This window comes from Hyperoodon ampullatus (genome assembly GCF_949752795.1).
Source record: "Hyperoodon ampullatus genome assembly, chromosome: 15".
In the NCBI taxonomy this organism is placed as follows: domain Eukaryota; kingdom Metazoa; phylum Chordata; class Mammalia; order Artiodactyla; family Ziphiidae; genus Hyperoodon; species Hyperoodon ampullatus.
This window is the reverse complement of record NC_136928.1, coordinates 50,197,384-50,484,529: the sequence shown is the minus strand read 5'-3', so window position 1 is coordinate 50,484,529 and position 287,146 is coordinate 50,197,384. Positions and strand designations below refer to the sequence as shown.

At 48.4% G+C, this 287,146-nt stretch overlaps 4 protein-coding genes across 6 annotated transcripts; 1 reads left to right on the top strand and 3 right to left on the bottom strand.

The window, feature by feature from the left end:
- Positions 1-45,908: 45,908 nt before the first annotated feature.
- Positions 45,909-48,476, bottom strand: MCFD2 (multiple coagulation factor deficiency 2, ER cargo receptor complex subunit; the record flags this gene model as incomplete). Its single annotated transcript, XM_079720473.1, has 3 exons — positions 45,909-46,037; positions 47,410-47,569; positions 48,328-48,476. 3 exons carry the CDS (start codon positions 48,474-48,476, stop codon positions 45,909-45,911), a joined length of 438 nt encoding a protein of 145 aa, XP_079576599.1.
- Positions 48,477-86,319: 37,843 nt separating this feature from the next.
- On the top strand, positions 86,320-209,161 carry TTC7A (tetratricopeptide repeat domain 7A; the record flags this gene model as incomplete). 3 transcript variants are annotated; one of them, XM_079720465.1, is made up of 21 exons in its annotated part: positions 86,320-86,503; positions 101,183-101,346; positions 107,553-107,756; positions 109,304-109,412; positions 122,315-122,445; positions 125,188-125,303; positions 140,118-140,196; positions 141,003-141,160; positions 141,788-141,851; positions 151,706-151,843; positions 153,670-153,753; positions 157,533-157,637; positions 166,227-166,344; positions 167,837-167,894; positions 169,088-169,160; positions 171,877-172,037; positions 184,464-184,580; positions 188,022-188,119; positions 189,828-189,962; positions 196,005-196,207; positions 208,940-209,161. In XM_079720465.1, 21 exons carry the CDS (start codon positions 86,320-86,322, stop codon positions 209,159-209,161), a joined length of 2,721 nt encoding a protein of 906 aa, XP_079576591.1. The 3 variants fall into 3 exon arrangements, with proteins under 3 accessions (XP_079576591.1, XP_079576592.1, XP_079576593.1); XM_079720466.1 differs by lacking the exon at positions 109,304-109,412 and having other exon boundaries at positions 107,553-107,721; XM_079720467.1 differs by lacking the exons at positions 86,320-86,503; positions 101,183-101,346 and having other exon boundaries at positions 107,219-107,721; positions 109,355-109,412.
- A 15,600-nt stretch (positions 209,162-224,761) lies between these two features.
- STPG4 (sperm-tail PG-rich repeat containing 4) lies at positions 224,762-262,778 on the bottom strand (the record flags this gene model as incomplete). The annotated part of the gene is given in 8 exon segments (XM_079720707.1): positions 224,762-224,878; positions 227,741-227,845; positions 245,471-245,525; positions 246,313-246,377; positions 259,448-259,516; positions 259,520-259,705; positions 260,870-260,926; positions 262,758-262,778. Coding segments are annotated over 8 exon segments (675 nt in total).
- A 4,110-nt stretch (positions 262,779-266,888) lies between these two features.
- Positions 266,889-280,976, bottom strand: CALM2 (calmodulin 2). The gene is made up of 6 exons (XM_079720570.1): positions 280,919-280,976; positions 275,030-275,060; positions 269,037-269,180; positions 268,836-268,942; positions 268,282-268,417; positions 266,889-267,541 (listed from the first exon to the last, which is right to left on the bottom strand). The coding sequence occupies exons 1-6, from the start codon at positions 280,919-280,921 to the stop codon at positions 267,513-267,515; spliced, it is 450 nt and encodes a 149-aa protein (XP_079576696.1). The 5' UTR covers positions 280,922-280,976; the 3' UTR covers positions 266,889-267,512.
- Between the last annotated feature and the right edge of the window lie 6,170 nt (positions 280,977-287,146).

Below are 287,146 nucleotides of genomic sequence, written 5' to 3'. Positions count from 1 at the left end.
TCTTCCTTCCCTCCAGGACTGATGACACACAGGGAAAAACCCAGAAGCCACAAGGAAGTCCAGAGCAATCTCTTTGAGTATGGCCATTCTATTTTATACGAGCAAGGAGAAAAACAAGTTTACGTTACCTGATTTCCATGAAGAATGGGAACAAAAGTTAATCAAGTACAACTAATCTTTTAAGACACACTGCCATTGATATTTGGGCTAAATCATAGTACTTCCTGCCTTTTATTGACACTTTTCTATGTACTGCCTGAAGCTGTTTTATATATTATCCTATTTAATCTTCCCAACAATGCCAAAGTGAGGACAGCATTTTCCCAGGTTCATAGAAGCCTGAGGCTCAAACAGGTCAAAAACTGCCTGACTCTTGAGCCATCCTCTTTCCCCTGAGTCAGTCGGCTTCTTTTACTAGAAAGGAGGAAGGAAGAACAAGAGGGAAAGAGAAAGGCAGCAGGAAGAGGAAACGAGAGAGACGGACAAAGGGAGAAGTGAGGGGAGACACGTGTATAAGAAGAAAGGGGAGAGAGGAGAGAGAAGGCCCAGGGGTTGTGCGAAGGTGGAGAAACTCATCTCCTCACCACCTCTACTCAGACCGTGTGCTTCAGAATGTCACCTCCGCTCTCCGCTGTACTGATTAGCCAGGTAGCCACTGTTCACAGCCCTTCAACTGCTCCTTATTCTCAGGCTTTCTGAGCCTCCAGTGTGAATGGAAAAAGCCACAACAATCCACCAGGTAAAGAATTCTTTGGGCTGCCCCATCAGGGCTCAGAATAATGTTACACCAGAGGGTAGATTAAATCAAGCAGAGCAACAGCCCCAGCTTCTGGGCTAATAGGGGATGGGAATCAGGTTTGCCCTTGTGCCATAGGGTGTCTCATGAAGACTGCCTTGGATACCCTTCTGCCTCTCCTTCCAGGCCCTTCTCTAAGCACCCTCAATCCCACCCTGGTATCCTATACCCCCAGCTACCCCTGGGCTTACCATCATGAGATAAAGACATCCTCAACCCCCAGTGACTCAGCGAGCCCGTCCTTGCTCTGTGGCCTGTGAGAAAGCATCTAGGCTGAGGAGGCAGGGCAGTGGCAGGTCTTCCTGGAGCCCTCCAGCCACACCCTGGCCATGGTCCCTTCCTGTGTACATGTAAGGCAAGGCCTGGCCAGGGCTGGGAGGACCAAAGAGGGCACTTGAGAGCTGGTCCATATCTCCTGAGATCCTAGAGTCTCAGAGGTCCTGTGAGCCAGTCCTTTCATTTTATCAGTGGGCAAACTGAGGGTCAGAGAGGTAAGGGGAGGAGCCCAAGGCCACACCGTCTGCACACTGCTCACGGCCCCGACACCCAGCCCAGCGCCCTTCCCTCTGGCAGCTCCCAGGACCCCAGCGGCCAGTGAGCCAGCAAGAGCCTCACATGTGATTACAATTACCGTGGGCTTGGCCTGAGCCCAGCCACACCACAAGCACAGCCAGGCCTGGTCACTGGCCAAGTTTCCATCTCAGTAGAAAAATGAATAGGTTCAAGGGATACATGTTAATCTCAAACACACGAGTGGGAAGGAGTGGGGTGAGAGGGAGAGGCCAGCCAGGATTTCTCGGGCAATGTCAGTCCGCCAATAACTCCTGAGTCCCCCCCAGGAGGCAGAATGCCCCTGGCCAACAGAGAAAAAACAGGCTGTGTGCCTGCTAGGGGACCAGGACTGCCCACCTGTTGGGCACTATGGTTCAAGAACCATCTCGGGATTGTTTGTGGTTATAAACCCTGCCAGCTCCTGGGCCCAAGATGGAACTCAGCTGGTAAGACTTGGCCGGGGGCCCCCATAGCAGTCACCCCTCCTCAGTAGGCTCCTTTCTTGCAGTGAGCATTTTCCACAGCCCTTGTGTTTCTATCTTTCCTTCAACATCACCATCCCCTGCCACAGATAAAGAAACTGAGGTGCAAGGATGAAGGATGGCCCGAGGCTGGGTAGCCAGAGGAGTTGGGATGGGCTAGGACACAGGCCAGTCTGGCCCACAGCCTCCCTCTGATGCTCCTGAGCTGCCCTGTGGCAGCCTGGGCTGTGCCTGGGACTCTCCTGCTTTCTCCTGCCCAGCGCCATGCCCAGCATCTGAAGACTTACTTCATGAGCTGTCGTCTTCATCTGCCCTACCTCAGCGGCATGGCCCTGGTGGGGCCCCAAATTCCACCCTAGCTGCCAACTTTTGCCCCCCTAATAATGACGTCTCACATCCTTGAGGCTTCTACACTGTTTCTGCAGCCCTTCCACCCTCGAGACTAAAGTTCCTTCTTTCCCCCCAGACTTGAAGCAGTCATGAGCAGCACACTGCTCCCAGTCTACCTCAACTCCCAGAACACCCATCTGCAAGCTGTGCTCGGTTCTGGCCTCAGAGAAGGCAGGACATTTGAATTTTTGACCTATGATATATGTGCATCTACCCTTTGGGGGCTTATAACAGGTTCAATAGATATTAGGAGAACCACCACTCTCTGCCCTGGGGGCAAAGGAGTTAACACTTTGCTGGAACTGTACTAACACCATGTGATATGCTAAAAACTCTATGGAGGACAGCAGCCATCAATTAAATATCAACTGTCAAGTGGGGAAGATCTGTGGGCCCCAAAGGGAACAATGGACTTTTTGATTAGTGATGCCTCTGAGGGAATACGATTCCTCAGAAAATGAGGTCTGCCTCAGAGAAATGTGCTTATTTACACTGACTTCTAGACTGGCTGAGGACAGCCCAGGGCCTGCAGCCAGGCATCTGAGTGAAGGGGCGAGCAAGCTCGAGTGCGGTTTCTTGCCGACTGGGGGATTTACGGGCTTCCTGGATGGGCCAAGCAGCTCGGGTTTGAGGCCAGCAGCTGGGCCAGGAGGTTGGCCAAGGTTTTCTTAGAGGCTTTGCAAGCAGTTGGGCCCTTGGGGAAAATGTCTTGGACACATGGCGGGGCGGAGGGGGGAGGTTACCTGGTCCTCCATCTCCTCCAGAGGCGAGGCCTCAGCAGGGGCATTTTTTCCTGATGAGGCAGGGGCGGGAGCCATGGGGGTGGGATGGGGAAACGGAGCACAGAAATGAAGCATTATTCTCAAAAGGCCATCTCTCTCTTTTTTCTGCTTTCAAAAAGCTCCCGTGATCACTTTGTATTTAAGCCAATCTTGCTTTTTCAAAGAAATGAAGAAAGAAAAAGAAGTTTTTCCAGGTCTAATTATAAAAACCGTAAGTCTGGAAAGATATGGAGGAAACTTCTGTCTCCTGGTTCTGCCTCCACCAGGTACCAGCGAGGCCCACAGGAAGGTGCTGGTCTGTGAACACCTTGCCAGGGGTGGGGAGAGCTCCATCAGCAGCCCCAGGGCCCCCAGTCTCAAGACACCCCACCCCCATTCTAGTTATATCTCCATTGCTGGAATTAAAGTCCATTTCTTTCCTTTCAATTGTCGTGAGAACTGGACAATGACCAAGAGACTAGAAGAGCTGGTGATTTGAGCCCTTCTAGGCTCTGAGGGAAAGCAGGCTGGGGGGTCTCTGTCACCCCAGGGCACCTAGTTCTTAAAATCTGTGCCATCCCCTGAAAGGGCAAGCCCCAGATCCAGGGCTGCCCCAGTAGGACAACTGTCTGAACCGCATGGCCAGGGCGGCATCCTCCTAAGCAGATGGCATCAGTCTCCTGGTCTTGCGCTGACCAAGAAAAACAGAGGGGGTGGCCCTTGATTTCCTGTTTGAAGATGTGCTAGTGGGTAGGGGGAAGATGGGGGAGAGAAAGCATCTCATTCTCTCCCTCATCTATCAAATCTACAAATCTCGACTTCCCAACGTGAGGTAGAGGTGGGCTGTCGGGGCCCAGGGAGGAGGCATCTGGCAGGAGCGGCCGGTCTCTCGCAGCTCCTCCAACTCTGACAAGCTCTGAGCTCTGAAACCAGGCCCTGGGGGACCCCCAGCACCCCGCAGCAAACCTCTCCTTGCTCCCAGAGCCCCTCACAGCCCTGGCCACTCAAGATGACATTTTCGAAACACTGGAGAAAGAAGCAGACGGGAGGAGGGTCCTGGAAGCTGGAGACGGCCCCAGGAGGAAAGCAGGTTCCCTGCTGAGAAAGGCCGAGGCACCCAGATCCCACAGGGGACTGGACGAGGCCGGAACACGGCTCTCACCCTGGCTCTGACACCACGCTGAGTGGGAGCCACACAGCGGCTGGAGCCAGAGCCCTTGGCCTGGCCAGTAGTTCTGTGGTCATAACTCGTGCTCCCCTGAGCAGCCCGAACACAGGCACTGCCCCCCACCAGCACCCCGTGCCCCAAGAGCTCCTGCAGAGCTGCCCAGAGGGGCGATGGCAGAGCTAATCCTATCAGCGGGTTTGAACGAAGCACTGTTCCCTCTTTGCTTCAGTTACAGGACCAGATCTGGCTCGTGGCCTTGTGGCGCTCAATATATATCTGGGGAAAGAAAGACTTGCTGTATTACTCCACCTGGAAGGAGCTGGCGTTTTTGCTGGGACAAATTCCTCAGGGATGGAATCTCAGAGGCAGAAAGGATAACCGGGGTCCCTTAAAGCAAACACGGAGGGGCTTGGTTAAGTGTAGGTGGCCTGCATGGGGGAATCTGGATGACCTGAGCTCTTGACCCACCTGGGGTGTTTGTAGGTGTTTGTAGGAAAGTCATCCAACAATAACAACAATAAGAGTAATGATGGGTGCTACAGCACAGAGGTGGCGGGGTGGGGGGGAATCGGACAGGCTCCAGAGTGTAGTTTCAAGGTCACTTCCGGCCCCCCTTGAAACCTTCAGAATAACTGGAGCAGCCCAGCCTGCTGCCCTGTAACCCGAGAACCCCTGAAAAGTGGGCTGTTTGGGGCTCTGGGCTGGCCACTCATTGAATCCCTACCCCCTTAAACTCTCACCTCCAAAGACAGTCACGCAGCCAATGCTTCAAGGGAGATCTGCACACCTCACACATCCCATGGATGATCTTTGGTTCCCCTCCAGCCTGGACAGGGTGAAATATAGCCCGTCGCCACTACCCAGCTCAGCGTGCTGCTGTCTCAGGGCAGAAACCTTGAGAGGAATCTCAGCTTCGGCCAAGGTAAACAGAGGAGTCGAGACTGGCTAAGCCAGGTGGCTTCTTTCTCCCCACCTTCCGTCCCCCTGCCTACCATCCCCTGGAGCCAGGGAGGTGTTTGGGTAACCCCAAGATCCCTCTCCACACTGTCTACAGCCAGCACCGGTGTTCCGGCAGCATTCCAGAACTGTGGCCTGGCTGTGGGTCGCTGCCTTTGAAAGGGTGAGAAGTATGGGGCTCTGGCTCCCAGGAGAGAGACTACCTCAACCGGCCTGCCTCCTGCCTGCTTGGCCTTCCCTGAGCAGGAACCCCTTTTGAGGAGGGGTGATTGTCCTCTGAGCAGGGGTCCACTCCCTGCCCCCTGCCAGAAGCAGCACAGAGTCCCTATTCTACAGGTAAAGGAAGAAATTTCCCGATCTCTCTTGCCATCCCATCCAAGGTCCTCCACGCTCCTCCAGGCCTAAACTCATGCTGAAATGCTGACATGTCCTCGTCTGCTGGGCTTTGTGAAAAAACCTCTCCTACCTTTATGACTTCGGATTCCAAAGCTTCACCACTTTCTCTTCTCCAGATGAAGAACCCCAGCATCTGACACAGTGTTTCCTTCACTCTGCAACACCACTGTACCACAGAAATAAAACGCAAGCCATAAATGAGAGTTGTATCTATAATTTAATGTTTTCTAACAGCCACATTTTTAAAAAAGAAAGGTGAAATTTTTTGAATGATACGTTTTATTTAACCCAATATATTTATATTAACTCAAATGAAACTTATCATTTCAACCTTTAATTAACATAAAACATTATCGATGAGATAGTTTACATTCTTTTTTTTCATGCTAAGTGTATTCGCTTCCTAGGGCAGCTAGAAAAAAGTGCCACAAACAGGGTGGGTTAAAATAATAAAAATTGGGCTTCCCCGGTAGCGCGGTGGTTGAGAGTCCGCCTGCTGATGCAGGGGATGCGGGTTCGTGCCCCAGGCTGGGAAGATCCCACATGCCGCGGAGCGGCTGGGCCCGTGAGCCATGGCCACTGAGCCTGCGCGTCCGGAGCCTGTGCTCCGCAACAGGAGAGGCCACAACAGTGAGAGGCCCGCGTACCGCAAAAAAAAATAATAAATAAAATAATAATAATAAAAATTTATTCTCTCATAATTCTGGAGGTTGGAAGTCTAAAATCAAGGTGTGGGCAGGGCCGTGCTCCCTCTGAAAGCTCTAGGGAAGAATCCTTCCTTGCCTCTTGTTAACTTCTGTTGGTTAGCCCTTGGCGTTCCTTGGTGTTCCTTGGTGTTCGGCTGTCTCCCTCCAGTCTCTGCTGCCCTCACCACACCACCTTTCCTTTCTGTGTCTTGATCTTCACATGGCCTCCTTATAAGGATACCAGTCACTGGATTTAGGGCTCACCTTAATCCAGTAAAATGTCATTTTAACTTAAACAATTACAAAGATTCTATTTCCAGTTAAGGTCGCGTTCTGAAGTTCCAGGTGGACATGAATTTTAGAGGGCGCACCATTCAACCCAGTGCAATGTCAGATTCAACTTGATCTGGTCAATAAAGTCCATGACTCCTCCCCCATCTGATTTTTGGCCCCTAAGTTTCTGTGACTGTCGTCTGTTCTGTTGTCTTTGTCCCTTTTTTTCCACTCTGGTGGTGCTTGGGGCAGGACCCCAGGTAAAAAGAAACAAGTGAGATTAATTTTAATAAGATTAATTTTAATTAACTTTAACCCAGTATCTCCAAAATATTATCTCAACATCTAATCAATACGGAAAATGATCAACGAGATATTTTACATTCTTTTCTTCACACTAAGTCTTCAAAATCATGTATGTGATGCTTACAGCACATCTCAATCCAGACGAGCTACGTTTCAAGTGTTCCACAGCCGCAGGTGGCTAGTGGTACCTTGTTGGACAGCGCGGTTCAAGAAATTAGAAAAACAGAGTGAGGCCTATGGTGATGCAGGGGACGCCCCTGGGGAGGTCGGGGTCGGGCCAGGAGTGGCATTTCCCCAGTGGCTCCACCACCTCCAGGTTCTGGGTCTCTCCTGATTATCTTTCATCTGTGTCTCCTGGTGGTGGAGACGGGATGAGGAATCTCTGAAGTTAATTCAGAGTTACTGCCAGTCTCTTAAAGCTGCAAATGACATCTCTCTCCTCTCTCTCTTTCACACAAATGCACACATACACACATACTCACATATCTTGAGAGCCTTCCAATTTTCTTCTGCTATGCACGGACTTCACAAAAAGTGACTCAACCTCACATAAGATCTGAGGGGGCCCAGGAGTGTGACTCACTGCCTTGAAATTTCCAATGGGTTACACACGTCTTCTTAGATGATTTTTTAAATTTTATCTTTAATGGTTGTCACAAGGAAACAATTTGGTGTGGGAGTCAGATTGGGACGAGAATCCCACCTCAGGGCGGGAAAGGATAGTTGTGATGGACAGGAGGGGACTGGGCCCCTCGAAGTGTCAGGATTCAACAGGTTCTGGTGAGAAAGGAGGATGCTTCCTCTCAGGACCTCAGGGCATTTCAAGATACTTTAGTGTTACAATCACCTCAAATAGCAAGAGTCAGCCCCTGGGGTCTCCAGGAAGTACTTTGATTTAGGGAGGTTTGAACAACTTCAGTGTCACTGCTGCCTAAAAAGCTGCAGAACGCTGCAGGGCAGGGGTTCCCAGCTATTGCCACACACTAGAATCCTCTGGGGAGCTTTTTAAAATCCCTACTCCCAGTCACACCCCAGACCAACTCGATCAGGACCTCTGGAGATGGGGCCCAGGCATCAGTATTTTTTGTAGGTTTCCCAGGTGATTGCAACATGCAGCTCATGAGGAGACGCTGCTGGTGGGAGGGCCTGGGGCCCTTTTACACCAGGTGGATAATTCCAGTCCTTGATGCCTAATGAGGCCCTAATGCACAAGGGGGAATTGTTAGTTTACAGGTGATGGCGACTTCCGCCAGAGAACTAGAGCCTCGGTTTGGCCAGGACTAGGAGGTGTCTTTGGGTGTGAAACGTGCAGCCCCCAGGGAATGGCCTGCACAGGCTGAAAGTGTGGAGGAGGGCTACCGAATTGCCTCATGTGAAAGAAATACCAGGAATTGGAGAGTTGGGGCTGGCAGCTGGAGGAGAGAGGCACTGCCAAGGAGAACATTCAGGCATTCAGCTGGTATCTGTGTGAAGGAATAGCCATCGACAGTCTTAGGAGTGTGTGACAGGGACTTCTCTGGTGGTCCAGTGGTTATGACCAGGTGCTTCCACTGCAGGGGGCACGGGTTTGATACCTGGTCAGGGAACTAAGATCCTGCATGTTGTGTGGCCAAAAAAAAAAAAAGTGTGACATTCTGTTTTAAGGTCTTTGCTATGTCATGGCATGGGGTGACCTCCCTCTCCACCCTCGTGCCTTTAGTAAGTGACAGGACAGAGTATTCCAATGCCAAGGAGACAGGACAGCTGTTCCAGGCTGGTTCCCACCCCACCGCACAGGTGCCCTCAGAGCTGCCAGGAGTGCTGCTGGGTCTACCACCGTACCTGGTGTATCAGGCAGGGGCCCAGCAGGAAACAGATGACGCGCTCAAAACGGATAATGTGAGAGAGTTGAAAGAAGGGACTGTTTACAGAGCTGTGGGAAGCTTTGTGTGTGTGTGGATACCGTGGAGCTGGTAACAGCCCAGCACCATTAACTCCACTAGGCCTGTGGGGACGGAGACAGAACAGGCTGTGGGCCGCATGACGAGAGTTGTGACCTTCTGTTTGAGGGGCACAGACGGCTCTCAGTGACCCCAAAGGGAGGGAGTAGGGGGAATGATGTTATGGGTTGAATTTCATCCCCCCAAATTCCTGTTGAAGCCATAACCCCCAGTGTCTCAGAATGGGACTGTATTTGGAGACAGGCCTTCACAGAAGTGCTTAACTTTAGACAAAGTCGTTAGGATGGGCCTTAATCCAATCTGGCTGGGATCCTTATAAGAAGAGGAAGTTTGGTCACACAAAGTGACACCAGGAACAGAAGTACAGAGAGGAAAGACTGAGTGAGAAGACAGTGGAAAAGTGGCCATCTGCAAGCGAAAGGGAGAGGCCTCAGAAGAAACCCACCCTGCTGAAACCTTGATCTTGGACTTCTAACCTCCAGAACTGGGAGAAATAAATTTCTGTTGTTTAAGCTACCCAGCCTATGGTACTCTGTTATGGCAGCCCTAGCAAAGGAATATAGATGAATACCCCAAATTTACCCTCCTCCCTCTTTACAAGCTCTGGTTTGTGCCTCACCCCCACGGGCCAAACCCCACCAAAAGCAGGGGGGCATGAGAGCAAGTGGGCATGGTCCATATAAGTCAGGCCCCAGGGAGGAGAAGGTGGAGCCTGGACCTGGAACTACAGACAGAGGGTGTCCGTCTACTTGGGAGGGGTGTTGAGCCAACTTAATGTATCAAAGGACGGGCAACCAGGCATCTGACACCAAATTTACAGGTAGGACACAGGATGGTGTGGTGAAAGTAGGCCACCACTTGGACCAAGATTGGGAGAAAACAGAAAAAAATGATGATGTTTGGCAAGATGGTAGCTGACTTTTTTGTCAAACTTTTCTTTACCAATATGGTTAGCTTTTTTAGCCTAAAAAGAGAAAATCCAGAGGCAGACTTTTCAGAAGAAGCAACTCAGTCTAGCTTGGGGGACAGCTATTAGGGGGCAGGGAGGTGGCAGGGGTATAGTGGATGAGGGCAGGCAACTCCCTTGAAAAATTACAAGCACCACTGGAAGAAAGGTGTCCAGGTACCTTGGGCACGAGAGCCCCCTTCTTGCATAGGACAGGTGATTCCCCAGCCCTGGACTCCATCTCAACATGGGGCACACCCAGGGCACAGTTCAGAGAGGAGCTGCCCTAAATGCCCCTCACCCCTCACTTCTGCCCCCAGAGTCCCTGGGGAGCTGCCATTCTAGACTTGGTCCGGTGTCCCCACCTTAGGTCTCTGAGCACCGTGTGTGTCCTCCTACTGGGTGGGACAGGCCAGGCTGCCAGCTGCCCACCCCAGCCCTTCTCCCTCTCCACGCTGGAGCCCTCGTGTCAGTGTCCCAGGACTGCTTACCAGCCTGCCCTCCCTGCCAGCCCCTTCCCTGGCTCAGCCCCTGGCCCCGCAAGCCTGGGTTTTCCAGATTAGAAGATGCCGGCTGTCCTCATAGGTTCTCCTCCTGGGGACCTCAGGCTGGGCCAGGTGGAGGGGCTCTGAGAATACACCTGTCTTCCTTACCCAGAGCTGACATGCACTCAGCTGCCCCCCGAGCCTCCTTAACGTACAGGAATCGATAAGAGGAAACCAATAACACAGGATCACCTACCTCACCAAGCCAATGTGAGGGCTGCTTGAAAATCAGGACTGGGGTTCAGAGTGTGTGGCATACAGACGTTTCTGACAAACGGGGAGATTACAACCAGATGACAGAGGCCTCTGGGAGGGAACACAGCTGGATGCCTCCCTTTCTGGATGGCCGGAGCTCACGGTAAGAACTCCCATCTGCAGGGCGCCACCACGTGCTGATCTGAGAGCTCTCCGCGTCCTACCTCTTATAACACTCCTGATCAGTCCCCGGGGGTGGGTGAGGAGGAGGGAGGCTGTGATTCTCCCCGTTGTGAGCCTGAGGCAAGCGGGACAGAGTGGTCGTGTAACCAGCACTCAGCCAGGCATACAGCAATGACACAGCCAGGATTTGGACCCCGGTAGATTCAGGGGCTACTCTCTGAGTCACTGGCTCAGTTTCCTTGTAGCTGAAGGTAGGCAGAAAGGCACTCACTGCTTCCAGAAGACTAAGAAGAGGCCCACCTGAAGACAACTGGTCCTGTGAAGTCCAAAGGAGCTCCCTGCCTCCTACTGGCTGAGGTCCACCTCTGTCCCCAGGCTATGGAGGTTGTCCCTGGAGAGACCAGCTCTTTCTTACCTCACTGGGGCTCAGCTGGGCTCAGAGTTCCTGCAGTCCTGCCCCTCCCCCCACTCCCCCTCCCCTCCCCTCCTCAGTATCGACCCACACATTCAACCAGGGATTTACAGATCTCCACAGGAGGAATGAACTATGGGTCACAGTAGGAACAGCTCCAGTCTTCTGAGTCCAACCTGGGGATTGCTTGACTTGAGCACTTGACCCCCAAGATATTAAGCAGAGGTCTACATGTTTAGGATGCATTAGTCAAATATGGGACAGGGGCTGGGAGTCCTCTCGGGGGGAAGTGGACTCCTCCCTAACCACTGCCTGGCCCCCCCAGCATTGGAATGGCCCCAGCTGTCTGGTTTAGAAGCGTTGGGGGAGGGAGAGATGTAGGCCTTTAATCTTCCTCTTCTTGACACCAGAAAGAATTGATGGTCCTACATTAATCAGCTGCTCCCTCCAGGCAAAGCACTGAGCAGGGAGACGCAGGTGGGGCAGTTCTGACATTATCCCTTGTTAGAAAGCCAGAGATCTCCAACAGGCATCTGTGGAGTTTTCAGTCCTCAATTCATATACATTCAGAAAACGCAAGACATTCTGATACTAATACTAGACAGTGGGTGCTTAATAATCACCAAGATCGCCCAACACAAGCTTGCAATGTAAAATATCTCATAATTCTAATTAATAGCACATACTATGTGAGGGACGTTTATGGAACAGGCACTTCCTAAGGTCATTTTATGTCCGCCTAAGAGAATACACCTGCCGTAATGAGCACTGTCTAGCAAAATGGCTTGAGAGTTGCAGGGGCAAAGTGGTTGTTACTTGAAGCCACACAACCTGACACCCTAGGGATATGTTTGCACCTGAGGGAGTGACTTGTCACATGAAAAGCTAAAAGAATGACACCACAGGGACCAAACGATGCAGCTAGGGACCCTCCAACGTGGGGAAGAGAACATACTTCTACCCATTTTTCAGTGAAGCAAGAAGTGGTAGGGACACATAACTACCTTTAGCAGGAAACCCAACTCAAAGTAGCTTAAACCATCTCACATAACAAGAAATCACAGTTAGGCTGGCTCCAGCAAGGGTTAATTTAGCAGCTCAATGTCATCACAAAGGACCCAGGTTCTTTCCACATTTCTGCTCGGCTATCCTTGGTGCTCTTGTCAGCCTCGGGTTGGTAACTACATGCTTACAGTGGTTCCAGGCACGATATCCAGAGGTGTAAGAGAGATCTCCTCCTATGAGAATGAGAAATCTTCTTCTGAAGCACCCCTAATAGACTTCCCCCTTATATCTCACTGGCCAGAATGGGGTCACATGTCCATGCCTAAGCCAATCACAGACAAGAGGAATGGAACCTTCATGATTGGCTTGAACCAATTGGGACCCAACTTGTGAAGCTAAAGATAGGCTCAGCCGGGGCTGAGGCACAAGGCTGGCTGGGGGAGAGTGGGTGCTTGGATTAAGTCAGGTTCCATTACTGAGGAAGAAACTACACGCCAGCTGAGGCCAATTCCAGGAGTTGGCACATAGCAGGCACCAAATACTTATAGTCATTTCCCTCTAAGCATCTTGCCAAAGGGCACAGAGCTATAAGTGGCCTGGCCAGAACTCAAATCCACAGAGAGGAGAACAAGGGGGCTAAAGATAAGCTGGGCTTGTTCACAGTTGTCCCCCAGGACAGCTCCCACGATGAAAGGCCTCGTTCTCTGGGGAGCTGGCCATTTTGTCATCCTGCAAGTGAGGGCTGCAGCAATAGCTTTCTGGAGCAGGGGTCTCCCCTCCACTCCATGGTGACCCCGTGAGTCCCACCTCTGCCAATATCCAGCCAGCCCAGCTCTCACACCACAGCTGCATTTTTCCACCCCTTCTGTACAGAATAACTCCCCAAAGTCTGACAGTTTTTCCTCTGTCTGCACTTGATTTATGGCTACAATTACAAGCTTTCCTTCACACAGTCCGCATGCCAGCAGATATCTTTTGCAAGTCAGCAGCGTTGCCCTCCCAGCTCCTGGCTCAAGTCCCCAGCAGGAGTGCTGCGGAGGACCCTTCCCTCCACATTCTGAGATACCAGGGACTGCTCCCCACCCGCCCCCCGCCCCATCCCCAGATGGCTGGGCTGCCTGGGATACATCAGAGTTGGGCAAGAGGTTAGGTGATGTCTTTCAACAGAGACCCGAACAGATAGGAAAGGCAGCTCTCCGCACCAAACAGCCACCTGGGATGGCTCAGAGAGCAGCGTCTGCAGTCGAGGGGGCTGGCTACCTCCCTAATGAGATCTTTACCATATGTTTCAGAGGGTTCCCATCTTCAAGAACAGAAAAAACCCTGGGCCATGTTTGATGGGTACCCCAGCCTCACTTCTGCCCCTTTGGCCGCCTCTTCCTAAAGTAACCACTCTGGAGTCCAGGTCTCTGGTTTGAATCCTATCTCTGCTTCTTCAACAAGTTACTTACCTCTTTGTATCCCAAGTTCCTTCTGTAAAATGGGAATAATGATAGTACCTACCCCATAGAGCTATTCTTGGATTAAATAGGATTAGATTTAAGTCCTTAGCATAGTATCTGGCATGTAGTAAGTGCCCTCTCAATGTTCTTTTTTTATCCTTACCATCATGGGTGTTTACTTGCTAATCCAGCGTGACTGTTGGGTACCACTGAGCATCTCATCCCACCAGGCACGATGCAGGTTGTCTCTGAGTGGGATCCCAGTGGTCCTCACAGCCTCCCTGGAAGACAGCATCCCCATCCTGCAGTTGAGCAAACCCAAGTCCGAGGGGCTAGGAACTGGTCCCAGTTCTCACAGCCAGAAAGTGGGAACACAGAGATTGCATCCCAGGTCTGGCTGGGTCCACTTTTTCACTACAGCAACTGCCTTGCAACTCCATTTTATCTGAGGGAAGTTTTTGGAGGATTTGGGGGCAACTGGAGAAATCTGAGATGTGGGAAAGGGACGTCGCCCAATTAGGAAACAATGCCACAATCCCAGAGGTCACCAGGCATCCTGGGGCTCCTGAGAAAAGAAGGCAGGGTCTGCAAAACCCTCACAACCTCCCACATCTGTGACTTTTGTTGTCTGCCACCCAATGCTCCACAGCGATCCTGGGAAACTTGATAAAAGGAGAATGGCCTCCAGGGTCACTTCATGGAAGCAGGCTGAAAAAAATAAAAAAGAAAGCCAGGCATGTCAGGGCAGGGAGGTGCAGGTGTGGCCCTCTGCCTGGAGAGGAGAAAAGTTCTCTCTGTCCATTCCCACCGCCCTCCTGGCCCAATTCAAGGATGTCGATGGGGCCTATGGGCTAGTGGGTGGGGTCACTGTGCACTAGGGTGTGGCCCCTTGCAGGGCAAGCCAGAGCAGTGCCCAGCTGGGGGCTGAGTCTAGAGACAAAGGCACAGAGGTCGCTTTCCCTTAGAACAGATGTTTCTCCATGCGTCTCCCTCTCCCCACTTGTTGCAAGAAGCCCTAGACGGCTCTTCCTGCCCCACGCCAAGCCTGCTCCATTCAGAAAATGTGGGCCTGAGTCTGATCCCAGGAAGGCCACCTGGGCCATGCAGGCCCACGTGTCAGGCCCTTGCTGCTTCTGTGTTGGCCTCTGCTTGCCTGAAACCCGGGTGTGGCCTTGTGGGGTTAAGAGGCCCTTTGGTCCAAGGCTCTGGGCCCCTATTCTGAGGAAAAAGGTAGTCCTGTGTTGGTTCCTAGGTTTAGGGTCAAGGCCCCAGCTAGTAAAAAAGTATCCTATTACTTTGCTTGACCTTTTTCTGAGAGGGGCTGGGAGGATGGTAAAGATCTGAGTACTTCTGAGTCCTCTGATCTGACATCCATCTTATGGCCACCTCAGTCTCACTGTGATATCGACAGTGGGAGGTGGCAGCTATACTGAAAAAAGAAAGATGGGATTAGACCCCTTCTGGTCCCATAATACAAGCTCTCACGACACCAAGGCAGCTCTGACAAACTGCCCTGTGTCCCTCACACCAGAGCAGGTTTCAGGCCTTTGGGGTGAGGATGGGATAGCCAAGGCCAAGGTCCAGCTGGCCAATGGGAAGGTGGGGTGGGAGGGGGGTTCTCAGGAGGGAGGCTGCAGGTTCGGAAGCAGAGGCTGAACCTGCAGTAATGGGTGACTGGGTGAGGTGGGGTGGAGTGGATAGGGCTGTGCAGGGAGCAGGGGGGAGGCCCCTGGGAGCACAGTGTTCTCAGGAAACAGCAGTTCCTGTTGTAAGTCCTGGCCCGTCGCCTCCGACAGACTTCCCGATTCTGAACTGCCTGGCCTCGGTGCTGGCACCTTCCCCACACAGAGCAGGAGGGGAGACTGGCCCCTGTGAAGGTCTGCCGTGTGGCATGGGCTGCAGGACGCCCACCCTGACTCCCTGGGGGGCGGGGGCCGTTCCCACTGTGCAGAGGCTGAGCCTCACCCCATAGCGAGTCACTCAGGGCTACTCAGAGCGGTCACAGTCCCCAAACTGGGGCTGCAGGGACTGCATTCTCATTCCAGTTGATGTGCTACAGAAGGGCATGTCGCTTCTTTGTGCCTCCATTTCCTTGCCTGTAAATAAGAATGCTGGATCTTGGAGCCCCCTTTCAACTTCAAGGTTCTAGATTCCTCTTTTGGAACCAGTGGTGCCACATTAATGACTTGCCGTGTATTCCTAAATTGGTTTATATTTGGGTGTCCTCAAAGCTCCCATGGTAAGAAAGGCAGCCTTTCTCTCTTGGCATGTCTGGACCTTCTAGGGGAGAGGCTTCTGCCTTGCTAACAGGGGCTGAATCTCCCTCTGCCTCTGAATTAAATTCCACTCAACAAACATTGACTGGGCCATGCCATGTGCCCGTCTTGGGGCTGGGCATCATTGAGCTTAAGGAACTTCCCTCCAGGAGTTCTTAATCTAGTAGGGGAGACGGTCAATAAAACCTCGCTGACATGGGGTAGGAGAGCAGGTCAGGGAAGGAAACAAATAGCTCAGTCAGGGAGGTCAGGGAAAGTTTCACAGAGGAGATGGGTCCTCAACTGGGTTTTAAAGGGTGAATAGGAGTTCAATAAACTAAAGCACAAAAATACTCTAAAAAAAAAAATACTCTAGGCAGAAGGAATAGAATGTGCAAAGGCGCAGAGGTGTGAAACAGCATGGCATAAGGGAGAACTGCAAGGGTCTAAAATGGGATGAATGTGAAGAGGAGGGGAACACCAGGGATGAGGGTGAGGCTGTGAGTGGGGGCAAAGCGAAAGGCCTAGTGGGCAGCCTGAAGAGCTTGAGCTTTATCCTGAGGGCCATAGGGAGCCATTGAAGGGTTTAGACGGGAGAAGATGATATGAAGATCTGTTTCTCAGAAAAAAACACTATAGCGTGGAGGGCAGATCATGGGCGAGGGTGGATGAGGGAAGAGTGGAGGCAGGGAAAGCTACTGGGAGGTATCGCAACAGCCCAGTAAGAAGCAAGGAGGACCGGACACGGTACGGTGGGCATGGAATCAACAGCCACTCAGGGGAGGGAGGCAGCGGGAGCAGAAACCATCAGAAGTGGCTGGGAGGAAGAAGGTCCAGAAACCAGTTAGGTGTGTTTCATGCTACAGGCGGGCATGATTTTTGTGCACCCAGTGAAGCTGTTCTCAAAGGAAACAAACCTGGGCTCCCAGCCACCTTCCCTGACCACGTGACGTGCCTCTCTCCTGGTGCTCTCCGGGTGGGGGTGGGGTGGAGTCTGTGACCCCAGCCTGGCCAGCCCAACTTAAAAACACCTTTCTGGGTCCCAAACAACCTCCCACCTTCCTCTGTCTCAAGGCCCAGAGTTCTGGTTCCCATGACAAGAGGCAGAAATTCGAGGACTGGGGAGAGATGAAGGGACCCACCCAAGGTCCCACCAGTCCAGCAACTGCCGGTCCCAAGGCTCCTCCGGACCTGAGCCCTCCCCTTAGACCTGTGGTTTTCAATGGGCACAATTTGTCAAAGTCCTGAGACATTTTGGGTTGAAGGGACAGGGGGTGCTGCTACTGGCATCTAACGGGTAGAAGGTGGGTGTGCTGCTACACATCCTGAAATGCACAGGCTGGGCCCTCACAACAAAGAATTATCCAGCCCCCAAAGTCAGTCGTGCCGAGGCTGAGAAACCCCGTTTTAGACAAGGGTGTCAGGGGTGCCCCTGCTCACAGAAGCCAGCAGGAGCCTAGATGCTCAAGCAGGGCTCCCAGGAACCTGTCCCAGTGATAAGAAAAATCCTGCCAAGAGCAAGAGTCTGTGTTTCCAGGGACTGATGTGCTCAGAGGGGCTGCGACCAGCCCTATGTGCCCCAGGGGCAGGGGCAGGGCCGGGCCTGGAGCCCACCTCTGCGGCTTCCTCGGCCAAGTCCCAGAAGACCCCCTGTGCCCTCTCTGAAGGGCAGCACCTGCCTGAGTCTGAGGGGCTCCTCCCCTCCCCCTCCCAGCACCCTCACTCCAGCCGGCTAGGGGAATATTTTCTTCTTTGGAGCTTACAGCGTGTTCAGCCGTCTCTGACACTGTGGGCTACAGGGGCCCGGCTGGGCATCCGTCAGGAGCTGCCCAGAGCCCACCCTCCACCAGCCTGGCTCAGTGTTTTGGCAACTCACTCAGAACACACACACACCAAACGAAAGCAGGGCTGTCTCCAGGACATGTGTCTGCCCCACTGTGGCTCACTTTTATTTGTTTATAGACCAAACTGGCCTGCATTTGCTGTCGGTTTAACCCAGAGCTCCCCATTCCCCACCCCCACCCCGCCGTGGGCCCATGCCCTGTCCACCCTTCGGACCCCCAAGGTCCCTCTGCCCGGCTGGCCCTCCCCTCCTGAGCCTGGGACACAGGTCCCAGAGGCCCCCACGGCACCCAGCCTGAGTTTGGCAGCATCTGCTGCCATGTCAGGACACTCTAAGGGGAAGTGTGCCATCAGACCAGTTGGAGAACAGACCCAAGAGAGTGGGATTGTCAGGCCTGGAGTCCGGCTGCTCCCCGTCTGCCCTGTGACCTCGGGCAAGTCCCTTCACCTCTCTGTGCCTGCCTTCACATCTGTAAAATGGGGGCGGTAACAGCAGGGCTGTGGTGAGGACTCCCAGCTGCAAAGTATCACTACATAGAGCAGGGCCCAGCGCTGGATAACGATGAAGAGCTATTATTATTATCATGTGCTTTGGTGCTCCTTTGTGAAGCCTGAGCCCTAGAGTCCTGGTCTTTGGCCCACCAGGGGCTCTACACAGGGGTGAAGACCAGCCCCCTTCCTGGCCAGATCCAAGGCCAGGATGCTGACTGGGCGAGGTAAGGTAGGGGACATTTTTTCAGGCAGAGGCTGTCATCTTCCTTCTCCCTCAATGGGCACCACCCTGAGGCAGAGTGTCCGGTTCATTGGCGGCGGAGAGAGCAAAGCCTGGCCCTTGCGTCTGGTCTACAGAGAGACTGTGGACCTCACTTCCAAAGCCTGGATCCCCCTCCCTGTTCCTCAGGCCAACCCCTCTCCCCATGCCAGCCCCGCCTTCCCAACTGCCACATCCACAGACCCCCATGACTTTTCTGGGCAGAGGGGCAGGGGTACCCCTGGTCCTGAGGCTGAGGAGGTCAGCCTTCTGCCCCTGGCTTTCATGTTCTCCATTTCTTTTCTGTGTGTCCGTGTGTATCTGAAATGTACACATTGCTATACAAGTTCAGTCTCCTGCCACAGTCCTCATGGGTCAATATACAAGATTTCTACCCCCTGATACCATAAGTTTGTTCCATCGCTTCCCACCCTCGGACACGTACTGGGCCCCCTTCCATCAGCTTCACCCCAGGAGGCACTGTACCCTTTTCTCTTTCCTAATTCCCAGGCTTCCTCTGCACCCCCTCCCAACCCTCCCTAACCCCAGCACAACAGTCCCGCTGCCTTTTTTTTTTTAATTCCTCACCTCTTTATTCCTCTGCCCTGTGGTCCTGTTTCCTCCCCCAAGCTGGCCCTGCAGGAGACTGCCTGTTCCCAGGGCGACCCCTGTAGGGGGAGGGAAAGTTCCAGTCTTTAGAACACCTTTAGGGCCTTGACTTCCAGCTAACACATCTGTAGGCCCTGGTTTTCAAATGATCTGTCATTAATGTGGTTTTTGTTATTTAGCACTCTCTCATCAAAGGACTCATTTATGCCTTGCAACAATCTGACAGATAAGGCCACGTTTAAGGCTTCTTGTGGGTAGCCCCAGTGAGATGAATGGAAGTCCCAGACTCCTTCTGCCCGCCTTGAGTTCCCGTTGCCAATGTTAATTAATTGCTATGAAGGATGGGAAACAGGAAGGGGAGAAATTCCATCTTCCCTTTCAGACCAGGGATGCCCTGAAAGCATCACCTATGGTTATCTCAAAGGTAAAGGCCCCGTCTCCTCCAAACGGGGACATCCCCAAGCTACTGACCTACTGATCTGGGTATCTGGTTGCCCGGAGCTGTGGAAGCCTGCTCTAGAATGCAGCATCTCCTCTGAACTGGCCCCCAAATGGCAGTCTTTCTGTACACCCCCACCCCAGGATAAGAATTTAAAGCCCCCCTTCCCTAAGCACACCACATGGGACTCTTGGCTAAATAGCTGGCCTCTTGCATCTCCCCTCCCCCCATTACCCTAGAACGTGGGAGATCCACAGTGAATGCTTGATAAACACTGGTGGCAGGGGAAGAATCTGACCCTCTGGCACAGTGTTCTCAGGAGCGGCTGAAGAGAATCAAGCTGCCATCAAGGACCAGGACAGCCTCTCCTCTCAGTCTCCAGCCCTGAGCGCAGGGCCAGATGATGGGGAGGGGGTCAGCCGGAGGGGGGTAAAGGTGATGACAGGGGATCAAGGTGGTGGGAGGAAGTGGCCCCAATGGTCCAAGGCCCCCTCTGACTTTTCAGCTGGGAATTTCTGCTCCCCGCCCCCCCATATCCCTCACCCCCAACACTCCAACCTCACTTTGCACAATCAGTGGATTCCTGAAAAGATGCCAGGAAATCGGGTTTCTTGGGAAATCATACCCTGTTCTGAATGCCCAGTGGGGAATGCTGTGTTGAAATACATCTTCTGTGAGTCCTTTTGTAAAGTAACACCCCCTCCCATGACCCCCCTTGCCCAGACCGGGTGAGTTTCTCTAGGATGCTCCCCCACTTCCTATGTTAATGAGCTGTCCACCTCCCCCAGACTCACTGGGTCTGGAGGTGGAGGCCAGGCTGGGGGGACCCTCCCTCTCAGAGGACAGAAAGGACAAATAATGAGATGTTTGCCCTGTGCCTGCCGGACCTTAGCCCCGCAGCGCTGTGAGTCACAGGCGATGAGTCACCCCTGCATTGTTTGTGTGGATGATCCTTGGAGAGATCAGTCAGACTGCAGGGGAAGTTGACTTTTCTCATCCCCCTTTGGGCTTGTGAGTTTGAGTGTGTGCGTGCCTGTGTGTGCATATGTGTGTGTGTGTGCACACATGGGGCAGCATGTACCTGGAAAATCACTATTTCCTAACACGTCTGGGGTAAAAATGACTACCCTTCAATCACAAGCTTGTGTCTTAAAGATAACAGGGTCAAGGCTGTGCAGCATCAGCCTTTGGAAGCATCCCTTAGGGGTGCAGTGGGGAAGTACCACTCCCTGCTCCCCTAAGCAGGGCACCCCTTCCTCCTCTGGCTCACCTCTCCCCTCTCACCAGTCACATCGAGGTTGATTTTTGTTTCCTCTCCCAGACTGAGCTCCTTAAGGGCAACAGCTGTGGCTCATTCATCTTTGCACACTTGGCACAGTGCGTTACACATAATGTATGCTCCTTAAATAATTTTGGGCCAATGTCCCAAGCCCGGTGTTGACCTTGACCCCCGCTGTTCCCTACACAGTTAATGAACAGAGCCTCTCTAGCCTCTGTGGAAGCCTGAATTCACCTGGGCTGACAGGGCTGAGAGCAGCTGGTCTCTACATGCCTCTAAGACCCCATCCTGGGGAAACCGAAGCAGGAGGTACGTGTTTTCTGATACAGGGAGCATTCTGAAGAACACGAACCCTGCAAAGAGGAGAGCTTGTTTCTGAATTGGTTGGGATGTGTTTGGCCACCAGGAACTAACGCCCCTTGGAGCTGGCCTCAGGGAACTCAGTTTAAGAAGTAGAGGGTGTCTTAAACCAAGGATGAGGGCCTTAGAAATCACCCCAAACATTTTCCATACAAATGTGGATACAAGTATAAGTTTTTACAAATATGAAATCAAACTGTACATGCATTATTTTGTTATTTTCGTTCAACAACATATCACAAACATTTTTTCATGTTAATAAACCTAGACTTAAAACTTCATTCATTACTGGTAGTATTTCCGTTGTAAGGACATGTCAGGGTTAGATGCACGTGCCTTGTTGTTTGCTAGTTAGCTTATTTGTCATTTTAACATGGAAAACAACATTATGAAAGAATGCCATTGTACATGCATCTTGAGTGATCATCTCCATCAGACAGTTATTTAAGTAGCATCGCTGGACTACGGGGTAGGCATTGGGGTTTTCAAGTGTTTCGAGGCATATCACCTACCTCTCTCCAAGGAAAGATTGTATCAATGAAACCCCCCTCTCCAGCAGCCTGTGAGACTGTACATCCCCTCACGCCTCACCAGCACGGGGTCCTATGAGCCTGCAAATGATTATCAAAGAATCAATCAGTCATAAATAAATTTTCCCCTCCCTTGCTTAAAATACAGCTTCACAAGGGATGATCCAAACTCGCTGGGGAGGGACTGACATTACTGAACAGCTTCTACCATGTGCCAGGCATGAGACAGGTTCGCTCTCATTTAACCCCATGAGGTAGATACTATTGTTCCCATCTTACAGGTGAGCAAGTAAAGGTTCAGAGAAGTTGAGTGACTTGTCCAAGGTCACACAACTAGGAAGTGGACAAAATTAGGCTTTGATCCCAGGTATGAGAACAAGGCCCATGACCTTTCTCCATATAGATCCTGGCGACACAAAATAATCTGGCCTTAATCCACACCTTCCAGCCTCACGCCTTCCAAGCCACACTTTAGCCACACTTCAAAGGGTATACACCCTATGTTAGCACAGCCACTGCTAGGTGGTGGAATCGGAGATGATTTTTTTTCTTGCTTATTTGTACTTTCTATCACAGCAATGTTTTACTTATTTAATAAAGAAACAGAAAGGGGTTTTATTTTTTTTTTAATTCATTGTCAAGATTCTCTTGGAGAAAAGAGTCCCCTCCAGTGTGTCCCAATGTCCCCAGACACACACACACACACACACACACCATGACAACCTGGCTGTAGGCAGGAGGGAGCAGAGCATCTCAAAAGACATCCTGTGACCTTCTGAGGCCATGAAGAAAGGCTGGGGCCAAGCTCACCCACAGTCAATTCTCCCACAACAGGCCACTGGCCATTGAGGATGTCCTAGAGCTACTGCTGGCCTCCTTCTCCCCCAGGGACCTGACCTCCCCTGACTCAGGCAGGCTGGCTGTCTCTGGCATAGACCCTCGACCAGCCAGGCCCTGGGGAAACAGCTGGAACCAAATGACTCCAGCGGCTGTAGTTAAATGGCCAGATCTTCCAAAATAAGTAAAGGGAAGCTGAGGAAGACAGAACTGCCAGCATCAACGAGGGAGTCAGCTGAGGGCAGTGGAAGGGTGGGGTGGGGGTGGAGGGAGGCAGAGCCTGGGAACATATGGCTCAGGGGGAGCCAGGGCAGCAGCAGGGGCTGATCCAGGAAAAGGGTAGAAACTGGGGGACAGGATGGAGGGCAGGGGAGGGACTACCCCCACTACACCCACATCCACACACATCTACCAGAATGCACGCTCGTTTGGGACTTCTGCAATATATTTAAGGCTTAGAGGACATGCAGTATACATTGGATGGATGGATGGATGGATGGATGGATGGATGGATGGATGGATGGATGGATAGACAGATGGATGTGTGGATGGATGGATGGATGGATAGAGGGATGGGTGGATAGATGGATGGGTGGATAGATGGATGGGTGGATGTGTGGATGGATGGGTGGATGGATGGATGGATGGGTGGATAGAGGGATGGGTGGATGTGTGGACGGATGGGTGGATGGATGGACGGATGGGTGGATGGATAACTGACTAAACAAAACAAAGAATGCATACATTGATGGATAACTAATAAACAGGCTTGGTTCCTTTAGAGGTCAGTGATACCAAGGTGAATCAAGAGTCATAAAAATGTTCTTTCCATTAAATACGTTTCCACCTGATTTTTAACATAGCTCTACAGACTTACACATTTTAAATTCTTTTATTACTTAATATTATTTCAGAAATAGTGTTACCTTTTTTTACAACCTCATTCTGGTTATCATTTGAATGGCTGCATAATATAACATTTTACCATAATTTACTCATCAGCCCCAGGTCATCGCTCATTTAGGACATTCTGGTGCTGCTGTATTACAAGTAATGCTACTATGACCTTTTGGGGCCAGAGCAATTTTCTGCCTCTGAATTATTTCCATAGAGTGAATTCACAAGAATGGGATTAAGGACTCAATGAGTGTGAACATTTTTATGACTCTCGATTCACCTTGGTATCATTGACCTCTAAAGGAACCAAGCCTATTTATTAGTTATCCATCAATGTATGCCTTCTTTGTTTTGTTTAGTCAGTTATCCATCCACCCATCCATCTATCCATCCATCCATCCGTCCATCCAATGTATACTGCATGTCCACTAAGCCTTAAATATATTGCAGAAGTCCCAAACGAGCGTGCATTCTGGTAGATGTGTGTGGATGTGGGTGTAGTGGGGGAAGTCCCTGCCCTGCCCTCCATCCTGTCCTCTGCTCCCTGGAAAAAGACCAATAAATTCAGATTCACTGAGCTTGGAGTACCTGCTGTGTGTTGGTGCCTTCAAGGACACTTTAGGATGATAGCAGACACGAACATAGTGTTTGCTCTGGGCCAGGAACTTTAAGAGAGCTTTCTTTGTGTTAACTCAATTAATCCTTGTAACAGCCCACTGAGATAGATACTATTATGCACACTTTAGAGAGTGGACATTGAGGCCAGGAGAGTTTAGCTGGGCCCAAGACCACATGCTGGTGACCAGAGAACCAGGGTTAGGAGCCCTCAGCACCTCTCACACACTCTCCCTGACACGCGTGCTGCAGTCTCCTGAGATCACCATCCTAACAGTTCCAGACCTGGAGTCACAAGGTAGGCGTCTCTAGCTCCACTGCAGGGCTCTTTCCAGAGGACAAACCTGCTGGTCAGTCAGCAGTTGGCCATTTTTTCCTGGTGAGTTGGTGCCTCTGCTGCACTGACGCAGCAGACCCGGCCTGGACCAACCCCAGGTCCTCATGCCCCATCCTTCCTCTTCCCAGGCACTCTGCTTCCCCATCTCCAGTCCTTGGATTTCTCAGTTCAGTACCCTGACCCTGGGGAGGGGGCTCCCAATGCCAGAGTTCTCTCTCTCTGAGACTCCACTCCCAGGAGAACCCAGGGGGCGCCCTCACCCCCAAGTCCAGAGGGCAGGATCATCGCTGGGCACCAAGCCTGGGAGAATGATTGGAACAGAGGAACTAGCTCTGTGACCTGGACAAGTAGCTTAGTTTCTCTGAGCCTGTTTCTTCATCCGTCAGGAGGAAGAATGATAGCTATTTTGTTCTTGTGTTTACTTACCACACAGCGTCCCAGGTGAGGTGAGAAGGCGGCCTGACGAGTAACAAGGGCACTTCATCCTGCCACTAGGGGCAAGGAGGGGACGAGCCCTGCGCCTGGACCGTGGGCGCTGAAGAGAGGACGGGGCTTCTTGGCAGGTAAAGGGAACGGGCCTAAAATCCCCTACCAGTATTATCCTAACCTCCAGCTGTTTGGAATTCAGCTCACAAGTATTTCTCAGCTCATGCTGCAGGTAAAATGGTGTTTGTGTGTTTGGGGCCCTGTGGGGAAATGGAGGATGATGCAAATGGAAGCAGCAGTCGGGCGGCTTAAATGAACCATTACGTGCTACGCACAGATTTTTCACATTCACTCCTTCCTTTAACCCTCACTGTTGCCCCAGGAAGTAAACACAGTCACCTCCTTTTACAGAAGAGGAAGTCGAAGCCGTTCCAGATTTTTCCACCCACCTTGGTATAGTCTGAGCGAACTGAGGGATGAGATGAACTGAGCAAACAGGAAGAGATGCTCTCCAGGGACTCGGGTTCCCGCTGAGTCACCTGCCTGGATGTCCATTTCATATGGCTTCTCTGTTACTCACTGACCAAGAATATGACTTAATTCCCCGTGGGCGATACCACCAGGCACATAAAGAAATGGATGATGACTGTGACACAGAAGCTAAAAGCCGCAGTTACCCTCCATGACAGGAACATGGGACATTTTTATGAAGAGAGAAATTCTTGCCTCGTAAATTGCACTTGTGAGAAATCAGCCCATGCTGCTGGTGACCCTGTTACATCTTCCACAGCCAGAGGCAGCCTCACAGATGGTGGGGATCACCTCAGCCTCACCCCTGCTCATTAAGCCCCAGATATGTGTTTTGAGAGAGCGCTTAGGGGTCAGCCAGGGCCAGGATTAGGCCGGGATAGGCAGCCGGAATGCAAGTATATTCCCGACTCTCAACCTGGCTCTGCTGGTTCGTATCAATTGTGGGGGATGGGCATAAGGGAGGGTCTTTAAAAGGTCTTCTTGATGGTCCCACCCCGAGAGATTCTGATGTAATTGGTCTAGGGTGCAGCCTGGGCACTGGGAGCTGTAATAGCCACCCAGGTGATTCTGATATACAGCCAAGCTGAGAGCTAAATAGACCTTACCCCGCTCTGCCAATCAATGAATCAAACAGCAAGCTTTTAGCAAGTGTGGGCTGGAAGGGGGACCAGAAATAGGACACCGTTTGTGCCCAGGCTCATTTACATGAAGCGTATTGCTGACTCCCCACACCCCATAGGCAACAGAGACCCTGGGAGGATGCCTAGGTGCAGGATGTGGTACCTTGCGGAGCAGCAGCTGCACCAGATCCAAGCCCAGGAGCTGAATCTGTTTGGGGGCTCCCAACAATGCACACAACCATTGCTCCCCGCCCCACACTGTCATCACACATGCATGCGTCCTCTTTCTTACTTTCTTACCTGCTTTCTTACTCCTCTGACCTTCACCAAATGTCCTGAGTGCAGCACACCCAGCTGCCTGAGGATCCCCTTTCATTCCTCTTACAAACGTTTGCTGACCACCTCGGGCACCAGGACTGCGAGGGGCAGCGGGCTGGTAGAAACAGGGACACGGGCGGCAACACGGCTCCTTCAAGGACACAGCAGTTCTTACCTCTAACAGGTGGAATCCATTCATTTGATGCGCTGCCTCGGGCGGGGCGGGGCGGGGCGGGGTGGGAGGTGCAAGCGGAGGTTCAGAAGATTCTCTAGCAGCTCACTTCCTCCAATGAAATCGCAGGCAGGTTCCATAGCTTTCCACTTACTTTTGGGTATAAATAAAGTCCTATTTTCTGTAATCAAAAGCCAGTTCACTTGAATATCAAAGCCCCAAACTCTCACCCAATTTCGCCGTCTCCCCTTCCCTCGGCCAGCGGATCAGCCCTGAGGTGGCTAGGGGGTCTCAGGGTCCATGCTGACACTCTGGGGGAGACTCTGTGTGCTCTTCAGAGACTTTCCAGGGCTGGGGGGGCGGTGTCCCTGGACTCGACAATATCTCCTCCCGAAGCTGACACGACAGCAGAAGCCCTGTTCAGCAGGGCTGTTTTACTTGCCCAATATTCAAATTGCTGTGGGTTGTTGATATTTTGTTGTTTGTCTTTTTTACTTTTTAAAATTATTTTTTAATTTAAGTATAGTTGATTTACAATGCGTTAATTTCTTCTGTACAGCAAAGTGATTCAGTTATACATATATATATATACATTATTTTTTATATTCTTTTCCATTATGGTTTGTTGATGCTGTTGTTTGTTTTCTTTTTTTTTTTTTTTTTTTTTTTTTTTGTGGTACGTGGGCCTCTCACTGTTGTGGCCTCTCCCGTTGCGGAGCACAGGCTCCGGACACACAGGCTCAGCCGCTACGGCTCACGGGCCTAGCCGCTCCGCAGCATGTGGGATCTTCCCGGACCGGGGCACGAATCTGTGTCCCCTGCATCGGCAGGCAGACTCTCAACCACTGCGCCACCAGGGAAGCCCTGTTGTTTGTTTTCTAATGAAGATATTTAAGAATATGAAATTTCATCAGAGTACATCTTATTTTTGTTCATTAGCATTTATTGCTCCCCCTACCCTTCAATAATAAATAAAAGTATTTTACGTTCATTGTACTATTTCTATTGATACAACCCAGAAAAGCATTCATTAATTCATTCAACAAATATTCAGCCAGTGGCTCCTGTATCCCTAAAATCGTTCTTGCCATTATGGACACATCAAGAAATACATCAGCATGGATTCTGCATTCAGAGAGCTTACCATTCACCCAGAACTCAGAAAGTAATAATTATGATATCATCTGCTGCAGAAAGATAAAAAGCACGTCACCCTTCATCTCAAAGCCCAGAGATTTCCAGAGTTCACATTTCAGTACATGACTTTCTAGTACCAGCATTATCATTTATACACAGCATTACATTGTGAATAATTTTTCCATATCAACAAATATTTTTCAACAAAATGATTTTAGTGTTTCAAGATGTGGAAGAATCATGAATATCTTAATCATGGAATCTTTAAAGCTGAAGGAGTCCTTACCAGTCTCCTATTCTGTGGGTGTGTGAAGTGGGTGTAAAAACCAGGAGTGAGAAGTATGAATCGTAGCAGCATTTCCCTCCTAACGGCACACACATTTTTGGAAGGGAAGGGAAGAAAAGTTAAAACTCTGCATTGGCCAAACACCTCATGTGCAAGATTTAGCCCCAGCCCCTAAAAAACAGCCCCTTCACTGAGCCACAGATAAGGGCTGAGAGACTCAGAGGGCTGTGTGCCCAGGTGGCCCTGGGGTGATATGATCAGGACAGCTGATGGTCACCATCATGTTGCACCATGTCCAGAAGCTAGATGGCCGGGTCCCTCCTGCTCTCTCTGGATTCCTGAATTATTTGAATAATTGCCTCTATCTTCTCAGCAAAGCCCAAGGCTGAGGCAACCAACGTTGGAAGCCAACTTTTTCCCTTTCTAAGGGAAGACATTGTGCTCCTTGAAACCACAGGGCTGGACCCTTAAACACCTTCTGAACGCGAAGGCTGAACTTGACTCAAATTCCCTTTCCTCAACCGCAGCCAAACTGCTGCTGAATTTCAACTTTATTTAAGCTTTGGAAAGGTCTGGTGAGTGTCTTTAGTTGGAAGAGGTTTTCTCTCTTCCTTTTAATCAGCTCATAAGTCAATAAGCAGCTTGGGCCATAAAGTTCATACTTGGAGAAACCAAAGACTAAATCACCATCTGTATTCACACCCAGGGTGGACAGCCTCAGCTTTCAAGAATTTAATGTTTGTCTTGGAGAAAACCAAGAGCCTAACTGCAGCCAAGGGAAAGAGAAAGGCTGCCGCTCAGCCCCAAGCTCGGCTTCCCCTGCAAACACCGGAGCAAAGGTAGTAGAACCACAACACAGTTGAAAAACACAGTCCAGGGGAGCATCTGTTCAGATTTGTTCATTTGAAGGTTCTGAGATGGTCTTGCATCACCCTCCATGTGTTTGAGTATGTGAATTCACTAAGCCATCTGCTGATGGCACCTTTTGCAGCTCTGCTTGGTCATCATTCCCAAGTGATTCCCTTGTGGGTGTTTTAGGTTTTCCAACTAAACTTTCAGCTTTGGGCAGGAACTTTGTGGGGCTCGGGAGGGGAGTTTGGTTTGTTTTACTGCCACCCACCTCCCTGTCCACCCATGGCCCTTCACACAGGCTCTGTTGTAATGCGATGGGGAAGAAAAAAGTATGTCAAAAGTCGTGGTTCCTTTTTCACTTACAAGCCACCTGACACAGAATAAGTCACTGACACAGAATAAGCAGGGGAGCTGACATATCAGAGGCGAGAGAAGACAGCATCCTGAGTCACCCGTACTGGGATTCTGGTTCTGAGTGTCGTTTAGAGGCTGGATCATGGTGGAGAGCTGATGACTCTGTCTTTATGATTGTTACTGGTTTTCACCAACTCTAAGATTTCACTGATTGTAGTCACACCATTAAGTCACACCATTATTCCATTCTCATTTACCACCAAGAAAGAAGAAGGGTTGCCAAATTCAAATATGTGAAAACACGAAGATGTACATTTTAGAATCGGTGTAATATATGTGGATGTATATACATTCATAGGGTCTCACTTATCTTTATTTATGGCCTCAGAGATCCATCAGATTTGGTTGAATGAATGCATGCCAAGGAGCATATTGATACATACAATTTATCCATCAGTTATCAATAAATGCCACAGGCACTTGACACTTAATTTCCACAACAATCTTATGAAATAGGCACTAGATTATCCACACTTTACAGAGGAGGTAACTGAGGCTCTGAGAGGCCATCTAACCCCTAGAATCCTGACCCCGTTCAATCCTGGCTCTTGAAAGATGTTCAAAAATGCTGTCTGAACTGATCTGTAGAGCCCTGTTCCTCAAGGCCTGACAATAAATAAAGCAGCTTGAGTTCTCTTTGGTGCTCGTGTTGCTAAAGGATGAGTAACATTTCTAAAAGCAAAGTTTTCTCACCTCTGTTGGGGTTTCAGCTTTCTTAGACTTTTTAAAAATATATATTTATTTATTTTTCGCTGTGTTGGGTCTTCGTTGCTGTGCGTGGGCTTTCTCTAGTTGCAGCGAGTGGGGGCTACTCTTCGTTGCAGTGCGCGGGCTTCTCACTGCGGTGGCTTCTCTTGTTGCGGAGCACGGGCTCTAGGCGCCCGGGCTTCAGTAGTTGTGGCGTGCACGCTCAGTAGCTGTGGTGCATGGGCTTAGTTGCTCTGCGCCATGTGAGATCTTCCCGGACCAGGGCTCACACCTGTGTCCCCTGCATTGGCAGGCAGATTCTTAACCACTGTGCCACCAGGGAAGTCCCTCTTAGGCTTTTTGAAGAGAAGTGTGGCAGGAGGATTTTCTCAGCTTTGGTAACATCTGAGGAGCTTGCTGGAATCAAATCTTAAGGATTAAGGTTAGGATATAAAGACCAGGGTGCAGGGCACTGACAGAGCTCCCCCCATTCCCGTCTCTCCCTTGGGGTTTGGCTCTTTCAATCTACCCCGTTTTCCAAATCCAGGTTGCTTCCCATGAATCCCCATGCCTCTCCACCTCCATCCTCACAATGTGGCAGCCTCTGGGGTGGCCTTGCTCCCCTGGAGAGCCGTTCTGATTGCAGTGGAGGGGAAATTCCTTTTCTCCTTGGCCAAGCTGCCATAGGGTGGAGATTTTTCAGAAGGCATTTGTATTAGGAAAAGAAAGCACAGTGGCACAAAAGTTGATAAAGCCTAGATTCCATACACTGCTTTGGCCTGTTCAGAGTTTACTGGGTCCACAGCACCACCATCTCCTCTTCGCAGCCAGGTCATCACTTCCATTGTTTGGGGAAAGGTTAATAATGTCTTTTCCCAAAGTAGTTCAATCTGAGCAGTTTCATTCTCTTCAAGTTCTTATTCATTTTTGAATGGATTTGTTGTTGTTTTTATTGTGTGTGTGGTGGTGGTGGTGGTGGTGGTGTGTGTGTGTGTGTGCATGTATGTTTTAGAAGAAGGGCTCTAGTGGCCGTCTGATGGTGGGAGATTTGAAGAGGAGTCAGCTTATCTTTTTGCCCGTGCAAATGATCGTGTGGAACGGAGGGCAAGTCACCTCCGATTAAAAAGACCCTGTGATTCGGCTCTGCTGCTCAGGAATACATATAAGCATTTGATGTCAGCCAGCCTGCTGCTTGGATTTGAAGATTAAAAGGTTTTTGTTCCACCTTGAAGCAAACAAAGCTGCCTACCCCACAAGGAAACGTTCTGTGTTCTTGTCAAGTTCAGTGACCCAAACACAATCTACTGTAAGGTTTCTCACCAAGCCTGATTCATCTAAGAATAGCATGTGTAATAGGTTTGGGGCTAACTTGAGATCTACTTCTTACTAGGATCATCAATGATATGTTCTTTAATGTTTTTATTTTTTAAATTATATAATGGCAATGTGACAGAGCAGTTTGTATGGAGAATATTTCATATAGACCATCATCCTTCAACTGCATCCCAGCTACTGACTTCATGTTTGCATGTCACCTTCGAGGCTTCATCCACATACATACTTTAGCTTCGTTGCAATCAGAGTCTCTTGTAACTTACATTTTCCAAATGGACTGAACAGCCCAGTGAGAGCAGAACTGCTCAGACCAGCACTGGTTCCCACTGCTACTCTAAACTGTTCTCCAACCTCCCCACCCAAAGACCACAGCTACTCTTTCCCTTCATTCTCAGGACGTGGCCACACATCTGTGACAGGGACAGTGTATCCTGTAAATGAAGCATAGCATTAGGTCTGACACATAATAGGTGCCCAGTAAATGCTGGTAGGAATTGAGTTCCCCATGCATACCAATTAGATCATTTTGTACTGACCTTAGACAGTCTACCTACCTACCCACACCCTTCCAATTTTCCCCCGTGTTCCCACTGGAAGAGCAAAATAATGCAGTGACGACTCTGTCTGGGAAATCCACATGGGTCGGGGGAGGTGAGGAGGGTAATGACCTTGGATTTTCCAGGAGAGAAATAGAACTGACTCAAAAAATAAATAGCCCTTGGATGGGCGTCCAAGGGCTGGGAAAGGAGATTCTGTGAGATGCTGCTGCCATCTAGTGGTACACATGCCAATGACAAATTTTGCATCAAGAGACTTGAGGGGATCAACAGGGTAGATAACAAAAATCTCAGAATCTTAAAATATAGACATTCAAAGAGTCATCACAGGCAGAGTCAACAAATGCTGATTGAGTGGTCCTTCTTGGCCCAGCCTCTGCTGTGCATTCAAGTCGGGGTGGTGGTCCAGCGGACAAGAGAAGACAAACTTAGGTCCGTCGAACACAGGACCCTGCTAAGACAATGCCATGTAGAACAGAAGCAGACCCCAGTGAAGGTCAGGCAGGCAGGCGGAGAAGTGATGGGGCCTGGAATCTTACTTTAATACACATCTCTTTGGCATTTTTAAAAATACATTATTTCAATGGCTATAATTAATTTATTACATATTACTGACCAGGTACTTTCTAGGGCAAGGGTTCTTAACTTCAGGTCCACCAACCGTCCCTAGATATACTTCAGGGGATCCATGAACTTGGACAGGAAAAAAAGTACATCTTTATTTTCATGAAACTCAAGCTGAAACTTAGCATTTTCGTCAATTATGCATTAGGCAACAAACCGCGCTGGTATTAGCAGAAACTGTGACTTTGTCATTCAGAGAAAATTATAAAACGTTTTCCTATCACAGTGCAGGTGTTGCAAATGTCTCAAATCACTTACTCATCACAGCTTTTTTTTTTTTTTTTTTTTTTGTGGTACGTGGGCCTATCACTGCTGTGGCCTCTCCCGTTGCGGAGCACAGGCTCAGCAGCCATGGCTCACGGGCCTAGCCGCTCCGTGGCATGTGGGATCTTCCCGGACTGGGGCACGAACCCGTGTCCCCTGCGTCGGCAGGTGGACTCTCAACCACTGCGCCACCAGGGAAGCCCTCATCACAGCTTTGAAATTACAGTGATTATTAGAAGTGCTGCTAGATCTTACTAATGTTAATTAAGAAGCATATATATTAAGTTGCTCACCCTTTAAAATATTTTGATATCTGTATTTCAATATAATTGGCTTCTTTGAAATCCTTTGTCTTTTATTTTATGCATTTGAAAACATTATTCTGTAAAGGGATCCATGGCACACAAAAGGTCAAGGTCTGCTGTTCTGGAGGCTCGGAGGAGGGACAGGTGACCACAGGCTGGACTGGTCAGAGGAGAAAGGATGAAGGTCTTCTTCAATACAAGCCTTTCCTGGGGAAGCAGAACCAGGCTTTGCCAAAATGCGAACATGGAAAATTCTCTGACTTCTCATGTGTCCAGCCCAGCAAATGATCCCTTTGAAAAGAATCCAAGAAGATAACTTTGTCCTAAAGGATGAATGGCTAAAATCATTTTCATTTGGCAGGGCGGGGGGTGGATTTTCACTGAACGTGACTCAAAGCATCTGTGAATACAGAGGACTGACTGTCTGTTGATGGAATTCAGTTGGTATGGCAAACTGGGTCAGCCTGCCCTTGAGTTACACTGTCCCCACCGACTTGTCCCTGTGCATTGGCGAGGTTATCTTGGTCATAAACAATATAGAAACCAAGTTAGCCAGACAGAAAAAGGCAGTTCAGTGGAGGCCACTGGAATCCGAGGGAGAGTGGAACCAAACCTCCCAGAGCAGCAGATACAGGGCAGCTCAGGCCTCCTGGCGAAAGGTGTCTGGGGACCTTCTCTCCAGAGCAGCTTCTCCAGTTTAAATGAGCACAGGAGTCACGGGATCTGTTAAAGGGCAGACTCCGACTCAGCTGATCTGGGGTGGGCATTCATAAAGCTCCCAAGTGATACTGCTGGTCCACGTCACACACTGAACAGCAAGGGTCCCACACATGCCTCCACCACTGTGCCTCCCTGCTGCTGTGTCCCTCGGTCCCAAGCATCAAATCCCTGGGAGGGAGAATGCATTGGCCCAGCTTGAGTAGGTATCCAGGCCTAGCTCTGAAACTATGATCAGTATGGCCTTACAGCCTGGATGTGTCCGCCTTCTTGGAGGGGGGAAATGTGAGAACATTCCAGAGGGAGGCACACCTGCCCGAACTATCGGCTAGAGGTCCCACCTCGAGGCAGCCCTATGGCTTCACCATCTGCCTCTGCTCCTTGCCTGCCCCATCTACACCATCTTCTTCCCATCCAGTGACCTACTTCCACAACCCAAGGATGGGTTTTGATGAGGTTGCTGTTGATGGGGCCCTGGGCTCCCATAACCCACAGGCTACACGAATGGCTACGTTCAAAACACTTATCCCTTCAGATGTGGTCCCCCCATTCTACCTCTCACCCCAGACAGCTCATAGAATTTAGCTATGGATGCCAGACCCTGGCCTGTGGATGACCACCCCCCCACACCCACACACACACCATTTCCCACACTCTGATTCCCTGACATCTGTGAAGCTCAAGGTCTCTCCCCAAGATCTCCTCCATTTGGACACCTGTTGCATCTCTCCTCTCAGGTTCTCCCACTACAGCCACACCTCCCCCCCACTCCACTCCTCTTTGGCTGTACCCACAGCCAGGGACAAGGGACACTCAGCTTCTTCAGTCCTGTGGGACTCCAGCCACTTAGGTCAGCCCCTCGTAACCCCCTCCACCGAGGTGTAATGACTTCCTCACCCTTCCTCTCCCCTCCCTGGGCCTCTTAGCCTTGGCAGGAGTGACCTGTACATCCTTCCCCAGCCACCCAGTGGGAAGCAATTAGAAATTCATGGACAGAAAATGCCCAGCGCAATGTTTCTGGCAGAGCAAAGCGAATTCTCTGAAAGCCTCTGGAAAAAGGCTCTAATTGTGAGCACTGCCAGTACAGCCCCTGGGGCACTAACACCAAGTAACAGGCCTATTCTAACACTGTCTCAGAGGGCCCACGTTTAAAATTGTTGTGGTGGGGCTGAAAAGACTATGTCTTTCAACACTTTATTTTTTAATTAAACTTTTTATTTTGAGATAATTGTAGATAACTCACATGCAGTTGTAAGAAATCATAGGGAGATCCTGTATACCCTTGACCCAGTTCCCCCCAACGATAGCACCTTCCAAAACTATAAGGCAATATCCCAACCGGGATTTTGACACTGACACAGTCAAGATACAGAGCATTCCCATCATCACGAGGATCCCTCCGGTTGCCCTTTTATAGCCATGATCACTTCTCTCCTGCTCCCACCCCCTCCTTACTTCTTGGCAACCACAAATCTGTTTCCCATTTCTTTAATTTTGTCATGTCAGGAATCCTATATAAATGGAGTCATAGAGTATATAATCTTTGGGGATTGGCTTTTTTTCACTCAGTGTAATGCTCTGGAGATTCATCCAGGTTGCTATCCTTATCAATAAGCTTGTGCCTTTTGGTTGCTGAGTAGAGTTCCATGTTATGGATGTGTTATAACTTGTCCCTGTTGAGAGACCTCTCAGTTGTTTCCAGTTTTTGGCTATTACAAACAAATCTGCTCTGAACGTTCACAGGTGGTTTTTTGTGCAAACATAAATGCCCAAGAATTCCATTGCTGAGTCATGGTTGTTACAGGCTTAGTTTTTTAAGAAACTGCCAAATAATTTTTCAGGGTGGCTGTATCATTTTACTTTTATCATTTTACCCACCTGAGTGAAGTACAGAAAACTCACCTTTGCATTGTTTTGCCCTCCTGCGTTTGCAATATAACAGTCTTAAATATTTTCTCTACATACATTTAGAACCACATCAGACTGTATTATAATCTCTGCTTCAACTATTAAACATAATTTAGAAAATTCAAGAGCAGAAGGAAAGTCTATTGTATTTACCTATATTTTGTTTACCATGTTATTCCTTCCTGCCTGCTGTTCTAAGTTTCCTTCTTTTATTGTTCCCTTTGTGTTTAAAGAACTTCCTTTAGCCATTCTTCTAGAGTAGATCTGCTGGTGACAAAGTCTCTTTATTTTCCATTGTCTGAGAGTATCTTGGGACTTCTCCCGTGGTCCAGTGGTTAAGAGTCTGCGCTCCCAATGCAGGGGGCCTGGGTTCGATCCCTGGTCGGGGAACTAGGTCCTGCATGCCGCAACTAAGAGCCTGCATGCAGCAACTAAAAGAGCCCACATGCTGCAACTAAAAGATCCCATGTGCCACAATGAAGATCCCACACACAGCAAAGATCCTGCATGCTACAACTAAGAACAGTGCAGCCAAATAAATTTTTAAAAATTTTTAAATAAAAAAAGAATACCTTGATTTCCCCTACATTCCTAGGGGATATTCTCACTAGATGTAGGATTCTGGATTGAGGGTTCTTTTTTTTTTTTTTTTTTAATGGTGCTTGAAAACGTGTGCCAGTTCCTTCTGGCTTCCATGGTTTCTGATGAGAAATGGGCTGTTATTCAAGTTGTTTTTCCCTTATAGGTAAGGTGTTGTTTCTGTCCTGCTACTTTTGAGGTTTTTTTTCTTTGCCTTTAGTCCTCAGAAGTTTGACTATGATGAGTCTCAGTGTAGATTTCTTTGGGCTTATTATTCTCTTTGGTGTTTGCTCAGCTTCTTGAATCTGTAGGATTGTGTCTTTTGTCAAATCTACAAAGTTTCCAGCCACTATTTCTTTCAGTATTTTTTTAGCTTCAATCTTCTTTTCCTCTTCTTCTGGGACTCTGGTGACAGGAAGAATGTTAGATCTTTCATGACAGTCTCACAGGTCCCTGAGGCTCTGTACATTTTTTTTTCCAGTCTGTTTTCTTTCCGTTGGTCAGACTGGGTAACATCAATTGTTCTATCTTCCAGTTCACTGAGTCTTTCCTCTCTCCCCTCCATTCAGCTGCCAAGCCTAGCCACTGAGGTTTCTATTTCAATTATTATATTTTTCAGTTCTTAAATTTCTATTTGGTTCTTCTTTTTAAATTTTATTTATTTTTTTTATTTTTTAGAACTCTGGGCAATTTTATCAGCCAGCTAGTAGTTTGACAAGCAATTTAAAAAAATTTTATTTTATATTGGAGTATAGTTGATTAACAATGTCATGTTAGTTTCAGGTGTACAACAAAGTGATTCAGTTATACATATATATGTGTCTATTTTTTTCAAATTCTTTTCCCATTTAGGTTATTACAGAATATTGAGCAGAATTCCCTGTGCTATACTGTAGGTCCTTGTTGGTTACCTATATTAAATATAGCAGTGTGGACATGTCAGTCTCAAATTCCCAATCTATCCCTCCACTTTGGTAACTATAAGTTCGTTCTCTAAGTCTGCGTGTCTGTTTCTGTTTTGTAAATAAATTCATTTGTATCATTTTTTTTAGATTCCACATATAAGCAATATCATATGATATTTGTCTTTCTCTGTCTGACTTACTTCACTTAGTATAATAATCTGCAGGCCCATCCATGTTGCTGCAAATGGCATTTCATTCTTTTTAATGGATGAGTAATATTCCATTGTATATATGTGCCACATCTTCTTTATCCATTCATCTTTCAATGGACATTTAGGTTGCTTCCATGTCTTGGTGGTTGTAAACAGAGCTGCAATGAATATTGGGGTACATGTATCCTTTCGACATTTGGTTCTTCTTTATAACTTCTGTTTCTTTGCAGAGACTTGTTTTTTCCATTTGTTTCATGCATGTTTGTGATTGTTTGTTGAAGTACATTTTTTTTGTATTAACATCTTTATTGGAGTATAATTGCTTTACAGTGTTGTGTTAGTTTCTGCTGTATAACAAAGTGAATCAGCTATATGCATATGTATGAAGCACTTTCTTTTAATCACAACTAGTTTAAAATCTTTGTCAGATAGTTCTAACCCACCTAATTACCTAACAGCTAATACAGATATCTAAGAGATAACATCTGTTACCTCAGTGTCAGCATCTTTTTTCCTTCAGTTTGATGTCTTCCTGGTTCTTGGTATGATGAGGGATTTTTTAAATTGACACCTGGACATTTTCTCATTATAAATGGGGCTGGATCTTATTTAAACCTTGTTATCTGGTTTCCTATGTTATCACTCCAACAGGGACCTGGCAGGGTGCTGCCTCATTACTGACAGGAGGAGGGAGAAGTCCAGGCTCCCCACTTGGCCTCTGTTGATACCCAAGGCCAGGAGCTCCTCATTCCTGCTGGGAGGGAGTGGGAATTTGGGCTCCCTGCGTGGTCTCCACTGATACTGTGGTGGGGGTGACCTTGTTATCACTGCGCAGTGGTGAAACCCCAGCTCTTTACTAGGCCTCCTCTGATATGCCCAGCAGGAAGGCGGAGGGAACCCAGGTGGGGATGGAACTCCAGATCCTGGTTCCCTGTGTGTTCTCCACAGACCTAACGGGCAGGAGGAGGGCCTTGGTACTGCCTAGGGGGTGGGAGGAATGAAAGTCCCAGCTCCGTACTTGGGCTCCTCTGGCATCACCTCAAATACAGGAAGGAGGAGGGGCACCTCATTACAGCTGGCAAGGGAGGACATCTGGGCCCCACTCAGCCTTTGCTGGCAGGGCCACAGTTTTCCCTGGTGTTTGGCTGGAGTAGAGCAGTTATTGTCTAAAAGTTTTCTGCTTTGTTAGGCTGCTCTTTTCTTCATCCTTGGCTAGAGAGAGGAGGTTTCCTTGGGGGCTTTTTTATGTCTGTGCTTTTTGGCATTTCTGGGTTGCCAGCTTCCTTAGCTCCAAGTCTGGGATATATGAGATAAAAAAATGAAAACAGAAAGACAGGGAACTCACCACCACGTTGTTGCTGAAGCCCCAAGTCCCCTGGCCAGCCTGTCTCTTCTCTCCACCTTTCAGTCTTCCTATGTTTGTTTTGTGCTTAATGTCCCGGGGTTTTGTTGTGCTTAGAAGAACAGGGAGAAATGTGTCTACTCCATCTTCCCAGAAGCAAAAGTCCTGTATCTTTTTTTAACATCCAAAATGTACAGATATAATGCTCATGGTTTCTGCAACTAATTCCCTGTTGAAATGCTAGATGTTTGGTTGGGGCCTTGATATAATGGATTCCCTCTTGAGGTAGAAATGTGATTTAGCTTTTGCTTTTATTGGAGATGCTGTGCAAGAATATTTCTGTGTCTCCCTCAGCACCTTCCAGGGAAGGCTGGCCAACGACAAACAGCCTTTTTTCTTTTTCTCTTCAGCAGGAGTTATTGAAATTTAGAAATGAAACCAGAGAGGTTACATGGTAAACACACAATACATATACAATAAGTGAATCAACAAATGAACAAATGGTAGATATATAGCATTGGTGAATATTGTACTATTTTGAGCAAAAATTAAAAAGCACTGATGTTTGGTCACTCTATGTTTAGGGAAACTCATTGGGATATATTGATACTCTGGGTCTAGGTAAAAGAAATGGGCTCTTTATATACAATGGAGATGAGTATTAATTAACCCAACTCTTCTGGACCGCAATTCAGCAGTGCTTACCAAGGCTTAAAATTATTCAAACCACACTAATTCAATTTCCTCAAGAAATAATAGTAAAGATAGAAATGGCTTTAGGCACAAAGAGAGACATCGCAATGTAATTTTTTTTTTTTTTTTTTTTTTGCGGTATGCGGGCCTCTCACTGTTGTGGCCTCTCCCGTTGCGGAGCACGGGCTCTGGACGCGCAGGCCCAGCGACCATGGCTCACAGGCCCAGCTGCCCCTCGGCACGTGGGATCTTCCCGGACCGGGGCACGAACCCACGTCCCCTGCATCGGCAGGCAGACTCTCAACCACTGCACCACCAGGGAAGTGCCGCAATGTAATTTTTAACACCACAAATGAGAACATTCACTTGTTATCTAGTTCCTCAGTAGACAAATGGATTGACATCATGGTCTATCCGTTCAACGGAAGAACCTGCAGCTGTTAAAAGTGAAGTTTACAAGGACTGTGTCATAAGACATGAACATGCCTTTGATAAAAACGTATACAAATTGTATAAATACCATTATTAAAACTATGTAAAAAAAATACTAAGAGGAAATACACCATTGTACTGTGGCTCTATTGAATGAGACCATGTTTTCCCTCCCTCTATTATTCTGGATTTTCACATTATTTCTAATGAGAATGTATTATATTCTTATAATAAAATCCCAGCATTTTATTCCTATAGTGCCAAGAGGAAGAGAGTGAACTGTGGTTGGGTACATAGTCAAGCACAGAGTAGGAAAATGAAGCTGACACATTAATACATTTTAAAACACATTATTGTGAAATCAATTACCTTTGACATCCAAACTCCCCGCCCTTGAGTTCCCCCTGCTGAAGCCTTGTCCTCACAGAGCATCGCTTGGACCCTCCCCACCCCGCCTTTGTCCTCAGTTCAGTTCCCTGGTCCCCCTGAGTCCTGATCACAGACTGGAGTGTTGCCAACCTTCCTATTGGCCCTCTGTCTCATTTCTCTAGTCTCTCTTTTGTGTCCTTGACATATTTCCATTCTCTCCTCCTGGCTGTGGGACTCGGTTACCTCACTTCTGTAGGCAGATCTGTCTTCTTGTTCAGGAAGCAGCCTCCAAGGCGCTCCGTCGATCTCCTGGTTGCAAGGCAAACACTCATGGTTCCTAGGGAACACCTTGGACAGGAGGAAGTAACCCCACTGTAGATCCAGGTGTTGAGAGGTGTAAATTGGTTCAAAGAGCCCTACTGTGTGCTCTGCACAGCTGAAGATTTTTTTTCCTAAAATGGTGTCAGACTGGACCATGTCTGAAAACGATGATTTGCTCTTGGGAGGTGAGTGTGAGTGATTCCAGGAAGTCAGGGTCCAAGTTGGATGATGAGGTGCTGACAGAAAGAATACAGAACACAGCTTCCCCTCATGCTGGTAATGGAGGCCCAGATGGGAACATGCAGGAAGCTGTGCTTTCAAATAAGAGTAGTATTTAACTGTCTCAGCAGACCATGAGGCTGGGCCCCTGGCTGGTGAGGAGTGGGGAGATGTCCTTGAAAGAAGGGACAGTTCCACTGCCAACCATCCTAGGGCATGCCATGGAGAGCTATCCACCTTCCTCTTCTAGAAATTGTATCCTGATTTCCTTCGCAGAAACACTTCCTCCTCACTGTCAGTCATTTTATGCTAGTAGGGCTCCAGCCCCTCCCCAGAAATGCAGCTCTAACCAAGGCCTGAGCCCAGCAGTCTGTGTGGCATGGCCTTGGCCTCGGTGATGGGTTCAGGGATGGGCTCAGAATAATAGCTCTGGCTGACACAGACAAAGTGGGCAGGCTCCTTGCTTAGGGTTTTGCCTGTGTTACCTATATGTTACCTCAGTTGCTCCCCACAAGAGCCTCATGAGCTAAAACCATCATCATCCCTGTTGTCAGATGAGGAAATGGAGGCACAGAAGCATTAAGTAACAAGCTCAAGTGACACACAGTGGCAAAACCAAGACTCACGGTTAGGTAGTCGGATGCCAGAGTTCACGCTCTTAACACCATGCCATAGGGCCTTCTAGGTCACCGTCAGGGCATAGGTGTGCTGCAACAGAGACAGGCTTTCTTCTCTGCTAGGCTTGAAGCGGAGGAGGAGGCGGATGCTCTGGGGCTGCTGTGTGGGACCCACAGGTGAAGCACACTCTGCAGGGGGCAGAGCTGAAGATGGGAGGAGAGCAGGTGCTGGTGGCCGGGGGAGCCCTGGGATTGGCCACATCTGAAGCCGGTTTAGTAATGTGACCAAAACATCCTCACATTCCCCACATCCCTCACTCATTTTCCCCCCTTATTCTAAATAGCTTGAGTTGGCTTTTGGTTACTTCCTCCCTGTCATAGTTTCTGTTTTCTCTTTCTAAGAACTCCTATTAATTGGGTGTTGGATCTCCCCAGTAAATCCTCTTATTTTCTTATCTTTTCTCTGCTATCACCCATCTATTTATTTTTTTGTTCTACTTTGTGGGAAATTTCCTTGACCTTACCTTTTAACCCTTTTAATGGAAAACATGGTGGGGGTGGGGGGTGGGGCGTTTTTCACTTCTAGATTCGTAGTATCATGTTTTTCACTTCTAGATTCCGCAGTATCACATTTTTCACTTCTAGATTCCGCAGTATCACATTTTTCACTTCTAGATGCCGTAGTATCACATTTTTCATTTCTAGATTGTTTTTTCCAATTTTTCCTTTTTCATGACATCCTAATTATGTTTCATGGATGTGATCAAGTCTCACATCTCTGAGGACACTGATTATAATTTTTTAAATTGTCTGCTCATCCCTGCTTTAATTCAGTTCCCCCAATGTTCCTTTTCTCAGTTTGTTTTGGTTACTGTCTCCCTCTGGTGTTGAAGGTTTCCCTGAACTGCCTTATGATCCTAAGTAAACCATTCATATTTAAGTGTGACACTAACAAGCTGATTGGCAGCCATAGGTGTGTGGACGGGCTCCACTTGGTGGTTGTCTGCTGGGGGAGCAGGTGGCCATCCTGATTTTTCACTAGGAGCCCCAAAATGTTAGTAATTGAAGGTCTTGGTGGGGGGCAGCTCAGTTTCTCAAGAGAATGAACTTGTCGTTCACAAGGAACACAAGCCTGGCTCCTGGCTGTCTGGAGCTATGTAATCATGTGCAGAAGTGCACTTCACTTCTGTTTTTAGCGTGGTCCCTCATCCCCACTCTTCTCCACTTGGCATTCCCAAGACAAGAGCGTCTCTGACTCACCTCCTTCAGAGCCAGCCTGCAGTATTCTGGGGAGGCCAAATGGGGGATGTCCAGATGAGACAGACTGGGCCTGGCTGGGTCTATCCCCTCTTCTCACAGGGTTGGAATAATCCCTGCCTGTGGCTCCCCACTTCATGTCCACCTCCCATGGTACCTCATTCCTCTAGCCCCTGAAACTTTCTAGAATTCTAGGGGACAAAGAAGCTGCTTCCTTCAGTGCCACCCCCATTCCTTTCCTGACAGCCTACCTACCACTCTCCGCCTGCTTTCCACCCTCACATCTGGCAAACCCAGGTCACTGAAGATGGAATTTGGTTTTTTGTTCTTATTCTTAATTTGGGACAAATTACTTGAGATGAAGATATAGATGCCTTTATTCTATCATCTTGTAGTTGCCATTTATTTTAAAAATCCTTCTCTAATGCTTTCTTAAAACTACACACCTCCAAAACTCTCTTGGGGAACTTCAGGTGAAAAAGCAAGTTTGGAAGCAGCTGTCCTCTGGTGGTCTCTATCCCCACAGCCCTGCACACTTGCTGGTGCCTCTCTTCTCTTTTCCAGATCTTTCTAAGGAGGGAGGCATAGCTAATGGCTTGGTGCCTTCTGTGTGCCGACTAAGGAAATGTGGGAGGTGGTCAGTTCTCCCCTTTCTCAGGGGGATTAACTGAGGCCCAGTGAAATCAACTGTCAGGAGGCCAGGTGAGAAGAAAACTCCTTTGGTCTGATTTCTGTTTCAACGCTTTTGTGTCTTTCACCACTGCATTTAATACGACCCTTCATTTCTTCTCTTTTGAGAATTCATTCACTCACTCATTCATTCAGCACTTAGACTGAGGAATATAAGAAGCAGAGAAGAGGGAGTTCCCTGGTGGCCTAGTGGTTAGGATTTGGCGCTTTCACTGCCGTGGCCCGGGTTCAATCGCGGTCAGGGAACTGAGATCCCTCAAGCTGCGCGGTACGGCCAAAAAATTTAAAAAAAAATTAAAAATTCAGATTGAAAAAAAAAGACAAGCAGAGAAGACCCTTTGATGCCAGCCCCTAGGGGTCTTACACTTCTACCCAGCCCCTCCAGCTCCCACTCTCCAGTGAGAAGGGGCCCTGACTCTTCAGCCAGGCTGAGGAACAAGGGACTGACCGTGTTTAGCTCCTACTCTGTGCCAGCCACTTACCTGATGTTTTATATAGTTTCTCTCACTTTGTTAATACTCTTAACCACTCTGTGGGGGTAAGCTTCATTATAGTTTTAGATGAGAAACTGCAGTGGAGAGAACTTCAGAGCATAGCTCTCTCTGCCTGAGTCCAAGGCTTGTGCTGTTAGGAGGCGGCCTCTCTCAAGTATACTGATCTTCATTTTAGAGACAAAGAAACTAAGGTGCAGAGATGTTTCTTATACATTCTGAGAAATCCTTGAGGTGAACCATGAGAAGGCCAATGCCTCACAAGAGGGAGAGGAGATAAAGGAGGTATGAGAGGGAAGGGGAGACCATGCTCTGCCCCTAATGGTGCCAGCCCCTCTCCCACAGGGAAATTTCCTAAGAGGAAAAGTAGGCTAACAGGACCACAGAGGCCAGCATGGAATAATTTCAAATAGCAGCCAGCTGTGGAGGAGGAAAGAGGTGTCTTGTCTGGGTGACTCTACCTTGGAAGAATTGGCTTCTTGCTCCCCAGTTGCCTCACTCCCTAGCTGCCAACAGTGCGAGATCCTTTCAACCGCGAGCCTGCTCACTAGATCCATCCAGAAGGGCAGCTCTGGATAAAGAAAGGGTTTCAGGCAGGGGGTGGGGCTGGGGGGGGGAGGCAATGGTAACTTCTTCCCTTGCTCACTTTTCAATTGGCAGAACAAAGTGTCATTTCCAAAAAGCCAGGGAAGACTGTGATTTTTGCTTGGGCCAGGGAGGCTTTCAATAACACTATCTAATTAAATTTTCTGGCAAAGAAAAACCAGTCACCAGACTCAAGGAGAAAACCTTGTATTTTCCTAATCTAGAGAATGCAGTCATAATCTGAACTTGGCCAGAGAAGAAAGGTCCAAAAAAGTGATTTCATTCAGAGGAAAAAATGCCTAAAAGGGGAAAGTGACTGTGAATCCTGGGAATCTACCCCTGCAGAAAGGAACAGGGTAGCGCCGGGGTGGGCCCCAGCACCTGGGATGGAGAAGACACGTGTAAACTTCTGCATTAAACCAACCGACCCTTCGTGTGGTAGGAGAAGCAGCCTATGTGGACAAAATCAACTGCTCGCTCTTTTGTTTCATCAGTTTTATTAGTCATATATCCAGAATTCATTATATAAATCTTTCAAAATACTAGGTATTGCAAGAATAGTTTACAATTCAGCTCTGATTGCACAAATACTTGACACGAAACCACTTTTACAAATACTTATTTTTCTTGTAAGAATACTTTGGTAAAGAAAATAAGTCTCTATATATCTTACAGCAAATTTTATGCAGTTTTTTTCCCATTCAACCATCATTTCAGGTTTCCTATCACAGCACATGCGTCACATCCCATAAACCAAATTATAATCTGCTGCCACTGCTTGTTTTCAATTACTGTTGAAATTCACAATGTTAAGAGTTTTTAGGCTTCTTTTTCTAATCTTTCCTGATCTGAAAGAATTCACGTATTCAGGCTAGAAGAGGTAATTTAAACAACATTCTTTCTAAATCTAACTTGCATTGGGTTAATCACTGTGCTTGGTGAAGCATCTTTACACTTCTCACTTACGCTAGACCAGCTAGTAGTTCACCCCTGCTGTATCAAGCAGACGGGATAAAGTCCTTTTATTCCTAAGATCTTCTAAACTGCAAAACAAAACCCTAGAAACAAGAGTTAAATACAAATATTTAGAAAGCTGTAACATTTGCTAATGATGAGAAGTAGAGAACACTTTTAGACTCGAGGTCTCTCCTAGGTTGAAAAAGACATAAAAAAAAAGTGTAAGGATGTGGCAGTAGTTTTATAAAATATTGAAAAACTGAAAAAGGTGAATCACTTAGGTCAGTGATGTGTTGTTTCCAAAGTGCCAGGAGATATAGAATCTTAGACTCTGTGGCTAGCTGAACTATTTGACATTCTTCGAAATAGATGCTGTGGCTTTGAAATAGCCTAATAAATACTCCCTTGGCCAGAACAAGTAATCATTTAGGCCAGGGGAACTTTACAGAATACTGACCACGTTTCCTGAAGACGGGACCCACCAGGGAAAACAAGTGGCATACATTCCATTCCTTCAGTTGCTGACAAGTGTGTCCAGTTAGCAAGAGCTTGTCTTACTCTTCAGGTAGTGTGAATTAAAACCAAGAGCCTGGCAACATGCTCCAGTCTAGTTCCTGAGTGTTCAGCTCCAATTACCCAACATTCTTAAAAGGATTCTTTAATCAAGCCCTTGTCCAATAAGAGATTTAATAATGCTTGGGGACTACAGTAGGTCCCATTTCTCTGCTTTTTGATTTCTCTTGGTTTCTCTTTCTCACCCCAGTGTAACAAGCTGCTACAGGTTTGTACCAAAATCCCGTAGCAGTATTTTGGAAATGAGTTATTTTGCATTACCGAAAGTGTTTGATCACATTATAATGGTTCACATTTGCATCTAACTGGGAGGTGGCCACATCGTGTCTACTGCAGTGATTTTGCGAACTCGGCATAGTCAATGTATCCGTCATTGTTCTTGTCATCGTCTCTCAAAACACCATCTATTAAGTTGATCAGTTCATCTTCGTTCATTGGTGTCTGTTCATTCCCTTCCTACAAGGTACAAATTAGACAAGGATGAGCGGCATCTTTTACTGGAAGCGCTTGGTTAATGTCCAAAATAAAATGTCAATAAACTCCTTCAGATGTAGTACTTCTACTTCCAGGAATCCACAAACCACATATCAGATCCAGAGTCAATTCATAATAATCCAATTTAGAAATGATTTTTGGCAGTTAAAAGGACGATACAATCAAAGTAAGCCCTTGCTTATTTGTTTTAAAAATCACTTTTCATTCTTTTCTCATTACAAAAGTCATATGTGTTCATTGTAGAAAGCTGGGTCCACACAGAATTCTGAGCTTCAGAGATTCCAGGACCCGCAGCCCCATCCTAGAGAAAAGCTCACAGCCCAGGCCCTCCTGAGGGTCAGCTCTGCTGAAGTGGAAACAGTCCATGCTAGACAACATCTCGGGGTCAGAACAAGAGGAAGAAGGCACTGCCAACCAGTAGACCTCATCATGATCTTTGAGGTGAAGGCATTTCTGCTCACAGGGCCGAGCGCTGAGCTACGGCTGTTCACGTCCTCGGCTGATTCTTCCCCTGCCTCCTCTCCCACGTCCCCCCTCCCTCTCCTGCTGCCACCAGCATCCTCGCCTGCCAGGGCTGCTGGACCCCAGTCCCTCTGCCTGGCGTCCGCCCGTATGCCTCCTACAGCAGACCCTGCACTCGTCATGCCAGCCTCCTGTGCGAGCCCTAGCGCTCCCTGCAGCCTTCAAAGCAAACCCCACCCGGCTCAGCTCGCAGCCGTGCGAGCACACGCCCTCCCTAACTTTGCCTCTCTAGAGATTACAGTGTGGCACAGTGGGACAGACATTAGATCTGGAGACATAAGATCTGAACTTCAGCTTCCTTCCCTCTCAAACTGGGGCCAAAAACAAGGCCTGCCCCTTCCTGCTCCCAGGCTACTGCAGTGATCAAACGAGATCTCTAACCTGCTGGAAAGTGCTTTGTAAACTACGAGCACCGTACTGTTTGAGCATCACCCAAACCCTCAATTATCACCAAATCCCTTGAGCCCTTGGTCCCCTGACTCGCCATTCTTCCCAAATGAGATAACTTCTCCCCTGTTCTGCATTTGGAATGTGGTCTGTCTTTTAGCTGGTTCTCAGATGCTGGCGTGCAGCAGGAATGCCAGCGGCACTTGCTAAAGATAAAAGGAAAGCTCTGGGGCTTCTGCCTCAGCCCGTCCCCCTGTATGAGAAGGACCGCTGAACAGGAAAAGAGGCAGAACAGAAGGCGAGCAGAAAAAGGAGAAGCAGCAATAGTGTTGCACAAGGACGGGGAGGTCATCAAGTTCGGGGACTGAGTCACCAGAGGGAGGCCTTTCCGAGATGCTGTCTACTGAGCCATTGCCTGACCTACCTCCTTATGGACATGAGTGATGGCTGTGGAGAGTTCTAGGCCGTCAAGCAAATTATTGCCGTCATAATCATGCATTTTGAAATAATGGAGCTGCAGTTCTTGTGGGGACATCTCTGCCTCTGGTTTGTTGACGACACCTTCTAGATGCTCCATGATATGCCTAAAGACCAACAGTGAGACTCAGACCACTTGGTGGCGATGCTGGGATCCTACCAAAATCTTAAGGACTCTGAAACGTTCAAGATCTTAAAGTTCATCCATCCCAGAAAAACAAACATCAACAGTGGCAGACCACACTCAAGGAAGACAGATACAGGCAAGGCCCTGAAAGGAGCAGGGGAAAAAAAAAAATCAAATAGTTCATCTGTTATGCTGGCAAGATTATGGGTGTTTTTCCTTTTTATTATTAGAATATTGTTATAGCATTTTGGGGAGCTATTAATTTTTTTTTCTTAAACCAATTTAAGGATAACAGAGTATAATGTGTGAGGCTAACTGGCCCAGGGCAAAAGTGGCAACAAATGATTCAATGTTTGAACATGCCAATACAAAAGAAAAAGGTCTTGTCAGAAGCAAGAAAACTTAGCTCTATTTTGGACTCTGCAACTACCACTGTGTGTGTTTGTGTGTGTGTGTGTGTATGTGTGTGTCTGTCTGTCTGTCTGTGGTGAAAGAGAGAGACAATGAATTCAGGCAAGTCATTTATCCCTTTTGGGCCTCAAGATCCTCCATCTGTGATATGATGGTGAAAAAAGAATACCTGACTTACAGGTGGCTATAAGGAATAAATATCATCCTTGGAAAATGTTAAGGGGTCATACAAATAGTAGAAGGAAAGTTGGACAGCGCGTGCCCTTGCAGCTGGCTGCAGCTGCAGATGGGGAGGCCCCTGGACCACAGCCCCGGCTGAATACGTACTCTTGGTCATGCACTGTGCTCTTATCCAGGCCCACGCTGCCGGGATGGGAGAAGCTGGCCCCGGGCTCCTCAGCCCTGGCACCCAGGGCACAAAAGGCCCAGAGCAGGGCGCACAGGAAGGGGGGTCTGAGTAGCTGCAGAGATCTCATGGTCACCGGTACCTGGGAGGTGGGGAACACAGAAGATGAAGGTGAGAACACCAGAACTGAGGTTCTTTCAAGACTTGACACAGCGCACTCCTGGGAACCTGGGTGAAGAAACAAGGCTGGGAAAGAGGAGGACTGGGCCTAGGACAGCTCTGACACCAGACTGTAGGATGACCTTGCATTCTCCAGGTCCCCATCACTCAAATGGGAAGGCAGGTCCATGACATTTCCTGAAGCCCCTTTGGAATGCCAAGCAACTTGATGAGAGCTTATAGGGATTTGGAGAGTATTCCTGCCTACAAGCAGCTTACAGTCTGGTGAGAGAAATACTTCCTACTGAGAGTATGAATCAAGGCACAAAGTGAGGTGTACTAAAGAAAGATTAAACCCTCTGAGAGTTCAGAGGAAGAAGTTTCCTTTGGGCGAGGGAAAGCCAGAGAAGGTTAACAGACATGGGGATACTTCCGCAGGGCCCGGATGGATGGGCACGCAGTGGATGTGCAGGGACTGAGGGACAAAGGGAAGGTGCGAGCAGAGGGTCAGGTGCAGACAAGTGGGAGAGAAATTCCGAGTGGTTTAGTCAGGCTGGAGCTTAGAAGGTATGAAATAGACGGAATGGTGGACAACAGGCTGCAGAGGTTGACCAGGCCGTGCTGGATGTGGTTTTGCCGCTAGGCCAAGGGGGCTGAAGTTTCCTGGGGATAAATGGGAGCCACTGAGGGTTCACAAATGGGAGATGAGATCAGAGCTTAGTTTCACAATGGCTCAGCTGGCAGCACAGCAGGGAAGGTATTAGGGGGAGTGAGTCCAGAGACTGAGGGAGTTGAGGGAAGTAACGGGGCAGGTCAGATCAAGGCCCGCAGTGGTGGACACGGAAAAGAGGACGTTAACCCTTGCCTTGTCCACCTCCCAGGGCTGTGACGGAGGCAAGTAACTGAACCAGGTGAGAGAGCACTGGAGAGGAGAGTTCCATAGGAATTAGGTTCCGTCAAGTACTTCTGGGGTTTGGCTAGACTTGGAATCGTGGTCAACAAGAAGACACAACTGGCTACACAGCAAGCTCCCCGAGGGCAGGAGTGCTTTGTTCCCATCCATATCCCCACTAAAGGCTCAGGCCTTTAGTAACTGCTGTTAAACAGAAAGTCCTGGTCTTTCCAGGGGCTTACAGACTGACCTCAAAAAGGAAGGTGAAGGACAGCCAGGAGACCTCCATACAACACAAAGGAAACACCTGACTCACACATTCACTTCCCTGGATAATAAGGGCCAGTGATTTCTAAGGGGCCAGCTGCAGCCAAAAAACCTAAAGCAGCGAAGAGAAAGCATAAGGTACTAGTCAGACCCTCGCACGTGCCACACAGAGCTCAGCTCCGAAGCCACCGCCATCTCCACTGAGGTGTTACAGCCCCTCTCACCGGCCCTGAAAGGCTCTGTAGGGAGGACCCTGGGAGAATGCCATCCCCACAACGTTTAAGAAAATTTCCCAAACCCACTTTGCTGGATATCAGCAGTATCCTCCCTAAGGAGACAATGGTCACTGGGATGTATAACTTCTATGGTATAAAAAGAAGCATCTAGTCTCACAACTGAATAGTGACATCATAATGCAATCGTCATAATTCATAACAGAAACAGAAAAAGATGTTCAATATATACCAAGAGAAAAAGAGCAGGCTACAAAAGTCTGTAGAGAATAATTCATTTTTGGGGAATTCCCTGGCAGTCCAGCGGTTAGGACTCAGTGCTTTCACAGCTGTGGGCCTGATTCAACCCCCAGTTGGGGAACTATGATCCCACAAGCCGCGTGGTACAGTCAAAAAAAAAAAAAAAAAAAAGAATTCATTTTTGTAAAAACCAAAACAATGTATGTATATTTCTCATACACAGAACAATGACTAAAAACTATTAACAAAGATTATTTTCTGAATTATGAGAGATTTTTTTTTTTTTTTTTTTTTTTTTTTTTTGCCCATGCCATGTGGGATCTTAGTTCCCCGACCAGGGATCTAATCCACGCCCCCTGCAGTGGAAGCTCAGAGTCTTAACCACTGGACCACAGGGGAAGTCCCTAGGAGTGATTTTGATTTTTCTTCTCTTTACTTTTCTATTGCTTCTAAAATTTCTACTATAAACATGTTTTGTCTTTACAAATATGTATTTAATGCACTTCATCCCATAATTTTGTTCCAGACTATATGGATGGAATAAAAAGGGGGATTCCAGTTAAGTCTCATCTCTACAAAATAATTCAGGAACAGCCAGAAACTACATCCCAATCTTACCAAATAAAAGTGTCCAGACCCTGATGAGGCCACTGCCACTGTACCTGGTACCAGAAAACAAGGTCTCAAGTTACTCTCAGCAGAGACTGCCCCAACTAGAGCAGAACAACTTGTTCTGACCACACACCATAGAGTTCTGGGACAAGAGGGACCAGAGGGGGAAGCCAGTTCCTCCCAAGTCTTTCAGATTCATATGCATTAGATGTCTCTTTCTCCAGCAAGCCTTCTTCAATTCCAAGTCTGGCTTAGGCGTTCTTCCCCTATGCTCCTAAGTGATTCCCTTCAGAAGGGTCCTGTCCATCGCTGACAACAGCTGTGCACATGACCTTGAACATGCCTGATTACCTCTCAGTACCCCCTGCGGAACTGGGCTCTGTGAGGCCGGGGACTGCATCCACATCCCCAGCATTGGGGACAGTGCCTGCACAGAGGTTGGTGATTCTCAGCCTGTGTGCCATGGTCCTCGGGAGCTGGGAGGGATTACACCTTCACAGATACCACTGCCAAGTTTTGATGTCAATGTAACTGAGGATGAAACTTATTTTTGGAGGTATCTATCAGATAGAAAAGCTGAGTGGTCATCGGACCCATGGCACCATTTCCTATAACTATGTGGTTGGATACTTAGTATATCAGATAGGGGTGGGGTAGGCGGGGGAGAGGTTCTATTCAAATAACACCAAAAAGCAACCAAGTGCTTGAGTCCAAATTACCCCCTCTTCATAGGAGACAGGATAAAGGTCAAGAACCATACATTTTGGACTTACCCCATTTTGGTCTGCTGTGGCAGGTTTCTAACCATTAGACCACAACAAAAGTCAAATCTACAAACACAGAAGAGAAACTCTCCCCTACAAGTGCTACAAGGAGCACAGGGAATCTGGCTGCCACTTAACAAAGTAAACTACTCACATTGAAAAGGAAATATTAGAAGTCCCTTCCACCGAAAGAACAAGTTGCATCATCCACACTCCAACTACTTAGCTCAAGGCCATAAGCAAAGAGCTTGGCAGATAAGCCCCAGGAGTTCCTGGGATCACTGGCCTCTGAGAAATTAAAGGCTAGGCTGGAGAAAAATCCAGAGGAGAGATTTCTGAGAGAGTGGAACACAACCATTGAGACACCCTTCACAAGGAGAAGCGTCATTCCTGGGAGGAAGCGCTAGACCACCGAAGGAAGGGAGCTCCCGCAGTGCCCTGACTGTAACAGGGCTTCCCTCACAGCTCCAGCAGCCTCTTCCAGTCCCAGAGCATTTGTTCCCACTGCTTCCACCTGTCCGTCCTCCCTGTTCCTTCCAGGCCCAATTCAAATGTCACCTCTGTGTTCTCCCAGCCAAGACCAACTGTTCTCTCCTCTGACCTCAGTCTGCAGTCTCTCACACTCACTTGGCCTTAACATATGGTCACATATTGTGCTCCATTTGTTTTTCTCTTTTCTCTCCCTCTCTGAGGACAGGGAACCTATTTTCTCTGTCTCTCCTTTACCCTAGTGAATTTATTACAAAGTGCTGAGCTGACCTGGCATAGCACACCTTCACTCTGAATCAGGGCAGTGGATCCTGCAACCTAGGTGTGTTGTTCCCTATCACAGAGGATCTGACTACACTAAAAAAATAACTTCCCTTTGGAGCCGTCCCACCAGTGGTTTGGCCAGGCCCACGCTCATTGTGTCTTACCAACACCTAAGAGTTTGCAGCGAGCCTTCCTCCCATAAAAACCACAGCAGCTGCTAGCCACTTTTCTCTCATGCTGGGGCCCTCAGCTGAGAATCAACCTCAAAGCAGCCACACATCCTGTAGCCAGAGGCGATGCCAAAGAAAAACCTGACTGGCATTTCCCCATTTAAAACTACCATGGTCCTGGACTGAAAGCAAGAAAAGAACCAGGTTTCTAGGCAAAGAAACCTCTACGTGGGTTGGGGATTGAGAACTCGTTCTGAAAAAGTAGGCATTTAATAACTTGATCTCTTTGTTCATTTGGGGAGCCCAGGGAGCTGCCATGCTTCATTTATACATTTAACTAACACTCTTCACTAACAGCTTGGTGCTGCACAAGGTTCTAAGGATAGGGCTGTGAACCAGACAGGCTCCTGTCACACAGATTACAGCCTGCTGGAAAAGAAAGACCAGTTAATGCAACAGCGTACCTCAGAAGCCCCAACCCATACCTGGGTTAATGCATGAAGGATGATTTTTTTTCAAGGTGCTAAAGGATAGCACCTCAGGTAGAGGGAACACAATGTAACAAACACCTAAGCCTAGAAGGAACTTGATCCAATCTGGGAAATAAAAAGCGTTCAATATGGTTGAAGACACAGTATAGTGGAGATGGATGAGTTAAAGTAAAAAGAGGACAGGTCACGAAGGGCCTTTTAAGCCCTGTTCAAGAAGTTATAAGAGCAATGGGAATCCACGGAAGGGCGATAAGGGAATGGGGAGAGGGGTCTGGTGACGTGATCAGATTTCTGTTTTAAGACCATCACTCTGGCTTTCCACTACATAACAAACTACAGAGGATGGAGAAGGGATACAGGGGACCAGTCAGGAGGCTACTGAGTAGTCCAAGGGAAAGATGAAGGTGGCCTGAACTAGCTAGAGCAGAGGAACTGGGCGTGGAGAAGTGAGTATATCCCAGAGAGATTTGTGATGGATTCGTTGTGGGTGGGTAAAGAGTGTAGGAGGTGAGAATGACGCCCAGGTTTCTGCTTGGGCAACTGGGTGGATGGCGGGTGCCATGCCCAGACAGGGAATACTACAGGGGAATACAAGCTTTCCCCGCCTCCCCACTCCCCTGGCACGGCCTGGCCAAGCTCGCCCGCCCGAGAGGACCTGTTTATTGTCTCCCCCAGAGGGAGATGGGGTACAGGAGCAGATGGAGAGCTACGCCTCAGGCCCGCGCGCAGGTCCACGGCAGGTCTCCAAGAGGGCAGAGATCGGCCCTGATCGGGCTCATCTGCCCCGGGCGAGAGGCTCTGCTCCTAGTCGGCTAGCTTCCCGGGCCGACTTGGGGTCCGATACCCTCACCCAGGCCGCTCCTGCCTCCCAACCTGAGCCAGAAGCCCCGAGCCCCCCGAAGGGACGCCGGAATCCCGCCCCGCTGCCGACACCTGAATGCCGTCCCACGGACTTCCTCCTCCAAGGTCGGGTCACAGGCCTCACAGGCCTCACAGGCCGCAGCCGCATTGCGGCTGCTCCCTGGTTCACTCACCCTCGCAGCCAGCAGCTGCCAAACAGCTTTCTTCGGACACGAAGCCCTACGGCGTGAACCTCGCCAGCACCCGTCCTCAGAACGCTTTTTCTCGGCCCCGCCCCACCTCCGTCCCTCTGTGCGCACGCGCGCCCCTTCCGCCCGCCCATTGGCGCCGCGGGCCCCGCCCCTGCCAGGCTTCTGGCAGTGTGGGCCGCTGGGCTGATTCCGCGTGTAACGGGCTCAGGCCCAGTAAGGGCTGGGCGGAGACATTTCTTCTGCCTCCCTTCTCGAGGGCGACACTCGGTTGGGCCACCTGAACCCCCAGAGTCCCCGCAGGTTGCTAGGCAACCCCGGAAGCCCCCAGGGACGTAGTAGGGCGAGGACCTAAGGTGGCGAAAGCGGATGCTGCGGGTGTCAAAACTGGCTTTCAGCTCCAACTCCACCTCCACCGCCACATTTACAGGTTCCTGGGTTCCTCTGACTGCAAGTTGGGAAGAAAGATAATAGCGTAAAGGAAAAAAATGTTGCGTGCCATTCCAGTTCTACAAGGATCAAGCCATTAGCCACTGCAATTGACCACCAACAGTGTGCCCCGAGGGGAATTCAGGATGGAGGAAAACAGGAAACTTTCTGTACTCCGGATATACTGATCCTTAGATAGGTAAGATGCATCTCTAAGGAAAAATTCCAAATAACCCCAGGAAATATGGAACTGCTGGGGGCTCAGCCAGGGACTGAAGAAGATGCAGGGACTTGGTTGAGAGGACCATGTTGGGTGTCTGGGAACTGGGAGAACAAGGCACCCGGGCTTCCTATCTTTTTATGTGTTGGCAGAATGAAGAAATAAACATGGATGGTGAAAACATGGTCTAGGATCAAGAATCACTTAATAGCTTAATAGCCCAGAGAAGGCACTGTTTTTCCACTGAAGTTCAGAAATCTTTATTTCCTCCCTTCCCTGACCATGTGGCGAAAGAGCAGGGGCTTTGTAGGATAGAAGAAACCCTATTAATTCCAGGCTCCTTCCCCTTTCCTTACCCTGAAGTTTGAGTTAGTTAGATCTAGTTCATTTTTCAGCCCTCCCTCTGCCATCCATCCATTCTTCCATTTGTTCATTTATTCATTAATTCAGTAACATTTCTTGAGTACCTCCTAGGTACTAGGCACTGTGCTAGGAGTTACCAGAGAAACAAATACAAACAAGATATGTTCTCTTCCTTCAACAAGCTCAGTGTCTGATGGATAAAGCATTCTCATTCTATCTAACCATCGCTTACACTTTTTCTATGGATCTTATCCTATGTCCTCTCTCGCGCGAATCACCAATTACTCCCCCTCTAATAGCCCATCCCCACGATCATATAATCTTGCTCTGGTTTCTTCCCCACTACACTGCTGAAACTATAATCTCCATGCAAATTCAGTGGTGCTTCTCCTTCTCTGTTTTTACTTGCCTTCTCAGTACTATTCCTCACAGTCAGCCATCCCCACTTTGAAACACCTTCTTCTCTTGTTTTCTGATGCCATGTACTCTTGGTCCTCCTCCTACCTCATTGACTATTCTTTCTTGGGTTCTTTTCACTGACTTCTCATCTTCTGCTCAACCTGTAAATATCAAAGTGCTTAGTGTTCTATCCTTAGTCCCCTTCTTTGTCTCCCTACCCACTCTCCTTCTGTGATTTCATCTAGTCGTATGGCTTTAGCTGCCATTTGCAAGCAGATGACTCCAAAAGGTAGATCTCTAACAATGACCTCTGCCTGTAAGTCCTGACTCCTCTAAACAACTGCTTACTTGACATCTCCACACGAGTGTCTAACTGGCATCGCAAACTTAACCTGGCCCACCAAAATATTAATTTTCACCCCTAAACGTGTACCTCTCTGTTTTTCCCATTTTAGTGAATATCACTGCCATCCATTTAGTTGTTCAAGCCAAATTCGAGGAGCTATCCTTTTTGCCTCCTCAACTTTATTGAGGTATAATTGACATCCAGGAAACTATCATCTGCTACCTACCTTCATTCTTGCCCCATTTTAGTCCATGAGTCAATTGTTTAAGCTATTTATAAGTGAGCGTTCTATAACTTGTAGCGGAACCCATTCCTAACAGGCAAATAACTTGGTACCAGAAGTAGGACACAAAAAAAACAGATACTAAAACGTGAAATTAGCTAACAGAAGGTTAAGGTAGCCAGTGGTAAAGACTATCCCAAATGGAAAGTTGGTGACCTACATGTTAAGCAGTAGTTCAACTGTTGAACTGCTGTCACTTGCTGGACCTTGGGAAAAACCCACATGCCAACCAAAGTTGTATTGCAGGAGAAATCTCAGGAACAATACAGAACATTCGTGACTGTTGGCTTTTTTTTTTTCCTTTTTTAAATAGCTTTCAGCAAAGTCCTTCAAGAGAGTGGCAAATCCAGATTAGAGATAGCTGATTGGAAAGCAGAGATTAAAGAAAATAAGGCCTTGGTGGGAAAGGAACATCTTACCTGCAGTTTACAACCTAAATTACCTGAGTCCCACAGTTTGGAGACTTGCTGGGTTGAAATAAACAATTTTCTTTAAATACCCAAGCTGAAGCCAGCACAAATGGAGACAGGGAAGAGGCAGCTTTATCAGGAGAGAAGATGGAGGCCCAAGGTAGCAATGACTATAGGTGGCTTCTCTACCTGCTTTGTTTTGAATTGTCTCCACTGCAATTAAGCACACAGATACCAGCCCCTAGAAGACTTAAATCTTCTAATAGTTGGTTTTGCTTGTTTTGCAGAAAGAAACATTTGAGGTATACACAAGAAACTAAGAGAACAGAGGTGAGAATAAGACCTCATTTTATATCTTTTTGTTTGGCTTTAATTTTTAAAAAATCAAGTAAATATATTAATTATTTGGGAGGAAAATATAATCTTTCATTAGAAAACCATTTAAAGACTCCCTAGATAAGTTATTTGATTGTGATTACTCATGTGTGAAATTGACCAGAAGCCTAACAAATGATTGAGGGAATCATGTGTCCCTGAAATCTCAAGCCTCGTCAACATTGGTCTGTTCCTGTTTAAACAAGGGAAGGGCTGCCAGATTTCCCAGCAAGAACTTAATACACTGCCACTGAAGGGGATACTACATATTTTCCATTCTTTTTTTCTGAAAGGAAGCATTTATTATTTTTTCACATTGTGCATTGAATGTGTTTCCCTGTATTTTTTGTTTGGTTTTGTTTTTTACATTTTATTGATGCACAATTGTTTAGAAAAAACACACTTCTGTTTCCCTTTACTCACACACACAATACTTCTGACAGCAGATGTGTGGTTTTTTCCCCACACCAAGCAATTCCTTACAACACCAGCTGAGTGTCCTACAATGCAATTCAATTCTGACACTAACTGAAGTTAGTACAGTCCGCACAGGTAAAGGGCTCAGCCCCGTAAGACTGCCGCCCACTTCAGATGCCAAGCACAATTAGTAGGTCCCCAAATTACCCATGACTTCTGTCCGACTTTACAAATTGAAGGCTCCCATGACTCCCTCCTGGGATTTGATCACTTGCTAGAACAGCTCACAGAACTCAGGGAAACACATTTACCAGTTTATTTTATAATACACGATATCATAACGGGTACAGATGAACAGTCAGATGAAGAAATACATAGGATGAGGTCTGGAAGGGTCCCAAGCACAGGGGCCTCTGTCCCTTTGGAGCTGGGGTGCCCCATCCTGCAGACACGTGGATGTGTTCCACCAACCCAGAAGCTCCCCGAACCCTGTACTATTGGGATTTTTTGGAGGCTTCCTCACATAGGCATAATTGATCATTAACTCAATCTCCAGTCCCTCGCCCCTTCTTGGAGGATAGTGGGTGGAGCTAAAAGCTCAAAGTGTCTAATCATGATTTGGTCTTTATGGTGATCAGACCCATTCTGAAGCCATCCAGGGGCCCACCAAGGGTCACCATATTAGAACAAAGGACACTCCTATCACCAAGGAAATTCCAAAGGATTTAAAAACTGTCAGGAACCAGGGTCAAAGGCCAAGTATTAGAACGAAAGATGCTCCTAATTTTCTTATCACTTATGAAATTACAAGCGTTTTAGAAGCTCTGTGCCAGGAACCAGGGGCATATATGTAAATATATGGGGTTTTTTCTATTATTTCAGAATAGTATACACAAAAGTACCCATACAGAAAAGCATACAGCTCAATAAATTTTCGGAAATTGAACACCCCCATATAACCAGCACCCAGATCAAGAAACAGAACATTACCAACACCCTAGGAGACCAGCTTGTGCTCCCTTCCAAGCACCACCCTCCTCCTAAAAGGTAATTGCTATCCTGACTTCTAATACCACAGAGCAGTTTTACCTGTTTCTGTATTTTCTATAAATGGAATCACACAGTACATACTCTTTTATCTATGGCTTCTTTTTTTTTTTTTTTTTTTGTGGTACGCAGGCCTCTCACTGCTGTGGCCTCTCCCGCTGCGGAGCACAGGCTCCGGACGCGCAGGCCCAGCAGCCATGGCCCACGGGCCCAGCCGCTCCGCGGCATATGGGATCCTCCCAGACCGAGGCACGAACCCGTATCCCCTGCATCAGCAGGCGGACTCTCAACCACTGCGCCACCAGGGAGGCCCTATCTATGGCTTCTTTTACTCAATGTTATGTTGAGATTCATTCATAGTGTGTAGATTTAGAGCATCCATTCTCATCTCTGTATGCTATTCTCTTTTCCCTTCTACTGTCAGTGGATATCTGGGTAGTTTCCAATTTTAGGTTGTTATAAATTATGCTACTTGAACATTGTAGATGTTGGACATCTGTTCAGGTCTCTGTCAGGTATTAACCTAGGAGTAGAACTGCTGGCTCCTGGGAACGCAGATGTTCAACTATATTAGATAGTGCTAAAAGGTTTTCCAAGTGGCTGTGTCCGTTTACACTCCAGCAAGTGTTCTATTGGTCCCCATTCTCTCCAACACTTGGTACGTCCCATCTTTCTCATTTTAGCGGAAAATAAACTTGTCTTAGCTTAAATCACCCAACCATGAGAAGCCACATCTGGACCTGAAAGGGGCCTGCACAGTACACAGAGTACCTGGACTCCCAGCTGTATGTAGGAGCTGGCTGGGACTTTAGGATTACCTCCTTTATGGACTGAGCACCCCTCATGTCAGATGTGTATGTGAGAAAGAGGGATGCGCATGGGTTTCAGGTAACCAAAGAGCTACACCGGGCCAACACTGATGAGTTTGAGTCGGTGGTAGCCCAGTTTCCATTTTCAACACCCTTCTCTCTTGTCTGTCTCCACAATGAAGACTAAAAAACGTTAAACACTCACTTCCCCATCTTTTCTGCAGCTAGATGGCTAGGTAACATAGTTCTGGGCAATGAGACAGAAGGGGAACTTGGGAAATCTTGCTTTTCTGATAAAAGAGACAAATGATGGGTACAGACCTTTCCCCTTCCTCCAACCCTGAATGGGGATGTACCATCTCAGCAGTCATCCTCAATCATGGACGGAAGTGGGAAAGAATTTAGAAAGGCTGCCCTAACGCTGTGGGCCACTGAACCAACACCAGCAGCTGCTTACTTCCAGATATCCTGTTATGTGCGGAGAACTCCTATTTGTTTAAGCCACTCGAAGACAGTTACTTGCAATCCAAAGCATTCTCAAGTGATACAGAGGTCGAGCAACATGTGGACTCAGATGTGAACTGGATTTATCAGTGTGAGGTCACTGGGGGCTCAGAGAGCAGTTTATGTGGAGTGCTGGGCAGCAGCCAACGTACAGTGGGTGGTGAGTGGCTGGTGGGTAAGACTGGGTACGGCAAGTATGGGCAAGCCTTTCATGCTTGGCTGTGAGGGAGAGGAAAGTAGCTAGAGGGGGACACAGGATCCAGAAGTGTTGTCTTTAAGGTGGAGGGCCTTGTGCATGTTTAAATCCTTTTGGGAAGGAGCCAGCACAAATGAGACTGAAAAGAGCAGAATGGACAAAACTGAAAGAACAAGGTTATTGAGGAGGCAGGAGAGAATGGATACAAAGCCCAGATGGGTGTTAGCCTGAAATTTGGGAGGCATGGCTGTTTTCTGAGAGAGCCGTGACTGGTGGAAGGGCAGGCAGATTGAGTGGGTCGGAGTTTGAAATCATCATTGTGTATCTGGGAAAGCAAGCTGCCTAAAGGAGATAGAAGACTTCCTGGCCTGAGTTGAAGGCTCAGTTGAAATTGGAGATTGTTCATTTAGAGTGGTACGGTCTGCATAATTATTTGATTATATACAATGGTTAATGTACGTTTCATGAATTTTAATTAAAAAAATGTTGCATCTAAGTTACACATGGATGTGGCTAGAAAAAAGTAGAACAGAAAGTTGTCTAATAAAAAACCAAGTTCCTCTCTCTCAGTCACCAAATCTTCCCCATCTCGCTAGCTGCTGTTTATGACCACACTAGGGTTGAGTGGGGGGCTGGACTGGAGAGTGGTAAGGGGGATAAGCAAGTTGTTACTTAACTGGCACAGTAAGTCGGCTCTGCTTTCCCCACTCCATCTGACTGATGTTTAATGCTGAGTGCCTTTGTGTGGCTCCCCTGCTGGACCCCTCACTGCAGTCCCCCTGACATGGGTAGCACCTCTCTTTTGGAAGGCTTGTGGTCCTCTCTCAATATCTGGTTTTCCCTAGCAGTCCAACAGATACTCTTTTGGGCAGAATCCCTTTAAAAACGATCCCAAGCTGGTTCAAGGGCTCATGACTTGGGTTAGGTTTGAGAGGAGACCAGGGTAGAGCCCCCACTTTCCCTTGGGTGTTTTCCAGGAGATGGCAAGGCCCGTGGGGCCCAGTATGGAACCTGAACAATGGAGAAGCAATTCTGAGAGTGATGTCTAGCAAGATGGGCCTGAGAGCATCCTCAAGCCCTCAAACCCCAGCATGGTTCAGCCAAAGGAGGCAAGACTTCCAAAGCCCTCCAAGAGGGCTAGGTGTGAGAGCAAAGCACACCAGATGAGACCTGGGATGAGGAAAATGCAAAGTAGATCCACCTGACAGAGAGAGGCCATGGCAGGACTTTGGACATTAGTGACACATGCAGAAAGCACAGGGGTGTCCTGTCCTGGCATATTGGCTTCCAGAGCCATGCCTCACTCTTCCCCTCTTGTGTTCTGCATCACAAGCAGGCTGACCCCAGTGGGTTGCATTTCCTAGCCTTCCCTGTCAGCTGGCTTCCTGCTGGCTCAGCTAATAGAGAGTACCAGCAAGGGATCAGAGGATGGAAGGAAGAAGCTGCCTCTACTGGGAAGGGAGACCCAGTGAGTTTTAGGAATGCCAGGTACTCAGATTGAAATCCACCTAGATTCCCCCATTCTAATTCCCAAGGTCCCGTATGTTCTTCATCAATGCTGTAACTTTCTTGTAAGAGACAGGATTCATTTTGTAAACAAAAAGAACAAAGGGTCTCATTCATCCCCTTGTACAAAGGGTTAAGTCGTAACCCACTATAGTTGTCCACCAGTGGTGCGCCCTGAGCAGAATTCCTGACTGGATAAACATGATGAGACATTCTGTGCTTTGGATACATGGGACCCTAGATAATTAAGACGCACATTTGAGGAAGAATTTAAATGATCCCAGATTCTTGTATCTTCCCAGACATAGATATCCATTCTTTGTCATTAGCAGTAATCTTTTACAAAGATGTATGCTTGACTATAGGTATTTCCCGGCTGAAAAATTAATATATATATATATACCGGCTCTTCCCTCCCTCTTCAGGGTAGTCCCCTCAGAACTACTGAGAGGCCATTTCTCAGGCCATAGTCCTCAGTAAGTTCCCTGAATAAAACCTAACTCACAACTTTTTTACGTTGTGCATTTTTTAAGTTGACAGTTTGTAAATTCATCTTGCGTTATAATATAAATTACCACAGTATCAGACACTGCATCTTGATTTTAGCTGCTTATGTTCAGCAGCTCTAAGACAAAAGAGATCTTTTAGGACATTTTTAGAGGCTCTGACTTGTTTGAGGCAAGATTTTAAAATTCTGGGTTGGTGATTTTTTAAATTAATTAAAAAAAATTCTCCATTCATTCATAATGACCCATCACTGTTCATACAGAGCATGAGTACTAGAGGGTACATGCAGATATTCCAGGGGTGCTCAGGCACGGGTAGTTTTAGAGATTACTTTCCAGCTTGTCGGTTTTTCTATGCTCTCCGCTGAAACCGACCTGCCTGATAAGGACCTGCCTTAGAACATCACGCCATTTGTCCCTTTCACAGTCATGTTGCCTCCCTGCTTTAAACAATGAAATACCACCCTGAATCTTACTAAGATGCATTGTCCCAGGGTATAAGAACCTGAGGATAACCAAAGGGGGCAATTCAAAATACTGATGTCAGTAAAATCTGCTTAATCAAGACAGTGGGGTAGGGTTTTGTATTTCTCCGTCTCTTATTCATATTTCTGAGAAGGGCAAAACATGGTGCTAAAAGTTTGGAATTCTGGCTTCTCTTGGGATGTTCTTTTTCAGCTATACTATAAACTAGGGTGGTGGGAACGATACCCATCTGTATTTAATGACCCCACTTCTTCCATCCCTGACTATTATCAAAGAACACATAACTCCTGATGAAAATTCCCACAACTGTTGGTTTCTTAAACTTCTAAGTATATATACCTCCCTCCTAACAAGTCAAATGCATTAGCATTTTTTAATACCCCTTTTGTCTCCCTCTCCTCCCCCATCATGTTGTTCTTGTTTGGAATTTTTTTTAATAAATTTATTTTATTTATTTTTCTATTTTTGGCTGCGTTGGGTCCTCGTTGCGGTGTGTGGGCTTCTCATTGCAGTGGCTTCTCTTATTGCAGAGCATGGCGCGCGGGCTTCAGTAGTTGTGGCAGATGGGCCTAGCTGCTCCGCGGCATGTGGGATCTTCCCAGACCAGGGCTCGAACCCGTGTCCCCTGCATTGGCAGGCAGATTATTAACCACTGTGCCACCAGGGAAGCCCCTGGAATTTTTGACATTAGTTATTTTGGATAAACATTCTCTTCTTTAGTCTTAGCTTTTTAATTTTTTTAAACAGCAATAAATTTATCAAAATATTTGATCACCCTGACATCTCATATCTCTTGAAGGTTCTCCTGGATTTGTTTCTCTTACCTAAACACTTCTTTTAAAGGTATTTTCATTGTGGATTTTGTGTGTTAAACTTCTGAGGCCTTGTGTGCCTGAGAACGTTCTTATTACTTTCTCTCATTGAAATGAAAATTTGGCTGTATTGTATATAAAACTTCAGGTTCAGAGCTCTTTTTCTTCAGTACCTAAATAAAGAAATAAATACATTATCGTAAGAAAAACAATCTTACAATCATCTAAAAAGATGGGGAAAAAAGCGTTTGACAGAAGTCAATACCTGTTCATAATAAAAATGTTCTGCAAACTAGAAACAGAAAAGTAGTCTCTCAACCTGATAAAGGGCATCTATTAAAAACCCACAGTTGGGACTTCCCTGGTGGTCCAGTGGTTAAGACTCCGTGTTCCCAATGCAGGGGGCCCAGGTTCGATCCCTGGTCAAGGAACTAGATCCCGCATGCCACAAGGAAGATCTCACATGCAGCAACAAAGATCCTGAGTGCTACAACTAAGACCCAGCGCGGCCAAATAAATAAATAAATATTAAAAAAAACAAAACCCCACAGTTAATGTTCTTGTAGCGGAAGACCGAATACTTTGCCCCTAACATCAGGAACAAAGCAAGGATGTCCACCTTCAACACTTCTATCGACCATTATACTAGAGCTTTAAGCCACTGCAAAAAAAGATATAAAAGCCACACAGATTGGAAAGGAAAAAGGAAAATGGTCTTTACTCACAGATAACATGATCATGCAGATAGAAAATCCTTCTAAAGAATCTACAAAAGAACTACTAGAACTATTAAGTAAATTTAGCAAGGCCACAGGCTGCAGGTCAATATACAATAATCAATGTTATTTCTGTATGTTAACAATGAACATGTAGAAAACGAAATTTTTAAAATACCATTTCAACAGCATCCCAAAACATAAAATACTTAGGGATAAGTCTAATTATTTTAAGCATACTTTTTAATAGTCTTGAAACTGAGGGCAGTCATTAATTAGAATCCTTGAACTATAACTTGCTTAATAAATAATAACTTATAACCTGCCTTCTCTAATCAAGCTTGCTTTAATTGTTCTTGCAAATTGCATACCCTCCAAGCTTCACTGTAGCCTGGGCAATATATCATAAGATTCCTTTAACCACCCCCTCCAGATAAAACCTCTGACATATGGGTCGCTATAGTAATGGTTTCTTATTTTATTTTTTTATTATTAAAATTTTTTAATTTAAAAAAATCTTTTAATTTTGTTTCATTTTTGGTTGCCTTGGGTCTTCATTGCTGCATGCGGGCTTTCCCTAGTTGCGGCGAGTGGGGGCTACTCTTGGTTGCAGTGTGCAGGCTTCTGATTGCAGTGGCTTCTCTTGTTGCGGAGCATGGGCTCTAGGCGTGTGGGCTTCAGTAGTTGCAGCACGCGGGCTCAGTAGTTGTGGCTTATAGGCTCTAGAGCACAGGCTCAGTAGTTGTGGCACACGGGCTTAGTTGCTCCGCGGCGTGTGGCATCTTCCCAGACCAGGAATCGAACCTGTGTCTCCTGCATTGGCAAGCAAATTCTTAACCACTGCGCCACCAGGGAAGTCCCAGTAATGGTTTCTTAAGTTGTTTTTCAGGAACATGGAGTTAGTCTTGCCCAGTTCCAACTGGTCAAGCACACTGACCATTCAACTGGGCCTCTGCAAGTGTCAGATGGATAACCTATTGTTGTCAGAGGGACAAAAACTCCATCATCAGATCATGCTAATGCCACCATTTTCTGAACACTTGTCTCATGAAGAAGCATGTAACTCACATACACCTGCGCAGAACACTGGTTACTTCACCTTTTTCTGATCTTCAACCCCCTTTCCCCATGTCTCAGACCACGCTGCTTCTTTATCCTGTAAATATCCCAAGCCCCTCGCCTTTAGGGAGGAGGATCTGAAACTTGTTCTCCCATCTCCTCGCTTGGCTGTCTCGTGGATAAACCCTTTCCCTACTGCAAACTTCCACGTCTCAGTGTTTGGCTTGTTGTGGAGTGGGGCAAACAAACCTGGTTTTGTAATAGTCTGGTAATTCTGTTCAATATTATCTGAAGTTATTGTGGGCTCGTCCTGCTGTTGTGTTTATTCTTTTGACTCTGTGAAAGCATACCTCAGAGACATTTGGTTATCTGCATGCAAATGATATACTTGCTTATTTTAAGGAGAATAGTCATTAGGCTGTTGTCAACAAAAAGGGCTTTATAAGAGAAAAGAAAAAACTACAGACGCTCTAAGCACAGTAAGTTTTTGGATTCTTTCCATTTGATATTTGGGCGGGGGGAGGCTAATTGATTCGCTGTCATCTAGCAGAGTCTAGTCTGTGAAGTGTGCTCCTGAACGGGTTGCTTAGGGTAAACAAAGGAAATAATTTCAGCCACTGACAGATTCTTCTGACAACTTGAAGATTTTAACTGTGGAATATTCATGCCAGGCCGAGGCTACCGTGTTAGGCAAGGTCCATACCACTTCCATCCTCAGAATTTCTCAGTTCTCACTCATGGTGATTATTTCCTCCTGCATTTTGTAATTTTAGATGATGAGCTCATCTTTAGTGGGGTTTTGTCTATGGGAATCCTGTGTGGTCCAAGTAGAGAGTATATTCCTTTCAAAGAGATTTTATATTTGCTTCTATCTGCTTGGTATCCATTTTAAAGTTCATTTTTCAACTTGTGGGCCCCTGGTTTCTATAGGTAGTATAAGATTGAACTCTAGACCAGAGTAAGGGCAGACTATAATTTTAAATTCTCAGGGGAAATTTTTTTAACCAAATCAAGAGGCTCCACCAGGAGATTCTCTGTTTCCTTGTGCATTTCTGCAGTTTTGTTTCTGGTACATGCTTTCACCAAAGGTACAGCCCTTGCAGAGTTCTAACTTTATGTGAAAGCATCAAGTCTATCTCTTCACTCTTGTTAACCCAAGGTCTCTTCTGTTGCTATATGTCCATTAAAACTCAAAGTCCTTGGATCCTGAGACCAGTAAACCCCAGGAAGGCCTCCGCCTCACCTTATCTGACTCCTGCTCTCCCCTACCCCACAATTTAACTCCCTCTTAATTTTGTGACCACTGAGAATGTTCCCTACTTTCTTGTGAGCTTAGCTTTCTAATTAACAGAAAGCTTAATTTATTTTACCAGCATTTTAAGGTGTTTTGAAAGAAACAGAAGTGAATACATTTATGGAATATATTCATATACATGAAGAAAAATATATTCTAGAACATATTGAATACAAATGTTTTTTTTTTTTTTTTTTTTTTTTTTTTTTTTTTTTTTTGCGGTACGCGGGCCTCTCACTGTTGTGGCCTCTCCCGTTGCAGAGCACAGGCTCCGGACACGCAGGCTCAGCGGCCATGGCTCATGGGTGTAGCCGCTCTGCAGCATGTGGGATCCTCCCGGACCGGGGCACGAACCCGTGTCCCCTGCATCGGCAGGCGGACTCTCAACCACTGCGCCACCAGGGAAGCCCCAAATGTTTTAAATTAGAATATGTGACAGTAATATCTTGAAGACTATCCTGAATAACACATATTCCCTGCGATACTCATAAAAAATACCTTAATATTCATTGGATATTTTCAAGAGTAATCTTAAGTTTTTGGTAAATCACACACTTGGCAAATTGGGAGTAGCTTGGACATTGAACTAACTGATCCTTCTGTGAACTGGCCTTTAGGGATCTGGGCTGCTTCCAATCAGCTTCCAGTACTTTTTTAAAGTACAGGTCAGTTCAGTACACTGCACTTGTTTTTCGGTAAAATGTTGACTCGTGCCTGCTCAGGATAAGTTAACTTGACTATATCAACTGACTTACTTGGTGGAAAAAGGCAATTCACAAACCAGTTCCTATGCTGACTTTTCTCCTGCCTTCCCCCCAGATTCCCACCATTATAGTTTAATCTTCTCTAAGTAACATTAATAATTATTTTCTTTTCTCCACCCAATATCTCACACAGTTTTAATAACAATAAATGAAGGGATAGACTAGTGAATTAAGCAGTTAATCAAATTTTTTCCTATCTACTTAGTATTTTTCTCCTTCCAGTTTTATTGAGATATAATTGACATAGAGCACTGTAAAGTTTAAGATATACAGCATAATGATTTGATTTAACATATACCATGAAATGTTTATCACTTTAACTTTAGAGAACATACATCACCTCATATAGATACAAAATTAAAGAAATAAAAAATGTTTTTTCTTGTGATGAGAACTCTTTAACAACTTGTCACATATAACATACAGCAGTTGTACATCACGTTGTACATTACATCCCCAGTACTTATTTATCTTATAACTGGAAGTTTGTACCTTTTGATAATCAATTTTAAAAGAATGGTAAACTTTAAAAATTTTATTTATCATAGTGACACCTGTTGACCTATACCTGAAATTCTGATTATTATAAATATACTGAAGAACGCAATGATAGAAATAGAGAAAAGAAGGACGAGGCAAGAGAAGCATTTAACAAGGTATTAAATTGTACCTTGTTAAAAAAAAAAAAAAGACATTGTAGGAATTGAATATTGAAAGCCAAAAGAGCTGAACTGTAAGACACAGACAATATTAAAATTGAGTTCAGAGATGAATGAAAGTGAATTCTAAAACCCAGGTGAGAGGGGAAGGCTTTACAGAGCAGGTGAGTGTTGAGCTGGAGCCCCTGGGTATTGTTTCAGGAAACTAGGATCCTTACAAGCCATTGGCTAAACAAACCCAATAAACTATAGGTTACAGCCTGACTATTCACATTATAAAAGTCTCTTCATATAGAGGGCATTTTCCATGATGATCATTTCTGCTTTTCTAATAGTATTTAACTTTACAAAACTTCAATTGATATGTTACTTTCCAGCATCGCAGCCGCTTCATGGACGGAGGTAGTTACTTGTTCTGGAGTTTTCCCAGCCACAGTGTTTACTCCAAGCATTAGCTCAAACCCTCTGCTTAGTCATCAGTTGTTTCACTATTCTTTGTAAATAATTAGGATAAGTGTTCTCAGGGTCAACAGTACACTCACACCACCCTTGACATGGATGAAAGGAATGTGTTAAAATTAAAGGGACTTCTTTTGACAGAGCATTCTTTTTCAGAAAAGGGTAAAGGTTTGAATCCTTCTGATCCTTCTGGAAGAATGTTAGATTTTAGGGGCTGCCTTACATCCAAAGAACCATGCAGAGTGTTTACATGAACCTCTCTATACTGATTGATGGCTCATCCTTTACTGTTTGGAGATAGAGTGGGGGAAGAGGAGATTAAAGCAGGTCCATTTTAGATGCCATCCTTTGGGTTTATTACCAGAATTGCCAAGAGGATTTTAATAAACAACTTTCTCCCATCCAAGTTTAAGGAGAGAGTTCATTGTAAAATGCTATTGTGTACTTTGTCTTATTTTTCTTGGAAGGTCCTTATAAACTTGCTCCATATCTGCTCGAAATGCTTTAAGAAATGCTCACGGGCTTCCCTGGTGGTTCAGTGGTTAAGAATCCGCCTGCCAATGCAGGGGACGCGGGTTTGAGCCCTGGTCTGGGAAGATCCCACATGCCGCGGAGCAGCTAAGCCCATGTGCCACAACTACTGAGCCTGCGCTCTAGAGCCTGTGAGCCACAACTACTGAGCCCATGTGCCACAACTACTGAGCCTGCGCTCTAGAGCCCATGCTCCGCAACAAGAGAAGCCACCGCATTGAGAAGCCTGTGCACTGCAACGAAGAGTATAGCCCCTGCTCTCCGCAACTAGAGAACGCCCACGCACAGCAACGAAGACCCAATGCAGCCAAAAAGAAAAAAAGAAAAAAAAAAAAAAAGAAATGCTCACATACTTTTTATCCTTTGTGATCAAAACCTTTCCTCTGGTGTTCTGAGTGGCTTGGTGAGGCCAATCCAGAGTCTATCAGAGGTATGTATTATCTACACCTGCAACCTATGGTGGACAGAGACCACATCTATGTACATACTGGGGATGGGGACTTCCCTAGTGGCGCAGTGAATAAGACTCCACGCTCCCAATGCAGGGAGCCTGGATTCGATCCCTGGTCAGTAAACTAGATGCCACATGCATGCTGCAACTAAAAGTTTGCATGCCACAACTAAAGAGCCCACATGCTGCAATTAAGGAACCCACCTGCTGCAACTAAGGAGCCAGCAAGCCGTAACTAAGGAGACAGCAAGCTGTAACTAAGGAGCCTGCAAGCTGCAGCAACTTAACACCAGCACAACTAACTAAATAAATAAATACTGGGGACACAAAGTATGAGCCTGGAGCAGAGCTGAAGGCACTGCAGTCTTCCTGTGGACTGGACAGCAGACGGCTGGGCAGCCCCTGGCTCTCAGAGTCAGGCAGGGTGGCTGCAGCTCCAAGGTTGGAGCCGCAGCTGCAGGAGAGGGAGGTCCCTGTGTCAGGGAGAACAGCCCCTCTACTCTACCTGTCTTCCTCTCCCTGCCGACTCAGCCGGGTTTGGGCTTGCCCAGGGCTCAGTTCATTACCTCCTTATCTTTACAACTTTAGTTCCACAGTTTACAAGCAAATTCTTTCTGGGCTGCTTAGCTGAAATCCCTGGGAAGAAGAATCTGGTTGAGGTCATTTTTTTGTGTCAAGCCATCCATAACAGTTAATTGGTCCATGAGTGGCCTGGCTTCCCTTGGAGCAGGAGGCCCCTCTTCTGTCTCGTGGTCACTCGTATCTAAACTCACAAGGTTCCCTGGCATGGAATGACCTGCTTAGGCATAGTTTGGGGCTATGAATGAGTGGGGCAGATTCTCCTAGAAGGGAGGAGCGTGACTGATCAGGCCTGAAGCAGCCCTGATGGTGGCCTCTCAAAGTCCCTTGGGGAAGTATCTGCTTCAGCCTTTACTCCTGTCAGGGCCCACCTATACCCTGGGGCCTGGGGAAGGAACAGGCCTCTCACAGTCCGCTCTGGAGCCCACTTGTTTTAGCCTGGATTCTTTAAAAACTGAGCCTGGGGCAAAACTTAACTAAGATTTTATTGGGAAATCAAAATGGAAACTTGGGCAAAGAGAGTATATTGCCTTAATAACTAGCATGTGTCATAACCTAATGAAAAATTTGCTCAACATTGTTACAAATCAAAGAAAGGCTTAATTCTTAATTTTGGCTTATTATAATTTTGGCTTATTATACTGGCAAAACCCACAATATCCAGTGTTAATTTTGGCTTATTATACTGGCAAAAAACACAATATCCAGTGTTAGGAGGGTATAGGGAAAATGTAAGAGAGGGTGTGCTCTCACAATGGAAATGCTTACCAAAAGCCTTAAAAAGGTGCATACTGTCCAACCCAGCAATTTCATTTGTAGTAGGGATTTGAAAATTTACATGATACTCTCTAGTGTGAAACACTAATGCAGCCCTTTGGTTTTCTACAACTGATCTTATTTCCTCTGAAGCAACTATCTCGATGGAAAGTGAGAGAAAACTAAATTTAGTCCACTCCACTAAATCACAGTTTAATTAAATAATGTAAGCTGCCCATTTAGATCCTCAGTCTATCCAGGGATTTGCTCAGTCTCTTAGCTTTTCTCTCTTCTCCTATTCCACTCCAAGATACTTTTACGTATATAGGTGATGGGAGGGCTTACATATCCTTATGGTGGAAGGGAAAAGGCTCCTTGGAGTTCATATATGTTACAATCCCATTTTAGTTATTAACAGAGTGCAAGTGTGTCAAAGAAAAAAAGTGTAAAGCTACATAGCAAAATCCTACCTTTGAGTTATCTCTGGGAGGCGAGATTGCCCTGGGTCACTACATTCTTTTACATTTATGTATTAGTTCAATTTTATAAGAAGCATACATTAATTTTATAATCAGAAAAAATAATGATGTTTTTGTTCCAATAAAAAACAAATAAGTACAATGAAGGATGTTAAGTGGGAAATTTTGATTGAAATGCCAAGATATGATCATTACTGATCATCAAAGGTGTGAGTGGACCACAAAGATGCAGATCTTCAAAGGAAATTTTCCAAATCTGGTTACCTGTCTCTTGGTCCTCTCATCTAGGGAATCCCTCACCCAGAAAGATGATATAGGAGAGTCAGAAGCACCAAGGTTGCAGGGGGACAGATTCTGAGGGGAGGATTTCTTTGGGAAAATCTAAGGAGTTACCTGCTCCCTCCACTCCAGTCTAGTGAGAGAGGCCTCAAGGAGACTGACCACTGCAGGAGCTTGATGTGGCCTCTGCCACCACTGGCTGGCTCTGGAAAGCTAAGCAGCCTTGGCAGACAGAAGAGGATCTGGGCATGAACCGCTCTACCCTCAGAGTACAGGTCAAAGGAGACAAGAATTCTGGGACCAGATGAGGAGGGGGCGGAGGCAAGGTCCACCTGGGGTGAAGCCTGACCAAGAGGGTGGCCAGTCTCTCAAAAGAGACTCAGCCATTAGAGGCCGGGAGGCAACTGCTGCAGCAGAGGCTGTGGGAAGCAGAGGAGCAGGAGGAGAGGGAGCTGGGTCTGAGGAACCCAGAAGGGGAATCTCCCATGAAAGCCCCTAGGAGTCAGCTTTAAACATCTGCCAGGAATCTGTGGGTCCTCAGGTGTAGAACTTATAAATCCATTCTACCAGGAACTTTCCTATCCCCCTTCCCTCTGCTCCTTTTCCAACTTCAACCTTAAAGGTCAGAAGCAGCAGCAAGATGAGGAGGAAGAGAGTAAGAAAGAGAAGAAACTGAACACAGCCTCCTCCAAGGCTGCAGACCACCCACCTGCCATTGACCCTAGCTTTGTGGGAGTGGGAGAGAAATATCATCTTTGAATGAGGATTTAAACATTGATTAATTAAGTCCACATGTGTGACTTAAAGTGACCCCTGGACTTTTATCTAAGGATGCACAGAAAAATTTATGAGCTTGACAGGATTTTTACACATGGCCAGGAAAAGACCATCCTAACCCCCACTGGAAGTGATTAGAAAGCCATGGAAAGGGACTTCTCTGGTGGCGCAGTGGTTAAGAATCTGCCTGCCAATGCAGGGGACACGTGTTCAATCCCTGGTCCGGAAAGATCCCACGTGCCACAGGGCAACTAAGCCCACGAGCCACAACTACTGAGCCCACGTGCTGCAACTACTGAAGCCCACACACCTAGAGCCCATGCTCTGCAACAAGAGAAGCCAACACAATGAGAAGCCCATGGACCACAACAAAGAGTAGCCCCCACTTGCTGCAACTAGAGAAAAGCCCACGCACAGCAAGAAAGACCCAAAGAAGCCAAAATAAATAAATAAATAAATTAATTAATTCTTTAAAATGTAGGCACAAACTTTAAAAAAAAAAAAAGAGCCATGGAAGGGATGGACTTGGAGGGTATTATTATGCTAAGTGAAATAAGTCAGACAGAGAAAGACAAATACTGTATGATATCACTTATATGTGAAATCTAAAAAATAAAACAAACTAGTGAATATAACAAAGAAGAAGCAGACTCACAGATATAGAGAACAAACTAGTGGTTACCAGTGGGAAGAGGGAAGGAGGGAGGGACAAGATAGGGTTAGAGGATTAAGAGATACAAACTATTATGTATAAAATAAATAAGCTACAAGGATATATAGTACAACACAGGGAATATATCCAATATTTTATAATAACTATAAATGGAATATAACCCTTAAAAATTGTGAATCACTATGTTGTACACCTGAAACACATAATATTGTATGTCAACTATACCTCAAATTTTTAAAAAGTCAATGGAGGACAAAAATAAAGTGGCTTTGACGAATACAACCCACAAGTCCTGTGTGTTCAACATACTGGTTGTACAAGATTCCTTTCTCAGAAACCACTCTGCCTTGAGTTCCTAGATACACTGAAACAGTACCACTTAGATGTCAGCAAGAGTCCCTCATTCTTTGGAGGTCTGGGTAATTCCACAGCCTGGAAAAGTTTGATCTTGTCCAATAATTTATCTTCATTCCCAGAAATTTCCCAGAAACTCACCTGAGATGCCCCTAGCCTCTTATTTCTGTGTCTATTTTGCTTTCCACTCTTTCCTCTCATCAGCCTGGATGCAGAAATAGCAGCTCTTAGCATTCCCTCCATAGAAGAATCTCCTCACAACAAAGAGCAGTTGTGAGTAGTGGAGACTTAACTGAAGTCTTTCCATCTCCTCAAAGTGGGGCAGTGTTTGATGGTCAAGGAGGTTTTCTTTAGTAAAAGTTCAGTTGAGTTCCACAACATTTATTGAGTGACTGCTATTACCAGGTACTGTGATAAATGCTGGAGACACAGAGTAAATGATATTCTCTATCCTCAAGATACTTATAGTCTAGCTGGAGAGAGAATGTAAAAGAACACGGTAAATGCCTGTTAGAGCCCAGGTTGCCATGGCAGCACACAGTGGTGGGGGGGGCATGTAAACAAGCCTAAGGTGATTATGGGGGGAGTCAAGGAAGATATCCCTCTGTCATAAAATAGAAGAGTGATAAAATAGCAGACTGGAAAGAGACTCAAACAAAAATTTGAGAAAAAAATACAATAAGAGATGTTAAAAACTCAAGGGATGGGTTCAACAACAGTTTAGACAAATGAGAAGAAAGAGTCAATGAATCAGAAAACATGGTAGAGGAAACTATCTAGAATGAAGTAAAGAGAGACAACAAGAGAGAAAATACAAAAGCAAGGGTAAGAGACACAGAATACAGTGAGAAGGTCTTACTTATACCTACTTGGAGTCTGCTTGGAGCCGAGAATGAGCAGACAGTATTTGAAGATAATAACTAAGAATTTTCCAGAACTGATAAAAGACTTCAAGCTCAGAATCAAGAAGAGCAACAAATTCCAAGATAATTAATTAAATCTATTCTTGGAACATTAAAATAAATCTGCAAAAAACAAAAAAAATTAAAGATAAGCAGAAGAGAAAAAATATTATTTTCAAAGGAGCAACAGACAGCTGACTTCTCAACAGCAACAATGGAAGCCAGAGAACAGTGTAATATTGTCTAAGTGCTAAAAGAAAATTGCTAGTCCAAAATTCTAAATCCAGCTAAACTATCCTTCAAGAATAAACATGAAAAAGTTAAAAAAAAAATAAAGATGAAAAGACATTTTTTTTTTTTTTTTTTGGCTACACCGTGCGGCATGCAGGATCTTAGTTCCCTGACCGGGTATTGAACCTGTGGAAGTGCAGAGTCTTAACCACTGGACCACCAGGGAAGTCTGAGAAGACATTTTTCGACAAACAAAAACTGAGTGATTTATTGACTAGCAGAAACACTCTATTAATTTTCTATTTCTGCATAACAAATTACTACAAACTTAGCAGCTTAAAACAACACCCACTTATTATCTCACAGTTCAGGGAGAAGTCCAGGATCAACTAGGTTCTCTGCTCAAAGTATCACAAGGCTGAAATCAAAATGTTGACCAGGGCTAGGATCTCATCTGAGGCTCAAAGTCCTCTTCCCAAGATCACGTTGTTGAAAGTGAGGTCTAAAAAAAATCTGAGATTCGAGAGTATACAAATCATATTCTCTGATACAATGCAATTACACTAGAAAAAAAATTTTTTAACTCCACATTTACTTGAAAATTAAGAAATACTTCTTAATAACACATAGCTCAAGTAAGGTATCACAAAGGAAATTAGAAAATATTTTGAACTGAATGTTAACAAAATTTCTATGTATAAATATTTGTGGGATACAGCTGATAAGGGGAAATTTATAGCCTTAAATGCATATATTAGAAAATAAGAAAGGTTAAAAATTAATGGGCTAAGATTCTACTTCAAAAAGTTAGAAAATAAGACATGGGATACTATATTATTATTCACAAAGATTCACTCCCTCTGGGCACTGGCATCAGGTTTAGCCGTATTTCCTGCTCCGGTCAATGGAATGTGTACAGAAGTGTTACATGTCACATCTAGGCAGAATTTTTACATACGGTTCACCATCCTGTCTCTTCCCTCTGCCATAATGATTGTCAATGCTCTAGACAGTGGCTGTTCTGCCAGCGTGAGCCACAAAGTGAAGACAATGTGAAAAAGAACCCAGCTAACCTGGATGGAACAGGTAGCATGAGTGAGAAATAAACTATGTTGTTGAAAGCCTGAGAGTTGGGGGGGATTGTTTGTTACTGCAGCCTAGCTTAGCCAATCCTGACTCTTACAGAAGTACAAAAGAAACCCAAATACAGTAAAATAAATGAAATAATAAGGATAACAGCAAAAATCAGTTAAATGGAAAATAACATGCCATAGAGAGGATAAACAAAATCAAAAGTTGGTTCTTTGAAAAGACCAATAAAATTTACAAATCCTTGAAAATTATCAAGAAAAAGAAAAAAAGAAAACACACAAATAATCAATGCCAAGAATGAAAAGCAGACATTACTATAAATTCTATAAACATGAAAAAGATAATAGGATTTTTATGAATAACTGTATGTCTAAAATGTGAAAAACTAGATGAAATTAATATATTTCCTAGAAAAATACAACTTATTAAATATTGATCAAAGAAGAAATAGAAATTTGAAGTCCTATAATTTTTAAATAAATTGAATCAGTATTTATAAACCTCCCCATAAACAGCTAAGGGAAAAATAATGCTTACCATATACAGACTCTTTGGGGAATACAAGAAAATGGCATACCCTCCAATTCATTTATAAGGCTAGTATAACTTTGATACTAAAGCCAATGAAGTTTGTTCCATACGAGAAAAATTAGCCAAATCTCACTCAGGAACATGGATACAAAAATCTTAACCAAAATATAGTATTAGAAAATCAAATCAAACTATATATAAAAAGGAAAATAGGCTTCCCTGGTGGCGCAGTGGTTGAGAGTCCGCCTGCCGATGCAGGGGACACGGGTTCGTGCCCCGGTCTGGGAAGATCCCACATGCCGCGGAGCGGCTGGGCCCGTGAGCCATGGCCACTGAGCCTGTGCTCCGGAGCCTGTGCTCCGCAAGGGGAGAGGCCACAACAGTGAGAGGCCCGCCTAACCGCAAAAAAAAAAAAAAAAAAAAAAAAAAAAAGGAAAATACAACCAATGTCAGAGACAGAATGGCCCCAAAGATGTTCACATCCTTATCCTCAAAACCTGTAAATATCAATCTTACATGGCAAAAGGGACTTTGTAGGTGTGATTAAATTAAGGGCCATGAGCTGGGCAGATTATCTTTTTCTTTTTAAAAAAAAATTCATTTATTTATTTATTTGTTTGTTTATTTTTGGCTGTGTTGGGTCTTCATTTCTGTGCGAGGGCTTTCTCCAGTTGCGGCAAGCAGGGGCCACTCTTCATCGCAGTGCACGGGCCTCTCACTGTCGTGGCCTCTCCCGTTGCAGAGCACAGCCTCCAGACGCGCAGGCTCAGTAGTTGTGGCTCACGGGCTTAGTTGCTCCGTGGCATGTGGGATCTTCCCAGACCAGGGCTCGAACCCCTGTCCCCTGCATTGGCAGGCAGATTCCCAACCACTGCGCCACCAGAGAAGCCCTGGGCAGATTATCTTGTAGCATCCCTGTGGGCACAATGTAATCACAGGAGTCTTTATAAGAGGAAGGCAGGAGGATCAGAGTCTGAGAGAAGATGTGACCATGGAAGCACAGATTGGAGTGATGAGCTTTGAAGATGGAGGAAGGGGTCATCAGCCATGGAATGCAGCTGGCCTCTAGAAGCTGCTAAAGATAAGGAAACATGTTCTCCCCTTGAACCTCCAGAAATGCAGCTCTAAGCCAACACCTTGATTTAGCCCCTAAGACCCATTCTGGCCTTCTGACCTCAAGAATTGTAAGATAACAAATGTGCTAGTTTTAAGCCTTATGTGTTTGGTAATTTGTTAAAGAAGCAATAGGAAGCTAATACAACTAGATTGATCTTATTCTAGAAATGCAAGGATGGTTTAACATTTGCAAATCAAAGTATGTCACCATATTAATAAATTTAAAGGAGAAAAATTATAACTATCTCAAAAAATGTAAAAAAAAGTATTTGTAAAAATCAACTTCAATCATAATTTTTTAAAAAATTCTTTTAACTAGGAATAGAAGGAACTTCCTAAATCTAATAAAGGATATCAGAAAGCAATGGAGTAATTACCATAAAAGCTAGCAGTTACCTTTACAAGGGCTGGGGTTCTGTTTGGGAAGGGATATAAAGGGAGACTTCTAGCAAGCTGGTAAAACTTTATTTCTTGACTCTAGTTGGTGGTAAACAAGAGTTTGCTTTAGTCTAGCACACAGAATATAGTCAATATTTTATTGTAACTTTAAATAGAGCATAATTATAAAAATATTGAATCACTATGTAGTATACCTGAAACTAACATAGTATTGTAAATCAACTATACTTCAAGTTTTAAAAAAGGTGCTTTACAATAATTATGTTTTATGTACTTTCCTTTAATTGTGTTATTTTTCACAATAAAAAATGTTTTTAAACAGATAGAAAAGAAAGATTTGAAAAGCAGATAGAGCAAAGCTATTGTTTAAGGCCTAAAAGTGCTATAGTCACTGAAGGGCAGACACTCAGGTTGGCCTTAGGAGTGGTGGAGCTTAAAGTCAGACCAGCTAAGGTGAGCTGAAAAGGCTCTGGGTGCTGGTGGGTGAGGCTGGCTTCTCTCCCCAGGATGGCAGTAACTGGGCAGGGAACCAGTACTGACCAACGCTAGGAGGAAGGATGGGCCCCCATTTTTGGGAGGGTACCACTGCAGCAGTCCTGCAAGATGCCACAAAAGCCACCAAAGAGAAGCAGGAGTCACCTGGGAGCCCAGGGAACAGAACAGACAGGCTGATGGGAGGGAGTTTCGTGCATGGAGGGAGGTGCTAGTATCTCAGTCATGAAGTGGGTGGGTGGAGATACGAGACACTCCAGAGCTCTCATCTCCCAGGCCTAGGAAAACTTTTAATGTTCTAGGTAGGATTCTAAAATTAACATAACTGGGGGGAGGGGAATTGGATAAAGGTAGTCAAAAAGTACAAGTTTCCAGTTATAAGATTAGTAAGTACTAGGGACGTAATGTATAATATGATAAATATAATTAACACTGCTGTATGCTATATATGAAAGTTGTTAAGAGAGTAAATCCTAAGAGTTCTCATGAGGAAAAAAGTATTTTTTTTCTTTTTGTTTTATTTTGTATCTCTGTGAGATGATGGATGTTCATTAAACTTTGCTGTATGTAAGTTAAATCATTATGCTGTACACTTTAACTTATACAGAGCTGTACATCACTTATATCTCAATAAAACTGGAAGGAACAAATAAAATAAAATAAAAAACATAACAAATAATTACTAATTACACACAAGCACAAAGAATTCATGGTTTTGAAACTTGCCTTTCTACGGCCTTTTTCCTTATCTAGTGATCACACCCAGCTTTTCTGGCAGCTGTCAAAGGGAAAGACTGCCCATACAAGCCAGCCCCTGGCAGAATTCATGTCAACATTCTAGGAGGGCTGGTTGGGCTAGCCAGTCCACAGCACTGATAATTAAGACATGAGTTACATCATGGGCCAGAAATGCTATGAGCCAATAATCATGGTAATAAGTAAAAGTTGGTTTCTGTATATAAGAATTTGGGCTATGACTACAGAAGACTGGGAAGGCAGTTGTCATTCTGCTCTACATCACATACCCTGATGACCTGGGTAGATGAAGGGACTGTTGACTGTGAACTAAAGGTTTAATTCATATTCAAAGTTAGTATTTTTAGGGTTCCTGTTGGGAACCCCAAATGGCAAATACAATAGTGTGAAAGAAGAAGCTGGAGAGAAGATCTGAAGAGGTGGGAGAACATCTCTTCATCAGGCTCTCTCTCCCTCTGGATGGCCTAACGACTCATGGCCGCTGTGATAACCAGTATAGATAGGTGTGATTCGATGGGGGCAGGGGGATGTTGGAATAATCATATATAATACAACTTTGAGTCAGTGCAGAGGAAGAACCAAACATCCTGACAGCTTACTGTTGACACTGGCATGACTTTTCTATTGCAGGAAACTCTTGTCCGGGATAATAAAAGTTGTAACTATCATTTTTTGCAGAAATTTCAAGAAGAAAAACATTTAAATGAACTTTGCAGCTTTTCAATACTTTGCATCCACCCACTCTCTAAGACTCTGAAGTCCTTGCCTCAAAACCCTCCCGTTGCCTTAATAATCCTCAACTATTGTATCATGATTCTTGTCCAGTCCCTAATCAAGCCCCCTCACTGGAAGAGCTGCCTGCAAATAGACCCCAACACTTCATAAATATCCCGACTTTGCCTCCCCGTTTTAGATGGTACTCTGGCTCTGCAGAGTAGTTAGTGTTCTCCCTTCCTGCGATGAGAACTCAGCTTTACATGACCACAAAGTTGTTTTGAGGGTATTTTCAGGGAGCCACCATTCAATTATTGAGGCCCACAGAGATCCAATGGAGACCCCCTTCACCACTGCAGCGCAAGACCCCTGATTCAGAAACAGTGTCCCCTTCTGAGGCCCTCGATCCCCTCAAGGGTCTTTCAGGCTTCACTAGCGAGGGATGTAAGGCTTGTCCTGGGCCCAAGTTCCAATTTCTTATTTTAAGTCTCCTTTTTATTGAGCTCCCCAAATACTGAATCTATTTTGTCTCCTAGAAATAAGGACCCCTTTTCAGGAATCCTTTAATTACCTGACCATATTTGAAAATCTTTTCTCCTTGGTGCATACCCACCTTACCACTAACCCGGCAATTATTTGTCTATGTCCGTCCTGGTCATTTATTGTTGTGCATATATTAGAATAAAGTTTATGGTGAAGAGGACAGGTGTGGGTCCCAATAAGTCCGTCCCTAAGCCAGCCCAGGGAAAATTTTTGTCTCAGGCCACTGAACAACACCTTATGAGAACTTTCCTCAGACTAGTTTTGTCTGTGAGAGTTTGGATCAGCAGAGATCTCTCCACACCCTTCATCTGCTGAGAACTGTAAGTTCAACAGAGTTGCCATTGGGTAAGGTCTGCCTGTGAGGTTGGGGGTCCCCGAGCCACAGGATACACAAGCAACTCTCCACTGACATTCCCAGTCTTAGTATAAACCTCAGTCCATGCCTTCCTTGGACCAACCTTCTGCTTCTTACCTGTATTGATGCTATTGCCCAAATTTGTGCACTTATCTTTCTAAACAGCATCATTTCACCAAGGATAATTCAGAATTACAGTGGCCACTATAAGAACTTTTGATATGAACAATGTTATTCACTTGAGAAGTGCCTTTGAAGGAAAAGGGAACATAATTCCAAACATCCAATGGTCTTCATTTCTTAATTAGCATGAGGAAGTATCCAAAAGAAATTGGATTCCAAAATTGCCTCCTTAACAGATTCCTTGGCCAAAGCAAAAGAAAAATATGAACAACTTAAAACTATCTGTCTTTTAGATCTCCCACAAATCACAACTCAAACACACTATTCCTCTTCCTCTATCCTACATTCTTCCATCTACTGCTGCCCCATCTATCCCTCTGACCCCCTCTCCTTCCCTCCTGGCCGGCCAGGTACCCCAAACCTCACTTAACCTCTTTAACGGAAACCTCCTTCAGCACAGAGAAAAACTCTTATGGTGAATTTTAAGCCCTGGTTCCATTCTCAGCTGAAAGCCATTGCCTAAGACCCTCCAAGGCCTAGATAAGATAGAACATTGTGGAGGAATTTAGAATAGTTTGAGGGACATGTAATCCAGAGTGGCCAGATATATACCAATAGTGCATATGTTGCAAAAAGTTCGATGAAAAAGTCAGAATGGGAAGACCTCCAATGATGACTTAAAAGACCTTGAATTGTACAGGAAGCTGAAGGGACTTAGAAACACTGCAGATGTCGGTCAAGGACTTTTGGAGGCTATCCTCTGCTTTTCCTGTGAAATTCAGTGTTCTGATTCAGTTCTTCAAGCCAAAAAAAGAGAAGCCTGATGGAGACTTTAGGGATAGGTTCTTTAATACATTGCGACAGCATTCAGCAGTAAATCTTGAAGCAGATGTGACCCTGGCTCTCCCTCTTATCTTTTTGTGAATGGCCTCAAAGCAGAAATAGAGGATTTAATATGCAAGCAAAAAGTAGGGTGGGAAATAGGCCCATGGCCAGACCTCCAAAACCTTGAAAGAGCTCTCTTTTAAAAGAGCTCTAGAACTAAGAAACTAAAGGGAAAAGAAAGAAAGAAACTATCAATGAAGGTGTTCAATTTCCCATTCTACCTGCAAACCCACAAGGAAACATTTCTCTAAAAATTAAGACAATCTTACAATTTTGATTGATATGGTCACAATAATATAAATCTTAAACCTGAGCACTGTTATACAGATCTTCCTCAACTTATAATGGGGTTACATCCCGATAAACCCATCATAAGTTGAAAATATCCTAAGTCAAAAATGCATTCAGGGGGCTTCCCTGGTGGCGCAGTGGTTGAGAGTCCGCCTGCCGATGCAGGGAACATGGGTTCGTGCCCCGGTCTGGGAAGATCCCACATGCCGCAGAGCGGCTGGGCCCATGAGCCATGGCCGCTGAGCCTGCGCGTCTGGAGCCTGTGCTCCGCAACGGGAGAGGCCACAACGGTGAGAGGCCCGCGTACCGCAAAAAAAAAAATGCATTCAGTAAACCTAACCTACCATCATAGCTTAGTCTTGCCACCCTTAAATGTGCTCAGAACTTACATTAATTAGCCTGCGATTGGGCAAAATCATCTAACACAAAGCCTATTTTATAATAAAGTATTGAGTATCTCTTGTAATTTATTGACTACTATACTGAAAGTGAAAAACAGAATGGTTGTGTGGGTACAGAATGGTTATAAGTGTATTGGTTGTTTCCCCTTGTGATCACGTGGCTGACTGGAAGCTGCCCTGCCCTGCCCAGCATCATGAGAGAGGATCTTACCGCACTTTGCCAGCCTGGGGAAAAAGACCAAAATTCAAAATTCAAAGGGTGGTTTCCACCAAACTGGTATCACTTTCCTACCATCTTAAAGTTGGAAGAAATCAAACCATCATAAGTAAGGGACCCTCTGTACAACCCTTGCCTTGGAGTCAACAAACTACTTGGTCAGGCATCTATCTAATAATCCTAAATATCTAAAACCACACCTTCCCTAGGCCCCGGCACTTTACCATCAGCCCTGTACTTTTAACCAAGGAATGTTCTTTTCTCCTTTGTGACACTACACTCATTAACTTAATAGCAAGGGATTTACTGTGTGAATTGAATTGCCACATTAAATGCTCTCCTGATGGCCTCTTCCCTCCAGTCCCTGAGGACCTCCCTGTTCATAATGAGGTCCTGGCTGATTTGGATATTTATTTGCCAGTACTTTTGTGTGTAAATCAAACATAGATTGAAGCTCTCTTGTGGGCAAACAATTCCACTGACATTCTACTAGAACTAAACCCATCAAGGTTCAGACTGACCCACCTAAACCTCTACCCAAGCTTGCACAATAGCCTTTAAAACAAGGCACTAAGGAAGGAATAAAACTAAAATCAAAAGCCATAAAGAGGGCTTCCCTGGTGGCGCAGTGGTTGAGAGTCCGCCTGCCGATGCAGGGAACATGGGTTCGTGCCCCGGTCCGGGAAGATCCCACATGCCGCGGAGCGGCTGGGCCCGTGCGCCATGGCCGCTGAGCCTGCGCGTCCGGAGCCTGTGCTCCGCAACGGGAGAGACCACAACAGTGAGAGGCCCGCGTACCGCAAAAAAAAAAAAAAAGCCATAAAGAGAAAGGGTCTTCGTACCTCATCCTAGCCTTGTAATACTCCTATCCTCCCAGTCAAAAGCCCAGTGGCAGGAGTATAGATTCACTTAGGTCCCTGGGGCCATAAATAAGTCACTCTCCACTTCCCTTTAGAACCAAACTCAAATAGTGTTTTATCCTCAAGGCCTAAGGAGACTGACCACATGTTGTACAATTGTAGAACTCTGTTGTGCTTTCTTTGGTGTCTCTTCAAATCAAAAGTTAATACCTGTCTTCTCCAAGGAAAATCAACAACATACTTGGACTGGTATGCCTCAGTTTCTGAGATGCCCTCCTACTTTTCACAAGTCCTCAACCAGGACCTCCAGAGATTTAAATTGCCCTGTGACCCTATTCTTAGCCAATATGTGGATAATCTTTCTTGTTCCAAAGATGAGGCAAGCTCTAAGGCTGATTCATCTCTCTGCTTCCTCTTTTAGCTCAGGGAGGGCATATGGTTTCCAGAGAGAAGTTAACAATTTGTCAAAGGAAAGTGCACGACCTAAGACAAGATTTATTCCATGGAGGCAAATCTCTTAATCCAGACAACCAGCTGTGCAAAAGGTACCCGGCCAACTAAGAGACAATTATGAGGATTCCTGAGTCTCACTGGCCACTGCAGGCTGTGTGTTCCCGAGTTTTCTGAAACTCCCATACCATTATTTGACTTGCCCAAGTCTCTGGTAACCATACCTTTTCTCTGAGAACAAACATGAACTTGTTTTTTGTGAGTTCAAATGAGGTATTCAATACCCTCCTACTCTGGGCCTAACTAAACATCATAAACCTTTCAACCTATAAGTAAATCAGAGATCTCACTAAGCCCTTAACTTCATGAGAATAAAGACTAATAGCTTAGCCTCTCTTGTGATCCAATGGCAAGAGCTTCCCACTTTGTTGAGGGGCAGCAGCTAAACAAATAGTCTCCTATTGGCTTGGCTTTAGAGTCTCCTTTAAACCAGATGGTCCCTCGTGCTGTACCATCTTTGTTGCTCCCTGAAAATACACATTTCTCATTAAGTCGATTTACCTCCTGCGAACTTCCTTCCTTTCTCTGACAAAGATTGTCAAGGCAGTGCTCTCCCTCACTCTGGTAAGCAATGAACTCAGCTTCACCTGATCAGCAAGTTATTTCGGTAGCATTTTTGAGCTGGCAAATGACAGTGGTCTTTATCAGAATGTGTCCTAAACTCTCATCTGAGAAATCCCAGATTATTAAAAAATAAAAACCACCACCACACTTTCTATTTGTCATTGATTTTGGCAAATATTACTGATTGGATCATGGTTGTTCTTTGTTCTTGTTCCTACAGCCTCTTACTCCCCTGAAAGATGTTGGTCACTAATGGGCTGGGGTCCTGTCTCTGCTGGAAAAGAGCCGTGAAGGGGTCCAGCATGTGTTCTGTGGTGCTGAGGGGCAGTTTGTCATAAGCTTTCACCATGATGCTGTGTTCCTCCCTCCCATGCCCCATGCCCACACAAATACTGATGCACCCGCGGAAGAAACAGGCAGCAATACCCCTTCAGTTAGTTCCCTGGAGTCCAGCAAACTGGGGGAGGGGTTGGCAAAGGATTGGAGAGAAAAGAGGGAGGAGAGGAGTTTTCCTTATTTTGTCAGGATTCCTCTTATCAGCTCTGCTTTTCTTTGCCTGCCCTAGGGCTGACTCTGGGGAACGCCAGATTGGGGCAAATAGCAGGGTGTCCTCAGGCCACCCTCACTGAAAGGACACGCACATCTCTCTCCAAGTAAAATCTGGTTCTGGTGACCAGCAAGGGCAGGCAAAGGGTAACAAAAAGCCGGCTAGAGCAGTTGACAGGAGTAGGTGTCGAGGAGTTTGTGTAAACTGAGTAAACTGCCAGAGCTGTCCCCATTTTCCTTCATCTATCTCCTGGTCTCTAAGAGCTCAGGACAGACCCCAGAGCAGCAGCCAAGGTGAGGAATTCTGCCCCCCAAACAAGGAATGGAGCAGCATTTGAAACCTAGAGAAGAGGATATCCACGGGGCGGGGCGGGGGGGTAGGGGGGAGTTGGGGGCGACAAGGGGGGCGGGGGGGTAGGAAGGCTGCCTTCAACAGATAACCCCTTGTGGCTGCACAGGCAAAGGGCTCAGGAGCCTGAGCTCCACTTGACAAAAACTTCCCACAGTTACAGCTGTCTAGAAGCACGAAGCAGTGAGTCTCCTGACACTTAAAAGCTTGCTCTGACTTTCCCGTATTCTGGAATCTTCGGTCTGTGCCATGCACTATGTCATTTAAATAGTTTTGTTTTGTCGCTTTGGTCTCGCTGTGATTTCTTGAGTGATGGCCTCCATCCCCACACGGGACTGTACGCTGGGGTCGCCCGGAGGCGGGGCCACCATAACCAGTGTCAGGCAGAGGGTGTCATCCGCCTCTGCCCCCGAGGCCGCCCTGTAATCCTTTGAACTTCTTAGTCCCCACAGCACCGAGCTAAGTCCTAGAGCTCGGTGCAGCTTTGATCACAGTCTTCAGACACCAGAATTAAATATGTAAATACCAAGTTGGAGAAACAGCTTAAAAAGTTTAAGAAATCCAGAGCAACAGGATTCCGCAGAGGACAGGCCTGCCAGTTGGGGTGGGGGGAGACAGGTTGGAAAGAGGAACTCCGCTCTGAAAAAACAACGTTCAAGTCTCTCGCAGTGGAGGCGTCCCGAGAGTCGCTGGACTCCGAGCCGGCGGGTTCTCCCGAGAGCCCCGCGGGTGGCGCGCAAGGCTGCGCGGCCCAGCAGGGCGGGACCCGGGCGGCAGCCGGCGGCTCTCCGGGGAGGCTCGCTCTAGGAGTTGGGAGTGACCGGCCGGCCGGCCGGCCTCTCCCGGAATTTGTGACGTGCCGGACAGCGGTGGTAACGGAGCTGGGTCGTCGGGGCGGGGGTCTCCCAGGCCAAGAGCCCCGATGGGATGGGGAGGGGGTGGGGAGCGAGGCGCCCCCGAGCTCCGGGGCTCCGCGCAGCATTAAAGTGAGCGCCGAGTCAGCGGCGGCGGCAGCGGCGGCGGCGGCGGCGACGCGGTACTGGCGCCGGTACGGCCGCGAGCCCGGCGCCGGTACGGCCGCGAGCCCCAGCACGCGCCTGGCTGCTGTGGCCGCGTTGGCCGCCCGCGCGCCCGGCTCGCTGAGGCCGGGCCACGCCCCCGAGGGGTGGAGCCTCGGCCGGGGGTGGGGCCGAAGCTGGCGGCGCCCAGGCGTGGGGCGGGGGCTGTGACAGCAGCTGCGGCGGCGACGGCGGCGGCGGCGCCTGAAGCTGCTGCAGCAGAGGCGGAGGCTGCTCCTGGAGGCGTCCGGGCCGCTCAGCCGGAGCCCCAGCCCGGAGACGCCGGGCGGTGCGCTGGGTGCTGCGGCTGCTGCCCGCCGGCCGCCGCCCGGGCCCCAGCTGCCACCCGGGCTCCGGCCGCCGCTCGCGCCCCGGTCGACCCCGCCCGCGTGTGTGCCCCAGCCGGGACGCCACCCCCGGCCGGGTCTCCACTTCTCGGCCGCACCTCCCATGACAGCGCCCGCTCGAAGATGGCTGCGAAGGGCGCGCACGGCTCCCACCTGAAGATGGAGAGCGAGCTGGAGCGCTGCCGCGCCGAGGGCCACTGGGACCGCATGCCAGAGCTGGTCCGGCAGATGCAGACGCTAGTCGTGCCCGGCGGCGGAGGCGGCCGGCGAGCCAGCCCGAACACAGTGCTCACCTCTGTGGACACCGGTGAGTGAGGGAAGGAAGGGGCCGGTTCACAAGCGCGGAGCGCGCGAAAGGCGCCTCCTCCAGGAAGCGGGCCCCGACTGCGTGGGGCCGGCGGTGGCTGCTTTCGGTATTACCCTTGCTACAGTGCTGGTCTTAGGAGCAACCAGGGTAGTAAGGAAGGTTCTTCTGCCCAAGGAGAAAACTCTCACATGCAGGGTGCTTTGGGGAAAAGAGACAAACGGCTTTTGCTCTCTGCCCTTTTGGATCATGTGGGCTGCTCGGACTGCTGTGAAATGGTGGTTTCGGCACGCATCAGACTGGGGCTTAGGCCGGACTCTTGCGCCGCCCCTCCAACCCCCATTCCGGTTCCTAAACTCCGTCAGGTGAAGGCTGTGCCTGTCTCTCCTTGCCCTCCGCCTCTTTCCCCCAAGTCAAATTGACGGCGAAGCTCTGTGCACAGCCGGTATGATTGGGGGCTTGACGAGCGCCAGGGTGGAGTGGTGGAGAAGTGGGAAAGAGGCCTGGTAAGCCTCAGTTTCTTCTTCTGAGTTCTGGCTGGGGACGCATCTAGCCCTGGCAGTCTGTGGCTTTAGCAGTAGGGCTGGTTTGGCTGGGCTGGGCTCTTGTGCTGGGGCGGGAAGGCACCCTGATGTGGCAGTGGGGGAACACCGCGCCCCAGTCTCCAACCTCAAACCTGTTCCTGGTGCCTTCAGCTCAGCCTGGAGAGCCCTCCCTGAGCCCTCTCTTTGTGCGCGGCCAACTTTAGAGCCTTTGTGGAAGGAGGCAGGGAGTAAATAAATACAGATATAAAGAGTTTTAAAGACTGCCCAGCCTGTGGAAGGCTCTGTGAAGAGACAGAATGATAACGATAATAGTAACAGTAATAGTAACTCGCTCACTCACTGTGTGCCGGTGTACTAAGCACTGTAATCAACTCAGTTTCTCCCAACAACCCCATGAAGCAGGTACTCTTGTTTGCCACTTACAGATAAAGAAACTGAGGCACAGAGAACTTCAATAACTTGATCATCCAGCCAATAAGTGGTGGAACCAGGATTTGAACCCAGGTTTCTGAGTACATCCTTTTAACCAGTTGCACCATTACCTCTCCAAGAAGTATAACACAAAATCCCAGCTTGAAGAGTTGACAAAATGGATGGGAAGGCAGAGGGGCGATCAGAGTGCAATTGTGTTAGATTATGGTGCTTAGAGGAAGAGGAGTTTTCAGGAAGCAGCAGAACTGGTACTGGCCTCTAACTGGTGTTGGGAAGGGCAGAGTATGTTTGCCCAATGAGGAGGAAGGATAGATGGACATTGAGGGGGCTAGGTGGCAGGGATGGACAGTCGGTTTGAGGCTTTGAGGTAGGTCTGAGCGTGTCAGTGAGGGGTAGTGACCAGAGCTAAAGATGCACGTTTGGGAGAAACTGATGAGACCCCGCCTTCCAGGGAAGGACAGATACATTTTAGGTTCCCCTCTGTCCCCTGTGTGGGTGATGTGGTGGGGTGGGGCTGGTGAGGGTGGAATGGAAGATGACCCATGCAGAGGGCACTGGGGCCTGGTCAAGGTGTGGGAATCTGGGTGAGGTTGGCAGCGCCACAGAGAAGCATGCTGGGCCCAAGACAGTAACCAGGGCCGCCTAGAATCTATCCAGGGCTTTACTTCCTAAGCTGTTCTTTAGAGGTCTCAAGGAGGTTGAGTAATTAATTCCTTGGTATTCTAGGATAAAAGGGTTTGGGGAGCCAAAAAAGCTAAGTCATTAGACCTAACAGATTCAATATTGTTAAACTGATCTTTTTTAACTGCAGGACTTCTCAGAGCCTTTAATATGCTCACCTGTGTATGATGTTCAAGCCAAGGTTAGAGTATAAACACCACATTTCTCAAATAAAGGCTTCATTTGGGAAGGATTCTATGAAGGATTATTGGGAAGCACTGGTATGGCATAGTTTATAAATGGTATGGTATAGTTATAAAGTGCTGCTTCTATTTGAAAAAACTTTTTTTGTAAACAGCCCTGTGGGGAGGGCAGGAATTATTGTCCCCATTTTAGGCATCAAGGCCCAGAAAGGTCACATAATGAGTATGTGGCAGAGACTGTACCCAAACTGGAGTCCCTGACACCAGGTCTACTAGTGACAGAGGGAGGAGTGTGGAGCCTGGGTTGGCTTCACTGTGGGAACTGACCAGCACAAAGAGGGAGGCTAAGGTCAGTGGGGTCTCTCCTGCCAATTTTGGGGTTTGGTCCTATGAGCGATTTTCTCCCATTGTTATTTCCAGATACATTTATCCCAGAACGCACACATGCCTGCACGCACGTGCACACACAGACACACACAAGGAAGGAAAACAAATGACTCCCGAAGCCCATGCTTAGGGCATTTTTTGGATTGTCTGCTATTTTGGTTCTCTCTCCACTGGGTTCCTTGATCACTGGAGGGATTAAGGTCCTGTTTTTTGTTTTTTTTTGTATTTTTTTATTGTGGTAAAATAAATACACATAACATTTGCTATTTTAACCATTTTAAGGTGTACAATACCAGGTATTAAGTACATTTACGATGTTGCATAAACATCACTGCTGTCTAATTCCAGAACTTTTTCATCATCCCAAGCAGAAGCCCCATACCCATTCAGCGGGAACTCACTATTTCTGCCCCATCCCCCCTTCCTGACCACTGATCTTTCTGTCTCCATAGATTTGCCTCTTCTGGACATTTCATATAAATAGGATCATACAGGACGTGGCTAAGGGCCTGTTTTTTGAGGGGGTGTGGATACTGAGCCCCCTGCAGCCCAGGAGGGAGATTCTTAAAAGTCCCACCTGGTCTGTTAGACTCAATGACCAGAAGCTTCAACATAATTACATAATTTGGGAGAGGTGAGGAAGGTGCTGAGGGAGGAGGACGAACCCCAGCTGAACGCTCTTTTACAGACTGAGGCCCTGCTGTATCTGTGGGATTTCCCAAAGAAACGAAGAATAGCCCCCAGAACATGGGTTTCACTCCAGGGAGCAGAAGGGGAAGACCCAGCTGAAGGAGGGGGACCTCTTTCTGGTCTGGTGGGAGTAAAGGATCAGGAGATGCTCCTGCAGAAGGGGCCCCCTTTTCCTGTCTGGGGAGGCTGCTCCCCACCACCTGCCCAGGGGGAAGGTGGTTACTACTGTTTGTACATTTTCTTTCAAACTCACATCCGGTTTAGATTTGGTCAGGATGGAGCAGGGGAACCCCAGAGGGTGGCTAGCTGCGATGAGTTTTGTTCACATAAAAACAAAGAGCTGCATCCAAGTGGTTAAAAAAAAAAACTTTATTAAGAAAAATTTCCAAAACGTCAAAAAAGTAGGGAGAAAAATGAATCCCATATACCCATCAACCAGTGTCAGTGATCACAAACTCATGACTAGTTTTGTCTGAGCTACACCCTGGGCCATTTCTCCCCCCTGTTGCAATATTTCAGTATGTATTTATTAAACAAGAACTCTTTTTTTTTTTTTTTTTTTTTTTTTTTTTTTTTTTTTTTTGTGGTACGCGGGCCTCTCACTGTTGTGGCCTCTCCCGTTGCGGAGCACAGGCTCCGGATGCACAGGCTCAGCAGCCATGGCTCACGGGCCCAGCCGCTCCGCGGTATATGGGATCCTCCCAGACCGGGGCACGAACCCGTATCCCCTGCATCGGCAGGCGGACTCTCAACCACTGCGCCACCAGGGAGGCCCTAAACAAGAACTCTTTTGAAAAATAAAACTACCATATTTTTATTACAACTCCCCCTCATCTAATTATTTAATTTTACAGTTTGTTTGCTAGAATGAGGATCCAAATAAGGCCACACATTGCATTTGGTTAATGGGTTGAATCTTTCTTTTATCCCCAACATTTTATTATGAAAATTTCAAACATACAAAAAGTTGAAAGAATTTTGCAGTAAACACCTGTATTCCCACCAGCTAGATTCGAATATTCTTTTACTATACTTGCTTTAATCACATCTGCTACTCTCTCCATCCATCTGGAGTCTCTCCTAATCTGTAGTCATCCCCTATCTTTTTTTTTTAATTAGTGGTTTTTTAAAAAAAACTGGAGATTGTTCTGAGCATTTTTTTTCAGTTGAAGTTAGCGGGAGTACGTTTGAGGCAGGTGGCCTCACTAGTTTTGTCTTCTTTCTCCTCTTGCCATGGTTGGAAGGTCCCAGCCCTTTGCAGTCCTGTGAAGTGAGCAGCTGCAGAGACCACCATGTCCCCCTTTGACCCAGTAGGGAAGGGTCTGGTCTGAGCACCTGGCCTGCCAGCTGGAACCACCTTTCCTGACTGAATTGGCAGGTGGAAGAGTGGGGAGCACTGCCCTGCAAATATGGGTTCCGGGGAGGAAGCCGGTGTCCTTGAAGTGGGTCCCTGTGAACCGGCACGCTGCAAGAGGCCTGGAGAGGGGTGGGAGTGGAGAGGAAGCTAGCCGCCAGAGGCCTCCTAAACAAGGTGGGGAGACTGGGCGGGCCACGAAGTGGGGACTTGCTTTGGGCCTCTGCTAAGAGCAGAGAGCTGGGCTGGGCTGCCAGAGTCAGGAGCCAGGCTCCCAGAGTCTGTTGCACTGTCCGTGAGGAAGGCCTTCCTAATGCCCCAGCAAGGGAAAAGCTGGAACACTTTACCCAAACCAGGATAGGGAGTAGGTTTCGGACAATAAGATGATGAAAAGCAATCTGTTTTACCTTTGGAGAAGGATAGGAAAGCCTCGATCCACCTGGATTCTTATTTAACAACTGAAAACCTAGAACTTTTCATTCCAAACTACCCTTCAGTTCCATAGACTGACCAGTTGAGAACAATGGGATGGAAAAAGTGGAGCAGGGAGGAGAGTTGGACAAGGAAGAAAAGAAAGTAAATTCCCGATATCTACTTGAGTGTCTGCTAAACGGAAAAACGGAGAGACTGAGTTGGGTGTGAAGAGGGAGGGCAGAAAGGCTCTGGAGAAGGATCCGGAGTGTTAATCTACAAAACAGTCTGAAACTCGCAAGTGTGTGACAGTGAGAACTACTCTTATTCCTGCCCTTGGAATTACGATTAGCTTTTAACCTACTGTTTACAGCTCTTAGACTGTTCTTCATTTCCAAACTGTCAGAAGCTCTGCTCTGCGTGGGATGTGGGGAAGAGGGACTGTTCTTTGGCTGTGTTACGTTATGTGGGTTGTGACCATAACAACACTGCATCTTTATTGTCATCTATAAAATGGGAATAATTTCTACCTATCAGGGCTGTGCTGATTAAATGGCACTATATAATAAAGTACCTGGTACTCAGTGGGCCATCAGCAAATACCAGCCCCCCTTTTTCAGTAAAAGGCACTTTTGAAGTTTAGAGCAGTGCTTCTCAAACGGTCTGTGGTGAAGGCTCAGTTTTATGTTCTGTTTTTTTTTTTTAGATTCCCAATCTGTTGTGTTCCGATACTTTCTTAAAATACATAAACTGATACCCGCTCCCCCCACCACCAATTTTTTAGTATTTGATTCGACAATTATTCTGTCACATGGTTATCAACGTTTCTGAACATATACTCTAAATTTGTGCACTCACCCCGCGGGACTGGGTCACGAAGACGCACAGACCCACCCCAGCCCACGGACCACACTTTGAGCAGCGTGTGTTCAGAGGACATTTTGAGGAGAGGTGTGGGCCCTGAGGAGTATTTCAAGATTGAGGTTTGCCTAGAAGGAAGCTGGTTTCTCTTGGCATGAAAGGAAAGGAACCCTAGAGAGCTCTGGGCCGGGTAGCTGGGTGGCGGAGGCGGGACCCGGTGGCCAGAAGGCTGGGCTGCAGACTGGCACCTGCAGACCGCGGGGCGGGAGCTGTGTGCACCGCTGCACCTGACGGCAGAGGGGCGGGACCAGCCGGGCGAGCCTGGGGAGGGATGAGGTTCCCTGGGAAAGAGCAGGTTCATAACTCTACCTCAGGATTTACAGATGCAAAACAGATTAGAAGGGGACCGCCAATTGCCAAGTGGCCCACAGCTCAGGAATGCTGCTCAGGCACCCACTTCTAAGCAGCCCACTCCCCCTCCTGGCTGAGATTTTGGAAACGTAGAAGATTCCTTCTATTCTTGGGTCGATTTAAATTTTATTTTTGACTAGGTGATATATTCACATGGGTCAACCTTCCAAAGGTACCCAAAAGTAACGAGTGAAAAGCCTCCCTCCATCTCTGCCCCCGTCCCTGTAAGGTAGAAAAGTTAGCAGATGTTTGTGTTATCCTTTTACATATTTTCATGCATAAACACACAGTGGTCCACTGTGTGTGCTCTACTTTCTAATCAGTTTATCTTGAAGTTCATGTCATGACAGCCCATATAGAGCCTCCTCATTCCTTTATATGGTGGCATGGTGTCCCTTTTAATGGATATATCATGCTTTATTTAATCAGCCTTCTGTTGATGGACATAAAGTTTTCTCTGGTTTTCTGCTATTATAAACAACGCTGCAGGAATGACCTTATGTGTTGGTCGTTTTACACATGTTCGAGGACATCTGTAGGCATGGGATTGCTGAGTCAATGGGGATGTGCAAGAAATAATTTTGATATATGTCGCCAAGTTGCCCTTTGTAGAGGTTCTACCAACTTCTGTCCCACTAGTGATGGATGATAGTTTGAACCATCATTTTTGGCCATTTCCTCCTAATGTTACTTTTAGAAGTCATGAGGTAGGTAGCAAAGGATGGGCTGCTAGGCTGTGGCATCCTCAGAGGGAACATCTCCTGTGACTGTTCTCTGGGATCTGGGCTTCCGGGATGCTCTCTGTGGGGAATCTCCCTTACGAAGAGAGACCATTATTCAGGGACATGCAATTTTATACCTGTGGCTTTGAGTTGTGAGCAAACTGCAGTGGTCCTGAGAGTAAGGAGTGAGTGGCATTCTGAGTAGGTCTGAGAATACCATCCTGGCAGCAGGAAGAGCACTAGAGGACGTGGGATCGAGCACATGTTCCTGGAGGCATTTTGGGTTTTTTTATAAATTTATGTATTTTATTTTATTTTTGGCTGCATTGGGTCTTTGTTGCTGTGTGGGCTTTCTTCAGTTGTGGCGAGCGGGGGCCACTCTTCGTTGTGGTGCGCGGGCTTCCCACTGCGGTGACTTCTCTTGTTGCGGAGCATGGGCTCTAGGCGCGCGGGCTTCAGTAGCTGTGGTGCACGGGCTTGGTAGTTGTGGCTCGTGGATTCTAGAACACAGGCTCAGTAGTTGTGGTGCACAGGCTTAGTTGCTCCACGGCATGTGGGATCTTCCTGGACCAGGGCTCGAACCCATGTCCCCTGCATTGGTAGGCAGATTCTTAACCACTGTGCCACCAGGGAAGCCCCCCGGAGGCATTTTGGATGAGCACAGAACTCCCTGAGCCTCAGGGCTTCCCCATGGGAGAGTGGAAATGATCCCACTACTCAGCAGCTGTTTATTGGGTGCCTGTATTAAGTGGTCCTTGCTCTGTTCAAGGGGGACAGGCCAGGAGCCAGTCACCAAGCAGAGCCACCCAAGGCGGTCCTGAAACCACCCTCAACCTCAAACCCTGCACGCTGAGCACCTGGATCCCATCCCACTCAGGTCGCCCCTGCTGTAGGTAGCAGGGATACAGTGGCTCCAGGATTGCAGTTTTCAGTGCTGTGGGGGAGACAGCAAATTAAACCAAGCAATAGGAAATCACTAGCCAAGGGGTGAGGTCTGTGGACGAGCTGATGTGTGCGGGAACTCGAGAAAGTGCCAAGGATTGCCGTGCTACACCAGTAAATCTGCTTCTGGCCTTAACTCTCCTTGGTTGCTAGGTTATCCCTGGGTCATGCGAAAATACCTTAATAACAGAGAAAACCAATTCTGCTACATGGAAGATAGGAGCACCTGACAATGTGTTATTAAGCCACCTTGTATATTTTTCCTCTTCAGTTGTTTGGAGGGAATTCCTTCCTTGTGTAAGAACTTATCACCTTGGAGCATGGGTGTGAATTTGTCCCTCATTTTTTTTTCCTTTTTTTAAATTTAATTTAATTTTATTTTGAATTTTATTTATTTTTTATACAGCAGGTTCTTATTAGTTATCCATTTTATACATATTAGTGTATACATGTCAATCCCAATCTCCCAGTTCATCCCACCACAACCCCCACCACCACCACTTTCCCCCCTTGGTGTCCATACGTTTGCTTCTCTACATCTGTGTCTCTATTTCTGCCCTGCAAACTGGTTCATCTTTACCATTTTTCTAGATTCCACATATATGCGTTAATATATGATATCTGTTTTTCTCTTTCTGACTTACTTCACTCTGTATGACAGTCTCTGGATCCATCCACATCTCAACAAATGACCCAATTTTGTTCCTTTTTATGGCTGAGTAATATTCCATTGTATATACGTACCACATGTTCTTTATCCACTTGTCTGTCGATGGACATTTAGGTTGCTTCTGTGACCTGGCTATTGTAAACAGTGCTGTAGTGAACACTGGGGTCCATGTGTCTTTTTGAATTGTGGTTTTCTCTGGGTATATGCCCAGTAGTGGGATTGCTGGGTCATATGGTAATTCTATTTTTAGTTTTTTAAGAAACTTCCATACTGTTCTCCATAGTGGCTGTATCAATTTACATTCCCACCAACAGTGCAAGAGGGTTCCCTTTTCTCCACACCCTCTCCAGCATTTGTTGTTTGTAGATTTTCTGATGATGCCCATTCTAACTGGTATGAGGTGATACCTAATTGTAGATTTGATTTGCATTTCTCTAATAATTAGTGATGTTGAGCAGCTTTTCATCTGTCTCTTGGCTATCTGTATGTCTTCTTTGGAGCGATGTCTGTTTAGGTCTTCTGCCCATTTTTGAATTGGGTTGTTTGTTTTTTTTAATATTGAGCTGCATGAACTGTTTATATATTTTGGATATTAACCCTTTGTCCGTTGATTCGTTTGCAAATATTTTCTCCCATTCTGAGGGTTGTCTTTTCGTCTTGTTTATAGTTTCCTTTGCTGTGCAAAACCTTTTAAGTTTCATTAGGTCCCATTTGTTTATTTTTGTTTTTATTTCCATTACTCTAGGAGGTGGGTCAAAAAATATCTTGCTGTGATTTATGTCAAAGAGTGTTCTTCCTATATCTTCCTCTAAGAGTTTTATAGTGTCCGGTCTTACATTTAGGTCTCTAATCCATTTTGAGTATATTTTTGTGTATGGTGTTAGGGAGTGTTCTAATTTCATTCTTTTACATGTAACTGTCCAGTTTTCCTAGCACCACTTACTGAAGAGACTGTCTTTTCTCCATTGTATATCCTTGCCTCCTTTGTCATAGATTAGTTGACCATAAGTGTGTGGGTCTATCTCTGGGCTTTCTATCCTGTTCCATTGATCTATGTTTCTGTTTTTGTGCCAGTACCATATTGTCTTGATTACTGTAGCTTTGTAGTATAGTCTGAAGTCAGGGAGTCTGATTCCTCCAGCTCTGTTTTTTCCCTCAAGATTGCTTTGGCTATTCGGGGTCTTTTGTGGTTCCATAAAAATATTAAGATTTTTTTGTTCTAGTTCTGTAAAAAATGCCACTGGTGATTTGATAGGGATTGCATTGAATCTGTAGATTGCTTTGAGTAGTATAGTCATTTTCACAATATTGATTCTTCCAATCCAAGAACATGATATATCTCTCCATCTGTTTGTGTCATCTTTGATTTCTTTCATCAGTGTCTTATAGTTTTCTGAGTACAGATCTTTTACCTCACTAGGTAGGTTTATTCCTAGGTATTTTATTCTTTTTGTCGCAGTGGTGAATGGGATTGTTTCCTTAATTTCTCTTTCTGATCTTTTGTTGTTAGGGTATAGGAATGCAGGAGATTTCTGTGCATTAATTTTGTATCCTGCAACTTTACCAAATTCGTTGATTAGCTCTAGTAGTTTTCAGGTGGCATCTTTAGGATTCTCTATGTATAGTATCATGTCATCTCCAAACAATGACAGTTTTACTTCTTCTTTTCCAATTTGTATTCCTTTTATTTCTTTTTTGTCTCTGATTGTTGTGGCTAAGACTTCCAAAACTATGTTGAATAATAGTGGCGGGAGTGGACATCCTGTCTTGTTCCTGATCTTAGAGGAAATGCTTTCAGTTTTTCACCATTGAGAATGATGTTTGCTGTGGGTTTGTCGTATATGGCCTTTATTATGTTGAGGTAGGCTCCCTCTCTGCCCACTTTCTGGAGAGTTTTTATCATAAATGGGTGTTGAATTTTGTCAAAAGCTTTCCCTGCATCTATTGAGATGATCATATGGTTTTTCTTCTTCAATTTGTTAATATGGCGTATCACATTGATTGATTTGCATATATTGAAGAATCCTTGCATCCTTGGGATAAATCCCACTTGATCATGGTGTATGATCCTTTTACTGTGTTGTTGGATTCCGTTTGCTAGTATTTTGTTGAGGATTTTTGCATCTATATTCATCAGTGATATTGGTCTGTAATTTTCTTTTTTTTTTGTAGTATCTTTATGTGGTTTTGGTATCAGGGTGATGGTGGCCTCATAGAATGAGTTTGGGAGTTTTCCTTCCTCTGCAATTTTTTGGAAGAGTTTGAGAAGGATGGGTGTTAGCTGTTCTCTAAATGTTTGATAGAATTCATCTGTGAAGCCATCTGGTCCTGGACTTTTGTTTGTTGGAAGATTTTTTTTTTTTTTTTTCCGTGGTACGTGGGCCTCTCACTGTTGTGGCCTCTCCCGTTGCGGAGCACAGGCTCCAGATGTGCAGGCCCAGTGGCCATGGCTCACGGGTCCAGCCGCTCTGCGGCATGTGGGATCTTCCCGGACTGGGGCACGAACCCACGTCACCTGCATCGGCAGGCGAACTCTCAACCACTGCGCCACCAGGGAAGCCCTGTTGGAAGATTTTTAATCACAGTTTCAATTTCATGAGACTTGTGATTGGTCTGTTCATATTTTCTATTTCTTCCTGCTTCAGTCTTGGAAGGTTATACCTTTCTAAGAATTTGTCCATTTCTTCCAGGTTCTCCATTTTATTGGCATAGAGTTGCTTGTAGTAGTCTCTTAGGATGCTTTGTATTTCTGTGGTGTCTGTTGTAACTTCTCCTTTTTCATTTCTAATTTTATTGATTTGAGTCCTCTTGCTCTTTTTCTTGATGAGTCTGGCTAAAGGTTTATCAATTTTGTTTATCTTCTCCAGAACCAGCTTTTAGTTTTATTGATCTTTGCTATTGTTTTCTTTGTTTCTATTTCATTTCTTTCTGCTCTGATCTTTATGATTTCTTTCCTTCTACTAACTTTGGGTTTTGTTTGTTCTTCTTTCTCTAGTTCCTTTAGGTGTAAGGTTAGATTGTGTATTTGAGATTTTTCTTGTTTCTTGAGGTAGGATTGTATTGCTATAAACTTCCCACTTACAACTGCTTTTGCTGCATCCCATAGGTTTTGGATCGTTGTGTTTTCATAGTCATTTGTCTCTAGGTATTTTTTGATTTCCTCTGATTTCTTCAGTGATCTCTTGGTTATTTAGTAACATATTGTTTAGCCTCCCTGTGTTTGTCTTTTTTAAGTTTTTTTCCCCTCAATTGATCTCTAATCTCATAGCATGGTGGTCGGAAAAGATGCTTGATATGATTTCAATTTTTTTAAATTTACTGAGGCTTGATTTGTGACCCAAGATGTGATCTATCCTGCAGAATGTTCTGTGTGCACTTGAGAAGAAAGTGTAATCTGCTGTTTTTGGATGGAATGTCCTATAAATATCAATTAAATCTATCTGGTCTATTGTGTCATTTAAAGCTTGTGTTTCCTTATTAATTTTCTGCCTGGATGATCTGTCCATTGGTGTAAGGGAGATGTTAAAGTCCCCCACTATTATTGTGTTACTGTCGATTTCCTCTTTTAGAGCTGTTAGCATTTGCCTTATGTATTGTGGTGCTCCTGTGTTGGGTGCACATATATTTATAATTGTTATGTCTTCTTCTTGGATTGATCCCTTGATCATTATGTAGTGTCCTTCCTTGTCTCTTGTAGCATTCTTTATTTTAAAGTCTATTTTATCTGATATGAGTATTGCTACTCCAACTTTCTTTTGATTTCCATTTGCCTGGAATATCTTTTTCCATCCCCTCACTTTCAGTCTGTATGTGTCCCTAGGTCTGAAGTGGACCCCTTTTAGACAGCATATACATGGGTCTTGTTTTTTTATCCATTCAGCGACCCTGTGTCTTTTGGTTGGAGCATTTAATCCATTCACATTTAAGGTAATTATTGATATGTATGTTCCTATTACCATTTTCTTAATTGTTTTGGGTTTGTTTTTGTAGGTCCTTTTCTTCTCTTGCATTTGCCACTTAGAGAAGTTCCTTTAGCATTTGCTGTAGAGCTTTTTTGGTGGTGCTGAATTTTCTTAGCTTTTGCTTGTCTGTAAAGCTTTTGATTTCTCCATCAAATCTGATTGAGATCCTTGCAGGGTAGAGTAATCTTGGTTGTAGGTTCTTCCCTTTCATCACTTTAGATATACCGTGCCACTCCCTTCTGGCTTGTAGAGTTTCTGCTGAGAAATCAGCTGTTAACCTTATGGGAGTTCCCTTGTATGTTATTTGTCATTTTTCCCTTGTTGCTTTTAATAATTTTTCTTTGTCTTTAATTTTTGTCAATTTGATTACTATGTGTCTTGGCTTGTTGCTCCTTGGGTTTATCCTGCCTGGGACTCTCTGCACTTCCTGGACTTGGATGGCTATTTCCTTTCCCATGTTAAGGAAGTTTTCTACTATAATCTCTTCAAATATTTTCTCAGGTCCTTCCTCTCTCTCTTCTCCTTCTGGGACCCCTATAATGCAAATGTTGTTGTGTTTAATGTTGTCCCAGAGGTCTCTTAGGCTGTCTTCGTTTCTTTTCATTCTTTTTTCTTCTGTTCCATGGCAGTGAATTCCGCCATTCTGTCTTCCAGGTCACTTATCTGTTCTTCTGCCTCAGTTACTCTGCTATTGATTCCTTCCAGTGTATTTTTCGTTTCAGTTATTGTATTGTTCATCTCTGTTCATTTTTTAATTCTTCTAGGTGTTTGTTCTTTAATTCTTCTAGGTCTTTGTTAAACATTTCTTGCATCTTCTCAATCTTTGCCTCCATTCTTTTTCCGAGGTCCTGGATCATCTTCACTATCATTATTCTGAATTCTTTTTCTGGAAGGTTGCCTATCTCCACTTCATTCACTTGTTTTTCTAGGGTTTTATCTTGTTCCTTCATCTGGTCCATAGTCCTCTGCCTTTTCATTTTGTCTGTCTTTCTGTGAATGTGGTTTTCGTTCCACAGGCTGCAGGATTATAGTTCTTCTTGCTTCTGTTGTCTGTCCTCTGGTGGATGAGGCTATCTAAGAGCCTTGTGCAAGCTTCCTGATGGGAGGGACTGGTGGTGGGTAGAGCTGGGTGTTGCTCTGGTGGGCAGAACTTAGTAAAACTTTAATCCGCTTGTCTGCTGATGGGTGTGGCTGAGTTCCCTCTCTGTTGGTTTTTTGGCGTGAGGTGACCCAGCACTGCAGCCTACCTATTCTTTGGTGGGGCTAATGGTGGACTCTGGGAGGGCTCACACCAAGGAGTACTTCCCAGAACTTCTGCTGCCAGTGTCCTTGTCCCCATGGTGAGCGATAGCCACTCCCTGCATCTGCAGGAGACCCTCCAACACTAGCAGGTAGGTCTGGTTCAGTCGTCTATAGGGTCACCACTCCTTCCCCTGGGTCCCGATGCACATACTACTTTGTGTGTGCCCTCCAAAAGTGGAGTCTCCCCTTCCCCCAGTCCTGTCGAAGTCCCGCAATCAAATCCTGCCAGGCTTCAAAGTCTGATTCTCTGGGAATTCCTCCTCCCGTTGCTGGACCCCCAGGTTGGGAAGCCTGACGTGGGGCTCAGAACCGTCACTCCAGTGGGTGGACTTCTGTGGTATAAGTGTTTTCCAGTTTGTGGGCCACCCACCCAGCAGCCATGGGATTTGATTTTATTGTGATTGCACCGCTCCTACCATCTCATTGTGGCTTCTCTGCTGTCCTTGGATGTGGGGCATCTTTTTTGGTGAGTTCCAGCATCCTCCTGTCAATGATTATTCAGCAGTTAGTTGTGATTCTGGTGCTCTTGCAAGAGGGAGTGAGCGCACATCCTTCCACTCCGCCATCTTGAACCAATCTCTGTCCCTCATTTTCTTTTTTTTTTTTTTTTTTTTTTTTTTTTTTGCGGTATGCGGGCCTCTCACTGTTGTGGCGTCTCCCGTTGCGGAGCACAGGCTCCGGACGCGCAGGCTCAGCGGCCATGGCTCACGGGCCTAGCTGCTCCACGGCATGTGGGATCTTCCCGGACTGGGGCACGAACCCGTGTCCCCTGCAACGGCAGGCGGACTCTCAACCACTGCGCCACCAGGGAAGCCCTGTCCCTCATTTTAAATTCTGAAATTCTGGACTTGTTCCAAGTCCTGGGAATTCCACCTCCTCAAACACTGAACTACAGAAAATAAACCCAAGGGGGCAGTTTGTGCTGTGACCATGGTAGAATGTGTGTTTTTTCTTTAAAGGCTATTTAAGTGCATAGAAACTATGTCTTTATTTTCTCAGATCCGAGCCATTCAAGTGCTGGGTTGGGGGTGGTTGGGTGGGTACAGGGGCATGTACCAGTCTCCACATCTGCCATGTTCAGGGGACTACTGTCCTCACGTAGCCACTCTGATCCCTGCCCTGTTTTCCAGATGGCTTTGGGAAATTGCTCCTGGCCGAGGCCCTCCTGGAGCAGTGTTTGAAGGAGAACCATGCCAAGATCAAAGACTCTGTCCCTCTGCTGGAGAAGAGTGAGCCGAAGATGAATGAAGCCAGAAACTATCTGAGCAGTATCCTTAATCACGGGAGGCTGCCGGTAAGTTGTAGACCCCCCACCCACCCAGCCTGGAGCTGTCTCTCCTCTCTCCTGCCTCGTCTCTGCTGTGAGGACCTTCTGGGGTCATTTGATCACCTGAGCAGCAAGTTTCCCTTAAGGGTTGGCCTGCCCTGTTCAATACAGTAGCCACTAGCCACATGGCTTGTCCAAACTGAGCTGTGCTGTGAGTGTGAAACACACACTGGATTTCGAAGACTTAGTGCAAAACGCGGAATATAAAAGAGCATCAATTCTTTATATTGATTACATATTCAAATGATAATATTTAGAATATATTAAATAAAATGTATTATTAAAATTAATTTTACCTATTTTTACCTTTTTTAATGTGACTAGAAATGTTTACTAGAAAAATCTAAATTACACTTGTGGCTTGCACTTGTGGCCCAAGTTATATATTTCTATTACACAGCATTTGGTTGACCTAGTTTGTGCCTGGTCCTTTGGCTTCTTTGAGGATCTCAGGGAAATAAAACCTCAGTGAATGTATGATCTAGTTGGAAACAGGCAAACATTCTGAGTTGGCTAGCAACGGAAGCACTCCATAACATGGCAAGCCAGTTGGAGTCCACGTGCACTTATTGAGCAACTACTATATGCAAGGCACTGAGGGGCAGTATAGAGGGAAGTACAGTCACAGCTTTCTTTAGACCTTTACTGCTCAAAGCATAGTCCACCCACCTGCAGTATGGGCATCATCTGGGAGCTGGTTAAGAATGCAAAATCTGATTCAGAACCTGCTTTAACAAGCTCTCTTGATGATTCTCAGGCACTTTCAAGTTTGAAACTGTTCTCAATTACCATGTATCCTAAACTATAATAGAAATATGGGTATGTCATTAGAGACCCAAAGGGGAAATGATTTTTCAAGATATGTTCCAAAGTAATATATTTCCTGACTTAAATATTTTATTGCAACCTACTATGTGCAAGGCATTGTGTTATGTACTTTGAGGGCAATAAAGATGAGTCCAGCATGGACCCTGCCCTCAGGGAGGTTGCAAGGCTACTGGGAAGATAGTCCTATTAAAAAATTATTCAGGGTGTACTGTGACACATGCTACAGGAGTAGCATACATGGGGAGGCAAGTCTGAGGGGGACACTCCCTGGGGTGAGGTGGGGAGTCAACTCAGGATTATGGTAGTGCTGGAATTGGACCCATCTGGGGGCTGGACTTTGAAGGAGGTTAGGATATGGACATACACAGATAATACAAGGCATTCCAAGCTACGGAAGCAGTGTATAATCAAAGAGCTCCTCTTAGAAGAATTTCCTTAAAGTATGTCAGTTAGCAAGAGTGTAAGGGACTGGTGTGTAACTGGTGTAAAGGGACATTAGGACGAGAGAGTGGGACTGGAACAGCAGGCCAAGAAGTGGGGGGCATTTTCTGTAAGCAGTGTGGGGAGACTATACTGGAAGTTTAAGGTAACTGCATTTAGACTCCTTGACAGAGATTATTGTAGCTCTGGGAGGTTTTGTCTCGGATTAAAATAGCTGCTTGACCCTGAGCCTGTCCCCTGATATCCTGCGCCCTCCAGTTCCTCATCTGCCAATCAAAATGGTTGGACTTGATTGATGGGTCTCAAGCTTTTCCCACCAAGACCCTTTTAATTTTTTTCTTTCCAGTAGACTCTATTATATATTTAAAAATTCTTCTTTTTTTTGAGAGAGAGTTTTGGGGTGAAATTGATTTTCTTTTTTTTTTTAATTAGTTTCTGCTTTATAACAAAGTGAATCAGTCATACATATACATCTGTTCCCATATCCCTTCCCTCTTCCGTCTCCCTCCCTCCCACCCTCCCTATCCCACCCCTCCAGGCGGTCACAAAGCACCGAGCTGATCTCCCTGTGCTATGCGGCTGCTTCTCACTAGCTATCTATTTTACGTTTGATAGTGTATATATGTCCATGCCTCTCTCTCGCTTTGTCACAGCTTACCCTTCCCCCTCCCCATATCCTCAAGTCTATTCTCAAGTAGGTCTGTGTCTTTATTCCTGTTTTACCCCTAGGTTCTTCATGACATTTTTTTTTCTTAAATTCCATATATATGTGTTAGCATACGGTATTTGTCTTTCTCTTTCTGACTTACTTCACTCTGTATGACAGACTCTAGGTCTATCCACCTCATTACAAATAGCTCAATTTCGTTTCTTTTTATGGCTGAGTAACATTCCATCGTATACATGTGCCACATCTTCTTTATCCATTCGTCCGATGATGGACACTTAGGTTGTTTCCATCTCTGGGCTTTTGTGAATAGAGCTGCAATGAACATTTTGGTACATGTCTCTTTTTGAATTATGGTTTTCTCAGGGTATATGCCTAGTAGTGGGATTGCTGGGTCATATGGTAGTTCTATTTGTAGTTTTTTAAGGAACCTCCATACTGTTCTCCATAGAGGCTGTACTAATTCACATTCCCACCAGCAGTGCAAGAGAGTGCCCTTTTCTCCACACCCTCTCCAGCATTTATTGTTTCTAGATTTTTTGATGATGGCCATTCTGACTGGTGTGAGATGATATCTCATTGTAGTTTTGATTTGCATTTCTCTAATGATTAATGATGTTGAGCATTCTTTCATGTGTTTGTTGGCAGTCTGTATATCTTCTTTGGAGAAATGTCTATTTAGGTCTTCTGCCCATTTTTGGATTGGGTTGTTTGTTTTTTTGCTATTGAGCTGCATGAGCTGCTTATAAATTTTGGAGATTAATCCTTTGTCCGTTGATTCGTTTGCAAATATTTTCTCCCATTCTGAGGGTTGTCTTTTCGCCTTGTTTATGGCTTCCTTTGGTATGCAAAAAGCTTTGAAGTTTCATTAGGTCCCATTTGTTTATTTTTGTTTTTATTTCCATTTCTCTAGGAGGTGGGTCAAAAAGGATCTTGCTGTGATTTATGTCATAGAGTGTTCTGCCTATGTTTTCCTCTAAGAGTTAGATAGTTTCTGGCCTTACATTAAAAATTCTTTTTAAAATAAAAATGACTCGGGCTTATTGTAAAAAAAATTCACTAAATAAAGAGTTTGAATAATAAATACCTCCTTGTTTCCACCCCTACCCCCATGCCCACTACCATCCCCAGAGTTGAGCGCTGGTCACCATTTGGTATGAATTCCATATGCTTTCTTTGTGCATTAACAAACACACATACACATGTGTGGAGCTTTCTTTTCTTATTAGTCATAGGATTCATATTTGTCAAGTTGCTCTTTTGCACTGAAAACTTTCACTTGAAGCTTTCTGCATGCCAGTACCTCATTCTTTCTATTGGCTGAATGCTATCCACGTGTATTATTGTGAAAACTATTTTGTCTACCATATCACATTTATTAAGTACAAATTTTACCATGCTTGGGAGTTCCCTGGTGGCCTAGCAGTTAGGATTCTGGGCTTTCACTGCTGTGGCCCGGGTTCAACCCCTGGTCAGGGAACTAAGATCCCCCAAGCTGTGCGGTGCGACCAAAAAAAAAAAATTTAAAAATGGGGCTTCCCTTGTGGCGCAGTGGTTGAGAGTCCGCCTGCCGATGCAGGGGACACGGGTTTGTGCCCTGGTCCGGGAAGATCCCACATGCTGCGGAGCGGCTGGGCCCGTGAGCCATGGCCGCTGAGCCTGCGCGTCTGGAGCCTGTGCTCCGCAACGGGAGAGGCCACAACAGTGAGAGGCCCGCGTACCGCAAAAAAAAAAAAAAAAAAAAAAAAAAAAAAAATTAAAAAATGGCTAGCAGTTAATTTTAAAAATTTACCAAAAACACAACAGCAAAACCATACCATCTTCTATAACCATCACTCCATAAAAGAAAAAACAACACTGAAACACAAGACAGATGTGTTTAAGAATTAAGGGTAACGTTTTAAATAGTATAACTTTAGCTTTAGAAACATTCACCACATTGTACTTAATTTTCTGCCAGCTTGGTGGAAGCTCTGTTGTCAACCGTCTTTGATCCACCAGGAACCACTCTGAGCTACACCCTGTCATCTTGCCCTGAAACGTGTCCTGAGCTTAGCTGCCCTTTTCCCCCTTTATAGTAGGACAGGATAATAATAATAATTACTCATGGCCTGTGTTTACCTAGCTCCTTTCTAAAGAAAAGTTCAAAGCTGTTTTCTGGACTTTGCCCTATTAATGCTCTTGGCATTGCTGTGCTGGGAGTTGAGGGGTGGCTGTTATTTTCTCACCCTCAACAATGGGGAAAACCAGGCCAGAGCAGGGAGGAAATGTGCCTGTGGCTTGAGACCAGGGGAGCAGGGATGGCAGAGCTGTTGCTCAGCTTGAGGGACTGTGGACCACATGCCTCTGGGGGTGTGTGATCTGTGGCCCTGGCCCAGGGTGTAGGCAACCTGTTTGGGGAGACTAACAAATCCCCTTGAAAAATTCAGCCTTTGAGAGTTAATCACTAGTCAACAGGTCAGGCATGCAGGGGCCCAGTGGGTCCACTTGGTAGAGACGTTGTAGGAGGTCAGCAGAAGAGAGCTATCTGGTAGTCAGGGAGGCTTCTAGGAGGAGGTGGGCCTGAGCAAGGCTCCGAAGGATAGAGGAGGATCTGGATAGACCGAGGGGAAGGGAAGGCTCTTCTAGATGGGGGCTTGTGTGAGCAAAGGAAGAACGTGTATTTACAAAAACCAAAGACCAGTGAGGAAGGAGAATTTGGCTTTGCCGTGTTCCATTTCTCTTCATTGGCTTCTGAGAGGGCAGTAGATGGCGAGGAGTGGTGGACGCCTCCCCTGGGGTCACAGGTTCCCCAGACTCTGCTCTCCCTGCAGGGAGTCAGGGGCAACACCTTCCTGTTGGTGACAGAGGCCGGGGTGCTGACCAGCACTGCATCTCCTGGGAGCTCCGTGGACAGAATTGATGCTGTGTGGCAGGGGTGGCGCCCAGAGCCTGGCCAAGAGGGTGGTGGGTCGGCTGAGCACAGACATGGAGGTGGAGTGGCCTCAGAAGGTGGGAGCTCTGGGCCCACGTCCAAGGCCAGGACTCTCAGGCAGGGCTGACCACACGTCCTTGGGCTCTGAGGGAGGCCCTAAGAGTCCTTGTATGGGGTGGAGATTTGGGCGTAAGCAGCACTTGATCAAGTAGGGGAAAGAAAACCGGTTTGAATGCAGGCACTTGATTCTGATGAGATGAGGGCAGTGGCCTCATGGGCCTTCACTCTCCTCCTGTCTTCTGTCCATGCTGCTGCTGTGGCCGTCTCCCCGCAGGGGTTCTGCTGCTTTGAGTGCGGGCTTCAGCTGCCTCACCTGCAGGACTCTTTCCAAGGCCTTTCACCTAGTTATATATTTGTACATATATGCATATATAGAGGAGCCCCCTAGTTATATAAGCTTTAGGCCCCGCGAAACTTGGCTGGGCCCCTGACTGCCCACTTGTGTTAAGAACAAGTGCCTGAACTGAGTGCCAGCCTTGGGCCGAAGTTTCTGGGAGCTTCAGGAGAGAGGAGTCAGGGCCAGTCTGCAAGCTGCCTGCAGTCTAGTTGGGGGCATAAAGTACACGCGCATGAGGCAATTAGGGACTCGTATAAGAATGTCACTAACAGAGAGAGAAAGACAAATACCGTATGCTAACACATATATATGGAATTTAAGAAAAAAAAAAGTCATGAAGAACCTAGGGGTAAAACAGGAATAAAGACACAGACCTACTTGAGAATGGACTTGAGGATATGGGGAGGGGGAAGGGTAAGCTGTGACAAAGCGAGAGAGAGGCATGGACATATATACAGTACCAAACGTAAGGTAGGTAGATAGTGAGAAGCAGCCGCAGAGCACAGGGAGATCAGCTCGGTGCTTTGTGACCACCTAGAGGGGTGGGATAGGGAGGGTGGGAGGGAGATGCAAGAGGGAAGAGATATGGGAACAGATGTATATATATAACTGATTCACTTTGTTATAAAGCAGAAAGTAACACACCATTGTGAAGCAATTATACTCCAATAAAGTTGTAAAAAAAAAAAAAGAATGTCACTAAGAGCCACTACATAGGCCACGGACTGCAGGTGTGCAGAGAGGGGAGCTGTCCACATGTGTTTGAGGGTCGGGAAGGCTTCCTGGAAGAGGAGGGGAGTTCTGAGCAGGATCGTAGGCAAACCCTCATGGCTCGGTGAGAAGAGCGTTCATTCTCAGGTCCCCAGTGGGGGTGGGGCCGGGGTCTCTGGGGCAGGACCCTGCTGATGTGGTCCTTGGCCTTTCAGCCGCAGTACATGTGTGAGGCCATGCTGATCCTGGGCAAGCTGCATTACGTGGAGGGCTCATACCGAGATGCCATCAGCATGTACGCACGGGCCGGGATTGATGACATGTCCATGGAGAATAAGCCCCTGTATCAGATGCGGCTGCTGGCGGAGGCCTTTGTCATCAAAGGTAGGTGTGAGCACCGGCCAGGTCTCCCCACCACTGTGCGCAGCTCGTTACACTCTGGCCCCCATGTGCCGGGAGCGGGTGGCAGCTGCAGGGCAGCAATGCTGTGTTAAGGGTGGGCCTGCAGGGCAGCGTTTAAGGTACTTAACCCCCGGGAGTGCCCAGGCACTGACCAGCCAGGTGGATGCCAGGGTAACCAACCACATCAGCACATGCCGACTGACGGCAGGTGCCCGGCGGGATGTCAGGTCAGAAGACTCAGGTTCCTGCCCTGGCTCTATCGACAGATAGTCACCTGACTGTGTACCCTTGGGCATATAGCTCTTCACCTTTCTTGGCCTCTGGATTTACCTGAAAGACAGGGTTGTAATACCTGCCCTCACAGGGTTACCATGAACAAGAGGAATCAGTTGTGTAACCAGGGTGAGAAGGGCTTTAAAAGCGTGCCACCCGTTGTTAGAGTGGCACTAGTGACTGGCGTTGGCTACAGATCAGGTGCTCGATGGCACAGAGCAGCCTGGCTCTCCTCAGGTATTTGCTGGGCACCTGCAGTGAGCGGCCCAGGGAGGCAATGCTGGGATCCTGTGATGGGCAGGTCAGAGCCAGTTCCCAGGGCGAGTGATGCTGTGGTGGGGAGCCAGGCACACAGGGTCAGTGATACAGGAATTTCATCATGGGCGCTGTGGATGCCCACCTGGGGAAAGAGTGCCCTTGAACTGACCCTGAAGGTGTTACGTGGCAGTAAAAGCCCTCCCCCAGACTTTGCGCTTCAGGCTCCTTCTTCCCTGGATCCTTGAATCCTGGGATCACGAAGCCTGAGTGGTGGCTCTTGGTGGCAGTGAGGTCCCAGGAGCCCCTCTGTCCACACTGTTGCCAGGAATCTTGGATGTTTGATCATCTCTTTATTCCAGCACAAACCAACCCCCAGAGAAAAGTCTAGAAACACGTGTGACCCTGTGGGGATTTGGTGCCTGGCATTGATAAAGTATTTGTCACCTTCTTTTCTCTTATAGATGGGGACATTCTCCCATCTTATATACAGGGAAACTGAGGCCCAGAGAGGGGATGTACCTTACCTGGAGTTACCCAGAGATTTGTGGTGGATCCAGGATTGGAACCTCCACTCTCTGACATCGGCCTTGGACTATGAGTCCCCACTCCCACGCCTCTGTGTCCTTTGGGTCCTGGGAGATTGACTGTGACATCTGTGCAGGGCACAGCCTCCTTTAACCATGGCCGATGGGGCTTCTTAAGAGCTGTTTGTCCACCTGTGGGTCCCTGGGTCCCTTTCCCCATTGAGAGACTGTTCACACAATCCCAGGAAATCTGCCGAGATCTTCCCCCAGACAGACCTGGTGCCAGCCTGTGGGAGGCAGGTGCCCATCTGGGCCAGTCCAGTGTGTGGGGTCTTCTCCCTTTGCTCTCTCATCCCCTGCTCTGTGCCCCCGGTACAGGCTGGTCTTGGGGGTGATCTTCATTTGGCATTTGGTGATCTTCTTTCTGGCCTCTTGGAAATCACTTATGCCATGGACTCCCGAACCTAACACCCTTTCTTAAGGCTCCTTTCCGGCACTTTTTCCTGTAGACCTGGCTCGGTACCTACTGCTCCCTGTCTCCTGCTCTCTACTCTTTCCAGCACGCCTCCAGCTTCTTGGGGCAACACAGGCCCGGTGGTCACAGGTGCTGCAGGGGAGGTAAGGAGCTGGGTGTCCCTGGCGTGGGCTGCTCGGTCATGGGCTGTACTGGCTCCCCGCCCCCCACTGACTGCACTAGGCTTCCCATTTGCTTGCCTCGTCTCTGCCTGTCCTTCCTGTCCTGTCGCAATGCCTGCGCCCTGCTGCTCAGCATGCTGAGGTTCATCTGACCCTGTGTGTGCTTGAGACTGTGCACGTGGCCTCCAGGGTGTGCATGGTGTTGATTTTCCTGGGTTTGGCGGGCCCTGGTGTGGCTCCCAATGCAGAGAGTAGGGGATGGGGATGGCTGGTCATTGGTCCTGACTTCATTTATGAGCATGGGGCTTGTCTTAGTCTGCTAGGTTGCCATAACAAAGTATCATAGACTGGGTGGCTTAAGCAATAGGAATTTATTTCTCACAGTTCTAGAGGCTGGGAAATCCAAGATCCATGTACCAGCAGCGTTGGTGTCTGGTGAGGGCTCTCTCCTTGGGTTGCAGATGGCTGCCTTCTTGCTATGTCCTCACGTGACCTTTCCTCCATGGGTGCTCATGGAGAGATCCCTCTCTCTTTGCCTTCTTATAAAGCCACTAATCCCATCATGAAGTCCCCACCCTCATGACCTCATCTAACCCTAATTACCTTCCAAAGGCACCACCTCCAAATACCATCACATTTTGGGTTAAAGCTACAACATATGAATTTGAGGGGACACAAACATTCAGGCCATAAGAAGAATGGTGGCAGCAGCATGCCACAGTGTTCACAGAATAATAATATATATTTATTAAACACTCCGTGCCAGGTATGCCCTCATTCAGTCCACACGGTAACCCCCCTCCCTGAGTAGGTGTTCTCTTCATTCCCATGTTACAGCCCAGGAGTTACGAGTAGAGAGGTGAAGGGACTCTTGTGGATTTCACTGGAATTGGCAGAGCCAGGATTTGAACCCAGGCAGCCAGAGCTTGTAAACACCCCTTGATGCTGCTGCTCAGAATTCTAGACTGAAAGGAAACATAGAAATGATCTAGGCCAATTCTCAGGTTACAGATGAGAAAACTGAGGCTGGTGAAAGTGAAATGTAAGTTAGTTTGTGTGTGAACCAGAATGCCACCAGGCTGCCACCAGGCTGCCCCTTTTCAGGCTCTGTCAGATGCCAGGCGGCCTCCTGCGGGAGCCTGATGTGCCTTCTCCACAGTACTCGGCCTGGCTAGGCCATTACATCTCAGCTCATTTATCATCTTGCATTGTATTCTGCTCCATGGTTCCACTTGGTGCCTTCCAGTGGGGCAGGGAGTTGAGTTCTCAGGCACACCTGGTTGGCGGGAGGAGGGCGGGGCAGTGTGTCATGGTGGGAGGGGACTGAGCTGCCAGGCCTGGAGGCTCAGTGGGGGCTTGTGTATGGGTGTCTCAAGAGCAGGCTCTGGGTCTCTTCGCCCACAAAAGACATACGCAATGCACCTGCTTTACCCTTCAGAGCAGGGAGACCTGGCAGGGTGTCCTCTGGCGGGTCACTCACAAGGACGTGACCTTGCTCTGAAGTCGTGGGGACATGGATTAGACCAGAAGATGCTTTCTGATTCCCAGGGAGGGCTTCAGACACTGTCTCAGGAGCTTGAGAGAAGGGGGCAGTTGAAGCAGTCGTGGGTTTCTCTTGCTTGAAGTGCAGAAACATTACGTGCACATATGTATATATTGCTTGGTGGGGAGGTGGGTGATATATGACCCTCCAACTTCTCCAAGGGGAAAAAGGTTATTGTCCATGTCAAGTTTGTTTAGAAACAATATGAACACCACAGATTTTTCACTAAGATAGAAAAATAAAATAGCTTCACTTCCCTGTCTGAGCGAACTGTCCCCCAACATCACAGCTGGGCTCAGACTGACCTGGTCCTGCCAGGAGCGGAGGCCTGGATTTTAGGGCCTCATTTTGGCCCCCGGGAGGTGGGCTGGGCCCTGTTGGGGCCTCTGGCTTTGGAGGAAGAACTCCCTCTCCCCAGGTCCTGCCTCTAGCTCCTGGCTGCCAGGTTAATGGGTCTGGCCTGGCCTGTGGCTAGCTGCTCCCAAGTCACCTGCCGGCCCTGGCAGGGCTGAGGGCCCTTCTCCTGCCTACCACAATCCCCCATTTGGTCCCTCCTCCCCCAGTCTTCCAAGCTCCTCTGGTATACCTGACATCGATGGTGTACCCAGAAACTTGAGGCGTGGACCCTTCGCCTCTGGAACCTGAGCGTATGATTGTCAGGGACGTGGGCGTGGTAAGGATGCAGGATTATCACATGTGCACCACCCAGGAGTCTAGAAATGTAGACTCTCAGGCCCCTCACCAGATGTATTGAATCAGAATTTACATTTTAACAGCATTCCCAGGTGATGTGTATGCACCTTACAGTTTGAGAAACACTGCCCTGGAACTCTGGTTTAATAAATATTGATATTTGTTGGCTGGTGGGTTAACTTTCAGTTGATCTCTGTAGAATGGGAGGGAGTTGTTATATGCCCACTGTATGGATGGAGGAACTGAGGCTTGCCCACGATCGTGCAACCTGTGAATAGCAGAGCTTGGTCTGGTGGCCAGTGGTTGTCTCCCAAGCCTGAGTCCTGCCTATGACAGAGGACCCCTCAAGAGGGATTACCTCCGAGATGCATTCGCACAGACAGAGGAGGGTATGGGACGTCCAGGAGCCCTGAGAAGGGAGAGGTAGGTTCCTGGCACTTACTGCAGAGCCTGGGGGCTGGCCAGGATGGATGATGCCTTTGGGCACTGTCATTCTGCCCCTGAGGGTAGCCCAGAGGGGGCCCTAAGTGGGCCCTGGGGACATGGGGGACTCTAGCAAGGTTAGACCCATAGCAGGGTTCTTTGGGGGGTCCTGGAGGAATCGGGCCTTTCCTGGGCCGCAGCCTTAGCTCCTGATGGGGTCCGATTTCCTGCCCCTTCCAGCACTGCCTTCAGCAGGTGCTGAGAACTGCCAACTCCGATTGTCTGATTTGATTCTCAGCCGTCTCTGTTTTGATTTGCCCCACAGGCAAAAAGGGCCTGTTTGCAAAGCTGTGTCATTCCGAACAGCTGCCGGGAGTGCAGTTTGCCCCTTTCTGTAGGCCTTACTGTGGGCCCCAACACAGGCTAATTACCCTGAAATGTACTACCAGATATCCTAAAGCTCCAGCCTTCGTGGCCCAAGGTCTCGCCTCAAGACAAAATAGGCTGCATTTCAACTGGCATTGCTGCCGCCTTGTATCTGGAATTCCAGTTTCTTAGCTGAGAAATGGCAAAATCCTCACTCCCATACCTGACCTCAGCTCAGCCAGTCCTGCATTTCAGGAATTGTTCCTCCGACATCATGCTTCTAGGGATTGGTTTCTGTATAATCAGACTTACGGTTGTAATGACAAAAATGCAACCCCAACTAGCTGGAAAAGCAACAACCAAAAGGGGGAGGGACTGAAAATGTACGGGCCTATGTAACTAGTAAGTCGTTGGGGGCAGATAGCATCAAACATAGCTGGATCCAGGGACTCCACGTGTTGTGGTCTTTCTCAGCAGCTCCAAGTTTACGTGGTCCTGCAGCCTAAACTCACAACCTCAGGAGGAGAGAATCCTTGGGGAAGGTTCTCATTGACCTGGTTTGGTCTCATGCCCACCCTGGAACCAATTTCAGTGACCGGCATTTAGGTGGCTGGTTTGGTGCCTGGGGTGGGATTTCCCCACTTGAATCTTGTGGACCGAGCTGGAAGAATGGTTCCTCGAAGGAAAATCAGGGTGCTGTTACCAAAGTAGGTGAAAGGTATGGAGGGCAGAACCCCAGAGCTCAGACAGAATTGACTCTCCTCGGGTTACACCAGTAGTGACCAGGTGAGGATTTGAACTTGGCTCTCTCTGATTCTGGCTTTGTGGCTCGTCCCCGATGCCGAGGGAGTACTTGTTTGACTGACACACTCTGTTCCAGAGAGGGAAGTGAGTGAGACCCAGCTAGCTGTGGCGCCTTCCCATGTGAGCTGGGAGGTGAGGCTGAACTTTAGGAGGAATCAGCTGCTGATGAGTGGAAGAGGTGCCTTCCAGGTAAAGGCAAATCCAGAGGGAGGCCCCTGGGAAATGGAGGTGGCTTGTTTGGCGCGGGGTGTTGTCATACCTTTTTGGAGCTAAGAGAGGTTGTGCATGGGAGGACTGGGAAATGAGGGGGCATTGAGAGCCCAGCAGGAAGGCTCAGGGTCTCCCTTTTGCTGGTGTTCCCGAACTTTGGCCTTAGGTAGCCATACCATGAAGTGTGGCCCGGCCTGTTTCCCGTAAAATCAGCTCACCTGTTGGTCAACAAGCTGTCTGGGTCCATCTGGAGCAGAGCGTTCTGGGCCCTAGACTAGGCAAAGCCGCTGTAGATCCAGGTGACACACTGTCCTCTTTTCTGTTGGTTTGAGTCCTAAGGAGTAGCCCCAGCTTTGACGGACGTGCAGGATGCTTCAGGGACTGTTCTTTCGACATCTCAAGCCTTACCCAGTTCAGCCCCCAAAAGCACCATTGTCATTGTCCACCTCTCAGAGGGCCGTCCTGTGGCAAACGGCTTCCTTCTCTCCTCTGGCCTGTGCTGCTTCCCTTTCTCTGGCGCTCGCTCAATGTGGTAATGATGTGGGGAATGACCCCCCATTTCTCCAGCCATGAGTCCTGCCCTGAGCCCTAAAGACCTAGTCGTTGCTACCTAATTTGGGGCTTGTTGTGTCCCAAGTGGGCCCCTTGAAAACCAGTGCTGCCCTGTGTTTCAGCCTAGCAAACCCCTTTGCTGCTTGTTCACAGCCCAGCACCAGCGAGGCCACTCTGGGCAGGCTTGCCTGCTGGCTGACCGATAGAAGACCTGCGGGGCTATGAAGGAAAATGCCCCCGGTTCACCCAAAATACTGCAGTGAGATGCTGAATTGTGAAGGTGCTGTGAAAAGTAAAAATGTAAAAAACATTAGGCAGCTGGGAGAATTCTGATCTGCAAATTCTCTCCTCCTCACCCCTCAAGATTTTTTTTTCTTTTTTTCTGTTCTTTCAGCCTCTGAAACCCCCAGCTCCTCTGCCCTCACCTGGGATTTTATGGCTTTAGTAAAACTTTCAAAAATAAAAGAACACCAGGCTGCTCCTAGGGCAGGACATGGTGGGATATTGGTTTGGGTTTTTTTTAGTCCTGGTATGGCAGGAATTAACTGCTTATTTTGGCTTCCTTCTTAAAGGGGTGTGGGCCGTCTGCCTTGTGGGGAAGCAGGTCAGCACTTTTGGTGCTGCTGCCCTGGCCCCAGACTGATCCACAGAGTGAGAGGCTGGCCTCCAGATGGAGAGGAGTGAGCAGATGAGGGTATCTTGGAAGGAGGCTGGGTGTGTTAATTGTGTGCTTACCAAGCCTTCATTGAGGTTCTGCCTGGACTGCGGGGTACGAAACAGGGCAGGAGGGTAAGTGGACTCATGGAGGGAGACCATGGGGAGTTGGAGTGGTCTCCCCGCATCTTCTCCTGGCAGGCCTTTCCTCCATCGTTGGAGGTCACCCCAGAGAGTAGTCTGTGGAGGTGTGGAGTATGGACAGGGTTTTGAGGGGTGTATTTGAGAAACCAGCACCGACACTAGGGCCCATCCCTGCCAGGTTAGACAGCTATAATTCAGCCATTGGATACACATGGGAAAGGCAGGCCCCTGTGCGCTGGCCAGAAGCCTGAGATGTGGGAACCCCTGGTGGGTTACCAAGGGTAAGGAAAGACGCATGGAGTCTGGGCTGAGAGAACGGACGGTGTTGAAGCCAGAAGACTTGGATCTAGTTGGCACTTTGAGCTGAGGGGTGTTGGAAGGAATATCTTCTCCCTGAATTAGATCTCTCATTTGTCATTCTAGGGAAAGGCTAAACACCTACATAAGAGGTCATTTTGAGCATCACTTGAAGCGTTTTCTGAGAGCGTGCTTTCTGTTCTTTATAAGACCCATCTAATTTAATTTTCACAGCTACCCTATGAGGTGGGCATTGTTAGTGATCCTATTTTGTCTTTGGGGAAACTGAGACTAAGATCTCTCTAAACATTTTGAGGTATATCCTTCCAGTCTTTTTTCCTATAGGTTTTTATGTTTTAAACGAAAATAAGTTCATACAATCATATATTTTATATGCTTGTTTTTTAAAGTTAATATTTTACTAAATAGTTTCTAGTATACATCTACATCACTACATAAAGTAGCTTTATAACATTTCATTGTAAGAATCTATTGTAGTTTAGCAAACTTGTCTCCTGTTATTGAACCTGTAGATTAAATCTCTCTCTTTTTTTTTTTTTTTTTTTTTTTTTGCCATTATAAACAATACTGCACTGGATATCCGTGAAGCTCAACTTTTGCATTTTTTGCATACATTATTTTTTTAAGGATAAATTTCTAGAAGTAGAGTTACTGGATTGAAATGTGTACACTTTTCAGAAACTTTGATACAAGGAGTCAAATTGTCTGCTTTTTTTTATCAATTGGTAAAATGTAACATAAAATTTAGCATCTTAACCATTAAGAACTTTTTTAGCTGCAGTGAAATACACATAACAAAAGTTATTATCCTAAAAATTTTTAAGTGTACAGTTCAGTAGTGTTAAGTACATTCATGTTATTGTGCAACCAATCTCCAGAACACTTTATCTTGCAAAATTGAAACTCTGCACCCAGTAAACAGTTTTCCATTCTCTTCCCCCAGCCCCTGGCAGTCACCATGCTATCTTCTGTCTCTATGAGTTTGACTACTCTAGGTACCTCACAGAAGTGGAATCATACAGACTTTGTCTTTTGTGACTGGTTTATTTCACTTAGCGTAATGTCCTTAAGGTTAATCCATGTTGTTGAATATGGCAGGATTTCCTTCTTTTTTAAGGCTGAATAATATTCCATTGTGTATATATACTACAATTTTTTAAAAAAATAATGGTTTCTTTTTTTTTCTTATTTTTTGGTTGCATTGGGTCTTCGTTGTTGCATGTGGGCCTTCTCTAGTTGCAGCGAGCAGGGGCTACTCTTCGTTGTGGTGAGCAGGCTTCTCATTGTAGTGGCTTCTCTTGTTGTGGAGCACAGGCTCTAGGCACGCGGGCTCAGTAGTTGTGGCTTGCGGGCTCTAGAGAGCAGGCTCAGTAGTTGTGGCGCATAGGCTTAGTTGCTCCGCGGCATGTGAGATCTTCCCAGACCAGGGAATTGAACCCATGTCCCCTGCATTGGCAGGCAGATTCTTAACCACTGGGCCACGAGGGAAGTCCTGTCCTACATTTTCTTTATCTATTCATCCATCAGTGGACACTTGGGTTGCTTCTACCTTTTTGCTGCTGTGAATAATGCTGCTATGATCATGGGTGTAGTACACGTATCTCTTCTAGACCCTCTTTTCAATTCTTTTGCATATATACCCAGAAGTAGAGTTGTTGGATCATATGGTAATTCTGTTTTTAATCTTCTGAGGAATGGCCAGACTGTTTTCCACAGCAGCTGTACCATTTTATATTCCCACAGTTGCCCGCTTTTGAGTGTGATTTATGAGGGTTCTTCCCAACCTGGCCTGAGGCTTCCTCCCTGAAGGCTGAAGCAATGACTTGCATTTCTTCCTCCCCCCCATCCTCCACCCCCACAGGGCCTACGCCTCTCGGGTGCCCTGTGCTTTTGGACCAGCTGGGTAGGCAGGAGGGCGGGGGTCCACCCATCTGGAAAGTTCCATTACAGGGGAGGCATCGTGCTCTCCATCTCCGCATCCAGGGCCCAGGGCTCCAAGGGCGGGGCTTCTTGGAAGGGCTGCTGCTTGGGATGTGATGAGTCACTGAGACCGATGAGGCCCGGACCAGCCTGGGTGTTGAGCTGTGCCAGGGTCAGTTTGCCTCCAAACCGAAAGTTCAAAGTTAATGAAAAAGCAAGCGTTCCTCTTGAAAGGGGACCTCCCCTGGCTCGCAGGACTGGGTGTTTTCACATAAAGGCCCCTCTGCCAGTAGGAATCAGGAGGCGGTGCCCGTGCTTCCTGACAGCCTCTGGCTTCCTGCCCGCTCAACAGGGCTGGGATCCACTGGGATCCTTTGGGGGCGGGCTCAGAAGCAGCCCGTCTCCATTTTGGACCTGGTCTGGCCACTTGTGCAGAAACACACAGGGCAGAGGATGAAGGAACCCGAGGGTTGGAATCCCCGGTAGATTTCCCATCAGATGTTTGTGACAGGAAAGTGGCCCGTCATATGACTCAAAGAGCAAATATAAGGCAAAGAAGCCTCTTTTTTTTTAAAATAAATTTATTTATTTTTGGCTGCTACTCTTCGTTGCGGTGCACGGGCTTCACAATGCAGTGGCTTCTCTTGTTGCAGAGCACAGCCTCTAGGCACACAGGCTTCAGTAGTTGTGGCACGTGGGCTTCAGTAATTGTGGCTCGTGGGCTCTAGAGCGCAGGCTCAGTAGTTACGGCACACGGGCTTAGTTGCTCCGCGGCATGTGGGATCCTCCCGGACCAGAGCTCGAACCCATGTCCCCTGCATTGGCAGGTGGACAAAGAAGCCTCTTTTTATGGGCGGAACTGGGGTGACTGGACTGTGACCCTCACTAGGAAGAGCTGTTGCCAGCTCCAGGAAGCTCTTTGGTCTGCTGTATGTTAGAAATTTTTTCACAGAGCACTACCTCAGTGACTGTAGCCCCTTTACTTTGATCTTCATTAGTTCTCTGGAATCATAATTGCTTCCTTTCAAAAAGGAATATATTTATTATTTTTAGATATATTTTTACACAGTACATAGATCTTAAGTGTGTAATTTGATGAGTTTGTCAAGTATAGATACCCATGTAACCAACACCGCAATAAAGACAGAACCTTTCCATCACCCCAGAAAATTCCCTCAGGTCCTTTGCCAATTGATCCCCTCCCCAAACCCACCCCAGGCAATGACTGGTTGGTTTCTGTTAATATAGATTATAATTTTGCCCTTGTTTTGAATGTCATATAACTGAAATCATATGGCCTGTACTTTTTTTTTTTTTTTTTTTTTTTTTTTTGTGGTATGCGGGCCTCTCACTGTTGTGGCCTCTCCCGTTGCGGAGCACAGGCTCCGGATGCGCAGGCTCAGCAGCCATGGCTCACGGGCCCAGCCGCTCCGCGGCATATGGGATCCTCCCAGACCGGGGCACGAACCCGTATCCCCTGCATCGGCAGGCGGACTCTCAACCACTGCGCCACCAGGGAGGCCCTGGCCTGTACTTTTTGATATCTATCTTCTTCTGCACAATATAAGTTCTGAGAGATTCACCCGTGTTGTATGTATCAAGAGTGTGTCCTTTTCTTTATTTCTGAGCAGTATTCCATTGTATAAATATGCCACGGTTTGTTTATGAATTCCTCGAGAACCATTTTTTAGATGGAGAGGGAGAAACCCCACCGGCCTCTACACTCGGCATGAGTGGATGTGTGTGTTCATCTGTGTGTCCATCCACTCACTAAGCACGAGGCCTTGCCCTGGGTGCAAAGATCAACCAGAAATGGGCAGAGAGGATGGTCACAATGTAGGGGAAAGGCGTACTCAGAGGAGGCGCAGCTAAAACGTCCTGCTGGCTCTGAAGTCGGGAGACTTAAGAAGGCTTCGGAGAAGAGGTGGTGTGCTGTGAGCTTACAAGGAGGATGGGGTTTAGAATTCTCGGAGAGGCCTGGTGGAGAGGCCCCTGCTGGGAGCAGAAGGAACAAATGGAGCACGGGGAACGTGGCGGCCCCACAGACAGACACTGCTGAATTCACCGCTTTGCCGTGGCCAGCCCACCAGAGGCTTGGGACTGGCGGCCTGAACCTGGTCCATCCCAGTTCTGGGCCCAGAGGTGGGGCAGCAGGGAACCCAGACAGCAGCACGTCTCGGAGGAGCACAAGGATGTGTTAAAACAGACCCTCTCTGTGTCTTGTGGAGTTGGCTCTGCCCTCCTGCCATTTCCACTGGGCTTCCAGGCCAGGCCCTGAACAGCTTCTATGTCCCACTGTCCTGTAGGGTACACGGGGGCCATGGGTCTGGAGAGGAGTGGCTGGGCCAGCGCCGGCAGTGAGCAGAGGGGACCAGCCTTCTCCTGCCTTCTTGCCACGTCTTCCCCAGTGCGCCCTCTGTTCCTCCTTCCCTTTAGTCCTTTCCTGGTCGTGAGTCATTTGGCAGGAGGCATGTTGACACTTGGTGACCCGGGTAACTGAGTCTTTGTGTTGAGCAAGGGCCTTCACGGTCTATGTCCACCTTTCCCCAGGCCAAGGCATCCCGACCTTTGGACCCATTCACACCCCAGTCTGGCAGAGGGCAAGGTCACTGAAACCATATGAGTTGGGAATCTAGCCAAGAACAGCAGTATTTCTTTACCTTGTGTTTGTAGAGTACTTTGTACTTTGTCAGACACCATCAGGCTTGTCGTTTGTTCAGCCAGCCAGTGCTCGCTGAGTGCCTACTGTGTGCCAGGTTATAGAAAGGTGAACGTGTTAAGGTTGATGCCTTTAAGGAGCCTATAGTCTGGCTGAGCAAACATGTGAACAAATAAGTATAACAGAATGGTGGGGCAGGAATACATAAAGTGTAGATCAGGGCCCAAGGAGAGAATGATTGGTTATACCAGGGTGTATCGGGGGGACTCCATAGAGGAGGGGGCACTCAGTGGCAGAAGGTGAGCTATAATTTTGGGTGGCCTCTGGGGGGTGGGGTGGAGGGTGCATTCCAGGCAAGAGGAGCAACCTGAGCACAGTGGGAGCAGGAGGCTGGGTGTGGATGCAGCGGGTACGGTGTCATAGTCAGCTCAGGCTGCTAGAACAAAGCACCACAGATTGGGTGGCTTATACCCAACAGACACTTACTTCTCACAGTCCTGGAGGCTGGGAGTCTGAGATCAAGGCACCAGCATGGTCAGGTTCTGGTGAGAGCCCTCTTCCAGGTTGCAGGCTGCCAGCTTCTTGCTGTGCACTCACATGATGGAAGGGGCTCTCTGGGGTCTCTTTTATAAGGACACTAATCCCTATCATGAGGGCTCCACCCTCATGACCTAATCACCTCCCCAAGGCCCCGCCTCCTCATACCATCACCTTGGGCATTAGGTTTTCAACATACGACTTTATGACTTCCAAGGGGACACAAACATTTGATGTATAACATGATGAGAGACAAGGCTGGGGAGATGATAGGGATGGATCTTGGAGGGCATGGTATGGAATGTCAGGAGTTTGGACCTCACCCTGCAGCAGTGGGGATCCCAGTGGAGGGTTTTAAGCAGTGGAGTTTTAGAAGGATCACCCTGGGATCCTTGAGCAGGATGGATGAGAGTGAGACTGGAGGCAGGGAGGCCAGCTAGGAGGCCAAGGTGGTCATCCACTCAAGAGATAAAGCCTAAAATAAGGAGATAAGAGAAGGGAAGGGAAGGGGAGGCTTGAAATGTTAAGGGCTTGGTCATCAGTTGGATATTGGGTCCAAAGGGCAGGAAAGAGTTGAGGATTCTCTTCTTGGACCTTCCTTCAGTCACTTCGTCTTGAGCACCTACTACATATAAAGTACCGTGTGGGCACAAAGGTGAGAAAGATCTGGGTTCTGCCCACTGAGGACCCACAGTCTAGGACAATGCTCTCTAGTCAGGACTGTGAGTTGCACGTGACAGCAACACAATTTAAGTGGACTTTGACCCCACCCCTCCCTGAGAAAATGGGGGAAGGGGTTTATTGGTGCATATACTGGAAAGTTTCAGGGGGTAGTGCTTCAGGCAAGGTGTTCACACAGTTCTTTAGGAATCTGCCCTTTTCCATCAAGTCTCATCTCTGTTCTGTGTAGACTTCGTTTGTTTTTTTTCATGACTGAGTTTATTCAGTCTTTTTCCTGTCTCAAAAAAAAAAAAAAAGCAAAAGACAAAAAACCCAGACATAAATATAGTTGTTTCCCTTTACAGCTTTCCCCTCTTGGTTTCTTATAGTTTTGGGTTTTTTTGGTTGTTGTTGTTGGTTTTTTTTGCTTTAGAGCTATACTTTTATATTTAAAAAATTTTTAAATTTTGGTAAAAAACACAAAACATAAAATATACCACCTTAACCATTTTCAGGTGTACAATCATGTTAATGACATTCACGTTATGTAGCTTCATTTTAAGGCAGCCTTTCCCTAACATTTCCAGGCTGGCCTCTTAGCAGCTTAACAAGCCCAGTGGAAGGGGTAAGAATTCTGGGATTGGGTCTTCTCGGCCCAGACCAGGCCACGTGCACACCCTTAGCCAATCACTGTGGCCCTGATGATGGGTCAGCCTGGATCACGTGCCTGCCTTTGAGGGGGGCGGGGTCTTCACCCTGTGAGCCACAGGGGCTGAGCGAGGCTGCACAATGGGTGCTCAAAGGGAAAGAGAGGTGCTGCTGTGGAAAGAATGGGAAATGGATGCCAGGGACGCAAAAACAGCAAATCCCACTGCAGGCACATAGGACCCGAGCGCCTGACTTAGGTGAGGTAGAAACTGTTTGGTTCCACGGGAGGGGTGCATATAAATGCTGTGTAATCAAGGCATCTACCATGAGCTAGGGACTGTGGCAGTCCAAACAGGCTCATTTTGCCCCCATTGAACTACTGGGGGAGCGAAGAGCTAGATGTACATAACCACTCCATGATGTAGGCATGGTGAGCGCCTGGGGCGGGGTCAGGATTGCTTCCAGCAGGCACTGCCTGGGAGGCCAGGCAGGAGTTGGCCATGGGGGTGCCACCAGTGTGGTTCCCCACGTGGGGCATGGGTGCCTGCTGTCTGTCCACCGCTTGATCCCAGCCGCTGCTAATACCATCCTTGCTCTAGCCCCCTCCTTCCCCTCCCAGGACCTCCGCCTCCCACTGGCTGCTCCAGAGTCTCCTCGGATGAGCCCACCCTGGGCCCCTGGGAGGGGCCTGGAGTTGGGGCCCCCCTCCCCCGCCGAGCAGGGCAGGTCCGAGGTGCTCCCCTCCTCCCGCAGGCCTCTCCCTGGAACGCCTACCCAACTCCATCGCTTCCCGCCACCGCCTGACCGAGAGGGAGGAGGAAGTGATCACCTGTTTCGAGAGGGCCTCCTGGATCGCTCAGGTGTTCCTGCAGGAATTGGAGAAGGTGAGTTGGAAATAATAGCCCCATGGTCATCACTGCCCTCTGTTGAGCACCTGTATCTATGCAACCCCCCACCCCGCTAAAACCGTAGGTCCTGCTTGTACAAATTAGAAAAGAGGCCCCTCCACCTGCCCTGAAGATGCTCTGCTTTATCCATGGGAAAACTCATTATAGTATCCTGATTCTGTAAGCATGAGACTCTCTACTGCCAGAAAAGAGGGTTTTTTTGATTTTTTTTTTTTTGCGGTACGCGGACCTCTCACTGTTGTGGCCTCTCCCATTGCGGAGCACAGGCTCCGGACGCGCAGGCTCAGCGGCCATGGCTCACGGGCCCAGCCGCTCCGCGGCACATGGGATCCTCCCGGACCGGGGCACGAACCTGTGTCCCCTGCATCAGCAGGCAGACTCTCAACCACTGCGCCACCAGGGAAGCCCCAGAAAAGAGTTTTAATAAACAGAAGAGTCCACGCCACCTGCGAGCGGCTGGGAACCTCCTTGGTGAGCTCAGCTTGTATGACCAAAAATGTGACAGCCCTGTTGTGTTCGTTAACTTGTTTACCCCTCACAGCAGCTCTCTGAAGTAGGTATTACATTCATCCCTGTTTAATACATGAGGTTTAGAGAGATTAAGCCATTTGCCCACTACTCTTCCCTTGGAAGGGTACAGTCAGGCCGGTTCGTGTAGGCACTCTTCCCAGCTCTCAGGTGCTCCGGAAGCTCCCTACTGGACCCTTTAGTGGGGAGGAGGCCCATTCTTAAAGCCTTGCAGAGGCTGGCAGAGCTGGCCACAGGGGTCTGGAAATTCTCAGGCCTACTTATCTCCCTGCTTCTGCTTCGGGGGGCCTGAAAGAACTCTCAACAGGGCAGCAGTTCCAGGTGTTAGCAGCATACTGTGATGTTACTCCCAGTTCTTCCCTTCTGGGGACTCCTGGTTTAATGGCGGGGGTAACAGGCAGCCATATTCGACAAAGATACTTGCAGTTACTGCATCCCTGTTTTCATGTCAGGCACTACTTTGAGTACTTTACAGTTGTTCTCTAATTTAACCTTCAAATAGTAACCAACTGCAACAGGTTACGATTGTTATTCCCGTTGTGTAAGTGGGGAAACTCAGGTGTGGAGAGTTACATAGCTTCCTGGAGCGCAGACAGTTCGTAAGTGGCGTTGGCAGGGCTTGGGCCCTGTATGACTTGTGACTTTGAGGTGGTGCTTAAGCCTTCTGTTCAGTAGATGTTAAGTAGGTTCTAGATGGCAGGCTTGACAGAGGAGATTTAGGATTGGCATCCAGACAGAGGAGGTGGGCACGAGCTGAGAGACTCAGCACCCAGGAGATATTTGAACCTCACCTACTTTGGCAAATGCCAAAATGTCAACCCAGCACCTGTTTGTGACGGATCTTTTTGGAGGTGTCCTCCTCATGCCAGGTCAGTTCCCACGGAGCAGGATTCTCAGCCTCAGGACTTCTGACGTTTGGGGCCAGATAATTCTTCATTGCGGGGCTGCCCTGTGTAGAATGGCCAGCAGCACTCCCAGCCTCTACCTGTGGGCTGCCAGCAGCCAACCCCCCTCTAACTGTGACAACCAAAAGTGTCTCCAGATATTGCCAGATGTCTCAGGGGCAAAATTGCCCCCCGTGTTGAGAGACACCGTCCTAGAGTCCCTCTGCTTGGCTGGACTTCAGCGGGAAAGAAGTGATTGGCGGCTCAGCAGACACAGGACTCGACTGTACTCCCTGGCAGAGGTCCACGTGGAGACTTGAGTTGACCTCTGCCAAGGTCGCATGCAATGTTTCAGGAGCTCTTCATGTTTGAATTACCTATAGTTTGTAGGAAGCTTTCATGAAAAATTGAAAGTCACCCATTCAGTCAGAAGCCTGGGTTTTGGACTCTTAAAAGGGGATTAAGGTGATGAGCTGGAATGGTGTCCAGGACTGGAATCAGCGCCCCAGGGGCACTGGGTGGACAAATGGGCCCCGAGAGCTGGTTATCTCAGGTCGAGGGAGGGCAGGCCATAGAACCCTGTGCACCCTGTGCACTGCAAAGCTGGATGTCCCTCCTAAGAACCAGCGCCAACCTCTGAGGAACTAAGAATCTCTCTAAAACCTATTTCAGTTTCTGAAAGATAAGGTGGATGGCTCGTTGATTTTTTTTTCCCCCTCATATCAGAGAGGGAGGTGGCATAGTGAAGGCAGGCCTGTCTCGGTGGGGCTGGGTGACCCGCTCAGAGCTGAGGCTTAAGCGACAGCTCAGTTAATAACAATTGTTCCTCAGCTTTCTACGAACCAGGGGTCAGCTGTTGGGCTGTTCTGAGGTTACATGGTTATGTGACAGGGACAGTGCAACGTCTGGCGTCTGGTAGGCGCTTGAGTATTGAAAGAATGCACCAATAAGTAGTAGAAAGAGCCTGGAATGTGTAGCTGGCCAGACTTGAGTCTGAGGTCCAGGTCCAGGCCAGCTTTGTGTCCTCGGGCACTTTCTGAGCCTCAATTTCCTCATCTATAAGGTGCAGATAAAACCAGCCTTGTAGGGCTGTTATGGGCATCCAGCATTTGCACAGGGAGAGTGCTTTAGACCTATTTTGAATTAAAGCAAGTTAGGTTGAGTTTGGTCTGAGTATTGCCCTACGTGCCCCTAAGGTGGCTGGGGGCTTGGGTGGCGACGGGGCCGCCACCTCTGCCTGGGCTGACCCTGGCCTCTCAGCTTCGGAACTTAGAGACAGCGGCTCTCTCTGTGTTCCCCTTCCCAGATCACAAGTAACACCACGTCCCGGCACCTGAAAGGATCTCACCCGATCGACTACGAGCTCACCTACTTCCTGGAAGCTGCACTCCAGAGCGCTTATGTGACAAACCTGAAGAAGGGGTAGGTCGCTGGCAGCTGGGTGGGACCCGGACATTTCTTTCAGGCCTGGGAGCTGCTGACATTGCTCAGGCCTCCCTCTTCTCTGGGCTGTGTGTGTACGGGCTCCCTGGAGAGGACGATGGGGGCTGGCTTGTTCCCGTCTTGTCAGACTGAGCTTGCCCAGGCCCTTGCGGGAAGAGCTGAGCTTCAGGAAGCTGCTGAAGCAATAAAGCCTGCACGTGTTGGGGGTGGTCATCTTTAGAAGGGGGAGTTCTGGGAGCCTGATGACGGTGTGGGAAGAGTGAAGGACAGTGAGCTGGGCCGTCTGGAGGTGGTCACTGCCGCCTGAAGTGTCAGCTAAAGTCATTTTGCTTCTCTGAGCCTCGTTCTCCCCAAAATTTAATGGAAAAGGTGATTCCTGATTATTCCAACTTTCAAGGGGCTGTGAGATCCGAGGGGAAGTGTGGTGAAAGTAAAGGCCTGGCATCATTTTTGGGGTGCGACTGCCCTGCTAGTGAGGTGGCAGGAAGCTCGTTTTCCTGTGTGTTGACTGGAGGGTCCTGGGACCCAAGAACATGGTGCCCAGAACCCCTTTCTTTGTCTTTTGCTCCTTGGGGTTAAGCAAGGCACCCTCCCTCTGTGAAGAGTCTGGTGGACGCTTCCATCTGGGTGGGAGGGGCTGGTGGTGTTTCGTGGGTGCGTTGGGTGGTGGTGGAGATGGAGGGAGAAGCGACAGGACCAGGAGGGCGTGTTGCTGGCCACCGTGGCTCTCCGGCGGTTCTGCAGGGCTGAATGCCTCCACCAGGCTGGAGACTAGCAGGTGGAGGCCTGGGTTTCCCGTGCCTCATCGGCTCCCTCCTCAGCATCATTACTACCCTCTGCAGACACCGTGGGCTGGGGCCGTGAGGACATCCGGGCAAGCGGAGGGACTCACGTGTGCTGAGTGCAGCCAGTCACGGTGGACGCTGGGCACACGTCTCGGCCCTCTCGAGCCTCCCAGGTGGAGGTGGGCCAGCCACACAGGTGTTCCCTCCTCCCCACAGGTGAGGAAACGGAGGGTCAGGATCACAGAGCTTTCTCTGCTTTGACTGGCTAGAGTCCTTTGAAGCCCCTGTTTTGTTTTTGGTGTGATTTATTTTGTTAAATTTCACTTTATTCCTCCTTTTCATTTAACATTTTTTGGAATAGATGATTCTTGCACAGGATACCAAATTAAAAAGGTACAGAAGACTAGACAATAAAAAGTTTCCCTTCCATCTCCATCCCCTGCCTCCTGGTTCCTCTGTAGGCAGTGTTCCTAGGCTCCTGTATCATTCCATGATAGTTAGCAGCATACACAAACGATTATACGCACATATTATTTTCTTCCTTTTTTAAATGCATATTCTCCCCTTTGCCTTTTTTCATTCAAAATATATCTCTTGGAGATGGTTCCACATCAGAGCTGCCTTTTCTTTGCACTGCTGCATAGTGTTTGTAGTATCGTACAGTACAGATCTCCTACAATTTGTTTACTCAGTTCCCAACCGGGGAACAGATAGGTCACTTCCAGACTTGGGCTCTTTTCATCATATGCCAGAGTCCAGAACAGAACCATACCTATGCATTGTTTCAGTGGGAATCTGTCTGTAGGGTGGATTCCGAGACAGGAAAGTTCTGGGTCAGAAGGTACGAACGCTGGTCATTTGGGTAGAGGTTGCCAACTTGGACCTCAGAGAGGTTGTTTCAGTTTCTGTGTCACCAAGATGGGGGAGAGAGGCTGCTTCGTAAGCCCTCACAACATAGTGCAAGCTTTTTTTTTTAAGTTCTTATTGAAATATAGCTGATCTACAGTGTTGTGTTAGTTTCAGGTATACAGCAAAGTGATTCAGTCATGCATGTATGTGTGTGTGTGTATATATATATGTCCTTTTTTAGATTCTTTTCCATTATAGGTTATTATGAGATATTGAGCGTAGTTCCCTGTGTTATACAGTAGGTCCTTGTTGTTTAGCTATTTTATATATAGTAGCGTGTATCTGCTAATTCCAAACTCCTGGTTTATCCCTGCCCCACCTTACCCCTTTGGTAACCATAAGGTTGTTTTCTATCTCTGTGAGTCTATTTCTGTTTTATAAATAATTCCTTTGTATCCTTTTTTTAGATTCCACATATAAATGATATCATATGATATTTGTCTTTGACTTACTTCACTTAATATGATAATCTCTAGGTCCATCCATGTTGCTGCAAATGGCATTATTTCATTCTTTTTTATGGCTGAATGGTATTCCATTGTGTATATATGCCACATCTTCTTTATCCATTCATCTGTCGATGGACATTTAGGTTGTTTCCACATCTTGGCTATTGTAAATAGCACTGCAATGACCATTGGGGTGCATGTATCTGTCTGAATTATAGTTTTCTCCAGACACATGCCCAGGAGTGGAATCACTGGATCATATGGTAACTCTATTTTTAGTTTTTTAAGGAACTTTCATACTGTTCTCCATAGTGGCTGTATTAGTTTACATTCCTTCCAACAGTGTAGGAGGATTAGTGCAAGCTTTTTGATGTTTTATTAGGCGTGATTGGTGAAATATGCTATCTCAGCATCATTATTGTTGGTGGGGGAGATGATATTTATCTATTCACTTTCCCATTGTTGGTACTTGGAAGGTAATTACTTCTTTTGTTTTTAAAAATAATTTCTGTTGAAGTATTTTGATTTATAATGTTGGCAGTTTCAGGTGTACAGGAAAGTGATTCAGTTATATATATATATATGTATATATGTGTACGTATATATATATATGTATATATGTGTACGTACATATATATAGTATATATGTATACGTACATATATATATATCCTTTTTCAGATTCTTTTCCATTATAGGTTATTACAAGTGATTGGGTATATAGGTCCCTGTGCTATACAGTAGGTCCTTATTGGTTTAGCATCATTTTAAATATGCACTTTTCTTAGGAGTGAGGTTCATTAGATTTTTATGTTTTAATTGTTTGCACCTTTAAAAATGCATAGTTTATTTTAAAAAATCTTAATTGAAGTATAGTTGATTTACAATGTTTTAGTTTCAGGTGTACAGCAAAGTGATTCAGATATATATATACATGTATATTCTTTTTCAGATTCTTTTCCCCTTATTGGTTAATACAAAATATTGAGTATAGTTTACTGCGCTATACAGTAGGTCCTTGTTGGTTATCTATTTTATTTATAGTAGTGTGTATATTTTAGTCCCAAACTCCTAATTTATCCCTCCCTCCCCAAAATGCATAATTCATTGATCCCTCCCTCCCTCCTAGTTTATGTAAGTAATATAATGTTTATGGTGGAAAACTTGGAAAATACATAAAAATATAAAACGGGCAAATTTTAAAATCACATATTCAATCTTTAGATCAGGGACTGGCAGATTATGACCTTCTGGCCAGTCATCTGCTTTTGTGAAGTTTTTTGGAACACAGCTTGCCTGTTGGTTTAGGTATCTTCTATATCTATGGCTGCTTTAGAGCAACAACTGCAGAGTTATATGACTCCAAGCCTAAAATATTTACTGTCTGGCTCTTTACAGAAAAAAATTTGCTGGCCCCGTATTCTAGGTAATCACTATTAACATTTTTTTTAATAAATTTATTTTATTTTATTTTTTTATTTTTGGCTGCGTTGGGTCTTTGTTGCTGCACACAGGCTTTCTCTAGTTGCACTGAGCGGGGGCTACTCTTCATTGTGGTGCGCAGGCTTCTCTTAGCAGTGGCTTCTCTTGTTGCTGAGCACGGGCTCTAGGTGCGCGGGCTTCAGTAGTTGTGGCACGCGGGCTTAGTTGCTCCATGGCATGTGGGATCCTCCCAGACCAGGGCTCGAACCCATGTCTCCTGCGTTGGCAGGCAGATTCTTAACCACTGCGCCACCAGGGAAGCCCCCCACTATTAACATTTTGATGTATGTCTTTTCACATCTTTCTGTGTACAGATATGCAGGTATATTTTTTTCTTTTCTTTTTTAAACAACAACAAAATAGTATCTTATAGTACTGCTGCTTTGTAGCCTGCCTTTTCCACTCAGGGCTTGGTTGGGAGCCTCTTTTGTGTTCCTGCTAATCTCTCTTCTGCATGAAGTCGCTCCCTGTGGCATCAGGGGAAGGTGCCAAGCCCACGCCTGCAGGTGGGCTTAGGGCTTGGTTGGCTTTGTGGCTGGGACAGTCATCCTTGAGCTGGGCCCCGAGGGAGGGGAGATTCCCAGAGACAGGAGGAGTCTGGTTGGGGCAGAAGAGGTAGGATAAGGCTGAGGATTCCAGGATGGGGAACTTGGGAGGGTCCAAGGCCAAATACATTTGGGAAACAGTGGGTTAAAGACTTCTCAGACCCTTTAGAATAGGGATTCCAAGGAGCATGGTTGCAGATAGTAAATTTTCAGGAGGAGGCAAAGACATGTAAAGTTTTCAGTTTCGTTTGACATGGAGCCCTTGTTTGGTGTGGGTCTCTGGGGACCACTCTTTAGGAACCAGCGCTCTGGGACTCCAAGGGGAACAGCTGGACTGAAACGCAGTTTCTGGCCCAGGCAGCTTTTCCATCCAGCAGGCATCCCTGTCCCATCAGAGCTACATCCCATTCGTGGTGTTGGAAGCCCCCCGAGCTTCAGCCCTTAATGCCTGGAAGAGAAGGAACTGGAGTCCTTGCTCAGAATGCAGAGCAGGCCATGGTGAGGCCACTCCCAGGAAGCAGCGGTGGCTGAGATGGCTGGGGTGTGGGCGTGGGCCTGGGGGGAGGCAGTCCTGCCGCAGCTGGACCCCGGCCTGGAGGAGGCCTGTGTCCTGCTTCTCTCTCACCACCCTGCCCTCGTGTTAGAGGAGGCGGGTGCCGCATGAATCCTGTCCTCCAGATGGTAAGAGCAGGGAGAAGGTCCCGGCCAGGAAACAGGCTCTCTCCCTGTTCTCTCCTCGTGCATGAATACCCACCAGAGCACCTGATTCGTCACAGCTGCTTAGAAAATCTAAGGCAGTATTATCATTTGTTTGTATTATTATTTTTTTGAGGCAGTCCACAGCTGGATGGGCTGCTGCCTCAAGCTTAAAGTTTACTCTTAAAAAAAAAAATTTCTCAAGTGCTAGGCCAGGGAGGCAGTGGTGTCCCGTTTGGGACATGAGGATCGGGAGGCCCAGGGAGCCAAGGTGGTTTACCTCCCAAGGGTGGGACTGGCCTGGGAGCCCTGGTTGCCTCCAACCAACCACCCTGTGGCCAGGGAGGTGGAGCTGGGGGGGGAGTCACCGGGACATGCACGCTGCCTCTGCTGTAGCTCCACCATGGCTTGTTTGTTCCTATTCAGTTACTGAATTTCAGTTTCAGTGAAATGGTGGCCTAGCAGGCTGGTGCCTGTTTTTACTTCGCAGGCAGCTGCCACCCAGCTGCTTCTCTTTAGCTGGAGACTGTCATCGCCGTGTTTTTGCAAATAAAGTTTTATTGGCACATAGCCACACCCATTCATTTACATACTGTCTCAACCCTCAGAGCTGAGAAGGTGGGACTGAGATCACATGGCTAATCCTGAAATATTTACTCCCTGATCCTTTAAAGAAAAGAGTTTGCTGCTGCCTGCTCTTTGTTTAAGAAGTTCTCCCTCCCAAGGCCTCTTGCAGAAGAGGTGCTCTTCTTGCATATGGGAGCCCCATGGAGTAGATTTTGTGGGGAGGGGACAGTTCTAATTTTAGTGTTCTGTGTCCTTCATTCATTCATTTAACAAATATTTGTTATACTGATACGTGCCACCTATTAAGAGCTGAATTTGTGCCAGGCACTTAAGTGCTTTGCTGGCATGTGTCTTTCGTCTTTCCAGGATCCCTCTGAGGTAGATGCTGTTGTTAGCACCCCCATTTTACAGATGGGAAAACTGAGGCACAGAGAACATAAGTGACTTGTCCTGGACAGAGTCAGGGTTGTGTGTGCCGGTACTGTCTGACACCATTAACCACCAGTCTACACTGCCCACAGCAGAAACCCAGCAGTTAAGACCCTGCTGCCGCCCCCGAGGTGCTCACAGCCTAGCGTTTGTCCCCTCGAGTCTGCCTCTACTTGGTATGCGTGGTCCCAGCTTCTAGTCTGAAGAGTTGGTGGGTGTCAGGGCAGGGCCGGGGAGTGGAGGCCACTCAGTGATCCTGAGTGAGTTCCTCCCCCACTCCCCACCCCCACCTCTAATGGGGGTGTCTGTTTGTCCTGCATCCCAGGGTATGAGGGTCCAAGAGGAGGGAGGGAACAGAAAGACACTGAAGTACAGAACTCAGAGCCCTATTAACTCCCCCCTCTGCTGAGGTCCCCCCACCTCCACCCCTCAGGGCTGCCTGCTCCCTTCCCCACACCAGCTTCTCTGCAGATATGATGAGGTCAAGGTGAGCGTCCAGGACAGTCAGGAGGGAAAGAGGGAGAGAGCCAGCAGTTATCAAGCACATGCTGTGTGCTAGGCTGGACCACACGCTCTGTGTGCAACACTCTGTGAAGGAGGTCATGTGACCGACCCCAGCCCACTAGTGAGGGGCCGGGGCTCAGAGAAGGTTGAGTCACCTGCCCGACCTCACCCACTGGGATTCCAGCTTTAGATCTGAGCGGCCTGGAAACCCATGCCGTTTCCAGTTTTGGGGGTGTCAGAGGGCAGCCTGGACACCTGTGGGGTGTGTGGAAGGACAGGACCCTGGTGATGGGGCTGGTCCTTGATGAGTTGCGGCTCTCCTTCCTTCTCTGGGACCCTGAGTCACATTCTCAGAGGGTGGGCCTGTTCCTCCCCTGAGTGGGCCTGCTTCCTGCCCTGTCTTTGTTCTGCGCACTCAGGGCGTGTGTGTGTGTGTGTGTGTGTGCGTGTGCGCGCGCGCGCGTGCGTGTGTGTCGGTTGTGGGCAGAGGCATTAACCAACCGTCACCCCTCCAGGAAAGCCCAAGTAATTTTAGTTAGTTTTCTGTTGCTCTCACTTTGTTCCCCTGTCTTTGTCCTCTTCTTCCTGAAGCACAAATTTCAGTCCTTAAAGCTGATGCTGACTCCCTCCCCACCCCCGCCCTTTATTCCCAAATAAAGAGGAATGGAAACTGGATCATCATTTCTTTCCAAGCAAACAGCCCAAATATTTGAAAGCTTGAATGTGAAGAGCAGTTCCCAGGACACGTGGGAACAACTCAGCCCCTCTCTGTTTCCTGTGAACACATCCAGCCCAGCGGTGGCCCTGGAATGTGACATATATAAAGTAGCCCTGGGTGCCTGGGTGGGCTTTAAATAATTTCTTTACACCTTTCCTCTTGATAGTAGCTAATATTGTTGAATACTTACTGCATGTCAGTCAGAATGCTAATGCCTTTACGTGTAATCCTGTGAAGTTGGAACTAGTAATATCCCCATTTTCCTGAAGGAGAGGTTGAGTAACTTGCTCAGGGTCACAAGGCTCACAGGTGGTATTGCCAGCGAGCCTGGTGCTGAACTGTGTCTGCCCAACCCCACAGCCTGAGGCCATTCTCATTACATAGTCCCGGGCCCAGGATACCACCCACCCACAGTAGGTCTGCATCAGTGAGCTCCTGTAATTATGTATCATGGTCTTCAGGTCACAGTTACATCTTCCTGGGTGAATCACCGGTTCCAGTGTTTTTCTTATACATTTGTCATTATTAGGAAGTTAAAAAAAAAAGTCATCTTAGCCCAGGGTTTTTCAGCCTCAGCACTGCTGATGTTTTGAGCCAGATCTCCTTTGTTGTGGGAGCCTGTCCTGTACACTGTAGGTTTTAGCAGCATCCCTGGCCTCCACCCAATAGATGCCAGTAGAACACCCCACCTCACAAGTGTGACAACCAAAAATGTCTCCAGACACTGAAAAGTGGCCTGGGCTGTGGGTAGGGGTCAAAATCGCCCCCACTTGAGAACCACTGTCTTAGCCCAAGGTATGAGAGGCAGGAGGTCATGGGGAGATTGGGATGCAGACGCCTGATATTGGGTCACCTTCTCCAGGGCAGCTCTGGAGAGTCTTTTAAAGGGCTCCAGAGCCATTTCCTGCAGGTTAAACTCACCCGCACTTGCCTGGGCTCTTGCGGTGTCTGGGAAGGGCTGGGGAGAAATCCTTCCCTGTGTTCAGAGAGGTCACAGCCCAGTAGCGGGGACGGCGCTTGGGTGGAAAAGCCCAGCAGCTCATTTCCCAGCTGGCCTCCGAGAGCCCACGGAGTGTAAGGCCTCCTGCCCAGGGCAGGATGAGGACCCACTTCACGGAGCTCCCGTCCCAGTGGGGAAATGGCAGTGTGGGATCCAGATGCGGACGACGGACAGTGCTCTCTGCACTAGAGGAAAAGAAGGCCGAGAGGTGCGAGTGCTGCCTGGGACAGGGGGGACTCTAAAGAGACATTTCATCCTGGGGCCAGGTGGAACGGAGCCCCCGGGGCTCAGGCGCTGCTGGGTGTTAGAAGAGGTTCCTTAGGGCCTGAAGGACAGGAAGAGGTGGTGGGATCTGCTTCAGAGATTCTGGGCTATAACTTGAGAGCCTGAGCTCATTCCCATGTGGGCATGGGGTGGACCCAGGTTCCAGAGGGCCCAAAGGAGTCCTTGCTGAGAATGGGGTGCTCAGCCCCCGGGGCCAGATGGCCACAAGCAGTGCTCTTCCCAGGGTCCAACTTGCCCCTCCAGTTGAGGATTTGACATAATTTAAAGGGTGTGGTGTTCTCCACTGTGTAATGTGGGTGACGTTTTCTTGGCCTCCAGACAGTGCTTCTCCTTTAATTCTGAGCTTTGGTGAGGCCTGGGCCTCCCTTATGCTGCCCACTTACTCATTCAGTGTCTGAGGGACATTCATTTTCCCAAGGGCCTTGCCCTATTGATCCAGCAGATAATTCCCCCAGCTGACTCCTGCCCCCTTGCTCTTCCTAATTGACCTGGGATTGAAAGTGCTGGCCTGAAAGTCAGGAGTTGGGAGGCCCCTACCTGGGGTCCGCTTCCCCTCACTGCCACCAGAGGGCAGCCGTGGACTCTGGTTGGAGCCTCGCCCTGGGCAGTTCTGCAGATGCCCCTGCCAGGAGGCAGCTTTCTGTTGGGCTGGGGGTTGATGGCTGCTGGGCCCAGGGTCTTGGCTGTGGGGGAGGCTTGGTTCTCCTTTGCACGAAGCAGCCCAGGGGTGAAGCAGCAGGGGACATCTGGGGGTGGTGCAATGCCAGGGAATCTGTTGATGACCCTGACCTCACTAGGACCTGGTCTCTGAGTATCTCCCAAGAAAAGAATGTAAGCCGGGGCTTCCCTGGTGGTGCAGTGGTTAAGAATCCGCCTGCCAACGCAGGGGACATGGGTTCGTGCCCTGGTCCAGGAAGATCCCACATGCCGTGGAGCAACTAAGCCCGTGGGCCACGACTACTGAGCCCACGTGTTGCAGCTACTGAAGCCCGCATGCCTAGAGCCCGTGCTCTGCAGCAAGAGAAGCCACCGCATGCCGCAACTAGAGAAAGCCCGCGCACAGCAACGAAGACCCAACGCAGCCAAAAAAAAAAGGAACGTGAGCCACCTTGGCTCCTTCCCCCACAGCAGGCAAGAGGCCATTTCTCTTTGGGGTGGCTTTTTTCTCTTCTCCCTCGACCTACAGAGCCCATTCTTGGCTCAGGGCTGAGGGTGAGCTTGGGCCATGTGTGTTGAACCAGGTGGGCTGCATGTTTTGTGCGTGCTCTTAAAAAATTTTTTTTTAATCACTAAAGCAATATATGCTCATTGTACCAAAACCAAACAATAGAGAAGAGAGTGTTTTCTGAGGGAGTTGCCCAGGGCTTGGCAGGTTGTGCAACCTTATGAAGACACTCTCCCTTTCTGGTGTGTGTGTGTGTGTGTGTGTGTGTGTGTGTGTGTATGCGTGTATGTAGGCACCTTAGAAAACCTGCTTTTGGGTATGACCCCGTAAAGGGTATGTTCAGTCAGTAGTAATTTTGTATTCTTAGTAACCACCCAGTATCTGCAGCGCTGGGGGAGGGCACGAGACAGAAGGCTCTCAGGGGCATTCAGGGGCCAGAATCACCCAATAGTGAAGCCCAGGAGAGCCTCCTGGTGGTCACAGAAGAGACCTCTTTGGGCACAGGGAGACCTCTGAGGCCCATCGGAGAGAGCACATCCTTCCAGCGTCTCTTAATGCACAGCCTTTATTTATTGTCAGCACCCACCGCCCATACCCCACCTCACTAGAAAGCTCCCCTTGCCTGGATGTCTTCAGTGTCCTGCAAAGGTAGTGTCACAGCCTTTTTCTGGGGCTGGGAGTGAAGAGGGAGCCATCAGTTTCACATCTGAAACTGATAATGTGAGCCTGTGGCAAGAAGGAATAGCTTCATAACCATTTGAACTTCACCTGACCTTGTCTCCTGATTCAACCCTCTAGCTGTTGGGATCTGCCAACTGGCTGAGCATTTCTGGGTCTTTGACCGGAAACCTCTCATACACAATTAGCAATGCCAGCCCTGAAACAGGGACCTCTGGCCATTGTCGTAGGTACCAGAGCCTGTTTAGGTTCCATTCAGTGAAAAATTCCATGCATTGTCTCATTCTCTGTTTCAAATCCAACAAAATCCCTACCCCCTCAAAATTTGTTGAGCACCTACTGTATGCAAAATATTTTGCTAAGCTCTTGAATAAACCATGAGCGTGTCTAATTTTACAGACTGTGAGCTCCTTATGTGCAGGGCTGTGAATAAGCTATTCATTCACTCATTCGGTCTCTTAATTCTTTCTCTCTGCATTAGTTGGATGCCTGTTGAGAACAGGACACTTGGTGTACAGTATCCAGGCACTTGGTATACAGTAGGCACTTTGTAAAGACTTAGTTGAGGGAGTCCTGGAGTTCAAATAGCCAGGAAAGGAAAGTGTAACTGTGCCATTGTCTTTCTCAAGGGTCTTGTTAGTTAAAAAGGAGTGAAATCTGAACCCCTTGGTACCTGCGGTGAACCCACCTCTCCCCTTGTGTGAGTGATGGCCTGAAAAGGCAGGCATCTTCCAGGCTTTAATTTTGTGATTGGAAAATGAGGATTTATTTATTCCATAATGATTTCTTTTTTAATAAATTTATTTATTTATGGCTGTTTTGGGTCTTCGTTGCTGTGCGTGAGGTTTTTCTAGTTGTACTGAGAGGGGGGCTACTGTTTGTTGGGGTGCGCAGGCTTCTCATTGCAGTGGCTTCTCTTGTTGTGGAGCACGGGCTCTAGGCACGCGGGCTTCGGTGGTTGTGGCAAACGGGCTCAGTACTTTTGGCTCGCGGGCTCTAGAGCACAGGCTCAGTAGTTGTGGCGCATGGGCTTAGTTGCTCTACGGCATGTGGGATCTTCCCGGACCAGGGCTTGAACCCACGTCCCCTGCATTGGCAGGCGGATTCTTAACCACTGCGCCACCAGGGAAGTTCCTACAATGATTTCTTGAGTGCCTTCTATGTTCCAAGCATTGTACTGGTACCCGGGAATATGAAGCTTCCCTCACCAACCTCATTAGAAGTTGCAAAGACTGGATAAGATGAAGTGCTTTGGAAAAATCTGCCCCGCTGCCTACTGCTGACCAGGGGCCTGGGGGAGCTTGCCGCCTCCTTACATGACTCCCCTGGAGGCCCCCCTAAGATGAGCTGTTTCCCTTGACCCATCCCTGCATGTACATATCCTCTTTCTCTGCTCCTGGCCAGCCAGAGTTTACTTGAGTTGGAATCCATGACCTCCTGGCTTCTCCACATGCAGCCTGATTCTGGGCCAGGGTTTGTCTGAGGCCCTGTTTGGATATTGTTAAAAGTGGCAGCTTTGCTCAGAAAGGTCAGTGTGAGAGACCAGAACAAAAAGATCTTTCAAGCTGGCCTCTCACGGGGCTCAGAAAAGCCCCAGCTCTACCTGGCACTGGCAGCTTAGACCCAGGACAGGATTACTCAAGCTGGTGGGAGAAACCCCATCTAGTTTCCCATTTCCCAGAGGGCTGAGCTGAGGCGGAGGGGCATTCCCGACATTTCAGAACAGGTCGGCACCAGCCAGGAGCCCAGATCTCTCCCTGTCTAGCCCTGGCCACTGGAACCTATGTTGGTTTTTCTCTTTACTTGCATTCAATAAAAACTGGGATTTACCCAAAAGATGCCTAAGGGTGATTATTTGCTTTGCTAAAGAATTCCTGGGAGCTTATTTAGATGTCAGAGTCCTGTATAGATTTGAAAATAGTAAAAATATACAACTTTGGAGACACAAGATCTTGTTAAAATTGCAGTTCTCGGGCTTCCCTGGTGGCGCAGTGGCTGAGAGTCCGCCTGGCGATGCAGGGGACGTGGGTTCGTGCCCCGGTCCGGGAGGATCCCACAGCCGTGGAGCAGCTGGGCCCGTGAGCCATGGCCGCTGAGCCTGCACGTCCGGAGCATGTGCTCCGTAACGGGAGAGGCCACAGCAGTGAGAGGCCCGCGTATTGCCAAAAAAAATTGCAGTTCTCATTCCTAAATTGAGTGTGTATTGGGGGAGGAACCTGAAACAAAGCAACTAGTATACCAAGTCCATGATTTCAGGTATGCTCGATTAAGGTGAGATATCTACTGAAGTAAAAAGAAAGAAGATATAAAGAAAAGTATTACACAAAATAATAACACTGATGGTGTACAGCTAGTAGCAAAAATTGTAGATGTGGTATGCAGATGACAGAAGTCGGGGAGATGCTGATTGCAACTGAAGACCTGATTTTATAGAGGAGAGGGCCGTGCATAGCCCGCAGAGGTGAGCTCTGCCCTCAGTAGCAGTGCCCAGGCATGAACCATCTCTAAGGACCCTGTGGAGCCCTGTGCTGCTTGCCCCTCCTGGTTCTTCAGAAGCTCTAGGCAGGCTAGGGAATATCGTTGAGACTCTGACTCTATCCCCCAGGTCTTTGTCTCCATTCTCAGCCTTACAAACAGGAGTCTGAGTTCATAGTGTTGGTTGTTTTGCACATTTGGGGCTTGCTTGTATGAAACCAGAGGTTCCCAGAAGGCAAGGAATTGATTTCCTATCCTTTTATGCCTCCAAGCTCCAGAGCCCTCAGGAATCTATTTCATTCATGAAAGCTGCAGGAGGGGCTCACGTGACTTTCCCGGCTGCCACCTTTGGCTTTTCACCCTCTGTGATCTTTCATTTCTAAATTTGCTGGCCTGGGAGCCTCTGCTTTCCCTTGTGAGCTATTGATCTAGGGAACCCCCGGGAACAAGTGAGGACTGCAGTCCTCAGACATCTGCTGAGCACACATGCCCGGGCTGAGCTTCAGGAACAAGACTGCCCTCGGGGGGTGCACAGTGGGAAAGGAGTCAGCCTGTAAATGGAAAATGACTGCAATGCCATGCTTGCTTCAAAAGAGGACTTAACACGGGGCAAGAGCTATGCAGTCAGGAGGGGTGGGTGTGGGGAGGGGCCCAGGGAAGGCTGCGAGGAGGAAGTGGTGTTGGAAAGTGATGTGTAAAAACACAGGGTTTTTTAAGGATGAGTAGGGGAAGGGCTCTTTAAGGCAGTGGGGGAAGCCTGTTCCAAGACTTGACATAGGGAACTGTGGACGGTTGTTCAGAAAGGACTTAGTGGTGGGAGATGAGATGGGAAGGAGGCAAGGGGCAGACCCAACAGCCCTGGGACACCGTACTGAGGGCCTAGACTGAATTCTGTAAGCCTGGGGGCACCGACGAAAGGCCAACATGGGAAGGAACAAGATGACTTTTGCGTGTCAGGTAGAGCCCTCAAGGGGCAGTGGGAGTTGTTTTTCAAACTCAGGCCACACCCATCAGTGGGTTGCAAGATCTGTTTAGTGGGCTGCCGCCAGCATTTTTTAAATGGGGAAGTAGTGGGAGACGTAAAATAGAAAATATCAGAGTGGATTGCATTGCACATAGTAGAGATAGGTAATATATCAGGAAACTTAACTCCAGTTTTATGTAAGCAGTGTGTGCATATATATAGGGTTGCAGTGTCAGGTGTATTTCTTACTATGGATCACACTTTAAAAAGCTTGCAAATGACTTTAAGGCACAGAGGGCTGACTGGAGGGGGTGAGACCAGCTGTCACTGTCATCTAGGCCCCAGGTGGTGCAGGCCAGTCTAGGACCCTGGTGGTAGGGATTGAGAGGTGAGGATGGATTCCAGTGTAGACCGGATGTGGCAGATGAAGACGGAGAATTTTTTTTAAATCTCATTAATAGCTTTTTTAATATGATTTTTTAATTAATTATTTTATTTTATTTATTTATTTTTGGCTGCATTGGCTCTACCTTGCTGCGTGCATACTTTCTCCAGTTGCGGTGAGTGGGGGCTACTCTTCGTTGTGGTGCGTGGGCTTCTCATTGCGGTGGCTTCTCTTGTTGCGGAGCACGGACTCTAGGCACGCGGGCTCTAGAGCGCAGCCTCAGTAGTTGTGGTGCTCAGGCTTCGTTGCTCCGCTGCATGTGGGAACTCCCCAGACCAGGGCTTGAACCCACGTCCGCTGCATTGGCAGGCAGATTCTTCACCACTGAGCCACCAGGGAAGCCCAAAGATGGAGAATTTGAGGTTGACTGAAGTCAGAAAGTCTGGCACCAGCCCAAAGCACTTGGGCCAAGATAACATCTTATTTGAAATACTTGATCCTGGTCTCTTTCTGGTGGTAAACTGGAGGCCTGGGTTTCTAGAGGGCTACGGTGGAGAAGGATCCTTTCTATTCTTTGATCACTGATGTCCTGGGCCTCTAGGATCCTGGTGTTACAATTCTGACCTTTCATACCAATTATTGGATGTTTTCAACTAACACTCAAATGGGCAGGCTCCTCCTAGTGTCTGCAGGTTTGATGAGGATGTCTTTGTGGGAACTAGGCTGGTAATGACCCTGCTTCTACTGTCTTCCCGCTAGGAACATCGTGAAAGGCATGAGAGAACTCCGGGAGGTCCTACGCTCTGTGGAGACCAAAGCAACTCAGAACTTCAAAGTGGTAATGGAGGAGGCCCCAGGGCTGGGTGCTGGCTGTGGCTGGTTTATTCAGGGGTTGATTTCAGTGGGAGGCAGCAGAAATCCTAGCAGGCAGCCTCTGAATCAGGGATAACAATATGTCAAGTGTGTGCTTCTCCTCTTCCTATCATGCTCATGGCAGACATTGCTAGTCAATCTCAGCATTCTTTTCCTCCAAGCCTGGGACACACCCTCAGCATCCTTCTCATCGCAGCACTGCACATAGCCCCTCATGTTAGATCGATGCTGAAACCTCCTGTCATCCCTTCCTAGCAAGGTGGTGTGCTAATTCTTAGGGATTTGTTTATGATCTTAATAAATAACCTTGGCTTGCTTTCCTGCTCCAATTCAGGCCTACCTTCTTAGGCTTCTACCCCTAATCAGAGCCACCGCTGCTTCTCTAGACTTTTCGGTCAAATATCAGAAAGGTATCTGGTGGAGAGAGCTGCTTGCGCTGAGGGCTTTATGCTTTGCAAGGGCTATGAATACTCAGAGCCATGCTGGGCTCCATGGGGCCAGGAGGAGGAGGAAATGTACCTCTTGTCTAGGAGAAGAGAGAGGACAAAAGATGAAGTCGGAGCCATCAGAGGCCAACAGGAGGGGTGGGGCAGCGCAGTGCTGGAGATACAGAGGAGCAAGGGGGCTCCTCGGGGCACAGTGGTAGACCTCCTGGAGGGGCAGCAATTTGCAAGCAGGCAGATTTAGCGGGATGGTGGGTGGAGGGCACGGCAGGCCGCGGCCGGGCAGAGCCAGCACGTGCCTGCATCTGACTTCCTCCCTCTCTGCCAGATGGCAGCCAAGCACCTGGCAGGGGTCCTGCTGCACTCCCTGAGTGAGGAATGCTACTGGAGCCCCCTGTCCCACCCGCTGCCCGAGTTCATGAACAAGGAGGAGAGTTCCTTCATCACACAGGCCCTGCGGAAACCTCAACTCTACGAAGGAGACAAGTAAGCCTACCTGCTCTGGGGACCACCCCAGGCTCAGGCCACCGTTTTCAGGGTTCGGTCCGCACTGGCGGCCCATCTCTGCCCCATGCTCTCCTGCAGCCGCCGCCCAGCTCCCTGCCGGGCAGGCTCTTCAGAAGCAGCAGGAGACAAATAGACTAGAGAAGGCAGGTCTTGGGGTGGGGGGTTGAGGGGGCATCCTCTAAGGCACCCAAAGGCCAAACAAATTATTTGGCGGGTGAGAGGAGGGGGTACCTGGCTTCCTAATGGTCTTAATGCACCGTCTGTCGTGTTTTGTGCCAGTAATCGAAGGTGGGGTCTGTGAGCTGCTTTCTCGCTCTTGTCTGCTGCTGGCCCCAGCCACTTCATGCAGTGCTGGGGGCTGGAAGGGGGCATCCCCCTCAAGAGCACTGCAGCATTTCCAGCCCTTGCCCACCGTAGGCTTTCAGATCCATGACTCTGGGGCATGATAAAGAGCTGCAGGTGGGATCCAGTGCCTGTGAATTATGCAGGAGAAGGTCACCTTACCAGGGCTGGTGCTGACTCCGGGGCAGAAGGGCCAGCGTGGCAGGCCAGCCGTGCTGCTTCGGAGGGCCGTGCGGGAGCCAGGCTGCCATTTGTGTCTTCCAGCCTCTACTGCCCGAAGGATAACATTGAGGAAGCCCTGCTGCTGCTGCTCGTCAGTGAATCCATGGTAAGCTCAAGGCCTCTGGCCCGTGGAATAACGCTGTGGGGCTTGGGCACAGGCCACCAGGTCCCGGCCGAGTTCAGCCCCCAGGGATGTCCCTGAAGCAGGCTTCTTGGATCTGTTCCCCCCTTGGGGTGCGGCTCCCTCATGAGATTTAGGTGTGGAGTACAAGGCTGCTTTCGGGGGCCTGGGTCCTACCCCTAAATGAGTAGGGACTGGGCGAGCTAACAAATTCCCACCTCCTGCTTCTGGAATTACAAAAGGTATCATCAGCAAGTCAACAGAAGGTTGCGTGAACAGTTCTGCGCTGGGTCGGTGATGATGGAAGGGGGTGGAAGGAGTGTGTACTTTCACGGCAGGAGGCCTGGATTCAGGTTCCGGCCCTGCCACTCAGTAGCGGAGGGCCCTGGGCAGATCACCTAAGCTCTGTGAGCCTCAGCTCCCACCTCTAAGGTGACAGTAACTCACAGAGGTGAGGTGCCTGTACAAGGGATCCACTCATTCATGCCACTCCTAATACAGAGTGTCATCCACTTTGTGCCAGGCCCTGTTCTAGACGCCAGAGAAGCAGCAGCAAACAAAATGGAGAAAACTCCCCACCCTCATGGAGCTTACATTCTAGTGAGGGAGGTGGGCAATAAGTGAATTAACTACTCAGCTACCCAGGGTTGCGATGTCTAAGTGCTGTGGAAAAATAAGGCGGAGGGGGTAAGGTGTGCCAGATAGAGCACACGTGAAATGCTCTCTAGATTTTTTTCACAAGACCCGCTTCTCCTGCCCCGGGCAGACACACATGTGCACACGCACACACACACGTGCCGTGTAGGCTCAGCGTCAGGGAGAAGTGTGTTGAGTCGTCCAGGAGGTGGTGAGATGAAGGATGGGTGATCCAAGGGGGCTGAAGGAAGGGTGGGCAAGAGCAGCAAAGCCAGGTGTCCTCTGACTGAGGGGCCCCTCAGAGCTTATGAGCTGGGGACCCCCGGGTTGAGAACTAGGTTTTTTAAAATGATGCATCTGAGAGCAGTGTGTGAAAGTGGAGTTTAAGAAACTGGGTCCCCAAATAGCCAGAAACAAATGTCCCTTTGGAAACCTGGGACTGTGTGATGCCAGGGTTTGTTTAGAGAACTCTGGTCAGTGGGTTGCCTCTGGCTGAGCAGGTCCCCCAGCAAGTAGACAGGAAGAGGGACACTGGACTCGGGGGTGAGAGAGTGTATCCTTCCCCAGCCAGGCGGGGTCCATTCGGATCCAAGAGTGCCGGGGAAGGGGCGTGGATATTTGGATCCCGAGGACAAACTGGCTGGGACATGGTCCTGAAAGGTTTGCACGGTGCATGCTTGTGTGGAGGTTAGGTGGTTGCTGCTGGGTGGGGACATCTATCTGGTTAGCCCAATGTGGAGGTAGAGGTACCAAGTGCCAGATCTGATTTTCATGGGAGAACAGTGTACTTCTCACAGACTGAACCCCAGGTTTTAATTATGGAACCTCAGCCATAGACCAGTATCCTCTCCCTGCCCCCTTCACACACCTCAGCCATCTCAGCACCTACACCATCAGGTGTGACTGCACAGAACTCACCTGTCTCGGGAAACACAGGTCGTTATTGTCACTTTCCTATGCTGACGGTTACAGTGTTGTCCGCAGGTGGGAAGTAAAAAGGTGAAAATGGGAGCGTTTCTTAGGTCCTTTCTCTGCCAGATTCCAAGCTGATTATCTCACCTAGGTAGGCGTTGTGTTGAGCGGTTTGAAAAATAAGTTTCATATGATTCAGTCTAATACTAATATGTTCCCATCTTACAGGTGAGAAAAGTAAGGTCCAGGACAGGTACATGTCTTGGTCAAGGTTACATACGAATAATCCTTGCAGCCTTGATTCAAATCACGTCTGTGATTCACTGACTGCTCTAAGTCTTGGTTTTCTCATCTGTCATAGGGTCAAGGGGGTAACTTTGAGGATCAAGTGCGACAGAGCTTGGGGAGGGCTTTGTAAACAAGGAAGGCCTTGGCTGTCTGTGTGAGAATGGTCAGCATTTTGATCCCTGGCAGGGATAGAGGCTGGGCTCTGTCTCCCTAAGTATTTTCTGTGGCCACTGCTTGATCTGGGTGCCCAGAACCAGAGCTGAGGTGCCTTTCCATTAAAGTTATTCCCCCCAAACCCTCAAGCTGCCCGTATATCTCAAAGTAGAGAATGGCCTTTTACTAAAAGGTGACCCATACTTGGAGCCAAGGTGGTTTCCCTCTAAGCAGCTCTTTCAAGAGGGTATGTGGCCGGCTGGCCTCCACCAACGACTCAGGGGATCCAGGCCGGCTGGCCAGGCGGGTGTCGTGGGACTTCCCTGTGGCCTGCACAGCAGCAGAAGTGCTCAGACGCCGAGTGTGCTGTAGCTGGGAGGAGGCACTCTTCCAGGGCTGGCTGGTTGGTTTCCTCCTGCTCACACCCAGTCTTTCACACATCTAGAAGCTTCAGGTATTTGGGGGAGGACGTTGGCGATGGACGTAGCTTTGGTGTCTCATCTATTGAGGGCTTTCCACCTGAGATCCGGATCTGGCCACTGTGGCTCCGCGCGGTTTCTCGGAGTGACCAGACCGCCTCTGACTTCTCACTTACCCTTATTTTACCCCCTCCTTTCCTGCAGGTCACATTCTCCATCAGATGTGGGCGCCAGGCTCCTGCTCTGACCCTTCAGCTGACCCCTGAGGCTCAGCCCGGCCCCTGTACCAGCAGGGTTTTCCTCATCTCCCTTTAATGCTGGCTGGGTTTGGCTACAGATGATAGGGAGAAACCTCTAGAAGCAGCAGCTGCCTTGGCTGCTCCTTGGGTTCTCCTAATCCCTGCAAAATTCTTTATGCCGCAGTAACAGCTATTCCAGCACAACCAGCCCAGGAGGCATAATCATCACAGCTCTCCACTTCCAGGGTTGCCAGAGCTAGCTGCTCCAGGAAAGGGTGTTGCAGGTTTCCTGAGCGCGTCCACCCCTATTTTGTGGTTTGCAACTCAGAGGAGTAGGCTGCATGGGGTCTTGGTACCTGAAGTATGGTTTTTGTTTTGGGCTGAGTGTGATCAGAATGAATTGGGCAGACCTTGTCTTTCAAGAGGTAAATAGAAACCTTAACAAATGCTTTCACAGAAACGCAAGGGACATGAGTTATAACTTGCTAAAGGAGATTTGTGTTTTGGACTCAGTTTTGAGTTTTCAGGACCAAAAGGACACTTAAAAATGCCCATCCACCTACCCATCCAGCCACCCACCTACTCATCTCTCCACCATCCAGTCTTGTTTGAGCAGCGACAGTGTGCTGGGCTGTGCCCAGCACTGGGGGTAGAATGAGGAATAGTTAAATCACAGCGCTCGTCCCAGGCGTCTCCCTACCCAGTGGAACACGTGTCTGGGGACACGGAGGAAATCCGGGTCCCCAAATCAGAAGGAATTATCTCAGTCTGCTGAACCTCAAATGCATATTCTAGTTGTTTTTTTTTTTTAACACCTTTATTGGAATATAATTGCTCTACAATGGTGTGTTAGTTTCTGCTGTATCACAAAGTGTATCCGCTATATGTATACATACATCCCTATATGCCCTCCCTCTTGCGTCTCCCTCCCACCCTCGCTGTCCTACCCCTCTAGTTGGACACAAAACACCGAGTTGATCTCCCTGTGCTATGCGGCTGCTTCCCACTAGCTATCTGTTTTACATTTGGTAGTGTATATATGTCCATGCCCCTCTCTGACTTCGTCCCAGCTTACCCTTCCCCCTCCCCGTGTCCTCAAGTCCATCCTCTACATCTGTGTCTTTAGTCCTGTCCGGCCCTTAGTTTCTTCAAAAACTTTTTTTTTTTTTTAGATTCTATATATATGTGTTAGCATACGGTATTTGTTTTTCTCTTTCTGACTAGTTTTTGAAAGAACCTTGTGTCAAAATCAGCCTGATTTTCTCAGTTGGGTAACCAGGAGGTACAGGACTCTGCCATTTCTCAAATCTTGATCTAAGGCATAAAAATATGTGTTAGAGCAAATTGAATCCTCGAGCCCCTGTTTCGTTCAGCTGGGGGAGGAGCTGCTGCTGGTGTCAGGCTTTTGGGGAGCTGAAAGGACACAGAGGCTTGGGTTGAGAGAGGGTGGGGTGGGGGTAAGCCCCTGGGGCCTGGGATCCTGCAGGTTAACAAACTAACTGCCATCCATGCCCAACATCAGGCATCCAGTGATTTGAATCTTGAATTGGCCGTTCACAACCTGTGTAGCCTGGGCAAGTCTCTTACCTCCCTGATCCTCAGTTTTCTGTAAAATGGGGCTAATAAGGTCTCTCTTGCAGGAATTGGGTGGATGAAGTAAGAAAATGAGCACGAAGGTGCCTGGTACATTGTGGGTGTTGAACATGTATTCGTTTTATCCTGATGACTACCTGGTTCTGAGTCATTAATTTTAGAAAACATTTAGATTCAGGTCTGGTTGGGAGAAAAATTGGTTTGAGGATACTGTTTGGTTAAAAAAAAAACCAAAACAAAAACGCTTCTTGGGCTTGATTCCATTTGGGACTCAGCAGATGAGCACAGATTGTTCCCGCTTCTGGCGCCTGGTTTGCTCTGACACGAGGCCCTGCTGTGCTGAAGGCTGCAAGCGGAAAGGGTCTGTTAATGCTGCCAGCTCAGAACCCTTGGAGCGGTGGAGGTGGGAGATCCTCGCGCCGTCGTTGGCAGGAAGATTTCTGCTGTAGGAGCCCGATGCGCAGGAACGTGGGCTGGCGGGGGCCTGGCCGGGGTCGCTGTGTAGATGGGACACGGAACAGAGCATGTTATTTCTTGGCTCTGTGGACTGGCGGCTCGAGAGCCGGTGGTGATGATGTCTGCCAGTGGGGGTGACAGCACGAGCAGAATGTGCTACCATCCTCCAGGGAGGAAGGGCAGGGGCCAGGCACTGATGCCACCACGAGACTCCTTTCTGGGGCTATTGTTGAGGGAGGTGAGCAGCAGGCCCTGAGGCTGGGTCCTTGGCCAGCAGAGAGGTTGTCTCTGAGACCAGGACTGACGTGGTCCAAGGAGCTTGTTCTCTGCAGAGAAGCAGCACCTGAGGCCTGACTGAGAAAGTCCAGCCTGTGTTTTGCTTTGGTGCTTCCCTAAGCAGAGACATCTGAGGGCCTCTGATGGCATGGGCGGGGCTAGTAGACACTTCCTTGGAAGCACCTGGAGGCAGGGGAAGAGCCAGGGGTGAAGTCAGAATGTCTAGGTTCTAATCTGGGTCCTAAACCCCCTATCTGTATGCCTTGAGGAGCCTCCCTGGTCTCTCTGGGCCTCAGTTTTCTCATCTGTAAAATAGGACAGTAGAACGGGAGATGGTTGTTGTCAGCATTATGAGATACCACTTACAAAGTGCTCTACAAGTTAGTTCCCTTTCCTTCTCCTACCCTGCTTTTGTCCAGGATCAGGAGAAACAGGACTGGGCGAACTGAAGGTCAGTGCTGTCTGTAGCCCTGCAGCCAGCAGAGGGTGGGGACCAGGGATGGCAGAGGAGCCCACGAGGCAGCAGGTGCTCAGGGCAGCAGAAGCCATCCTGGACTGGCTATTGGAGGTTCAGCCTTAATTCCTGGCGACCCCGCACATGTTAGTACACCCTCTGGGGCTCAGTTTCCCTGCCTGCAAAGGGGGCATCAGCAGTTTCATCCTGCCCCTCCGTGGGGTTACTGTGGGATCATGGCAGTGATGATTCAGTTCCTAAAATGCATGGCACACACATGAGGGATGGCTATTTGAGCAAGAACCATCTTGCCTGAGGTGTCACGTGGGCTGCCCCAGCTCGGGGAATGGCGATGCCCTTGTGGGCGTTTTCTTAAGGCCCCATATTTGCTTCATGGATACGTGTCCAAAGACCACAAGTGGGTCACGCTGGATGATGGGGAGGTGTGGAGGACCACGTTTCTTTGGCTTTTCCTCTTCTGACCTGCTGGAGGCCTGGGGTGAATGTCCCTTAGTCTGGGGAGACTGCCCCTGGGAGGACAGCAGAGGGTCCAAGGCTAGGAGCTTGTCTCAGGGACAGCTGCTGAGCCCTGCCTGGGATTAAATGCATGGATTAAATAAGGGCAGGGCACCTCCAGAGGTGGGGGGCCTGGGGGTTTTGCAGGGGAAAACAGAGGAGAATAGCCTGCCATTATCCCAAAACCAGTAAGGAGTGTGGTGGTGAGAATACCATTTAGTTTCTGCATGATTCATGTCTCTCACTGCATCTGATCTGGAGGATTTCCATGTGAGGACATTTAAATGGTGGAAGGGAAAGAGTGTGACTGGGACTAGTTCAAGGCAGGCTGCTGATGGAGCTGGGAGCATTGTGTGGCCTGAGGGAGGTGAGTGCAGCAGAGGAGGGAATGGGACACCCGGGGTGCCCTAGGTGGGGACTTGAAGCCCCCAGAGGGTCTGAGGCCCTGTGCCCTGAGGCCTGCTCTGGCCCCTGAGCTGCACGTGAGTTCCTACCCTGTTGCCAGCCCCGCCGAGGCTTCTTTTTTTCCTGCCCCAGTTCTCCCCACCCCACCCTGTTGCATGGTTACGTACACTGGCTGCCCAGCTGCCCTGCAAGCACTGGAGCAATTCATTGCAGCCCTGCCCCAAAGCCATAGCAACCACTCGGCAAACTTCTGCTTTTGGCTTTCCTTTGGGGACCCACGCTTCCCTCTTGGCGCAAGTGCCAAGTCCTGAGGACCCGCGAGAAGATAACTTCCCCACTGTCTGTGTGTTGGGGGGCAGTCCCCAGGCAGAGGAGATGCTGCTGTGAGCCCCTCTTCTGTTCCTGTCCTTCTGACCTAATGCTTGCCCAGAGCTGGAAATCCATGCTTCCCTCCCACCAGGCACCACATTCAGAGACGCTGTTCTTTTAAAGGTCAAGGTCTAGGACAACAGGAGAAAGTTTCCACACCAGGCCCAGAGATCCTTCTCTTTCTAATGTCACTTGAGAATGCTGTGTGCAGGCCTGTGCTGGGGCTGGGAGGCTCGAGATGAGCGAGATGCATCCCCGAGAACCCATGAGCCAGTGGGGTGTGCAGGGGCCCGGGTGTGTTCCCAGGGTTGGGAGAGGATGGGGTGGGGGGGGCAGCCTTGCCTGCCTAGGTAAGTCGGGGACAGTGGCAGAAGGAAGGGATCCTTGAATTGAGTTTGAGGAGCCAGAAGGCATCCACGCTGACAGATGGGACAAAGATAGGCCTCGGTGAGGAGAGGGAAGGGAGTCCTTCCTGCAGGGAAGGACTTGGGAGCTAGTGGAGGGAAGCTGGCCAAGTGGGCAGGGTCTCATGGCAGCCACAGAAAGGAGGGGAGTTGGGAGTGGGGGTCTGGCAGGGGCTGCACCTGGAGGATAGGCCGACCAGAGCTCACTGCTCACCGTCCCCTGCCTGAGATTAGTCTGCATGGGTGGGTCCCCGATCCTGGATGTGTCCTGCAGGAAGGCCACCCCTGCAGGCAGCCTTCCATCAGGACCTCTCTCTCCCACCAGAGTTCTAGGTCAGATCCACTCACTGTGTTCGTTGTGGACTGCTGCTGCATCCCGTTTCCATAGCCCCTCCCTGAGTGCAGAGACTGTGCCTCCCATCCTCTCATTCCCTGACCTCCTGCCCCCAGCCCCACCCCCATTGCTGCCTGGTGGGGGCCGCCTCTCCGGGGCCCACCCAGGGCGGCGAGAGCTGGGGCGTTGCTGGAGGTGGAGGAGTGGGGAGGTCCATGGCCAGGCGCAGAGCGAGTTTTGTGCTTCTCGGTGTAATAGTTCCTGCCATGGCTCTCCTTAGAATCTCTTCCCTCTTCCTGTTGCTGCCTGTGTGGGTGGATATCACCAGGAAGGAGGGGGATTTCTCTGGCACTTCTCCTCTCCATTCCTCTTCCTTAACCCTTTGGCACCTGACCGTCAGCTCTTGTTTACCAGGCTGGCACTGGTGCTCAGCCTTTCTGGGGATATCCTGGCATCCCCGGCACCCTCTCCTGGGGCAGGTCCATGCCCGTCGGGGCGGTGGGCAGCCCTTGCCTATTGTGCCTAGAAGGGCAGCCATCAGGACCCCTGGCCACTGGCCTGCCTTACTGAAATGCCCCCCTGGGTGAGTCACATCCTTGGGTCTTATAGGCATTTTGGCTTCCAGAAGCCTCTATGGGAATGTGCTTCAGGCCTGCACGGTAGGACACATCCAGAGCCTACAGTCCAAAGGCTGTTGAGCTTCTCCCTCTGCAGTCATCACCCCCAGGAGCCTCAGCCCCTGACCTGGAGGAGGGGATAGTAGTCCTGCCCGGAAGAAGGTTGTGAGGACCACCTGTGGACGCATTGTTTGAACCTGACCAGTGGGGATCTGGGTTTTAAGAGTCAGCAGGTCCTTTTTATTCTGTCAAAAAGCCAAGTTCTTGGATCTGCAGTCCTTTGTGGAGAAGTAGAGGAGGGCAAGTCCCAACTCATGGAAGGGGGTTCAGCCTCTTCTGCAGACGGAGGGGGATGCTGGGAAGAGACCCCTTTGGCAGAGGGGAGAAGAGGCAGGAGAGGAGAGGATGCTGGGAGCAGCCAGTGGGGGTGTCTGGCCAGAACCCAGCTTCGCTTCAGCTCAGGCACAGCCCTCTGTGTGTGTGTCTGTGTGTAGGAGACATGGGGGCCCCAGAGCATCCCCAGCCTGGTCCCCACCCTGCGGGGGATCCCCATGACTCCTGTTTAGCTACTCCCGAGCCTGAGTCTGTCCCCAGGGTGTGAGTGTACAAGAGAGGGTGGGACCACAGGCCACAGAACAAGAGGGTCCCCAGTTCCTGATGGGGAGATTTCACCCTGATGGGGTGATACAGAGTTCCCCCCTGCAGATCGTACAGAATCGCCCACTCCTAAAGCACGTTTTCCCTCGCCCCTCCCCTCCCTGAGCAGCAAACCCTGCCCCGCCCAGGCATCTCTGAGCTACTGGACTCCTGAGTGCCAGATGCCAAGCACAGAGACCCCGGGTTTTGAGGAGGGACAGAGAGGAGGGGTTAGTCAGAAGGAGTCAGGGATAGGTCTGGGCTGGACGCAGGGGTGATGGGAAGGAGGTGTGAGCTTCCTTATCAGAGGGACTTGGGGGGCCTGCAGAGGAAGAGAAGAGGGCACAGAGGGGCCACAGCCCAAACGCCCGCCCTGTGAGTCAAGCTGCAGAGCCGCCCACCTGATCTAGTCAGTTCCAGATACTATCTGAAGCTCTTTCTGTGAGTGGACGGTTACAAACGCACAAGGAGCTGTCCCCCAGAACAGCTGGCCTGTACCCTCAATAATGCCAGTGTCCTGGAGCCAGGCAAGGGCTGCAGGACTCTTCCCATGAAAGGCACAAGAGACATGGCACCAATCCTGGATTGGATCCTGGCACGATGACTCTACCAGAAAGGCCATCAATGGGACAGGTGGCGAAATCTGGATATGAGCTGGTATTAGAGAATAGAAATAACGGTGTTCCGCTTCCTGAATTTGGCATTTCTGTTGTGGTTATAGAAAGAATGTCTTCTTTTCTTTAGGGGTGAAGTGCCAAGTTGCCTTAACTGACTACTACTACTACTACTACTATTATTAGAGCGACAAAGCTGGGTGGTCAGTGTTAACAATTGGGTTACTGCTGTGGTACTGTTCTTGTGGCTTTTCTGTAGATTTGACTGCAGAATAAAACACTGAAGATCAGCAGCATGGGCCCTCAGGACTGCTGTCTCACCCCAGCCTGGCCTGTGGGTGGAGGGTTTGCTCTCTGTCTTGGGGGTGGGGAAAGGCTCTGGCTGGTTCTAGGAGTGTGGCCTGGGTCAGCGGCGAAAGGGTGACGGTCACTGGGCCTCAGAGGCTGGGGCCCTGTGGGGGGGACAGGCACCTGCTCATTTTCTGTCTTGCTCTTTCCTAAACCGTGTCTCCCCACAGGCTACTCGGGATGTGGTGCTGAGCCGGGCACCAGAGCAGGAGGAGGACCGGGCAGTGAGCCTGCGGAATGCTGCGGCCATCTACGACCTCCTGAGCATCACGCTGGGCAGGAGGGGCCAGTACGTCATGCTCTCCGAGGTACAGCCTCCTCCACTGCCCCTCCCCTGCCTCCACCAAGGGGTACAGCTCTGTTCTTGGGAGACCCAGCTGGGGACTCTCTTATTTCCAGTGCCGAGAGGGCTACCCTTCTACTGGCAGGGTGGTTTTTGTTTGTTTGTTTTACAGATTTTTTTTTTTTTTTTTTTTTTGCGGTACGCGGGCCTCTCACTGCTGTGGCCTCTCCCATTGCGGAGCACAGGCTCCGGACGCGCAGGCTCAGCGGCCATGGTTCACGGGCCCAGCCGCTCCACGGCACGTGGGATCTTCCCGGACCAGGGCACGAACCCGTGTCCCCTTCATCGGCAGGCGGACTCTCAACCACTGCGCCACCAGGGAAGCCCTGTTTTACAGATATTTTCATGTGTTTTTTTGTGAAAGAACGCATGGTGTTGTATAGAGAAGCACAAGAGAAAAATTATCCACCCCTCAGTTTCCCCCAGAGGTGATGCTGGTGTTTTGTGACTACCTGTCCTGGCAGGGTTCTGAGCTGGGTGTGGTCGGGAGCCTGGATCCCCCTCCCACCCTGGCTAGACAGAGCACGCCTACTGTATTGGGCAAACAGTGCTGGGGCAGTGCTCCATGGGCTGGGCCCAGAGGGTGGTCCCTCTCCAGGATGTGGGGACCAGGAGCACAGAGCTGCCGCTCTCTCCCGCCCCCTCCCCACAGTGCGAATGGCTTGCGCACATTTTTGAGCTTTCAGATCCAGGCTGGGATCAAGGGTGGCTTGGGGGCCCTTGGCTCCTTGTACAGGTGGCCCTCTAGGTGGCAGATTCTCTTTGCACGTGTTTGGGAGGGCTCCCGAGGAGCGCCCCCGAGGAGGGGCGGTCACGCCTGCTGAGCCCTTGCTCACACCAAGGCACTGTGCGAGGTGCTTCCAGAAAATACCTTCTTTAACGTGGGGGGATAAGTGGTCTCTCAAGTTCACCAGTGAGGAAGGCGAGGCCCAGAGAGGTGGGTTTCTGCCCAGGATGGTGCAGGGGGTGCAGTTGAGCCAGCACGAGGGGACCCAGGCCACCAAGCTCTGAAAGTACCTGCTGTGTGGTCCTGTACCCCTCACCTCTGTCCCCCACCCGCCTGACCATGGCCACACAGTGAATCCTGGCCTCGAATGCTGGCTTCTGCCTCCGTCACCTGGAACCACTTCTGATGGTGACTGTCAGATCTCACAGGCAGCCCCTGACTTGGAGTGACCCAGGATCAGAGTGGCCAGGGAACAGAGGGTTTTTCTCGGTGGTCGTAGAGAAGAGCAGAAGGAAGCCTGTACATTTGGGCAGCGTTTTATGCATGGGCTTTAGAGTCAGTATGTCTGACACTGGCCCTATGACTGTGGCAAGTCGTTTACTAAGCTTCAGCTTCTTCATCTGTGAAGTGGGGGGTAATTAGAGAACCCGCTTCACTGGGTTGTTGGGAAGAATAAATGAGTTAATACACGTAGAAAGCTGAGTATGGTGCCAGGCACCATAGTAAGAAGAATTGTCAGCTGTTCTTATTTTTATTTGATGTTTACATTTTGAAAGCACTTTAACCAATCTCATTTGCTTTTCACCATCGCCCTTGTGAGGTGTTCACATGATATGGAGGTGGGAACCGAGGGCCAGAGAGGGTGAGAGACTTGCACAAGGTCACACAGCATGCGAGTGGCAGAGACAGGTTACCCCTGGAGTTTTCCGACAGGAACCAAGTATGAGCTCTGGTGACCTCCTGCGGGAAGTGACTTGGGCAGAGATTCCCCTGGAAGGGTATGGGGTGGGCTGGTGTGGGGAGGACCCCTGGAGGGGAAGTACTGACCGTCTCCCTCTCCCCAGTGCCTGGAGCGAGCCATGAGGTTTGCATTTGGAGAATTTCACCTTTGGTACCAAGTGGCCCTCTCCATGGTGGCTTGTGGGAAGGTAAGACCCAGGGTGTGCTGGGGGTTGTACACTCACCCTTGGCGGGGAGGGTGGTCTGCTCTCCTCTAGTCCTTCCCAGAGGTGGGTGGAGGGCGGGGCAGTGATTCAGAAATATTGTCCAGCAGCTGATTTTAATCTCCAGGGAACGAGGGGCATGAAGGGTCACACACAGACCCCTGTGTGCATCTGGTGCCTACCTGTGAGTTACGACTGTGCCAGGTAGGCAGGTGTGTCTGTGGATGCTTTTCTCTGAGGATATGTGCACACCTGGGGCATCGTAGCATTTCCGCCTGTGAGTTGGTTGGTGTGACTGCCTGAGGCAGGCATGGACGTGGGTTCCAGGCGAGGGGAACATTGTTCCATTTGGGCTGCAGCTCTCTTCCTGCCCAGGAGGGAGCGTGGCATCAGGAAAGGACATCCGGCACTCACCTAGGAGCGAGCAGGGCCCCCCACCCCCCCACCCCGTGCCCAGGGAGTGTGGAGGGAGCGCTTCGAGGAGAGGAGGGCGTGGCCGGGGGTGGTCAGGAGGAACCCTGCTCGGCGCGGGGCTGACCTTATTCCAGTTTCCAGAGCTGCGTTTGCTCTCCACCCGCCAAGCCCTGCCCCAGCACCCACTGGTTTTCCCTCCCATGAGAATCACACTTACATAAGCCGCTATTCTCAGCAGTGACATGAAAGGAAAACCTTTCCGGAGCTGGGCGCTGAGGGTGTTGGGGCTGAGGATGCTACGAAGGCAGGAAGTAAGGAGGCATGAGCTCGCAGATGGTTCCAAGAGCTGTAACACCCGGAGCCCATTTGTGGGGCTGAGGGGATTCCTCCCTGCCCCCCCACCGCCCCGCCCCATCTGCGCCACCTGCCGTTTCTAGCCCCGCAGCCATCTCCGAGGAGGGCCCTCCGGGCCTTGCCAGCAGCTCCTCCATGAATGGAGGGTGGCCAGGTCCTGGCAGGAAAGGGCAAGAAAGGCAGGTGCTGCAGCCTGACAGGTGGGAAGGGCCCGGAGAGGTGAAGCCGAGAATCGAGTGGGAGCCTCCTCTGCACCCCCCTTTCCTTGCCAGGCATTTGTCTTCCCAGACCTCTTCCCCTTCCCCCATCACACTGGCCACCTCCCCGAGCATCCTGAAGTCATGACATGACGTACCCTGGCTCTGCACTCCGCAGAGCCTTGTCGAGGCTCAGAGTTCAGAACACAGATAGGGCGAGACCCTCGGGGTGGCAAGGTGCTGGAGCTCGTATGGAGCCTGGGCAGACAGCTTGCAGTGGGATGCGACAGCTTCTTCCCACCTCCAGGGAACAGAGAAGGAGCCTCTAGTCTTGTAATAGTGAGTATGGTCCAAGAGGCCCAGGGCCAGGTTCTCACCCTTCTGTGAGTCATGGACCCCTTTGAGATGCTGAGGTAAGTGGTGACCCCTCCTCAGAAGAGTGCACTGTGCTCAGAAGTTATCTTTAATTTCTGGGGGTACTCCTGGAAGCCCCACCAGTCTCAGGAAAAGGTGTCACATTACAGGGTCTTCAACCTCCTTACTGAGGAGAGCCAGGCTCAGAGAGGTCCAGATGCAGCCTGGCATACCCCAAGATCCGGGGAGCTAGTGTCCTGGCCCGGCTCCTTCCCAGACCAGCAAGGTGGATACGAGAATGGCCTTACAGGCAGGAAGTTGGGGTGATCAGTGAGTTCCTCGTGCGTGAGGCCCCACAGGCTGGGTTACACCCACCCCTGCATTCAGTGCAGCAGGAGATCGTTCTGGAAGCGCACTCTCCACCCCCGCCCCTCAGGAACCCTGCGCACCGGATCAGTCTGCCGGGTTGGCTCAGGCAGCTCTCGGAAGCGTGGCCAGACCTCGCCTTTGCCAAGAGCCTAAGGTGGGAATCAAGGTTCTGTACCTGCGATTGTGCGCAGAAGGCGAGGCTGAGCAGATATCAATATATCTGGCACCTCCACCTGCAGGAAGAGAGGAGGAGTTCCATGGCATGATTTAGGTCACTCCTCTTGGTCTCCTCGGCAATCACAGCGGCTGCGTTGCTAGGTAACCAGAATGACAAAAAAAGAAAAAAAAGAGCCGGCAGCTCCGACTGTGGAGTCCTCAGATGGCTCCTTAAATAGCAGTGTTTTGTGGTCTGGGTGGGGTGGGACGTGGAGGGTCAGGGTTAGAGCAGCCCGTGTTTCAGGGATGCAGAGGTCAGCAGCCAGGGAGGGGGCAGGCCTACCGGAGTGTGTGGGCGGAGGGGGCCGTGCCGAGGGAGCTGGGAGCAACCTTCACAGGAGGGGGTCTCCGGAGAGGGGATGGCCTGGCAGCTCTTGCTGAGCCCCTCACCGGCCTCCCTCGCCCCAGCCCAGGCCGGGTACCTCCCTCCCCCGCAGCCTCCCAGCTGGTCATGTGCTGACACCCTCTTGGTCTCATACCCTCTTCTTTCATGAGAGAGCAGTGTGGTGGGGACTTCGTCCTCTCTCCCCGGCCTTTCTGTGGGCACCTGACAGGCAAGAGCCATGGCCTCTTCCCCCCTCCATGCAGTGACCCCGCATCCCCCAGCCCCATGCTTGGGGCTGAGAAAAGCTCTCCTTTCTCAGGGGGAAAGGAAAGGGAGCTAGAGAAAGGCAGGGGTCCAGAGTGGACACAGGCCAGTGGGGCCACAGGTCTCCGTCAGCTAGTCTCCACACTGTGCTGTGGACAGGAGAGTCCTCTAGATCCCCCATTTCCCCAGCGGGGCCTGGAGTGGCTGGGGAGGATGAGAGCTAACTAACGGTGGGGAGCTTGGCCCACTGAAGGGCCCAGCTTGTGGGAATTGTAGTTACACACACTTGTGTAGAGCAGGGAGAGAAAGGCCTCCTCTCTGGCCAAGGTAGTCACCACAGAGGCAGCATAGGGCAGTGGTTACAAGCTTAGAGCCAGACTGCTCAAACCCCAGCTCAGCCACTTAGGGGCAGTGTGGCTTCAAACACACTATTTAACTTCTCTGCATTTCAGTTTCCTCATCTGTAAATAGGGACATAGCAACCTACCTCATAGGAGAGCTGTGAAAAACAAATGACTTCATATTTATAAAGCAGTTAGAACGGGTCAGCACGCTTTCTGTAAAGCGTCAGAGAGTAAACATTTTTGACTTTACAGGCCAAACAGTCTCTGTGGGAACTACTCCACTCTGCCTTTGCCTCACGAAAGCAGCCATAGGCAATATCCCCATGAATGGATGTGGCCAAGTTCCAATAAAACTTTATTTACAAAAGCAGGCAGAGGGCCAGATTTGGCCTGTGGGCCGGGTTTTGCAGACCTTCCGCACTTGGCCGTCCTTAGCACGTCTAGTGTGGCCCCGTCTCCATGGCTTCTCTCCTGCTGCTTCCCTGCCGGCCTTTATGCTCCCCGCACTCCCCACCACCGGTCCTGCCTCCAGTCCCCATGTGGGCTTATCCTCATCTTGCCACCTATAAACTGAGGGTGTTGAACTCAGGGGTCTGAGAGAATTCCTTCTATCTCTAAAATTTCTGTGGTTCACATTTGAATTCCTTTTGAAGAGCTTCCCTCTGTTGCCACCTTAGCTCTTATCACATCACTTCTGGGCAAGGATCACAGCCTTCATTCTCCAGATGAGGAAACTGAGACCCAGGGGGGACTTGCCTGCCACCACCGCCTGGGCTCCTCCCGCTGGGCCTCTTCCTGGCTTGGGAGCAACGGGGCGCAGAGCCAGGGCTGGCTGTTTGGGAGCTGCCCCCACTGTGGGCATGAGGCACCCAGTCTGCCACAGCCCAGGGCTGCGAGTGACTGTGTTGCCCACCCTTTCTCCTGCAGTCATCCTATGCCGTGTCGCTGCTGCGGGAGTGCGTGAAGCTGCGACCCTCGGACCCCACGGTGCCCCTGATGGCCGCCAAGCTCTGCATAGGGTCCCTGCACTGGGTGAGTGAGCTACGGGGTCAGGGCCCAGGTCCTGGTGGCTTCCTGTGGAAGGATGATGGCAGGTGGGCGCCAGGTGATCGTGTGCGCACCTCGCTGTGTGTGTAAGGGGTGGGGGAGCATGGGGAGCTTCGAGGCGGGCAGGCCTGGAGGGGAGAGGGAGGTGGAGAACGGCTTCTGAGAAAACTCCGGCCTCCATCCCCAACTCAGGATGGTGTCAGGTTTGTGGTTCAGCCTTGAATGTCTCCAGGGAGCCAAATGTGGAGTCAAAAGTTGGGGTGCCCCCCGCCTGCCCAGCAGCAGGGGCAGCGGGCAGGACCTTGGAGTTACCTGGGCCAACGCACCATTTGGAGTCAGAACCAGCTCTGGGCCAGTGGGAAGGTGGCCTCTCTGTCAGCCCCCTCTTTCCTCTGGGCTCCAGCCCCCTGGTCCCTGCCTTGTGCTCAGCTGCCTGCTTACCACTCTGCTGAGGCGGCTGAACTAAAGATGAGCTCGATGTGTGCCCTCTGCCCAGCAGCACTTTACCTCGAGGAGGTCAGCAGGGGGAGTGAGCAAAGAGCCCTGGGCCCGGAACGCAGAGCCCAGGCCTCGCCTTGGTGCTCCCCTCCGCCGGGCTCCCTCGGCTGCTGCTCCCAGCCTGGGGGGGTCTAGCGGCGGGGCCTCTCCACGGGTGTCTCCTCCCGCTGGGAGCTCCCTTGCCTACATTCCTGGCTTCCTCAGGTCCACATCAGCCTCCTGATGTCAGGGGAGGTCCTATTTCCACCCTCTTGAGTGACATAGAACAGTGCAGCATCTCTCCCATGTGTTGGCTGTCAGCCCCACCCACATCTCCTCTCTTCAGGCTAAATAAGCCCAGTTCCTTCATTGGCCCAGCGTCTCCCAAAGGGGGAGCTTCTCCCATACATGGTCCTCCCCTTCCTGATGTCGTGACACCCCAGCCTACCCTCACTGTCGGGTGCCCAGCTTGTTCCAAGGCAAAGGGGCCAGGCTCCAGGTGCCTGCAGCAGGCACTTCAGAATTAGCAGCCTCTCCAACTCCTCCAGTCCTGGGAAGGGAGACTCCGCCAGGTATCCTGAGGACCCTCTCCGAGGGGTCCCTGCCTCACCGCCCAGCAGGCCTCATCCCCCCTCTGCTGCAGGGACTGACTCCCTCGCACGATTGGTGGAGGGGGGAGGAAGCAGCACCTTTCCCTCTGTTCCCTGGTCCTCAGGTCCCCACGTATGATATGCACACATGGCCCTGCCTTGGCCCCAAACGACTGTGGATGATGGGGGAGGGAAAAACATGGCTTTTGGCCCCAGGTTTTATGATGTTTTTCTATAAGACTGATCTATAATAGGCTCTAAGCATTTGGAAGGGGCATCATGATGAGGTGGGTAAGAGTTTCACTGTTCCTCATGTGGCGTAAATGACATAAAGTATGGAGAGGGCTGAACAGGTCAGGGAGGCTTCCAGGAGGAGGAGGCCATGGACTGGGCTCCGAGGTGGGCCAGTGGCGGGCCCTTCCATCACAGCTTGCTTTCCTCAGCCGCATGATTAGTGGGGAAACTCGTCCCCCAAGTGTTTTTAGGGAGACTGTTAGCGTCTTACACCCTAGAGGGTAGGGTGCCGTTGAGATGTGGGTGCCAGCAGAGTGGGGACCCAGTCTGAGCGCATTGCAGCAGTGGGTGGTGGCGTGAGCTGGAGGCTGCAGGGGGTGGGCTCGCTGACCCGTGGCTCACACCCCTGTGTGTTCCCAGGGCTCCTGAGAGGGGCCTCAAGTGCATCCCTGGGATGAAGCCCAAGGGATGGGGCCGGGAGGGCATCTGTGCTCCCAAGGGCTGCCAGCTCTGAGTTGGCTGTGGGTCCACCCAGCCAATGGCCGCCCTTGCTGGGAAACCCTAAATGTAGGTCTTCCCGCAGCGGAGGAGCTGTTTCCCTCAGCAGCATAATTACAGTGATTATGTGCATTCAGATTACATGGTAATAAAATTAGGATCCAATCAGTCCAAATTGAAAACAGATGAGTTAGGAGCAAAGTAATCAATGACAACATAAATAGAAATGCCCAAAAGGAAACTTAAACATGCAGACTCAACCTCAGGATTGGGGAGGAGGGTGAGTTGTTTAACCTCAGTGGAGAAGTTTATTTGGGTTTGGGGGCTGGTTTGAGCCAGGGTTTAACTCGGGTGCAGGCTAGAGCGTGGTCCTGCTGGAGGGCTGAGGGTGGGCTCCAGGCAGCCTTCCCTGCCCTAAACAAAACCTTCTGTGCCTCCCTACCTGCCTTGGACACTTAGCACAAGGCATTGCATTTTTTGTTGCATGTGTGTTTCTTGAAGGCAGGAACTCACTGTCTTCTTTCTTGAAACCCTAGACCAGAGGTAATGCCTAGTGCCTACTGGATGGATCCTACTTGCCCATGAGCACAATCACTTGTCGAGGAATTCTGCCTTGTTTGGTACTTGCCTTTCTATCTAAACGGGGAGCTTCTTCACTTACTGTTTCTCACACCCTTGGCCCTTCTCTCCCACAAAGAACCCTGCACATAGTAGGTGTTCAGAAATACAGAATAACACCTGCTTCAGCAGTCCACGAGGGACAGGTGTGGGAAGTCTACATCTGGCTCCCGGTTCTCCCTGGCTCCCGGGGTTGGCGCTGGGCTGAGAGCAGGCTGTAGGTGGCCCAGGGCAGCCTGTTCTCCTAGGAGGCCAGGAGAGGGGCAGCCCAGCACTCTCTGTCCTCAGGGCCGAGAGCAGGAAGAATGGGTCTGACAGGCGGGCAGAGGGGTGCTGGTGCTTATAACGGGGCACAGATACTGCAAGGCGACTGATGCCACCTCCGCCTCCTGCCTTCACAGCTGTCCTGGCTCACCTCAGCCCCCAGCAGGCCCAGCCATTGCCCAGCCAAGCCCCATGAGCAGGGGCCCGAGATCTGGGGATAAACAGTTTGGCCCGGGTTGCAGGAAGGGAGGCTGAAACTGGGACACTGGAAAAACGAGTTGTGCTGGGTGAAAGAGGACCAGGTGGCCGTGTGCCCAGAGGTGGAGCACCTGCTATCCCCGCGTCCTGTCCTTATGCCCAGAGCCAGTGTAGGATGCTCCAGACTGGGTCTGGGTCTGAGATCAAGGTTGCCCCTGGGTGAGGGTGGGTGAGGAGGGGCTTGGGCAGAGGTGCCTGCATGGGCCCATGCTGGCTGCCCTGGGGTTGAGAGCACTGGCCCCGCTGCTTAGCCTGAGGCTTGCCTCGGTGGGGGAGGGCGTCCCAGGCTCTGACCCAGTGACAGCAGTGGGGCAGGCCCCTGCCTCAGCATGACCAGCATCTTGCCGGGGTCCCCAGCCAGTTACCTGGGGCAGGAGAACAGGGAGCTGTAAATATTTTTTCACATCCTTCCAGACACAACTAGTTCAAATTCATTTAATTAAAAAAGTTAAAACCTTTCTAGGAGGATAGGAGATGGGGGTGTGCCTGTGTGTCACACACAGGAGGAGAGGAGGTTGTGGAATGGAAAAGCAGGCCATGCTCATCTTTGGAAAGGTCTGTGGTGCTGTCCCTCGGCCTCTTCCCCTAAGGGGGTGGGATGGGATAGTGGAAAGAGCGCAGGCTTTGGAGGCTGAGAGGATGGGGTTCAGATTCCTAGCTGTGTGACTTTGGGTAAGTAACTTACCCTCTCTGTGCCGCATCAGTAACCTGGAAACAGTCACATCCACCGTTACAGGGTGGCTCTGACTACCAGAGCTGAGCAGTGTCCCTGCTTATTTAGCATGTGGGAGGTACCTGGTAAATGGCAGCCATCCCTGTGACAGCCCCTTCAAAATAGCAGACTCTCAGGAAGGATGCGCCTTTGTATTTTGCCTTCATTTTTGAGATTCAGGGATGGGGAGGGCCAGGAAGATGGATTAAGTGTTCAGGAGGCCAGAAAGAATGCCAGCTCTCCTGCCACGAGCTTGTGGAAATTAGGAAGAGTACCTGTTCCTTCCAGGAAGAAAAAAGTGCATTTTCAGTAGAGCAGATAACAAGAGGTCCTGGATCCTATGGGAAGCAACTAAGTAGAAACCGGAGGTGCTGTTTAAGCAGAGCTCTGGGGGCTCAGAAATGACCTTTCTCTGGTTCCCGGGGAGGGAAGAAGAGGTGAAGATTCCAGGGGTACAAGGTCTTTGGCCCACTGCGAGATGAGCCAGGCAGCCTGAGCCGGAGCAGAGTGTACAAGCCAGGAGCCTATCTGTGTGGGGACCAGATGAGGAGAACTGGAGAGATGCAGGAACTTGGAAAGGCGTGGGAACGCTTTCCGTACTTACAGAGAGCAAAAGCAAAGGGTCAAAACGTTACATCCTTCGATGCATCCTTTTCCCAAAAGGAAAATGAAGACCCACAGAGGGCAGCCGTGAATCAGGCAGCTCAGAAAGATCCAAATGTAGACTCAGAAGACCTGGGTTGGAAATTTAATTCTCTCACTTATCAGCCAGTGACCTTGGATAGGTCCCCTAAGCACCCTGTGCCTCAGAACCTAAGCTGTAAGACACCCATTCCATCAAGTGGCTGCCGTGCTATGACACGCCAGGTGGGCACCCAACTGCTCTAGAACTGCAAGGGAGGCAGAGAGAGAGGATCTCCACTTGGGTGTTGTGACAGTTACATGGCCTCCACAGGAAAAGAGGTATTAAAAAGCAGTGTAGGAGGAGAATGGTTGAAAGCTTTGGAAACCCCTCACCCTGGAAGTATTTTGATGAGCAAGGAGGTCCCAGTGCTGTAACCCGAGCAAATCTTGCAGAAGCAGCGGCACAACTCCAGAGCCATTAGCTGTTAACTTTGGAGGCCACAGGAGGAAGTATGTGGAGATTGGAAAGGGCAGGTGAGGTACTAGATGGCTTGGTGGTTGTAGATGGGCAGGCGCTGGGTGGATCAATCAGCAATTTACGTTTCACATTGTACGTTGAGACCCATTAATGGATTGTGAAATAGAACTTTTTCAAAAAAAGAAATAGACAATCAGAGAATAGCATAGAAAATATCCGAGTGTATTACCCACAGTAGAGGTGAGTATTGTGACAGGGTAGGGGGGTGGTTACACGTATGTGTGTCCCAGACCACGGGACAGAGAGGTTGACCGACCTGGCGCAGCTGACTGCACAGGGAGACTCCGCTGTCCTTGTGTAGAGTTGTTCCTTATCTGAGACGAAGGGTCAGGCCAGAGACAAAAGGCAGACAGTGGTGCCCCCTCTCTGGATTCCAGGAGGGTCTTTGATGCCACTTCCTAATTTGTCAGTGAGCTCATGTAGCTTTAGGCAACAGGGACTCTATTCAGATGGCATTTGCCACATGTATTAGGCTGAGACTTAAAAAAAATTCTGGAAGATTAACTGTAGATCTAAAATCACAACCAATAATAATAATAGTAGTTTATGTTTATTCAAGCACTGTTCTGAGCATTCATTATGTCTTTATTTCATTCGGTCCTCCCCACAACCCTGTGAGACACACACCCGTTACCCTCATTTTACAGAAGAGGGAACCGAGGCACAGCAAAGTGAAGTGACTTGCCCAAGGTCACACAGTAAATAGCCATGCCAGGATTTGAGCCCAGGAAGCCTGGCCCCATAGCTTGTGTTCTAAGCTGCTAGGCTGTCCTGCTCTCTGCATGGAAAATTTACCCATGGGCCATGGTGCTGACTCTGGATTTAGGTGGGATTATCATACTTCAGAACAAAGGTGGCAAAGCCATATTTTCAAGGGCTTTAGGATTCCCACTCCTGTCTTAGATGAACAGGAATTGTGCATTATGTACATATTTTTTAATATATATTTTATATTTAAAATACATATTGGGGTTTTTTGTTGATTTTTGATGTGACTTTTTCCCTTTTGCTAGCTAGTTAGAGCACCCGTGTATAAATATATTAATACTGTATGTTATCATATTGTATATTATCATATTTAATAGAATTGATAATACTTCTTTTTGTTCATAATCACATGACTCCACATGCAAAAAACTGTTTTGTGGTAGGCAAGAGAAATCAAAATGGTGTCCGCCATGTAAGAAAATGGTACATTGAAGCCTTGTGGGTTTGATTTGAGACAGATGCTGACCCCACACTTAAAGACCATTTTAAACTATGTGGGCAAGGCTGGCAAGTACTGGCCAAGGACAGCTACTAACCTGGGGTCAGAGGGGACCACAAGTTGGACAAGCTAAGGATGTACGTTGTCACTTTTTAAAGCTAAAGGATGGTGAGCTTTATTAATCCAGAATATGATATATATAAATTGGAGAGTAACTTTTCCCTGTTTGCCAATCATGGCTGAGCTTTGTTCCTGGCACCCTCTCTACATGGGTTGCAGGAGATAGAAGCTGGCATTTGCTGAGGAGAAGGCCATGGCCGTGAGAAGAGTGTATACACATGGAGTGCAGGGGGTTTCTGAATTCTATTTATAATTCGTACTCGGTGGTTTATAAAAAAGCTCGCTCCTGTTTGAATGGGGCATAATGATGCCTAAAGACAGTGTGGGAGACCAGCTGCACCAGCAGTAGGGATATTAACAAGGAGACTTACCCTTCCCCTGGTGCCTCCTGCCCGCCCTCTGCACGAGGCCTCCTTGGACAACCCCCGCCAGGAGGTTGCCTGCTCCTGGGGAGCTCCCGTGGCCCCAGGCCAGCACCATACAGTGGAGCCTTAATTAAGAGCCACCTTGTCCTGTGGGATCTCTCCCTCCTTAGGGATTCCGTGCGTGCTCATCCAGGCATCCTGCCCCCGTGTCATTGGGCCTCCCCAGCCAGGCCCAGCATAGAGCCTGGTGCTGCAGAAGCCTCAGTGGAGGTTTGTAGGGAGGAGTAGTTACATTGTGGGAGGGGGTCCAGCTCCCCATTTTGCAGATAAGGCCCTTTGGGACGTAGAACTGAAGTGACTTACTCAAGGCCCCATGTCTGTCGGGCCGAGCCTGTGTCGCGGGGCTTGTCCTGTGCTTTTCGCTCAGCCTGGCTCTGACTTCAGGGCCCCACAGCTCTCCTGAGCCCTGCTGGGCCACGTGCTCCAGGGGACAGATCTCCACATCTACAGACTTGGGTCCGCCCGGCCAGCGGACACTGGGCAGCAGGCAGCTGTGGGGTTTACTGAGCTGCTGCCTCCCCGGAAGCCCAAGACCTCAGGCCTGATGGTGTTACAGGCCCAGCTCTCCAGACTCCCATGTCCTTTCGGTGACCAGCCCACCAACCTGGAGGTGGCCCACTACCCAGGCCGGCAGCTTGAGCTCTACCACAAGGGGGCTAGAGAGCTGCCATTGTCGGCATTTGTCAGGGATGGTGGCCAGGCCGCTGGGATTCAGCCCCCCTTCCACCATCTCTCTCTGGGCTGTCACCTCACCTGCTCTGCCTGTCTTGTAGTTTGAGGGTTTTTATCCCCTCTGTTCAGTGGGTTCTCTGCTGCATCAGCCTTTTTCCTGCACATGGCTCACCATGACTGTGCCCAAATGGTGACCTCAGCCCAATTCGCCTCCCCACGGCTAATGGCCTCTATCTCAGGGTCCCCTCGTACTCCAAGGACGGAGAGTCCACCAGTGCCCCCAGCTGTGGCCAGTGGTCAGGCCACAAGATGCACAGAGCTGTCCCTCTCCTGCTGGGTGGGGTGGGCCTGAGCAGGGACGGGAGCAGAGTGCGGGCTCACTGGCTGGGGTGCCAGAACCCAGCTTCACTTTGTGGGCCCCTCCGGATGGGGGAGGGGAGATGTTCCACACAAGGGGGCCCTGACACCTGGGCAGCAGTGGGGCTGTGGGTATGAATCATTCAGCCCCTTGGTGAGGGCGGTACCCGTTGTTCTTGGTGACACTGCCACAGCAGGCACACAGGCAGATGACATTCCTGGGTGGGTAGGAGGGAAGGGACCTCTGGGAGGCCTGTGGGCCCTGAGTGGGCACAGCTGAGGCCCCCAGCTGTTTGCTGCCTCCCAATAGGCCTGCCTGCTGTGGGTGCCCCAGAGGGCTGCCTGCGTGCCCCTCTCTCCGTGTCACATGTTGTGTGTGATGTGTGCACACGTGACCTGAGCCAGTTGGTTCCCTTCCAACTAGAACAGTCCCTCCTGCTCTCAGGACGAAAACAACCTCAGGCCTTTTTCCCCTGAAAAGTTAGAGCTCCCGGTGTCAGGGAGCAAGCCCTCAGCCGGAGCCAGCGTGGTGTCCTGCCCGCTCTGCAGGGTTGGCGGTGTCCCGGAGGCCCAGTCCCCGAGCCCTGCCTGCCCGCGGCTCCCAGCTTCCCTCTCTCTGCCGAGCGGGGCAGGGACAGACATGGGCAGCGTGAGGGAAGGAGCTGGCACGGACTGGCCTGCCCCTGGGTCCAGGCTCTCAGCAGAGCAGCTGTCGGGGAGCTGGGATCCTTGGAGCAAGGGAAGCTTTCCCTGTGAGAGGTGGCGTCCCGTGATCTTGAGCACAAGGCCTCGGGGTGGGGGAAAAGGTCCAGGTTGGTGCTTGTGGAAGAAACAGCTCTCCTTCCACTCAGTGACTGTGTGGCCTTGGGAAGGCGCCTGGCCTTTGTGGTCGGGCGCGAGGAATTGCAGTTCTGAGGGTCCCGGGCTGGCGACTATGAATGGTGGCCCTCCGCGGTGACCTGCGCCTCTCCTCTTTGCAGCTGCAGGAGGCACAGCGCTTCGCCATGATGGTGATCCAGCTCGGAGAGGAAGCCGGGGAGTTCCTCTCCAAGGGCTACCTGGCACTGGGTCTCACCTACAGCCTGCAGGCCACCGACGGTGAGTGCTGAGGCCTAGGAGCCTCTGCTCGGGGCGACTCAGGCCTCCTAATGGCCCCCTGGCACAGCCCACGCTGACCTCTGCCCCTGGAACTCCTGTGGCTGTGCCGTCTGTGATGCGCCGCCAGCCCTTGACCACACAGTGTCTTCTTTCTGGTTCACCTTTACCATCAGCACCACTGTCATCTTCTGGGGTCTTTTAAATCCCCCCCAGTGCATGGCATAGAGCTGGGTACACAGCAGGCGTTTACTGAATACTTGTGCTTGGTGCGTGGGTTTGCCGCCTGGAGTCTGGCGTTCCGTCCCCAACCCTGCCAGCTCAGCCGTGTGTTCCCCCAGGGATCGGCAGCCACCTACTTCTGTATCCTTGCAGCTTGAGGGAAAGGGAGTGATAGGCCCCCACCCAGACCAAACCCGGAATAGTAATCAGCTCCAACCCACACCGCCTGAATGCCAGCCCCTGGGAGCAGGCTTCAGAGGCCCCGCACAACGAGAGGTAAGAACAGCTGGCACTTGCACAACGAGGGGAGGAAGAGGGGTGAGATCCTGGTGCCGTGACAGCACCTTGTTCTTGAGTGACAGTAGTCACTGTCTCTTCAAGGTATCGGTGAGGCTCTGATAAGGAACCCTGGGCTCCCCACTCACTGGTCAAGCGAGGGAGTCATCAGTTCCTCGGTCAGAGTCCAGAGACCCTCCACGTGCCTTTAAGCCTCTAGAAGCGGGGCTGCTTTATAAGCTGGGGACCCCTGACATCCATCCATGCCAGCAGCATCTTGACCTGGTCTGGTTGGAACGTGACAACAGTCATTTTAAAGCTTCCCAGGGGTTCAGTATGCTGCTAAGGCTTCGAATGCCTGTGCTACCCCATTTAAAGATGATTTAATTTACCAGAAAGGTGCCCAGTTTGGGTTAAATCAAGAAGCCTCATGGGGAGAGTATAATAGAGGTTTCTGGCCTAGTGGGAGGGGAGTTAGTGTTCAGTGGGTACAGACAGTCTGTTAGGGACGATAAGAAAGATCTGGAGACGGATGGTGGTGATGGTGGTGGTGGTGGCACGACATGGCGAATGTACTTAATGCCATGGAATTGTCCACTTGAAATTTGTTGAAATGGTTAGAAAAGAAGAAGCCTCATCAGTAAGGAAGCCCAGGGAGGCATGTGGCCGGGACAGAGGTGGTAACTTTTCCCTAGAGGCTTGGGCCTCTGGAAGGTTCAGTGTGGCCCAGGTGGCAAGGAAGGCAAAGGAATACAAGGATCTGTTGTGTCAAGAATCATGCCAGGAGGCTGGGACCAGGGCGACACCTGCACCCCTTCCCCCAGTAACCAGGGCAGAGGGTGGCACCATCCCGGAGCTGCTTGAGTGTGAGCATTTGCCAGACGGGGTCCCGGTGGGGCCCCTCCCCGCAGAGCTCTGTGCCCTGGGTGGGACAGAGCTGGGTCGGCCCCCCCACCGGCAGCCCCTCATGGCTTCGTCTCCATCCTGTCTCCTGCAGCGACTCTGAAATCCAAGCAAGATGAATTGCACCGGAAAGCACTGCAGACGCTGGAGAGGTGAGGGAGGCCCGAATGGCCGCGTTGCTCGAGGTGGCTCGTTCTCAGGTTCTCTCAGGAGACCCTCTGGTGTAGACAGAGCAAAGGTTTCCGTCCCCATGTTGTTGACCAGCTAACCGAGGCTCTGAGAGCTCACACAGGAAGCAGGGACAGGCCTTTGGGGTTGGGTGGGCGGGATGAGCCCTTCCACACGAGTAGAGCTCCCCCCAGGCTCAGCTCCCGTCCCCCTGAGCTCAGCGGACGTGAGCTGTAGCAGGAAAGGACCTTGCACAGTGACCTACAAGTAGAGCAGGGACTCAGAAAGAGTGTTTGCCTCCTCCCAGCCCCTCCGCAACCTGAGGGCTGTGAGAACCCCTACCCCAAGTCCTCACAGAGATTTCCTGGGAGCCCAGAGTCCAGGAGGGAGGGAGGAAGGGAGGGAGGGGGCGGCAGAGAAGCCCCTCCCCCAGCGGCAGCCCCTCCTCCCTCTCCAGGCCCATCCTGGCTGAGCCTCCTCTCCACCACAGCCCGGGGACCCACCTGCGCATCCCTCCCCTTCCTTCCTCTGGCCCATCGCAGGGCTCTTCCCCATGAGCCCCGTGTGTCTTTCTCCCTCCGAGCACGGATGGCGGCTGCTGGGTAGGGGCCTGCCCTGGACTCCCTATGCCAGCTTCCTGGGAACTCCCCTCTGGGGCAGGCTGTTCTCAAGCCCAGGGAGGGAGGAAAGGCCCATCCTGGCAAACCGCCTCTGAACTCCCAGGATCAGGGGACATCTTCCCTACCCCGCTGGCTCTTCATTCCCAGCGCTTCTTGCCCAGAGAGGCCATCCCAGCCCCACATCCTCCGGGACCTGTTCCCTTCTGTCGCGCGGCGGAGAGGGCAGACTCCAGGCTCTGTACCAGGCCACAGCCGGGTCAACAGCTGCCTGGAGGAGAGGGCTTCCCCCACCCACCAGTCCTGTCCTCCCAGACGGCCCCAACCTCAGCCAGAGCCAGCCCTCTCGGCACCCACTGCCCCTGCCTTGGGCTGCCCGTGGGCTTTCTGCCCCAGCCGTCGTCTCCCGCGGGGCACCCTCCAAAGCGGGCCCAGGCAGAATCTCCAACATTTGGCCCGGCAGCACCCAGCACAGGGCGAGGGTGGGCACGCTGGAGACCCACGTCACACACTGGTTGTCGACCTTGATGGCTGACTTGCTGCTCCTTTGCCCCACACAGAGCCCAGCAGCTGGCGCCTGGTGACCCCCAGGTCATCCTCTATGTCTCCCTGCAGCTGGCCCTCGTCCGCCAGGTGAGTCCTCACAATTCTAACACCCAGGTCTCTGGGGGCTGCTGATCTTCTCCTGGCTCCACTGCCTTTATCAGCTGTGTGACCCTTTTCAAGTGACTTGACCTCTCTGAGCCTCTATTTCCTTGTCTGCTACGTCAGCACCTTCATACTCCACCTCAGAGGGCCCTAGTAAGGATTAAGTCAGCTAATGTGGCAAAGCCCCTGGCCCATGGTGGGCGCACAGGAAGGGGTTATTCTCTGCCCTCACTCCCCCTACAATGTGTCCGTCTCCGGAGAAGTTGACAGGTGACCACAACAAACATTTGCTTGTGTCCTCACCTTCTGTTGAGCTTTCCCCAGGGGTCTGGAGGAGCAGAGTGACTGGCACGTGGAGCTGTTTCTGTGTGACCCAAAGCTTTCCTCTGACCCTGTGGATGCCACTGGCAGGCTCGGCCTCTGGGGGCTGACGGGGACCTGCTGTCCACCAACCACCTTCGACCTACACGGCTCTCCAGGCCGACCCACCTTCCTTCTCCAGGCTGAGCTGTTGGTGCTGAGAGGACACTGGTCTGTCCAGGGAGTGAGGCCGGGCAACCCACCCAGCCAGTTGCCTTTCAGAAACGAGCCAGAGTCCCCGTCGCCCAGGCCCCTCAGAGCCTCTGCTTTCACGTATGCCCCTCAGGCTGGTGCTCTGTGTGAAGCAGGACCTCTCGGTGGCTTTGATTGGGCGAGCGTGGACGCTGGGCCACTCAGGAACTGCAGACAAGCCAGCAGGGACCCGGGCTGGGCTCCAGACTGTTGGAGAGGAGTCCACAGAGCCCCCATCTGCTCGTGGTCAGGTGACAGGCAGCCTGGCTGCCGAGGGTGCTGCCGTACCCCCACTGGCCTGGGCGAGCCCTGCGTCTGATGAGGAGGGTGCCGGTGGCCCCATTTGACACCTGAGGCGCTGAAGCTCTCCTGAGCTCAGGAACTGGGAACTGGCCAGGCCAGCACAGTGTCTGCTCCAGAGCCCACTCTGACCCAATGAAGCAACCCCATGGGGCTCTAAGTATCCTGTTCCCCTGTCCCATTTGGAGACTGGGCACTTGGAGCCTTGTCCACCGGCCTGGTGGTTGGTTTTACTGGTCGATGTCAACTTCTGGCCCCTGGTCTCATCTTCAGGGAGCTGTGTTTCCGGCCCCTCTCCCACTGTGTCCTCGGCTCCTGACTTCCAGGTCCTGGAGGAGGCACTTTGTACCTCTCTGCTGCTCTCTCCAGAAACATCAGTCTGCTCTGGTGCTCCCAGGAGCATGGACGCAAAGATACCCGAGACCAGTTTATTTTTAGCCCTCTGTAAAAGAACCGGTGCTTTCCTTGCCAGTCAAGTTCCTGATAAACCTTTGGTGATGCATTTTTTAATATGTTTAAGTATTCGGCCACCTCTGATGAATGGCGTCTGTCCTCCCAGAGAGATGGCTGGGCCAGGCCAGTGGAGCCTGGCACCCATTGTCCTTGGGGACCCAGATCTTGGTAACCTCAGGGGGTTGAAGGTTCCTGAACGAACTCTAAGCTAGTCCTGCCTGCCTGGGTCTCTGAGCTCCTCTGGCCCATCCTGCCCAGAGCATGCATGGCTGCTCAAGTAGTGAGGGCCGAGGATTTAGACACCCAGCCCAGAATAACGGGGCAGGAGCAGCCTCGGGGAGGCATGGGCAAGCCAAGCCAGGAGCCACACTGACCTTAGCTTTCTCCTTTACTTTCAATGACCTTTCCACAAAGGGAGGTCCCCGTGGGAGGACTCTGGGCCTGGCAGTAGTGCCCACAGCCTGTGCAGAGGCCAGGTGGAGACCAGGCAGGTGCCAGGCATGCCAGGGACCAGAGGCCCCAGCTGACCTGTGTCCTGTAGGCCCCTCAAGGAGCATTGGAGACCGGGGTCTGAGGTTTGGTGAAGAACAAGACTTTCTGAAAAGGGCTCCTGAGGTTCCTGGGAGGACGGGGTCCTGGTGTGGATAGGGTCACAGGAGCTGACACAACTGCCAGGCCTGAGCGCCTGAGAGAACACGTCCCTCAGGACTGGAAGAAAGGATCTTACCTGTTCATTAGCTGCCTGGGCTTTGGGGGCTTGAAGAGGGAAACTCACGTTTTCAAATGTGTTCGATATCAGCAGGACATTTTTCCTACGTCGTCTCACCCCCTCAGCCACTGTTATAGGTATGACCGTTATCCTCATTTTGCAGCGTAAGGACTGCAGCTCAGACAGGCGAAGTCCCCTGCCCTGGGCACCAGCTAGGAAGTGGCAGAGCTGGGATCCATGCCCCCATCTGACCCCAGAGCCTAAGCTCTTGCCACTGTGAGCCTCTGAGTAGGAGGCAGCATTTATCTGTCAGCCCCCATCACTGCGTGAACAGGTTCGGAGAAGAGTTCTGTAGCTCGTGGTCCGGGTGGCCTCTCCTCACAGCCCCACTCCTCCGGTTTAGTTGGTGCTTCCCGGCCGATCCTTCGTGGTACACTGTGAACCTGCCCCTCTTTTCCCTCTTGCGTGGGGACAGCGCTAGCTTCCAGGGCCTGACTTTGGACAGCAGATCCCTCTTGGCCATGTGATTTGGGGGGGGTGGTTCTCATCAGAGCCCCTGCCTGCCCCACAGTGCCTGGGGTCTCACTTGAGTCTGCTGCACCCTTGTTGGCTGGCACCTGGCCCCAGAGTCCAGGGAGAGGTGTGGGCCTTGGGGAAGGTCACTCAGCTGGCAGTTTTCTCCGGCAGATCTCCAGCGCCATGGAGCAGCTGCAGGAGGCCCTGAAAGTGTGCAAAGATGACGCCAATGCCCTCCACCTGCTGGCGCTCCTTTTCTCCGCCCAGAAACACTATCAGCATGCCCTGGACGTCATCAACATGGCCATCACGGAGTATCCCGAGAACTTCAAGTGAGTTCCCCACGGACACTGCTGGGCTGGCGGGCTGGCCAGTGCACACACTGAGCGTCAAGGCGGGGCGCAGACCTGTGGGGGCAGAGCCTGGCTCTGGCATTCTGTTCTGGCCAGGTGTGAGCAGAGGGCACACACCTGCTGTGTGGTGCGAGGGCAGCTCCACGTAGCCTGTTGTTTGTATTCGGGAGACAGCCCTGCGTTTGAGAGATTATTAAAACTGAGATCAGTTCACTGTAAAAGACAGGTCGCTTAGGGAATACTACACGTAGATAAAACAACCTGTGCGGACAAGGGATTAGTTACCTAATCCCAAATATAATACAGCAAGACCTACTGTGTAGAAGTTTATTTTTTACACAAATACACGAAGGACAAAGGTCCTCCTCTTCCAGTACCAGTTACCTGGCTTTTTTCCAAGCTCCATCCTCATGCCTAGCTGGCAGGGTCTGACGCACGGTCTGCTGCCAGCCATGTGTGTGCACATATGTTGTATGAGTGTGCCTCTGTGTGTGTGCGTCTATTGTCGGTTACACTTCGGTGGAAACAGAAACTGTCACGATGAGAGGGTTAGAATCCTAGAGTGGGGTGGGGAGGGGTTGCCTCACCCGGCCCGTGGGTCAGAGTGCATGTCACAGAAGAAACAAGAGGCTGGGCTGGGCATCAGACACTGTCCTTTTTCTGAGTGAAATCTTGCACGCAGGTGGGAACCGTGAACAGATGGGAGCAGAGCTGTCCTGTGGAAGCCAGGGAGGGGGGCCACACGCTGGCCCCTCGGTGCCCCCGTCCAGTGCAGGAGCCTCCCGTGCCAGCGTCTCCCATCTGCCTGCAGGAGTTGAGTGGGGGGTGGAAAATCCACCTGCCACGCAGCCCTGTGGAGTCACCCTAGGGTGTGACCATGGCTCTTTGCAAATAAGTCCGTACTTTTCCCCATGGATGAGACCCCTGGATTAGCAGGAAATGTCGCTGAGTCCATTACTGGTCAGGGATCACTGAAAAATGTCATTGCTCTTCAACTGAAAGTGCATCCTGCTTCTCCAGCTGTGCCCTGCATTGGGAACAAGCTGCCTGTGGCTCCCGCTGTTGCCACAGCAGTTAATTAAACCCCTGATCCAGTAAATATCACTGCAGCCAAACAAAAAAGTCAGCCTCCTTCGCCCTGACCTCAGCGTCCTCAACAAGGTCTGTATTGCAGGCACTTAAAGGCCCCTGGTCTGGGTCTGTCTGCCACCCAGTGCCTCGCGGGTCCCAGGTGGCTGAGACCTTGTAGAGGCTTTTCCTTTCTGCAGAGACTGCCTTAGTGTAGGAGAGGCTGGCAGGCTGGTGTCAGGGGTCTGGGAGGCCTGGCCCAGGGGGATGCTGGTGGGTGGAATAGACCCCTTTCCTCTTGGCGTTTGTCCCCATGTGGGAGCCACAGCAGGTCCCTGGCTGTCACTACCTGTGGTGCCTCCAGCAGCTTGCCCCCGCGTCTTCTCAGCTGCTGAAAGACTGACATCTGTCCTGCCTCCAAGGACTATTGTGAGACTCGGACAAGAAAAGATCTCACAGTCAATTTACAACTGGTTTCAAGGGCAGCAGTGAGGGTGGGTCTGGAAGGTGGTCCACAGTGTAAGGCTGGGACCTGGGACCCAAGGGAGGCAAGTGCCCGCAGTGGGCCGGGAGGTGGGGGAGGGCGTCCTGCACATGAGGGCAGAGGAAGCTGTGAAAAGGTGTTGAAGCTCCTTAGCTGCACAGGAGGTTGCCGTTCCTGGAGGGCAGACTCAAGACTCCAAGAGAAAAACCCAGCTTTCGTGGAGTTGACTTTTGAAAATCCTCCTGAATTCAGGGATTAGAAAGCAAAGCAGAGAGAATCTTGATTTCCAAGCTGTGGGGTGACCTTTAGTTAATGGAGCTTGAGTTTAAAAAGGCAGAAACGTGGTGAGGCAGAGACTGATGGGCCTGCGGGGACAGTGGGAACCTGGCACGGTGGGAACCAGACAACCGAGCAGCTTCCTGAAATCCTGAGGGCTTCCGACGGAGCCCTGGACGCATGTGCTGGCCTGGCCATTGCTGGCCAGTTTGCCGGGGGCCTCAAGGGGGCAGCAGGCTCCCTATTTGCACCTGGGTTCCAAGCCAGGCCGGGCCTCGGAATGCAAGAGATCCCCACAGCAAGCTTGGAGATGCCTTTGCTGGTCCCTTCTCCAGTCCTGGGATTGGGAGGCTCAGCGGGGAGGGTCACGGGGAACAGGCCACTGCTAAGCTTGGTCCCTGAAGCCATGGGCTCCGTGGGGTGCTGGTTTTAGGTAACAGATTCCTTGTGCTTTAGTCAGGCCGCTTGTAGGGGACGTCGCCATAGTAACCAAACAACATTCCTGGGCTAATGATGGGAGCTTTCCAATAACCAGCCTGTCAGTCACTGCTCCCACCCCAGACCTGGCAGCCTGCCAGACCGGTTTTGAAAGCCCAGATTACTGGGCTGACAGAAGAGGAGCAAACTGTTTTGTCCTTCCCCTCCCCTCCCCTCGGTGGCAGGGCCGCATCCTCCCACCCCTCTTGGGTTTCTGGCCAGCCCAGCCCAGGTCCTGGGGGCCTTGGAAGGTCCTGGGGGAAGGGGTGTCAGAGCCCTAGGGAGCCCTCCCCAGAGCAGGAGCTATATGGCCCTCTTGGCAAGCCAGAGCTCACCACTTGTAAGCAAATGGAACCGGTCACAGCATCTCCCCCAGGAAACCTGGGCTGTTTTGGAAAATGTTTGAGCTGAGAACTAGGCATTAGCTGGGGCCAGACCGTGACTGAATCCGGCTAAGGCCAAGTTGGCCTCGAGGGTACCCCTCTGATCTCTCCCTGGCCTGCCTCACCTTTTTCTCAGGTTGCGTGTGATAGATTTCTAGTGGTGCATTCCATTGAGCAGAAGGGATCAGAGTCCTGGGGCTTCTGTTAATGTCTCTGACTTAAACCCTGTGTGTTTATTGGATGGTTCTTATTAGGGACTTGGAGTAGATCAAAGGGACGCTTAAAATACCAGCACTCCAGTGAGGGGGCTGGAATCAAAGGTATTAGCACAAACATAGTTTATCACTTTGCCAGGTCATAAAACATTTTTGGCTGCCACATCCCCTGATTGGGACAGGAGCCATGGGATAAACTTGCAGGCCATGTGGTGGAGGGAAGTGTTAAACCAGACATAATCACTGGCACCGGCACACTCTTCCCCAAAGGTCAGTTCCTCGTCGGCGAAGCTAGTCTGACATTCAGCATTTCCCTTCGCTGGGGGCTCTTTGGAGCCCTTCTGAAACCTCACTCCACGTGACACTGCGGTCAGAGGGTCTTCAGTCTCCCTGTAGCCTTCTGCTGACACTCCAACTAGGAGGGTAGATGCTCTAGGTTATTTTGTTTGGGGAGGAAGAAGGAAAGGAAGGAAGACAGATATTTGCAGGTTTTTCCAGAAGGAATTCTTTGTTTTAAAGCCGTTTTAGCTCTTTGCTCCCTGATCCTCAACGCCTATCAACATTTTCTGGTGGCAGGCACTGTGGCCTGGGGCCCTTGGCTTTCAAGCAAGAGTGGCCCAGCCTTTCTGCCCCTGGGAGAGGGCTCAGGAGGCGAATTTGTGCCCATGAAGTAGGGCTGGCCTCCCCTCTGCAGTGGGCGGTCTTCAGGTCCCCAGGTCTGCTCACTGGGCAGAGATTATAGACCAAGACCAAGGTGTTTGCTTCTTGGTGTCTCATACCTGGCTGGGAGCCAACTTTTCTTCCATCTAAGGACGTGCTTTCTGGAAGTTCTTCCACCCCAAAATGGTTATGGAATGGCTCTGTGTGGTTTGTGTTCATATCTTTCAAGGTCAAGAATTTGTGTTTGGAGAGTCACCTGGAGGTAACTGGAGGTGACCTGCAGCTGAGGGAAGCTGGGCCAGCCATCGGTCAGCACAGATAAGGCTGGGGGTGCCATGGGCGCAGGCGGCTGTTCTGCAGGTGGGCGCTAACTCCTGGATGTGGAAGCTTATGGGCTGTCGATTTTAAACGTCGGATCACATTGACTGAATTCATTAAGAGGTAGAGGATCCGTGTGAACCTTAAAAGACTGGGGGACGTGAGTCAGTGTAATCCTCCAGAACCAAGGAAAAATTACTGTTTTTTTAGGGCTAAGAAAAGCTGCCGTAAGTGTCCCTTGCAAGTTAGGGATTAGCCTATGGGAAGGTAATAAAGATGGGCCTAACTGTGGCCCTCCCCCTGTTAGGGAGGTCCCTCCTGTTAGAGCTTTAAAATAATATCCTCAAAGGGCAAGGGTGTGAGCTTAGTCAGTTAATTGCCCTGGTGGAGTCTCTCCCAGGGGCATGGCATTTAGAGGAGCCTGAGACCTGTGTCCTTCAGCACTTCCCTGGCCAGGGTGAGAGCCAGGTGATTACAGCCCTTGGAGGCGAGGGAGTGGGTGGTTCCTACTCATATATGGGCTGCTCCGCCCCTTCTCCCTGCCCCGCATCCTGGGCTACGGATGGGGCCTCTGAGCCCCACCTCCAGACCTTCAGACCTGTCCCTGCCAGCCCAGCCCCAAGGAGTACCTTACCTCGCCTTGCTTCCTTCCCTCGCCTTGCTTCCAAATCCTGCCCATCCTCAGAGACTCCCCTTGGGCTCCACTTTGCCTTGAAGCTCCTGTACTCAGAGCTGAACCACTCAACTGAGTGTCTGATTCTCTTCTTCTGTTTCGTTTCCTAATTGCCTTGGATGTGTTTCTTGAGCTTCCCCGAGAGTGTGGAAGCGCCTTTGGGGCCGAGATCATGGCCTGTCCTCTGCCTCCCCTTCCTCCCTGTAGGGAACCCACAGCTGGACACCCAGCACACCACTAGACCCCCGATGGGTAGACCCTAGGAGTTGTTTAGTTCGTTGTTCTGGAAGGAGGGAAGGGAACACATGGGGATGTTGGCTCTTACAGCCCTCAGAGCACTCTCATACCCCTTAACCCTGTTTTGTCGTTGCTTTGGTTTGATTTGTTTACTTTTTGGTCTTTACAACCCTCCTGCTCTAAAGGTAAAGAAACTAAGGGGAGAGTTAGATGGTCTCTCAAGGTCAGAAAGCTGATGAGTGGCAAAGCAGGGACTAGAACCCAAGGCAGCTGATTGACTAAACAACCCTGGTACGCTTGAACCCCAAGTGCTTCAATAATAACAAAAGAACAACACACCCAGTGCTTGCTCTGTGACAGGCACTGCTCTAAGCACTTTTCGTGCATTAACTCATTTAATCCCCTCAGCAACTGTGGGAGGTGTAGGAACTATTGTTACTCCCACTTTCCAGATGAGGAAACAGAGGCACAGAGGGCTTAAGTAAGCAACTGTACATAATAGGGGCTAGGTAAGTAGTAATGACAGGTCATACGTGGACTGAACCATTTATGAAGTGCTAGGCCTTTTATGTGCATTGTTTCCTCATAACAGCCCCCAGGGTGTAGTGATACAGTCATTCCCATTTTACAGATAAGAAACTGAAGCTCTGAGAAGTTGAAATGACTGGCCAGGGCTACATGGCTACAAGAAGGGAAGCTGGGATTTGAACTTGGGTCATCAGACTTGGGCCCCGTTTTCCGGGACAAGACCCACTTCCTGTAGAAGCCCACGCTGCATGCAGGCTCTGGCCTCCTGGCTGAGGAGTTAGACTTTCCAGAGGCGTGGCCGCCTGACTCAGAGAATAGCCTGCATTTTCCACTCAATTATGTGTTTTCTATAAAAATAGAACTCTTCATTAAAACAATGCAGCACAGCCATCAGCTGGAATTATTAATTACCGTCCTTTAAAGAGATAATACCCCCTTTTGTGCATTCACCATACCTACCGCCACCCTCTCCCCGACTACGGAGGGCCAGGAGCCAGAAGCCAGGGTCCCGGAACGCACACATGGGGCAGTGGGACCAGAGGAGAGAGTTTCTGCAGGATGCTCTGCAGCTTTGTTTCCTTGGTTCCTGGTCATGGGGACGCTACAGCTTTCCAGGCCTCAGTGAGTCCTTGTGACTCAACTTTCTTCTTCTGTTATCCAACAAAGATTTGTTGAGTGACATTAGGTGAGGCACTGGGGAGACAGAGATAAGAAAGACGTGCTTCTGCCCCGAGCGTAGGGTCTGGTAGGAAAGACCCGTAATGATGGAGCGGTCTCAGGATGAGGGCTGACCTTTCTTGAGGGGTGGCTGTGCACCGGGGCTGGCTGCCTTGACAGTTTCTGTTGGCCTTAGTCCTCCCAACAGCCCTGCTTGGTGGTGCCGTAACTGTCCCTGCTTTACCAACATCCGGTAGAGCTCAGAGAGGTGAAGGCACCTGCTAGAAAGCAGCAGGACCTGGAGGTGTACCTGCATTGCCTGATGCCAAAGGCCGTGTTTCAGCACGACATCCTCCTGTTTGCTGGGGAGTGAGTCAGGGGCCAGAGGTGGTTCCCTCAGGTGCACAGCAGGTACCGTGTTCAAGTGTTTATTGCACATGCTGAGTAAATTTTATAGGGAACTTCTTTCAAGGAACATGAAAGTAAAAACGTGGGCCCGTTGTGCGTGCCTCCCACACAGCCCATGTCCTTCCCTGCAGCCAGCTCTGCTCTGCCAGCATCCCCCTGCCACCGAGAGTGGGGTGCTGGGGTGAGCAGCAGGGAGGGAACACCAGGGAAGATGGTTGGAGGCCCTGGGTGAGGGGGATGGACGAGATGACCTCTGACCCCAGGACAGTGCTTGCTTAGCCAGAGCTGCTGTCACAAAAATATTCCCCGTTTACAAAATAATTCTTTTTTTAAAAAAAAAAGGTTTTGGAAAGGCTCATGCTCACCCAGTTCTGAGGAGGCCCACCCTGAGATGGTTCCTCTTCACAGCAGTGGAAAGAAATGATTTGTCTTAGCCTCAAATGGGAATAGCTCCAAGTCTTAATCCTTTTGACAAATAATTAGCAGGCTGATCCTGGCCCAGGAGTTCAAGCCAGGCAGGGCCTGGGAGGAGAGAGAGGAGGCGGGTGCTAGGCCCACCCGAGCTTTCCCCTGGGAACCTCCATCATCAGCCCTTGGCCGGAGCGATCACGAAGATTGGCAAAGCCAGTGACCTGTGGCGACACCCAGTGACGCTGACCTCTCTGGTGTCTCTCTTCCCCCACTGGAGGAGGGCTGGCCCAGATGCAGACAGACAGACTGACTGACTGCAGAGCTGAGATCATTCACGGTTCAGCAGGGACTGGCTCTGTTCAGGTCTGATGGGCACCTGTCTTTGGCCCCAGGTGCTGACCCATATAGGTGACTCGGAAGGTGGCCGGCGTGGGCTGCCAAGGCTCCAGTGGCCGTGAGGGAGGGCGTGCGCTCTTAGAGGGTGGGCCCGCGGCTACGCTGGGCCTCCTTGCTAGGAACAGGGTGCACATGCCTCAGCCTTTGGAGTGCACAGAGTGCCAGGACCCGGGACTCTCCTCCCCGCAGCCCAGCAGCCTCACCCCTGCAGCGGGGACAGAGGGCATGGCGTTTACGCTGACGCTTGCTCCTTCACCTTCCCCAGAGAGAGCTCTCACTTTCACATCTGCCTTCAGATGCAATGGCGGCGCTGCAAAGGCGTTCGCCTTAAAAGACCTCAGTGTTTATTCTACATCTTAAAAAACAGGAAGGTGTTTGCAAGACAAGGTCACGGGGCCGAGGTTAGCTCACCCTGACCGGGTTGGCTGCGGCTCCGTCCCTCCCCTCTGATCCTCCTCCTTTCTCATGCCCATCTTTGGTCCCGGGAGCCACCTGGAGCCAAAGGTGCCACCTGCCTTGCTGAACAGGCCACGAAGCTCTGGGGTTTTCTGAGAGCCTTCAGAGACACCTGGCCTGGACACTGCTTTTGGGGGTCTGCTAGGCCTGCATTTTTAAAGGAATCCCTTCCCTGAGCCTTGGGCAGGCCTGTGCTTAAGGACTTAGTACAGCTGTGGGTTTCTCAGCTGCTGCTTCTGGGTCATCACAGTTCACCCTGCAGGAGTCTCTGGGGCAGACAGGGCAAGAGACTCCACTCCTATTTCACAGGTTTGGACCCTGTGACATGCCCAGCTGGGTAGCAGCAAAGCTGGGACTTTGGCTCGGGTTTCTCACTCCTGGGCCAGTGTCTGTCTACTGAGTGACGTTACAGTGCAGGGTTAGGACAGCAATGTGGCCACTCTTCTTCCGGAATGGCTTTTGTCAGGTCGTTGGAGGGCTGCAAGATTCCAATACCCCAGCCTTCCTGTCTCAGAGACTCTCCTCAGTTGTGCTTTTGGCTCTGCCTGGGTGACTGTCCTCTGGGATGAAGACCCCCAGTCACATGGAGCCAGACACTTTCATGTCACGTCCAGAACTCCCTGTTCCTCCCCAGGCCCCAGGAAACTTTGCTTCTGGACAGCTTAAAGTGGAATCACCCAGCGCTTTGCTTGTGGGCTGCGTGAGTCCAGCCCTGTCTGCAGTTCTGAGGCATCAGTGAGCAGATTCCCCACCTGCCTCCTAGCCAGGAGCTAGCAGCGGGACGTGGGGCTGTCACAAGCCGGCTCTGATTCAACATGGATTGCGAGACGCAGAGCGTGGCTGGAGGGTTGTAACAACACACATTTTCATAGTGTTAAGCTAAGAGGACACCATGTGCTCAGCTCTGTGCCAGGCACTGGGGAGGCGAGGAGGGCACTGACATGGAGGGAGGCAGGGTCCTGTCCTGCAGGCAGTTGTCATCCAGGTGGGGACACGCGGCAGGACACAGGACAAGATAAATGGTAGTTTTGCCATCTATAGGCAGGACTGGCTGCAGACTGTTTCTAGAGTATTTGAATTTTTCAGTGCTTGATATGAGTTTATATTCACTGTTAAAAGCATAAGCCTATGTGACAAAAAAGAAAAAAGTGTGTGTACACACACACACACATACATACATATATGAGAGAGAGTAATTAAGTGCTAACTGAAGATTGACCTGAGTGTTCAGAGAAAGGCAGGGGTGGCCACGCTTCTTGGAGGAGGACTGGAACCGTTGGGTTAAAATTGTGGGGTTTTTTTTAAAGTCTCAGAATCCTTTCTTCCGATGACATTTTAGACTCATTCAGCATATAAAACAGGTATGCCAGGGGCTGGGCTGTTTGAAGGGAGTGGGGAGCCCGGGCTCGCCCCCTCTGTTCGCCAGCCCTCACTGCAGCGGCCTCCACACGGCCCCATCCACGAAGCACGGTGCTCTGATGAGGCTTTGGCCTGTTGGTGTGGACCCCAGCAGCCACAGTGGCACCGTAGGGCACTGCCAGCCTCCTCGTGCCATTGTGTGAAGAACTGGGCCACCCATCCCGGCAGATGGGATGGAGAGGGAGCCCTGTGCTCCAGCAGGACCAGTGCTTTGGTTGTCTCAGAAGAGTGGCAAGGAGCGGGATTGTTTGCTGATCCCCATTGCCAGGTGGAGAAAGTTCAGTGGTGAATTAGAGGCGTGGCCGCTGTGTGTGGATGACTAAGTCCCCACGATGTAGTAAAGGCCGTGGGGGTTGGGGCGGGGTGCAACACAGAAGGTCAGAGGGTGACATCTGGTCAGAGGGTGACATCTGGTTAGGAGCTGGCCAGATGTCAGAGAGGAAGGGTGAGCCCCAGCAGGGGCAACAGTGTGAAACAAAGCCTGTCCTGCATGCCAGGGAGCCGCTTATGCCCTGTGAGCAGCCCACAGGTACCGAAGGTCATGGGGAGAGGTGGCAGGAATGGAAGGTGGCACGGACAGTCGGGGCAGGGCCCCTTGTTGAGGAAGTCGGTTCTGGCAGCGCTGAACTGCGAGACCAAGGAAATCTCAGGGGCTAATCTGGAGCCTCCCAGGATCTGGGAGTGAGGGATCCAACCGGCGTGTGACTGTCGGAGTGCTTGCCCCAGCCCAGAAAGGATGTGGTTGGGTTGAGAAATTCCGCTCTGGGTCACTCATGCTAATGGAATGTCAGAGTCTGCATTGGTAGAAGTCACTGTAATGCCAGCTCAGCTTTCAGCCACTTCTGTTCCGGGCACACACGGTGTGGCCAGGCCTGCCACGGACCCCTGCTGGCTCTCAGGGGTGCAGGCAGCAGTAGGGGGAAGGGCCGGGGTGAGAGGGGCGAGCTGCAGAGGAGGCCTGTCTGGGGAGATTTGGGAGCAGGGGAATGCTGCAGGGCTGGTCTGCCCAGGGACGGCTCCCAGTGGCCCTGCCCCGGGGAGGTGCAGCCTTGGAGTGGACTAAGCCTGGGTGACCCGACCCTCCAGGGGGAGGGGCTTTCACTGGCACCCACACCTGTTCCAGCTGCAGGCCCTCCCCCTCCCCCATGCTTCTCTTCCCTCCCCCAGCTCCCAACCATATCCCACCCCACCCTCCTCTTCATCAAACACCAGCCCCGGCAAGACCCCTCATCTGTTCTTTCCTTGCACTGAGTCTGATCCAAAAATACAGCCCTGGATTCTCTGGGCAATTTGTCATTTTTAGCACTGATAGTCACCTTGAAGGCAGACATTGTGTCTTCTATTTCATGTTCCTAAAGCAGAGGCTCCTAATACTTGTGGAGTGTTGGACCTTTTGAGGGTCCGGGAAAGGGGAGTGGGGATGGCAAGCCCAGGGTCCCCAGCAGCTCCCACCGGGGTACTGAGACCACGGTCCTGACCAGGCCCGTGCAGTCTGCACTGTGGGGAACACGCTTTCTGCCCTCTGGACCTCGTAGGCCTGCCAGGTGATTCATTAGTAAATGTTCTAAGGAGGGTGCAGGGCATCCTGAGAGTCTGGGAAGGCTTCCTGGGGGAGGTGGGATTTACAGTTGAGCGTGGGGGAAGGGATGAAAAAGGAGAGGAGAGGCCATGTGGTGGTGGGGATGACCCTGTGAGCAGGGGCAGAGAGGGACATGGATTTTTGAGGGAAAGTGAGGAAGAAAAATAATACTTGCCCAGAACCCAAACCCTCTCCACCAAAAACAGGCAAATTCCACCCTTTTAATTCTCTGCCAACAAGTCACAATCTGAGAAAAACAAGGTGTGAGAAGAAAGGAATGGAGAGAAGCCATCCAAGTCCTTTGTGAGGCTGGAGGCCCAGGACTCAGTGCAAGCAGGGGAGGCCAGGACCCTGACTGAGGGGGAAGGTCAGAGGGAGAAACCCCCAGATGGCGGCCTGGCCTCCCAGTGTGGGGCCTGCCCTCTGCTGCAGCCTCGGTCATGGGGGTGCACCCTGTCTCCATGCAGGGCTCGGCTTCTGTGATCCACGAGGGCCTGTGTGCCACCCTCAGGTGGGCCAGCAGCACCACCAGGCAGCAATCAAATTCAGGGCCTGATACTCGGGTTTGCCCAAAAGCAGTGCCGTGAACAGAAGGGCATCACTGCTCACCACCCAGTGAGAACCAGGAGTCGCAGCCTTGTTTGGGCCTCAGTGGCTCAGCCAGGTTCTCCGCAGGCTGCCAGGCAGCTGGTGCGCGTCAGTGTGGCTGGCAGTACCCGTGGGAAAAAGGTGGCAGTACTTCCATATATGTGGGTAAACAGCCACTGCCTTGACCCTCCCCAGGACCCCAGACTCCCCAGCAGTTAAAGATCTATCACTTGGCACCACAGGGCATCCAGACCCCGTCCTGGTCATGCTGAGCCAGTGTTCTGCCGGTCTGTCTGTGTCCTGGGCAGAGGGAGGCAGCCAGCCAGCCCTGCCTCCTGCCTCCTGGTGGGCCAGCACTTTCCCTCTCTTCCCAGGCCCTCTCACGGCCACATCAAATCACTGCGCTTACCCCAGAGGACTTCAGGGTTGGGGGTTGAGAGAGATTCTGAGGTTGTTCCTAAATGGTGACTGAATAAGACTTCATGTCACTTTCATCCTATTGAATGTATAAGGAGGGCTGGTAATTTTTGGCTATCCAGGGAAGAATCCTTTGACAGAGTAAAACCTGACCCTCCTCAGGTATACAGGGTCAGGACACAGTTTGCATTCATTTAGGAGATGTTAACTGAGCACCTGTTGCCTGCTGGCGAGGCGGAAAGCAGAACCCTGTGCCCTTCTGTGACCTTTTCACCAGTCCCTTGCTTAGCCTCATTCCTTGAGTCAAAGTTTGCTTCTGGGTCTGTCTCTTATATAAGGCCCCGTCGTGGGCCTGGTGGGCCATATGAGTAAAAAGACAGGCACGTGTTCAGTGGGGATGCTGCACAGCCGAGGGTGTGGAGGGAGAGGAGGGGCAGAGAAAGCAAGACCGTAACCACCCTGGACAGTGCTTCAGACGGTGGGCGGGATAGTACACCATCAGGGGACAGGCGTGAGCGACAGGGACACTGGTGAATGCAGAAGAGTGCTGTGCGCTTTGGCAGAGAGGATGGAGAAACTGAGGCACAGAGAGAACACGTGGTCCAGGGATACAGCTGAGGCCCCTGTGCGTGTGGGCACTCTGCCTTCTAAGGGCTGGGGAGGTGGGCAGAATCCCTTGGGGTTCCACCCTGGGAGGAAAGCCAGGGGAAGGGGGCCCCCTCAGGCATCCTGACGGCCGTGCTCTCTCCCCACAGCCTGATGTTCACCAAGGTGAAGCTGCAGCAGATACTGAAAGGCCCAGAAGAAGCCCTTGTGACCTGCAGACAGATGCTGCGGCTGTGGCAGACCCTGTACAGCTTCTCCCAGCTGGGGTGAGTGGCGGGTCCCTCCAGATGGAGTTGGGAGGCGGTGGTTGCCAAGGCAACAGCACACAGCTGAGAGGCCATGATGCCTGGTGGGTGGAGGTGGTGAGGATGTTTGAATGAGGGAATGGGACTTACTGCTGCTGGGGCCTTTTACATCCCTGCTCTAATTTTAACCTTTTGACAATCCTCTATGAAGGACAGAAAGAGGCTGTTTAGGAAACTAAAGTTCAGAGGGGTAAGAAGGAAGAGAAATCATTATTAAGCATCTCCCCCATCAGCTGCTTTTATCTTATCCACTGTCAGATTTTACCTCACCCCAGGGGGTAAACTGGGACTCAGAGACCTTACGTAACATGCCGGAGCCACTCTCCTGTAAATGGTAGCGGTGGAGCTTGAACCTGGATCTCCGGAGCCCCAGCCTATGGAGCCTGTCACTTCTTTCCTGGTTCCATTTGGAAGCTGGGAGAGGAGGGGAGGAGGAAGCTGAGTTCTGAAAGGGCCCCCCACTCCTCCCCACTCACCCACTGTCCCCACACATCCCATCTCCTTCTCCAGTTCCCAGCCCAAGCTCTGGGATTCTCCTGGGCCAGAGCAGGGCACTCTTGTCCAGGCTGAATCTGCAGATAGTCTTTGCTCAGACCTACTGGGACACCTGGGCTCAGCCTATACAGCCCAAAGCAGAAATGGGCCTCATTTCCGCGTGGGGCGGTGCACCGCCCCTTCCCGGTCCCCTGGTACCACCTCCTCCTCCCCTTGTCTGGCTGTGTCATCTCCTCAAGGGACCCCACTCTGGTAGGTATATGTATTTTCACAGGGACTCTGGCAGCCCAGCAGCCTCTTAAAATCCCCAGAGGAATATCTCTAAAGGTGCAATTTACAGAGGAGGCCTCAGGGTAATCTGATGGAATAAAATCCTTGGGCAGGGTAGGGTCGGCCCTCTCTTTGCAGGCCTTTGGGCTTGGGAGATTCCAGGGCCCAGCAGGACCGGTGGGTGGAAGCTGCCAGCAGGCGGCTCTGGGGTGAGGGACTTTTCAGAAAGGAAATGGGGAACCTCCTGGCAGCTGGGTGCTGTGAGCGTGAGGGCCAGACTCTGGTGTGAGGGGGCCCGCGTCTGGATGCCCCCCGCTCTGCCACTCACTGGCTGTGACAGGTCCCGCAGGTGCACAGCCTGGCTCCCCTTGCAGAGAGGAGCTGTCCCCAGAGCTGGCAGAGAGCGCCCCTTAGCCGGGTGACCGGTTGCCTGCTCATCCAGGCGATCATGATGGGGCCCCTCTGAGCTGCAGCCTCATCTCCAGCGTGTAAGGCTTAGCCTGTGCCACCCCTGCGGGAGCAGCAGAGCTATAGAGCTGTCAGGTGCTCTCCAGGGTGGGGTGGTCAGGTTTGCCTTGGGGTCTTTTCAAGTCACCACCCGCAGCCTCATCCCTGGGGAACCCCCGGCAAATGGCCCCTGGCCCCACCAGCCCAGGGTAGAGCAGAGCTCAGCCCGGCCAGCTGCCTGCAGGCAAATTGTTGGGACCAAAGGGTTGATTGGATCCAGTCCCCTCCTGGTTTGCCCAAGAAGAGGGAGCATTCTTTCTGAACCTGGAGCCACAGAGCAGAAACTAGGGCTTGTAAAATCTGGGCTGGGGCAATCACGGATCAAGGCCAGAATCCACAGCCTGAAGGTCTGGCTTGCCCCGCCCCACCCTGCCAGCTCCACCTCCACTTTGCTCCCGGGCCCCGCCTTCCTCTGCTCTGCCTGGGGCCAGCCCACACGTCCCCTCCAGGAGGCTCCAGTGCCCGGCCTCTGATGGCCCAGCGCAGCCCTCTCTCCATCTGGGTCTTCGTTAAACGCTCATCTTGGACTGTCTCCTTCCATCTGGCTGTCAGGTTCTTCAGGGTAGGGGCCTAGGACCAGGAGGCAAGAGGTCCCCAAGATGAGCTGTTTCTGGAGCCCTAGGAGAGCCCGCTTCAGGACGAGAAGCTGTGTCTGTGCATCCGCTCCAGGCCAGCACAGGCTGGGCACCTGCCCACGTCCTCACTTAGTCCTCACAACGACCTCGTGAGGTGGACATTCTCACGCTCATTAACTCCACAAAATAACTGTGATCATCTCAAGAAGAGAGGACTAAGGTCTAGAAAGGTTAAGTAGCTTTGCCGAGGGTCACATAGCTAAGGAGGGCAGCCCTGTGGCTTTCCCCCAGTGTCCTTGGCTCTTTTGCCCTGCACTCAGATGCCTCCCGGGAATGAGAAGGGGGTGTGAGAGGTGGGAACCAGCCCGACCAACTGTGTTTTTGTGGATGGTTTCCTCTAATGCCCACAAAGATGGCTGTGCACCCAAAGAACCAAGTTCAACTTGAACCGGAGTTAGGATGGCAAGGATACCCCGGCCCTGGCGTTATTTGTGGGACCATCGTCTTGGTGCCCCTCTGAAGGGAGGAGGCCTCTGGCCCCCAGCTGGGCCTGCCTTCTCCTCTCCTGCCCTTTCTGCCTCAGTCCTCTAAGCTTCCCCAACCAGCAGGTTCAAGGCCACAGACCCCCCCCCACCTAGCAGCGGGCAGGGGCTGCCTGGGGGCTGTGTGTGCCCCAGGATGGGCACAGCCAGTTGTGCTGCCTTTCTGAGCTGGTGGTCCCCCCGCATCCCACTCTTGAGAAAAGAGGAGCCTCCCTAGCCCTGTGGGAGCTGCAGGGACCTGGGGAATTGGCAGGTCTTGTTTATCTCCCACCCTCGGGCCCCCTCTGGCTCTTCCGGGGCCACCCTGGCAGCCCCGGGGAGGGGGAACCTGAGGCAGGGAGCGGCATCTGGGCCTTCCTTCCCTGGAAGGTGGGGGGCTACAAAATCAGGCTTCCCTTGGAAGCCAGTCCACAGTGCCCGCTCTGTGCCTGGCTCTCTGCTAGACGTTGAGAGGGTAACGAAAAGTAGAAGGAATAGATGGATGGGAGAGGTTCTCATCCTCGGCATACGTGATGCTGGGATCCACGCTAATGGAGAGCAGGGAAGGGAGGCAGCGTGAGGGCGGGGGAGCCACAGGAGGCCTCTAGATGGATGTTGGCCCTCAGGCTGGGTTCTAAACAATGCGGGGTTTGGGTGGACCGAGAAGAACGGCGAGAACATGCTTGGTGGCAGCGGCATGAGTAAGCATGTAGCTTTGGAAACAAGATGTGGCAGCGTTAGGGAATAGTGAGGAGGCTGACGGCCCCACAGGCACACAGCGGGCACCCTGTGCGTGTGTGTAATCAGGACTAACATGTCAGGTTAGCGTCTGGGGTGAGCCAGATTCTAGAATCCCAAGCCTGAGCTCCGATCTGGCCTGCTGCTCTGGTTGTCTCCATCCTTCCTAGTGGTCTTTGGCTCTGTTCTCGGGCCTGAACTCTTCAACCCCAGAGCCTGCGTGGCATAAGGCTCCCCTCATTCTCCATGCCAGCCCCCTCCATCTCACCGGGGCCTGGCCCTCCCTTACCTTCCAGAGGCCTGGAAAAGGATGGCAGCCTCGGCGAGGGCCTCACACTGAAGAAGCAGAGTGGCATGCACTTGACTCTGCCCGATGCCCACGATGCAGACTCTGGTAAGAATGTGCCCTGTGGGCAGCCGTCCACGTGAGCCCACAGCTCCCTCTCCCAGCCTGAGCATCTGCCCGCCTGGTCAAACCCACCCCACCTCCTGCTGGCCACTGTGCTAAGGGGCCTGTCCTACCTCGGGCCTCTTTAGGGCCCATCTTGGCCAGATGGCTGCTGACCCTGGGGCAGGAAGTGGGCAGCTGGCGTAGGCGAGCGAAGGACCCCACCCCCTGTGTGGGGAGTGAAGAGAGTGGGGGAGACTGGGGTGGAGAGGGGGCTGTGGAGCACGGAAACCGTTTCCCCTTAGGAAAGCTCAAGGCCAAGGTCTGCCATGATCATGTCCACCGTAGATCCATCGAGTAGAAAAGAAGGGCTGAGCTTCTGTTTACAACTGCAGACCCAAAGCTGACTGTTGTTTCCCGGAAAAACTCATCCTGATGTCCACGACTTGTGAAATTCAAACAAGTTCGGGATCTGCAAACTTACATGTTTTAACCCAGGACCTGATTAAAGCAAACACCTTCCTTAAAAACACAAGCAGAATTAGTCACGGGAATATAAGCACGAGGGAGTTGTATTTGGTGGCATTGCTCATCTTTTCCACTCCTGTGGCCGTGAACCAAGTTGTGCCTTAGTTGTCAAGCGATGGAGCTGATTTCTGAAGCCACGCCCAGCACCTGACTTGAGAGGCAGGTCTGAGGATTGCTGGGCTGGACGTGGAGCTGCGGACTCCGAGGAAGCAGTGGTGACGGAGAGTGTAGCTCCCTTGCAGTTAGAGAGGGAAGGACCCTGGACAAGGTTATTAGGATTCTGTATACACCTGCCTTATAAACTGAAATCATCTGTGGTTTGCCCTGAGGTCTACTGAGTTTATTGGAGCCTTTACTGCCTCTGAGAGAGAGGGAAAAAAGTGCTCGCATTTCACCTGCATGTGAATTGTAAATGTCAACGGCTTATATATCCTGAACAGGGACCCATGTCACTCTGAACTGCCACATGGAGAAGTTCTCCAGAGGGCACAGGGTCTGGCCTGAGCTGCTACCCAAGGATCCTTCACAGCCCAACCACCAATGGGACCTTTCTATAAAGAAATAATAGGCACTTGTGAAAACAGAAAGTAAAAATGGAAAAGGAAGAAAGGAAAAGTCATCCGTCAGTTCATCACTCAGACCTTAATAAATGGCCTTTCAGACTTTCGGAAACATGTCCGTATTTTCTTGTTTGTAAAAATGGGATCATACTCTTTTGCAATCTGCTTCTTTTTACCAAACTGTATAATGTCAGCCTCTTTCTGCATCGATACCCATATTTATGCATCGTTATTTTAATGACTGCATAGTCTTGTATGATTATACTCTCACTTATTTTTAATCAATCCCAGTTGGCGGACAGGCCATTTGTGTCTTCGGTATCCCAGGCAGTGGTAGAATGCCCGCAGTTGCTGACATTCATGGTGTTCTTCCCTAGTGATTAACTCCTAGAAGTCGGCTCACCGCCTGATTGCCCCTCAGAAAGCTCCTCTCTCCGGCCTGGGTGAGGGTAGGAGGTGGGCCCCTCCTAGTGGGTCTGTGCGCTGTTTAGCGGCTGCTGGGCCAGGCTGCCCTGCCCTGACTTGGCGTGCCCTCTCGGTCCCGAGGGGCTGCGCAGCCTCTGTCCTGGGGCCTGCAGTGGGGCACTCGGACTCTGTGGCTCAGCCCCTCCCACCTTGCTCTGCAGGTTCTCGGCGGGCATCGTCCATCGCAGCCTCCCGGTTGGAAGAGGCCATGTCGGAGCTGACCGTGCCCAGCTCGGTTCTGAAGCAGGGCCCCATGCAGCTGTGGACCACGCTGGAACAGATCTGGCTCCAGGCTGGTGAGTGTCCCCAGCCCCAGTGACACCCACCCCCCTGCCTGCAGGCCACCAGGGCCCCCTCTGGCTCCTCTGGGTCTGCCCTGGCAGCCCAAGTTCGCAGAGCTGTGTCCTGAGGAAAACTAGTTAGGACTCAAACCCCCAAGAACTCACGGGAGAGCTACAGCAGAGGTGAGATGTGCTGGCCCCAAGAAAGCGAGGCCTGGTGGTCAAGTTCGTTGAAGGCAGAGGGCTGGTAACCCTAGGGTTGCCATTTGGGCGACAGCCTCTCTTGACAGCTAGTGGGCACCGTTGCCACCATGGAGTTTGAGGGTCTCTCAGATTGGGGAGGCCGGCGGCTTCAGAGTTGCACGACTCACTTACTGCCTGTCCTGATCTAAACTTAGCTAGTGTGTGTCAAGCAGTTAGCACATAGTAGGTGCTCGGTAAATGGTTCTGGGCTTCTGTCCTGTCCACTAGAATGACGGTAGAGGCAGAGGCAGCGTGATACCCCCAGCGGTGAGGTTCCTTGATGTTTGGCTAAGGGATGCTGAGGAGTGACTCGCTGAAGTGATAGAAAATTTAATCCCACAGTGGTGTGAGAGGTGGATTCGAGTGAAAAAAGAGAGAATCAAGGCCGGAGATGTACCTGAATGAGATAAAATGGCAGCAGCAAAAGAAAGAAGGTGGCGGTAGGATAAGTGGAATCCTAAAAATGCACCAGGCCAACATGCTCCCTTGACCCAGGAGTGAAGCTCCTCACCTTTTACTGATTACCCTCCTATCTGCCTCCTCTCCAGCAAGGGGGTGTCGCCGATAGCCCCGAGGGGAGATGGAGAGGAGGCAAAGTAGATATTCCGTTCCTGGGACCTGCGGATTTTGCAAGTCAGAGTTAGAATGTGCTTGTTGATTGAGGATCTAAGGTTCCCCGCTGCATGGATTTCACATATGGACACATTAGTATGCAGACGCCCCCGCTCTCCCCTCCACAGGCTCTAAGTCTGGGGGGAAAAGTTGGACCAGGATTCACAGAAAGACTAGACCGGGAAGCATGTTAATAATGCAAATATTGCCCCAGTTAGCACATCAGGCTCCCTTAGGATGCTAGGGATATGGGGCTGTGCTCCACCGTCAGCTTGTTACATCTGAAGTAGGAAGAGGAACTTTGAAAAATCCAGAGGGATAACAAGCAAGGCCCTAGTCTGGGTCAAGATAAATTGCATCCCAGTCTGTCTTGGCAGTAAGTTCCGTCATTAACCCAGTCTTAGGCTGGTTAACGTTATATCCTTCATCTCCCAGCTGTCATCCTCCTCCCCTCCCTCTGCAAGCCTCTTTCCCATTCCAGTCTGATGTGAGAAGCCTCACGGAGGGTTTCCGCCTGAGAGATGAGTTTCAAAAATGTTGCCTCTTTGGCAGTGGGTTCGTGTGAAAATGGGAGAGGCACCCAGCCCCATAGATGCTCCAGGATCCTGAGTGTCAAGAGATGCCTTCCAGGGCTTCCCTGGTGGCGCAGTGGTTGAGAGTCCGCCTGCCGATGCAGGGGACACGGGTTCGTGCCCCGGGGTGGGAAGATCCCACGTGCCGCGGAGCGGCTGGGCCCGTGAGCCATGGCCGCTGAGCCTGCGCGTCTGGAGCCTGTGCTCTGCAACGGGAGAGGCCAGAACAGTGAGAGGCCCGTGTACTGCAAAAAAAAAAAAAAAAAGAAGAAGATGCCTTCCAGAAGGGCAGGATGGCCCCCCTTTCTCTCTCACTGCAGCTCACATCTCTGGGAGCTAACAATGTGCTAGAGAGAGGGAAATAGGTGTAGGGAGAGTTCCCCTGCCCTGGAGGTCCAGGGGCTCACAGGCGGCTGTGGCCTTTCCCTGGGTCAGGGGAAATTAGCCTGAGTCCCAGCTCCCAGATGGCAGATTGACACTGTCTGGGCTGCCCTGGCTCTTTAGGCGGCCCCGAAGGTGGAAGCTACCCCTGCTGTCGGCTGGGCAGACTGGGGACCTGGGGTAGGGCCATCAGGGCTGTGCCTAAAGAGCGTATTTATTATAAAGATAGAGTTGAGACGGAAGCTACGTCTGACCCTTGGTCCGACAGGCTCGTCTGATTCTTCTGTCTCCTTCTTTCCTCCTCCTTTCTTCCCTTACCTTCCTCCACTCTCCATTCTTGCCCAGCTCCCTGCCCTTCTCCCTCCGGCCTTCTGCGCCCGCTTCCCACGGCCTCTTTTCCTTTGCTCCTGCCTGCGGTTCTTCCCTCCTCTCTGCCCATCAGCCCCTCCTCCTGAGTCCGTGAGGAGAGCGCTCCTGGGACAGGAGGTCGGGAGCCCAGGCCTGTACAGCCCTGACATACGTGTGGCCTGAGGAAAACGGTGCCCCTCTCTGCATCCCAGGGATGGAGCGTCTCAGACCAACCCGAAAAATCCCTTCAGAGCTTTAGATTCTCTGTGTTACTCTCCTGGCCGTTCTCCCTTCCGGCCCCCTGCTCTTCTCTCTCATCCCTCCTCCCCCATCCTTCCTTCTCCTTTTTTCTGGGCATCCATATGTCCTGAGGGTTTGCTCCATGGGGAACTGCTTATTTCCTTTAGGGGACAGTTTTGGGGGAACCCCCTGGGGCTCAAGGTGTATTCTTTTTAGGGTCTAACCTTCTCTCCTGCCCTGGGGGCCCCTGCCCTTTTAGCTCGGGTGGTCCCCCTTCCTTTCTGGGGCCTCACGGAGGGCCTCTAGGAAGCGCATCTCCCCTGGTGAGGCCCCTACAAGGCCTTAAGCGTGGCCCTGGGCCCTCCCTCACCCTGCTTCTCGGCTCAGCAGCAGCCAAACGAGGCCTTCCTTCCTGCAAAGAGGGCCCAGTACTGGCAAGACGGGCAGGAAGACTGGAGCCAGCTCTGGGTGCAGGGTGAGATCAGGATGCCTCAGAAAAAAACATAATAAAAGGGACTGTTGCAAAGCTCCAGGGAACAGATGTTTTCCATTTGGAGCCTGCTGAGAGAAAGCACAGAGGAGGGTGGGTGGAGAGAGATGGAAGGAAGAAGAAAAGCCGAGACAGACAGACAGACAGGAGAGGAGGTCAGGAGCAGGCAGAGAGGGAGATGAGAGAAGTGAAAATCGGAAGGGAGGGGGAGAGAGAAGGAACCAAGGGGATCAGAGAGGGGCCTCTGACACGGAGCGGGCAGCAAGGCCCCTGTTTGCTGGACTGGTGACCTCGACTATGAGAATGCAAGGAAAACCCAGTAACAGTGGTTGCTCATCCAGCCCTGGCCAGGGGAGGCCGGGATGGGTGTGGGCACCTCGGGGCCCTGGCAGCCAGGACTGGGAGGTAGAGGATCGGGCAGTGGGTGGGCACTGTGCCACGCGGCTCCTGCTGCAGCCGAGGCCGGCTGTCTGGGGAGCACCATGTTGGGTAAAACAATTGCCCAGGGACGCTGAGGCTAGGAAAAAGGGGTGCATTGCAGCCCCCAGACCTGTGGGTGTGTGTGTAGGTCAGGGACCCCGCCCTGGAGGCTGGGCCTGCCAGGGGCTATCTGTAAAGCGGCCAGGAGCCCTCACTTCTCTGGCTCTGTTCTGTGTCATCTGGTTTCCTGCCTGACTGGTAATGAAGTTCATCAGAGCAAAGCAGTCCTACCTATTTTTCAGGGTATGTTCTCTGGTGTGGGCCCAGGACCCCGAGGAAGAAAGAAGGTGGAGATCCCTATAATTGAAATCTGTTGATGTGAAGGCACTGTGAAGAGTTCCCAAGGGAGGGACCGGGGCCAGCCTCCAGAGATGGGGCTCAGGAGACAGGGCAGCAAGTTGTAAACAGCTTAATGAGGTGGGCCAGGACCAGGTGGGCAGGTGGGCCAGGCCTGGGGAGGGTCTGCTGGGACAAGGTCCAGGGGAGTGGAGAGCTGGCCTCTGAGCTCAGCTCCTGGCAATGGAGGAAGCAGCCCCAGGGGCTGGTGCAGGACAGGCCTCCCCACGCTCAGCACTCACACCACACACTTCCTTCTGCTTCTCCCTTCTCCTCTGTGACCCTGAAAAGCCCTGCCGCAGTGTGTCCCAGCCCTCCAGGTCAGCACAGCCTCCCTTCTCTCTGCCAGTCCAAGTGTCCCTGTGCCTTCAGGCCCCAGCTCAGATGCCGCCTCCGCCAGGAAGACTTCCCTGACCACACCAGGGTGACCCTAGCCTGACCCCATCCGAGCACCCAGAACACTCAGCGATGGCACTTGTCACTCCACTGCCCTCGGTCACTCCAGTGGTTTGGTGGCTCAGCTGCTCTGCTTTCCCCCCTTCTCCTCTTTCTCCTTCTCATGGGAGGGCCAGGCATACGGTCAGTCCTCAGCAGCTGGACATTGGACCCACGTATAAAGGCAGCCGGCGGAGAGCCCCAGGCGGCAGCTCCGGAAGGGAACACAACTGCAGAGCAGAGGAGAGCGAGGCTGAGATAGGCAGCCCTCCCTGCCGGGCCCCAGGTTCAAAGCCTACCCCTACTGGCCTGGCCTTCCAAGCTTTCCACCGTGGGAATCTCCAGTTCAGGCCGTCTCTGAGGACAAGAGCATGTGCTTCTCTCTCACCTTATTATAGGAACCTGTCTCCTCTGAGTTTAATTAATTCTCTGATTCTCCCAAATTCTCACCTCCAGAAGAGAAAAAGAGTACCCTGCTCAGAATGCCTTCTGCAGCATTCAAGCTACTTTGATTACAGTGGACCTTAGGCCACATTCATGCTGAGTGCCCGCTGTGCTGTGTGCTACAGTCAAGGCCTTAGGCCTCCTTCCTGCTTCTTGTTGGAACCAGAAGACGGGCTGCCTGGGCCCAGGTTGTCCACCTTTTCTGGGAGCTTTCTTTGGGGAGTCTGTTATCCGCCCCCAGCCCCCGGACCTAATCTGAACTCGTGTAACCTCAGCTCTTGGCCTGTTCTGGGAACAGCTCTTGGCAAAGCCCCCAGCCCGGCTCTGCTTGCCCTTCTGTGCTCCCTCCCATCTGTGCGGGGCAGCCGGGCCCGCACTGCCACGAGACGAAGGCTGAGTGGGCTGCGAGGCACCTCCGATGCTCCGCGCTTCTGAGGGTGCCCCCAGTGGGTGTGTACCTGTGCAGCGTGGGTTTGAAATGCGCGTCTGTGTGCGTGGGCCCGCAATTGGAGAAACTGCCCTATTTTCTACTGATCTGGGGGAAGAAGGCAAAGCGGTTGTGGGGCGGATCTTCCCCACCTGTTGGTTGAAAGGCGTGTGCGTCCCTGATTCCTCTCCATGCGACAGAAAGTCCCGAGTTTGGAGGGAGGCCAGGAGCTGCCCCTTCCAACCGAGGGACTGGGGTGAGGCCCTCCCTCTCTCAGCCTGGTGTGTCAGCCTGGGGCGCGGGAGAGTCTCCCTCCCAGACTCCTGAGGATTAAATGAGAGGAGATGCTTGCTTGGCCCACGGTCAGCTCTCAGTAAGCGCAGGCGGGTTTGTAGCTCCTCAGCGTGAGCCCCAGCCCTGCCCTCCGCGGGCGCTCCCTGGGCCTCCTTCCTCCCACCCCTCCGTGGTAGCATCACTTGGCTGTCCTCGTCCTGATCACGCAGGTGGATTAGCTGTCTAGTCAGCCGCCCTCCCTGGAAAGCGACCTCATCTACCTCCCGCCCCCTCTTCCCAGATACGTGATGAATAGGTGAAGTGACGGGACGGAAGAGTCACCCAAGCAAACGCTTAGCTGCAGGGGACCCCACTCAACGCCAGGCTCTGAAGTCAGACAGCCCAGCGCAAACCCTGGCTCCATCGCTTACTCTCCCTGTGGCCTTACGCGAGTTCCTTACCGTCTTTGTGCCCGTTTCCTCCTCCCTGAAGTGGGTAATAGAAGTGCGTTGTTCACATAGGGTTTTGTAAGTGTTGGTGGAGTCGGTCTGCGTGCAGCGCAGAGCATGAACTTGACACAGAGTGAGCACTCAGAAACCGCGGCCTGCAGCTACCGCCGCACCCCAGAGCAAGCCAGTCCCATGCAGCGTCTCGGTGGGATGGCTTCCATCACCCAAGACCAGTTCCTGAACTCCGGGGGCTGGCGGTCGGGATGCGGGAGGGGGCCGCTGCCTCTGACTTTTCCCACCGCCTCACCTGCCCTTCTGGTTTCACAGCCGAGCTGTTCATGGAGCAGCAGCACCTCAACGAAGCAGGCTTCTGCATCCAGGAGGCCGCGGGCCTCTTCCCCACGTCACACTCAGTACTCTACATGCGGGGCCGGCTGGCCGAGATGAAGGGCAGCCTGGAGGAGGCCGAGCAGCTGTACAAGGAGGCGCTCACAGTGAACCCCGACGGCGTGCGCATCATGCATAGCCTGGTGAGTCAGCCCCGCACCCGCTCCCAAGGCCTCAGGGCCCTCCCTCCCTACCCCGCAGCCTCCACTGCCTACAGTGCCCTGCTGCCACTGTTCCCTGCTGTCCAGGGGGAGGTGGCTTCCTCCCTGCTCTGTTGCGAGAACAGAGACCATTCTCTGTTCTTTTTCTTTTTTTAGATGTTGGGGTAGGAGTTTATTAATTTATTTATTTATTTTTGCTGTGTTGGGTCTTCGTTTCTGTGCGAGGGCTTGGCAAGCGGGGACCACTCTTCATCGCAGTGCGCGGACCTCTCACTATCGCGGCCTCTCTTGTTGCGGAGCACAAGCTCCAGACGCGCAGGCTCAGTAGTTGTGGCTCACGGGCCTAGTTGCTCCGCGGCATGTGGGATCTTCCCAGACCAGGGCTCGAACCCGTGTCCCCTGCATTGGCAGGCAGATTCTCAACCACTGCGCCACCAGGGAAGCCCCATTCTCTGTTCTTGTAGAGACGGGCCATCCCCCTTCAATCAGAGCCTGCCTAAGGGGATGAGGAGGATTGGTTGATTCTTTGTGACTCCCTTTTGCTGTGTTTCTGTAAGGCGATCTAGCCCCAAAGGTTTTCACTGTTACTCATCAGGTCCCTGCCCTGGAGACTCTAGGCAGATAACAAAATGCTTTTTCTCGGGGGTCCCCAGGCCCTCCCTGATCACGGGGCTGCCTTGCCCATTTGAGAGGAGCTCCATGCCTCCTTGTGGGATTCAGGCGATGTTTTGGGGTGAGCTGTCATGTCAGGCCTGACTCAAGCGCACATTGAGAATGGCCTCGGGGTGCTAAGAGGGGCCGGCAGCCCCTAATCCTAGGACATGGAGCCCAGGACTTGGGTGCCCAGGGCTCAGTGACTCTCCTGTGGGAAGGTTCAGAGGCTGGGAGCAGGATGCCGGTGCTTTTGTCCTGGCCTTGCCATTCTCTTCCTGGGTGATCCTGGGCAAGTCAGCCCCTTCTTGGAACCTCAGTTTTACTCACCTGTGCAATGGGGATTCTCTGGTCCAGGAAACATCTAACAGGTGGTATAGCATACCCTAGGGAAGGCTGTTTTTCCTTGCCTTCCTTATCTGCTTTCAGAGGGCAGGTATCAGGATAAATGTAGTGATTGAAAGTGTACAGGCCTGCACATGCACAGTGATTTCTGAAGTATAATTTAGGAGCCCACAGCAACACAGTCTTTCCCAGTCTCAGGGTCTGGGTTCCACCTCAGATGTCTCACTTTGAGAGCTCTCTGAGGAGAATGGCCGTGAGGGTATCACTGATGTCTGCCCCATGGAGAACACAGAAGCATCAGGAGCATGGCTCCAGGTGGCTGAAGGCTTATCATTGACAAAAGGGGTCTGATGTGTTTGTGAGTAGAAGCTACGAGGAGTTAGATGTCAGCTCAGTGTCAGGAAAAACGATTTAACGCTTGGCATAGTCCAAGCACAGACTCATGAATCAACTGGTGAGGATGTTGCCCAGAGAATGTAAATATCCCATGTGGAAGGAGCTGGACCAGGTCATCTTTATAAGGTCCTTGCTAACCCTGAGAGTCCTTGAAAACAGACTAGAACAGAGATTCCCATCTCAGCCTGATCTCTTAAAGGATTTCTAGCTCAGGCCCATGTAGCAACATCTTGGCCTGGTCCAGGTTCCCTCCACATGGCGCCATGTTGCCTTCCTGTCGGCTCAGCAAATGTTTGTTTTTTGCAAGGCACATCCTCCTTCCTCCCACAATTCAGACATTATCTCCTCTGATAAATGCCTCCCCGGAGGTCACATCCAGAAACTTGATTAGGGATCTGGGAGGGGGTATGTGGGCTCTGTCGTTAGGCCTGCAGCCAGGCAGACGGCTGCCTTTCCCTGTGCTCGTGGATATGAGCCTGCCGTCTCGGTCTCAAAAACCCGACCAAATCCAATAACAAGTAGAATTTTGAAGCAACATGTACCATTTTTCATTTATGCTTATTATTGTTTGTAGCTATTTTCCTGAAACTGAAGCAGTTTGCAAGGGTGGGTTTCCATGGTAACTGAATAAGTTGTCTGGAGTGTGTCCCTACAGATGTTTCTGAAAAGGTCCCTTTTCTCTTCCTGGGGTGCCTTGCTGATTTGATATAATCGGAGAAAGGACTGCCCACTGTTAAGTTACAAGCAACCAGAGGGGCAGTCGGCTCCGGCGTGGGCAGCCCATCCCCTTTCCACACTCTGTGTTCCTGCCAGCGTCCCACACATAGGCATAAAGAATAGCAAATTTCAAGCCTGGGGAAGATTTACTAAGCACTGTTTTCCCAAAGGCATGCGAACACTTTGGCTTGTTGGACTCCAGCGTTCCCTGAGCTAAGTGTCTTCCCTGTACAGTCCTCAGACTCAGGACATCTGGAATCTAATCCCGGCTCTGGCCCTAATTCACTTGGGTGATTTAGGAAAAGACACACTTAACTTCCATGCTCCTGATGTCTCCTTTTATAAATGAAGAATGAGCTTCATCATGACTAGACCAGTGTCGTTCTAATCAAATGAGGTGACGCACGTGAGAGTGCTTCCGGAAGTCTGCAGTGCGGTATCAGAAAAGACATAACACAGCACATGCCACACTCTCCAGTCCCTCGCCCGTGACAGGCGTCGCTTATCAGTCACAGCGTTTTTTCCCACTGAGCACAGATGGGATCTTGGGATCTTTTTCACCATGGTGTACTGCATGATGGGAATCACTCCCCATCGGTCTAAGTGAGCTTGGCACTTATGTAAGGGATTCACAAATCCCTTCGATTTGATGTGAATCCCTTAGATTCACAAATCTAAAAATAGTAGCAAATGAGAGACACAGCAGTTGTCTCAGCGTGAGGTTGGTGCATGCTTGGAGAGTTATCCAGAAAAAGGAATATGGAGGGGAACTGGTACACACACCCCCATTGGAGTCATTGCCAAGGCAGGTTCCCAGGGAGGATGTCCTGGCCTTGCCGTGCCACTGTGTCTCTTTGAGGACATCGGCCTCTGCTAGGTACAAGGGGAAGGAGACACAGCCCTCCCCTGAGAGCATGGCCACCCATAGCCTGGTCTGGAAGAGCTCTGGGCTCCTCAGTGAGCCCTCTGATACAGTGGCTGAGTCCCACGCTCCGAGTTCTGGAGAGAGGAGGGCAGAGATGCACTCAGTGAGCTGTGTGGGTGCCCGGTTCTGCCCTGCAGTTCTTGGGCAGGATGGTCCAACACCAGGAGGCCGGCCTTGTGGCCTCTCCCGGGCTTTGTACATGGGACAGGAGATTTGGAGACAGGCTGGAGAAAGCCACTGGGAGGGGAGGGCTGTTGTTTTCAGGAGCCGGGATTCAGGCTTCCGAGGACATGAACTTTGGCCCAGAAGCATATTCTCTGCTCTTCCTGTCCTTCAGCTCTCCCGGCCCTGGATGTGATGGGGACGTTTCCATGGTTCCAGCTCCACCCTGGGCTCAGCTCAGGCTTTTCCACCCAGATCAGGCAGGAAAGCGACACCTCTTTGGCAGTGCTGTGCCAGCAAAGAGTTCCCGCCGTGCGTCCTGAGGAGTCTATGCCGTCAAGCCCCGATCCCACAGGCTGCCACCTCCACCAGGCTCAGGGATGGCCAGGTGGCTTTGGGAGACTGCCAGGTGTGGAAAGAGAAAGACATGCTCTCTGCCAATGGAAATTCCCAGTGAAATCCCAGAAGCAGGTCCTGACAGTCTCTGCCAGCTCCGTCTCAGCCTCCCCTCCAGGTAGCCGGAAACCCCACTCACTCAGCCTGGCTGCTCAGAACTTAATTTACTGGCAGAGAATCTAGTTGAGAAGGGGAAACCTGAACTTTACCTGCCTGTCCCTGAGGAAACCTGAGAAAGGAAGCAGGGTCCTTCCCAAGATCAGCAGAGGAGTTGTCCCTCGGGTGACACTGTTTTTCAGAGAAGGCTCCATGGGCTTGGCCGAGAGGGGACCTCCAAGGGAGCAGGGATGCTTAGGGAAGGCAAGGAGCCCAGGAGTGACTGATGGAGTCATCACGTCCCTGAGAACCCTCCCAAGAGGGGGCTCCTTTGAGGTAGGTCACCTGACCTTAATGGCAGGAGGGTCACTAGCCCTGGCCACAGACTGCCTCACTCTCTCTGCCCTCCACTTGGCTGAGCCGGGACTATGGATGCTTTGGTGCAGACTGTCTCACTGCAAGTGATAGCTTCTTGAAAGCCTCAGCCAGGAGTGGGCAGGTGTGGCTGCGTCCCTGCCATCTGTGTTTGTGGTGGTTGGCGTCCCGCCCTCCTCTCCCGGGGACAGATCCTGGGAGGTAGTGGTTTCCTGGCCCCTCTCTGGGCAGGCTTCCCTGCTCTTCACTGGCCTCTGCCCCTGGTCATGCTTTCTTCTTGGGACAGAGCTTTAGCTCCTGCTGCCCCCTCTCCCCAGAACCCTTTCCACGTCGGACACCCCAGCAGTAAGGGAAGACAGCCCTGCATAAGCTTTGGCTCCTGTCATGTAATTCCCAGAGATGTGATTTCTGAAGCAATCCTGGTTGTGTGACCCGGCCTATCCTCTCTCCAGATGCCCCTGGAAAGACAGGAAGACAGTGTTTCTGTCATCTGTTGCCCTCTGATGAGAGGTGGTGATGAATTATTCCCCTGCATTCGTTCCCTCTGGCTCCCAGCATGGTTGTCTTTAAGTGGACTTGGGGCACAGCCGTGGCGTGCGACCACCCCCACTTGGCCCCAGAGCTTCTTGCCTCCCTCTCTCCAGGCTGGGGTGTGCCACTTCACTGACTTAAGTCCGCAGAAGCTCCCTCCCACCATCCCTCTCCCTCCCCAAGGCGGGGCCTGAGTCAGCAAGGACCAGGGCTCTGCCGCACCCAAACCTGAGGTTCTGGGTTGGGCCTTTTGCAGGTGCTCCAGGAATCTAACCTGGAAGGCTCTGCTCTCTAAGGTCAAAGAGGTGAACTCTGGCAGCACAGAGCTCCACCCACCCTCCCCTGACTGGTCCTATCCCCAATCCTGGAGGGTAGGACCAGACAGGAGAGCTCTGAGACACACAATCAGCCCTGCCAGCCCGCAAGTTATGGGGGTAGTTGGAGATTACTTCCCCTCGCTGGTTCAGTTTCTCTTCTATCAAATGGGGATAATAATTCAGGCCCTTGTGACCTGAAGGGGTAGTTTTAGGGGATGAGCCGAGAGCTGTGAAAAGATAAGTCAACACTGGGTATTTTTGCCACCATTCACGTGGAAGACCAGGTGGCCTGAGCTTGAGCCCCACCTTTGACTGGGCTGCTTGGCCTCACTGCCATGGGACAAGGGTCATTGGCCCAAATTTCCTTGTGCTGTTGGGTGGCCCTTGGTGCCAGCAGAGCTGCCTTTGGGGTTGCCTCTGGGGCTGGTCGGCTGGGATGGTTTTTAAGCCCCCAGTATCACGTCTGGAGGTTGGAGCACGGCATTCGAGTATGACTGAGCTGGACTTGAGTTCCACTTTGCCTATACTCACCATTTAACCTTGGCCAAGTTCTTCAACCTCCCAGCACCTCAGTGTCCTCCTCTGTAAAATGGGACTTGTGATGCCAAGCACCTAGGGCTCTTGTTAGGATTAGGTTAAAGAATTCTGTAAGTTAGTGGCCCAGTAGACAGGGTTACTTTTACCTTTTTCTTTTTTGATTTTTTAATTTATTTTTTATATTGGAGTATGTTTGATTTACAATGTTCTGTTAGTTTCAGGTGTACAGCAAAGTGATTCAGTTATACATATACATATATCCACTCTTTTTCAGATTCTTTTCCCATTTAGGTTATTACAGCGTATTGAATAGATTTCCCTGTGGTTTTTTAAGTCTTTGTTTTGTAAATAAATTCATCTGTATCATTTTTTAAGGTCGCACATATAAGTGGTATATGATATTTGTCTTTCTCTGCCTGACTTTGCTTAGTATGATCATCTCCAGGTCCATCCATGTTGCTGCAAATGGCATGATTTCATTCTTTTTTATGGCTGAGTAAATAGTCCATTGTATATGTGTACCACATCTTCTTTATCCATTCCTCTGTCGATGGACATTTAGGTTGCTTACATGTCTTGGCTATTGTAAATAGTGCTGCAGTGAACATTGGGGTGCATGTATCTTTTCAAATTATGGTTTTCTCTAGATATATGCCCAAGAGTAGGATTGCTGGATCATATAGTAGTTTCTATTTTTAGTTTTTTAAGGAACCTCCATACTGTTCTCCATAGTGGCTGTACCAATTTACATTCCCACCAACAGTGCAGGAGGGTTCCCGTTTCTCCACACCCTCTCCAGCATTTATTGTTTGTAGATTTTTTTGATGATGGCCATTCTGACCGGCGTGAGGTGATACCTCATTGTACTTTTGATTTGCATTTCTGTAATAATTAGCAATGTTGAGCATCTTTTCATGTGTTTTTTGGCCATCTGTTTGTCTTCTCTGGAGAAATGTCTTTCTTTTTAGATCTTTTGCCCATTTCTTGATTGGGTGTTTTTTTTTGCTATTGAGCTGCATGAGCTATTTGTATATTCTGGAGATTAATCCCTGTCGGTCACATCATTTGCAAATGTTTTCTCCCATTCTGTGAGTTGTCTTTTCATTTTGCTCATGGTTTCCTTTGCTGTGCAAAAGCTTTTACTTTTACCTTTTTCATTTCAAAGTGTGGCTCCCAGGCCAGGTTCAGATGCTCTTGGTTTGCAGAGGGAAGGGGATGCCCAGAGCCGAGCCCCAGACACTCATTGTAGCCAAGCCTCTCCATCCTCTGAGTCCACCAAGCGACTCTGACCAAGGCACAGAGGTCTGGGACATCAGCCCCAGCTGCCCTGCGGATGGGACAAGACGGTGCACAGTGCGAGGCCAGGCTGACCCTGGCTGAGAGCGGGAGCAGCTGGCCCAGTGAGTAGAGTCTGCATTGAGGGACGAGGGGGATTTGAGACCCCTCTTGCCGTTGCATATGTCGGGTGAGAGACTGCAGCTAAAGGGGCACGCTGGGCCCTGAGGCTGCCGGAGAGGAAGAGCAGGGGAGGCCCTACGCTCGGGCCCATAGTCTTGTTAGGCTGGTTCAGCCGCTGCTTCCTTGAAGGAGGAAAGGTGTCCTGAGCAGCTGAGAAGTGAAACTCAGCACCCAGCCTTCTGGAGGTTCCCTGACGCTGGATGAGGTGGGCAGTACATAGAACAGCAAGGTCTCTGGTTCCAGGGCCCCATGCCTCCGCATGCAGGACAGCCCGCCTGCTCTAGGCTTCTTCTTCCTTGTTGGCTTCCTGAGCCGTGGCAGAGGGCTGAGAGGGTCCAGGCAGCCTGAGGCAATGGGAGGACCTGGAAGTCTTGCGTGCTTGGCGCACACACACACACACGCGCGTGTGCGCAAGTGTGTGTGTGTGTGTGTGGAGAAGCTGAGTTCTTGCACACACACACACACAGCCCCTTGTCAGCGGAGTCTCCCCAACTCCAGTGGGGCAGGAATATTGCTTCTGTGTGGCAGGAAAACTCAATAGGAATGTCTTCTTGGCCATGTGACCTCCTAGTGCAGTGGTTTTAATGGGAGCTCTCTTCCTGGTCCCTCTGCAGTGCTGCCTGCGGTCTGCATTCCCTGATGCGGCAGTGGAGAAGGGAGGAGGGGTGGGAGATGCCAGGGCGCGTCCCCTCAGCCTGGGCCTCCTGTGTCCAGCGGCCGCCCCCAGCCCGCCTCATGCCCATGCTGGCACAGCCCCAGCACCCCCCTGAGCCCGTGCCCCGGGCTCGTGGAGGCGGGTCCCCCTGCCTCTGACCCAGGACTTTAGGCAAACCTTAGGCCAGTGTGTGGACTCCCGAAGTCCACACCAACCCTGATTAGGAAGTGGACAGGAAGCTTTCTGGCAGTGTCACAGACTCAGCTCAGAGCCATGGTTAAGCACTGTTGGCTTAATTTAACCCCAGAATCAGTGGTCGGAAAGACATGTCTGGAGGGTGTAGCAGGGTTCAGGCCTTTGCCCTTGTGCAGAAGGCCAGCACACCCCACAGATAGGCCATCACCACCCCCTTCGGCTCTGGCTCCTGCTTAGAGAGGAGCACCTGCCATGGGGTCCCCCTCTCGCTGCCCATCACAGGGTGTTCACTTCTAGAATCCAAAGTCCAGAAGCCTCGCTGCAGCCTCCTGGCCTGGCCCTGTGGGCCTGGCCGTGCTCCAGGGTGGGCAGAGCCCCCAGCCAGCCCAGAGCCTGAAACCAACCCGAAAAGGCCCAGCCCCCTGCCTAGAAGGGGGACTGGTAAGACCCCCTCCCCCGCAGGCTGTGCCCACCCTCTGACCAAGCCGGTGCTTGTCCTTGAGCCTGGCTGTGGCCCTCTGAAGACAGACGCCACCCCCAGCCGAGGGGCCCCGCTGGTGTTCACGACATCTCACCTGTGGAGGCCCCAGGAGGAGGAAGGGACAGGCGTGAGTTCCGGCCTGTGAAGAGCGCAGCCACCTCTGCTGCCCCACAAGCCCCCCCGCTAGGCTGGGCTCTGAGTGAGTCTGGGGGCACTCTGAGCCGAGGCCTCTTCCTGTGAGAGAGCCCAGGGGAGCTCTGGGTGGGAGCTCATCAGCCAGGCCTCGGGTGGGTCTAGAAGGAGTCATACCCTTCCCCCCACCAGGAGGTAGGACCAGCCTGTGGGCCTGGAGCTGGGGCAGCTCCAGGCGGGATGTGGTGATGTGTGGGCTAGGTTCTCAGCCGGGACAGATTCCTCATTCCCAGTGTGGTTGGAGGGCAGGGGCTGATACACCTGGGAGGATCCGGGAGTGCATGGAGAGAGCTGCGAGCTCGCGGGGTGTGGGCCTCCCTGAAGGGTGTGTCAGCCCCCCTCCCATCCCCACCCCTGGGGTGGGTGAAGGGAGGGAGCCTTGGAGCAGCCTCAGAGGTTGTCCCGCCATGGGCTCCTTCCTGCAGCCCCATGGTCCCCAAGCAGGGGGCTCCAGGGACCGGGAGGCTCCAGCAGCCTCCAGCCGATTCCCGCTTCCCAGCTGGAAAAGCTGTTATAGAATCCCAGGAATGTGCCTTGAGCTCAGAAAGAAAATTCCCAAAATAACTTCTATAAATACTTGAGGGTATTGGTGGGGAGGGAGCCCTCAGCCTGGCCTGCAGCTGGCCTAGCACTCTGGGCTGCTTCCCAGGGCCGCCCTCCCCCCAGAGAAGAAAAAGGCTCACACAGCCGGGACCTTCCTGCCGCCCCTCCCCTCTGGGGGACAGCGTCAGGCACTGAATCAACCGGTTGAGATGGTGCGCAGTGGTAATTCTCCAAAAGGCAGGCAGGACCCCCGCTCCCCTTCACCCCCATCCCAGGCTGCGGCCCCTGACCCCAACCTGTACTTCCCCAGAGAACCTGGGTTCCTAACAGGGGGAGTCTGAGACCAGACCCTAGCCAGGGAGGCGGCCCTCAGGCTGCCTGCCTTTGTGGCCCTAAGCAGGTCACTAAGTATGCATAACGGCCTCTGGTGTGCCTGGCTTTGCATCCGGGACCACCACCATCCCCCCAAACTCTTTTGAGCTGCTGTCCTGTGGGAAATCACGGAGCAGGCAGGAGCTGGGGACCCTGTCTCTCTCAGCCTAAGGGGGTGGGGTCAGGGATGGCACTGGAGAGCTGCAGTGAGGAGCATACCCTCCAGGCGGTGGTGTGGCAGCTGGTGCTGCCCTTAGGCAAGAAAGACAGACTTCCTAGAGGAGCAGGGTCCCCGGTGCATGAGATGAATCCCTCCTTCCTGAGATCCAGGAAGGGAGGGAAGGAAGAGGGAATGGATGACCTCGGGAATTTCTGGGGACTCCCCCATAGCCCTGCCCCTCCCTGAGCTCCGGCTATAGGCGCCAAGCTCCACCACCATCAGTGACTCGCACTTCTTTCTAATCCCTGTGTGGGCAGCACGGCGATGGCATCTCCCAGGTCAAGCATCAGAAGCTGAGAGTCACTTAGCAGGTCTGGTCTCTTCTCTCGGCACAGGGAGGGAAGGGGTCAGCCGGGATATTTGGATGGAATTGAGACACCAGTTCTGTGTTCCCACCATCTCCCTGGAGACCTGTTCTCGGGGCAGCTCGGGGTGGGGTGACTGATGGCAGGCCCTTGGCTCAGCGCCGGGCTTTGGGAGAGCAGGTGAGACCTCCCATCCTCCTGGGGCAGGGCCCCGCCCAGTTGTCAGGCAGCAAACAGCTCCGAGTTGCTACCAAACATGAACCCAACGGGCTGGTGTCTCGGGCAGGTGGCAGCAGATCCTGTTACAGGCCCTGGGCCTCCAGACCCCAGCCTGACCCCGGTGTCTCCTTTCAGGCTCTCAGGTCAGCACCCCAGGGTCGGGGGGATGTGATCCAACCCCACGCCAGCCACACAGTCTTCCCTCCCAGGGAGCCTTGCCCTCCAGAGAAATCCGCTCTTCTGTGCCCTCCCCGCCCCTCCACCCAGGACCCTCTGTTCATCCTGGGGACACTTCCGTTTGCCGTCAGCCCACCATGCACCCCTGCTATATAATTCCAAATTCATCCTTGCAGAATCCTCACAATAGCCTACGAGGTAGGACTGTTCTACCCCCTGGTTTACAGATGAGGGAACAGCAGCTCAGAGAAAATGGGCCACTTCCCCATGGTCATGGCACTTGTCAGTGGCACAGCTGGGATTCTAACCTGGCCAGGTCTTCCGGCTGTGCAGCCCTGGGCTTTTTCCCTCTACATAGAACATACAGAGGAGCCTGCCACAAACCTCCTAAACCACGAGTAAAACCAACACACACACACACACACACACACACACACACACACACACACACACTCAAGCCTTTCCCTCTACATAGAACATACAGAGGAGCCTGCCACAAACCTCCTAAACCACGAGTAAAACCAACACACACACACACACACACACCCTGTTCAGCCTGCAGACACATCTGGCCCCTTCCCAAACACCTACACACTTCTTGAGATCAGGGGTTTTCAAACTTGTTTTTAGCTATAAAGCCCTCTTTTCAAACAAAAATCTCACGTGGAAGCTCAATATAGAAAACTTGGTGTGTAAAAGCCACTGTGGCCCCGCCCCCACCCTGGGTGGCCCCACTGGCCTTCCCCATCTGTCCTCTGTTGCTCCCCCATGGGCAGCACTCACAGGGCTCAAACCTTCCATTTTTGGTGCTTAATTTTGGTGTCTGGCGGCCTGCTGTCTCGCCTTCCTGCCCTCCTCCTTGTGGGCCCTGTTCCATCATGAGCTGCTCAGGGTCCAGCTCCCAGGCCATGTGGACAGAGCCGCTTGGCCTGGAGCCCTACTGGCCAGACTGGACACTGCCCACTGGTCCTGGACAGCCCTGAGTCAGCATTGCACCCATCTGGCCAGATCCAGGAGCCCTGCCTGAGGCTCTACCCTGCCCCTGGTTCCCTGGGGACAGCTTCACCCCCGGTTGAAGAGCTCCCCTTCCTTTCCCTCCCCCTGGCCACCAGACCGCCAGCCAGTGCCTTCAGAGAGGGAGGCTTTTCCTAGGGCTTCCTGAGCCCCATCTTTCACTCTTGCCTAATTGGTCGTATTCCAAGCCCTCGGAAGACTTTATGAAATCAGCCATGTGCATCTTCCCCAGTGGGTCTCCATAGCAACGGAGGGCCTAACTCTGGGGAGTGCGGTGAGGAGGAAAATGTTCCAGCTAAAAATGTACATGGCCGTCAGTGGGCGGGCACCCGAGAGGGGGCTCCAGGCACACAGAAGGCAGCTCCCCACCCCCATTCCCTGTCCAGGAAGTCGCTGTTGTTTGGGCTTTACCTCATGTCTGAATGAGAGGATGGCCCCCCCATGCTGCTATCCTATGGCACCTTTGAGGGCTGGGACACAGATTAGTGGGATGGTGCAAAGCAGTCTTTCTGGGACTGGAGGTCGAAAGAGGACCCTGGCCCTTCCCCCTGCTCAGCACCCTGTCCACCCCACCTCCTCACACCCCTCCCAGTGTGGGTGGACGTAGAGGGGGACAAGGTGCCAGTTTCACTTCCCAACTCTGTGACAGTTCCTGTCACTTCCTCTATCTATCTCTCCAAACAACAGGGCCAACCTTCCCAGGCAGCCCTGATCCCCTCCCAGAGGCCCTCCTTTCACCCAGCATCTGTCCCTGGTTCCCCGGCCATCTGACTGTCCTCCTGTGACCCTCACCTGCCTGGCCAGGCTGGGATGGGCTCTAGGTCCCAGGAAGACAGGCTACCGATGCGGGCACGGGAGCTGTCCATTCACCCACAGGCTTGAGGTCCTCCCCAGGCCTGTAGTGCACACTCCTTGGTCTCACAGGTCCCTGGGGAGAAGGGCAGCGCCGCAGAGCAGCACGGGGCCTTGGGGTAACAGATCCGTTGACTGAGAGCTCACGCACGTCAGGCACGGTTCAAGTGCTTTGCCTATACTGTCGTGTAAACTTCACAACAACCCTAGAGGTGGGCACAGTGGTCTCTCCCATTGACAGATGAGAAAACTGAGGGCCAGAGAGGGGTGACTTGCCCGGGATCCCTCAGCTGTAATGGGGAGACCCGAAGCCAGGTCCTTGACCTTAAAGCCCATCCCCTGGGGCAAGGAGGATCAGAGCTGCCACAGTGGGTGACCCGGGAGGCCGGGCTGGAAGCAAGGCTGGGACGGACACAGAGAGGGTTTGAATGGGTCAAGGGCACGGTCACTTGACAGTACCCGAGCCTGAGATGCAGGGCCCTGTCTGGCTCGTGGCCGTGCTGCTTCCCCTCCTTACCCCGATGGCCAGGATGCCGCTGCCCCGGGACAGCCTCACTCACCCCGTCCTGTGCTTGCTCCCCAGGGTGTGATGCTGAGTCAGCTGGGCCACAAGAGCCTGGCCCAGAAGGTGCTGCGGGACGCCGTGGAGAGGCAGAGCACCTGCCACGAGGCATGGCAGGGCCTGGGCGAGGTGCTGCAGGCCCAGGGCCAGAGCGGGGCCGCCGTCGACTGCTTCCTCACCGCCCTCGAACTGGAGGCCAGCAGCCCAGTGCTGCCCTTCTCCGTCATCCCCAGGGAGCTCTGACACGGCCTCGCAGCTTCTGGGAGGGAGGGAGCTGCCCAGCGGGCAGGCGGGCAGCAGGGAGCGTGGGTCAGGGGAGGTACGGGGCCTCAGGGAGATACATCGCTACGGAACGTGTCTGCAGGCTGCAGTCCTAGTTCTCCTCGCCTCCCCCCCACCCCACCCCTGCTTTCCCTCCAGGGCCAGCGGGGACTGGGAGCTGCTCATCTGGAGCAGGGTGGACCAGGTCTGCATCAAAAACAAATCCCTTGTTCCTTGGGACTCAGACTTCGTGGAGTTTACGAGCAAGGAAGTAGCTGGGAGGCCAACACGGGGGACGCTCCCCAGTGTATCTGTGCATCATCTAGATGCGCAGTAAGGGTCTGTGAGGCTTGGGTACCTCCCCCGGCCCGTCTAAAAGCCCCTGTACTGCACCTGCCACCCTCCTTCAGTATCTCTGGCCCTGGATTTCCCGGCTTTGCACGAGCTTTAGTCTCGAACCTCAGCTCTCCGCTCCCCACGCCAAAGACGAGCTGCCCTTGGGCTGGGCCAAGAGGGTTCTTTCTCTTGGGTTCCTTCCTCGGCCCCTCGGGAGGCAGTCTGCTTGAACCCTAAGTGACTTAGAGTCATGGTGACTGGACTTGTTCCCCAGGAGCGCTAGTGGGGGAGCCTCACAGCTGTACTGCACCCCCTGCCCTCACCAGGCCTCGGTGCCTGGGGGAGCCCCATGGCCCTGGCCTCACACCCCACTGTCAGGTCGTTGCCCAGGGCAGTCATGGCTTGAAGAATCTGCTGGCAAGCGGGAAGAGGATGGACCTCTGGGTCCTCTCCCAGGTTTAAGTTAGTGGACAGTGCCTGGCCTTGCCCCTCTTTGCTTGGGCCCGCCTATAATCTTCCCCTCTGTTGCCAAGTGCCTTTGGGGCCTCTGGTGTCTGGCCAGGGGCACTGACTGGCCATTCCATTTCTGTCCACCTCCACCTCTCTAGAAACAGGCCTCAGCCACCTCCTCAGGCCCTGGGCTGTAGCCCCTAGGATACAAACATGGCCGCTGGACCCAGCCCTTCCTTGCATCAACACCTCATTCCTTCAAGCCTTACCTTTCTGGGCAGTGGGTACAGTGTAGATCCCTCTAGGGGTTATAATGTGGAGATTGGCAATCTCTAGGACTGCCCTTAACACCGCTCACCATCCACAGCCCATTTTCATCTCAGGCTCTCTCGGGTGACCCAAGCCCCGCCCTGGCCATTTGCTTCCCCCTGCCTGGGGCCAAACAGGGACTGTAATTAGAGACCCAAGGAAGGGCCGGAGCCTAGCCCCTCCCTGGTTGTGCAGGCCTCTGTGTATGTGACACCCGTCTCTACCGGGGTCCTGGTGGGTGGTGTCTTCCCTGCTGGCTCCCCTAGCCCTGCTGCGTGACGCTCTTGGAACTCTCCCCAGGAAGGCAGCCCCCACAGGTCTATCAGGGAACTCCTTTCTTATCTGCACTTTGGGTTTCAGTTTTAAAGCCCCGTGTGGCACATCTCTCACTTGAAGGTGTGTGGAAAGGTCAGGTGAGGGCTGCCCTGGCTCGTCAGAGCCCCGTCTGTTCCTCGGAGGCGAGGCGAGAGGCTGTTGGAGACCCACCCTCCTCCCAGCCCTGGCTCAGCACTACACACCCCCAGGTGCTACCAGGGAGAGCCTGCGCCTCTAGCCTTCCCGTGCCAGGCCAAGGGACACTGTAAGGACACCAGATCCTTCATCCCGCCTGGTTGAAGGATCTCTATGTGTGTATGTATGTGTATAAATAAATATATATATATGATAGAGATCTATTTTTATTCTGGAATTCTGTTAGAAAAAAAATAAACAAGAAAAGGCAAATGCTGTTGGTTTACATTGGGATGCCCAAAGATGTTGGTAGTGAGTCCTTGGCAATAGGAAAGGCAAAGGCAACAAATGCATTTTGACTTGAAGCATTCCTTATAGGAAGCCTCAGTGGGGCTGGGCAAGTTGCTTGACAATTCAAAACAAAGGTCTTGAATAAAGAGGCCCATGAAGGGAAAGCAGGTTTGTGTGAAGCAGTGTGTTCATTTATCTACCTGACCCATGGGACAGGCCTTGAGGGAGCCCTGGAGAAGAGGCAGAGGCCTGAGAGGTCATGAAGGCCCGGGCGGGGACGCACAGGTGGGGAGGGCAGTGGGAGGGAGGGGCCCACTGAGGAGATTGTGATGAGGGCTTGGGGAGGGTGCTAAAGCCTTGCGGAGGCGTGGCCAAAGCCTGGAGGGGGGTGGGAGGCAGCAGAGGGGTCCAGACAGGGCCGGAGACCCCTGCTGCCTCCAGAGCCTGGCTGGGAGAAGCCAGGGCCAGACGTGCCACCTGAACAGGAGAGACTGCCCCAAAGGCACTGCCAGTGGGGCATCTTCAGCACCTGGGGGAAAGCGCCAGGGGAGGGGGATGTGGTGAGAATCCAGGCCACATCCAGGGCAGCCACCTGCTCTGAGAAGTCCATACCGATATTCTCCTAATAGAAGTTATGCCGCATACAAATACACTATATGTTATGTGTATCAAAGGATGACATCAGTTTACACAGAAGCCCTATTTTCTTCGTGCACCCCAAGGGATTATCTGATGGACCCCCAAGGCTGCACCCACGCGGTCTGAAGACAGCTGCCCTTAAGGCTTCCCCTCGAACTCGGGGCCTGGCTTAGACACAGCTGCCCGCTCAGCACCCTGGCCACCTCCACCCTGATCCTCAGCCCTATTACCGGGGTTACGGTTTGCTGTTCGTGAGGAAGGGCCCTTCTTGGAGCTCTTGGGTGCCCAGCTTTGATTTCCCTGTGATACTTTTTAGAAAACACTTTAGTCTTTAGTGGTTTAACAATTAGTATCAGATTACTTGTCACACACCCTCACCTGCCAGCTCACAGCCCCCTGGGGTGAGAATTAAAGGCTGCTTTAGGCTATAAATGGTGTCACTTGTCTGCCAGCCTGGGAGAAAGGCCTAGAAAAGCTCATCCTACAAGGACAAGACGAGGGAATCTGGAGGGAGGGAGGCGCAGGGAGGGGCGGCCTTCCTGTCCCTGAGGAGGGCTTTGCTGAGCTGACCTCAGGGTGGTCAGATGTTGGAAAGTCAGGCAGTGGTGGAGACCCAGGCGCTTCCTGACCTCCAGCTCCCCACCTGCAGACCTCTCATTCACACTCGAGCCCTCCCTGGAGAGGGAGGGGGCCAGCCCCGTGTCCAACCCATTGTACCAAAACAAGGGCTGGAGTTTGGGGCTGAGACTCGGTTGCACTGTCACCCCCATGGACCTCCAGCCCACAGCCCTGCAGTATTAATAGTGTTTATCTGCAGGCACAGGTATGAATGGAATTTCAGCCACCACCCCCAGACTCCTACCAAAGTACTACTCACTGTTGCATTCACACCCCCGACCTGAGCGCTCAGATGTCACTGTGCAAATATTTCTTGGCCTGGTTTTCGGGAAGCATCCAGCTAAACAAATATCCCCCAGCCCGTGCTACCAGCTCTTGATGACAACCCACAGTCAGCGAGCCTCACACATAAGCGACCTGTGGGACCACCCCACGTGGTGCAGGCTTGGATTCTGGAAGCTAGGGAGGTCCTACTGGGAAAGTATCCCATGCCAGAAACTCCTTCGAATTTTCATCAAGCTCTCTCAGTTGCGAAAAGCAGAGACCCACTGAAGGTAGCGCCAGGAAAGAGACAAGGGGGGTTCCCTGGAGCCCTAAGGCAGGGACTGCAGTGCACAGATATGGGGCCGAAGCAGCCACGCATCCGTCTTTGGTGATGGAGTCAGCACCCAGACTGAGCTCGAAGGCCACTCTACCACTGGCTGGCCCTGTGCCCTTGAGCAAGTCACCTACCCTCTCTGTGCCCGTCTCCTCATCTGTAAAGTAAGAATAATCCTGGAGGGCTTCCCTGGTGGTGCAGTGGTTGAGAATCTGCCTGCCAATGCAGGGGACACGGGTTCGAGCCCTGGTCTGGGAAGATCCCACATGCCGCGGAGCAACTAGGCCCGTGAGCCACAACTACTGAGCCTGCGCGTCTGGAGCCTGTGCTCCGCAACAAGAGAGGCCGCGATAGTGAGAGGCCCGCATACCGCGATGAAGAGTGGCCCCTGCTTGCTGCAACTAGAGAAAGCCCTCGCACAGAAACGAAGACCCAACGCAGCCAAAAGAAAGAAAGAAAGAAAGAAAGAATAATCCTGGAATAGTGCCTGCTTTGTGGACTGTCATGATGATTGAGAAAAAACATGGAAAGAGCCTAGAACAGTGCCTGGCCCATAATAACCACTGGATACCTGTGTGATGATTTTCTCTGCCCCGCCTCCTCCCTCCTCCTCTCCCTGCTGGCCGACCTCGCTCACTCAGAGATGCTCCCATGGGACGACGTTCAAGCTACATACCCTGGCTGGCCTTCCACCTCCAGTGCTGCAGCAACCCCCCTCTGTGCATCTGAGCTTAGATTCCTGGATAAGAGGATCCCACTGGTCCCACTCATTTTTCCATGGGTCCCTAAGAACAACCAGCTGTGACCAGGGGATGGGCCTCAGGACACAAAATATGGCTGCTTGAGCAGCTGGAGTTCTGGGTGAGCAGTTATGGGCCCCTTCTGAGACCCTGCATCAGCCCATCATTCCCTCAAGCCTTGCCCTCCTGGGCACTCGGTATGATGCAGGTCCCCCGGAGGAGGAAGACAACAGAACTCACACCCCCTTGAACACCCACCCCACCCCTTCCCTATCACTGTCACTTATGGTGCATCATGGGGGCTCCTGTCCTGTCTCTTCTCTTGATAACAATGACAATCCTAACATTCTCCCTGCACTGTACTCGGCATAAGGCACTTTGCTTATCGGTGGACTCTCTCTCCGACATGGCTCCTTTGGTAGTCAACAACCTAGGGAAGTGGGTTTTGTGCCCATGAAAGGTGATGAGATCATGGCGCCTCCACTCACAGCTAGGAATATGGCAAAGCTGAGAGTAAGGTCCTCGCCCACAGAGCCAGCACCAGCTCACCAGACGATGGGAGAGAGGCAGGCAGTGCCTGTCACTGAGGCAGCAGAATGACCCCTCTGGGATCCACGGAAACGTGCATCACCAGGAATCCTCCAGCAGGGGAGAACGGCCGATGCTCAGTGCTGCCTGCCACCCTTGCCCCTTCTGCAGCCAGAGAGGAGGTTCCTTAAACAGAGACCACTCAACAAGCTAGAAAGTCCTCCAATGAGCAAGAGGGTTCTCAAGATGCCAGGCAACCCAGAAACAAGAAAAGGTCACCATGGGAGCTGTGCGCTGGGCCACGTGACCCCACTGTCCTGCCCACCAGCTGACTGGGCCATGGGTGGTTTCTAGAGCCAAAGTTCCTCCTCTGTGCACTGGCCCACAGCCTATGGGTGGCCTGGGCACCCCACACAGAGACCCCCAGACTGGTGGTGACCGTCCCTGCTCTCTCTCACTCTGACTCATTCTCTTCCCCCCTTAACTGTGTCTTTGGAATTTGGCAAGAAGTAAGTCATTGTGGGCCTCTTTTAAAAACGTATTTTTTTTGAACCATTTGAGAATAGGTTGCATAAATCATGCCCCTTTACCCCTTAATAATTCAGTGTGTTTTCTCTAAGAACAAAGGTCCTTGTCTTACATAACCACAGCACAGTTCACAAATGAGGAAATTTAACCCCGACACAGTATTTTTCTCTCCTCTCCCGTCCATATGCCAGTTGGTCACCACTGTTCCTTGTAGCGCTGTCTTCCCCTGGCCGGGCTCACATATTCCACTTAGTTGTCACATCTCTTTAGTCTCCTTTAATGTGGAACGGTCCCTCCACCTCTCCTTGCCTTGCATGACACTGACAGTGCTGAAGGCTGCAGAGGGTCTGGCCTCTGCGGTGTGAGCTGGGACAGAGACAGAAGCAGTTGGTGGTGGGAGCAGAGGCTGAAAAGTGGCAGAAGCCAAGGGCCAGAGGCAAGAAGGAAGAACAGCTGGGCAAGAAGATAGAAAAATGCAGAGCAGGTGAATCTCCATAAAGATGGAGCTCTCCAATCAAAAGAAAAGGATGCCCATTTTCAAGGGGGCAAAAGATGATGGACTCAAGAGAGCTCCATTCTATCCCGGACGACCTTTCCAGCTCCTGCAGCCTGAAGTCAAGACTCCCATCTGAATCCTTTCCTCGGTCCTTGCAATGACTCCCTGATGACGTAAGGGACCTTGAATGGGACCTTGCCCATCCCCAGAGAGACACACTCTCCTTCCCCAGGTCTCCTCTCAGTGTGCACCTGGAGACCAGCCTTTGGGGGTGGAGGGGCGCATGCCAGGGCACCTGCCTATGGGGGGAGGGGCTCCGACCCGAAGCAAAGGGGCACCGGTGGGCGTGGCGAAAGCCCATCTCACAGGGGAGGGAAGGCAGTGCAGGAAGGTGAGGTGACCGGCCCGAGGCCCCCAGCCACCAGGTCAGTGAGTGATCGACACTCGGGCGGTCTGCATGCGAGAACCTCGGTCTATGGCATTCTTCCTGGGACACCCGCCAACCAGAGGAGGAGCGTGTATGCTGAAATGGGAATCAGAGCAGGCATACGGACACTGTCACAAAGACTAACTGGCCTCAGGTGTCAGCTCTGACACCTGAGATGGGTCCCTTCTCTGTGCGGAGGTCAGAGCACAGGTGGCTTCCCCAGCTCCCCGTCCCCAGGTCTCAGCAGCTGGGGCAGTCTCTGTAACTGAGTGTGACCTCCATGGCCTCAGCTTGGGCCCAGAAGGAGGAGGCCGCTGCAAGCTCCCTCTCACCTGTCTCATGCCCAGGAGCCCACAGCTCACTACCCGACCCCCAACAAGGCCCTTGGCTCACTGGCTGTGAGTGGGGCCCCCTACACCGCTCACACCCGCACCCCTGAGAGCACCCCGCCGAGGGTGCAGGGGCTTTGATGGCCTGGCCCAGTGCAGGCTGGTGTGAGCGCACAGAGGGCTCCGGCAGTTGCTAGCCTGGGGCCAGGCACTCTCCTCCATCCAGACAGCGTCTCCTCTGAGCTGGGAACACCCCATCCTGGGCCCTCGCCCTACCTGTGAGGCTGTCTCCTGTGCCCTCAACGACCCACGCTCTCCCACATCCACTCCACTCCTACTGGGCCTCTTCCCAGAATTCACCTTGTGCCCCTTCTTCTTCAAGACCCAGTTCCCACACCTTCTAGAAGTTTCTCTCCCTCCCTCCCTCCCCCCCTGCACCTCTCACCACTCACCTCATGGGACCCTTATGCTTTGTCAGAACACCCTGGCTGGCACACAGGCCCTGGGGGTTCTGCTTCCTGGGGGTGGCCCCCACATCCCACACACCTGGGCTCAGCCACACCTACACGTGCCCTCATTACCGGGACACCGGCTGGCCTTTAGGGAGGCTCTCCTGCCAGTGGGAGGCTTGGGGTACAAATGTGGACTGAGGCCACCTTGGCCCCACCCACCGGCTGACCTTAGCCTTCCCTCTTGCCCAGCACACACACCGTCCCAGCGCTTCACCCTGGGGGTGCCTGGGACAGGGTTCCGAAGAGAGACCTTAGCCCTCCTGAGTCTGTTATGGCCGTTCAAGGACCTACAGTTGGTCTCAATCCATTATATTTTCTTAATAGAGTTACATGTATGTTTCATCCCATTGTAGAAATTATTTTAGAAATACTCATGCATCTTTGCCATTAGGATCTTCATCTGCACTACAGATATGTGGGTCATTAAACACAACTTTCCAGAAGCTTCATTTTCATTTCCATATAAGATAGGGCACATTTAAATTTTTGGAATAATGTGGCTACTGGAGATTTTAACTGGAGCCATAAGTACCGTATGTAAAACATTAGGAGCATTCTCCCCGCTCCCAACCCCATTCCCCAGAATGTAACTTTTAATGTGACTGCTTTTTTTTTTTTTGCGGTACGCGGGCCTGTCACTGTTGTGGCCTCTCCCGTTGCGGAGCACAGGCTCCGGACGCGCAGGCTCAGTGGCCATGGATCACGGGCCCAGCCGCTCCGCAGCATGTGGGATCTTCCCAGACTGGGGCACGAACCTGCGTCCCCTGCATCGGCAGGTGGACTCTCAACCACTGCGCCACCAGGGAAGCCCCTGCTTTTTTACTTTTTTTATTTTTTAACTTTTGACTGCTCCTCACAGCTTGTGGGATCTTAGTTCCCCAACCAGGGATTGAACCTGGACCCACGGCAATGAAAGTGCTGAGTCCTAACCGCTGGACCACCAGGGAACTCCCAACGTGACTGCTTTTTAAGTGGTCTTAGAGAGCTTGTTTATGACATCTAACACCTACTATCTTAAGGTCAAACCTCCAGGAATGATTTCTAAAATCAGTACTAAGTTTCTTTACCTCCTCTTTTGAAAAACTTATTTCATCAGGTGACTTTTGTCAGCATCAAACACCATAAATGGCTGATGATATTCAGGCTAACAGCCCTTCCCTAGACAATTCTTTGTGGTTCAAAATAATCAAAGGAACTTCCATAATATAAAAGATTTCACGAAACACAAAAGACCCCAAATAGCCAAAACAATCTTGAGAAAGAACAAAACTGGAGGTATCACACTCCCTGACTTTCAGACTATACTACAAAGCCACAGTGATCGAAACAGTATGGTACTGGCACAGAGACAGACACATAGATCAATGGAACAAAACAGACAGCCCATAAATAAATCCACAAACTTATGGTCAATTAATCTATGACAAAGGAGGCAAGAATATACAATGGGGAAAAGACCATCTCTTCAGTAAGTGGTGTGGGGAAAACTAGACAGCTACATGTAAAAGAATGAAATTAGAACACTTTCCCCACAGCATATACAAAAATAAATTCCAAATGGATTAAAGACCTAAAGGTAACACCAGAAACCATTAAACTCCCAGAAGAAAACATTAGCAGAACCCTCTTTGACATAAATCATACCAATATTTTTTTGGATCTGTCTCCTAAGCCAAAAGAAATAAAAGCAAAAATAAACAAATGGGACCTAATTAAACGTAAAAGCTTTTGCACAGCAAAGGAAACCTATGACAAAACAAAAAGACAACCTACTGAATGGGAGAAAATATTTGCAAATGATATGACCAATAAGGGGTTAATATCCAAACTATATAAACAGCTCATACAACTCAACATCAAAAAAAAAAAAAAAAAAAAAACACAACTTGATTAAGACATGGGGAGAAAACCTTAATAGACATTTCTCCAAAGAAGACACACAAATGGCCAACAGGCACATGAAAAGATGCTCAACATCGTTAATCATCAGAGAAATGCAAATTAAAACCACAATGAGATTTCACATCTGTCAGAATGGCTACCATCAAAAAGAATACAAATAACAAATGTTGGCAAGGATGTAGAGAAATGGGAACGCTCCTACACTGTTGGTGGAAATGTAAACTGGTGCAGCCACTGTGGAACACAGTATGGAGGCTTCTCAAAAAGCTAAAAATAGAACTACCACATGACTCAGCAATTCTCCTTCCGCATATATATCCAAAAAGAAACAAAAAACAAAAACACTAATTCAAAAAGATACATGCACCCCAATGTTCATAGCAGCATTATTTACAAGTGCCAAGATATGGAAGCAACTTAAGTGTCCATCAACAGATGAAAGGATAAAGAAGATGTGGCACATATATACACAATAGAATACTACTCGGCCATAAAAAAAGTGAAATTTTGCCATTTGCAACGACATGGATGGACCTGGAGGGTATTATGCTCAGTGAAATATGTCAGACAGAGAAAGACAAATACTGTATGATATCACTTATATGTGGAATCCAAAAACTAATACAAACTAGTGCATATAACAAAAAAATAAACATATTTACAGATATTAACTAGTGGTTACCAGTGGGGAGAATTAACTAGTGGTTACCAGTGGGGAGAGGAAAGGGGCAAGATAGGCATAGAGGATTAAGAGGTACAAACTACCATGTATAAAATAAATAAGCTACAAGCATATATAGTACAACACAGGGAATATAGCCAATATTTTATAATAACTATAAATGGAGTATAACCTTTAAAATTGTAAATCATTATGTTTTACACCTGAAACTTACATAATGTTGTATCAACTATACCTCAGTAAAATATAGTATTCAGTGAGCATCTACTATGTGCTAACACTGTACTAGGCACTGGGAAATTCACTGATGCCCCAGTAGATCCCAACTCTATGATCTCAGAGCCCACAATCCAACGCTGGCCTCAGGCAAGGATCTGGGGACTACTGGAGCCCTTAGGAGAAGCACCAACCAGCTTGGGGAAGACTGGGGAAGGTGAAGATAGCACAAGAAAGGCCAGGGGAGAGTAGCATTTCAGGCAAAAGGATGCCTCACATCCTATCCCAGCTACAAGTTAGATAGATGGTGTGGAATACTGAATAACGCCCTCCCGAAGGTGTGCATGTTTAATCCCCAGAACCTGTGAATATGTTCTTTCACATGGGAAAGGGACTTTGCAAACGTGATTAAGTTAAGGGTCTTGAGATGGGGAGAGTATCCAGGTGGGCCCAATATAATCATAAGGATCCTTACAAGAGGAGAGGAAAACAGGAGGGTCAGAGTCAGGAGTGGATGTGATTGTGGGAGCAGGAGTTTGCAGTGATTTGAGGAAGCAGCCATGACCAACAGAATGCAGGTGGTCTCCAGAAGCTAAAGAAGAGAAGAAAATATTCTCCTCTCAGAGCTTCCAGAAAGAGATTCCTTCTGGAACCAGCCTGCCAACACCTTGACTTTAGCCCAGTGAGACTGATTTGGGGACCCCTGACCTCCTGAACTGTAAGAGAATAAGTTTGTGTTGTTTTAAGCACCAAAGTCTATGGAAATTTGTTACAGCCGCCATGGGAAACTAACACAGATGGTCAGTTTACACAGCAAGCTACCCGGGGCACACAGGTTCTCTGTGTGCTCCCAGCTCCCATGCCCAGCGCAGGATGGGTTGGGGATTAGAAGCCTCAACAGCTGTGACCCTGCCTGGCATGTTTCCAAGCGTCCCCTCTGGTCCTGATGAATAAGAGAAGCTCCAACAACTTCCTTTCTCCGTGATGACCCTCAGTTACCATGCAGGACCTCCGAGCTCTGGGACTTCAGAAAGGGGGTGAGGGGACAAAGGCCAGCCCTCATCAAGCCCAGAGCTCTGTGTGTGACCTGCACAGCTCCAGTGCACTGCCTTGCCATCCAACCCTGCCCCCTCCCAGGTCGCTCAGTTCCCTGGCTCCTCCCCACCCCGCCCCCCATCCCCCGAGCCCACTCTGGTGACCAGAGATGCAGTGTCACTGGGCCTGAGCTCCCTTCCTGCCTACACTTCTCAGGGACTAAGCCACACTCCGACCCAAAGCAGCCACATTGCCACCTCCCTCCCCTGATGGCTGGGCCTCTCTGAGCCCCCATCTCTCTTCAAAAGGGTGACACTTTTCTGGGCTCTGATAGAGCTAAGGGTGCTGTCAACAAGGCCACGCGAAGCACCTGCTGGGAGACATCCTCCGCGCCTCCACCCCCGCGCCTCCCCTTACTCTGGCTCCTCCTTCTCTGTCCGCCACCCCCAACATCCAGGCCTCCCTCAGCCTTGGCTCTTCCTGCCGTCCAGAGTCACCCCTTCTCTGGGGAGACGGTTGGCAAGCCGGCCCAGGGTCTGGGTCTCTGGCACTGGCCCCCACAAGCCCACCCGGTCCTTGGCGGCCTTGAAACCGGAACCCAAACCCCTCCCTTTGGGCCTGGCAGGCTCTGTATGCCTGCAGCCCCGCCCTTGGCCAAAGCCAAAGATCTGTGAGAAGCCCAGCCAAGAGTCAGGCTGGCGAGAGGTGCCTGAGTTCAGGGCCCTGCTGACCTCTCTACGCAGAATGACCTCCACCGGTAACGTTCCAGGAACTTACTTTGCTCAGACCATCCGGCCCGGCGCCAGCCTCTTCCCTTAGGACTCAGCCAGATGCTAACACCGACGAACCTCTTCTTAGCTGGAGCATGACTTCCTAGGGCAACCGCGAAGTCTTCTTAAACCTTCAGGGGTGGGGGGAGCTACCTGTGGCCCCGCCCGGAGTTATTGGTGATTGGTGCCTTCATACCGTCTCAGCAGCGTTCTCAGCCTTGGCTGATCATTGCAATCACCTGGGGTGGGGGGGCGGGGACGGGGAGGCACATTAGAAAACTACTGGGCCTGAATCCTGCCCAAGAGAGTTTGATGTGATCTGTTTGGGAGCTGCCAGGCACTGAGCTTTGTAAAGTCGCCCCCGGGGATTCTAAAATGCAGCTTAGAACAACTGATTCTGAACTTGTAGAATGTGTTTTCAAGATAATAGGACTTTCAAAGTAATCCTAGCCGCAGGGACCGGAGCCCAGGCAGCTGTGTGCTGCTTCGAGGCGGGCGGCACCGAGCAGGTGAGAGGTGATGCTGGAGGCCGGGCCGATCACCTGAGCAACCTATGGCCCCAGGTCTCCAGGTCTGCAAGGTGTCCCCTGTGGGTCCAGAAAGCAATGGGGGGGGGGGGGTGCCAGTGGGGGTGAGGAAGGAGGGAAAGAGATGCGGGGGCGGGAGGACAAGCTGTCCCCACGAGGGCTGCGACCTTTGACATGCTCTGACTTAACGCTGAGGGAATTTCACATGGCAACAGCAGAAGATATTTGCAGCCAAGAAAACCATTCGCTTTGGTTGAAGCCAAATTCAGAGGGCAGTTGGCGTGTGGGTGGGGGAGGGGAGAGGAACAGCAAGATGCTCAGGGAAGCCAGGGCCGCCGGGACCTCGAGAAGCCAGTGTCACAGCGGTCCATGGGGGATGGAGGAGGGACCCTGCAAGGAAGGCCCCTCGGGACGTAGGATAAACACCACATTCCCTTCCATCTGCTGGCTCTTGGCTTTTCTAAGTCAGTTTGGACCTGTCACTGGATGCATACAATAGCCGTAGCTGCTAGGTGTTTATAACCCAATCTCAAAGCTCAAGCTCAAAGTCAACCCCAGTCTGTCCAGTCTCTCCACGTTGGAAAGGACGGAAGGAGACCCTGCTCTTCCAACATTGTCCCAGTTTTTAGGCTTGTGGCAGGAAAAAGCCATCCAGAATCCCTCTGGTCTATTTGGAAAAGCCTCTCCCTACCTGTATGAGATACTATAAAAAATGCTGGAATATGTCAAAGAAGAGAAGCAAAACACTGCTCTCTGGTGCCTGCCAGCTCCTCTGCTAGCACCTAGGGAAAAGCCTCCATCACATGACCACAGAGGAGACACAGAGGAGGGGGAGGCTGCATGATGGGCAGGTGGCAAGACTGGAAAGGAGGACCGGGCTGGGGGACCCCCAGCTCCAGAAAGAAGATAGAAGTCACAGGAGCCAAGGGCAAAGTTAGTGCATGGACCGGAAACTCAAGGGTGGCCCTGCAGAGTGCTCTCCGGCAGTTCCACCTCCAGGTGACGTCTCTGCAGGCCTCCCAAGCCCCCTTCTTGCAGGCCAGGCAGGAGATGCCCTCTCCTTCTTATTCTGAAAGGGTCTTCATTCTCTTCTAGAACACAGGGGAGCTGCCCTCCACCCCGGCACAGCTGGCCCCTGCAGCTATGTCTGCACCAAGGGTCTAGGCCCTCCTGGCCACAGCTGGAGGGCCCAAGGGTGGACCCCTGACCCAAGCTGGCCAACTGGATTCTCTCTCCTGGGAACCTGATACTGGAACCAGGAGGGGCTGCTTACGTTCTTTAGGGCGTGGGCTCAGGAAATGATGCGAGGAGAAGGCTGCATTAGACCCTAAGCATGGGAAGAGGCTGGCCTGAGGGAGAAGCAGAGGGGAGACAGAGGGAGAGAGAGGCGGTTCCTGCCCGCCCCTGGTTCACACTGCTGTCGGGGAGATACCCCACATACCTGCAACACAAGCTCCCTCCTGCCCTTGCCAGTGTGAGGGGTTCCCCTAACCTTCCACCCACGAGCCCCAAGACAGACGTGACCGCCTCTCACCTCCCTCTCTCTAGAACTGCTGCCCTGAGCGCCAGGCACAACCCGACACACTGCTTCCTAGAGAAACACGCTCTGTCAGAACTGCCAGCATTACCTTCTGATCCTGCAGGGGCCTTTGACCCACTTGGAGAATAAAATTGGGAACTATCTGCCCTGCAGCCATCTGCTGATCAGAGTGGGACAGGAGCTGCCACCCCTGAGGCATCTGCCTCATCTTCCAAGGGGCCGTTTTCTGCTCTGAAGGAACACAGTGCAGAGAGTTTCTTCCACAAATGTGAGACGTGGATAAACCCAGGGAGATGATGACCTCCCCTTCCTTGCACCCAACGCCCGCTTTATAATGGTGTTTATATGTCTAGAGAAGAGAGCTGGGTTTTTTTTAAATATAATAAAATATAGAGATTTATATTACGTTTTCTTCTTTCTTTTAGTTAGAAAGAAAAAGATTCCTTCCTATTATTGATTAATGACTCTAGTCTGCCCATCCTTCATGAGACCCTGGCTGTCCAGCATAGGGTCTGTCTGGCTGGAGCTCCCAGAGCAGGACTGACTGCTTGGCCTGTGGTCTGGGTGTTGCCCAAGCCCCCTCCCACCCCCATCTGCACCCTCCACTCTAGTTGGGCCAGGCTCCCTCTGTTCCCCTCCAGCAAATGTTTCTTCCTGCTTTTCGCCCAAACGGGGTTCCTTGCCCTCCATCTTCCTCCCTCTCCTCTCTGCCTGTCTCGGCCTCCTGGTCCCTTGGGTACCAGCCAAGCTGCCTCCTGCACCCGGCCGTCCTTCCCCGTTCGGGCCATGCTGACCTGTCCCTGCTCTGAGCGCCTGTTGTGGCCTTTGTTGTCAGAATTTGCTCCTCCACGCGCCGGGCGTGGTGATCTCACAGTTTCCTGAGACTAGGGCCTGTCTTGCTGGTGGAGCTGCCATCCACATGACGGCCACCCCTGAGCTGCACACACAAGGTGACCGGAGGAGGCTCTTGGCATGGTTTTCAAAGCCTTCCTCGAGCCGGGAACTATTCCAAACTACCTTTCTGGCCTTGTCTCCCCTCCAACCCTCCCTAAACTCGGTCACATGCCTTGTTCATCTTTGTTTCAACCTCCACTCCCTAACCCCAGCACAGCACCTGACACGGAGCAGATCCTCAAAATATTTCTGTTGACTTGAAACCACAAATGCTCGTCGGGTTGAATCAATATTGTTCTCTTCAGGGAGTTGAGAAAGAGAAAGAACCATCTGTTGGGATCCTGTCAAGCTCGGGTTGGCCTTGGCTGAATGCCGACCCCCCAAGAAAGCCTCCATGAATCTGTGAGGCATGATAACCCCAGTGCAGTGGAGACCCAGCTAGAGAGCCCAAGGTCGCACAGAGCCCACCTGACATATCAGGGCCCGTCCAGGTGCTGTGAGAGCTGCCCAGGGGCACAGCCTCTGGGGATACACCCTCTGACAACACACAGAGGTAACATATAACTGATTGTACAAACCAGGAAACTTCTGCACATGAACTGGACATTTTGCTGGGACAATTCCAGATAAGCGGGCTGGGTGGTCCCCGCAGGCCATCGATTATGGTCTGTGGTCAAACCCTCCTAAAGAAGAGACGAAATAGAGTTTTCTAAACATAAGAACTTACTAAAACTCAAAGTTGCTTCGGGCCAAGATGGGTTTATTTTAAAAGCCAATTGTGTTGTTGAAGAAAAGGCTATGTTCTCGGCCCATTTTGGCTATGGTCCGGGGCTGCTTGGGGAATTGTGCTGAAGATGTGTATGCTCCTGGGCCTGGCGTTTTCTGAAAACACAACAGAAAACAGGGAGTGATGAGATAGTGACACCAGAACCTGAAACCTCCTGAGCCTGGCTGTGGGCTCAGACGTGGCTGGCAAATCCCCACGGAGGGAGACGAGGGCCACAGTGGCCGGGGCTGGGGCCTATGCACCCTGAAATTGGAGCCTGTCCTTGGGGCTGAGACCTGATCCTGTCCACGGCTCTCCCCAAGGCTGCAGAGGTGCTGAGAGAAGAGAGGACAAGCAAGTGACAGCCCAGGGGAGGCGGGCTCACATCCCACCCTCACCTCAGGGCACGCCTTCTCCAGGGCACACCCTGTCCCTGGGGATGCCAGCGTCTCCCCACCACCTCCACCCTCAATGACCTCAGGCTAGTGGTCATGGGTTGGAGAGAATGGATTGTGAACCTGGGTGGTTGACCTCAAAAGCCCAAACTCGTGTGTTTCCATCATTTTCCCCAGTATAACAGAGTAAGGTGCTTCACTACCAGGGGCTGTGGACCTCGGGCTCAGAGGGATGTATTCTCAAGGGACTGACGAGTTCTAATTTTGAAAAGCCATGTTTTCATTTTGATGAAATTCTTGAAAAATTATTTAGCCAATTATTTTTTTTTTTTTTTTTTTTTTTTTTTTTGCAGTACGCGGGCCTCTCACTGTTGTGGCCACTCCCGCTGCAGAGCACAGGCTCCGGACGCGCAGGCCCAGCGGCCATGGCTCACGGGCCCAGCCGCTCCGCGGCATGTGGGATCTTCCCAGACCGGGGCACGAACCCGTATCCCCTGCATCGGCAGGCGGACTCTCAACCACTGCGCCACCAGGGAAGCCCTAGCCAATTATTTAAACAAAGCTTCTCTTCTGTAGTGATAAGATATGAATGTCATTCTCATAGACGAAGACTTTGATTTCTGAGGTCAGTGTTGCCCATGCTGAGGTGCATCCACATATTCTTGAATGCCCCAATATTTTATCTTAGAGACACACTGGTGTCTCTGGGTATCGTTAAGGGAAGGGTTTTAATGTCAGACAGGGCTGGGTTTGAGTCCTAGTCCCACCACCAATGGCTCAACATGACCCTGGGCCACGTGCTTCCCACGCCTCACCGAGCAAATGAGGTTTTGAGGTTCACTGGGGGCCCCCAAAGACAGACAGCAGCACCAGGCTGGCAGCAGGTACTGCTCCACGCGCTAGCCACCACCGCTATTATTATCCCCTATCATCACCTACTTGTCACTGCCATCCTTCCTTGCAGTTCGTTATCTCTTCAGGAAACAGTGAGAGTGGAAACAGGATTACTAGAGCGTCAGCCCAAAGTGGATGAGATCAGCTGCCTGCAGAAGCTGCTGAAAACGACAGGATGTTTCCCTTGCCAAAAGCAGAGGAGCAGCCTGGAAATCTAATCAACTCCTGGCCAGACGTCAAAGGAAGCTGAAGCCTTTATTAGTGCTCTTAATGAGGAAGCAGCATGCGTGTGGAGTCCTGGAAGGCCAGTCCCCAAACAGGAGGTTCGTGGGCCTGGGCCTCACAAGGCCATCCCTCAGGAGGCTACTGGTTGTGGTTCTCAGACCTTGAGAACATCCGGCTCCGTCCCCCAGCCCTGATTCCACTGTCACCAAGCAAATTTCTGATTGTCGTCGGCTTCCTTCCGAGTTTCCTACAAGGGGAGACGCTCCACAGAGCAGCAGCCCCAGACACCAGCCCCCTCGCTGGACACTTGTAAATGAATTCCACACCTTCCGGCTTCTCCGTCAGTCTCCCTGGAGTTTGGTTAGCATGACTCCAACTTCCTGAGGAAGCTCAGCCCTGTGAGCTCTGACAAAAATCTGTGTTTGGATCATGATAATGCCACTAGGGTGTGAGGACCCGCTGAAGGGATCCACTAGCCTCCTGCTGTTGGTCTGTTTTTAATATTAGTGGTGGGGCCTCCCCAGTATTCCTCCAGAGAAAGACCACACTGCTGCCACACTGTAGCACCGCAGCCGGCAGCTCTGCAGCCAGATGACCTGGGACAACCCAGGGGGTGCTGGGGGAGGTGACCTGCAGGCAGCTGCCTCCTGCCCACCGCCCCAGCTCCTCCCACCCTCCTTGTTCGCCCCCCACCCCAGGGTGGTGCCATTTTCTTATGAGCAGAATTCGTGTTTCTGTCTTCCTAACCATCTCCAATAAGGCTACAAACCACTGAGTTTGGGGGACTTTCAGACTGAGGTGCTGGCCAGGAACCACAAGGCCAAGGGAATTCAAACTTTTAGCATCAAACAAACAACAGCCCTAGCCACTTTCATAAGCTCCATGTTATGCTTTTGCCATCTTTCTTGGTCTTCTCTAGGCCTCAGAGGTTCTCACACACTCCCAGAATCCACCTTCTTTGTGTATCTCCATGAACTTGAGCCTCTTCCCTGTCTGTCCCGAGTCCTTGGGGGCAGAATGATGGCTCAGGCCTTAATGGTCCCCTTTGGTTCAATCATAATGTTTCTGCTGTGACTTTTTGCTCCCAGAGGACACATACACAAAGAATGGCAGTTCTGGATGGGCAAGGGCAGCCTGTGCCCACTGCTGGCTTCAATTCGTTAAAGGAGTTTCCCCCCAGAGCATCCAGGACATAACACCGATGGCTAATTACTGTGCTGGCTGTTCGCAACTGGACCCATAATTCAGCCACGGGCTTCAGGTCTGGAGTCACTCTGAGCCTGAAGCTGGCCGAGGGCTTGCCGAGTGAGCTCTATGCCCTTTGCTGCCTTGATAAGCAATTTTAGTGTATATATACTAGAATTGTATATAACTCTGCTACCCCCATCCAACCCCCAATGCCCACTCCCCACCCACCCACCAGCCACAAAACCTACAGCCGCATCTGTCTTTTAGGATACTTACTGAACAGGCAGGCAAGAATCGAGGTACTCTGGATTGAAAACAGGAAGTAACAGAACTTACTGAAGGTATTTTCAAGTTATAATGACCTGGTCCTGGGCCTTCACGCTGTAGAAAAAAAATTTTTTTAAGTGTTTCATAAATAGTGATATCAGATATATTTTGATGCTATATTTGCCTTTTATGAATAAGCATATGAATCAGTGTGATAGGGTAGGAAAATCGCTGGATTGGGGCTCTGAAGATCTTATTAAGGTGTGCCCTGGCACAAGCCACTGTGAATGGGAATAATATCTGCTTTACCTGCCTCATGGATGACTGTGAAGACTGGAGTTAGGTGACCTGTGAAAGTCTCCCTTGTCCCTGCCTGGATGCCCTCCCCTCTCACAGGCCCCCTGCCCACCCCTGCAGGCCTCACTCCATTCTTGTCCCTCTGTTGACGGTGACTTGCTGCTCTGAGGTGTTAGCTTTATAAAACATGCTTATTCTTTCATATAAATGCAGTATATGTTCTCTTAGTCCAAAAAAAAAAAACAAGTATTCACAGCAATTCACTGACCTAAGTATTGATACAATGCTATGAGGTTAACAGAAATGCATGAACACAATTTTAAAAAGACAAACACCTCAAAAGAAAAGTTAGCAAAAGGCAATTCACAAAGAGGAAATGCAGTGAGGAAATTGGGGGCTGGGGCGGGCTTTAAGGTCATTAATAACCAAATAAGGTGTAATTAAAACAAAGAGATACTTTTGTGGGGGCCAGGAAAGAAAGAGAGGGAGAGAGGGAGGGAGGAAGAAAGGGAAGGAGGAAGGGAGGAAGGGAGGGAGGGAGGGAAGGAGGGTGGAAAGCTTTATCCACAGCGTGGACGCTCCTATATGACTCTGGTGGAAGTATTAATTTGATTAGCCTTTCTGAAGCACACAATTTGGCAAGCTATGAAACAGCTTAAAAACAGATATACGTATCCAAAGGGAGAGAAAGAAGAAAGGAGTCTGGTTACAAGATTGTTGCAGGAACCCAGAAAACAAATGATGAGTCCTGAGCCCAGGTATGGCAGGAAAATGAACACAGCCCAAACAGCACAGTAGATAACATAGACAAAATGTTAACCGTTTTTTTCTTTTCTAGCAATTCACTTCTTTTCCTCTCCCATTTTCAAATACCTGTGCTATTTGACAGAAAAGAGTCTTTCTGGCATGATGTCTTGGATCTGTTTCTAAACAACACGGAAACTAGGGGAAGTGGGTGGGGTATGGACTGGCCAGGAGCTGGTCATTTTCGAATGGGTACCTGGGGGTTCTGCTTATGTGGTATACATTTTTAAACTTTCTACAGTACAAAGTTAAAGACAATATATATTTATCATTTTGACCCATCAATTCCATTTTTAGGAATTCTTCCTAAGAAAACAATTGAGAATATATGCAAATATTTGGCCACAGAGACATTCACTATAACATTGTTTCTAAAAGTTGAAAATTGGAAATAAATGGAATGACCAGTGACGTGTGCCTGGTTAAATAAATTGCGATTTTGCCATCCAGCCATCCAGGTTGATGAATTTTTAGGGACATAAACACTATTCCCAAATATTGTTAAGTGAACAATGCAAGCTTTAAAAAATGTGCATAAAAAAAACTGGAAATGGAATGTTCACTGACAGTTTTCTCCAGGTGGTGGCATGTTGAGTAAAAAGAAACTTTTTTTTTTTTTTTTTTCCTTATTGGCAGTTTCTAATTTTTCTATGATGGACTTAAGTACTCTTGAAATATGAAAAAATATATACCTAATGTATAGATAAATGAATATGGAAATTGGGTAAGTGAAAAAGGGGGTAGGGAAAAAAATAAAATGAGCAGTAAGGTTAGAACAGAAATGTTCCTGTAAGATCCTGAAACACATGAGGCTGAGCCACAAGGTAGCTCAATGGCTTTGGCTGAACAAGCACCAACTGCAGCCCCTCCTCAGGATTTAAGAGCAAGGCTTTCAAAACCCTGTTCTCCTTTGGGTGGCACAGCAGCATAATTGGGGCTGCCATTCTCAATTATCCACCACGAATGAAGTCTGTTATTATCAGCCAAGCACAAATCTGATAATCAAGGGATGCACCTCATCATTTTACAATTCATGGCAGAGAGATGAAAATAGCAATGTTTTCAACCTGATGCATCCATGGGACAAAGATCGCTGTCAGGGCAAGGCTCTCCGTACGACGTGACCAACCTCTGCACTCCCACTGGAGAAGTCCAAGCCACGATAAGAATACAGGCACAGAGGGCTTCCCTGGTGGCGCAGTGGTTGAGAGTCCGCCTGCCGAGGCAGGGGACACGGGTTCGTGCCCCGGACCGGGAGGATCCCACATGCCATGGAGCGGCTGGGCCCCTGAGCCATGGCCGCTGAGCCTGCGCGTCCGGAGCCTGTGCTCCGCAGGGGGAGGGGCCACAACAGTGAGAGGCCGGAGTACCGCAAAAAAAAAGAATACAGGCATAGAAAGGTGGGGAAATCTGGACAGGAACGCTTTGCACAAAGTCCCTTTGGTTTGGCCGTAAGAAATGCAAGCTCTCAAGCCAAAGTGGTAGCTGAGGCAAAAGATGCTGCTGAGGGTGCTAATGACTCTATGCCTACGACAGCCTAGCTGTCTGCGGGATGGCTAAGAAATGCTGTGACCTGCACCCTTTCCCCCCAAGCCTCATGTGGCTTTCACTTCTAAGCTTCCAAGTCATGAGCTGCTTGGGAGGCCAGGTGCCAGGCCTGGCGAAGCCCTGATGTGTGCCTATGCCATCCAGCAGCCTCCCTGCGTGTGCCTGGTCATCTGAATCAAAGGGCCTGAGACTTAGGACAGAAAGAAATTACTAAATGCTATTTGTCCCCCATGTGTTACATGGGATCTTTTAAGTGGGGAACATTAAGGAAGTGGATATGGGCCCAAGTTCATATTCCAGAAGCCACAGGAATCCTGCTCTAAGTGAGAAGTAATGGTCAGGCCAGGGCCCTGCAATGGGCAGGAAGCAGCTCCAGCAGAGTCCCCGATTCTGCCCTAACTGAGGATGGCAAGTGGGCAGAGCTGAAAGGAGGGAAGGGGACTTGGTCCAGGATGCCTCTGAATGTGTGTTGAGAAATGGACCCAGTTCAACGAGAGGGGTGTTTAAAACAAGGAGAACAGGGAGGGGTAATATAGGGATAGGAGATTAAGAGGTACAAACTATTATGTATAGAATAAGCTACAAGGATATATTGTACCACACAGGGAATATGACCAATATTTTATAATAACTACCCTTTAAAAATTGTAAATCACTATATCGTACATCTGTAACTTATATAATATTGTACATCAACTATATATCGATTTAAAAAAAAAAAAAGAAGGACATTTAACTGTGTCTTACTCCTCCCTGAAGTTGGGGATTCTGCTCTCTGGTTTGCTGGCGATCTCTGAGCATGATCCAGAACTTTGGACCACATTATGTACGATGTGTGGGTGAAGGGTGGCACCCAGGTTCATCAAGCAGTACTAAGCACCTCTTGCACAAATTGGATGGACCATTTCTTAAACCTTCCTATCATCAGGGCCATGCTTTGGCAACTCTGGGTTTCCCAAACTAAACTTTTCAAAGACCATTGACATCTGGTGCCAAGGGAGAACAGAATTATCACCTTCCTAGAATCCCAGAACCTGCTGCCAAAAGAAACGACAGGAACCTTTTATAGTTCCCATTCCTCAATTCGGGGCATGATTACATCTCAACCCTCCTGGTAAGATGATCATATCTTTCTCTTGCCTTTGAAAAAGTCTTATCTAATTGAGTTTCTATTTGAGGACAATCTTAACCTTAACACAGTATTTTATGTATGATAGTATTTTATGATAAATAAAATACTATCATCGACCTAGAGGAGTTTATGGTCCAGTGAGGGACACAGGCAAACAGAAACACCAAAAAAGAATAAATGAAGATGTGAGGACCTAGGATGGTGCTGAGTGAGGGCAGAGCTAGCTGCATGGCTTCAGGATTCCTAGCCAGGCCCTTGGTGTACCTGGCCTGTGCTAGGTAAGTTTGATCTCAGTGGGATGTTACAAAGAGCAGGAGCTTTCCACTTACTGCAAAGGACTCAGAATGCATGGGTCTCACTCATTTTTCTGGAGTGCTCCTGGGACCGTGTCGTACCATGAAGACATACCATAGCCTCCACCTTGGCCTTCTTGACCTATTTGGTTCCAACCCCTAATGGGCAATAAGCTCAGTACCGTTGTAGGCCTTTGGTAAAAGCCTTGCCACCCCCTCACCTGCCACTGAACACACACCTCCTCCAGGGCTGAGAGGATGGGACTGGCTTATCTACACAACACCGCTCAGAAATTGAGAGGTGCCAGGTGCCTCTGAAAGACTATGTGAGAGTAGATGAAATTATCCCACAATTTTGTGTATTGAATTATGTTCTCCCAAATCCATAAATCCTATGAGTTTTTGGTGTGTTGAATTACGTTGAATGTTGAATGGTGTTCCCCACAAATTCTTAAGACCTGTGGATTTGGAATTCCCAGTACCTCACAATGTGACCTTACTTGGAAATAAGGTCACTCCAGAGGTAGTAAGTTAAGATGAGGTCATTAGGATAGGCCCTAATCCAGTATGAATGGTACTCTTTAAAAGGGGGGAATTTGGGGCACAGAGACACACAGACTGAGAAAACATCATGTGAAGATGAAGGCAGAGATCTACAAACCAAGGAATGCCAAAGATGGCCAGGAGACCACAGGAAGCTATGAGAGCGGCATGGAACTGACTTTCCCTCACTCGAAAGGAACCAAAACTGCTGGCACCTTGATCTTGGACTTCTAGCCTCTAGAACAGAGAAAATAAATTTCTGTTGTTTAAGCCACCTCAGTCTATTGTCCTTTATTATGGCAGCCCTAGCAAATGAATACATAAGTGTTCAGTTCATTTCTTCATTCAAACGATATACAATGTGCCAGACACTGTGCTGGGAGTTGGGAATACAGTGGTATATGATTGCCTCCCAATCTCTGTTCTCCTAATTCCTTAGTATTAGGACAATTTTAAACTGGGCACATGTCCACCCAGAATAAAGACTGAATTTCCCAGCCTCCCTTGCAGCTAGGTGTGGCCACATAGCTAATTTCTGGCCAATAGGATGGAGGTAGAAGAGGTGTATGCAAATTCTAAGGAGCATCCTAAAGGAGGGGGCAGCTCATCCATCTACCCTGCCCTCCTGCCTGCTAGCTGGTCCCATGTTCTCAGCTTTCTGGGACCATGGGTGTGGAAGCAATGCTTAGCAGAGCAGCACACAGAAATCTGATGCTGCAGAATTACCACACCAGCCCTAAACTGCCTACTGCAGGTACTTTATATAAGAGAGAAATAAGTTCCTATCTTGTTTCTAATATTGTTACCTGTGGGCTCTGTTAGTGGCAGCAGAACTCAGTCTTAATTGACAAGGTAGGCATGTTTCCTACTCTCATGGGGTTTACATTCCAGTAGGGAATGTCTACCTTAAAAAAATATGATGAATGTGTGGAGTATCACACAGAGGACATATATGGTACCATGAGAGCATGTAAGAGGGTAAAACTGACCTGGCCTGAGGGGCCTGAGAAGCTCTTTAAAGAAGTACATTTGAGCTAAGACCAAAAGAACAAGGAGGAGGAGGAGTTTGCAGGGCAAAAAGGCTGGAGGAAGGGTCTGTGTAAGAAGAAGTAATGGGGGGCTTCCCTGGTGGCACAGTGGTTGGGAGTCCGCCTGCCGATGCAGGGGACACGGGTTTGTGCCCCGGTCCGGGAAGATCCCACATGCCGCGGAGCGGCTGGGCCTGTGAGCCATGGCCGCTGAGCCTGCGCGTCCGGAGCCTGTGCTCCGCAGCGGGAGAGGCCACAACAGTGAGAGGTCCACGTACCGCAAAAAAAGAAAAAAAAAAAAAAGAATGACTGGGATTTGTTGCAGTTTGTTTTCTACTCTTTAAAAAAAATCCTGCTATGAGGGAACTGTGCCTTTGGGTCTGGGGATTTGAGGGGCTTGGTCATTATTATCAAAGTGCTAAAAGGGAATGGCGGCTGGTAGAATTTTCCAATACAATTTTTTTCTGTGGGTACAAAAGGGCCCTTTTTACTTTTGGTAGAACATATCTTCTGGTGTCTATCCCAAAATGCTCACATAAACACTCTTCAGTCTTTCCTGTGGACAAAACAATTATGCTGATCCATAATCAATTATTATTATTATTTCAACAATAACTGAAATAGCCAGTAAGTATGCAACCTTACATTGGTAATCTGAAGATTAGAAACCATCTTCCAACCAGACAAATCCCTTCCCAACTGCTTCTCTTGAGAGCCACCTACACCTTGGGACAAAGTGTAATTCATCAATGGAATCCTTGACATAAACAAGAAGGCTGCATTTTTTTTTTTTGCGGTACGCAGGCCTCTCACTGTTGTGGCCTCTCCCGTTGCAGAGCACAGGCTCCGGACGCGCAGGCTCAGCGGCCATGGCTCATGGGCCCAGCCGCTCCGCGGCATGTGGGATCTTCCCGGACCGGAGCACGAACCTGTGTCCCCTGCATTGGCAGGCGGACCCTCAACCGCTGCGCCACCAGGGAGGCCCGGCTACATTTTTTTTAACAAGTGATAATGGCTTACATGGAGGGGCCTTCAGGCACATAAGACCCTAGAGGATTTTCAAATTCAAAGTTACTGTACTTTTTACAACTAAAAAATGGTGTAGTAATCTGCCATGCCTTCACATGGTCATCCACTCATTTTTTGATAGGCTGCTCCTGGAGATTCTAGGCATAAATGATTAACACATTTCAATGAGCTAATTTTCACAGAAGATGGAAAGAAAGAAGAAAGAGATACACACCTGTATGTATCCATCTTTTATAACCTGCCTCATTCCCTAAAGGGTTTAAAGTGACTTGGTGAATGTCTAGAGGTTGTCCTACTCTATTGCACCTGATCTACAGGTCAGATTTCTGGTGATCGTAGGTTTCATGTATACCAATGGTGAGGCAACCTGTCCTAAATCAACAGGGCTCAAGTGACACTGTGACCTTACATAAAATACATTTCAGAAGAATTAAAGAGTGACAAGTTGGTTAAAAAAAAACAAAATGCCCAAAAAAAACCCCAAAGAAAATTAAAGTGACATCATGTCTCTGGAGGGAATTTTTTTTTTTTTTTTTTTTGCGGTACGCGGGCCTCTCACTGTTGTGGCCTCTCCCGTTACGGAGCACAGGCTCCGGACGCGCAGGCCCAGCGGCCATGGCTCACAGGTCCAGCCGCTCCGCGGCACGTGGGATCCTCCCGGACCGGGGCATGAACCCGTGTCCCCTGCATCGGCAGGCAGACTCTCAACCACTGCGCCACCAGGGAAGCCCTGGAGGGATTTTTTTTTTTTTTTTTTTTTTTTTTTTTTTTGCGGTATGCGGGCCTCTCACTGTTGTGGCCTCTCCCGTTGCGGAGCACAGGCTCCGGACGCGCAGGCTCAGCGGCCATGGCTCACGGGCCCAGTCGCTCCGCGGCATGTGGGATTTCCCCGGACTGGGGCACGAACCCGTGTCCCCTGCATCGGCAGGCGGACTCTCAACCACTGCGCCACCAGGGAAGCCCTGGAGGGAATTTTTTAAGTGGTGGAAAGGATACATAGAAAAGGAAAGGATACATAGGTTTCATTCATTCATTCAACACATTTTTGGAGCACTGTCCTAGGTGCTGGGGGCATTGAATAAGACAGCCCCTTCTTTCATGGATCTTACATTCCAGAAGGTGATTACAAACTCTCTAATTTGATGACATAAACATTTTACATTTTAGGAACTTCCCTGGCAGTCCAGTGGTTAAGACTTCGCCTTCCAATGCAGGAGGTGTGGGTTCCATCCCTGGTCAGGGAGCTAAGATGCCACATGCCTCGCAGCCAAAAAACCAAAACAAAGAACAGAAGAAATGTTGTAACAAATACAATGAAGACTTTAAAAATGGTCCATATCAAAAAAAACTTTAAAAAAAGGTTTCTTACATTTTAAACTTCTGTATATAAAAAAACACAAAGTAAAAGGCAAAAATCCCCAAAAAACTTCCACAAATAGAAACTTCCACAAATAGAACTGCTAATATCTCTTCACTATAGAGTTTATACAAATCAACAAAAAAGAATGTTAAAGCTCCACCCAATAGATAGCTGGGTAAAGAATGTGGCCAGAAAGTATGCAAGAAGGGCCACAAGGAACTGGCTAACAAATAATTAGAATGTGTAGCCTCCCATCCTACAGATTAAAATAATGAAATATCATTCTTTTACCATCAACTTAACAACGATAAACAAGATTTATAAAAATTTTGTGAAATAGGCACTCTTTTTTTTTTTTTTTTTTTGGCCTAGCTCTGTGGCACACGGGATCTTAGTTCCCCTGTATTGGGAGCACAGCGTCTCAACCACTGGACCGCCAGGGAAGTCCCAGTACTCTCTTTTGTTAATCTATCTATCTATCTATCTATCTATCTATTTATTTATTTTTGGCTGCATTGGGTCTTCATTGCTGCAAGCGGGCTTTTCTCTAGTTGCCGCAAGCAGGGGCCACTCTTCGTTGCAGTGCGCAGGCTTCTCATTGTGGTGGTTTCTCTTGTTGAGGAGCACGGGCTCTAGGCACGTGGGCTTCAGTAGTTGTGGCATGCAGGCTCAGTAGTTGTGGCTCGCGGGCTCTAGAGTACAGGCTCAGTAGTTGTGGCACACGGGCTTAGCTGCTCCGCAGCATGTGGAATCTTCCTGGACCAGGGTTTGAACCCATGTCCCCTGCACTGGCAGGCAGATTCTTAACCACTGCGCCACCTGGGAAGTCCCCCGGTACTCTCTTGATTGCCGGTGGAGATATAAATTAATGTAATACTTTTTTTTTTTTTTTTTTTGCGGTACGCGGGCCTCTCACTGCTGTGGCCTCTCCCGCTGCGGAGCACAGGCTCCGGACGCGCAGGCTCAGCGGCCATGGCCCACGGGCCCAGCCGCTCCGCGGCATGTGGGATCCTCCCAGACCGGGGCACGAACCCGCGTCCCCTGCATCGGCAGGCGGACTCGCAACCACTGCGCCACCAGGGAAGCCCTGTAATACTTTTTTAAACAGATCAAGAACCTGTATATAATCTTTACTCTAGTAAATCCTATTTGTGATGATCTATAAAAAATGATTCCCAAGTTTAGAAAAGACTTTATGGGTTGTCTTATCATAGCATTAGTCTTTTGATCTGTGTATTCAGCACCATTGTCCTTGCGTAACAAAGCTGTGAATGTAGACAGAATTTGTCATAGCACAAAAGAATTCTCCAAAGAGTTGAGCACTAATAAAATTATATCCTATTCAAATATCCCTCCCTGCTTAACACAAGCATCCATCACTGCAGACAGGTGAGGTTCTTTGTGAGTCAGTTTCTCTCCCTCATTAAATGATATTCAACAACACACTGCAAATAAAATGCAAACCCACTTCACATGAAAATGCAAATTTTACCAAATAATGCAAGATTTCGTGAAGTTGAAGTAAGTAATGAAGTGCCTAAATCACAGGAACAGTCTTTGATTGACCAGTGAGGTTCCAGCAAAGTTAAATCAGTTAAAAAGAAAGAAGAAAAGCTGGACAAGGATTGTGACATTATTGGCACTTCAGTAAAGAATGATTTACAATATCATAGAAGACACCCTTGGGAAAACTGATGAACCTTCAAATATTTTTTTCTAAAATTTGTTCTTTATGATTTCATTAGAATGTCAAATATGAAATGAAGGATATCACTATACTATCATAAAATATTGTCAGAAAAAATAAACTAAAATCAACACAATTTCCTTTTTTAATATGATTTAGTACATAGTTGCAGTTATATTTTCATGATTTTTAGTTTAACTCTTTTTTTAATTGAAGTATGATTTATTTACAATGTTGTGTTAATTTATGCTGTACAGCAAAGTGATTCAGTTATATATACATATATACATTTTTTTTTTTTTTTTTTGCGGTACGTGGACCTCTTACTGCTGTGGCCTCTCCCATTGCGGAGCACAGGCTCCGGATGCGCAGGCTCAGCAGCCATGGCTCACGGGCCTAGCCGCTCCGCGGCATGTGGGATCTTCCCAGACCGGGGCACAAACCCGTGTCCCCTGCATCAACAGGCGGACTCTCAACCACTGCGCCACCAGGGAAGCCCCATATGTACATTCTTTTTAAAATTATTTTCCATTATGGTTTATCACAGGATATTGAATATAGTTCCCTGTGCTCTACACTAGGACCTTGTTGTTTATCCATTTTATATATATAATAGTTTGCATCTGCTAACCCCAAACTCTCAATCCATCCTGCCCCCACCACCCCCCTCCTTGGCAACCACAAGCCTGTTCTCTATGTCTGTGAGTCTGTTTCTGTTTCGTAGATAGGTTCATTTAGTTTAACTCTTTTTCAGTAAAGTTCAATAACTTTATTGATTACTCTGAAATTTTGATTCCATTTAAAGTAGGTTCACCTTAATAGGTCTTTTTTTGTGGGTTAAGTTATACTTAGATAATGAAGTCTCCTGTATAAGGAATAATTGAAAGTGAGGTTAATCATCAACAGGAGAATGGGTGAATAAATTGAGATGTGATAACTTGATTATTTACCCAGTAAAAAGAAATTTTAACAGGATTTCTAATAACATGAAAGTGGAACATACGCTAATTGAAAAAAAGGAAATAAAATTGTAGTGTACCATAATCACAAGTATGTTTTTAAAACTGCACAGAAAAAAAGGGAGAAAATTACTTAACATTATTGGTTGCTTACGAGTAATAGGAAATTTTAAAAATATAATTTTCTATATTTTCCAAATTTTATTCACTCATTTTTATTCTAACTTAAATTTTTTTTTTTTTTTTTGCGGTACGCGGGCCTCTCACTGCTGTGGCCTCTCCTGTTGCGGAGCACAGGCTCCGGACGCGCAGGCTCAGCGGCCATGGCTCACGGGCCCAGCAGCTCCGCAGCATGTGGGATCTTCCCAGACCGGGGCACGAACCCGTGTCCCCTGCATCGGCAGGCGGACTCCCAACCACTGTGCCACCAGGGAAGCCCTAACTTAAATTTTAAATATATTTTTACTTAAATTTTAAGATATTTTATTAAATTTATAGATAAAAATCGTTTTAAAAATCAACTGGAACCAAAAGTCTTATAATGAAAAACAGAAGTCTTTGGTCTCATCCCCCTCCAATTCCATTCCCTAATGGGTTTTGTTTTTCAGAGAGTATAACATGCAGCACAGGACGGTGAACACAGTTCTTTCACTGAAATGATACTATTCTAATTCTTTTAGGCAACTAGCACTCTTAGAAACATCTTTTCCACATATGTCTTAGGCACACGTGTCTGAGCAGGCTCTAGAGAGCCTAAGATAGCTATTTTTAACTCTTAGTTGTTCTTCTGGGAGTTATTTCCTTATCACTAAATATGTTCATATTGTTATTCCTTAATTTATATTTTAGAAATTATCTCTTGGTAACGTCCTGGAATAAATGAAGATATGGCCCTCTTGCTCTATCCACTATTCCTCTCTCCCCATCCACTCAAAGTAGCATTTTAAATCACTAACCAATGTTTACTAAAGAAATATTATTCCTTGCAGAGTCAAGTTATATAATATGATTTCTTGTCTTGCACCGTCTTTTGTTTTACCTGGAGTTAATTAGTGCCTTGTTTTTTCACTTGCACACTTTGCTATACATACTTTCTTAAATTTTCCCATCACATCAGCTGTTCTTGAGTCCCTTTTTCCTTAGAAACATTCCTTCTGGAGTTCTTTACTTTCCTTCTCAAATGTGGATTGTTTCTCTCTCAGCCTGCTGTACAGTGGTCCACCTGGGACATCTTTTAACTACTTTCCCAAGTTGGATCCACTTTCTCCTGGATCCTATTCCTTCCTCTTTCTGGATTACTCCTTTGTTTTGCTGTATTTTGTCACCAATGGCACCTTTAAAAAGGGTATCTTGGAGGTAATTCTTATGAATTTTTGCATGTTTGAAAATGTCCTTTAGGAATTTAGGATTAACATATATACACTATAAAATAGGTATATAAAATAGATAACCAATAAGAACCTACTGTATAGCACAGAAAACTATACTCAATATCTTATAATAACCTACAATGGAAAAGAACCTGAAAAAGAATATATATATGTATATATATGTGTGTAGGTATAACTGAATCACTTTGCTGTACACCCGAAACTAATACAACATGGTAAATAAACTATACTTCAATGAAAAAATTTTTAGGGCTTCCCTGGTGGCACAGTGGTTAAGAATCGGCCTGCCAATGCAGGGGACACGGGTTTGAGCCCTGGTCCAGGAGGATCTCACGTGCAGCGGAGCAACGAAGCCCGTGCGCCACAACTACTGAGCCTGCGCTCTAGAGCCCGTGAGCCACAACTACTAAAGCCCGCGTGCCTAGATCCTGTGCTCCGCAACAAGAGAAGCCACCACATTGAGAAGCCTGCGCACCGCAACAAAGAGTAGCCCCTGCTCCCTGCAACTAGAGAAAGCCCGTGCCCAGCAACGGAGACCCAATGCAGCCAAAAAATTAAATAAATAAATTTATTAAAGTAAAAAGTTAAAAAAAGAAAAGAAAAGCCAGTGTAGCAAGGCTCTCAGTGGGAGCCTAAGCTGCAGTCCTCCATCGTAAGGATGTTCAATGATCAAGGCCCAGTAGGCGGGCTGGCATGTGGGTCTCGCAGGAGAGAGAACCCATCCCACTGCAAACGGGGTCAAGCAGGCCAACCCGGCCCCATGAATAAGCCTCAGTCATCAGTGGGGAGTTGTGACTCCAGAGACGGTACAATGTCTGCCACTTGGATTTGACCCCAGATCAGCTCTACACATCTAAAGACATTAAGCAAGTCACTTGGTCAAGCTCACTCACGGGGCTGCTCAGGTTCTGAGTCACCATAGACTGGGTCTAAGTCCTGGCTCTACCTTGGGCCACTGACTTCCATTTCCTAACCTATCAAAGAGAGATGATAAATAGCACCCTCCCCACATTGCAGTGAGGATGAAATGATATGGGGTATGTCAGTCACTGAGCACTGTGCCTGGCACCAGAAAACCAATGAACGATGGTCACCACCATCATCAAAACTGACCCCAACAGAGTAGGTAAGTTTCTTCTAGTTCTAAGAGTCCTTGGCAGTTCTATGACTATGACGTTAATATCTAGAACAAGGAAACTGAATGATAAAAGTGATCAAATCAGTTTCCAGATAAAGGCCTAAGGATTAATGCATTTATCTCCGGAAGGTCTGGGATGATGTTCTCCTAGCAAGCATCATTTCTTCACCACACTCACACTGCGTGCCACTATCTCCCACCGTTGGGATCAAAGCCATTTGCTCTGTGCAGTTTACAAGTCTGTGGATCTAACAAACCCGCAAGTCTGCTCTGGGAGTGTGTGTTTAAGACAGAAATGAATCACAGCCCTGAGCTATTTCTTTGTCTTGGAACATTTTCCATGAAAGTATTCTTTTCACTTTGTTGAAGGACAGGATGTTCCAAACTGTGAATCACTTTTATTTATAAAATGGGACGAATGAGGTGACATCAATGAAAACGGCAGAATAAGGATATCCGAAAAACTCCTCCTCCATAAAGCGATGAGAACAAAGGCAAAAGCTGTCAGAATCAACTGCTTTGTGCTACTTCACATACCAGGTTGCTTATCCTTCAGGATGCCTAACCTGGACTAAAACCAAATTAATTTTAACTGAGTCTGTTTACTAATAGTAAATAAATCATTATTAACTCATGGCATTCATTTAAAACATGCATTTCAAAGGAAATACAGTATCAGCCAGTGGGGGAGAAAAAAAAACTGATGTCTTGACTGCTTGCTGCCAAATCGACCTGAACACATGCATTTATCTCCATTCCTCCCCAATCAAATAAAAAAGGCACAACTATCTCCCCTCAGACATATACACCTGTACACACACAACTGTACACACACACACAGAACCAAGCGAAGAGACAACAGCCAACAGAGATCATGTGTTTGGGGAAGATGTGAAACGGTGTGGAGGAATGGTCCCTGAGGTAGCAGCGTGGAGAATGCTAAAGCCCAGTGTGTGGAGAGGGCCTGCTGATGAGAAGCGGGCTGATCTGCTCCACAGAATCCAAGAAAAGCTCAGAAATTTCAGGCTTTAGACACCTGTGAGGTGGAGGCGAGGGTAAGGCTGAAAGCAGGAAGATTGACTGAGTGTCTTTTCCCCAGGTCCCTACCTACCTACTCCCAGCAGTCAGGTAGCTACCCTTCCCTCATCCCTGTAGGAGACGGAGGTTTTCATTTCCAGGGAGACTGAGCCAGAGATCTGGACCCAGGAGCCCCAGGCACTGTTAGGACAGGGGCTTTTACTGAAAACAGGAATTAAGAGAACTTCTAGACATACAGATGGCCAACAGGCACATGAAAAGATGTTCAGCATCACTGCAAATCAAAACTACAATGAGGTATCACCTCACATTGGTCGGAATGACCATGATCAAAAAGTCTACAAATAATAAATGCTGGAGAGGATGTGGAGAAAAGGGAATCCTCCTACACCGTTGGTAGGAATGTAAATTGGCACAGCCACTATGGAGAACAGTATGGAGGTCCCTTAAAAAACTAAAAATAGAGTTACCATACCATCCAGCAACCTCATCCCTGAGCACATACCTGGAAAACATGAAAACTCTAATTTGAAAAGATACATGCACCCCAATTTTCATAGCAGCACTATTTACAACAGGCAAACATGGAGACAACTCAAATGCCCATCAACAGATGAATGGACAAAGTAGATGTGGTATGTATATATACAATGGAATATTACTCAGCCATAAAAAAGAATGAAATATTGCCATGTGCAGCAACATGGATGGACCTAGAGATTATTATACTAGGTGAAGTCAGAAAGAGAAAGACAAATACCATACGATATCACTCACATGTAGAATCTAAAAAATAATGCAAGGGAATCTATATACAAAACAGGAATAGACATAGAAAACAAACTTATGGTTACCAAAGGTGGAGGGGAGGATAAAGTAGGAGTATGGGATTAATAGATATAAACTATGACACACAAAACAAATAAGCAACAAGGACTTACTGTATAGCACAGGGACTATATGCAATATCTTGTAATAGCCTGTAACTGAAAATAATCTGAAAAAATATATATAAAACAGAATCACTTTGCTGTATACCCGAAACTAGCAAAATATTGTAAATCAACTATACTTCAATTAAAAAAGAGAGAGAGAACTTCTGCACAACGAATGGTGAAACACCACCATCCCAGCACAGCCCGTTCCCCCACTCAGTAACCAGAACACTGGCAACCAGCTTATAGCCTAGGCAGGAGGCTGAGGAGTCATTCTGAAGCAACTGACAAGTTCAAAAGAGAAAGCCTAACAGATACAAACATTTATGAGCTACAGAGAGGAAAACCCAGTCCTCATCTTATCAGTCTGCTGTGAAATCCACCTGGAAATAATCCCCACCTGTATTAGTTTCCTGTGGCTGCTATAACAAATTACCAGAAATTTGGTGGCTTAAAACAACATAATTTTACTCTCCCATAGTCCTAGAAGCCAGAAGTCCCAAATCAATTTCACTGAGCTGAAATCAAGGTGTCGGGAGGCCTGTGGTCCCTCTGGAGACTGTTAGAATCCATTCCCTGCCTCTTCCATCTTCTGGTGGTGCCACCTTCCTTGGTTTTTGGCCACATCACTCAAATCTCCACCTCCCTGGTCACATTGCTTTCTCCTCCTTTCTTAAATTTCCCTCTGCCTCCATTTTATAAGGACATTTGTGATTGCATTTAGGGCCCACTGGATAATCCAGGATAATTTTTCCATCTCAAGATCCCTAACATACTCACATCTGCAAAGTTTTTGCCATCTGGTAACATTTATAGGTTCTGGGCATTAGGTCTTGGGCACATCTTTGTGGTCTATTATTTAGCCCACCACACCACCCACATACAGAAGGTTTTCAATTAGCTTTTTAGTTTCTCACACTTAAGTATTAGTGAAATAAAAATTTTTTCACCTTTATTGGATATCTGAATTTCTTATTTTATGAATTGTCTATTCACTGCCTTCATCCGTTTTACTTTTCTATTGGTGTTTTTCCTATAACTCATCAAGAGAATTTCAGATAAGGCCATTAACCATTTATCTGCCATGTATGTTGAAAATACTTTTCCTAATTCACATTTGCCTATTAACTTTGTTTACAGTTTGTTCCCTGATGTACAAAAAATTCAAAATGCTCTGTAATCAAATCTAAGACTTCTTTTCCTTTGCAATTCATCCACTGCTGTTATCTCAGAAAGTCAGCCTTATCCTAAAATTAGATATATGCTAATATATTTTCTCCTGGTTTTATAGTCTCAAAAGTACTTAATTCTTTAATCAATATGGAATTTATTATAATATGTGGTATGAAGAGTCTAATATTTACAAGTTAATTAATCAATTGTCTAGCACAAAATAGCTCTTCCTTTCCCTACTGATTTGTCATACCATCTTTATCAAATATAAAAATTTTACATATTCTAGAGTCTGTTTTTGAGCTCTGTTCAGTTGTCTCAACTCCTCTTTAATATGCTCGCTGTATCTTTTCCCCCTCAAGTTTCTAGTTACAAATAAATAATCATAGTCCATCAAAACACCCCAAAATAACTTCATATTTTCTCATTCTTTCTTTTTTTTATATTTTGGCATCCTACTGATTAGTTACTTATCTAAAAGAGTTCATTTTTATCAAATACATGTACATGTATTTGAAAATTTTTAGAAACAGGAAAGCACTTTCACCTTTTTTAAGGAAAGAAACTAGGACTACTTTTCTTTCTTGCTGTTCATACAGTGATATATTGAATATCTTTGATGATTTAAATAATTAATTAATTCAACAAACACTATGTGTCAGCCAGTTTCCTAAGCACTAGGTATACAAGACAAAAACACAAAAATCCCCACCTTCATGAAGCTTACATTCTGGTGGGGGAGACAGATAAAAACAGGATACATAAATTTTTAAATGTAATGTGTCAGACAGTGATGAGTGCTATGGAGAAAAATAAACCAAGAAAGAGGGACAGGAAATTCTGAACAGGTGACTAGAGATGACCTCAATAAGAAGGTCATATGAGTCAAGACCTAAAGAAAGTAAAGGAGCCTTTACTTTTCTTCTATAACTTGACACAAATGGGTTACTTACATTGAAATAACCAGTGTATCTTTAGATATATTTTAAGTATATATATATATTTTTAAATTTATTTATTTTTGGCTGTGTTAGGTCTTCATTGCTGCACGCAGGCTCCTCATTTTAGTGGCTTCTCTTGTTGCGGAGCAAGGGCTCTAGGTGCATGGGCTTCGGTAGTTGTGGCTCATGGGCTTAGTTGTTCCACGGCATGTGGGATCTTCCTGGACCAGGGCTTGAACCCGTGTCCCCTGCATTGGCAGGCGGATTCTTAACCACTGCACCACCAGGGAAGCTCTTCAGTATATCTTAAATCAACTACATTAATCATTCATTGCTTTTCTACTACGATGAGTGAAATGTTAATCTTGATATATCAAAAAGGAATCATTGCATATTTTAAACATCAAATTCATCACGAGTTAATTGTCTACCAATGTACTTACAGGAATGAAGCAGCCTGTTGGAAACCTTTGAACTGTAGAACGAAATACAAAGCTCCTATATTAAAAAAACAAAAATAGATATGATCTTCTAAATCTATTTTTTTTTAATGTGAGGATCTTTAACATATTCCCTGTCTCTCATTAAATATTTTAAAATGCTAATCTGGGGACTTCCCTGGTGGTGCAGTAGATAGGGCTCTGTGCTCCCAGTGCAGGGGGCCCAGGTTCGATCCCTGGTCAGGGAACTAGATCCCACATGCATGGCACAACTAAGAGTTCGCATACCACAACAAGGAGCACACGTGTTACAACTAAGGAGCCCACCAGTCACAACTAAGGAGCCCACCTGCCGCAACTAAGGAGCCCATGTGCTGCAACTGAGGAGCCAGCGAGCCGCAACTAAGACCCAGCACAACCAAATAAATAAATAATAAATATTTTTTAAAAATGCTAATCTAATATGATGGGCATAAATGAGGTTTAAAAGTCGTTAGTGTTGGGACTTCCCTGGTGGTGCAGTGGTTAATAATCCATCTGTCACTGCAGGGGACACAGGTTAGATCCCTGTTCCTGGAATACCACACATGCCGTGGAACAACTAAGCCTGAGCACCACAACTATTGAAGCCCGTGTGCCCTAGAGCCCACACACCACAACTACTGAGCCCATGCGCCTAGAGCCCAAGCTCCACAAGAGAAGCCACAGCAATGAGAAGCCCGTGCACGGCAACAAAGACCCAACGCAGCCAAAAAAAAAAAAAGTCATTAGTGTTGGTGGTTAAGTATGTAAATAGAAAGGCATCAGTGAAGTTAGTAAAAGCAATTTAATAAGTATATAATTACCTGGAAGCATGCTTGGGAACTTGTGCAGGAAGTAGCTCGTATTGTCCTGGTGAAAGCTGAACAGACTACACAGAATGGACAAGGACACCAATAATAGATTAATACAGGTCTCAAACTCACTTTATTATCTATCATTCATAATCCTTTATTTTATTACCATACAACATTATATAATTTATTTTCTATTTTGAGAGTGGAAGAGGTACACTTTCAAAGGTAGAGCTTCAAAACACTCAACAGATATTCACTTTTCATGATGAATATTATGACAGTATGCCTACAGTGGTATGGAGAAAAATGCTGTACAATTAATCATATTTTAAATGTACTAGATTCAACAAATCCAATTGATCACCAATTAGTGAGCCTGCTCTGTTGGTAAAGAACTGTGCTAGGTATGGTGGGGAATACAGGAGTGTTCTCATAATACATAAACAATGCTAATATAAAACACTATAATCAACACTAAAAGAAAGATTGAAGATGTTGGGGATAGGGAGAGATTAACCCAACTGGGTGACCAACAGCTAACATCACATACTCAATGGTGAAAAGCTAAAAGCTTTTCCTCTAAGGTCAGGAACAGGACAAGGGTGCCTATGTCTCCATTCCTATTCAACATAGTACTGGAAGTCCTAGCCAGAGTAATTAGGCAAGAAAAAGAAATAAAAGGTAACCAAATTGGAAAGGAAGAAGTAAAACTGTCCCTGTTTGCAGATGACATAATCTTATATATAAAAAACTCTAAAGACTCCACCAAAAAACTGTTTGAACTAATAAGGAAATTCAGTAAAGTTGCAGGATACAAAAACAACATAGAAAAATCAGTTGGAAAAAAATCAGTTGAGTTCCTATACACTAACAATGAAGTATCTGAAAAAGAAATTAAGAAAACAATCTCATTTACAATAGCATCAAAACATAAAATACTTAGGAATAAATTTAACTAAGGAGATGGAAGATCTGTACACTGAAAACTATAAGACATTGATGAAAGAAACTGAAGAAGACACAAATAAATGGAAAGATATCCCATGTTTATTGATTAGAAGAATTAATATTGGTAAAATATCCATATTATCCAAAGCAATCTACAGATTCAGTGCAATCCCTATCAAAATCCCAGCAGCATTTTTTCAGAGATATAGAAGAAACAATCCTAAATTCAGTATGGAACCACAAACGGCCCCAGATAGTCAAAGCAATCTTGAGAAAGAAGAACAAAGCTGGAGGGATCACACTTCCTGATTTCAAACTATATTGCAGAGCTACAGTAATCAAAACAGTATGATACCAGAATAAAAACAGACACATAGACTAAAGGAACAAAATAGAGAGCCCAGAAATAAATCCACACAGAAACAGTCAACTAATCTTTGACAAGGGCACCAAGAATACACAATAGGGAAAGGATAGTCCCTTCAATAAATGGTATTGGGGAGACTGGATATCCACATGCAAAAGAACAAAACTAAACCCTATCTTATGCACAACTACTAACTCAAAATGACTGAATACTTAAACATAACATATGAAATGATAAAACACCTAAAAGAAAACATATAGAAAAATCTCCTAGACATTGGTCTCAGCAATGATTTTTTTAGATATGACACCAAAAGTACAGGCAACAAAAGCAAAAATAAACAAGTAGGACTACATCAAAGTATAGCCAAGGAAACAATCAATAAAATGCAAAGGCAACCTAAGGAATGGGAGAAAATATTTGCAAACCATATATCTGATAAGGTATTAATATCCAAAATATATAAGGAACTCATACAACTCAATAGCAAAAAGACAAGTAATCAAATTTAAAAATGGGCAAAAGACTTGAGTAGACATTTTTCCATAGAAGACATACAAATGACCAACAAGTACATGGAAAGGTGCTCAACATCACTAACCATCAGGGAAATGAAAATCAAAACCACAATGAGATATCACCTCACACCAGTTAGAATGGCTATTATCAAAAACACAAGAAATAACTAGTGTTGGTGAGGATGTGGAGAAAAGGGAACCCTTGTGCACTTTGGTGGGAATATAAAATTGTATAGCCATTATGGAAAACAGTATGGAGGTTCCTCAAAAAATAAAAACAGAACTACCATATGATCTAGCAATCCCACTTCTGGGTATATATCTGAAGGAAACAAAATCAATATTTGGAAGAGATACCTGCAGTCCCATGTTCACTGCAGCATTATTCACAATAACCGAGCTATGGAAATAACCTAGGCACCCATCCATGGATGAATAGATAATGAAAATGTGATATATATTAACTTAATGCATAAACTATATTGGAATGTTGTTCAGCCATAAAAAAGAAGGAAAGCCTACCATTTGCAACAACATGGATGAACCCGGAGAACATTATGCCAAGTTGAATAAGCCAGAGAAAGACAAATACCATTTTGTAACAGTTATATGTGCAATCTAAAAAGGTTGTACTCATAGAAACAGAGAGTTAAATGGTGGTTCCCAGATTGGCAGGTGGGGGAAATGGGGAGATGTTGGTCAAAAGGTACAAACTTTATTATAAGATGAATAAGTTCTAGAGATAGAATGTACAGCATGGTGACTATAGTTAATAATACTGTATTGTATACTTGAAAATTGCTAAGAGAGAAGATCTTATGTGCTTTGTGGTTTTGTTTTTTTGTTTTTCTTTTAATTATTTGGCTGTGTCCCATGGCATGTGGGATGTTAGTTCGCAACCAGGGATCGAACCCGCACAGTAGAAGTGTGGTCTTAAACACTGGACTGCCAGGGAAGTCCCCATTCTTATGTGCTCTTATCACACACACACACAAAATGGCAACCATGTGAGGTGATGGATGTGCTAATTAACTTGATTGTGGTAATCATTTCACAATATGTGTGTGTGTGTGTATATATATATATATATATATATATATAACAAATCATGTTGTACACCTTAAATATATTCGATTTTATTTGTCAGTTACACCTCAATAAAGCTGGGGGAAATAATTAAATAAATAAATCCAACTGGGGGATCTAAAGATGGTAAAGACAGTGAGATTTGAGTGGGGTTTTAAGGAAGGTAAGACTTCCTTGAGGGAGGCAAGAGAGGGATTCTAAGAAGGAGAAACACCGTAGAATCCTTCCATTTTGGGAAGGATTCTTCCCAGGATTCAGTAATATAACTCCTCCCTGCCAGCTCCTTGAACATAGGAAGTTCTGGAGGTCCGGTCAGTCTTCCCCTGGCTTCTCATTCTCTTTCCTTCCCTCCCTCCCTTCCTTCACACATCCCACTCTCTGTGCTTACCAGCTCCTGACACTCCCTTATTTCCCTTACCTCAGGGCTAATATCCACAGACCCAAGGATAGTGGAGCCACCCAGGTAGTTTGCAATGTTTCACAACGGGCAGAGAGATAGTCTCTTCTACAGTGGATTTTTCAGTCCATTAGAAATCCTATCAGGATACTCATAAGATGAATGCAGCCAAAAGACTGTCAGGTACAATATTTTTAGGTACTACTGGTGGAAATTTCATCCAGTGTGTCTTCTTCTCTGAGAAATGGTCTCTTGCTTCACATGGAAGTATCAGTGACTCACCACCCAAACATCTTTATGGTCTGAGAAATAGACAGCATTGGACTTTCTCAAAAAGATGCCTGTCTAATGGTACCAATGATGTTGTTCTTACCAGCACCCTGTAATTTTCATCAGCTCCAGAAACTATGTGAGTCCCAGTCCCTGAGATGTCTTCTGTATCAGATTCACTTTCACTTACCATTCTCTTCACAAATTTACTTGTGACAATCACTGCTCTGCCTTGCAGTTGCTCTATGAGAGTTCATCCTCAAATAATACCTGCTAAATGAGTCAACTTTGAGCACCATTTTTTTTTTAATTTAATTGCATGGTGAATTGTTCCATCTTATCAATGCTTTGCTCTTCATTATTCTAACACTTAAGTCTTCGATTCCCTGAAGTATTACCTGCCAGCCCCCTCCTAGACACAAAATTTCTCTCTGTTGACACCTTGCTCAATGAAAAACCATCCTGTTGAAAATTCATTCCTAGAGCCATTATTTTACTATGAAGCACTTTGCAAATAAACATGTCTTCAGAGATACTTGATCACAGCTATGAACACAGCTAACAAAAACCAATGAACCGGTTAGATTTTCTCAACCATCATCTCCCAATCAGCTGTTCAAGGATGTCTTTTGAACGCATTGAAATGGATCCTTGGATTCATTCTCTGAGTTAATAGAGGTGCCATTCCATCCTGCCTACCTCCTTTTGACCTAAAACAGATATTTGGAGGTGGTGAGGGGGTGTGGGCAGAATCACCACATTTGTTTCTTTTCACATAAGTTTCATCTTGTAAGACAATGCTAAAGCTAACCTAGACAGAAGTTTGAGGCAATTTTAAATTTTGTTTAATTGTGCTTTTCATTGAAATGTCTCTAGCCTAGGAAGTGAATAAGTTTTAAAATGGAAAATAAAAAGAAATAAGAGCAAAAATATTAGTTGGAAAAATTTTTGATTTCTACAAATGAACATGAATGAAAAGACTATTACTTGCACACTGAAAACAAGTCAAATCTATAGAAAGAAAAAAAAAATTAAAGGTAAGTCTCTTTGCTCCCTACCTAACCTCTGCTTCCTAAATGGAAACCACTGTTAATGACTGCTTAAGTATCACCCAAGAAAACAAGTATGCATTTAACATCGTATATATATTTGTTTTTATTTTTACAAATGGGATTATGCTATAAATATTGGTCTGTTCCTTGAGTTTTTTCATTTAGTAATATATCTTGGAGGTGCTTCCATATCAACACAGATAGACATACCTCATTATTTTTAATGGTAGCACAGCATTATATGGATGTAGCATTATATAACTAGCCCTCTAGTTAGATAAATTTATGAACAGTGCTGCAGTATTTTATATAAATATCTCACTGTACTTTCATAAGACTATTTGTAGGAACTACTGAGCTCGCGTGCCTCAACGAGAGAGCCTGTGTGCCACAAACTATAGAGCCCAGGTGTGCCTGGAGCTGGTGCGCCACAACTAGAGAGAGGAAAAAAAAAAAAACCCATGCCACAACTAGAGAGAAGACGGCACACCACAACTAGAGAAGCCCACACGCAGCAATGAAAGATCCCGCATGCTGCAACTAAGACCTGATGCAGCCAAAAAAATAAAGAAATTAAATAAATAAAATTAATATATTTTTTAAAAGACCATTTTTAGGGTAAATTCCTGACAGTGGAATGGTCCCTATGTGCATATAAAATATGAACAAGAATCATCAAACCACCCTCCAAAATACCTGCAACAATTTTTATGCATACAGGATATCTCTTTCTGTACTCCCTTTGCCAATATAATGGGTATCATCCAACTTAAATTGTTGATCATCTGACAGGCAAAAAATTGTGTCTACCTGCTTTTGTTCTTTTATAATTATTTAATAATTAGTGGAAGCCAAGCATCACTTTATGTTTTTTAGCAACTGGTATATCTCTTTGTGAGTTGCTAGCTCGTATCATTTTTTCATTTTTATTTGCATTTCTCTGATCATTAGCAATGTTGAGCATCTTTTCATGTGTCTGCTGGCCATCTGTATGTCTTCTTTGGAAAAATGTCTATTCAGGTCTTCTACCATTTTTAATTGTCTTGGTTTTGGGTTTTGTTTTGTTTTTATATTGAGTTGTGTGAACTGTTTATCTATTTTGTATATTAACAACTTCCTTATTGGTCATATCATTTGCAAATATTTTCTCCCATTTAGTAGGCTGTCTTTTCATTTTGTTGATGGTTTCCTTTGCTGTGCAAAAGCTTTTAAATTTAATTAGGTCCCATTTGTTTATTTTTGCTTTAGTTTCCTTTGCCTGAGGAGACATATCCAAAAAAATATTGCAGCAATTTATGTCAGAGAGTGTTCTGCCTATGTTTTGTTCTAGAAGTTTTATGGTTTCTGGTCTTACATTTAGGTCTTTAATCCATTGAGCTTATTTTTGTATATGATGTGGGAAAATGTTCTAATTTCATTCTTTCACATGTAGCTGCCCAGTTTTCCCAGCAGCGCTTACTGACGAGACAGTCTTTTTTTCCCCATTGTATATTCTTGCCTCCTTTGTCATAGCTTAACTGACCATAAGTGCGTGGGTTTGCTTCTGGGCTCTCTATTCTGTTCCATTAATCTATGTGTCTGTTTTTGTGCCAGCACCATGCTGTTTTGATCACTATAGCTTTGTAGTATAGCCTGAAGTCAGGGAGAGTCATGATTCCGGCTTTGTTCTTTTATCTCAAGATTGCTTTGGCTATTCAGGGTCTTCTATGGTTCCATATACATTTTAGGATTATTTGTTCTAGTTATATGAAAAATGTCATGGGTATTTTCATAAGGATTACATTAAATCTGTAGATTTCTTTGGGAAGTATGGATGTTTTAACCATATTAACTCTTCCAAGCCATGAACGTGAAATATCTTTCCATCTCTTTGTATCAATTTCCTTCATCAGTATTTTATAGTTTTCAGAGTATAGGTCTTTCACCTCCTTGGTTAAGTTTATTCCTAGGTATTTTATTCTTTTTGCTGTGATTTTAACTGAGATTGTCTTCTTGCTTTCTCTTTCTGACAGTTCATTATTAGAGTATAGAAAAGCAACAGATTTCTGTATATTAATCTTGTACCCTGCAACTTCACCAAATTCATTTATTAGTTCTAATAGTTTTTGTTGGTGCCTTTGCTCATTTTTAAACCAGAATGTCCATTTCAATTGCATTATGAGAGAGCATGACTCATTTTTACCCTTTGAAGCAAGAGTGTTGAAGCCATGCAGTTAGTGGTCAGTGTTTCTTGAAACTCCCTTGCAGCTTCACTACCTGATGGCACTCTACTCTTCTGCATTGGCTGACCTTGGCCAGTACTGACTCATTGCCTACAGACTGGGGCAGAGTCACCATCTTCTCCTCGCCCCGTTCATTGTAGGGAAACTCTGGCACAGACTTATTTGACTTTGGGTTGCTCTGAAACTCCCCTACCATGTTGATTTCAAGCTTAGGCTTTAAACTTTCCCATTTAAATCACTGGATCCAGGTTTCCAGTTGAAAACATAAATAGTGCATTTTAAATGGTCCTGGACTTATACTCTGCAAGATGGAGTGGCACTGGGGCACAATTTTTCTGTGGGGCATTTTGGCAATGCATCTCAAAAGACTTAGACATCTACATGCCCTTTCCTCAACAACTCCACTCTCTGACTAAAAGCAGGAAATGACTGAATATGCAGTATTAGTATTAGGTTATGTCCTTACAGTAGAATACTATGCAGCTATTTAAAATGATGTAGAGAATACATGATGGTGTGAAAAAGATTCACAATATACTTCCAAGGGAAAAAAAGAGTTCTGCTTTCTGCTAATGGCAGGCTAGGTTATTTGGATGATGAAACGTCCCACTGCAGACAACTACTAGAAATGAGAGTTGAAATATTAAAAATAGACAGAGCTTTTAAAAAGATATGAAATTGATGACAATAAGGAATATAAACCCCACAAACCAAGAGATAGCAAGAAACCAGACAGGCAAATGGCCCAGTTTTGCTCAGAGGATGTATGCTGGTCCAGACTAAACTCAGCAGAGGAACAGAGCTGGGTTTGAGTGAACTTCAGAGCCCTAGAAGGATCCAGAGGCCAAAGCCTGGACCATCAATGTTGCTGATTTAATGGAAGTCCTACCAACAGGAATTGGAGGCCCTAAAAGGGGACTTCCTGAAAGCAAACCTACCACCTCACCCCAATGCTAGGGACTGCAAAAAGAGTTGTCTTGGTGCTAAGGAGAATTAGGAAAGGGGGAAGAAACACATCCTTGAGAGACTGTAACCGTGGGCTGGTTCCTTTCATGGATTCAGTCCAAATGCCCATCACTAGAGTGATTCAAGAATATATAAGCAGTGTATTTCAAGTGGCACCAAACTGGTAGCTCCCCTAAGTATTAGCAGAAGCAAAAGTAAACCTTCTCTGAAGGAAAAAGGCTTTCATCTTAGGGAATTCATGAAAACAACCTTTCAGTGGGAACGAGCAACACACAGTCAAAGATAATCACACATCCAAGGAACCAAAATGAGTAAGGCCGAGGCAGATTTCAGAAATGTAAGCAATCATTAATTCATTCATGTATTCAACAAATATTAACCATCAGACACTGTTCTAGAGGCAAAGATGTAGCAGTGAACAAAGCAGGTAAGTATTCATGTCCTCATGAAGCTTCACTCTCACGGAAGGAGGCAGACAACAAATAATAAATGCAAAGTGCAAATAAATTATATAGTATACTGAGGGCTCTAGGTGCTATGGAAACAATGAAAGAGCAGGGTAGGAGGGTCAGGAGTGTCAGGTGGCCAATTTAAATGAGGCTCATTGAGAAGGTGACACTTGAACAAAGACTTGAAGGAGAGGGGATAAGCCATGCAGATATCTGGGATAAGAGCATATGAAGGAAGATCCAGTGCAAGGACCCTGAGGTCAGAGTGGGAGTAGCAAATTCAAGAAGCAGCCAGGATGAGGCCAGTGGGGCAGGATGAGAGTGAGGGAAGACACAAGAGATGAGGTCACAAATGAAGCCTATCCACCATCAACCTGTTGGTCCTGAAAACAGCCACTCAGAGATCACACCGACTATCACAAAGCCTGAACCCAGAGGTTCTCAATCAGGAATGTTTTTTTGGTTTTTGGTTCCCCCCTTCCTCAGGGGAAATTTGGACAATGTCTGGAGACAGTTTCAGTTGTTACAACTGGGAGGGGGGGGATTGCTAATTGGCATCTAATTATCCTGAAATGCTGCTAAACATCCTACAAAGCACAGAACCACCCCCTACCACAGAGAATTATCCTGACCCAAGAGTCAATAGTGCCAAGGGTGAGAAACCCTAAATTCGACATAAAATGGAGAAGTCAAAAAGGCAGTTGGATATACAAGTCTGGAGTTCAACAGATAAGGTTGGGCAGGAGATATACATTCAGAAATTCATAAACAAATAACTGGTGTTCAAAGCCTTGAGACTGAATCAGATCAGCGGGGAGTGAGTGTAGATGGGGAAGAGGTGTTGTGTGCCTGGCGTTCCAACAGGAAGAGGGCAGGGAAGAGGGGCTGAACTGGTCAAAAGGCTGAGAAGAGGAAAACAAGAATGAGGTTTGAGGAGGAGGTGTCAGGGGTTTGGAAAGAGGGGAGATGTGAGAGAAAGCTACCCAGGAGAATGGGAGAGTAAACAGACTAGGGAAGTCCATTCTGGGCCCACAGGAGGTGAAGAATTTAAAATGAGACTAGTCATCTGGCTACACAGATGCAGGTTCAAAGTTCGAAGAGAGATTTGACTAGGGTTGTGGCTTTGCCAAACAAGTGAGATGAGCCATCAGGGGCCAGGAAATTGAAGGCGTGTGCAGGGAGTAACTCTAATGATTAACTTAAGCTTTGAAAGGAAGGAAAGCACTGAAAGTTGAGAGGCAATGAAAGGTGGTAGTATAATCAGATAGGGTAGGGAGTCCGCAGAGAAAGAAAACGAGGCATGGCTTTCCTGACATAAGAGAAGCCATTTTTGGCCTAAGCCATTTTGTGATCTAAGCCTGGCCTCGGTAATTAATGATCTTACGGGAAGTGAGGAAATGCAGGAACAAAGAAAAAGCAGTCAAGGAACAATAGGTCAGCAATAAAAGAGTCCCAGTTCCTCCTCAAGGGATATACATAACAATTTGATACTCTTTGAGTTCTGCAGGAACTAAGCCCTCCACCCAGGTGGAGGATAGAAGGATGATGCTGCCCCTCCTGACTTCAATCAACTAAAGCTTGGACTCTGTCGACCTTTGCCCTGATCCTACGCTGAATTCTCCTCTGCTCAAGCCCCGTCATGAATATGCATGTACCTTTAGCTTTAGACTTCCCCAATTTTGCTGTTGGGGAGACACTGCTTTGGGAAAGATACCTGTTTTCTCCTAACTTGCTGCAAGTAATAAATCCTTCCTCCTCCCGCTCTTTGGCTTAGTTGTATCTTTTGGTTCGACACCCACCAGGAGGCAAACTCACTTTTCGGGCAACAGTGAGATCAATGGATTGTAGACTGGGTGGGAACAGAAAAATTGTTGAGGTTGGGATACTAGAGTGGGTAAGGCAGAAGATCAGGGGAGAGTGATCAGAGTGGGATGCATGCAACTGAAATTAAGGAGGGTTGAAATGATTGGTGTTGAAAAAAATTTAAGGAGTGAGGGCTGAAGTGCAGGAGAGTTCAAGAAACTGAGAAGCCAGATTGTTGGAAAATCATCATCTACGAGTGTACTGAAATTATGACAGGAGTAGTGGAAAAGAGTGACAGGGTGCAAAGGGAGCTAAAATCATCCAGAAATAAGGTGGAGTAACACAGGGGTTACTGGGATGACTGCAACACTGGGAAAAAGCAGGTCATAAAATTATATAATGGAGAGAAAAGTCCCACTTCTGTTCATATATTCTAAAATAAAAACATTATTTCTCTAATAAGAAAAAAATTACTGTAAAAGTTGTAGGTCTATATCAAATAGTCTTTGGAAAGAGCCAGATATAGATGAGTATACACACATACACATTCAAATGTGAATATAAATATATCTATGCACATATGATTCTTTGATATAGATTCTCCTCTTGAGTTACATGCTTCAGAATAAAGGTGTTAAAAATAGTAAAAACTTTCTTACAAATGAAGAACAGCACTAACAAGATATAATGTGAATATTCTATTAAAAATTATGATGCTTGAGAATGCTGTTCTATCTTAATAAATAACAATAATGTATACTGTATCTACCTCGAATTCCAATTATTATTTTACTGAGTTCTGCTATTAAAAAAACAGAATTATGAATTTTTTTCTCCTACTTCACTTCATACAAACACTTTAATGCAAGCAGGATCATATGCCTAGATGCAAAAGATAGAACTATAAAGTATCTAGAAGAAAGTATAGGAGAATATGTGTACAGCCTTAGAGTAGGCAGGGATTTCTTTTTTTTTTTTTTTTTTGCGGTACTCGGGCCTCTCACTGCTGTGGCCTCTCCCGCCGCGGAGCACAGGCTCCGGAGGCATAGGCCCAGAGGCCATGGCTCACGGGCCCAGCCGCTCCGTGGCATGTGGGATCCTCCTGGACCGGGGCACGAACCTGTGTCCCCTGCATCGGCAGGTGGACTCCCAACCACTGCGCCACCAGGGAAGCCCTCTTTATTTTTTAAATTAATTTTTATTGGAGTATAGTTGCTTTACCAGAATTATGAATTTTATTGGTCACTAAACAGGGTTACATCTGAATAGCTCTCCTCCTGTGAATATATTATTATATGCCTTTGAAACAGAAAATTAGGAAAACATTTAATTCTTCCAGTTTCTGGAGCTCAAGCCTTTGTGGGAGGTAGGGAGAGAGAGGAGAAAGAAAGGAAAGAAACAGGAAAAGTATATTTTCAGAAGGCTTTTATCCATCCCTCTGGGTAAGCCACACTCTTTTGGTCTTTTAAAGCTTTAAATTTTGCCTAATACCAATCATCTATGTTTTCTCCTTTCAGCAGTGGGCCTGGGCCTACCCTTAGAAACCTCTAAAAGCCAGCAGAGAGGAAGCAGAAGAGAAGTAAATGGCGAGGGAGGCTAACGAAGAATGATTTTGTATTGGAGGTGGCCAGAACGATTTCACACGTTGCCTGTTTACCTGATACCAAGTCATAAAAGTCTAATTTACTGTTTGTATTCAGCCACTGAACCGAACGGGATAAGATTTATCCCATGAACGTTTATCATCCTGTCCTGTTTCAAAGCTATAATTTGCAAAGCTGCAGGAAGGGTTCACGGTTGGATACGACATGTGCTCATCCTGCTGAAGGTTCCTTGTCCACCCTACTAACCACACCCCTTCCATTTAATTCAACCTCCTGTGGCAATGCATCTTCTCAGGTTATCACCATATTATTCTGATAAGGTGGTGAAGACTGATACTATTATTAGCTCCTTTATAAATGGGAGATATTAAGGCCCAAAGTCCCAAATAACAAAGTCCAGGTCCCAGCTCTGGCCCTCGGGCAGGCCCCAGACAGTGCTCCGCCCCTCCCGTGAAACAGCTCCCTTGGATTCCCCCCCCTGAAACCCTGCCCCTCATTCAAGGCCAGAGGCGCAAGGTAGACTGGAAAAAGCACCAAATTGGGGCTCAGAAGCCCTCCGTTAAAAGTACTGCCTCCCCTCTTTATTAGCTATGTGCCTCAGAACCAGTTACTTCATCTCTATTCACCTCAGTTTTCTCATGTGCAAAATGGGGATTAACATCCGTTTTGCCTATCTCAGAATGCCTGTGACGAACTACTAGGAGAATATATGTGGAAGCTCACAGCAAACCGTTAAGAGCCACACGAATGTCATATGTTATCCAAGGTCCAGCTTGAGTCCTACTCAATCCAGGGAGCCTTCCAGACTTTCAATCCCACCCCCTGGCATTTCCTCTTACACTATTTATCTCAGTACTTGATCTGGGCTCTTGTGTTGTTATTTAAATATTTCCAAGTCAGGAACATCTTCCCTCAGAAGAGCCTAGCCCAGGGCTATAAGCAAGCAGTTCTCTGTATTCTCAATGTGATGCATGAACTGGTGGAGCTGAGAGTACACCCTGACCCTCCTGGTACCAGGGTGCTCATTTCTACAAGAAATTCTTGCAAAAGCTTCCCTATGGTGTATAGTTATACTCACGCTCTAATAAGAGGATTACTGACTGAAAGGCAAAGTTTTCTCTTTAAAAGAAGAGGGCACACCATATCAACTGCTTGAAGAGACCAGAAGCATGGCCCCATCACAGATAAGACCCCAAGTCAGGGGAATCCTGCCAACAGTTCCCAGCGAGGGAAAAAAAATTTCCCCATGCACTCACTTTAGGTTGAAGAGGTCTCACAGGGATACACCTTGCTGGATATATTTGCAAATGAGACAGCCCTTTGTTTGATTTCTGGACGAAATAAGGCATTCTACAGGTTTTCAGTTTCTCCTGGGGAAGATACACTCTGAGTATAGAGAATATTTTCCTCAGGGCCTCTTGGTAGCTTTCCCATACAAAGCCAGCTGCTAGTAGTGTTTTACCTGATCTCTGTAAACCAGCGTGCTGGGGTTTGACCGTGGTTTGTCTTTAAATGAGTAGGTGGCCACTTGCTACTTTAACAAGTCCAAGAAGTCAGGAGGCATGTACTGGGGAAGGTCATTTAATACCAGATCGTTTCTTTGCAGAAGAGGTGGTTTTTTCCTTCCTTCATTTTTAAAACTGTATGTTGCTATCACTGGATTTAATAGAGATTCTTCAATAAAAGTTTTCAAGTGGTAAGTGCCAGGATTAGGAGCGTTCTGTGGAGAACTGACATCATTTTTAAAGTCAGTGTGTACACTGGTTAACATCTCTTAAAGCATCTTTCTTGCAAAGGTCACTCCTAAGTAGCATTTCTCTCTGTTTTACAGTTTAATAAGATTCTATCAAATAGAGTAAACACTCCCACCAGAAAAATACTTCAAGACAATCATGATGATTTCCTTTCTGAGACAATTGCTAAATTATAGCAAATGGGTTACAGCCATAGTTGAAGTTTTAACTTTTTAAAAAGTAGCTTCAGAGATACTTAAACTTGAGATTCAATTTGACTGTAAATGTCAGGCCTCTCATGAGAGCCCTCAGGATAAGCTTTGTGACTAAACAGAAGTTATCCTACTTCTGCTTAGTAGATACCACGTGTTTCTTTCTAGCCCTCAAGTGGGAAGCTAAAGGATAATAACACGAGACTGAGGATGAATTGGCAGAACACATGGCCTAATTAGTCCCATAAGAGGTTTGGTACTTTTAAATCACAACCACAGTATGGCTGAATGGCCAGACCTGACAGTTTAGTTGCTGCTGCTTTTGTGGCCATCTTCCCACTGAGCACTCAGCTCAGTTCTACCATTAAAATTAGTTCAATTCCAAGGAGGCTTTGGATCCTGAGGCCCCTCTGTTATAGAAAGGTGTGAACAGAAAATATTTCTGCCGTATAGAAACAATGTACCTTGAGAGGCAGATCTTCCAGTCATCTTTCTTTCGTATATTACCGTCTTGTTTTCATACATTGATCATGTTAACAAAAGTTATCATAGACTCTTACATTTTATCTAAGTAAGATAACAACCAAAATCAAACACATTTCCGGAATGCATGCTTTTTCTTCCTTGTGTAATCTCACCAAGGTCATAAACTAGGTTGACTTTATCAAGATATCCTGTAAAACACCTGGATTCCTAGAGTTGTTTTACTTCCAAGCTTTTACTGCATTCAAAATTTAAAGTTAGTTTCTCAGTCATATGCTGATACTAAAATTATAAATATGAAATAAGGCCCATGTAGATTTTTTTTAAGGCCCATGTAGATTTGAACAACCATTGTTTTCTTAAAATTAAGTATTAGTGACTTAATCAGGTTAGACTGATTATAATACTAATAAGAATGAGAATACTTTGAATAGGAAAGGATGAAAATATACATACTGTTAACGCTATTCTCCACCATCGTTCTCTTTCAAAAGATGACTTCCGGCTTGGTTTCTATTAATAAACATAAAATGTGACTATTCATTTTAGAAGTGATCCCTGGAAGTTAAATATCACTTATAAAACATGTACTTGAAGAAATGGATACCAGTACCAAACTGGTCAGCCTGAATTAAAATAAAAGTTACATAATGATAAATTTTGCCTGTAATATTTCCTTAAATTACTATTTTATGATCTTAAGTGCTTTTTAAACATCTAAATTCCCTTTGGGTAAATTAGAGTAATAAACATCCCCATCTCACAGAGATGTCATGAGAATAATTAGAGGTGACAAAATTTGGTGCTCTTAGGAAGAAAAGAGTTGTATAAACCCAAAATTGTGTTAGTATAATTGTTATTAAGATTTATGGCTCAGGGAGCTCAAGGTAAAAATGTATAGTCATCAAGTTAATGGGATATTGGGATACAAATTCCTGGCAATATGGCAAATGTTGAACACTGCCATTTCCTGGATTTACATATGCTATGACTTGGGCTTGAACTCCAGCTCGGCCACTGGCTAGGAGCACTAGGCAAGTTAACCCTCGTGAACCTCAGCTTCCTCTTAGGAATACAAAAAAAGGCACCAGGGCTGGCATGAAAATAAGGCATTGTAAAACCTGTACCCACAACCAGGGCTCAGTAAGTGGCAGCTTTTATTTTTAACATCTCATCTGTCAAGTTAAGAAGATTATTTTGATATTCTTCAGTTTCCAAGGACGCTCGTCTTCCATAGTAAGTACTTTACACCCACTTATTATCCCATACTTGTTTCAGCTTCACTGTCAACAGAACACGGTTGTTTAGTTTTTTCCTTTTGTGCTATTTCCAGTAGGTAAAATCATTAAAATATTGAGTTCTACTTTCATTTAGAATACTTTTGTTATTACTATGAAATATAGGTTATCTCAAGCAACAAGGCATTAAAAATAATAAACAATCTAATCAGTCAACGGATATAATTAATTATTCCTGTCTAGCAACTTATATCCACTTACAAGTACCCTTGGGCTTTAGTTTTACTATGAAATATAGGCATTTCTCTAAAAAAGCATTGTTTCATACTCACTGCTAAGTCTGAATTTCTTCCTATACATTCCCTTTATTAGATTTATGTTGAATCTTCTCTGTTGCACATTTATAGTCACAGAAATCAAACTTTTTCAGGCAGGTCGAGACAGGTCTCCACCTCTACCTAGGACCAGGGAAATGAGGTGGGAAGAAGGGAGAAGTAAACATATATCTAAAGGAAGGTAATTGGCGGCTGCTGTTTTGTTTTGCCCAAGACAGGTGATCTCAACTTCACCTATCTCCCACTTCCAACTCACTTCAAGGGTGAATCACTTTACACAAGACGGGCTAGACATCCCTTGCCCAAATTTATTTAAAAACTAAACAAAGATACTTTCAAATATTTTATAAATACTAAAGTAGGAAGCAGGGCAAAAACGTGTCCAATAGACTAAGGAAGGAAAAACGCATTCTCTCGGCAGACAGAGGGGAAAGTGAAAGAAATCTAATTACCCTATTAAAACAGTTGTCCAGTGCAATTAGCAGTAGGTAAGAGGGGGGGAAAACAACACAGAAAACTAAGGGCGAATGGGAAGGATAATGGAGAGCGAGGGAAGAGGAGAGCAAACGAAGTGGCACTCAAATACCGATCGGGATGAAAGGACTGCAGGCGCCGACGTGAACGTAGGGAGAAGCGGAGGGGCGCCAGAGCCCGGGATTAGAGAGAGGTGGGACTTGGGGCGGAGCTCGGAGAGGGGAACGTTGTTGTGGAGGTAGGAGGGCAGGAAAGGAAGGCGGTACCGAGGCCGCCCCGCCTCGCTCCTTCCCTTACTGTGGCGGAGGCGATGGCCATGATTGGCTGGTCTGGTCCATTGCTGCCGCCTCGCCCCCTAGGCCGAGGCTGGCGTCCGGTTGCCAGGAGGCGCCTCAGTCCGCCGGTTCCTGAGCGTGCGCAGGGCACCCGCCAGGTTCGTCTCCCGATGCGGGGTAAGGGAGGCGGGCACACGCTTGGAGGGCCCACAGCAAGCAAGACTCACGCAGAGGAAATGGGTCGAGACCGTCAGGCACATGCGTGGTAGGGAAACCTAAAGAGCGCGGGAGTCGCCAGAGAGCCCTCGGCAAGTATCTGCGCCAAGGGAGACTTGCAAAGGCTAAAGCGCCTCAGGATCTCCGTCAGCCCTTTCCCAAATCACCTCATGCTTGATACGCATACTTAGATTTAAGGCAAAAATCAACCTCAGCACCCACTTTATTTTTTGAATTTTATTTTTTATACAGCAGGTTATTACTTATTTTATACCTATTAGTGTATACATGTCAATCCCAATCTCCCAATTCATCCCACCACCACCTCCACCCCTCCACCCCGTTCCCCCCTTGGATAGCACCCACTTCCTAAGATTGTTTCTAAACTCCTCCAGATGGAAATTCTGGGGGTGTCACTTTTGAGAAGTGGAGTACTAGACACAACAGGCTGTAAAACCACGGATTACCCTTTACCATCGGTATAGACCCTCTTCATTTTCAACCTCTCTTGGCTGTAGCTTCTCAACCTATAAACATTACCATCTTTAAACAAACGTCCCCTTAAGCTTAACAGTTCCATTTTACGGAGTATCTGCTGTGTTCCAGATATTTCACATATATTTAATCCTCAACACGACCCTGTGAAGTAGGTATTAATCCCATTTATGAACAACGAAACAAGCTTCCTTGGACAGTTTAGCACAGCTTCCTCTGCATCACACAGAAGTGGCAGAGCCAGAGTTCAAATCCAGGTCTGACTCCAGTGCCCCACTGTCCACTACACCACGGAGTTTCTGCCTCTGTTCACAAACTTTCAAGAGTAATGTGGATTCAATTCCTTCCTCACGCCCACCCCCATACTTTCCTAAAACCATCTTAATCTGACATGTGCAGGCACCTTTCAGTTAAAACTGCATTTACTAAGCTAGCCAGTTATCTAGTTGCCAAATCCAATGGGGATTTTTCAGGCTCTTAGCAAACTTGACCTCTATTTGTCATCATTGCACTGATTATTCCTCTCCCTGGCTGCATTTGCTGATTTATTGTGCTTCTTTTCTTTGTCTATAAGGAGGTGATAATATAGTGGTACCTACATGGGGTGACTAACTTGAGTGAAATGTCTGGAACCACATCTGGCACAATGCATTCAAAACATATAGTCACTGCCTTTAGGACAAAAGCAAAATTTACAAATTTACAATCCAGTCTCACCTCATTAGAACCTCATGATCTGATGTATACTTGCAAATCCCAAACATGCCATCTTCACACTTCTATCAGTCTCCCCATATGCTAGCCCTTCTGCTTGAAATGCTATTCTCTTCTTCGATGGCCTGGCAAACCTCAAGGGTCAGCTCCTCTGAGAAGTCCTCCTAGGCCTAATCCCTCATACCCCAAAGGACCCTGTTCCTCTCTTTATTGCAGGACTCATTGTGACAAATCATGTCTCCCCTAATTTTAAACATATCCAGAACACAGGTTTTTGTCTTAATTCTTAGCCCTTTGAACAGAGGAAGAATTGAGTATTTGTTAAGTTTTCCTTTATAAATAAAACCAGAGGATGGACTACAAGTAGTGGTTTTCAAAAACTAATGTGCATACAGATACCGGGAAATAATGTTAAAGATTCTGATTGAGATTCTAGGGCAGGGCCTAACTTTCCGCATATCTAACAAGCTCTCACAGGTGATTCTGCGGGTGACTTTTTGAGTAGCAAGAGAGGAGGACGCCATTAAATTTCTCTTGAAATACTGGGATTCTGAACTCATTTAACACAGCCTTAAAAATAGCAGGAAAAACGGGGAGGTGAGGAGCCAGGCACCAGGTCTGAAATCAAAAACTGAAATAATAAGACCAAGAGACAAGTAAAAAACAGAACTTTCACAAAACTGATTAAGCCAGTCCGTCACTGTGCCTCATTTCATTTTCTTATTTTGGCTCAGCCTGTAAAACTGGCTCAGCAGACTAGGGACTGGTACCCTAGAGACTGAATATGATGAAAGGTACAGAGAAGTCCAGAAACCCATGCAAGGTGTGAAGTATAAGGAAACACCTAGATGAGAAAATAGTTTTGGTTATCGCAAAAACAAAAACAGCTTGGGTAAATGATTTCAAGGACTTTACCAATAAAGCAGACTAAGTATGTAGAATAAACAAAATGTCCCCTTAAGAAAACACTGTCTTGCATAATATCACTGAGAAAAGTTCAAGATTTATTTTCAGGTTATCATTACAGCAGTTTTAAAGGGAGGAACCATTTCTCTTTGCAAATACGAGACTACACTTCATAGAGATCAGCAGTGCCTCTGCTACGCATCAAACTTTTAATAAAAATTCTAGGTAAAATACTTCATATTCTACATATTCCAGAATCACTTTTAACTGCAACAGTGACCGTTCAGGTTAGAATCATCTGAAAGCAAACATGCTACAGACAGTATTTGGAAAAAGAATCAACTACCATGATGCTGCTAATATAAAACAGGTAATACGGGTAAGATTTGAAGATTTTAAAATTACAGTCCTGATTTCAGTAAGATTATGTAATGCTTACTGTGTGATTTTCATGAAGATTACAAGAATATAAAATCAGTAACATGACACATGAAAGTACCCCAGAAACATGTTTTCCCCTTCCACCTTGTTATCAACAACTTTACTTCAAACTATTGGAACTGGAAAAGCACCAATATTAACTTTGCCCAATTCCCTCATTTTACAAGGATCATAACTGATCTAACAGCATAGACTGAACACTTAATGCAAATACCAGGAAGTATGCTAAGTGCTTTACCTAACATTATTATAAAAACAAAGTTAGAAACCAGCTGGGTAAATTACACCCATTTTACAGGTAAGATAACCGAGGCTCAGGTAATACTGACCTCTTCAAAGTTATACAGAGCAATGATCTGAATACTGTTGCAATAAAACTCCAAAGCCCATGTTTAATATTCTGGAGATTACTGTGCCTCAACAGCTAGACACATGAATCTTCTCCCACCTTTGACTAAACTCTTACATCTAATGAAGCTCTTCCTAATTAGTACTGCCTGCCTAACGTAATAATACCGTTAGGATGATCAATTCCTGTTAACTTCCCTCATCCTACCTAAAACATACTTAACTCTTTTCCTTCACTGACCATCCAGTTTTCCATTTTCCTGTAGAACTAATAACAGTGATATTAAAATAGTCAAAGATGCACAGTAAACAAATTGTGCCCCTGGGAAATTAAAAACCTTGTGGCTGTAATAATCAAGTAACAATTATACTTAAATGTTTTAATCTTGGCTCTGCTTTGCTATGCAATCTTTCCTTAAGTATTTAAAAGGTAGTTAGAAAAACAGAAACCCTGATAACCACCTTTTGAGTAGTTTATAGAGAAAGCAATAGTTTAGAAGCAAGCAAATTCTATAACAAGGTTTAGTTACTGTCAATCCACTACTAAAGATACCTTATTTGTAAAGTATGTTGCAGATAGGCAGGCACAACTGAAAATTCTCCTTTGTTTTCTGGTAGTAGAATTAAAAAGCACTGAGTAAAACATAAAAAAATAGAGGCAAAACATAATGACTCACCCCCCATTTGGATTTTTTGTGTTTTTAAACACAAACATTTAAAAAAATCACTGCATGGCTGAAGTCTATATGGATAAACAAATGCCAAAGTTGAAAAATATATTAAAAAGGTAAGCAGCAACACTGAACACCTACCTTATGCCAGTCCCCATGCTAGGTACACTTATAAAAGGTTTCTTAATCTTTCACTTAAACCTTTTGAAGGAAGTATCATAATTTAAAAACCAAACAGTCTTAAGTAGTCAAAAAATTACTTATCTAAACTTAAATTATACCAAGTAGAAACCACCTCCCCACTTGATTCTCAAAATTATTTAACCTCAAGTTAATTAAATGACTCAGATTCAGAGCAACAGTTGGGTAAATTGTAATTTTTTTATTGGAAAACAAATATACAACTTGGAATGGATTTGAGGCAAATTGTGCCATAAGCAGATTTTCTTTAAGTGGCTAAAACAAAGTTTAAAAAGCAAGTAACAATAAAAGAAAATGTTTCTGGTACAGGACCAGCAGTACAAAAAAATAGTGTACGAGTACCTGGATAAAACACCCGTTTTGCAATAGTGCAACTTTTAAGTACATATTGTTGACTGTCCATAGTCCACGCAGAGTTACAACTCCACACTTCAACAACAACATGCTGACAGTTCCTAAAGAAAACTACTTAAAAAAAAAAGGCATAACCCAGATGTTCCCTCATTTGACCAACTCCATCTAAGTTTAGATGTGCAGAAGGGCTTATTAGATATATCCAGAGTAAGCCACATGCAACATGTTACTTGATCAATTTTTCTAAAAGAAGGTTTCAGGACAATGACAGTAAGATAAGGGAAGAAAACATGGAGGAATGAAGTCCTAATTACTATACATGCATATTTTTTTTGACAATAGGGGGAAACCTTTTACAGATAAGTTACAAACAAAGAAAAGGCAAATAAACAATTTTGTACAAGAAATTTAACACATTCTGTACAATGTCTTCACTTTGCTGTCATCATTTGTACAAACTCTGAAAAAGAAGTACACAAAAATGTTGAGTCAATGGCAAAAGTCTGACAAAACCAATCACATTTACTCAATCACTGAGCAGTCTCCATTCCTCTTTCTTTCCTCAAAATTATCATAAAGTACAGAGGAAAGCTAGTTTACTGCCAAGGCTGGACCTTCATAAATCAAAATTATTTATGATTATTAATAAATAAACCAAATTAATGCTTTAGATAAGCTATTACAAATAAAAAGCATTCTTGCTCTTAGTTCAATATCACATATGATACTTCTGAACTGAAGCATGTATAATTTTAGATTTAAAGCTAATCAGAGGGAAGGAGAATCCAATGAAATAAAGTCACCTTAACTTTGAGGATCTTGAAATAAGTTTGAAGAAGCTTTTCACACTGTTCCACAATTGTTAACAAAAATTGTTTTATCATAGTTTGGAGTGTAGTGCTTCTCAAACTTTAATGTGCATTATGAAATCACCCAGGAATCTTATTAAAATGTAGATTCTAAGTAAAGGGGTAGGATCTGATAATAAATAGTTCTAAAAAGTTCTCAGGTGACAATGATGTTGCCCAACCTGTGCACAACACTCTGAATAGCAAAAGGTTGGTAAATATCAGTAACTGTTTTAGCATCTCCATTTCTGGAGGGGAAAAATGTCACTAATTTTGACCTATCAGATACCTAACAAGAACCTCTACCTTAAAGTCAAAGCACAGAATAAGGCAGTGACAGTGAAAGACTTACCTTCATAGTTTACTTGACCATCACCATCAATATCTGCTTCCCTGATCATTTCATCAACCTCTTCATCTGTTAACTTCTCTCCAAGGTTTGTCATCACATGGCGGAGCTCTGCTGCACTAATATAGCCATTACCATCCTACAAAAAAATGTAGTAAAATGTCTAAGCAAAATTATAGACGTAACGAGTTAGAATAGAAGTTTATTAAACTTCACATTAGGGAGCAAAATGTACTTTAGTAAGCTATACAAACTAAAGAGAGTTTACAAATAGCTGACCTATATATCAAATGTCACTGAGAGTCAAGCAGGATATCCTATATTGAAATCACAATTTCTTGGTTCCAAAGTCAAGTGATGCCTCTTTCGCCGCAAAACTAATGCAAAATATATGTCATTAGGAAAACTCCATCTACACTGAATTCTTAAAAAGCTTTTGCTTGATATTAAGGTATGTTGGTAAGTCATCAGAAAAACAAGTCTTCACAGATTAAGAGGTCCTGATACCTTTTTATCCTCAAATTAAAATTGAACAAATCCAGTCTTTGGATACTTACCTTATCAAACACACGGAATGCTTCTCTAATTTCTTCTTCACTGTCTGTGTCTTTCATTTTTCTTGCCATCATTGTCAGAAATTCCGGGAAGTCAATTGTGCCGTTACCTGAAATGGTTTGTTTAGTTGAAACATTACAACAGAACTTAAATGCCACTTCTTCAACTCCCCCTTCCCAAACCCTGAAACTAAGAAGACTTACCATCAGCATCCACCTCATTAATCATGTCCTGTAACTCTGCTTCTGTGGGATTCTGCCCAAGAGACCTCATTACAGTTCCCAACTCCTTTGTTGTTATAGTTCCATCACCGTCCTTGTCAAAAAGTGAAAAAGCTTCTTTGAATTCTGTTTGAAAGAGAGACCACAATCCAAATGTACAGGTTAACAATAAAAAAGTAACCTCCTAAAATTAAATGTATTAATCAACCGTCAAAGCAAACATATATATAGAGATAGGACCTGAAATGGGATTTTGATTCCTGAAGGATTAGGTGGGGAAACCTTGTGATATTTCAAACATTTTTAGCTAATCATATGCTCATATATTGATCTACCTAAGAGTTTTTTCATTTAAAATCTTACAGGGAACTCCAAAATCTAGTCCAGATAAAAGTCAAATTATTGTTGAAAGAGGAAAACACTCAAAGCCCCAGATGACTGGCTTCTCTATTTTCTGTTGAAGCTGCTCTGTGGAACACAATTCAAAATTACAGCTCTAACCTACACTCAGAATAGAAAAGGAAAACTACTGTTACCAAATACATACTTCTATATAGCAACTGTACTACTTACAGTAAACCCCCAAGTTAAAATTAAGTCAATTTAATCACCTACTAAATTAAAAACAAAAAACTTTAAATTTCAGAACAACCTCAATAGGCTAGCTTCCTTTTCTGGAAGATAGAAGGGACTATCACCAAATAATCTATAATGATGTTAACAATGGGATGATCAAGATATGAATGGCCAGTTTTAACTAAGTGCTGTATCACTGAAAACAAAATTTAGACCTTTCTTCAGAATATAAAATCCCAAGCTTATAATAGAGTGAGATATATTATTGCCTAAAATCTTTTAGATCTTCTTGTGAAATTATGTTGCTTTCAATTCACCACTAGATTACATGGAAAGCTACTGGACCAACAAACAGTCCAGAATACCTGAAAACAGAGAAACTAAAGCAGAGATTTAATTTGGTAGTGCAAGGGCATATAAATGAGCTAGTTAACAAAGCTAGCAAAGATTATTAGGCCCAGTCAGCAAGCAAACACAAAAGCATACAGCACAGAAACTAAAAGAGGACTTTGGAACTCAACTGCCTGGGCTAAAAAATTCCAGCTCTGCTACTTACTAGTAATATAAATAACCTTGGGCAAATTTTCTGCCTCAGCTTTCTCATGTGTGTTAAGTGGAGATAACTGTACCTACTTCCTAAATTTAAGAATTAGTATAGGTAAAGCACTTAGAACTATGCCTGGCAAATAAGTACTTAATAAATGTCAAGAAAAAGATTGTCTCATTTTCCTGTGGCATCCACAACTACACTGGAAAACTCTCAAACTTCTCTTGGCTTTCACAACAGTAATTTACTTTCTACCTCCTACTGCCAAAGGGTCTTGCTCCTATTTGTCTCTTACATATAGATGTAACCAATTTTCTTATCCTTTTTTCTCTCCTTGGCCATTTCATCTATGCCCACTAATAATGAAGACTTCACATCTTTCGTCTACTCATCACTCTCAACAAAATATTTTTATTTCTCACTCCTACAGGACATCTTCCCTGGCTGACCTCAAGGAAAACTTAATGAAAATCAATTCTATACTCCTCAGCAACCCTAGAAATGCAAACAAAAGCCACCTTAATTCTTTTTCCCTGAAACCTATCAAGGCCTGCTGAATTCTATTTAAATACTGCCTGATTCTTTGCTCATCTCTACATCCAACATTTTGGCTAATGACCCTATCATCTTTTATCTGGACTATCACAATAGCCTCCAAATGGATTCTTTATTTAAAATTACACACACAACTACCCGAGTCCTATTACCTTTTTGGATTATCACATTATTTTCTTCTGCTTTGATTCTTTTAATTGCTTAGCTTTAAACCAGGTATCACTGACTAGTTATAGTTTGCTACACTCAGTAAGTAGAAAGTGCCACTTACTACTACTGAGTGCTGAACATTCCACTCCATTTAAATATTACTTGTCTTCAGAGGAACTCACCTGATATCAGAAGCTTAGTACCAAACTACTGACTGATCTTATGAAAATATGCAGTACTAACCTAGACCAACCACCCAATGACAAAAATAAATTAGAGTCCTACAAATAGCATAATTTGATGAAAACATTTCCATTTTACACTCAGGTTTTTTAAAAAAACAGGATGTACAAATACTGTGTAGAAATATATAAACTATTAGGTTCGGAACACAGTAGCGTCTATCACCTAATAACTTAGGCTCCAAGAAAATTAAAGTACTTAAGAGATTTATATTTATTTACATTACATTCTCTGCTATAATACAGTTATCGTGTAACACCACCACTATGTACAAAAATTCCCAGCATAACTAGCCATAATCATTTTACTAAATGATTTAACTTACAGGACAAATTCTGAAAGATGCATGCTATAAGTTTATGTATGTGTGTTCTAAATTTCAATAAGTTTAAACATCTAATAACTCTTAAAATATTTGCTGGAATAAGTGAAAAGCAGAAAATAAAACCATTTCTATGCTGTAACTAGTGTTTACTTCATGCATACAAAAACGAATAAAAATACTTTGAAGGTCAAGGTTTACCCCAAATCTCTATTTGTATTTTTACACTAAAGAGGCAGAAACACCTGCAAAAACTTAAAATAAGAATAAACTGAAAAGTACAATTTTATTTCACCTGCTTTTATAGCTCTCCACCTGTGCTTCAGAACAGTTTAATCTTAATGTATAGAAGCATATCATTCTAAACAGTTATTTCCCAGGAATGAGTTGAATATAAACCTAGGAGTCAAAACCTCAATTCACGATAAGAAAACAACAGGTCCTGAATGTCACAGAACAGCTATCTTCAACATAATTGATGGAACCTCCCAAAATCCATTCTAGTTATGCCCAAGTTGAAACTTTCAGAAATCATACTATTACTTGTTTCATTTGTTCATTAGCAACCTTTCTATATATTTTTTACATAAACTTATAATTCTATTAAAACAGGTCATCATGAAACAATCACAAGAAAAATCAAATGCCTGTTTATCCACTTCTATTTATTTATAAAATTCTGAACTTATTAATCCTGTAAAGGCCATGTACCAAACCTTTATTGTTGAGTAAGATTAGTACTTTTTTATCAAATAAGTTTTATCCCTACACTGAACTTTAAAAGTTTAATGGTTTAGGCATAAATTTCTTTAAAGAAAAAAAATTATTTTACATTTTTCTTTTAAATATTAAATACCAACAACTAATGACATCATGGCAGAGTCATCAACAAAACTAACTTGTTAGTGATGTCACACTAGACTGTTGTGGATTGCTCTTTAAGACCAGGGTAACGTAAACAACTCTAGAAACTTCACCTAAACAATAAGCATACTTTTTTTTTTTTTTTTTTTTTTTTTTTGTGGTACGCGGGCCTCTCACTGCTGTGGCCTCTCCCGTTGCGGAGCACAGGCTCCGGATGCACAGGCTCAGCAGCCATGGCTCACGGGCCCAGCCGCTCCGCGGTATATGGGATCCTCCCAGACCGGGGCACGAACCCGTATCCCCTGCATCGGCAGGCGGACTCTCAACCACTGCGCCACCAGGGAGGCCCTAAGCATACTTTTTTCTAGACTAAGTTATTAGACGAATTTCAAATCTGAAGTAGTAATGATTATCAGATGAAGACAAAGCCAACTGAAAAAGTACCTTAGTATATTCAACCTTGCATTATATGTATGAAGCTTGTTAGAAGTAGAGCTAAGACTCTAAGATATTAACTGGTTACCAGCAATTACAATTTACCAGATTAAAAAATTTTTTTGCCTTCACCTCAAAGGTAGACATTGAGAGGGGACTTTGGGAGGAGGCAGAATAATTCTTAGGAATAGGGTAGGTACTGTTCTAGAACATATATGTGTGTGGCACACCTCTTTGAAAATTTATCTATTCAAGAAATATTTATTCAAATTTTAAGGGAATTTAATAAAACTGTAAATGGCAAAAAAAAGAAATATTTATTCAGTCCTTACTGTGTGGGAGGTACTGGACATACAAGAGGAAATAAAAAGGTCCCCAATTTCACAGGATTTTTATTCTAATAGCATAAAAGCTTTGGCTCCGCTACCTTAAAGGTTCGCTAAAACCTAGCGTCCAAGAACAGCTTTATTAAAAGCCTAGGAAAAGGCAGGGTATGGAAAGAACCTAAAATAGATTTTCCTATCACTCTCACTAGAAATTTAATTGTATGATAGGAACCAATGAAAAGAAAGAATTTATCTTAAAGACAATGTTCCATGAACTACAAGTATTCTTTACAAAAATGCAATCAGCCAGAGGATTGAGCCTCTCCTATTAACAGACACAAACTATTTTTTAAAAGAGTTGCATGTGTGTTTGGGAGAGGAGTAGTGAGCATCAACTATGTGACTGGCACCTTGAGTAATACATTTTCTATCCTGAAGTGAACATGCTCTGCCATGCAGAACTACCTGACTGGGACTACCGAGAAATGACAGGCAAAGACAGGTGTATTAGAGAGGTAAGAACTTAAGAGTGGAAATAATACCCCAAGTCATTTCCTCAAGACATTATATAGAAAACTATTCCAGAATAATCTACATTTCATCAATACACTTATATATGAAGAAAGAAATTATTTCCAAAGCTGCGCTTGACTACTTCAACACACCCTATACATGTAAGTTTACCAACCCTAAAAATCAAATTCCCAGTTTAAGTCAAATGCACAAAGAAATAAAAATAAAACCTGCTTAAATTGGTCCTTAATACTAATAGTTTTCTACTTTACACAGTCCTAGCAAATACTATTTTGTGATGAGTATTTGAGGAGACTAATGATTTCTGGCTCCACCAAATTTGTCTATGAGGGGTGGAGCTTACTTTAAATGGGCCACATAGCTCAGTTCCAACTGGGTTTCTCAGTTTACTCTAGCATTTAAAAAAAAAAAAAAAAAAAAAGCTTTAGTGATTTTGAGCTCTTGAAATTCCTTGCCTACCAGGAAAACTATGGCAGTCAAAACTGCTTGATGGGGCTTCCCTGGTGGCGCAGTAGTTGAGAGTCGGCCTGCCGATGCAGGGGACACGGGTTCGTGCCCCGGTCCGGGAAGATCCCACATGCCGCGGAGCGGCTTGGCCCGTGAGCCATGGCCGCTGAGCCTGCGCGACCGGAGCCTGTGCGAGAGGCCCGCGTACCGCAAAACAAAACAAAACAAAAAAAAAACCCACCATTTATTAAGTTTCCCCAACATTTTGATGTTAACTAGCCATCTCAAAGTAGTAGAATAAAATCAAAAGTACTAATGGTTCGGCATATTGACATCTCATCAAGTTTTATGTAGCAATTCCACATACTTCCACAGCAAATCAAAGGATACAAAACTTAAAACTGATTTCAACAGCTGTCACTGCTTTTTAAGATAAAATTCAAATTACTACATCTGTAAAGTAGAATGCTAACCTTTGGACCTAAGTGTTTCACTAGAGAAATGGTTATTTCCTGAATGACCATATATGCAACTCTAAGTTTAAAATATTAGCTACTTTAAACCAGGGTAAATTCAACATTCATTTTCTGATTTTACATTTCGAGTTACCTATTAACTACTATTTGGCCTCTTTTCCTATGGAGACTGATATGAAGTTGAAGTGTTAAAAACTGCCCAGAATTCAAGTTTTACAGCAAGATAATATTTAAGAAAAACAGACCACCCCTACCAGGCTCAAAAGTATATCCACATAACCTAAAAACATGTCTTTAATTACAGTTAGCCCCACACATCTTTCATAGTCAAGTTTACTTTCTCACTTGCCAGAGTAGGTTCAATTACTGTATTACACTCATTTGTTACCATCTACTACACAGATCAAAGTTAATTCTGTCGTACAAGTACCTTATTTTGAGAACAGCGAATCAAGTTATAATAAAATCTGATGGGTATAATCTAGTAAGTAATTTCTCACCTGCAATCTGCTCTTCAGTCAGCTGGTCAGCCTACAAAGAGATCAAAGAAATAGTTAACAGAAACAAGTTTAATAACATTCAAGGTGGGACTTCCCTGGCGGTGCAGTGGTTAAGAACCACCTGCCAATGCAGGGGGCAAGGGTTCGATCCCTGGTCCAGGAAGGTCCCACATGCTGCGGAGCAACTAAGCCCGTGTGCCACAATTATTGCGCCCATGTGCTGCAACTACTGAAGCCCGCGTGCCTACAGCCCGTGCTCCACGACAAGCTGCCACAATGAGAAGCACGTGCACCGCAACAAAGAGTAGCCTGTGTTCGCAACAACTAGAGAATGCCCGCATGCAGCAACAAAGACCCAACCCAGCCATAAATAAATAAATAAATAAAAATTAAAAACCAAAAAAACATTCAAGGTTCACCCCGTTCCATAAATTTTAGTTCAACATTCCTTAGTACCAAACACAGGTGGGCAGAAAATGCACACACCTTATCTTCAAAGCTAAGCTAACTCGCCCCCAAGTTTAAGATACGAAAATATTTCAGAATACGTTTGAAAGTCTAATTTTACACAAATTTTTAAAAAGCAAATCTAGCATACTAGAAAGTTTAATTGGAATTGGTATTCTTCTAAAGCAAGGATAGATCCAATAGAAATGTTTCCTTTTTCAAAATTAAGATATCTAAACTTAAGCTCACCTCCTCAGGTAAATACAAACCATTAATACCAGAAATCTCCACTGAATCAAAAATAATGAACAAGGACTACATTTAAAATTCCCCTGTAAGTGGCTAAATACTTCACTTGGACATATATGTGATTTTCCAAACCTCAACAACAACAAAACTACTAAGCAAAACTATCAAAAAGACAAAAATCCAAGCTGTCCTGGTTGGAGCAACATGGAAGGTACCAATTTTTACTTCTCCTCACCTGCCATGCAACTGCAGAGAATCCAGGATTCTGAATATTTGAAGTACATTACTTACAAAATGTTAAGTCCAGCTACTTATTTTCTCTTGATGTTTGAAATTCCAAAGTGAGCATAAGATTTGTGATGTTTTTAGCAAATGGAGAAAAGTTACTTCTTTTTACTTAAAAAAACACACATTCAGGCACTTGCTAAAACCCATTACATATGTTGTTTTTATTCAATCTTCACAACAACCCTTAATGGTATTAATAATATCATTAATACCCTATCTTACAGATGGGGAGAGAGGCTCAGGTTAAATTTCAGTGAGCGGGAGTACAAAACTAGTAACTAGTAGAGTCAGAATTAAACAGTAAGGTGTCAGACATATCCAATACCTTCAATTTTAAATTCAGAGCACACCATAATATAATAAAAATATTTGCAAAATAACAAGCCTCCTTGTTCTTCATGTGGCCTTCATCCTTGGACATTTCATTGCTTATTGGTACATATATCCAGAGGCACTGACAAGAAATAGCCTCCTATCTAATATTCCTACCTACAGAAATCAAGTGTACTATGATTAATTCATTCACTTATTGGTATGAGAAGAATAATAAACACTGCCTGGTTTCCTTCATTTTAAATGAACACACCCCTGGAAAGGATAAAACCTTAATACAGGATAGCATCACATTTTTTTCTCTAGGAGACAGCATGAGAACATTTGAGAAGAAACCCAGAAAAGGAGAAGTTTCTTTCCCTGATAAACAATTTTGATTTGACCTTGATGCAATCTCAACTCATTGCTTTAGAAAAAAGAAAAAAAGCCAATAGTCCAGTAACTTAAAACTGAAGAGCCAATAATTAAGCTCAAATGCAGAAGTTTATAAAATAAAAATTATCTACTTTTATCCTTACAAATCCCAATCCTCCAAGTTATTTGGTATAAAATCAGTCGATTGTTTTCTATAGGAATAAGATTTAAAACCCAGTAAATCCACTTAGTTAATTTTTACTTTGTTAGAGGTTATAGATGATTTACTTCTAGTCTCATTCCATTCTGCTGGACATCTATCATTTTTGAAAGGAGGGCAACATGGCATGGTCGAAGAAAAAAGCATGGTGCTTTGAGTCATCGCTGGGCTAGTATCCCAGCTCTGCCACTCAATGGCTGTGACCTTGGACATGTTACTCAACCTCTCATTGTCAACTTCACCTGTGACACAGAATATTAATACCTACCTTGCAGGGTTATTGTGCACAGTAAGTGAGAAGCTATGTAAAGGGCTAGCCCAAAGAGTTCAGTGATAACTGTTTTATATAAATTAATTAACCAAAGAACCTACAATGTAATGTTAAACACCAACCTGACTAGTTCAACTTCCACACAGAAGGTAGACAGGTGGGGCATTATCAAGCCCTTTACAGCAAACTCACCACATTCCATGTTAACTTTAAGATGAGAAAACCTACTACCACAAACTGAAACCATAAGGTGCAAGCCCAGGGACAGATGTGGCAGGACACATCAGTTTAGGACTAGTTAAACCAAATGTGTGGAAGACACTGCAGCATGTGTGAAAGCTGAAGGAATGACTCATATGTGCAGAAACAGCAGGGATTTTTCTCTTGACAAGTTGTGCGGGAAGAGATTTTGAGAAGACTCATTTGTATGAAAGCTGAGAAGGCCTCAGGAAGAAAACTTTAAAATTATCCAATTTTGCTTGAAAAGTCAAAATTTTAATGGCCCCACACCATCCTGTCTGCGATCTCAGTAAAGATCACAAATGAGCTTCAAGGAATAAAGAGGAGACTAAGTTACATAGCCTGAAAGTGCTGGATATTGCTTGTAATATTTCAGGAAACTTAAAGACAATTTTTTTGTATTTACTACTAACCCAGAGTTCAAGGTTTTAAAATAACCTTTATCAGCAGCATTCAGGTTAAAGCCCACTAAAAGCAAGAACACAAAGCTCCCTAGCACTGTAATTTGTAAGCCTTTTCCAATGAAATACAAATAAATTTGGTTATTTCTGTCTATGGAGAGAGTCATTTTCTTGACAGAAGAACTAGAAGAATTATACTTTTGAGAAAACTCAAACTCATCAAAATGTGTGTTTGTCTCAGTAAATAACTCACTAGAGAGATGACTAGTTCTTACTCCTTTGTTTCTACAAATACAAATATTAATGTAATTCTTCCTATTGCTCTTGTCAACTCTAGAGAAAGCTCCCAGGCATCAGTACACTCTCAGGTTCCACCTCAGACCTACTAGACTAGAATCTGCATTTTGGAGAAATGCAGGTGATTTGTCAACACTGAGAAAACACTACTAATCTAGACTACGTGTGTGACCTTAAGGAAATTACATACCTATTAAACATTTCCCAAATGGCATTCAAAAGTAGGTATGGATACCCTTGGAGCATATCTAGTGAAAGGTGGTATAAAAATAATCCAAAATTCATATCTGAGTAAGTGTATCAGTCCATAGGCTTGAAATGAAACAAACTTCCACCCTTCATTGATTCCTGTTTACTCCAAGTGCTATTTAGATACAACAAAGGCTTCATAAGTAAAAATTTTTCTACAATTTCAGAAATCGGGGTATTTGTTTTATCTTTATCAAAAGCAATCTCAGTAGAGTTTAAGATACCTTTCATTCTGATAGAACAGCACTTATACGGCATCTTGGCCCCAAAGAGAAAACGCTAGAAGATATTACATCTTAAAAATTACCTTTACTAAAGGCCTAATTTGATCATTCTAGCTCAATCTAGAACTTTCTATATTTTAATAGAGCCTTGGTGAATTTCTTCAGTCTAGTAGAAACAGATCTTCTTGCTGTTCGATGAGATATTTAATTAGACTGAAGTGACCAAATTTTCTACCTCTTCACATCTTTTACTTATCACCCCAGCCTCAAGCCTTAATGCAATCAATCTCCCTTCAATGAGCATGCATCAACTATATGTAAACCCAAGAACCATGTGAGCAAACTTATTCCACTTCCACATCAAATACATTTCATTCTTTGACTTTACAGAGTCCTAATTTTAAATCGTCAGGTCTTATAAAATTACCTGAGGACAATTCCCAAATTAGTTAACAATGACTGTCAATTTAACTAACTGAACCCCCCACCCCCAAAACATCAATGATGTGAACAGTAACTACAAAAGCCTACCCTTGGCAAAGGACCCCGAAGGGTGGATACAAACTCTATGCCTCACCGAGAAACTCCATTTGAGCTCTTGATCCAATTATCAGACTGATCAGGAAGAAACCTTACCTTTCATATGAGAAATTAAAAAAAAAAAAAATTTACCCCACAATTTTGAATCTTAATTACATGCCTATACTGTACACCCTGTTTCACCTAAAAGTAAACTCAACCAGCACATTCAAATTTAGAATAATTTAGAATATCAAGATGTAAGAGCACATCAAACAAATGCGAACTCCTCTCCCCACACCCATACATGGTGGAGGTTTCAGTTGGCAAGGATTCCCAACTGTTTAAGATGTCACCTTGCCTCCTGGACACACCCATCTCCCATAACCACTTGGCAGAAGAAACGACAAAATAAGTTTTGCAAATTACCGCCCTCATTAGTTTTGTTTTTTTTAAAAAACAGGAAAGAACTGGAGTTCCGGTCTCTAGTGACAGGAAAATGCTTTTAAAAATTCCCTGTCCCCCTTCTTTCACGACGGTCTTTGACAGCCATTACTGTACAAATGAAGTGAACTGCACGTTAAGGTATCTGGCACTTTCTCTACGGAAATACCAGTTATTTTCAAGGAGGTTGGAGCGGGGCAACACTGTGTGTGGTAGTGGTTCTTTAACATTTCGGCGTGCACGTGAGCACTCAAGAAGAGGACTGTGGCCCTTCTCAAAGGCATCCTTCCAACTGTTACAGGAGAGTAAGACCGACTTTCACAACAGAACGACAGTCACCCCGGAGCTGGATTTCGGTAGGTGAACAGGAAACGCCTTTCAGACCCTAGCTGGAGCCTCTGGCTTTCTCTAACGAGATGAATAGTGGGAGGCTGCGCCTGACTTCAGATATACAGCCATTTCCTTCAACGACAAAACCACTTAAAAATTTTTTTTTTGTTTTAAATGTCCAGCCTGGGAGGTGGAATTAGGTCTCAAGGCGCAGCGGGAGCAAAAGGATCAGGATTCACCGAGCTTCCTTCGCGCCGCCAGAGGGGGATGGGAACCGGCCGAGGCTGCCCTCCCCAACCTATGCCGGAACGGCCGGACTCGCAGCGCCGCGGGCCGCCCAGACCTCCGCAGTCCTGCAGGTGCCAGCGCAGCAGCTGGGGCGCGAGCCTAGCCGGGCGGGCGGCGGCCCCAGCCCCACGCCCGCCCCGCCCCGCCCCCGGCCGTTCCCCGCGCCGCGCGGGCTCGGCCCACACAGCGCACCCGCCCCTCGACCCCTCCCGGCCTGACCCGCAGGGCTGCGGGCTGACGGCCTCGCGCGCTCCCGCCCGCCCCCTCGGCGCAAGGCGGCCGCGCGCGGACAAAAGCGTTTCCTGGCGTCCGCACCAACGGCACCAACCGTCCGTTGGGCTTTTGAATCCGGCCCCGGGCTGACCTTTCGAGATGCCCGACCCAAAGCTTCTGCGCCCCGGCTCTCCCCCGCCCTTCCACTGTCGCCTCCCCCGGAGGCCGACCTACCCCCCGCCCGGGCTCCATCCTCATCCAGCCCCTGAGGAGCTCCGCAGCGCCGGGGGCGGTGCACCCGGCCCCCAGTACACTAGGGGACACCTCCCTGAGGAGAATGGGGGGGGTGGGGAAGCACCTGCGACACAACGGCCGCGGGCGCCCCCAGCCTCATGTGCGCCATCCCTCTGGCGAAAACCACTCCTGGAGGGTGTGAGGGTGGCAAGTTCCCTTCCTTTCGTCAATTCGCTTCATCCTCTTCCCCCCACAGGCCGAGCGCCGGCAGCTTAGCGACGCACTCACCATGCTGCAAGCGCTACCGGTCTCCGAGACTCGACTACACAACCACTCCGCTCGCTCGCTCCACTCGAACTAATTCTCCTCCTCCGCCCCCAGCGCCTCATAAACACCTCCCTCCGCCAGATCCCTCCGCCGCACGCCAGATAACGGAACATCACAAACGAGTCCCGGCCAACCCCCTCCACTCCAACTTCTCTCGAGACCCCTTTATCCACAGTTGTGTGATCGACGATACAAGAGATAAAGGGAGGGGGACGAACGGATGGCGTAAGTGGGTTTCGCTTCCCAGCGAGCCGTTGAAGGGCCGGTGGAGTCGCGCCTGAGAGGCGCTACTTTGCGGCGCGGAAGAGCATCGTGGTAGCGACGCGTGACGCAACGATCGTTGAACCGGCCTCTGATTGGCTGATTCGTACCTGCAATGCGTCACTGGGGCTCGCAGCCACCGCCGCCGGGACGCGGTGTGGTTTCTGCCGTTTGTGCCGTTGCTGCCCTGGCCGCACTGTCTTGGCAACTGCGCCAGGCGGCGGAGTCGCTTGCTTTGCGCTTGGCTGGAGAGTCTTCCTCCTCCACCCATCCTTTCTCTCCACAGTCGTACGCACACTTTCCCGCCCCTGGTATAGGGGTCTACGAAAACGCCGATTAAGAATGAAGCTGAAAGACCCAGTGAAACCCCTACCCCGCGCTCTTTTTCTCAGCTTCGGCTATTGGCCTCGTGGCGGCCACACGCTTACCATTTTACTCCCTCACAAAACCCGAATATCTGAGTAAGGGCGAACGCACCTGCTCACCTGACTAATCTGAAAGGGTCTTCCGTTTATACTTCCCCTTCGCCGCGTTTGTCTGGGGTAATTTCCCGGGGGAGGGGGGGGGAAAATCACTGAAAAAGCGCAGTATCCCGGATTCTGTGGAATTAGTCACTCCCAATAGCCACTTGATGTCGTGGAATAATAGGGGTCTGGCTTGGAGTGAGACCTGGGTATGAGTATCGCTTGGGCCACTTTCTTAGATGTATGACCTTGGATGAGCCATTTAATCTTTAGCCTCATTTGTGAAATGGAGGTTATAATACCTATATTGAAAGATTATTGTAAGAATTAGAATCATATAGAGACTGGCGTCTGGGTAAAATGTTAAAGTACCTGGCACAGGGTAGGCATCCAACAAGTGGTTACTATAATAAAACCATAATACATATGGTCACAATGAATTTCATAATGAATTTGCCCCTTTGGGTTGCTAACCTCTCAGATTTAATAGAACATTTCTAAAGCCACATAAAAGCTCTTTGGAACTGACACCCTTGTGCACTGTCGGTGAGAATGTAAAATGGTACAGCCACTGTGGAAAATAGTATGGTAGTTCCTTAAAAAATTAAAAATAGAATTACCATATGATCCAGCAATTCTGCTTCTTGGTATATACCCGAAAGAACTGAAAGCAGGATCTTGAAGAGATATTGGTACACCCATGTTCATGGCACTCTTCACGATAGCTAAAATGTGGAAGCAACCCAAATGTCCGTCAGTGGATGAATGGATAAGCAAAATGTGGTATATGTTTGTTGTTACATACGATGGAATATTATTCAGCTTTAAAAATTCTGTAGGGCTTCCTTGGTGGCGCAGTTGTTGAGAGTCCGCCTGCCGATGCAGGGGACACGGGTTCGTGCCCCGGTCCGGGAAGATCCCACATGCCGCGGAGTGGCTAGGCCCGTGAGCCATGGCCGCTGAGCCTGCGCGTCCAGAGCCTGTGCTCCGCAACGGGAGAGGCCACAGCAGTGAGAGGCCCGCGTACCCAAAAAAAAAAAAAAAAAAAAAAAAAATTCTGTAATATGCCACAACATGGATGAAGCTTGTGGACATTATGCTAAGTGAAATAAGTCACACAAAAACACAGATACTGTATGATTCCATTTATATGAGGTATTTAGAATAGTCAAAATCACAGAAACAGAAAGTAGAATGATGGTTGTCAGGGAAAGGGGGAATGGGGAGTTATTGTTTAACGGGTATAGATAAGAGTTTCAGTTTGACAAGATGAAAAGAGTTGGGATGAATGCTGGTGCTGGTTGCATAACATTATGTATTCAGTACCACTGAACCCTACACTTTAAAATGGTTAAGGTGGTAAATTTTATGTGCATTTTATCACACATGACATTTTTTTAAATTTTTGAACTTTTTATTTGGAAAACTTTAGACATAAGCTATATACAAGTGGAGAGAAAAGTATAACCATCACTTAACCAAGTAGCCATCACTCAGCTTTACCAGTTAACAGCATTCTGTCATTCTTGTTTCGTATATTTCCCCCATTAAAAAAAAAAAATTAACTCCTTGGTCCCACCCAAAATAAGCACGGGTGTGCATAACCTGGAATATTTAACAAATGAATAGCAATAGTTTACCTACTGTGTAAACTCATTCGAATATAATGTAATTGTTACCTTAGAGGGGGCTTAGAAGGCACAGAGGAGAGGACCTTTGCTCACCACAGAGGTTCCAAAGAGGGTTCCCAAAGAACATGACTCCTAAATTGAGTCTGACATGATAATGGGCTAGGAAAAAGTGAAAAGCCAGGGAGGAAGAGAGAAGCAAGTTTAGATGAAAGAAAGAACAGAGCAAAAGGCCCAGAGGCATGCAATTGCATGGCACAATGGAGGAGCGTCAGTGGTTAGGCATTACCAGGGCCAGCCGATCTCGGGAGAGGGTGCTGGGAAGTTAGAAAGGAACTAAGGGTCATGCTCAAACTGCAGTTCCTCAAGAAGGTTGGGAGAACCACTGTCCAGAAAGAATCCTCTTAGGCCACATCAAGGCTTTAGAATTTTCCAGTAAAAAGCACAGCCATGTGGACCCTTGAAACCTAGTGAACAGCATTTTCAGTAAGACAAGGTAAAATCTGCCTACTGAGAAGGATCCTTCCAGAACACCTTCCTGCCCAGCAAGACCAAGATATTCTCTAACAGCTTATCTGCACCCACTTGGAAAGACTCAGTGGAATTTAACCTGCTTTAAACAATTTAGGCATTTTCTCAAGCCATCTAAAGTATTTCCTTTACTAGTCCGGAGATGGATTCTCTTTCTTTCAGTCATACAAATCAGACACAAAGTAAGTGCTCTTTCAGTTAGTATTGGCAACCCTGTGACCTTCCTTTCAGATGAATGACTGTTCAGTAAAAACTCAGGACCCCCATGCTTCTATTGTCCTTGCTAATGTGATATAATGATTCCACAGGGGAGTGGGTGGGCTTAATTAAGTTACCCCACAAATGAAATACACTGTACCATTGAGAATGTTACTTAAAAGTGGGTACCTCTGCTTCAGAATTGAGCTGAAAACAGAGCCCTAAGGCCACCATTCCATTACTCTCCATTGTGGTGGCGCTCAAGTCTTTCCAAGATTTTCCTCAGAAATTTGTCCCTGATTCTTCCTCAGATGGAAGGGCTATCAACAGTTTTTTACCCCATCAGTATGCAGTGCTTTTACATATGAAATTTTTAATGATGGGAAATTGAATGACAAAACGAATAATCACTTCTTCTAGAAAATGAATTTTTAAAAGGATTGATGCATAACGTGTAACAAGCTTGAGTATAATATACAGGTGCATGCTTAGAGACGTATGTATTGAATCAAGGAGCTTTTAAACAAATATTTGGTAATGAAATATGTCTGTTAAAGAGAACACAGAAAAGTTCTTCCTGGTTTCTTAGGTTGAATTTCAGTAAGGCCTCTCTTGCAGAAACTTCCTTGCTGACCTCTCCAATAAGAGAAAGAAAGTGAGAAAAAAAGTCAAGACGTACATTTAAAGCCATTGTGGTTTCTGTGTATTTGAGACAGTTCCAAATCAATTTATTTATAGAGAATTTGTCTTCCACAAGATGACATACAGTACAGCCTGACTTTGGCAACTTCCAGCTGAGAAGCAAAGTTGGTGACCACCATTACATCAAGGCCTAAGAGGTGGTTGGTTGTTTATTTTCCTCTCCTGTCTGGTGAGGTATTACAGCTTTCTACCTTTATCCATCCTGGGAAAATGAGAATGCACTTCCTCTCCAGGCCTCAGTTCCTCAATTTGCAGAAGAGAGATAACACAAGCCCCATTCTTTGACACTTCCTTCCCATAGTTTCTCTCCTCCAGCCAGCTGTGCTATGAACAAGGGCAGAGGACAGTCACAGTGGCTTTCTTGATTGTAGGCCCTATGTGATTCTTGACAGGTGAAAGAATTAAGCCCTAAATGCCCTAAGGCAGCAACAGTATGCATCGACTTTTCTCCTATGCATATAGAATGCAACTTGTTACGTGCCAACCTGGAGAGAATTCAGAAAATAGTACTCAAATGATCTTCTTATTCTGTGGTTCAGATAAGGAGCCCTGGTTGAGAAAGTTAAGCTATCCCCTTCCAGGACTATGGGGAAAAACAGAGCTGGGACAGGAATCCAACCAGGTCATGAGAATGTCTCGCCCACAGCATCCTCAGTATGATGATGAGTGAAGAGTATAGGAAAAGCACTGAATCCTCCAGACTTACTGAATGGGCTTATGCTCATATAGGTGCGGGAAAAGTTGAGGGTCATTAACTTTGATATTGACACTCTGCCATTCATTCATTTATTCATTCAAAAAAATTGAGATGTCAATTTAGGGTGACTAACCATATAGGTTTGCCTAGGATTAAGGGGTGTCCTGGGACACAGGACTTACAGTGCTAAAACCACACAGTCCCAGGCAAACCAGGATGGTTGGTCACCCTAGAAACCATGACCACTCATTCAATAAATACCAGCAGTCTATTATGTGCTGTAAATGTGCAAAGAGAAGAATGAGCTATGATAAGAATGACTCTGGGAGCACATAGGAGGACAACCTAATGGACAAGAGGAAGACTTCCTAGAGAATGTGATCCATAGGAATTTGGGTTAAGGGGGAGAAAGAGGAAAAGGTGTTTGAAGCAGAGAGAAAAAGCACAAACGAACAGAGACATCATCATTACCATCATCACCTCTATCATCACTGTGACATTCACAGCCACTGGTAATTTGAGGCTCCCCATGGGCCAGGCCCTGTGCTGATCACTTTATGTACACTGTCCGCATTATTGACCATTCCATTCTTCTTGAAACACTCTTCTTGCTTGGCTTCTGGAATACTACCCTAGTATTTCTCCAACCTCTGTGGTAGTTTCTCTGCAGCCTCCTTGGCTGGCTCCTTCACCTATTGCTTAAAAGATGGCATGCCTCCAGGTTTAGGCCATGGCTCTCTTCTCTTGTGAATTGTGACACCTGCTCTGGCACCCTCCCCACTCCCACAGCAGTGGCTCTGTGCTGATCACCCCCAAATATGGGTGGCCCGAGGTAAAATCTCTTCTTAAGTCCTGATCAGTATTTTCAGCTGCTCAGGCCCACCCTAACATTTGTGGACTCAGCCAAGAGCACAAACAGAGGCTTATACAGCATATGTTACATGTGTTAAAGTTATAAATCAAGCTAACAAATAAAATATGTTCTATCCTCCTACCCTGACAAATAAACTTGCATAATAACCCAAAGGCTGACGTTAATTGTAGAACTTCAGATTTCCACACCAGATCATGAAGTGTGAGGAAGCCATCTTCTAACCCACAGCCCACCGTTTCTCCTCTCACCGTCAGCCCCAACATACACTACAAGGGGGCTGGCATCCATATGCGCACTCACTCTGGTCCTTGTAACCATGTCCATCAACAGCCCCCAAAATAGCTGCTTCTCGACCATCCCTCAGGGTCTAGGGGCATGCACCCTATAGAGACAGTCTGCTCCCTGGAGAGTAGACCTGAGAAGGAAGCCAGAACAGGCACTGGAAGCAGGCTCTGTACTATCTGAGCAAGGAATTCTGGGATCCTGGGGACCTAGAGGAGTCTTGAGTAGGAGGGAGGATGGGCTCTGGGTAGGGAGGTCCCCTTGGCCCTGTATGGAGGTGTGCATCTGGAAGAGGGCCAGAGCAGGGCCCTGTAAAGTGAGGCGAGGACACGGTCCTCTCTTGCAGTCCTGAAAATGTCTACTGGCAACTCCTCCTGGAGGCCCTCAGGCCCTAAAACATCACATCAAACACTGAACCCATCATCCTTTCACCCAGAGCTGCTTTCCTTTACTCTGGCCTCACTGAAAAGTGCCTCCCTCCACCCTGTCACCTAAGCCACACTACTTGCAGGTACCTGTGTCCTTGCTCATGCCGCTCCCTCTGCCTGGAAC

Coding starts and splice junctions, on each gene's coding strand:
- CALM2 (XM_079720570.1), bottom strand. Junction 269,181..275,029: donor GACTGAAGAGCAGATTGCAG/GTGAGAAATTAC, acceptor TCTTTCAAACAG/AATTCAAAGAAGCTTTTTCA. Junction 268,943..269,036: donor TAATGAGGTGGATGCTGATG/GTAAGTCTTCTT, acceptor AAACCATTTCAG/GTAACGGCACAATTGACTTC.